Source organism: Diprion similis, chromosome 8 (genome assembly GCF_021155765.1).
Source record: "Diprion similis isolate iyDipSimi1 chromosome 8, iyDipSimi1.1, whole genome shotgun sequence".
Classification (NCBI taxonomy): Eukaryota; Metazoa; Arthropoda; class Insecta; order Hymenoptera; family Diprionidae; genus Diprion; species Diprion similis.
The window spans coordinates 12,068,538-12,329,909 of record NC_060112.1 but is presented as its reverse complement, the minus strand read 5'-3'; the positions used below and the strand labels follow the sequence as shown (position 1 = coordinate 12,329,909).

General features: G+C 36.1%; 33 protein-coding genes and 1 long non-coding RNA gene across 54 annotated transcripts; 18 read left to right on the top strand and 16 right to left on the bottom strand.

Annotated features, from left to right (window-relative positions):
• Positions 1 to 304: 304 nt before the first annotated feature.
• Positions 305 to 3,974, bottom strand: LOC124409256 (histone acetyltransferase type B catalytic subunit). 3 transcript variants are annotated; one of them, XM_046886762.1, is made up of 7 exons: positions 3,819 to 3,974; positions 2,808 to 2,964; positions 2,148 to 2,410; positions 1,755 to 1,914; positions 1,406 to 1,620; positions 1,117 to 1,268; positions 305 to 1,041 (listed from the first exon to the last, which is right to left on the bottom strand). In XM_046886762.1, the coding sequence occupies exons 2-7, from the start codon at positions 2,954 to 2,956 to the stop codon at positions 754 to 756; spliced, it is 1,227 nt and encodes a 408-aa protein (XP_046742718.1). In that variant the 5' UTR covers positions 2,957 to 2,964; positions 3,819 to 3,974; the 3' UTR covers positions 305 to 753. The 3 variants fall into 3 exon arrangements, with proteins under 3 accessions (XP_046742718.1, XP_046742719.1, XP_046742720.1); XM_046886763.1 differs by having other exon boundaries at positions 2,808 to 2,961; positions 3,819 to 3,973; XM_046886764.1 differs by lacking the exon at positions 3,819 to 3,974 and adding an exon at positions 3,488 to 3,516.
• A 501-nt stretch (positions 3,975 to 4,475) lies between these two features.
• On the top strand, positions 4,476 to 11,750 carry LOC124408888 (tetratricopeptide repeat protein 7B). Of its 2 annotated transcripts, XM_046886164.1 has the most exons (14): positions 4,476 to 4,752; positions 5,797 to 5,948; positions 6,208 to 6,376; positions 6,729 to 6,914; positions 7,180 to 7,309; positions 7,530 to 7,666; positions 7,733 to 8,013; positions 8,420 to 8,608; positions 8,704 to 8,882; positions 8,966 to 9,405; positions 9,974 to 10,212; positions 10,335 to 10,439; positions 11,060 to 11,151; positions 11,410 to 11,750. In XM_046886164.1, exons 1-14 carry the CDS (start codon positions 4,629 to 4,631, stop codon positions 11,540 to 11,542), a joined length of 2,556 nt encoding a protein of 851 aa, XP_046742120.1. In that variant the 5' UTR covers positions 4,476 to 4,628; the 3' UTR covers positions 11,543 to 11,750. The 2 variants fall into 2 exon arrangements, with proteins under 2 accessions (XP_046742120.1, XP_046742121.1); XM_046886165.1 differs by lacking the exon at positions 10,335 to 10,439.
• A 4,413-nt stretch (positions 11,751 to 16,163) lies between these two features.
• LOC124408458 (calmodulin) lies at positions 16,164 to 22,089 on the top strand. Its single transcript, XM_046885372.1, has 4 exons — positions 16,164 to 16,460; positions 20,143 to 20,317; positions 20,453 to 20,695; positions 21,322 to 22,089. Exons 1-4 carry the CDS (start codon positions 16,458 to 16,460, stop codon positions 21,348 to 21,350), a joined length of 450 nt encoding a protein of 149 aa, XP_046741328.1. The 5' UTR covers positions 16,164 to 16,457; the 3' UTR covers positions 21,351 to 22,089.
• Positions 22,090 to 24,944: 2,855 nt separating this feature from the next.
• LOC124409211 (thiamine transporter 2-like) lies at positions 24,945 to 29,059 on the top strand. 2 transcript variants are annotated; one of them, XM_046886693.1, is made up of 6 exons: positions 24,945 to 25,361; positions 27,028 to 27,412; positions 27,511 to 27,930; positions 28,086 to 28,278; positions 28,423 to 28,564; positions 28,709 to 29,059. In XM_046886693.1, exons 1-6 carry the CDS (start codon positions 25,239 to 25,241, stop codon positions 28,847 to 28,849), a joined length of 1,404 nt encoding a protein of 467 aa, XP_046742649.1. In that variant the 5' UTR covers positions 24,945 to 25,238; the 3' UTR covers positions 28,850 to 29,059. The 2 variants fall into 2 exon arrangements, with proteins under 2 accessions (XP_046742649.1, XP_046742650.1); XM_046886694.1 differs by having other exon boundaries at positions 27,011 to 27,412.
• A 4,900-nt stretch (positions 29,060 to 33,959) lies between these two features.
• Positions 33,960 to 39,137, top strand: LOC124409354 (thiamine transporter 1-like). The gene is made up of 6 exons (XM_046886930.1): positions 33,960 to 34,256; positions 35,790 to 36,174; positions 36,329 to 36,751; positions 37,188 to 37,380; positions 38,633 to 38,774; positions 38,997 to 39,137. The coding sequence occupies exons 1-6, from the start codon at positions 34,134 to 34,136 to the stop codon at positions 39,126 to 39,128; spliced, it is 1,398 nt and encodes a 465-aa protein (XP_046742886.1). The 5' UTR covers positions 33,960 to 34,133; the 3' UTR covers positions 39,129 to 39,137.
• A 1,503-nt stretch (positions 39,138 to 40,640) lies between these two features.
• Positions 40,641 to 50,381, bottom strand: LOC124408612 (protein kinase C-binding protein 1). Of its 4 annotated transcripts, XM_046885664.1 has the most exons (7): positions 50,224 to 50,381; positions 49,642 to 49,767; positions 47,871 to 48,378; positions 46,622 to 46,946; positions 46,131 to 46,311; positions 43,720 to 45,780; positions 40,641 to 43,214 (listed from the first exon to the last, which is right to left on the bottom strand). In XM_046885664.1, the coding sequence occupies exons 3-7, from the start codon at positions 48,362 to 48,364 to the stop codon at positions 42,865 to 42,867; spliced, it is 3,411 nt and encodes a 1,136-aa protein (XP_046741620.1). In that variant the 5' UTR covers positions 48,365 to 48,378; positions 49,642 to 49,767; positions 50,224 to 50,381; the 3' UTR covers positions 40,641 to 42,864. The 4 variants fall into 4 exon arrangements, with proteins under 4 accessions (XP_046741620.1, XP_046741619.1, XP_046741622.1 ...); XM_046885663.1 differs by lacking the exon at positions 49,642 to 49,767; XM_046885666.1 differs by lacking the exon at positions 49,642 to 49,767 and having other exon boundaries at positions 43,720 to 45,762.
• A 122-nt stretch (positions 50,382 to 50,503) lies between these two features.
• On the top strand, positions 50,504 to 54,404 carry LOC124408615 (myotubularin-related protein 9). 2 transcript variants are annotated; one of them, XM_046885672.1, is made up of 7 exons: positions 50,504 to 50,915; positions 50,996 to 51,178; positions 51,782 to 51,947; positions 52,063 to 52,355; positions 52,426 to 52,529; positions 52,713 to 53,017; positions 53,514 to 54,404. In XM_046885672.1, the coding sequence occupies exons 2-7, from the start codon at positions 51,017 to 51,019 to the stop codon at positions 54,236 to 54,238; spliced, it is 1,755 nt and encodes a 584-aa protein (XP_046741628.1). In that variant the 5' UTR covers positions 50,504 to 50,915; positions 50,996 to 51,016; the 3' UTR covers positions 54,239 to 54,404. The 2 variants fall into 2 exon arrangements, with proteins under 2 accessions (XP_046741628.1, XP_046741629.1); XM_046885673.1 differs by having other exon boundaries at positions 50,505 to 50,651.
• A 3,418-nt stretch (positions 54,405 to 57,822) lies between these two features.
• On the bottom strand, positions 57,823 to 59,342 carry LOC124408622 (Golgi SNAP receptor complex member 2). 2 transcript variants are annotated; one of them, XM_046885686.1, is made up of 3 exons: positions 59,159 to 59,342; positions 58,693 to 58,933; positions 57,823 to 58,547 (listed from the first exon to the last, which is right to left on the bottom strand). In XM_046885686.1, the coding sequence occupies exons 2-3, from the start codon at positions 58,830 to 58,832 to the stop codon at positions 58,049 to 58,051; spliced, it is 639 nt and encodes a 212-aa protein (XP_046741642.1). In that variant the 5' UTR covers positions 58,833 to 58,933; positions 59,159 to 59,342; the 3' UTR covers positions 57,823 to 58,048. The 2 variants fall into 2 exon arrangements, with proteins under 2 accessions (XP_046741642.1, XP_046741643.1); XM_046885687.1 differs by having other exon boundaries at positions 58,693 to 58,904.
• A 65-nt stretch (positions 59,343 to 59,407) lies between these two features.
• On the top strand, positions 59,408 to 64,080 carry LOC124408617 (sodium-dependent phosphate transporter 1-B). Of its 3 annotated transcripts, none has more exons than XM_046885678.1 (7): positions 59,409 to 59,561; positions 61,148 to 61,296; positions 61,725 to 61,905; positions 62,018 to 62,224; positions 62,413 to 62,623; positions 62,776 to 63,398; positions 63,544 to 64,080. In XM_046885678.1, exons 4-7 carry the CDS (start codon positions 62,030 to 62,032, stop codon positions 63,772 to 63,774), a joined length of 1,260 nt encoding a protein of 419 aa, XP_046741634.1. In that variant the 5' UTR covers positions 59,409 to 59,561; positions 61,148 to 61,296; positions 61,725 to 61,905; positions 62,018 to 62,029; the 3' UTR covers positions 63,775 to 64,080. The 3 variants fall into 3 exon arrangements, with proteins under 3 accessions (XP_046741631.1, XP_046741634.1, XP_046741633.1); XM_046885677.1 differs by adding an exon at positions 59,728 to 59,825 and having other exon boundaries at positions 61,148 to 61,905; XM_046885675.1 differs by having other exon boundaries at positions 59,408 to 59,561; positions 61,148 to 61,905.
• Positions 64,081 to 65,304: 1,224 nt separating this feature from the next.
• LOC124408613 (EF-hand domain-containing protein 1-like) lies at positions 65,305 to 70,029 on the top strand. 3 transcript variants are annotated; one of them, XM_046885668.1, is made up of 6 exons: positions 65,305 to 65,482; positions 65,579 to 65,715; positions 65,820 to 66,142; positions 67,007 to 68,415; positions 68,916 to 69,041; positions 69,150 to 70,029. In XM_046885668.1, exons 1-6 carry the CDS (start codon positions 65,435 to 65,437, stop codon positions 69,291 to 69,293), a joined length of 2,187 nt encoding a protein of 728 aa, XP_046741624.1. In that variant the 5' UTR covers positions 65,305 to 65,434; the 3' UTR covers positions 69,294 to 70,029. The 3 variants fall into 3 exon arrangements, with proteins under 3 accessions (XP_046741624.1, XP_046741625.1, XP_046741626.1); XM_046885669.1 differs by having other exon boundaries at positions 69,130 to 69,301; XM_046885670.1 differs by having other exon boundaries at positions 65,305 to 65,715; positions 65,797 to 66,142.
• A 56-nt stretch (positions 70,030 to 70,085) lies between these two features.
• On the bottom strand, positions 70,086 to 75,511 carry LOC124408616 (YTH domain-containing family protein 1-like). The gene is made up of 4 exons (XM_046885674.1): positions 74,997 to 75,511; positions 74,866 to 74,893; positions 70,914 to 72,544; positions 70,086 to 70,524 (listed from the first exon to the last, which is right to left on the bottom strand). Exons 1-4 carry the CDS (start codon positions 75,030 to 75,032, stop codon positions 70,477 to 70,479), a joined length of 1,743 nt encoding a protein of 580 aa, XP_046741630.1. The 5' UTR covers positions 75,033 to 75,511; the 3' UTR covers positions 70,086 to 70,476.
• Positions 75,512 to 76,015: 504 nt separating this feature from the next.
• Positions 76,016 to 77,271, top strand: LOC124408623 (60S ribosomal protein L30). Its single transcript, XM_046885688.1, has 4 exons — positions 76,016 to 76,077; positions 76,175 to 76,220; positions 76,675 to 76,820; positions 77,044 to 77,271. Exons 2-4 carry the CDS (start codon positions 76,200 to 76,202, stop codon positions 77,219 to 77,221), a joined length of 345 nt encoding a protein of 114 aa, XP_046741644.1. The 5' UTR covers positions 76,016 to 76,077; positions 76,175 to 76,199; the 3' UTR covers positions 77,222 to 77,271.
• A 494-nt stretch (positions 77,272 to 77,765) lies between these two features.
• On the bottom strand, positions 77,766 to 80,155 carry LOC124408619 (very-long-chain (3R)-3-hydroxyacyl-CoA dehydratase 2). Its single transcript, XM_046885682.1, has 5 exons — positions 79,629 to 80,155; positions 78,882 to 78,999; positions 78,499 to 78,734; positions 78,137 to 78,318; positions 77,766 to 77,990 (listed from the first exon to the last, which is right to left on the bottom strand). The coding sequence occupies exons 1-5, from the start codon at positions 79,712 to 79,714 to the stop codon at positions 77,902 to 77,904; spliced, it is 711 nt and encodes a 236-aa protein (XP_046741638.1). The 5' UTR covers positions 79,715 to 80,155; the 3' UTR covers positions 77,766 to 77,901.
• Positions 80,156 to 80,405: 250 nt separating this feature from the next.
• Positions 80,406 to 101,752, top strand: LOC124408614 (pseudouridine-metabolizing bifunctional protein C1861.05). The gene is made up of 9 exons (XM_046885671.1): positions 80,406 to 80,746; positions 82,241 to 82,603; positions 82,877 to 83,216; positions 83,600 to 83,727; positions 83,829 to 83,888; positions 92,730 to 92,935; positions 93,047 to 93,246; positions 100,903 to 101,147; positions 101,379 to 101,752. The coding sequence occupies exons 1-9, from the start codon at positions 80,441 to 80,443 to the stop codon at positions 101,688 to 101,690; spliced, it is 2,160 nt and encodes a 719-aa protein (XP_046741627.1). The 5' UTR covers positions 80,406 to 80,440; the 3' UTR covers positions 101,691 to 101,752.
• LOC124408618 lies at positions 85,538 to 91,596 on the bottom strand. Of its 3 annotated transcripts, none has more exons than XM_046885679.1 (3): positions 91,049 to 91,596; positions 87,494 to 88,736; positions 85,538 to 86,911 (listed from the first exon to the last, which is right to left on the bottom strand). In XM_046885679.1, exons 2-3 carry the CDS (start codon positions 88,593 to 88,595, stop codon positions 86,625 to 86,627), a joined length of 1,389 nt encoding a protein of 462 aa, XP_046741635.1. In that variant the 5' UTR covers positions 88,596 to 88,736; positions 91,049 to 91,596; the 3' UTR covers positions 85,538 to 86,624. The 3 variants fall into 3 exon arrangements, with proteins under 3 accessions (XP_046741635.1, XP_046741636.1, XP_046741637.1); XM_046885680.1 differs by lacking the exon at positions 91,049 to 91,596 and adding an exon at positions 89,921 to 90,045; XM_046885681.1 differs by lacking the exon at positions 91,049 to 91,596 and adding an exon at positions 89,592 to 89,861.
• On the bottom strand, positions 93,436 to 96,364 carry LOC124408620. The gene is made up of 2 exons (XM_046885683.1): positions 95,873 to 96,364; positions 93,436 to 95,358 (listed from the first exon to the last, which is right to left on the bottom strand). The coding sequence occupies exons 1-2, from the start codon at positions 96,156 to 96,158 to the stop codon at positions 94,970 to 94,972; spliced, it is 675 nt and encodes a 224-aa protein (XP_046741639.1). The 5' UTR covers positions 96,159 to 96,364; the 3' UTR covers positions 93,436 to 94,969.
• On the bottom strand, positions 97,325 to 100,462 carry LOC124408621. Its single transcript, XM_046885684.1, has 2 exons — positions 100,201 to 100,462; positions 97,325 to 99,352 (listed from the first exon to the last, which is right to left on the bottom strand). Exons 1-2 carry the CDS (start codon positions 100,334 to 100,336, stop codon positions 98,850 to 98,852), a joined length of 639 nt encoding a protein of 212 aa, XP_046741640.1. The 5' UTR covers positions 100,337 to 100,462; the 3' UTR covers positions 97,325 to 98,849.
• A 647-nt stretch (positions 101,753 to 102,399) lies between the features above and the next one.
• Positions 102,400 to 104,058, top strand: LOC124408591 (protein Mpv17). The gene is made up of 4 exons (XM_046885621.1): positions 102,400 to 102,590; positions 102,691 to 102,806; positions 103,538 to 103,759; positions 103,905 to 104,058. The coding sequence occupies exons 1-4, from the start codon at positions 102,518 to 102,520 to the stop codon at positions 104,049 to 104,051; spliced, it is 558 nt and encodes a 185-aa protein (XP_046741577.1). The 5' UTR covers positions 102,400 to 102,517; the 3' UTR covers positions 104,052 to 104,058.
• A 4,173-nt stretch (positions 104,059 to 108,231) lies between these two features.
• On the bottom strand, positions 108,232 to 113,241 carry LOC124408789 (glutamate--cysteine ligase catalytic subunit). Its single transcript, XM_046885978.1, has 9 exons — positions 112,628 to 113,241; positions 111,620 to 111,729; positions 111,165 to 111,350; positions 110,737 to 110,909; positions 110,306 to 110,523; positions 109,821 to 110,189; positions 108,911 to 109,261; positions 108,512 to 108,693; positions 108,232 to 108,423 (listed from the first exon to the last, which is right to left on the bottom strand). Exons 1-9 carry the CDS (start codon positions 112,775 to 112,777, stop codon positions 108,246 to 108,248), a joined length of 1,917 nt encoding a protein of 638 aa, XP_046741934.1. The 5' UTR covers positions 112,778 to 113,241; the 3' UTR covers positions 108,232 to 108,245.
• A 3,541-nt stretch (positions 113,242 to 116,782) lies between these two features.
• Positions 116,783 to 119,393, bottom strand: LOC124408807 (60S acidic ribosomal protein P0). Its single transcript, XM_046886017.1, has 5 exons — positions 119,324 to 119,393; positions 118,889 to 118,982; positions 118,030 to 118,440; positions 117,519 to 117,863; positions 116,783 to 117,013 (listed from the first exon to the last, which is right to left on the bottom strand). The coding sequence occupies exons 2-5, from the start codon at positions 118,940 to 118,942 to the stop codon at positions 116,873 to 116,875; spliced, it is 951 nt and encodes a 316-aa protein (XP_046741973.1). The 5' UTR covers positions 118,943 to 118,982; positions 119,324 to 119,393; the 3' UTR covers positions 116,783 to 116,872.
• Positions 119,394 to 120,682: 1,289 nt separating this feature from the next.
• Positions 120,683 to 126,519, bottom strand: LOC124409863 (serine/threonine-protein kinase polo). Its single transcript, XM_046887776.1, has 7 exons — positions 126,267 to 126,519; positions 125,017 to 125,241; positions 124,589 to 124,806; positions 124,044 to 124,339; positions 123,562 to 123,855; positions 121,607 to 122,007; positions 120,683 to 121,467 (listed from the first exon to the last, which is right to left on the bottom strand). Exons 1-7 carry the CDS (start codon positions 126,357 to 126,359, stop codon positions 121,270 to 121,272), a joined length of 1,725 nt encoding a protein of 574 aa, XP_046743732.1. The 5' UTR covers positions 126,360 to 126,519; the 3' UTR covers positions 120,683 to 121,269.
• A 3,645-nt stretch (positions 126,520 to 130,164) lies between these two features.
• On the bottom strand, positions 130,165 to 137,117 carry LOC124409864 (ras association domain-containing protein 8). 3 transcript variants are annotated; one of them, XM_046887777.1, is made up of 11 exons: positions 136,988 to 137,117; positions 135,323 to 135,451; positions 135,123 to 135,233; positions 134,156 to 134,488; positions 133,591 to 133,711; positions 133,209 to 133,450; positions 132,885 to 133,046; positions 132,688 to 132,804; positions 132,301 to 132,440; positions 131,304 to 131,611; positions 130,165 to 131,185 (listed from the first exon to the last, which is right to left on the bottom strand). In XM_046887777.1, exons 2-11 carry the CDS (start codon positions 135,392 to 135,394, stop codon positions 131,085 to 131,087), a joined length of 1,707 nt encoding a protein of 568 aa, XP_046743733.1. In that variant the 5' UTR covers positions 135,395 to 135,451; positions 136,988 to 137,117; the 3' UTR covers positions 130,165 to 131,084. The 3 variants fall into 3 exon arrangements, with proteins under 3 accessions (XP_046743733.1, XP_046743734.1, XP_046743735.1); XM_046887778.1 differs by lacking the exon at positions 136,988 to 137,117 and adding an exon at positions 136,644 to 136,776 and having other exon boundaries at positions 135,323 to 135,453; XM_046887779.1 differs by lacking the exon at positions 136,988 to 137,117 and adding an exon at positions 136,606 to 136,773.
• A 24-nt stretch (positions 137,118 to 137,141) lies between these two features.
• LOC124409865 (tRNA pseudouridine synthase Pus10) lies at positions 137,142 to 140,442 on the top strand. Its single transcript, XM_046887780.1, has 7 exons — positions 137,142 to 137,396; positions 137,906 to 138,022; positions 138,519 to 138,829; positions 138,905 to 139,116; positions 139,234 to 139,359; positions 139,487 to 139,679; positions 139,858 to 140,442. Exons 1-7 carry the CDS (start codon positions 137,259 to 137,261, stop codon positions 140,339 to 140,341), a joined length of 1,581 nt encoding a protein of 526 aa, XP_046743736.1. The 5' UTR covers positions 137,142 to 137,258; the 3' UTR covers positions 140,342 to 140,442.
• A 337-nt stretch (positions 140,443 to 140,779) lies between these two features.
• LOC124409862 (nuclear pore complex protein Nup98-Nup96) lies at positions 140,780 to 155,623 on the bottom strand. 3 transcript variants are annotated; one of them, XM_046887775.1, is made up of 31 exons: positions 155,436 to 155,623; positions 154,069 to 154,140; positions 152,933 to 153,157; positions 152,462 to 152,710; positions 152,172 to 152,384; positions 151,311 to 151,397; positions 150,850 to 151,032; positions 150,579 to 150,694; positions 149,877 to 150,072; positions 149,760 to 149,810; positions 149,443 to 149,626; positions 149,162 to 149,276; positions 148,933 to 149,073; positions 148,542 to 148,801; positions 148,033 to 148,274; positions 147,701 to 147,940; positions 147,364 to 147,617; positions 147,012 to 147,185; positions 146,849 to 146,954; positions 146,634 to 146,768; positions 146,172 to 146,357; positions 145,873 to 146,052; positions 145,452 to 145,678; positions 145,070 to 145,304; positions 144,838 to 144,975; positions 144,412 to 144,688; positions 144,006 to 144,269; positions 143,163 to 143,474; positions 142,990 to 143,087; positions 142,517 to 142,766; positions 140,780 to 142,051 (listed from the first exon to the last, which is right to left on the bottom strand). In XM_046887775.1, the coding sequence occupies exons 2-31, from the start codon at positions 154,097 to 154,099 to the stop codon at positions 141,856 to 141,858; spliced, it is 5,565 nt and encodes a 1,854-aa protein (XP_046743731.1). In that variant the 5' UTR covers positions 154,100 to 154,140; positions 155,436 to 155,623; the 3' UTR covers positions 140,780 to 141,855. The 3 variants fall into 3 exon arrangements, with proteins under 3 accessions (XP_046743731.1, XP_046743728.1, XP_046743730.1); XM_046887772.1 differs by having other exon boundaries at positions 149,760 to 150,072; positions 155,436 to 155,622; XM_046887774.1 differs by having other exon boundaries at positions 149,760 to 150,072; positions 152,933 to 153,142; positions 155,436 to 155,622.
• A 341-nt stretch (positions 155,624 to 155,964) lies between these two features.
• On the bottom strand, positions 155,965 to 163,926 carry LOC124408796 (PC4 and SFRS1-interacting protein). 2 transcript variants are annotated; one of them, XM_046885985.1, is made up of 13 exons: positions 163,406 to 163,926; positions 161,928 to 161,998; positions 161,649 to 161,809; positions 161,272 to 161,477; positions 160,636 to 160,843; positions 160,405 to 160,518; positions 159,920 to 160,268; positions 159,542 to 159,716; positions 159,398 to 159,451; positions 158,897 to 158,962; positions 158,616 to 158,748; positions 157,977 to 158,133; positions 155,965 to 157,745 (listed from the first exon to the last, which is right to left on the bottom strand). In XM_046885985.1, the coding sequence occupies exons 1-12, from the start codon at positions 163,484 to 163,486 to the stop codon at positions 158,024 to 158,026; spliced, it is 1,728 nt and encodes a 575-aa protein (XP_046741941.1). In that variant the 5' UTR covers positions 163,487 to 163,926; the 3' UTR covers positions 155,965 to 157,745; positions 157,977 to 158,023. The 2 variants fall into 2 exon arrangements, with proteins under 2 accessions (XP_046741941.1, XP_046741940.1); XM_046885984.1 differs by having other exon boundaries at positions 155,965 to 157,691; positions 163,406 to 163,925.
• Positions 163,927 to 165,315: 1,389 nt separating this feature from the next.
• On the top strand, positions 165,316 to 167,731 carry LOC124408792 (mediator of RNA polymerase II transcription subunit 30). The gene is made up of 5 exons (XM_046885981.1): positions 165,316 to 165,477; positions 165,919 to 166,067; positions 166,449 to 166,862; positions 167,125 to 167,381; positions 167,576 to 167,731. Exons 2-5 carry the CDS (start codon positions 165,953 to 165,955, stop codon positions 167,672 to 167,674), a joined length of 885 nt encoding a protein of 294 aa, XP_046741937.1. The 5' UTR covers positions 165,316 to 165,477; positions 165,919 to 165,952; the 3' UTR covers positions 167,675 to 167,731.
• Positions 167,732 to 169,774: 2,043 nt separating this feature from the next.
• Positions 169,775 to 171,190, bottom strand: LOC124408793 (gem-associated protein 7-like). Its single transcript, XM_046885982.1, has 2 exons — positions 170,912 to 171,190; positions 169,775 to 169,992 (listed from the first exon to the last, which is right to left on the bottom strand). Exons 1-2 carry the CDS (start codon positions 171,042 to 171,044, stop codon positions 169,805 to 169,807), a joined length of 321 nt encoding a protein of 106 aa, XP_046741938.1. The 5' UTR covers positions 171,045 to 171,190; the 3' UTR covers positions 169,775 to 169,804.
• Positions 171,191 to 171,903: 713 nt separating this feature from the next.
• Positions 171,904 to 175,135, top strand: LOC124408791. The gene is made up of 3 exons (XM_046885980.1): positions 171,904 to 172,145; positions 172,590 to 173,293; positions 174,291 to 175,135. Exons 1-3 carry the CDS (start codon positions 172,043 to 172,045, stop codon positions 174,789 to 174,791), a joined length of 1,308 nt encoding a protein of 435 aa, XP_046741936.1. The 5' UTR covers positions 171,904 to 172,042; the 3' UTR covers positions 174,792 to 175,135.
• A 1,618-nt stretch (positions 175,136 to 176,753) lies between these two features.
• LOC124408790 (uncharacterized protein YMR317W-like) lies at positions 176,754 to 183,307 on the top strand. Its single transcript, XM_046885979.1, has 3 exons — positions 176,754 to 176,994; positions 177,978 to 180,605; positions 180,710 to 183,307. Exons 1-3 carry the CDS (start codon positions 176,922 to 176,924, stop codon positions 182,776 to 182,778), a joined length of 4,770 nt encoding a protein of 1,589 aa, XP_046741935.1. The 5' UTR covers positions 176,754 to 176,921; the 3' UTR covers positions 182,779 to 183,307.
• A 9,189-nt stretch (positions 183,308 to 192,496) lies between these two features.
• Positions 192,497 to 226,440, top strand: LOC124408753 (RNA-binding protein 24-like). The gene is made up of 6 exons (XM_046885913.1): positions 192,497 to 193,038; positions 197,895 to 198,307; positions 200,483 to 200,609; positions 207,162 to 207,222; positions 223,623 to 223,849; positions 226,251 to 226,440. Exons 2-6 carry the CDS (start codon positions 198,044 to 198,046, stop codon positions 226,394 to 226,396), a joined length of 825 nt encoding a protein of 274 aa, XP_046741869.1. The 5' UTR covers positions 192,497 to 193,038; positions 197,895 to 198,043; the 3' UTR covers positions 226,397 to 226,440.
• Positions 226,441 to 228,195: 1,755 nt separating this feature from the next.
• LOC124408754 lies at positions 228,196 to 229,262 on the top strand. Its single transcript, XR_006929464.1, has 2 exons — positions 228,196 to 228,979; positions 229,035 to 229,262. It is a non-coding gene; the product is annotated as an uncharacterized LOC124408754 (long non-coding RNA).
• Positions 229,263 to 232,851: 3,589 nt separating this feature from the next.
• On the top strand, positions 232,852 to 242,206 carry LOC124408840 (solute carrier organic anion transporter family member 74D). Its single transcript, XM_046886083.1, has 8 exons — positions 232,852 to 233,006; positions 235,616 to 235,836; positions 237,970 to 238,395; positions 239,285 to 239,523; positions 239,623 to 239,902; positions 240,814 to 241,009; positions 241,096 to 241,700; positions 241,774 to 242,206. The coding sequence occupies exons 2-8, from the start codon at positions 235,650 to 235,652 to the stop codon at positions 241,971 to 241,973; spliced, it is 2,133 nt and encodes a 710-aa protein (XP_046742039.1). The 5' UTR covers positions 232,852 to 233,006; positions 235,616 to 235,649; the 3' UTR covers positions 241,974 to 242,206.
• Positions 242,207 to 247,971: 5,765 nt separating this feature from the next.
• Positions 247,972 to 253,734, top strand: LOC124408839 (solute carrier organic anion transporter family member 74D). Its single transcript, XM_046886082.1, has 6 exons — positions 247,972 to 249,017; positions 249,105 to 249,214; positions 250,003 to 251,115; positions 251,558 to 251,945; positions 252,775 to 252,876; positions 253,006 to 253,734. Exons 1-6 carry the CDS (start codon positions 248,693 to 248,695, stop codon positions 253,164 to 253,166), a joined length of 2,199 nt encoding a protein of 732 aa, XP_046742038.1. The 5' UTR covers positions 247,972 to 248,692; the 3' UTR covers positions 253,167 to 253,734.
• A 597-nt stretch (positions 253,735 to 254,331) lies between these two features.
• Positions 254,332 to 259,320, bottom strand: LOC124409407 (solute carrier organic anion transporter family member 2A1-like). The gene is made up of 9 exons (XM_046886999.1): positions 258,687 to 259,320; positions 258,387 to 258,596; positions 257,981 to 258,239; positions 257,694 to 257,835; positions 257,286 to 257,577; positions 256,948 to 257,137; positions 256,515 to 256,773; positions 255,999 to 256,431; positions 254,332 to 255,553 (listed from the first exon to the last, which is right to left on the bottom strand). The coding sequence occupies exons 1-9, from the start codon at positions 258,943 to 258,945 to the stop codon at positions 254,430 to 254,432; spliced, it is 3,168 nt and encodes a 1,055-aa protein (XP_046742955.1). The 5' UTR covers positions 258,946 to 259,320; the 3' UTR covers positions 254,332 to 254,429.
• Positions 259,321 to 261,372: the final 2,052 nt, after the last annotated feature.

Sequence of the window (261,372 nt, the reverse complement as noted above, 5' to 3'; positions counted from 1 at the left end):
TTTTGTTGCGTGAGATATCGTGTGCAGCATGAAGTCAATAGTATTACCTGTGAAGAAATATTTGATTGCAGAAGCAACAATGATACAGGGCATAAAATTGAGTTGTTCCAAAGTGCGCATGCGACAAAAAAGGCCCTAAAACATTGCATTTCAATTGAATACATGTGCGAACATTGTTTTATCGCACTGTTCGAAAATGAGCAGACAGAATAATTTTTCCGATTAAAAAAATTCACATATTTTTATTCTGGTCTCATTTCGTATGAGAACATTAATATGCGAGGTATTAATACAAATATGATGTATTTTCGAAACAGCTTTAATCAATCGTTGACACACTTTCACGTACATAAGTATGCAAATGTTACGAATTCACTTGCGAAAAAAAAGTGTAGAAAAATAGTAAGTAATAATAAAGTATCACAAAGAGAAATAATGCATACGAAAATCTCAAATAGTTGCCAATTAACCGAAAATTGTTCTGTACAATTGATTAAGAACAATACACGCCGGCGATTAACAGGTTACTGCGTAGTATTGGCCAAATAGAACAATGATAAGGTTTTGTGACATACTATCAGGTAAACAGACTGTAACGACACAATAGAAATTACAAACGCGCAGAAAGTTGAACGAGTGAATCGTCTTGCTGCATGAATCCGCATAGAGCCAAATATATGCTTTGTATTTTTTGACTTGTTCTTTAGAATTTTGTACTCGTAGTCTTATACCATGTTCTATTACAATTCAAAGCTAAGGAGAGGCTTCAATTCTTCCTATCACTTTTTTGTAGTCTTGTTCCAGAAGCCTATACTGTTTATCAAGAATTTGCATCCTCTGTTCGGGAGATGGACTATCAATTACAGTGCTTCCTTCTACGGATTTTAAAGCTCTTTGTAATTTCTTGAAGTTTTTTTGCTCACGTTGAAATGGAACATTTAATCTTCTTTTAACATCCAACCGATATGCTTGGTATTCCTGCTCGTTAGACACATCGGTAACACGTAATCTCAGTATTTCATAGACTCTGCGAGCTTGTTTCTACAAAGAAATAATCGTGATTGATCATTTACTTCTGTAAACTATAAATACGACTGACAAAATATATTTAAATACCTTGTTTATTTTGAATTTTATACTAGCTTCTGCAGCCATGTTTTTATTAAATCCCTGTAACAGATTGCTTTTGCTGAAACTCTCTAAAGTTTTACAATTTTGAGCATCGACAAAATCGCGTACACGTTGGAAGGTTATAGATGGATCCTCAACTGTAAAAAAATATACGAATTGTAAATCATAGATTAAAATGTTTTTATTACCCAAGATGATATTTACTTATTTGTGGGATTTTAATCCGCGCGAAAAAGTTCAAGTCTAAATTCTGAAGATTCTACCAAGAGTTTACCTGTAATATCTTTGACTTCGCTTCGTCCAATGTACTCTCTGTAAATGGCAGAAAGAAGCTGAGCCCCTATACCAAGCCCTTGAAACGGTGGAAGAACAAGAACTTGGGCAATTCGAGGTCTCGCATGATGCGGATAGGCATAATACTGATAAACCGTTGCAAAACCAACAGTCGCATACCGATGCGATCCCACGGTAGGAGTGTACTTCTCAAATCTGAAATACAGATAAAATATGTGCCGTTTCGCTATTCGCAACTCAAGTTATTTTTACAAAACATTGAGAGTTGACTTATACGAGTATTTGGAACAATACGATAGTGGGTGAATAACTAATCTTACTATACTAACATGTTAAAGTAATGCCATTGGTCATCATCAATGTCGATAAAACTAGCGGCATCTATATACCAAAGTAGAAATGTTTGTAGACGCTCGTGGTACTCCTTAAAGCCTTTACAGCTCATATCTGCTTTGTAAACTTCAAAATATCTGACGCCCTTGTCTTTATCTAGGGACAAAGATAAATCTTAATTATCAAGTTGCAAATTACTTTACAACAGTTTAAACGCATCTCAATTTGGTTTGAAAAATGTTTGTTGCATAAATCTTTTTGTGATTTCATGAGTAATAAAAGCATCATAAACAGCAAATCCTGCAAGCCCGTTTCAAGATTCTTGTTCTATTCAATGTTAGTTGACAAAGATTGTTTTTATATCATTCACTCTTTGACTTCAAGCTCACCATTTATTGAAAACGAGTGAATCAAGGTTCCGTGTGGTATAAAAGTTTCATCATTTTTAAGTGCTGCAATAAACGAATCCATGCTGCTGTGAACTTTTGGAGCCAACTTCTCACTGACTTTGGGTAAAACTTCATCAGCTTCTACACCTTCACATAACGTGTGATCAGCTTTTTCGGAATACGTCATTCCTAAGTAGGTTTCCAAACAGCCAGCCGAGTAGTACAGTTTGATGCGCAAGTCTCGGTACCCAAATATGTTTTCACTGAAATAATTCATTCTTAGGACCACTTCCTATCACTTTCATATATTAATCTATAAACAATGTAATAATTTTAACATCAAACAGTTTTTACGTAGTGGTGGATTTTTTGAGCCTGTGATGTATGGGCATAAGAAATAGTATAAGGAACACATTAATTTTTCAAATTATTGATGTAATAGCTCATTTGTTCTCAAAATTGAAACGATTTCATCTCATCTTTCTTCCTGTGTTAATGAGCTTCACCAAATCCTTACATATTCCAATTCATTCTTTGATATGCAATAAATGTTAGGATATAATTCTAAATCATGAGGCTGATCGAGATGAGCTTGGTTGGTCTAGTGCAAACGATATGGATGAAGTAAAAATATTTATCAGATATAATATATATATAAACCTGTCGCCGAAAACTTGATGAGACATCTCAGGCTTGAAAATGAGTTTGTCATCATCCACATCATCGGGATTTCTTATTAATTTGAATTCCAATGCATCATTGCTACTGATTATTAGACTCTTGAGACGTGCGGTTGTAGCATCCTCCATTTTATCTGTTGAAAATGAGCATAGTTATTCAAACATTTCCATTCAAAGACTAGACTTGAATAAATTTGCACACTAGTTCTCCATAAATACTGGAAACTGAAAGTATCAAGATTTGAAAATATTGTACACTCAATAAATATTTTCAGAAGTAGTTTCATTCTCGATGCACATTTGCAGCACCATATTATCAGCAGTAAATATATATTGATATACAGCTATGTAAGGCAGGAAAAGAAAAAAACAATTGTTTGTAAATTTTCTGTAATAATGTATTCTAAATAACTTCCTATCACTCTACACGTGATGATGACTGACTGAGATTTGCAAACAGATTACCAATAAAAAATTCCCCAACATTCTCCCTCATTGAATTTGTGTACCAATAGTTGAAAAAAAAAATCATTTGTGTCTCATTAAATTAGACAGCAAAATATCAGAGGGAAAAAAAATAGCTACAGCCAAATAACTGCATTCAAATTTTCATGCAAGCTTTTGATACTGCAGCAAATTATTGTAAACTTGTATACTAACCTTAAACGTAAAATAAATAAGGTTTCAAATTGCCCGAGAAAAGAAGATATACAATACTGCATAAAAAAAATCGCAACGAATTTCATAGGTTATGATCAAAAATAAAATAAATGATGATAAAGCTGGGTAAACATAGAAGATACAAGTGGAGATGGCGGTTCGGACGTAAATACATAAAGGTTTAATCATCATCTGTACAACAGAAAGACGGTATTAACGGGTTGAAAAAAAAAAGAGAAGATAATCCATCATAACAGTTTGGAGACGAACTGTAGTAGTTCGAACACATATAACGCTGAAAATGATTGGTAAAATGTCATTAAATACTTACAACCTTTGATGTACCTGCTTCTCTAGAAATTCACAATAAAACTATAGAGAACGTGGACTCGCCGCTCAAGAGAACGTAATTAGAGAACCAAGATCGGCTTCCCGCCAAATGATCTATCTTCAACAACCATTTCATAAAATCGCAAACCTCTCCATTGACAATCGACGCACATAGAGATGTAAGCGAAACATAAAAATTACGAAAGTCCGAAGGATACTACGCTTGGTGAATTGTAGTGAATTCCCCAGATGAATAATTCCCTGAAACACAGTGCCTGAAACTGCGATATTTGGAGTAGTTTTGGCACACCATCAATTCTAAACCTATTGATTCTAAAAGCTGAAAAACCAGTCCGCTACCAGTTTTTCATGAATTTTGTACATGACCGATTAAAGAATACCGATACATAGTATATGAATCGTGTATATACATGTATTAAAAAGTACAGTTTGTCTATTCGCGCTTTGGCAGTTAGCCGCTATATATACACATCGCCACATACAATACTTCCGGCCAAACAGGGTGAAGAGTTGGCCTTGCCAAACCGCAGCTAGCTTTTCAGAAAATTACAGCCAATGCAATAACTATCTACAAGCGTATGATCTATGCTTATTCGACAGGTTAACAGGGTTGACTATTCTATGGCCACACTCGCCTTCATTTGCTGTTAAAAGTCTGTAGAGTATGTTGTGGGAGTATGGTTGTGGTGTTGTGCAGTGGGATTAGTGACACGTCGAAGACGTAGTCGGCCGTAGTTCTTGGACAGAGCTCAACAAGAAAGCCATCGATGTGGCCTCGAGAAGCGAAAGAATGACAAGCAAAAGAGGAAATACGATACGGCTCCAAACGGAGATCGAAAAAAACAGGGAGGAAGGGAATTGGAAAAAAGTTATTGAATTGGCTGATGCTTTAAAAAGTCAAGATTCAAGCTATGGTTCGTATCTCATACTCTATGCATGGTCAATTCTAAAGACAAATTATTCCTCGTTCCATATCATGAAAATATGATGAATGTTTTTGTCGTCGCAGCACCGGAAAAAATTATCATTGATGAGTCAATGTTTAATCCAATGGCAATGTGGTTACATCGTTGGTTTTTTTGTATGTATGTTTGTCATTACTTTTTCTTTTAAAAATTCAACAGATTTTAACGAAATAATATCTAAAACGTTACTATAAGACTCAGGAGTGTTCTCGGCTAAGTTGAACTCCGAGAGAAACACTAGAGGAGCATCTGAGCACTATTTGTTGAATGCCACATTCATAGGAATCGTGGACTGACTACCAACATTTTACTAAAAAAAATGAAATTTAAAAAATCAAAACACGAAAAAAATATTTCAACATTATATTGCAATTTTTAACCAAATTATCAATATCTGAAATGCCACAATATATTCCTTACAAATTGCATATTAAAATTTCTGACCATTCGTTGCGTTCAAATCATTTATATAAAGTACCTAATATGCATATCTTGCAACCACAACATTCTATGAAACCTCACCAATTATGAATGTTTTTGACAAGTCAGACAGTATTTAGCACCTCTATTTTGCAAACAAGTACGTGCAAGTGTCGAATTATTATGTCAACATTGTCAGATTTGACTCCGATACTCTTTTATGAATTAAGTTCCTACGCTACCGGATATCAATCAATTTTTATTAAGTCATGTAGTTTGTACCATTTGATAACCGCTTTTATTCTGATCATGCATTTGACTGCGAGCGATTTAACAAAATTCCAACTGAATTGATTATAATGTATCAGATTTTCAGTCACCTACTTCAGTTAAAATACCCTATCTTTATTTAATTACCGTCAATTTTGAACCAATGTCGTCTACCAAATGTTCATACTAACTAAATCAAGCAGCTTGAGATGCATGTGATGCATGTTATGCTCAAGGTGGTGTATAAAAATTTTGTTGAAAGAAATAAATTATCATTACGTTAATAATTGACATAATTTGCAGAATGTTTGGCAAACTTCTTATGTGGAGAAGGAAGGTTGGAAAATTTCCTGGAGGAGGCCCCACCGATTGAAGCAAACATAGGCAAAGCTAGAGCTGGTCTGGTTGAAACAAAAAGACATCTTCTACTAGCAGCAAATGAAACAGGCAAAAAGGTATCCAGTTTTCAGAAATAATTCAACTTGTCTTTATAGAGCGTTTAATTGAAAAAGATTTATGTAACTAAAGTTTCGAAACTGTGACTAAAATTCGCAGAGACTGTTTAATTTATTATTAGGATGATGTTTGATCAAGCTTCATAGATCAAATCTTTAAATACATTAAGATGTAGGAATTGCTGTTAATACATTAATTAATCAAGGTTAATGCCCAAAATTCGGAAACATTTTGCTACAATTATTCGTTCAAATTTAGGCCATGGTTGTTTTGGATGCTCATCTACTCCTAGGAAAGCTACACTATGCAATGGGAATGTACGAAGATGCTCTTCACCATTATCAGCAAGCCGAACTTCACACACTAACAGAAAAGCAGTTACCCTGCCGCAGTTTACGGATTATAGCTGAGTCATATGCGATAAAAGGTATCAATTAGTTATCCTTCATCACAAATTACTAGGTTTAGTTTCTTGGTATGGTTACCAGTCCATTATACTGCATCAGATTTTCTACTATGAATATACCGCTGTTTGTACATTTACACAATCTCTTCATCCAACTATTCATCATTTTGTGCATTGATATTTAGTTATTATTAATTGCCACTATTAAAATCATGTGTCATTTATTCACAAATGAACTGTGTTACTCTAGGAAAATTGAAAAAAATCAAAATTCCATCACTTTATTTTACTTGCATTTATGATTTTTGCCAAATGAAATATGCGACAATACATATCTTCGAATACAGCTTTTAAAGCTTATTTTCAAATGCAGGTTTGTGCTTGGAAAAGCAGCCTCCAAACTTGAAGTCAAAATTCAAAGTTGCGGAATGGCAGGAACAGATGATCAAGTGTTTTGAAATTGCTGGAGATTTGACTGTGTTGTACTTACAAGAGCAGGACAAAATCGCACTTCAGCAGCAAATCAGCACTACCAGTACTTTGAATTCCAACAGTATAGGTACGCTAAATCATGAAAAGTTCTCCCTGACCATTTATCTAGAAATCATCAACCATTGTGTCCTTGCAATAAGATGAATTCCACAAAAATTGCCAGGTCTCTAGAAAATGATTAAATTTTTTATAATTTCACTCAATTCTTTATATGTATATATATATATATATTGAGACGATCAAGTTATGTATGATATTGTCAGCCATTGATTTATTACACAATTTACTCTCCCACATGATGCAAATTAATGTAATGGCAAAGATTTCTTTAGGTTCCTATTCTCCTCAACCACCTCCAAGTTCTACGAAATCTGTTGGGCCAATTTTAGAAACTGCTTTACAAAGAGCCCCTATACTTCACATGCAAGCTGGAAATATCCAAGCTGCCATAAATCGATATAGGTAAATCTGGGATACAGTAACATTAGATATCCTATGACACTTAAGGACTTTAGTGACCTCTTATTATAGTTTTTGAAAACAAAATATACCTTCTCATCGTATATAGCTATTGCAAAAAGTTATTCAGAATTTGACCTTTTAATCAATCAAACTAATACTTTTCATATCAACAAGTGTCGAATTGTTGTATACTTAATTCTGTTTGCCCTAAAATTTAAAGGGGTATGCTATCTGCTGTGGAGGCCACTGCAACTCAGAGATTCCGTTTGACGTTGACCCGACAGCTAGCAGAAGTTCTATTGCGAGGTGTTACAGGCACTATATACACCCGACCAGAGGGCATCATTGAAATGTCAGGTAAATATTTCAACTAATTTCTCTGTATTTTGCTTCACTGATTTGTGTTTTCAATATTAATTTCAGGGAGTAGGAAGCCAGCCCATCATTCCAATAGTAGTTTGACAGAATCTCCATGGAAGCCAAAGAAATATACTGGCTTAAACCTCTTTAATCCAAGAAGTGAATGCGAAGAAATAATCCTACTTCTGCTCATAAGTGAAGCCATGGCTGTACGAGATACAGTACTGAGTCAATCGCCCGAGTTTAAAGAAGCTAGAATTCACGCATTTGAGAATGCAACAGCTGTATACGATCTTCTAACCATTGCAGTCGTAAGATGGGGCCAAGTCGGACTTTTACATGAGGTTGGTAATCTGTATTATTTCTAATCTTTATCTATGTATGTTTAACACTAGAACTACTGAAATTAAGACGAAGCTATTTCTACCAAAATCAGTAAAAATAACTGGTCTACCAAAAATGCGTAATAATAAAAAATTTTCATATCATATTGGTATTAAAACATATTCTAGTTACATAGTTTTATATTTTTTTTTCCATATTTTTGAAGACCAGTCATTTTGACTAGTGTAGTAATTTGTGTTAATATAAATATCATCAATCAATAATCAGACATTATCAGCAATGGTTTACTAAACGATTATACTCCACAATTACGTGTTTGTGATGGGCATAATATTCTACACTAACATAAAATATTAATTTCCTGATGCATTTCTGCCTGATCAAAATACATGTTATTTTTTCCAGTCATTTGAAAGAGCCATGAAATTTTCTCATGGTGAAGCACACGTGTGGATGCAACATGCACTATGTCTGATCAGTCTTGGGAAGCATGCTCTGGCGTATTCGGTTTTAAAGATTGTTAATCGACTTTCTCCACAAAAAGTAATGCCATGTCTTTTGGCTGCACGTCTCTGTTACGCCAATTTAAATTTGGTAAATATCTCTACCATTAATATGATTACCCATTGATTGATTGAAAGTATAACGTGACGGGTTAACAGAGTATGAGTAAGTTAATTTCCTTATAGATCGAAGATGGTATTGATTGGAGTCACAAGGCTTTACTTAAAGAGGCTGCTAGCCCACAAGGACTTCAATCGCGATGTCATTTGTACATAGGAATTGGTCACAGCATGCTCTCTTCAACGACGAACATTAAGCAGGACAAACTGCAACATACCAACGCAGCTCTGGACTGTTTCCATAAGTAAAACATATTCTTTGCACATCCAGTAATGCTGCCGTTATTGTAAAATATTACGATGAATAAATAGCCACGTAATTTTTCAGGGCTCAGCAGTGCGATCCTAATGACCACTTGGCAGAGTATTATTTGGCACATGAATACGCGATCAATAGGCAAATAAACGAGGCAATGGTCCACGTCAAAATCGCATTAAATTTACATGCTGAGCACGTTCCTTCTCTCCATTTACTAACTTTACTGTTGTCAGCGCACAAACAGTATGCTGAAGCTTTGTCCTTAGTTAAAACTGCTCTAGATGAATATCCGGACAACCTAAATCTCCTGTATGTCAAAGCACATCTAGAGTTACATAGTGTGGGTGGAGAAGAAGCCCTAGCGACTGTAAAGCATATGCTGTTTCTATGGAAGAATTTATACGAAGATCAAACAAACGTTGACTGCAATGATCAACATAGTGAAAAACGTAGTGAAACACGCAGCGTTTTCCAATTGTACACCTCGGAAATGTCAGACAAAGATTCGAGTTAGTATATATTATCTTTTCTTATGTACATACAATATCTTCTATCTGCTTTACGCTAATTTAACATTTCCCCCATAACATGGTGACTATGATATGTGAAATCTTGAAAATCTCAGAAACAGATTAACTCACGCGCTATTCGCCCTGTTCACTGTCTTATTGTTCGACAAAAGCAAAGAATGAGCCGTGAGCCATGTACTAATTTTGCCTTGAACAATAATTATGAACACAGCTGAGAAGCCGTAAATATTTGGGAAAAATTGTCATTGTACAGTTAAGCAAAGAAAGATTTCGAGAAGCTAAAAAATTATAAAATTTTAAATCTATGTTGACACGTCATGCCTGAATAATCACTGTAAAAAATTATAAAAGTAACCGAATCTTCCATTGAAATTCATTCGATTTTTGGTGATTCTAATTAGGTATTATGAGATCTGGAGGGTTTATTTTTTTAAATTGTAAGCTGCAATGTTTGAATATCCCCAGGCTGGACAATATTTCTTGATTCAGCTACTCATCGACTTGTGAAATGTAATTCGTCATGTAACTGATCATTACTTTGCATCAGGTTCTTTACATGCCCATTCATTAGCAGCGTCCAGAGTTGAGCAGGCATTGTCAGAAGTTGCTTCATCCCTGAGTTCTTTTACTCCACGGCCTGGGCCACAGCGCGCGTGGTTGCTGCAGCTTCAAGTTTGGCTTTTACTTTCAGAGGTTTATTTAGACCTCGATCGGCCGACTCCGGCTACTTTATCTTTGCAAGAGGCAACTAATATTTTTCCTCTCAGTCATCACATCATGTACACTGTAAGTATCGGATGTTAAGCTGTACAATACAAATAGGTATTTTGGAAGACTTTAAGTTTGTTTCAGTACATTATCTTATGCTGCAGTAATATTATATTATATAAATATTTATTTATTCACAGAGAGGGCTTTTGCATGAGCACAAACAAGAATATATCGAGGCTAAGCAATGCTTTCAAAATGCAGTCTCTATCAATCCATCTCATATAAAGAGCCTTCAGCACCTGGTAAATATCTAATCAAATACGTTTCTACAACCATCGAATCATAATCAAAGTTTCGCAGTTGAAGTAACACTGTGCAGAAAAAAGTATAATTATAATTAAAATTTTCTTCAACAAACAATTACTTCATAAAAGTGGACTGACAATCTAATCTATTGCATTGTATTATTCTTATCTTCAGCTAGTTGTAGGAAACTCATTTCCGTCTCTGCGGCAATTGTGTTGCTATTTCAATTCATTGTACGCTTCGTTGTTTGTATTATCTGTATTTATAAAAGGTGAAAACCCAGAGAAAAATTTCGACTCACATTGAAACTCACTACACTATGCAATGAATTTAACCCATGATGACGTACAAATTCTTTCAATTTCAATACAGGGATGGTCAATATAATTTGTATAATTTTAGAAGACCAGCTAGATAAGAAAATCATATAAAATAATGTAAAAAATATAATTGGTGCTTTAGATTCTATGTGACTAATTTTTGTAGGCTTGAAAATATGTGACGATAGTCTAGTTGAAAAAAAAAGTAAAAATATTTCGTCTTCATGTTACGAACACTATGCTTCTACTCACTTTGGAAATACAAAACCAGAATATATTTTTTCACTGTTTTACAGGGATTGATTTATCACTACTTGGGAAGTCAAAGGCTAGCTGAAAAAACTTTACGAGAAGCAGCGAAAATAGATCCCAACTCTCATCAAACGTGGTAGGTATCACAAGGGTAGAATGTATTGCATATTTATAGGAAATATTGGATATTTCCTATCACGTATATGAAACAAGTAATTTCATACCACAACAAAAACTTTCAATCTTCATAGTTTCCAGATCTATTTGATAATTTCATTCAATATCTTCATCTCGTTCATAGAACACCCTACTTTTGACACAGAGAAATTGTGATTGCTCAGAAACTGCTGAAACTGCTAACTTTTTAATGCATTTTCAATCCCATGCTTTATAGGTATAATTTAGGAAAGGTATTAGAATCTTTGGGCGAAGTGGACGCAGCGAGTGATTGTATGGCAACAGCGTTAGAAGTCGAAACAACTAATCCGATTTTGCCCGTATTTTCCATCCCCTTAACATTTGAATAAACTCCAGAAACGAAGTATATAAATTACTATATAATATATAAATATTATACACATGTATTTATGTATGTATGTATCTATAAACGTTGTATATTCTATAACCTATTGATCTAGGTATAATATGTAATTAATGTATGTACATCAAATTCAACGGTTACTCCGATTACCTTGTAAATAATGACAAAAAAAATATATCAACGAAATTAAACTGCGTTATCATCGAGGGTATTTTATTCTCAGTGTATCAGAACAATAGTCTCTACCAGAATATCTTTCGATAGCCGTATTAAAAATCCACGATTTGCCACCAATTTTTCCCGTTCATGCCACGCGCACTCCATTAGGGAATTAAAATTGATTAATCAAGGCAACGCGAAGCCGCCGGACTTGGTTCAACGGAATAAGCCTCAACAATGCACCACAATTCGTCAAGGACGTGGGTTTTCGTCATATTCATCAGTCATTTTGTTACGTATGACGTGATTATGTGTACCGTAGGCAGAATTGCATGCTCAATGAAATTATAAAAGCACGAAGAAACCCTATCAAACTCCATATCGTTAATTCGCTAGAAGGTATGGGGAAGAAAAGTGAATAACAATCTTATTAGGTAATACTTCGCAGTATCTGGATTTCAATTTCATGTGATTTCTGTATCAGTGACGGATCTAAAACTATGCATAAAGATTATCATTGCTTTTGGGAAGTTATTCGCGCTATGAACGAAGATGGGTATACTGTAACAATAGATTAATTAACTAACTGGCACCACGGATATTTTGGATTAGGCATTTCTAAATAATTTCTCACATAAAACTATACGAAATCTACAGGTCAAATCTACGCTAGATATGTTACACGCGAGGTCAAAGGTATGGAAATTTTATTATCACGGAAACTCAATTCACTTCCATGTCCTAATTAATACTGTAATTGATAGTTAAAGTTAAGCTGGGAAAACGCAATGATACGTGTTCTGCCTAGCCATTGTGAAGCTGTACGTTTAGTTGACTAACTAATACGATTAGGGTAATCACTTGGTCCTAAATTTTATAGAACGTTCTAATAAAGTTCACGCTAGGTACCGGTGATTAATTCAAATGTGTGCCTGTACAGAACAAAACAGTTTACATGTTAATGCACCCTGAACTATACTGACTTAATTATTGGTTCGAATAAGCGAGTTTGCTGTACAAATTATGGTATTGTAAACTTACAGCTATCAGTACGCGATATAAGGATCACGTATCGGCTACATATACATATATCAGCATTATACGGCTATGTGTATTGTATATGCTTGGTCATATATGTGAGCATGTATGATGCATATTAGTTGTAGACATGGGCCTGCCTACTTAACACTTTTCCAATGGCCTGAGGTACTCTATAGTATAAGGCACGCTGGGATGAGCTTTCGGAAAATAACGATGATTGCATAATGAGGTGAGGAAGCTCTATGGTAATTGTCTATTCCAGTTGACAAAACGAAGTACAAGTTCACAACGATAAGTGAGTAATAATAACTTTGACGAATTGGCGAATCTGGGGATCCCCGCAATCCCGACAATTTATTAATTGTGAAAATAGTCAAAACTCCGATTCTGTTTGTTGTACTCATTCAAATTGATTTAGAAAGTCGGTTTACTTTCCTAACGACTTCCAACTCATTCTGGAGCTCGCTGGTGGAGCCATAGTTGATTATTTATTCATACGGCGTCAAGTTCAAAGTGTACGTTTTTGAATTAGTTTAATTATTAAAGGTACAACGAGGAATTATTATTTTACCTGACACGTATTCACGTTTGGTGGATGCTATATCATCCATATATAGCTAACATACATATGCATATATACATACATCTATTACGTATTTACGTAAGAACGCGATTATGGTTGCAATCTCGTTATGGCTGTACAACAATCAAAAATTATTTCAGATTACAGCGATAAGGCTGCTCAAAAAGATAATACATTACAAGAGCTTATACGGTTTAGTTAATCAAGCAGATTAATTGTTGCGAAATTGCCGGTTCAGATGACCTTGGAATCGCAGTGTAATAACGAGCATTTATTTGTGTAACACGCCCTTTGCGTATCCCTCAAAATTGAGCTGGCAATAGGAGTAGGAATTTATATTCGCACCATTGTGTGCCGGTAATCATTATCTGTCAAGAGTTGCCGCATACTCTCTTTTAGCTGATTAACTACCCCAACCGTTGGCTACCAATTATTATTAATTATTCCACGAACTTCTCAACGAACTGGAAGTATTTATCACCACCTGCAGCGAGTCTAATTTTTTCAAGGACATACAGATCAGCAGTATATATTTTATATAGTCCCGACCTGCAGCTGTTGTTAATATTCAGTTGAAGATCTGGTTCACTTATCCCCCAGGATCAAGCATTATCGCTGAATTTACTTTTTTTATTTTTACCATGTATGTGTCGGCCAGCATTGATCTTTACCTTCGGCTTTGGTAGCGGCGTATACGTGTTACACATACCAGCGCACAAGCACGCGGCTTATTTTACAGGAATAAAGTAAATAATTTATAAGCCGGAATAATATTATCCGATGCGATCTCAGGTAGATTTTCACAGGTTTTTCTACAAGAAGTGACACGCGAATATTTGTCAGAGACACATCACAAGTACGTGTTCTCTGTAGTGCGCGCTGCGTTGATGGACGACATCAGCTGATACCTGCGATGACACAGTTACAATAATCAGGCCAGGTAGCTGGTCTATACGTGCAGCTGAATCGAAAATCGCATGGAATGAAATTATTGATATTTATGATTATGTCGTTATTCACGATGCCCTGTTTAGGCTCTAAACATTGATTACTTATAGGTACGCTGACGGATTTTACACACGAAAGCTTTGCGTCGTGCTATATGTTTTATACTACAGACAGATAAAATGAGTAACGGGCCTCTGTTATACCTACACTTTTTCTTGAAAACCCAATCTTTCAAGCGGTGTATTATCGTGTTTGAAATACCACACAACTATAGCAATGACAGCATCTCCGCTGATTATCTGTTATCTGATAAAAATCTACACTAGTCATCCGCCCTAACGAATTTCTCCAATGCTTATCTCTGTCAGCAGGTAGTCCCCGCTTTGTTCCTTCTTCCATTTAACGGTGTGACTATAGTGTGACTCAAAATTACATAACAGCTAGGCTTTTAGAAAAAAAAACACTTATATACCCATATGATTCACGGTAGATAATCATCGTAGGCTTGTGGGTAGTCAACACGTCAACGTTACCACATGTATTTAATTATTATAGACTTTTCATCACGGAAATTAGACATGAGATGAAACGGCTAATGGGTGGGTGTTCGTTAATTTGTATACACTTAGATAGACGTATTTTCTTGTGAGTATATTCATTATGCTATGGGCGTATCAGCATATAATGTGTGAGTTCTAGTATGATTGTTCTGCGGCATCGATGAAAGAAAAATGTGTTCACAATTAAAATAGACATTATTATGCATTGGCATTTCTGACGCATTTTACAGGATTAGATACGTTCCAAAATTATGATACATCGATGTTTACCAAAAAGTTTTCTCAGATACATAAATAATAAATTCGTTCCAATTTTAGATATATCTAAACTGCGAATGTGTATAGCTAAAAAGGTCTCAACTGCAGAGGATGTGCTCTTTACCGTTAAACGATTTCTCGTTTATTTCGCAATTATTTCGTTTCATACGACAAGATAATAGTTTAAATTATAGAAAGCTTTCAGAGTCAATAATAAATATCGACAAGCTTGCATGTTCGTGCGCTAGACCATTGATAAATATAATCGTTTTAAGATTTAACTCACTTCTCAGGAATCTCTAACGAGATTATGTCCTGTGTCGCATTGCGCGCCCGCCTGCGCATAGCCAATGCGCACTGGGTATGCGGTTTGAACGCGTCTCGATAGACGCAAAGAAAATTTCACTGCAAACCATTATATTGCATATTATGAATTTACGCTGTTTTATGCAACACACTTTCCTCCCTTTCACCTTACATTTTCACCTAAAAACTCTCATACTATAACAGGCAAAAATGAAGCGATAAATATGGAATGCAAAATAGTAAAGAAAGAATTAAATTCGCATCTAAAAAAACTTTACTTTCTATCGTCGACACGACTTGGCTAATAAGAATGAAATTCAACTTAGAAATTGTTTCAAAATTCTCAGCTGCGAGGATTTTATAATAATTATACATCGTATACATTTGAATGCATAATATGCGGCAGCGGTGGCGGTAGCGAAATGCCGGTAGGGTACGCAAATATAACAGGAGGATGAAAAGGGCCGAGAGGAAGGAAGGAAGGAACGAAGGACGCAGGAGGATAGGAGGGATGAAAATGTAGGGACGCAGGCTGCCTGGCAGCGCACGCTGCAACCCCAGAGCCAGCTAGCCCTGCCAGCACCACTCTGACCCGTTCGCAAACTGTACAGGCTCTAGTGGTTGACGCATTGCAGGTGCGTAGCAGCCAATCAGAATTGAGCTTAGTTTGGACGTTAGACGAGTCGACAAGGAAGTCTTGTAAACAAGACCGCACCCAGCGCTTATAAAGCCTACTCACATGCGCGGCTGAAACTTAATCCGAACTCAGACCTCGATATATATGGTTCATCGGTGAATAAATGTATGGTAAATTATTATTCTTGTGTTTTCTAGTTTTTTCATTTAATTTATAAGAAGTTTTTCAAACACCGCGCAAGTTTTATTCACAGTTATGTGCGACATCGCTATCGTGGCGTAGTAACACAGTATTGCCTGGACGACTGAGAGACCCTCTGCCATTATTGTCCGAAGTGTATTTCGTGTCAGCGGCGCTGGTTCGTAGTGGAGTTTGTGTAGTGTGCCGGTAATATCTAGGAGAATCTGCAATGGTGAGTTGTCGATTAATCATATTCAACATCATTCAGCTATTCGCAATCATTGGAATATCAAAATTTCGACAACTTTCACAGATTTTACCCGCAACGTAGTAATGGAATCCGGCCTAATGCTTGCTGCTCGAGAATCTCGAGATCTGTCTATTCAATTCGACATTCTAGCCGAATTACGTACTGAGTTTTATTGCGTTATATCGTACGCTAGGCTTGCCTAGTTTATCGAGTTAACGGTAAATTTCCGTCAATAATTAATCTCATTCTAATTGAAATGAATCCGAGGTTACTTGTCGTCTATCAAAATATCGGCGGACCTGATCAATCTACTAGAAACTGTAAAGATTCGATTTGTCACGGAACTCTGGTGTTTGGATGAAGGCGTTATACCGTTAAAAGTATACCAGTTGACAGTTCTTACCGGGTTCGCAACTCGAGGTGCTCTCGTCATCGGCAATTGTGAATGCCGGAAAAAATTCCGCCTACCTCGCAAGAATCATGCCAATTTTAGATCTCACTAATCTTTTTTTCTATTTTCCATTTACCTGCACGTATTCCGATGCCTAGACGTTAGCTTTCAGCCGTGTAACCATCAATATATTACATCATAACAATTATTACCGCTCAAGACGATCCGCGCAATTCTGCAGTAGAATACTCGTATTAAGAGTCTAACAATTGCTACCGGGAGCACTGTTTGTTTAATTAATCTCATCTCTCCCGTGTTGAATTTCTCCGAATTCTGTTTTCTCATTTCGTATCATTTATCGGGAAGCCTATATTTATACACATACATTACCCACGTGTAAGCGGAAATTAAGTTAGTCACAAAATTTCCACCTATTCGTGCTGACTCGTGCATAATATACCTGTAAATAGAACATCATTCTTATTTCCATGTTCACTGGTTTGTACGATCATTGGAGTAAACGATTAAATAAACAAATAAATGAAAATAAGCTTGCGCGCGATGCTCTATATAAAGGCCGGTAATAGTATGGCAGCCTTTATGGCGGCCTCATACACCCGCTATTGATTTTCGTAGTTGCTCAGTGCAGCTCTGTCATGTCCTCTTCTGTCTCTCTTCCTCCCCCGGTCCCGCCGTGCTTCTATCCCCCCCTACCCCCTTCTCACTGCTTCCTGGTCCCTGGCTACCCCCTCTCCTCCTTCCTTCCCCTCTCCCCCTCTATTCCCCTCCCCGACTAACCCTCGACCCGTTGGCCGGCGCCACCCCGAGAATTCGCGAACCTGCCACTGTGCGACGTTGTTCGGTTCACCTGCAGCGTTTTGCCGCAAACGGCAGAACCGTTCGAACCTTCGATTTGTGAAGAGTAGTGAGGTTATTTTTTTCATTTCGTTATCACCGAATACCGTAAGCCGAAAGGTTTTAACAAGATCGCGACATGGTACGTCTATAAATATAATTTACACATATGTATTCGTACAAAGATTTTGTCCGATTTTCTCCGGCGCGTTTTATTGATTTTTTTTTTTATGCCTTCACTTGATGTGATAGTTTGAATTAGAATACACTGGACAAGGTACAGATAAGACTAAAAATCGTTAACAAGAAAATGAAATAAGCACATATGTTTTTTAAAATCAAATTAAGGAGATAAATTTTCCAGCTTTACTTGCTTAGTGGTGAAAATAACTTGCTTTACTATAATGTTAACTTATCTTTATTACTTAAAATGGATTACAAACTACACCGAAAGCGATAATCTAATTGATTGTTAAGGTTTTGACACAGGCTGTACCAACTACTATAGAAAGCGTGTTTATTACTGAATGTGAAAGGTCGGAAAAAAAAAAAGAAAAAAAAAATTGCGCGCTAGTAGAAGTATTTTATTTAACTAGGTTATTTTGCAGTATTGCATGCTGCTGGATAGTATAAAAATTCACTCGTCAGAATTTGGATGAAATCATTATCGCTGATACTTGGCAATTTTTGGGCCTACTATTTGGTTTATCTGATGGTCCATAAAATCTATCCTTCAATCAGTTGAGCCTAATACGATAAATCAATAAATAACAGTATGATATATTTATTTTATCTTTGAGGCGTGACTGTCGTAATACTACCGGTGATTACCAGGGATACTACTAAAACATGTCTGCGATAAAAGATACATGTCTCAAAAAAACCGCTTGAACGACTTTTACTAGACCTTTTTTTGTTCAGCCTTATCGGATTATCTAAAAAGTACACATCAATATCATTATTAATTGATTGATTTAATGGAATAGGTATGATGAGAATTATAGAGAAAAAAAATTTATTTATTTGTTGGAAAATTTATCCTAGATATTTTCATTTCGGCGATTTTTCAAACTGAAATATTTATGAATGAAACCAATTATAAGTTATTGTTACGGTCATTTACTGGTCATTGAGTTTATACCAGATGTGATCAAGAAGAAGTATTTTGCATATTAAAACAGTTCACATAAATTTACAGAACACTCGTCCATAAATATAATACATATAATTGTTGATTTGTATGTATAACCCCATCAAAACTCCCACATGAATTTAATATAAATTTATAGCATGTAGCACTATTAGTGGTGTACAGTGACTCAGAAGGTACATTTCATTTACTTAGAAATTGTATGATTAATTTCAACGTCAAATTCTGCAAATTTTCTTGCACATAGCGATATTATTAGCCCAGAGTCCATCGACTGAGGTAGTAATATACATATACCTTTTTTTTTTCAGCAATGTATCGAAACGTTCTTACTTACACTTGTGCCGTATTTCAAGTACAATTATTGCCCAGTATTTATGAGGCCGTATATTTATATATACATAATACTTCCCTATATTTATCAAATTTTGTTGCAATGATTAATGATAACGACAAAGATTCGATCTATTTCATTTGCATACCAAGACTCAGTTGCCATTAGATCACGATTCTAAGAGAATCTCATCACATAAGCGAATATTTGTAAGGAAATGATATGTACCGAAAGAATTCTTTGATAAATCAATTTTGTCAAATGTACACAGAATCATTTTATGTTTCATAAATGATTTCAGCTAAGACTTTCGCTCTACAAAATATCGAAATCGATTCGTTACAATTGGTTCTTTCTTTATTCCAAGTTCTATATTGATTTAATAATGATATGATGGACTTATATTTTGAAAAATTGAAGGTCAAAGTATTGTGAGTTTGGAATTGATATTATTGAGATTTACACATTGAATTCTTTGTAGAGAGAATTAAATTTTCAGCCTATGTTACAGATGGGCATGCATTTAGTTTTGTCGGTATGATGAGCGAATCCATTGTTTTAATTTTCAAACAAAAACTTGGAAGGGCAAAAAAAAATCAGCAGAAGAAAAATCTCCTGCATAAGGATTTTACAGTTGGTGTTTAAATCCCGATGGAGGATCTCTTTTTGTGATCTGCTTTAGTCGTTTTTCTATTTCATTCGAACTTGCGCTTATTTCCCAAACTAAATGTATGCCGACTGTCAATTAAGGGTTCATGGTTTTTTTTTTTTTATATATATATATATTCTTACAAAGAACCTGATACGAGCTACAACATAGTAACTGAAAAATGCCCGAACCATATATTCCCTTAAATCGCCCTTTTTATTCAAAGAAATGTGATGACATGGCTCTACGTATTGAATGTAACAACATTAAAACTTTTATACACAGGCTGACCAACTCACAGAGGAGCAAATTGCAGAGTTCAAAGAGGCGTTTTCCCTCTTCGACAAGGATGGTGATGGCACGATAACAACCAAGGAATTGGGAACAGTAATGCGATCACTTGGTCAAAACCCAACGGAAGCAGAACTGCAAGATATGATCAATGAAGTAGACGCTGATGGTACGTAGAATTTAGTGCTAATTGAATTGATTTTTTGTTCATTTCTATTTATAATTCTCCATGTATAATGTCACTGATAAAAAACCCTATTTTTCACTGTAATTTTATTTTTTACATCTTCAAAAACCATTTCAGGAAATGGAACCATCGATTTCCCTGAATTCTTAACGATGATGGCGCGTAAGATGAAGGACACTGACAGCGAGGAAGAGATCAGAGAGGCGTTTAGGGTATTCGATAAGGATGGTAACGGTTTTATCTCAGCTGCCGAGTTGAGACATGTGATGACAAATCTTGGCGAAAAGTTAACAGACGAAGAAGTTGATGAGATGATAAGAGAAGCTGACATCGACGGTGACGGGCAAGTCAATTACGAAGGTAAATAGACTTCAAACTATATTTTTTTCAGTTTATTTTTGGTTTCACCTCAGGTTTATATCAAGACAATTTCCTGACTTATAAAATATATGATATAATCTCTCTTTTCATCCAATTTTTGAAATAGTTCAGACGTTGATATCAAATGATCAACTTGTTTGGACATAAGTCATGTTAAAATACACGGTTCTGGCAGAGATTAATTCAATTCATCCTGTTCTTATTTCCTACCACAAAATCCACATGTGTTATAAGATTTGCTTTGCTAATATTTGTCTAACCTTTGATGTGCTGTGTACACTATTATTTCATGAATGAAAGTATAATACTAGGTGTGGAATTGCTTGACATGTCCTCAAATATCTTCTACAAACATTTAAGCATGATCAAATATAATCATTTATGAGTGTTAATATTGAACTACAATTTCGTCACAAAACATGTTCAGTCAAATTCGTTTTACGAAAAAGTTTGCTTCAACAGACGATATGATTTTAGTATTGAACAAGCCATATGCGATAACTTTCTGTAGTTTATCTACATTTTGATTGTTTACTCAAATGATACGAAAGTATGTAATTAAACCTTAGTATTCATTTCTGTTCTTTGTTTTTTGTGTTTTACAGAATTCGTCACAATGATGACATCAAAGTGAATGCAAACGCATGTTTGGGAATAATTCACAACTAGGAGTGGTGTTGATAATGAAGTGAATACCAGAATATAAAGCTATCATCAACACTTAACATAATACTATAATAATAAGTAATAAAGATAATTAATACCAACCATCTTCATCGTCGGCAACAAAATCTTAAAGTATAAATATTGAAACTGCATTTCTGCTTTCCAGTCTTAATACATCGTGAATTGGAAATATTTAACAGTATCATGAAAAGTTGGAGTAGACCTTTGAATAAAGTTTGATGTAATTTACAAGTAATAAGTAAAGTACTATAGAACATTTGCGATAATCATCAAATTTTGTTCAAAGTTTGTGTAATTTTTTAAGAAATATATTCAAGTATTGTGTTTGAATTAATAATAACTCTGAAATTACCCTTCGTATCTTGTTTTAATTCTACATGTCCGTGTTTAATGGGAAAAAAGATAATGAAAGAGAGAAGAAAAAAGGAACATTATTTGAAAATTATCTGGAATTTATGTATCGTAGTATTATAAATTATAACTCCTATAACGGAATCACACTCTGATATGTAAAAAAAAAATTACAAAAAATGTCCGTGTTAAATAATACTTCGTGGCATGATACTCGGCTCAATGTGACAAAGGAATGTATCAACCCATCAATAGGTTAATAGTAATTTAAAATAGTATTGGTTTATAATTATAATTTATACATTAATATGTGAGAAATCGTAACGTAACAAAACGAAAACAAAAAAAGATAACCAACAAACGGAATATTAATTAATGCTTGATTTTTTCAAAAAAAAAAAACGAAAAAAAAAACAAACATAAACCAATATAAATATATATTATGTATATATGCATATGTGTATATGTATACATATGTACATAAATAAATATATATATTTATTTAATTTTTAATACCATAATCATCACCACGTAAAGTAAAAGGAAGTGGGGACACACAGGGATCGTGTCTGACTGACCCTGTTAACATTCCTTCTCATCCCGGACTGTATGAATAACGCCCTCACTCGATTCAACCTGACATGACCAACATTTGACATGTTTGTAGACAAACAAACGAACACGACACACTTCTCCTCAAAATGAGGACTGCACTGCACAACATCGGCACCACTTTTCGAACTATCGATCGGTGCACTTTCTGGCACTAGTTTGACTATTGCACGGTTAATGGTGCAAAACAGACTGGTTGGCTGGAGCCATCACACGTCTTAATGTTACTTAACCAACGCCGATACAAGACCATCGGATCAGTCATAATACATGTAATATATATTATATATTAAATTAAAATTCCTCCACAGTCTTTATTTAATAATGTATTTGGTGACCTAGGTTGCATTGATTATAAAAGACAAAATAAATGTATCCTCATTTTTAGGTCACAAAATTGTCATTTCCTTGTGGAATTCCTTGCATCCTTTGAAAACTATAGCTACTACTTATTTTTTTCTTGCTTATATTGAAAACCGTGGTCAAGAAAAAAGTAAATTAATTGATGAATAACTATTGTGTTTCAATCAGTCCCTGTCACAGGTTGATCGATTATGATAAGGCTTGCTGAGTTATGAAAATTTATATTCAGACGCCAGGCGTATCACTGTATAGTATAATTTGTACAGTATTTAGAATGGCGTCTAGTGTTTGTTACAAGTGAGAAGCAATGATGCCATTATTGTAGATTGATATACTTCAAAATGTAGATCTGAGAAAAACTGTTGATATGCACTATTAGGATATTCGGAGGCATTCTTTGTGAGAAACTAAAAACCAATGGACCCAATTTCAAGGAGAATGTGAAATGCAAATAACAGACTTTGTAGGATTCACAAAGAATATATCAGTTGGAAAAAGAAAGAACAATCTAGGCGCAATCATGAATAGCTGTAGCTAGAAAAGTGATTAGTTAATTGCATATTTTGGTACTTGGAAGTGGCAAGAAATTAATTAAGTAAAAATACAATAAAAAGTGGACACAAGGCCAATATATGCAAGTGCCATCAATGAGTCAACAACTATCCTCCAAATTATCAATCTACAAAACTTTGCAGTCAATTGTCCAAAAATAGATTATGAATTGTCTTATTGCTATCAGAAAAAAGTCAAGCAAAAATTTGAAACTTTACCTACAAGATTTTGTTAATTTTCTAATATTCACATTAATAAGCAGCATAGATCTATTATTTTACTTGCTTTATTGATACATATCTCGCATATCTCTATTCCGAAGTTTTTGATATTGTTGACCCAGGTGTAGAATCAGTTTCCCAATTTTTCCCATCGAATCTGCATTCAGTACGCACTTTCTAAATACTTTTTCCTACCATCCGAATTCAACAAGATTATAAACTTGTAAAAGTCAACTTTCTTCTAGTGATTTTATTGCAGTTTTGATAAACAAATGCTGATCAAAGCCATTTCGAAGGAAAAACGCTGATCACGTTTCACTGGTAATTGTAGGATAGTCTGTATCTCGACAAGCCTGCTACCTGCGTAACCTAAGTCGAAAATTTTTGAATGCGGCCAGATAACAGCCGTGTGATGCAGGTGCGTCGATTTCATGAAAAGTTATCACAAAGATACGGACCGTAATCCCGGCTTTTATGTACAAAATTATATTTCTTTAAAATTTTCGTCAACTTAATGATTTTTCATGTTATTCGAAATCCTCATTATCTGCAACATGTAAAATGTGAAATATGACCGTATAAAAACTGTTGAAATCAAACGTAAAAATTCATCTATCGCAAATCGTACTGAGGGCGCGAGACCGCAGATAAAAGACTCTTGAGTACGTTCCGAAATTAGCTGGCAACGCTCAAAACTCCCTATGACAAAGGCAGAGCTACCCACGAAATTCGGAGTGCAAATGAGATAGAAGATAATTGACAGCACCGGAAGTTAATATCGCAACGCACCTCCCGAGAGCCAACCTCACGGGTAAACGTTTGTCTGCTCGAAAAATGCACCAGGTCAGGTGATCTGTCGTGTCAACTCAAGATGCATTCCCGATATTACCTCCCAGTGCTGTCGACAATTTTTTTTACCTCTTTTGCACTGCCGAGTTCGTAAGGATAGCTGTGTCTCTGTGCTAGGGAGTTTTTGGCGTTGTTAACTAACTTGGAACGTACCCACACTTGACTCAGATACTGATAATGATGTTCTCTCTTGTTACCGATAAATATAGGAAATGATAATAATTATCGATGAACACTCAGGTTCTATAAGTAGTCTGGACAAATACGCACGACAGCCATAAACCAATCACAGAAAGCATGGTGATGTGTATGCGTATTCCTTTCACCATACTACAGATCTGAAACTAATCTAGGGAGTTTTTGGCACTACTAGGTAGTTTCGGAACCCGCCCATAAGCCATCCTCTCTGATGTAAACACTGAGATACTAACATGTAAACCATATTAATATTTTGTGATCGTAGCGATTACACAGATTTCTATGTATAGCGATTACCGTATTACACTGATAATTGATACCAAAATCGCATATATCAATTATCAGGTGGCGAACCGGGGCGATACTTTGGAGAATGATGTATGTACTGACGATACTTCGATTACTCTTGTTCTTTCGACAATCGCGATCTATGTAATTATCTATGTGTACGTCTTTGCTGTTATAAGTAAATGGTTTTATTACTTCTAAATAGCAACCATGGTAGCAAGTATTGGTGAAGATGTGGCGATTCAAGATGCGACAGGTATGCATGGTATAAAAATGCGCGAAGGGCCAGCCACGCACGTACTAGCGCTTGCGGCGCGAGGCGTGAAGGTCAAACTTGTCTGACGGTCACGACTGGAGAAAATAATGTTGGAAATTGAAATGAAAAAAATCAAGACGTAACAATGACTTGGAAGAAAATATCGTTACTTTTGTGCGTGTTTGGATTTTTGAAGGAATTCAGACCGTCGGAACCGTTTGTCACTGAATATTTAACCGGACCATGGAAAAATTTCACCGAAACGCAGGCAAGCAAATATTTTTATTGCAATCAAAGTATATTTTCTTCTCGTGACATTCTATTCACCTTGTGAATTAAAATCTATTAGATTTTCATTATCAAGTAACATATCAGACAGCTGGCCTGTTGACACGTTTTGCTTACATCAGCTTTTACTCATTTCCATTCGCATAACTCACGTTGCAAGCATTCGCTGCAGATCATTCGTTTTTACTTTTATTAACAGCAGCCTTAGATATTCTGATTAATTGCAATTAAACATAAAAGCACTATAAAAATTAAGTATGCACTGTAAGTTTGCTATGTATTGCAACTTTACTCGGGCGAAGAATTTATTTTATCAGTAGTTACATAAATGTGTTACATGGCTTGCGATTCTTTTGTTTTAGTACCTTGTTCAAGTCGATCATTTTTTAATAAAATATATACAAATTCATGTTTTTTGATATTCAAAACCATAGCGACAACAAGAATTCAATACAAGTCTCACCTACTTTCCTCATGATCTAGTATTTGTTCATATTAGCAGATAACTGCCATTTTCTACTATTCTCTATCATTTAGTCATTCAATCATTCGTTTAACCCTAGTGAGTCACTGGGTATGAATTTCACCTAAAAAATTTTTTAAGCTCCTCGTAGAGTCCCTTAGTTGTGAAAATGGGCCTCATAGCTTCATTCTTCATGCAAAATAAAGGCCTTTCTTTTAGAAATTTTTGGCACTTTCTTTACCTGATTTTTTACAATTTTTAACAATTAATTTTGGTTAAGAAAACAAAGAGCTTTTTCTGTAATCCTTAAACAATACCTAGATATTTTTTTAGATTTTTAGAACTGATTTTTGCAGTAAAATATCACATTTGGGGTAAATTTCAGCCTGTGTGACTGTTATGCGGTTCTACTGAGGTATGACTCATTAGGGTTAAATAGAGAATTACTATAAACAGACTCCCCCAGATATTTAGATACATGTATCCTCAAAGTATGTGTTCACAATTGAATTGACATTTAGCATTAGTTTTTAACAAATAAATAAAGGACTATTTCTTCATTTCAAAAAACTTCAATAAATTAAGGTATAAAGTCTCCAAAGAATCCAATGAATATTCGATTGTGTTTGAACCGAAAAATCATGTTATTGTACCAAATAGCGGGAAAACTATTAGTAATTCTGAAATACAGAGTATCATAGTTAAAAAATATTTTCTCTCACAAAACTGGTACATCAGACTATTATTGTTATCAAGTACAATCGATATAACAGTTTTGACTGATATTGGAAAGTTTTCGTCAACCGTTCATTTTGGTGAAGAATAACTTACGTAGTTAAAATTTGATAGCTGCGTTGTGACCATAAAAATTTTATCCGCACATCCCGTATCAAAGTTCATCATGATATAAAGCACTTCCTTCTCTACTTATTAGAATAGTGTAAGTTACCCGTAACTAAACAGCGTGATATGATCTGACCATAAGCTTTAAAGTTTTTTTTTGCTCCGAATGTTATGCATTATTATTCTTACACAAATAGCATTGGAACAAGCAGTTGTAAAGATTTGGAAATTTTTGTTAGAACTTTGACATTATCCTAATTTTGTTCTCCAAATGTCTGAATGCTGACAAAAAGTTGTTCCAAATTGTGGGAGAAATTTTTCAGTAATGAGTTTTTTCCAGGTTACCCAAGAAATATATCCAGTTGGTACATATTCCTACATGGCAACATTGGTTGCTGTATTTTTGGTAACAGATTTGGTCCGCTACAAACCTGTCATCATACTATGTGGCCTTACTGGAACCTGTACATACATCACACTAATTTTAGCCCAAACTATATGGGAAATGGAAATTGTTGAATTCTTGATTGGCCTTTTCCTTGCATCAGAGGTGGCGTATTTCACATACATATATGCAAAGGTCAGTAAGCTGCACTATCAAGAAGTTACCAGTTACACAAGAACAGCAATTTTGCTAGGAAGATTTACTGCAAGTGTGGCATCACAGTTAACTGTATCTCTTAATATCCTGAATTACCATCAGCTCAATTACCTCACGTTATCAGGTAACTAGGTCGTGTTGTTGTTGGTATTCTTGAATGAATTTGGTTGATATATTTCATTATCACATATATGATATGTTGAAATGAATCATTTGTTTCAGCACTGATACTAGCAACAGTATGGGCATTATTTTTGCCATCTGTGAGTCAATCTATTTATTTTCATCGGCCGATGGATTCTGTTTCCAATGAATCCTCAGCCTTTGATAATGAAGTTTCGAGAGTTCGACTTGCTGAAGGCAACGATCAGCGGTCTCATTCTTCCCAAAATCTGCAATCTGAGCCCCTTAAAAAAAATTCCAGTCTAACCACGAAAGTTAAAAATGCATATTATTTGCTTTGGAATGATTTCTTATCAGCATATTCAAATTTTTATGTACTTAAATGGTCCATATGGTGGTCATTTGCTACATGCGGTTACACTCAAGTAATCAACTATGTGCAGTTGCTGTGGCAAGATTCATTGGAAGGAGAAGATAGTGCCTATAATGCTGGTGTTGAGGCAGTTTATACAATCTTGGGTAAGGGAATACCTAAACTTTAGTTGAAAAAAACCAGTTTCATTAAGTCCTTAAACTGGATTTCAATACTATGTACATATGATACAGTTTTTAGAAAGTATGTACACACAAGCTTGAAATTTGTTTTTTGAAAATCACAAGTTTCATTCTAACAGGTGCACTAACGGCATTTAGTGTGGGAAAGTTGAGGCTAAACTGGCCTGTAATAGGAGAGGCAACATTATCGATATTTGCATTATTGCAAGGTTCTTCATTAGTCGTTGCATCTCAAACATATAATATATGGCTTTCATACACTATATACGTTATTTTTGGACTATTGTACCAGGCAATGATCACTATCGCAAGGTGAGTTTTTTTTCCCCAAAAAGAAAGTTATCCGTACACATAATTTCCTGTTTCTAGATTTTTAGATTACAAACACAATTGTTTCAACAGCACATTTTCTAAAATGCGGATGAGTAATTATTTTGAAAAATTTCTATGTTTTAGCTCGGAAGTTGCTAAAAATTTGTCAGAGGACAGCTATGGGTTAATATTTGGAATAAATACGTTGATAGCATTGCTATTGCAAAGCCTGCTCACATTCATTGTCACTGGCAAGAATGTTTTTGCGTTACCCATTAGGGTACAGGTGAGGGAATCTTTAATTCACATTTGTTGGAAGTTGATAAGGACTGCGAATCACTTTGTGTCAATGGTGGATAGTCACAAAGGTTCCTTATTATTCCCAATAAAACTACCGTTGTACATAATATGACTCATTTATCTGTTACAGTATCTCGTCTATGGTGGTTTTTTTATTACTCTGGGAGCAGTATTTTTAATGATAGCAGTATTTACAACAGTTGTGCGGTGTAAAAGTGGCAAACGTCTTTACATATGGCAACCTAGTGAGATTAGTAATTCTTCCCAATAGCATATCGTAGTGATAATAGATATTATGACACAATGGTACAAATTATCATTCATCCATGAATTGTAATTAATATACATATATGCCAATTACGAGCAAGTGCACAAGCGGAAAATCGACACCGATATATGTGTTGGCGTGGTTCCTTGTATATATGCAAATCAATTTTACCAAAACTTGAGGTGCTACTTGATTTACTTTATTTATTGACTACGTGCTTGTATGACATTCTGTCGATGAATCGGAAGTATAGTAGTATAGTAGAAAAAATTCATAGTGATATTTGAGGTTTTTAGTGCTTTAGGATCTTTAATTGGGAAAAAAAAAGTCATTTATGTAGGTGAAATTTGTATAGCTTATATATTTAACGTTTTCACGATCTCTTGAAAATGGCCGTAGAAACGATATTAAAGTCCCGAAATTTGATTTGCGCAAATAGTCAAATCGTCGAGCGCTATTTCCTCGACCAACTGAAGACTATCCGCTGTTCCATTTCATGAGTATTTCAACTTCCTTAGCGAAAATCCCTAGCAGCCTGGGTTTTACCCCATGTGTATGTATGGTTTTGGATAGCACCAAGTTCAAGATAACAACAAGTGTTTGACGATTTGGCGAAAAAGCGAAAAATTTAATATTGTATTTATTTCTATAAGAAATGTTGTTTTTCTTAAGATGAAAGTTAACTACCAATTCATTCCACGGCTGAATATGTACATCTTGTGCCACATCGTTTTTATATAAATGTAATATAAAGGTTTACTCATAAATACATATAGTATACTGTTAAAAAAGATCTCAAATTTACAACAACATCGCAATGCAGTCATATGACATTTATAAATTGGGTATATGAAATGACCGTTATACCCTTGTATAACAAAATTCATAGTCGCACATCAATTTTCATATATTGATGCAAAGTGAAAATCAAAACCCGTTGAGAAATTTCTTAATCGCGCATTGTAATGATACATTTTTTACTGAAAATTACAATATTTGTATATTAACCGATTCGTAACCAACAAATCATTGAAAATACAATACAGTTTGGAATATTAACCGCAGCCGAATTAAAAATAAGATGCATGTGGCATTCAATATTAAAAACCGAGTTAAAAACTCGGTTAAGAATTTTCCAAACACTTCATGTAATAATATTGATGACCACACGAAATTCGTCTGTGGTAGGAACATGCATTGCAAACGATCTTGTAAAAAATTTTGAGCACTAATGAATTGTTTGTTAACACTGTTAAAAATTTTCGTAAATCTGCCTCACATATACCACAAAAAAGTCTGTCAAAAATAAAAATTTGGTGTTTGAAAGTGATTTACTCAGCATTCTCACTCAATTTGTAATAGATTTTCTTAATTTTGCTTCTTGCTTAGAAAAAACACAAAAGCATATTTTGAATTTAATCAATTGTTGTGGTAAATCTGTTCTATTTGAAAATTTACTTACTATATTTTCACTATACGGCATTTGGAATTTACTAAACATGTTGCTGAATTTACGTGACACATGTATAAAGAACTTTGATTAGAGTGTGTTAAAATTACAAATATATTGTGGTAAATGAAATCAATGTACATTTATATTAATTTTGCTCTGCAATTTCGGACATTCCATAACTAGATTCGAAAATCACTCGTATAGACTTTAGATTCCACCATAGTCTGATTTCGAATTTCCTAAAACTGAATTCTAAAATCACCTCGAAAAATTATAATTTTACCTGATAATATGTTGAACGTATTGTATTTGATGAGTTTCTTGACCGTTTTTCGAAATCACAGAATTTTCTTTTGAATCTACTCAACTTGTGCAGGTATGACTAGTAAAGTAATCCGAACATTGAAAGCGAACAGGGTTTGAATCCGGGTAGGAATAAATAATGCGGTAATTCTTTCTATTCCATCTAAAATACGTTTTCATCGAATAGATGTACTGAGAAGTTGTTAAAATGATGTCTGTGCTCACAAGAAGTCAATGAAATCAATTACCAAATCATTTTTTACCCACTGTTTCATTTCACAGTTTTATTATACATTTACCATAAAGTTACTAAACTCGTATAGTGAATTTGAAAAATTGCAAATCAAAATTTCTATATTAAACTTGCAGATTATAAATCGAATAACGATAGGCATGTTTACGATATTTTACTCAATAGTGCTATTAATTACCAATCACACAAATACTGATAGACAAATTACTTATTACATGTATAGTAAATTCACAATATCGAACCCGAATAATGCTTCCCATAAATTTTTAGTAAATTTACAACAGACATTTTCAACAGTGAAGAACAATCCATGGACGAATTATAGACATAAGTATGAAGAAAGTGCCACGCAGTATATTAATTGCATGTTATGATCTCCTACAATAACAGGAGAAATTTATATTAAGTTTCACAATTTGTCATTGAAAACAATTCGGTAGCAAAGTAAATTTAATATACAACCCTAACTTAATATTCACAATTCGTATTGATTTTCATACATTTGCAGCTTGATATTCCTTTACATACACGTGATTGAGAAAATACACTTGCCTAGTAATATTACTACACGGTAAACTTATTATTAAAATACACTATTTTAATCTTCAATATCGTATTTGCATTTTCAAAAACTGCATCTGCGAAAACGGTTCCGACAAATGTGTATTAAATTTCAGTTAGATTTTTTTAACAGTATAACTACGTGTCTGAAGTGTAAAAAATACAGGGAAAAAAATTATAAATAGATTAAGTAGCAGTAGCCATTTGAGATCGTTTACTCTTCATGTTTGGTCTCATGCGTATTACGCAGAAGACAGTATTGCTAGATTTTTAGATGGAGAAAGTAGCAAGTTACTGTATAAAAGCAATAGGCGCGGTGCGTTTTCTTACGATAAGAACTATAGTAGTAATTAGTCTTCTCCTGTTTTTGGAAAAAAATTTTAAATATACTTGATAACATTTTATACGAGAACGTAATTATTTCTTTTCCCCCTTCAACGAAAAAGTAAAATAACTTTGCATATGTATTACAAGAATTTCCAAGAATCTCGTAAGATTTACATCCTCCTTCGAGCGGAAGTGAAACAGTACGAAAATCTCTTATTCGCGAAATAACTCGATTAGTCATGGAAAACGGTTTCTAGAAATCGATTCTAAGATGAATAAGTTTTAGGTTTAATAAGTTGAAAGAAATGAAGGCTAATCCTTTTGAACTTTTTCAGACAATGTTTGGCAGATTTTGCAAAACGGTACAATCAATTCACTTATTTCATTATTTCGACGTAATTTTGCGTGAGAAAGGGACGACGCGTGGTCTCAGGTCGCTGCGAACATTGGATTAAAAGATACAACCGAAAAACGAAAATATTTCGTCTTATTGTCTCACAACTATCTATTAAATGTCTTTCTTGCATCCCTAAACATTGGAATATTGGAAAAATAGTATACCTTCATTTGAGATATCATAGCTCTTGTGAGGCATAAATTAATACCATTGTTTACTATCGTCAAAAGTACTGAAAAATTATTATTTTCACATTTTGTTCTACCCCAAATAAAGTCTCGGTTCTAGGTAATACAGACTATAAGCACTTACCCTGGCGGAGTCCGTCCCACTGAAATCGAACTGAAGCTGCTGAAGTAACACTTATATTTCACTTCGATTTCACTTGGATTTCACGGTGTAGTTAAGAATTTTCAACATTGTTTTCTTACTCCACCGAAATTACACTGAATTTTGAATTCATACTTGTAGCTGAAATGACACTTGATTGTTTGATTTAATAACGCGAAAGTATTTTATTAAATGAAAAAAAACGATTAGTGATTCTTTGGTTTATCGTATTTTCGGGTTAATGTATTATTGACGATGCACAGAATATTATAAATGTTATTATCGTAACCATATATTGCACTCAACGCCCAATGTTTTTTTTTTTATTTTATAATCCGCTCGTATCGGTCACCCACACGGCGTGAACACTTTGCCAAGTATACTCTTCGAAATAAAAAATAAACAACAAAAACATCAACAAAGTGTCGGAATGGCTTAAGCTCGCTGCAGCGAGAGACACCAGCCGGAAATATTTCGTGAACGCGTATAGAGTTGCAAATTTTAACTATACTTCGTTGTATTTATTTTATTTTCCGATACTCAATGCGACCGTATATTTGCGTATGGAACTTATCGTAATCATACGGCTATCAACACGGTGAACAACAGAATACACAAGTAAACACTGGAAGAAATTTGGCTAAACCTCGGTGTTCGAATTGCCGGGGGTTTATATAATTGGGAGCTTACTTTTACGGCGAGAGAGCACTCTGACCATTAGCCACCTGGTGGTTGGATATGGCACTTCCACTTATGTGCATGCATATCCATAATCGGTTTTAATTTGTCTGTAAATGTCTATTTGGATATAGACCTTTTATGGAGCTGTGGATTCTGTACCAACCTCTAATATACGTGAGTTTTCCGTATGAGATCTAACGTCGATTTTTTCTATCGAGCTATAATTTTTTAACTTGAAGTAGTGCCGCATTAAAAACTTATTTTAAGCGCAAACGTCACGGTAAAACAGGCATATTATACGTGATTCAGGTATACTTTTTTCTGTGTACAGCTCATAAAATTCTCTATAAAAACGTCCCCTAGCCAATTAATCAAAGTTGCTCGTATGGTTGATTTCTTATTCATGTTGACACACTCAGTTATTGCATAAACTTGATATTGAAATTCATTCCAGAAAGCCTGAACCTGCATCGATAATCCCCCCGATTTTCGTTCTATAAAATATAAATAATTATGTATTTTTTTTTTATATATATACAAAAGAAGTCTGAATCTGTATTTTCTTCAATTTTGAAAGTTGACCTCAGTCCTTGTGAGAAATTAATATGTTTCGTATTGCTAAACCTAGCTAATATAATCATATAGAAACAACTTCGAAGTCCGTGAGTTGGAGATGTTTTCGAAGTTGCGTTATTAGTCGAACTTAAGGGTGCTGCGATAATAGGTAATTGGCGTTTCTGGCTCACCTATTCACTCGAATAATGAATATCAGTGTAAGTGGTGAACTTGATTGACAGTTTCTCGTAACGTCGGTTGTGTCGTATGGAGATACAACGCTGCTGCCACGCATGTTATACCGGCACAATGTGCGACCGACGGTCGAGCTGCCGTGCTGCCGGTGCGACTCGTGGATATCAATCTTGCCAGTCTCAACGAGCTAGGGAAATGATATTTTAAATGGATAAAATCGAAAAAGGAAACAATGAATTGGACGAGAATATCGCTACTTCTGTGCGTTTTTGGATTCGTAAAAGAATTTCGACCGTCCGAACCGTTTGTCGTCGAATATTTAACCGGACCCTGGAAGAACTTCACCGAGGAGCAGGCAAGTGCAGGATGTGTTCTTACCACTAGTGAACCTTTTTTGAAATCATATTTTTTATTATTATGCCTTATAAGTTCCGATGAATTGGATTATTCATCCCGATAAAATGAATGTGCATTCAAGTTTACCGTGTGCTTACAAAAATTTACATCGCTACTGTTTGCTTTTCTCATGACGTTTCTGTTGGTGAATCTTTTTGTGTCTAAACACATCGGTGCAACGAATAATGCGTGAGCGGAAAAAAAAATTTTTGAACGATATTTCTTGTATTTTATTATTATTCTATACTATAATGAATGAACGTAATGTTTGATTATATATTATATGTAACTCTGCAAGGTATTACTTGAATGAAAATTTTTTTTTTTTAAATCAAGTAGTGAGAGTATTCGATAACTGCAATTCAACGAATCTCTGCTTTTTAAATTGACATTCCAATTTTCACTCTGGCTCTCGGGTTTGCCATTTTTATGGACTTATCTATGAATTTGCATTCCTTTTATACATTTGAAATTCCATCAAATTGAATTCGCCAGTTCGAATTTTCTAACAATTGGACGTCTGAAATGCAATACAGTAGACAGTATGGAGCTTCTTGCCCTCGAAGCTTTGAGGAATCTGAGATTATTTAGCACATAATCGGGACATTAGAGAGCGTAAGATCTAATCTAGCGAGCACTCATCCTTGTTTTCAGTAGTAAAGCAATTTATATGATACCTTTTAATCAGGTGCCTGTCACAACTGGAACTTGCGTTTTGTGCTTGCTGAATATTGTAACATTGTCAGAACGTACCTAAAACTTATTGAGTATTATGTGGGTGACTCTATAATAGATGAAACGGTACGGACGCTCTTCATCTTCCCGGCAAATCAAGGTTAATAGGCGAGCTAAATCAATGCCATTCGCAAATTACGGTACGCTATTTAGATTAAAGTAGCGAAAGGCAGGCCGTTTAAATATCAGGGTGCATGAATATTCGCCGGAAGTGTAATTTGGCCAATTGTGAAGGTTGTTCGCTGCAGATTAAATTTTGTGGTTTTAATGAAGTAGGTACATCGAAATTTATAGGCTTATACAGACTTGTGGTATATATTATGCGTAATATTTGCAATTATCAAAGGGCGCAGGTATTTAGCATGTTAAGTAAGTCGGTGGAATGCAGCATCTTTTACTGCTTTCCATATAAGTGTCAAAATAAGAATGTATTTTGGGCTCAAAATGATGTTTCGAAAAATCGTGAGATGTATCCAATTGTTCCGTATAAAATATAGATTGGATCTATATATCATAATGACTTTGGAGCGAAATGACACGATAGATCCGTTATTTCTCTTTTGTTTATGTTTGCCGGACGATTAAGGAAGAACGTAACTAAAATTTTCTCTTCAATATCGAAAGGAAAATCATTCCGAAAATATGTAGTATAAAAACAAAATAAAATCTATTAAAAGCAAGATGAGTTTGGATTCATATTCTCAAAGTACGTATAGTTTTAAGATATAACTTATATAAAATATATTATGTATTCCAGGTTTATCAAGACCTCGTTCCACTGTACACGTATTACTATTCAGTAACGTTACTTCCCATACTCTTGCTGACTGATTTCCTCCGTTATAAACCGATCATCATATTATGCGGCTTATCGGGAACTTGTTCTTACATAGCAATTATACTTTCGAAAGGAGTGGAAGATGTGCAAATTATTTCGTTCTTGCTTGGTGTGTTCATGTCCTCAGAGGTAGCGTATTTTTCGTACATATATGCTAAAGTCAGTAAGCTACACTATCAAGAGGTTACTAGTCATACCAGAATGGCCCTTTTGCTAGGAAGGTTTACAGCGGGTATTACTTCCCAATTGACTGTATCTACAAATCTGTTGGATTACCACCAGCTCAATTACGTCTCGTTACTAGGTACACATGGCAATTAATTTATTATATCATGCGGTGATTCTATTTCCTCATACTTATAATTATCGAACAATTGTACTTATATAGCATGTAGCATTGTTCACGTGCCGTAGAAGTCATGAATAGGTATGTACTGTTATATACTCACTCGTTACAGCACTCGGAATTGCGACGATCTGGTCATTTTTTTTGCCTCCTTTGGGGCAGTCCGTCTACCTCCATCGTCCAATCGGTTCTGCTTCTAACGAACCTGCCCCATCTAAAATTGACATAGGATTAACAATCCAGGCGGAGCGAAGCTCGGAACAATTATTTAACTTGCAGCAAGGCACGAGTCTCAACAATCTTGAAAAAGAACCAAGTCTAGCTAAAAAGATCAAACATGTCTATTATCTACTCTGGAAAGATTTTCTACTGGCATATTCTAACAGCTATGTACTGAAATGGTCCTTGTGGTGGACATTGGCTACCTGTGGATTTATGCAGGTAATTAACTATGTACAAGTACTCTGGCAGAGTTCGTTTGAAGAAGCAGCCAAGGTTTATAATGGGGCCGTTGAAGCTGCTCTCACGATCATGGGTAAGTTATTTTCTGTAACAATTCAATGTTTCACGTTTGCCCGGTTTTCAGTTTCGTTGAAAAACTATAAGGGTATCAAATGAAAAAATAGATGATTCCCAGTTTGGAACCGAAAATCACGCGAAGTTTGACACAACTCTTGATAATTTGTACAATTCTATAAAGTTCGTATTGACGGTAAAACATTCTTTCGGATAAATCGAAGAGAACAATTATTTTCTTCATTCCTCAAAAAAATCTCCGTGCATAGCAATTGCCAGTGCTATAAAATTAAAAGAAAATTAATGACATTAAAGATATCGAGGGTTTGTGCCGGGCAAATTCAGGTAAATTGCCAAATAAGATAACTGACTTAGTTACCCCCACCTTATAAACCATCAGTGCATAAACAATGTTCATGTATGCTTCTATACTAACGTATTATACTATATAATAGGTGCATTGGCAGCATTCGGCGTTGGAAAGCTCAAATTGAATTGGTCGATAATCGGAGAAGGGACATCGTCGATAATTGCATTAATACAGGGTATTTTGCTATTCGTAGCAGCACAAACGCACAACATATGGATCTCATATACTGCTTACGTCATATTTAGTGTCGCGTACCAGGCTATGATTACTGTTGCAAGGTAAACTTATTATTTTGACTCTCGTCAGTATATACAGCAGCTGTTATATGATGCTTATATTTTCCAATCAAATCAACAATGACAAAAATCAACCGCAAATTGACGTTGTAGACACTTTGTGCTGGCAAGTGTCCTCTAAAATGACGAATTGAAAACGGAAGTAAGGGAGAAGAAATAAACCCTGTGTATTTGTCATCTTGACCCAATATGAAAGGCCAACAATCAGTCTTTGTTGGCTCATAGACGTCAGGAAGGCAATTGACGCAGATCTCACATCTTCATCTGCCTATTTTGTGACTACCCTAACTCAACTTAAATATAACTATCATTGTATATAGACTACTGCCAATACTGAATATTACTATTGAGGAAAATTTGAATATATTATTATTCACGTTTCGTACATTCTAAAAGTGTAAAATCGTCCGCATCACTTAATTGCGTACCTCACTTGATTGTCTCAAATTGAATTCAGGACACAATAATATAAAGGATACTTTCAAAACTGTACATTCCTTCATTGAGAGAATCCAATTCTAAATGTATCTAAAACTGTATATTGCGATTTCGTTTGTCAATTTTTTCATTACTACAAAAAAGTAAAATATTTATGTGTTGATGAAATTGGAGATTCAACATCGACGAATGAATGCACCCTTGAGAAATTATCTGATTCTCTTATAGGTTCTCTTAGATGCTTTCTTTGTTTCAAATTGCAATTGAATCGCGTGGTAATCCCCCCCCCCCCCCCCCCCCCCCCCAATATGAACAATTTTACAGACCTAAGAAGTGTTTCATTAAGTATTTTTTGCTTACAACTTTCAGAGTGGCGATTCGTTTGACATTTCGAAGTTCCCTAATTTTCCAGGTTTTCCAGACCCACATTATGAAATTCCTAGGCTCTGAGAAAATTCTAGTGCCTCATAGTTATACTGAAGTGTCTGGTGAAGAGATAAAAAATTGAACAGATCATATCCGTGTTACGCTGGCAACATCATTTGCGTCAAACTATTTCAGCCAGTGTCTGTTAATGTTCAATGAATGGGCTGCAACTTTTCTGACGCTGCATATGCTAAAACCAACATTCATTGGATTGGAAAATGCTATGACATCTGTTTTCTCTGAGTGTTTTGACTTTCTGATAAAGATCCGTGACTTTTCCAGATTGAACATATTTCCCTGGCGTTTCCAGACTTCCCAGACCAATCGTTATCCTGAGGCAGTCTGTAACGTATGCATTTATGTTTTACAGCTCTGAAATTGCTAAACACTTATCTGAGGATAGTTACGGATTGATATTTGGAATGAACACATTAGTAGCATTACTGGAGCAGAGCCTTTTGACATTTCTTATCAGTGGAAGTCAGGTTTTTGGTTTAGCAGTCAGGCCACAGGTATGACAATCTCATACATGAATTGACTTTTTGTATTCACGTACTTACAAGTGCCGCATAATTACAGGCAAAATTATCTTCATCACACTGTTCAGTGTTTGCCTGAAGAACAATTTAGGTCCATTTAATTTTTACGATGCATTCTGAGTTTATTTATCAATTTAAGTGTCTCCTCGATTAAAATATGACATCATTTTATATTTTTCCAATTCCTTTTTACAGTACGTCGTCTATGGATGTTATTTCGTTGTCCTCAGCGTCATATTTATGATAATGGCAGTACACACGCTAGTGAAGCATCGCAGAAGTAATAAACAATTTAACTTGTGGGAATCAAGACTTTCCACCCCATAGCTAATTGAATAAAATTTGTATTTTTAATTTGCTGATTGCCATCAATTTTAAGAATTTACGCAATTATACCCATTACACCTATGTAAAAGATATATTAAGTTCGTACTATCAATGTCACTGGTATTTTATTCGTAGAATAAATATCCAGTTTTACGGTATAGTGTTATTGCAAATTAAGAATTCTTCTTGCATCAAGAAGGAGGTAGTCGATAGTTGTTTATTTTACTTTTTGTTGTTGACATATTACTTTTATACGTCTACTAAATGACCAACACCTCTAAGTACTATTGTATGAAGTATTGGGCATATGATCAAAAGCTTGAATATCGATGTTTTATTTCAATTTGCTTAAAAATGATAACAAATAGAGAAGATTCATTTTATTTCTCCCCATGCACTCAGAAAAAATTTGATTGTAATGACCAAAGTTTGGTCCTGCCAACGACATTTCAGGGTTAACATATATCCGACCAAATATTATTTTCATACAATCAAAAAATTTCGTTGATTTTGTAGCGCGCAGAAAACAAAATGTTTCAGTAATGACTAAGAAACGATTCGGCATCAGAATCCCATAGATTCTGTTGCGATTGCGAAATGATACCTGCACAGTGAAATCAATTCGTAAAGACTGAAAATTTTTTATTTGATTGTAATTTATGCCAAACGATCAAAAAATTTTCCATTGGGAATGATAGGCTGATTTGATGGACTAGACCACGAATGATATAGATCTACTGATTGCACCAGACAGATGCGTAGAACCTCTACTAATAATTGCCTATCTTTCTTCTCTTGCGAGATAAGATTTTTGACTTGTCACAGAGTATGTTGCCACTTAATCAAATTTTTTTTGTAGATTGACGATGTAACATATTATTTGATAGCGATAATCATTTATTAGCTCTCATAATTTCGTAAATTTAACTAATCTTTATGCACCGAATGGATTTAGTGAAGTGTATCAAGCAATTTGTGAATCAATTTGAAATGAAGCATTCGCATTTTAAGATTCTATTCCAGTATTTTATATTCTTGTATTTTTAAAGATATCTTCAAAGCCTACGAATATAGTAATTTGACAAGTACTCAATGTACAACTATCTCGTAATAAAATTAATAAAAAGTATTAATTTTTGGCCAGCTAACTTCCTTAGTTAAATCGAAATAGACAGAAACAAGCGGTTTGTGATGTAAAAGTGTAAGTCAAGTAATTTACAACAGTGAGCGTCAAAGTAGCGCTTGAGTGTGTCGAACTTTTACGAACTCGTTCACGAGTAGACCATTTAATGTCGTCAGGGCTTGAGGCTAATCTTACTATTAAATGATTAGACTTAATTTTAGGAAATAAAATGTATTATTCTTATGGTAAATAATAATAACAATGATAATAATAATAATAATAATAATAATAAGCTAGATCTATATTGTTTTGCGTAGGAATGTATGAGCTTAAAATTATGCTTAGAATTAAAAAGTGATTTATACAGCTAAGATTTAGAAGGTAATGCAAATGAATTATTCATAATTAATACACTACTGGGGATTATGTACAATCGGCAAAAGAGAAAGCTGTTACCAGTGATAATCTCGCGCATGCACACTAATTGAAGTAGAACAGCGTGTTCGTCATTGTGTTTATCAAAATGACTATTATCTTCGTTACTTGATCAATTCTTACATTGCTGTAAATTTATAATTGAATAACTCATTGATAACTATTGTAGCGAATAATTTACAAATGTTTAATTATTTAAGTACTTCACAATATTAAAGTTTTCCAATAAGCTTAAATACACAGCGATTTTTCACAAAAACTTGATGAAGTACTAATTACATACAGTATATGCTAAGAATATCAACATTAACGAAATTTTATACGCACATTTTCTATTTGTCAATCTAATAGAAACATAGTTTACTTAAGATTAACAGTATATCTGCTCGTGTCAAAATATACACCTCATTGGCGCGCATTTTTTGTGACCTTACCACATATTCCGAATTGTAAGTAAAGAAGTCAACTTTGATAGAAGAGGGTGAGTCCTGGATCTGCAAGCTTGCTTAGATTTTATCAGTAGAAGTATAATCATTCTTACATGTCAGATGAAAAATCTGACACTCAATTATTTGTACAAATCTCATTAGGTACATATTACTAATTTCCTTTACAACACACTTACGAACCCCTCAACTATTCCTAACTTCCATGCAATATTTTCCATTAATTCGGGTTGCATACTTTGCCGATGCCTCAATTTAATTACTTGATTTGTCGGGCATGTCTAGTGGTTTACATAAGCCTGAACTCATCATTTTGGAGAGAATGAATATTGTGAACAGAGCCATATGATTAATTAGGACCACTCAAGAATTATAGAGAAATATTAAAATACGTATTATAATTCAATTGCTAAACACTTTGGAAGATCCAACAACAATGAACCAGTAAGCAGTTATTTAAATTCAAACCATTAACTAAAAATAATGATATAAATAAAATGAAAGAATAACTTTAATGAATGTAAACATTTATTTTTATTGCAACAGCCCAAGTATTATCTCGTAAGACTGATTCTAAATTCATGTCATCATTTTACATTGCATTAACTGATACGATCTATATTTCGAATGTTTTAAGAGTTTGTACAGAATAATAAAAAAAATCAACTATGGTTAAATTCTGCTTTGCTAAAACTGTAATCCACATATTAGATATGTCGATAAAAATATAGAAAACAAAATTTGTAGCCGCTTTACGCAATAAGGACGCTAAAGTTTTTCTGAACAACGCACCTGTGCAACAACATTGGTAATATTGAATATAAAATATCTTCGTGAATTCTAATACTAGTTTCAGATTGTAAACTTACCCCAACTTGTAATAAAATATTTGGATCTTTAATACTCAGAGAATTTATTTGGCCAAGTAAGTTAATGAGAGATATCCGTATTCGAATACGTTTTGACATTTTGTTACATCAAATTTTGTTTTCAGTTCACTACTATTGATTGCCTGATTTTAAAGACTTGGTGAAGAGATTGGTTATTATTCGGCATTATTCATAACTTTTGACACTTTCACTGAAATGATAAAAATTGTAATGTTTTTTTTTTTTGCAATACGCCTGACAAGTTTCATTCATTTACAATAAACTATCCAATATAAGGGGCTAATGGTGGTACGCTACAGTGTAAGAATTTATACAACTTATAACTCCTTTACAGCACAGTGTTCAGCGCAAAACTGGTTTAAATAAGATCTATAAATATTTGAACTACCCAAATTTGGTATATACACTCCTTGTTTAACGAGGTCGTTGCATTATTAATTACTCAAACCGATTTATGGGAAATACAAGTCGTTAAAAACTAATAATCAAAAGAATCGTCTATACGTTAATGATTTCTAACGAAATCAATATTTTGCAACTATTGGGCACGTGTCAAACATTTGGTAATTATCCTTGATCACGGCCTTGATTTACAAAAATTATCTGTCTTAATGATATCACTTATTATTATCGTCACAAAATAATACATTTTATTTTTAGCATATAAAAATCGTAGTTAATTACCCACTATAACTTCTATCCACAGATTCCTAAATGTATTATTATATACTATATTTATATTTGAGAGCATAAGTTAGCATAATAACATCAATAATTTCTAAGTGGATGTTCATTTAATTCTCATAAAGCAGTGAATCTGAGAACTTTCACTAATTTCAGTTCTAGGCCCCCCAAACGTTAGATGACGCGTGTGGCGAAGTAATTACAAGCCTAGGCATCACCTGTTGTTGACTGACATTCGCAGTTGCCGTAATAATGGTACTTGATGGTGGATTTTGCGCACACGTTCTCATATGAGTAGACCAATGAGCTTGCTGGCAAGGATAGTCACAATATGCTGTATTCCAACAGCAGTAAAATAATGCTTCGTTTCCACACAATGCACACCACTGCTTCCGTTTTGTTTCCTCGATACTTCTTAATTTCTCTTCCTCAGCCTCTCGCTTAGTTTCTTCAATGGCCCGATACCTTTCAGCCTCTAAACTAGCTCTCATTTCTCTCAGTGTCAGATCTAAAATTTGAAATAAAAATAATGTTAGAACATATCAATCTAAAAGTATAACATCATGCTTATCAACAAGTGTGTCAATATGGAACCGAGAATAGTTCGAGATAGCATACTAATTTCAACACTCTAAGGTAAAATTCAATGAAACGTGTATTTGACAGTGGCTGTTTCTTTAAGGTGGTATATAAGAGTAGATGGCCGAAGAAGTGAGTGAATTTTGAGAATTGACACTTCGGCAACCGACTATTTAATCTAATTGGAGCTAGTCATGTTCCAAATTATCTGGATCGAGGTGCATTTGCATAGTTTTTTTTTTTTATTAGTATTAGAGTCAATTTCCTAAGAGGAAGCATTGTTTTTTATAATAAGCTGAACCATGTCAATCAGTGACATGTTTTGCAATGGCAATGATAACTCAAAAACGACAACCGATTTATTTTGAAACTAGAGACAGTATTAGATAATTGGTTGTCCAGATATAAAATTCGAAAATTCACTAGTTGCATACCTGTGTTGTGCTTCAATTCAGCTAGGTGCTGTTGATGCTGCCACCTCATGCGTTCAATCTGCAGTTTGAGATAGTGCACCGTAGCACGTTGATTGGTTCCACAGTTATCTGAGTTACTGGAATTTATTTCAGCTGCTTCAGCTAGTGCTTCTTCCATTAACTCTGCCATTCGCTTGGCTAATTCCTGACCACCTCGGTGAAGCTGCGCACTAAGAGGTCCTGCCTCCGGAGGTAGCAGCGAGTGATCATGTTCACTTTCTGTCCTGTGTCCCGGAATATAAACCATTGCATCGGGTGGACTTGCTGGAGCTTTAGGCGGGGATGTTGGCGAAATTTGAGGAAACATTGGAGGTTTGTTAAGAAAGGATTTACGTGCCTTAGACTCCTTTTTTGGTGTATGATGTTGTGGTTGATCTTTCGGCTCTTGTTTAATCATTGCTGTTTCTTCACTTATGCTTAAACAGTCCTTTGTCGAATTCATTTGCTTTGTGGATTCCAGTAGGTTGATATTTGTTAAAAAAATCGAACCCATTGAGGGTGATGCAATAGGATCTGCATTTGAAGCTGATGTTATTGTACTTGATGGACTAACAGTAGTGGCAGTAATCAAGTTTGAATTATAAACAGATTTACTAACACTGTTCATAGGGTTCTTAGGGACGGACACAGAATTAGCTATAGTAACAGCCTTACTTATAAAAATATCACTCACAGTGGCAGTAGATTTTGTACCACTATTTGCAGGTACTAGAAGCCTAATTAACGGTTGATCCTGACGAGAATTAATATTTTCTGTGCATTCAACCAATTCTTTTTGCTCATTTGAGGCTGTGGCTTTTGCTCGCTCCGCATTAACTTGATTCACCATTCTAGTTTTTGGCTTATAGACTCTAGGATTTTTATTGAGTTTTGGACTGTTTTTGACTTTGATTTTCAAATCTTGTACAGATCTCGTTTCATTACATAGATTATTATGAGCTTTTGTATTATTTGCTTGAGCATCATCCTCTCCTTTATGTGATATAACGCTACCGAAATTTGAGGATTTTCTTATTTCGAGTGAGACTTCGTTTTCAGAACTGCTACGTCCGTCGCTACTGTTATTTACATCCCATCCTCTTTGATATTGATGTCTTTGCTCTAGTTGAGTGTCATCGTCTGTTTTCACACTATCATCCAAGTTTTCGCTGTTGTTTGAAGTATTACTTCGATTATGATTCATCTTGCCTTTCTTCTTATGAAAATTTCCATTATCGGATGATTTGTGGAGCACTTTTTGATTTTCATTAGATTTAGCAAGTGGTGGCAACTTGGATTTATTGAGCTTGTTGGACAGTGACACCTTAGGTATTCTGGATGCTTCGATATATTTTTCACAATCGTTATCCGAATCACCCCGAGGTGGTGTTGAATCATTAGCGAAATCAGAAGCATTGTTTGTCGTTGACTCCTCAGAAGATGATTTCTTCTTGAGATGAAAACCTCGCTTTCTCAGGGGTGGTTTTCTTCGGGGTGAAGTGTTGGGAGATATTACAGTAGGAGTGCTGGGCTGAAGAGGATCATAATTAGGTAGCATTAGTTTTATCTGCAACGGATCTCTCGGATTGTACTGTATTTTCGGTGGTGCAAATTTAAACTGTCCAAATGCCAACTCCAGCTTTCGACAATGGCGCGTTATTTCACGAACACATTCGTCCATATCTGCTTTTCGTTTACGAGGGAGTGGTGCAGGCGGATCTTCGGAATATAAATATAGATCACGAATTGGTACCCAAGCCCGATCATGAGCTCCAAAAAATCGCACGTCCACATGCCCTTGGCCATTTATGCGAGACATGGCTTTGGCTGGCCAAAATGGGAATCCCTTTAGTTTCGCCCAAACAAGTGGATGAGGCCTTCGGCAGGGTTCAATGAACCAAGAGGGTTGAGGTCTGGGAAGGTTTCGCGCATGTCCATAACAATCAGAACAGGCTTCAATCTCAGACACCTCTTGCCTGGCAGCTTTTATGATCTGCCTAGCAGCATTTGTTAATTTAGAGGTATCTGTGTAAACGCCTCCACCTGCAAATGTAGAGACACTATATTCTTTAAGAATATTATATTTTCATATTGCACATAGAGCAAAGTTTTCGAATTTACAAACAAGAGAAAAACATTTCTATGTTTAATGTACTTCGTACTCTAATATATTTTATATAAAGTCATCGATGTCTAAAGGAATGTTGATTGGCTACACTACAAAGATAGCAACATTGCATTGCACAATATTAATCACATTTTATAATTTATAATACCGAATGCAGATTTTAAAGAATGGTATTTGCTGCTGGTCAAAAAAGTTTCGAGAATACATAGAATTGCACAGGCTTAAATATTAATCATGAAAAATAAGCAATGACCTGAATACGCACAAGTATTGAACACAATGCAGTTATGCTGTATCCACTTAGCGTCCGCCATAAATGCCTCCGTGCTACCATAAAGTTTTGCACGGACATTGGATTCTAATAGACTCAAGTCCATTGGCTTAACAACATAGTCCAAATAGTTGGGAACTTCGTTGAGATCCACCGCCTTCCAAAATGGCTCCGACTGTGGACATAATGATAAATTCCTTCCTGATAATTAACTTATCTGTGTACCATTATAGGACGCTAATATATCTGTATGAATAAAAATTCTTAAAAACACACTCGATATCTGAACTATCCTAGAAGGCTCAGTAGCAGATTAAGTTCCCTAATTTAAAAAATTAATTCAACTGCGGGCAATAAGCAATTGTAATTGAATAGTATATTCAATAATTCAGAAGTTTATCGCTCATTATTAACTTCATACTTAAGGAGTAAGCTTAAGAATGAAAATCTGAATGTAACAAGTAATGTGATGAAAAAGTACACACCCCTGGATAATCGCGCATTCTTCCAACTACATGTCTCAGTAGTGTACAGAGCTGTTCAACAGTCAATTGAGCCATCGCCGGTGAGCGTGTTTCTGCATTTTCTGCTTTTAAAATAGTAGCACACTCGCCGCAAATCCAATTTTGCGGTGTCGGTTGTGGACCTCCACCCATGCATCGGCGATGCCAGGAACGTGGACACGCGGTACAATGGCTGTCAACAGATTCTTTGTGACATCTCCAGCAGAATTTATCTTCGTCACTCCTAGATCGCTTGCGTTTGTTAAGCCTTTCGCTCTTTTCTATCGAAGAATCTCTACCTTGTAGACTGTAAAATAAAGATTACTTCATTCAACTAAAATAAATCAAGTTTATTTAATCGACTGTTCTTATGTATATACAAACTAATGGTTCATGTTCTCCTGGAATGCGAATCACTGTTCAGTTATAAATGATGAATTACTAATACCTGTTTAGCCAGATAAAGAATGTATTCAAAACTTTTGCTAAGCATTCCTCATTCTTTATCCTCATCTTTAGAGGAAATACACTTTTTCTCAGGCAGTGATGAATGAACTTTAATGTTCATCGAAATCACAAAATAATGTTATGTATATACATATATAATTTTAATGCCTGTACACAAGCAGAAACATAGATGTAACTTTTTAGCTGGCAGCAACAATGCAGGTGCACTGCTTTTAAAAATTCCAAATTTTTCGTAGCATTCAGAATGAGAAGAAACTGGTTAGTGATATATTGAGTAACATGAAGAACTATCAACTCACGTGATAGCTATGACGGAATAATAATGGACTCGAAGTAATCTGGTTGTGATAGGTTGTAAATGAACAGTATACATGTTTAAGAAATCGTAAAAGTTTGTAGTAAAGAATAACGATAATACACGTTCATAAAGTTTTTATGTGTCAAGACACATACATGGACTAACGCAGACAAGATATATGGAATATTTGTTACAGAATCATTAGAGTGTAATATTTCTGAAACATAATGAGATTGGAAATTGTTTGTATATGTGCAGTCTATCTATTCGGTTTATGCAGCTGGTGAAAGTTGGGAATGACGTAAAATGATCTGTTGAGCATCATTGAAGCATTGTATTTCACGATGTGAAGCTAGTGCCAAAATTGCCAATGCCAAATAGACAAACTTATTCAATTACGATGTTGGGCAATAAATTAATAATATAGGAAAGTATTGAAAATAAGAAAACAGACTGTTTACACACAAGGTATCTACTAACCTTGACATTCTCCGTTTTCTCCTGCCCTCCTTAGCCGCACTTTCCCCTTTAATCTCTTCTCCATTGATCTTGACGTCTTTAACAAGAGATAAAGATGATTTTGTTTCTGAGGCCCGTGTTTCCTCACTTGTACTTTTAGAGACATCAGGCTCCTTGCTATCAAGTCTGTTTTCAACACTGTTATTATCTTGCGATTCTGCTTGAATTCCACTATCGTTTTTAGCAGATTGTTTGCGGCTTTTGACATCAGACTCATTGCTGATGTTATCCTTTGATGTATTCACATCTGTCTTTGATTCTAAGTCTTCACTTTGCTCTAGAGCATCAGTCAAATTGTTTATTTTGTTCGATTTCTTGCCAGATTCATTAGCATTTTTGTCTTTCTCTGTATCTACTGCCTCTGAATTTTTCCTCGGATCCCCGGAATCCTCCATTGCGTTCTTTCTATCCTCCAAGGTCTCCATGTTGCTCAGAATCATATATCAGATGGTATCTGTGTGAAGTAGATTGTCATTAGCGCTTTGGTCACTTGAAATTTAATTTTCATTTATTTATGTTAATAAATCTATTCACTGGTAATTACAATACATGAATTAATAGCAGTTAATTAAATGTAGTTATATAACATGAAGTATCATTTAATGCGATGTAATAATCAAATTCAGGTTTTTTCAATATACAACAAAACTTTCACCACATGTTATGTGTTATGTGTAAAAATTTTATTTTCCATTTCTATAGCTCTTTATTTATGTACGGTGAAATTTTGTATTTTTATAATAAACATTTTAAATCGTAACATGCTGACTAAATAGGTAAAAATATGAACTAAAAACCAGTCAATGTATCTTATTGAAATCAATTCATTTGAATATTATTACCATTAATGCACTCTATTATTGTGGCTCTGGCTAAATCAAACTTTCATTTTTAACATTTTTCTAGATTCTAGATGAATATCAATTCATGAATTCAATGACATGAATTGGATATAGGTGAGAGGAATAATCGAAAAAAATAACTTTTCAGTAGTTAAGTCATGTTCAAGCATGTCAATATTCTGTATTCTAAATTCAAGGTTTGTAATCAAATTTCATTTCTAGGTTCATCATGATTCTGCCAAAATTACTTGAGCTCAGATGAAATTTTTTTTTAGGGTTTTTGTCAATATTATTTCAAACTACAAAGCAGATTAACTTCACGTTTTTTTTAAACAGATGATGTGCGCCAATCCTATTTAAAATGATCCAAGAAACAATTGTTCCACAAAACATTATTCCAACAAAAATTATTGTATATATGATTACTCTATGGGTATTTATTCTGTTCACATACATAACGCAATATTCAGTTAAAAAAAAAACAAATTCATAGATTGCGTTAAGGTGACTGGTTTGAAATTATCAGCTACCTTGTTCAGTCAAGGGCTATATATAGGTTGAACCCGCTCACATAGCGCATTCTTACATATGCCATTGTAATTACGTCTATTTTGAAATGGGAATGATAGTTTTCTATGCACTTAAAATTCCAACTAATCAAGCTTAGTCGAAAACTCAAGTTGTTACTAATACTGCACACAGGTCGAAGTGTTATTTAGCCTTAAGTTTACCATGCAATGTTGTGCTCTTGGATAGCTTACCAAGTTTTACCAAATATACTGCACAAATTCTTATCATAGGATCTCAGTATCAGCAACAAGTTGGATTTACAATAAATTTCGATTAATCGAAACTTCAGGTGCATATTTTCTTATTTCTTTTTAGCTGAAAGTTTAATAGTTTCTGGTGAAATCCTAGTCCGAAAAGATTTCCACTCCGTATACCATTTACTATTTCCTTGATGATTGAAAGAAAACCGTGAGCCAGGATCTTCCTTCATACTATCCCAAATTGTAAGAGAAATATAAAGGCTCAAATCAGTTCTTGGAAGTAAAAATAACTTGAAAGAGTAAGATGAATAAGCAATATGACTTGTAGTACAACTCCTGGGTAAGCAACATGTCTACGACATTAAGGAATACAAGATTATGGCTGAATGCGAAAGATAAGCAAAAAGTAGACGAGTTAAAAATGCTAATCGACTTGGTAACAACGTGTTGTACTGAATGTGAAAACAAATAGTTGTACAAATGCATTGAAGTGCAGCGGTACAAACTTAGGAACCTGAGCATTATTCAATATTAAGAAAGTAACATCAGGATGACAATGAAGTAAAAAGTGGGTACACCTACATCATAGCAGCAGGCACAGGAATGGATGCTGTGGTTGTGTGAAATGGCAGTGAATAGAAGAGGATGGAGTGTTAAAATTTGATAAAAATATAAACAGGATCTTACCAATCTGTTTAGATGGAAGTACGCATTATCAAACGACGAAAGCTGGCGATATGACGCATCGGTGTGCAAGACTAATGTATCGTTGAATTAACATCATACTAACATAAGTGGAGACATTAATCGCTATGGAAAGTTAGGAAATATCTCTCGCTGCGCTGGACGAGCGAACCACTAGCCGGGCTTTCCTTCTCTTCTCACTACGCCAGCGCCATCTCTTGGGGAAACGGCGAAGCTCTGGACGTCACGTGGTGATCGTGTCTACAATTCGGTCGCAACAAAAGTGCACATACACAATTGGAGAACTGTCAAACTATGCGTGGGTCCGGTAATTCCAAGGGCTCGGAATGCTCGTTGAGGCATGACACCTTGTAGTTTTACATCACCTTTTTCACTCGCCATCTCGCCAACCCGCAATATCACCAGTTTATGTACGAATTATCGCCAATCTTTTTCACATCTCTCGTTAAAGGGTTAGCTGGTTATCACTGTCAACCAGCTGTAGGGTAGGCGTATGTATACTTATCTCGCTCATACAAGATTCGGGTTAACAGCAGCTGTCAAAAAGACATAATACTTTGCAAAAATTATAACCGAATGAGTTTTCTTACGATTCCGTTACACCGATGCTTTAGTCGGCTCATAAATTCAACGATAAATTAATAATAATTTTGATAAACGATCGGACTGATAAGGTATTGATTTAAGGTTACGTTTATCTACCAAACGTCACGTATTGCAGTAGAATAATAATATTTCGTCTTGTTATTTCCAGCGAGTTAAATCAGCACGAATAATGGAATTGAGTGACTTGATATTGGTTACAAAACTTGATAACGTCGTTCTCACTGATAGAAGCGATGGAACTGATAAAAACTCTAGCTTAGATAGAACGCTCTGCATCACTGGACATCATCTTATACTATCATCAAGGCAGGCTGTTTCCCAGGAGCTCTTGGTACTTAAACTGATCAATTCAAAGTTTTATTGCAACCGCCATATTCTTTATTATAAGGTGTTCGACAACCCTGTAAACCCCCGAGTTTTAGATACAGTCTTATATCCATAACTCTTACTTGGTAAAAAATTTAAGAATTTTACTTATGTTCTGAAAGTGTTTGCGATTTTTTAAAAATAATTTCCAGCTAGCTGATACAATGTAGCATATCCGACCTTGAAATTTGATACAGAAAGGCATGTTTTTAAGATTCAAATATATATCTACGTAAATAAGCATGAAGTATGTGTGCAATTTAGAAATATCACCTTATTTGTTGTTTGACAGTGGACTTTGGAAGTTGACTTGTAAATTGCAGGCCAGAATGTGAATACATTTCTAAAAATGATATGAAAATATGTAACACATAATTTAGTTTCTGCATGTGTTGTGAATCAATTTGAAAATGAGGGCTACGGCTAGTTATCGTTCTATAAATAGAAATGAGAAAGTTTCAAAGGTGTTTGTCAGGAAGTATAGGTGTGTAATGTAACATTACTGAATACTGGGTGGATGCAGCCTATTGAAATTTTACTAGTATTTGACAATCCAATCCCTTACCAGTTACTTCACAGAAACATAGATGTCATAGAGAAAAAGTCAAACAACCAAAACCCTGGAGGCAGTATTATTTTAAAATGCAAGGATTTCCATATCTATCAACTCGACATCAACAGTACAGAGGATTTAAATAATGTGTCGTTATCTCTGGAGAGGCTGGCATGTTTAGGTAAATAATCATGGACATAATATTCTTGTACCTGCTTCTGAATACAAATTGACAATTGCTTTATTTAAGTCATGATTGCTGCCAAACAATAATTAATGAACATTTTATATTTCAGATCAACCTCTCCAGTATCCTTTTTTCTACAGCCCTCAACCTGTGAATAATTCCACGGTGCAAGTGGAAGATGGATGGACTGCATTTGCACCAGTTTCAGAATGGTCTAGACTATTAGCAACACATGCTGATGAGTGGCGGATTTGTTATCTGAATCGTGATTATAAAGTCTGTAATTCGTACCCATCAGCCGTAATAGTACCGCGGCATATAGAAGATAAAATTATTGTACTAGCAGCAAAGTTTAGAGATGGCGGACGATTTCCTGTACTCTGCTACAGACACGATGGGGGGGTACGAGATTTTTACAATAAATAATTAAGCACGACTCGATTCAGTTAGTAGAATTTTAATTATTTTCTAGAGTATTCTCATGAGAAGCAGTCAGCCATTGTCTGGAGCTACAGGAAAAAGATGCAAAGAGGACGAACGGCTTTTGAATGCTGTATTAGGTCCAGGCAGACGAGGGTATGTAAAAATATTTGGTTTCTCAATATAATAAAGTAGTATACTCGTCTATAGATGGAAAAATAATGTAATTTGTAATTCTACGAATAGATTAGGTTGCATTATTTTGGTAAACGGCTTGAGATATATTCTTACATAGCGTTAATATTACTGATTATTGATTAATTTGTATCATCCCTACAGGTACATAGTGGATACAAGGTCTGCCAGCCAGGCACAAGCGGCTAAAAACCGAGGAGGTGGAACTGAAATGGATGCAGCTTACCCGCAATGGCGTAAGGTGCATAAGGCTGTGCCACGCTCTACTGACCTGGCAGAAAGTTTCTGTAAACTAATAGAAGCCTGCAGTGACACAAAGTGCTCCACGTCCCAATGGCTTTCTCGACTAGAGGGTAGTGGCTGGCTATCTGCAATTCAAGCAGCATTGAATGCAGCCTGTGTAGCTGCCCAATGTCTTCACCAAGAAGCAGCTGCTGTCTTAGTACATGGTGTGTAGATATGAAATAAAAAATTTTCATGTTCTAATGAACTATTCAAACTGTAAACTATTATAAGTACAACCAACAACAGCATTCACGAGCAAGTTACACTATGGTCTTGATTAATTGCTTTAGTTCGGGATATTTTCATATAGACATGATATGATTGCAAACGCTTTTTACAGTCATTATTCATGAAATATAATGGATTATATTGAATAATAATTTTATAGATTCTGCAAGTCAACAGTAGTGGAGAACTATTATCGTTTTTCAGCGAATATTTTAGATAACGAAGATTTTGTTTGAGAAAATTGCAAATAATTATTTTTGAATGTCCAATTTTTGGTTATTACTATCGTTTTAGATAAGCATTGAAATTATTCATATATCAATAATCAATAATTTCAAGATCATAAGCACAGAAGTTATAAAACTATTGTAGACTTGTATGTAAACACTACTATTATACCTGTACCCAAGTAACAATATACTTTAATGGTAGGTGGTGCTGGCAGAGATTGTACTCTCGTTGTGACGAGTTTGACCCAAGCCATTCTGAATCCTGACTGTCGAACGGTGAGAGGTCTGCAGGCTTTAGTTGAACGCGAGTGGTTACAAGCTGGCCATGCTTTTTTCAGTCGGACACGTCATGGGCCTTATCACCCACCCAATTCTCAAAGTCCAGCACATGCTCCCACCTTCTTGTTATTTCTAGATTGTCTCTACCAGCTACATCGCCAATTTCAATTCAGCTTTGAATATACAACAGATTTACTCATCGAACTTTACAAACATGCATATTGCTCAAGCTATGGAACCTTCTTGGGTGATTCAGAAGCAGAACGAATTCAGCTTAGATTATCTGAGAGAACGGCCAGTTTATGGTCACATATAAATCAACCAGATCTTTTGGAGAAATGGTTAAATCCACTTTACGAACCAAATCCTGGCGTTATTTGGCCCAGTGTGGCACCTATAAGCATAGAATTGTGGATGGAACTTTACCTTTCACATACAAACACCGCGCCATGGAAAGGAACACTTTCTTGCGCAATGCACATTAAACGAAAGCATTCTGCAATTCGAAAGATAGCTGGTCAGCTTCAATCGCAAATCCGTAAAGGTATCGAAGAAATTCACGCCAATCCAGATTCTTCCTATGGGACAGAGAACGCTGAAGAACACCTTCGACTAGCTCAGATGAACTTAGAACCACAAAGCACTTGATGAAGGGCATAGTTAAATTTAATGAGCAAAGTCATATTTAAAAAGGATTCGCTTACCCAGGGCCCTTTTTTACTTAGATATTGCGAAAAATTTGACAAGTCCCATGTGTACAGTTTAAGAACACGAAATATTGAACCATTTATTTGAAATATTTATACTTATAATTTTTGTTTTTTAACTCGAGAATTATTATTGATAAGGACAAAATGTATAACTATTGGATAAAAAGTACTCGGTCGCATCATGTTGCTCTTAAAATATGTAAAAATAGAACACGGTTTGTGGTTAGCATTTGTGTTCAGTTGTAATTGCTACAAAGAAATTTTCTTACACTCAAAGTTCACCTAAAATGAGAAATATAAATGGCACAAAGTGACCATCACGTCAACATTAATTGACAGTTAGCGTATTATCACAATTGCATCGTCTTACTATGTTTCTGATTAGACTTATAACGAGTTCCATCCTTTTTCGAGCGATCAATATGAAATTGCTGGAAAAGAATACCTCAAGTCATTATTAATATGCATTTCATAATCAACAGTTGAAGTGGTAGACTGATAATTAATTAAAAAAATTTATTTAACAGTATATTCTTAAACTTAACCATTTGGAATAAAATAATAATCATCATTGCATATTCAATCCCATGCATAATTTTATATGGATATTATTGAAAGTCGAAACTACTAATTTCAGACATTTTATAGTATTAATACACTTTACGGCTAGTTTCAGGATTTAAAAATAAATTTGTTGATATTTTGGAAATAGTGGAATAATTTCAATATGAACATGCTCTTCTCTAGAAATGACTACGTATACATTTGATTCAATCATGTTTCAGCTAAATCAATGGAATATATAACATCACTATATTTCAACACATGCCATATTGTAGATACGTTTATATAATAAATGCCCACTTAACATGATCTTCAGTAATGGTCGATTGATTAATTTTTTTCTGCCATCTCTCACCTGAGTCTTAAATTTATTTTTAATTGATTTTGGACGAGGACCTGGATCCTATTATTTGCGTAAAAGCTATTTACTGCGCGCCCTACCGTAGGCAACCCGACCCACGTCAAGCACCTTTCAGGTGCAGCATACATTCAATTTCCATTGGCACATATCCTTGAATTAAGGATCATAGCCACAAACAATGAATCAGAAATGTAATTTCCCACGTCACAGCAACTGCAAACTGGTCGAATTACGAAAATTTGTGAGTTTCATTGACTATTGTTTATAATACTTATGAATCTCTGTATTGAAAAGTGCAGATGACTTGTACGAGTTTATTGAATAAAATAAGGGCTCCTTGGCAAAGTCATACAATACCTTATTACATCTGCATATAATGATATAATGATCAATTCTACTGTTATTATCCTGCATAAAATCCCTACCAGATGTATCGAACACCGAAATTGTATTCTGTTGTATCAATGCTATGCAATATTTACTCTGAAAAGTTGGAAAACTTTATTTCCTTGAAAAATTACGTGCTACTTGCATCCTATTGCTTTTATAAAAAAGGACGCGAGGGTGGTTTCGGCCGAGTGCCTCGCCTGAGAAATTTCATGGGGCTTGGAATTTTACCGTTACTCGTGAAGGACGGCTAGGGAGGGAGGAAGAAACGGCAGGTGTTCACGCACAAAGAAACTAAAAAGAATATACGAACCATCGGGCAACATACGACAATTTAGATTCAAATTACGGTTATTACAGTAAGAAAAACTTCATTATATACAGCTTATTTGTAATCAATATTTCACAAAGCTCGTTGAATTATCTTAGACGCACGTTGTATACTTCTAGGGGGTCACCTTAGCTCGCCTCTCAGTGTTTTGGGTCCAGCATCCTTGGATGAGTGTGGATCTAGTCACGAATAAGATTTGGAAACGTGGACTGAACTCAAACTCATCCAAGGCCACTAGACAACGAATTCTCCGCCCAGCTCCTGCATTGACTTATCACGTAATTAAGAACAGAAAATAAATCAGACTCATCGTCAGCGTGCCACGACCAAGCTCCTTACACCGGAAAAGCAGCTTTCGGAATGATCCGCGTTTAAAAAATTGCGTTACTCGAGAAGGAATTGGTGGGGATGTGTATTCTTGGAGGGGGAGGAGGGAAGAAAAGGGGGGATTTGGGCCTGACCCTTCCTCCTTTCGCTATAATTCTCAATTGCAGCAGGTAGAGGGGATTTATTCGGAGCAGCAAGCCATGAACTCGGAGAATCTGGTCAAGATTTTACTCGACAAATTTTAGTTAAACTAAATTTTATAGAAATATTTATATTCTCTTCTGGCCTTCAAGTTTTCATCACTATCGGATTTTCCTGTGAATTTAGTTTTTAGTCACAAACATGGAGTTAAAATTCATTCCAGTATTTTTGAGAAGATTAACTGCTCGATTCAATTTATTTTCTGACTACACTAACAGAGATTGCTGAAAAAATCTTGTGTTTATATAAAATAATGAGAGGAAGTACTGCCAACAAAGATATTTCAAAACGGATTTCATTTTTGAAACAAAATAAGAAGCAAATGAATTATTATAAATTCTTACAATAGGTACTTCTAGGTGAGGTTTGACTATTTCTGCTGTTTCCGGAATAGATCTTTTTTGAATACAGATCAACGGACGTTAAGTTTTGGGGCAGTTTGATAAAAAGAATTAGTATTTATTGCAAGCTCATCGCTCTTTACGTATAGCGAGACGGTTATCGGTAACTTATAGTGATCGATTACAACAGAGAATTAAAGATTGAAAATTTTTCCGACTGAAAAGTATAAGTTGGCACAATTTTACGTAATTTGTGCAAAAAATGTATGTAACTCTCCAGTTTTTAGCTAAATTTGAAACGTTCCCAAACTTTCCACAATTTTTGTGCAGAATCTGAATTGGATAAGACGAAATAATCACAAAATAGTCTTATTGAAGATTTAAATTGTTTCGGGATTGTTTAAGTTACTTACTATTGGCTTTTTGAAAGAAAATGAAGAGGAATGGAATTTGTTGTTTTTATCGGTTTAGCCATGTATCCAAACATAATCAGGAGTATTTTGACATAAAAATCTTTCCAAGCTAGCGTTAATAACTTAATTATGGTCAAATAGTTCATGAAAATCGCAAAACGACAGTATTGAATTTAAAGGCAATTTATGTAAAATTGTGGAATTTTATTTTGCCGGGAACCGACTTAAAGTCAAATATAAATTTGTTCAACACAATCATACAGTCAATCACGGAACAGCCACAGGTTTATCGACATAATTGTCAACAAAATTATATTGGATTAGTATATAAATTTTTAAAATAGTGCATACTAACTAAAAACATCGATAAATGTGAAATTAAATTACTTCATTAACTACATGTGAAGGGTAATGATACAAGTAAAATAAAAATATCTACAGGGATTTGGTGTTTGATATAAACTGTGATTACTTCTATCTACATTATTACCCGATTATCTTTCTCACAATATTTAACCACCATTCGGAATGGAAAATAGCGAGTCCTTGTAAAAGGAGATGCGGGAAAAGCAAGATACTGAAAGAATCAATGAAGTATTGATGATGAAAAATTATCAATTCTTTTCTAATGTACCGTACAAAATCCAGTATGAAACCTTTTGTTACAATAATGATATATTCGCCTCGGTAGGTTATAGCTTATTTTATAGAAGGTACTTCTGAACAGTCTGTCTAGCATCTGGGAAAATTTAGTATTTGTGATATTTTCAGTTCGAATTGAACTGAAATTGTAATATATACATTCAAAAATGTACAAATACAGCTACGTAAGATATATTATAACTAATACTATAATTAGACATGTAAAAACCATCCCAGCTATCAATATTAATCCATCTTGCCGAGCTCTTTGTTCAATAAGCCTCATCGTTGTGTTAGAAAGCCCTAAGGTGTTTCCAATATCGACAAGTCTTTTATGAGCACCTTTCAATGTAGATCTTTGCGATCTTAAACCTTCCAATATCCCAGAGCCATGCTGAATTAGGTCATCCATACCATGCGTCGCGTTTCGCAAACTAGAATTATGCTGAAGATTGTGATCTATCATGATATCTACTTGGTCGTTGGGGGTGAATTTTTTAGACAAAAGAGCTTCACGTTCAGTTTCTTCCCTTTGGCGGCGAATAAGTTGACTTCGCCATGAATTTAAAGCGGCAGCGAGGTGGCGTGAATCATATTTCAACTGGTCCACTCTCATCTTGGCATTTTGTCTTTGTGATACAGGACCCTTCATACACAAAATGTCGAGTCGCTCACAGTTGCTGAAAAAGTAAGAAAGCAAAAGAAAACATGTTACAAATGAGTTATGCATCTTTCCAAAATATAATATAGAAATTCAATGATTCATAATCTAGTTAATAGGACAAGCTATTATGTTTTGTTTGCCAATTTTATTCTTTAACCTACCTGTTGATGAGATTTATCTTCGACTGTATGTCATGCTCTATTGCTTGAAGGTCCAAGTCTGAATGTTTCTTTTCCAATTGAGAAAAGGAATGTTGGGTTTCCTGCACTAGCTTATTCGTCTGATGATATAAGGTCTCCATAGTTTCTTTAAAACCTCGATTTGTGTTACGATAAGCTTATGCAGCAGAATTTAATGACGTGTATCTATCCGGCTACAGTATTATTATTGCCAGTTAATAACCTAAAACATTTGTTAGGCATGATGATTTAATTGCTCTCAAGCATTTCACGCGTAGCATTAGCAATTAACCGGGTATCAAATATTCGTCATTGATATCACCGGTGGAAATAATCCGTATTCTCAAATAAATAAATTATGCAACAAGAGTACGAGGTGGACAGATGTTTTTCAATAACACGTATGGCGTGATTATCAACACATTACACAGCTTTTTTCAATACTCACAAATTTTCAAGTTCTCGAGAAGCTGCATCGAAACTTTGCGATGGAATAATTGATAAATTCATTGGTTCAAAATATTGTCTGATAATATTTGAAATCAATCAAAGGTTCGGATGTAACGTGTACATCATGTGTCACGTCAGGCATTTTCGTGTTGGAATGAAATCGGAATTGCAGCTGTCCGCTGGCGCTAGAGTGCAGTAGCGCTGCTAGCTACTCGCCTAGTCGTAAAGCAAGTTGGGTGGCCTAGAAAAAGGCGTTAAGATCGAACGCATGAGGCAACCCCGACGAGAATCGCGTAACAAACCAAGGAAAGTATAAGATCATCAAGGACTTGTGATAATACATAGAATCGGGAAGAAGGCAACCCCTCGAAGAATTCAAGCCGAAATACTTAATCGTGAAGGTAAATGTGTTAAGTATAATTTTCACGCAGATTTAGACGACAGAACGGTAGAACAAAACGAAGACGAAATTTTTTACGAGATCTTATTTTAATCGTACGATGCGTAGGTACTATTAAAGCCCCCACGTTATTGGCTGATACGCAGTTTATTAACGTATTATTACAGACAGTGAGGACTTTGTATCGGATAAAAATAGGAAACCTCTGCGTTAGCAGTGTCAGCGTTAATTAACGGCAAATTGACGTGACGCTAAATGAAATATTGTAAGTAAAAAATAAATTTCCGTGAGCTCCGCTCACTCCATAAGGCTCAGGCATAACGTACAGCAACGTGTCGGACGGATCAATATTTCACCCTCTTGCATCTGCTATTACCTATTTACTAAGCTATACTAATTTTAGTTTGCCGGATCAGAGTATAAAAGTGTGTTCATTCGGTGAATCGATTGTGACGTTTCCCATCTTGAGCATACATGTAGAGGAAAAAATTTACATTCCGATTGAGATTCAATTTATACTCGCCCGACGATTCTCTACGATGTGTGCATGACCAGAACTGTATGCATCGCTTCCGTTTAATTAAATTTCAATCAATGTTAGTCCATTTGGCGTCTGCTGATTGTGTAACGGAATTAACATTATAATGATTAACATGTGTCGCACATCCAAACCTCTTTGATCCAAACGAGAAAGATATGATTCTGTACCTGCAGCACGCGGGTGTAAAAAGAGCTCAGTTCTAACGTGACCGTCCGTAGATGCAGTAGGTATCTGAATTGCATTGTTTCACCGTCGATCTTCGTAATTAATTAAAAAAATTGTTATCACTTTGAAAATCAGATGATTATTGCCAATTCGTGTACTAAAATAAGCTGTAGTGACAATATAGTTATATACTTGGATATAATATAATTTTCATGCCGTACATGCAATTATATGAACGAAAACTATCTGATCATCTGCTTCATTTTCTAAATATGTCGTATTCAAATGATTTCTGGACGAGAGTTTTCGCATAAAAATTAACTGTTTTCATTTCGATTCAATGATCATACTTTTAAAAATGGAGCAGCCACTAATTCAATTGCGCTTACCGATGCAATACATTTATTATCCTTTTTTATTATGCATTTATTATCATTCATCCGAAGCTGTTCTCTTTTAACTTGAATTTATTGTAATGAAAAAAATCGAATAGATTGTAGTGAGAATTTTTCTGAAAATTCACACAAGTAGCTCCGATATGGAGGGTATTTGATGCGATTTCCTGGAAAAATTATAACTTGCTGTAATGCTTATTAATTTGCGAATTGTTAAATCCAAATTCAAACATTTGTCAAAATTAATCGGGCTTCTCTAAAATGCTTGGTTTTTTCACATTTAACTGACGAATCACGGTTTCATAATTTTTTAAAAATAACTCAGAAAGATTCGATAGACAAATATTTAGAATTTTGAAGTTCTATGAAAATATTTCCATCCACTGAAGAGAAAAAATTGATTTTGGTTTAGTTTATAATAATCAGATTTCATGCTTTGCCTCGATGCTAATACTCTCAACTTAAAATTATATTCACTTTTTCCAGATGTGGGGAGAGAAGCAAATGTCTTGCTCTCGTACGAGAACAACCACGTGGTTAAAAAATAGTTATAGGGTTCAGTTTAGTAACTCAAATCTTGACAAACTCTGTGACGTTAGAAGTAGTGCATTTAACTAGCTTGTTGGATTAATATGGTAAATAGTTTATTAACCGAGATGACAACCATGATAAATTCTATCATAATGCTGGAGAAATCAGGCGCTATGCTAAAATTCTACCTCCGCTATATGTACAAAGTTATGAAAACTGAATTGAACTTATTAAGTATAAAATAAAATATATTCTGATATAAACACGTATTTATACACGATATATAAATGTATAGTACTCAATTAATAGGGTAGCTTTTCATCTTTAATACATGTCTCTTCGAGTATTAAATGAAAATCAATTATTATATCGTAATAAGCACGTATGTATACTATACATAAACATAAGGAAAGAGAACTGAATGGACATAGATACATATATGCTGTGAAATAGAATAGCAGAGTTAAAGTACCTACTTAGAAATTTAAAGTAAAATTCAAAAACTAAACATGGCAATACCATATGATGAAAGCCTAATATGGCTAGTAGTAGTTGGATTCATCGTCGCGTTTATATTGGCATTTGGAATTGGAGCAAATGATGTCGCAAACAGTTTTGGAACCAGTGTGGGTGCCGGTGTTTTGACAATAGTTCAAGCTTGCATCTTAGCTACAATATTTGAAATAGCCGGGGCTGTACTCTTAGGATATAAGGTAAATCTGTACTATCAGCAAATTTTTCCTACTACGAGCAGTGCTTTTATGGTCATCATTGCACATGAGTACATTTAATCATAATGCTAAAACTCTTTTGCCCTGATTCTAGGTCTCCGATACAATGCGCAAAGGCATACTGGATGTGTCACTGTACGAGGGACATGAGAAAGAACTGATGCTTGGTGTATTTTCTAGTCTTGTTGGTTCAGGTATTTGGTTAATTATTGCAACTGCCTTGCGTCTTCCTATTTCTGGGACTCATTCAATTGTTGGCGCAACTGTTGGTTTTTCACTTGTATGCAGAGGCACCGCAGGGGTACGTTCTTTGCAATGATAAGAAAAGTTTCAGATACTAAATGATAAGTAATTGGCTTAATACAACTCATAAGTATACAAAAGAAACTATAGTATCTAATTACTAATTCTGATGATTCTTGGAAAATCCAGGTTCTCCATTGAAGTAATCTAAAAAAAATTCTACAACAGTCTATTTAATATTTTCAGGTGAAATGGGTGGCTCTTGGAAGTATAGCAGCTTCTTGGTTTGTTAGTCCTGTACTAAGCGGCCTAGTGTCAGCCTCTATTTTCTTGACATTGAGAAAAACTGTTTTACAAGCTAGCAAACCCTTGGACCGAGGACTCCAAATCCTCCCACTAGCTTATGGCCTAACCATTGCTACAAATGTACTCTCGGTTGTACACGATGGTCCGAAATGTGAGTAAACACATGGTTTTGGTAAGCATAGGCATTTCACTTGAACTCAACCACAATTCACTAGTTGACATCTTGTTATTCAGGGAACTTTCCCCATGTATGTGATATGTATAATATACAAACATTTATAACAAGTACGAATGGTTTTATAGTGTTGAAGCTGGATAACATACCCTGGTGGGGTAGCGTAATCGCTGCAGTAACTAGTGGTTTACTGTCCGCTCTTGTTGTATACAAATTTGTAGTCCCTTGGCAGAGAAAAAGAATATTACTAGCTAGCGACGGTGTTGGAGGTGCCACAGAGTTTGATGCATGTGATAGAAAAGAAACAACTGCGCTGTCAGTGATTTCTCCAGCTCCTTCATCTAATAAAAATCCAGAAGAAACACCAAAGCTCAGGGGCAACACAAGTGCAAGTCCCTTATTATTAACTGTTGGGGCTGATGTGGAAGGTCCTAGTATTGAGGTTGGAAGGGACGCCGAAGAGCCAGTAGAAGTATCAAAACTCTTCTCATTTCTCCAAGTATTAACTGCTGCATTTGGGAGTTTTGCCCATGGAGGAAACGATGTCAGTAATGCCATAGGACCTTTGATTGCATTGTGGGCAGTGTATGCCGATGGTTCTGTTCGGCAAGAAACAGAAACTCCTCTGCCTATTCTTCTCTACGGAGGACTAGGTATATCAGTTGGGCTTTGGATTTGGGGGAGAAAAGTTATTCGAACACTTGGCCAAGATTTAGCACGGATCACCCCAGTTAGTGGATTTACAATTGAGGTATGACACCATATTTTACTGACAAGACATGCCGCTGCATTATTAATGTCACTGTGATTTATCTCCAAATGTATTCGAACTCAACAATCCATTTTTTATAATCATTACACTCTTATTTACTGATAACTAACCATAACTATCACAGGTAGGTGCAGCACTAACAGTTCTGTTGGCAAGTAAAGCTGGTCTTCCAGTGTCAACGACGCATTGCAAAGTGGGTTCGATTGTATGTGTTGGATGGGTATCTCGTGGTGGTGGTGGTGTGTCCTGGGCACTATTTCGTAACATTGCCTTTGCATGGTTAATCACTGTACCCGTTGCAGGGTTATTATCTGCTGCCTGTATGGCTGTGTTTAGGCAAGTACTTACTGTCTGAATCGAAGAATGAATTAGGTATAAATATACAGCTTAGTAAAAGTGAAAGCCATCCAATACAGCTATTGTTATTAGAACATAAATAAAATGAAATTGAAATAAAGGTGAAATACTTTTTCTTCCGGTGGTTTTATATGTTCTTATGCAGAAGCATGACTTACACACAACTATAGTTCATTACTGTACTTAAAAATGTCTATTAGCAGGACATTTACTTTGTAAAGTAACTGACGCTAGCTAGCAATCTACATGTTCAATGAAATTTATCACTTTATTGCTAAACACACAATAAAACAGAATCATACAATGTAAACACAGTAAATAGACGGCAATGTTTTTTCATCAATTGGTATTATTCAATATCTATATGATTGAACAAAACCATCCAGGAATCGGAGCATTACTTCAAAAATTTTGTAATACTTGCCAATGGTGGAATAAGGTAAGTTATATCTGTTGAATTCTACACAAAATAATTTGTAAAGGTATTCAAAGTATTTGGAAAAAATATTTTATCGATGTATATGGGGCATTCTACGCCAACTCAACCAATGTTGGACCTTCACTGTTTTTGATCTCCTTCGAAAATTTTTAAGCAATTGTCCCAACACCAAATCAACACCCTGAATTTTTTCAAATTTGTTTTCAACTGAATTTATTTGACTAAAAAATTTTTTTAAATTGACATGTGTTTTGCCGTAATTTAAAAATATGAAAAGTTTTCAAAAATCTTGTGTCAGATATCAAAATGCTTAAGCCTAGACCCACAGTGGGCCAGTATTCTTATTTTTTTAAGTTTTTATTCGGAAAAGAATTCGAAAAAAATAAGAAGAAAACTCAGTTTACTATTCACAGTTGCTCAACCATTTTTATATGTAACACTGGGTGTTTGAGAATTTTTTTGGAATTTTTTCATCTTGAAAAAACATCGCTTTGGAAAAATCTGATATTTTTTTCCAAAATCCTGGGTTATGTATAAAATAATGGTTGAACCGCAACCCACAAAAGACTGATAATTGCTTCTATTTTTTCTCAATGTTTCTTTATTTATAAAAAATTCAAAAAAGCATGGAAACAAAGGCTGAAAATGTTTTGAACAAAATCAACAATGGTGAAGTTCTGAAGTTGGTTGAGATGGCATTGAATGTCTCATACACGAGTACTTACTAATCAAAAAAATTCTTTCATACATTTTTATCCTGCAATTGTATTTCTAATAAATAGCACACGACAGATTCCTTGTGCTTAGAATAGTACCATAGACATTATACAAATCAACTTAATCATTGCCACAAACTTATGTTTTTCAAAGTTGTAACGAATCCTTCAACGTTTCGAGCAGAAATATTCGTTAATCTTACTTCCCTTACTTGATTATTACATTGTGACCGACAACTTTGCCCTCATATTTCGAAGGCAAAAACTGAACTTCTGTACTTCATCCTGATCCTGTAGAAGTAACTAATCAATATGCAAATACTCCACTTTCGTATGATACAAAAGACTGGTTAGTATAAGAGATTGGTGATACAAACACAATCCCGTTGTTATAGAAACGAGTTCAGTTAGCTGTCAGATTTTCTCAAAAGTAGATTTCAGTTGCATCATATTCAATTATAATGATGCTTTTATAAAAATATACTAGAGACTTCTGATCTGAGATGGAGAGTCTACCCCTGGTCCCAGGGTACACTTTTCGCGACCCTACCGTAAGTTATATTACTCCGATGGATGCCGTTAGACATACTGAATAGAAGATGTAAATGACATATCAACACTGACATGAAACATTCTGTTCACTTTAGATCCAGGATTATAAATTAAAGCAAAAGTTCGATTATTTTAACGGATTCCGTGTAGTTCGTGACAGCAATATCGGTATAGGGCGGAGACTCATCGACACCGCCTCGAGTGCTTTTTCCGGTTACCCAGATCCTGTAGAGTATGTTTCAACGTAATTTTCCTGAAATTAGCTTTAAAGTGCATTTATTAGCGGATTCAATATTTAGAAGTGTTTGTTTAGATTTAACATGTGCTCTAATGTAGGTACGATCCTTCATTGACTTATGGTCGAGTAAGAGAGTATGGGTATCCACAAGTTATACCACACTATGTACTCTTTGCACAAAAATGCTTGAACTTCAAAGCTTTCTTCCGTCAAGGTGTATTTAATTCACCAAACGAGCATTTCCGGATAAGGCACGTCAATATAATTTACTTTTTGGAAGATGACACAATATCAGTAATGGAGCGACCGGTTGATAATTCCGGATTACAGCAAGGTCGATTAGTTAGACGAGGAAAAATATTGAAAAATACCAGAGGAGATGCGTATACCTGGAAGGATCTAAATGTTGGCAAAGACTTGGGTATGTAACGAAAAATGGACATTATTACTTTAATTTCGATCACAAAGATAACATTGTGCTTACATTATTTTGATGAAAACCTCGTCCAATTATTTACGATACCATATAGTTATATATTTCCCATAATTATCAGTAAATAATCCGAAGCTCCAAGTGATTACCTTCTTTGAGTAATGAACCACTACAATGAACAATGCTTCGTGCACAGCAGCTTGAGTTTAAAGTATGAGAGAGAACTTGAAATTTTTGTTCATTACTTATGCCTTGATTCAATTCTATCATCAATTACATGTCATCGGTTGCTTTATTAAAAAATTTCGAAATTCCAAAAGATGTTATTCGAAAGTAAAGTAGAAACTGCCAGTATGGAATAATATCCTCGTTTTGACAGTTAAACAATTGATTCCGAACTAATTCTTTGTTGCATTGCATAAGAAAATATAAAACAATATTCACATCGAAATGGTTTCTATAAAGTTTTTCATACACATCATATTGTAATGCTTGTACAAGCACAATGCTTGTTTATGCACATGCATACATATATTATACGACAGTGCCAATAACAATGTGCTATAATGAAAATTATTTTATCTGATATCGATTTTTTTTTCAAAACTGTCAAAGTTTATGCCAATATGTCTCCAAATCGCAGTGATAAATGATACTTAGCTTTCAAATTTCCGGAAATATATTATTTCTGTATGTTGTATGAAGCATTTGTTGCAATGTTGAAATCATTGATGTATGTAAAAAAAAAGTAAATATTATATATTAATAGAGTTCTTGGATCAATAAAATAAATTCATTTTCGCCACGATTGTTAAGAGTTCCTAGTGCTAATTTTGTAAATTGAATTTTCAGGTATATATGGTATAGTATACCACACAGTCGACTGTGACACGTTCACCAGAGAATTTTTGTGCAGTCAAGGTATAGATGTTGGGGACAAAGAAGAAGCGCCGCCAGATCCATATACTCAATTGCGTCAATCTAAGAGCAAAGCCCCATCTCGTCTAACTCCTGTATCAGACGATACTCGAAGACGGTTTCTGGAATACGATACGATGGTCCTTAAATTCGAAGCAACCTGGAATAATGATTACTATCAGATTCTGTATTTTCTCACTGATGACACAATAGCTATTCGTGAAATTCATCAATTGAATGATGGCAAAGATCCAACAACGATGCTTTTAAAGAGAACCAAAGTGCCAAAAAACTGGAAAGGCATGCCATCGACATATCCGGCAATTTATATGGAATACGGCGATCCAGAAGTTACCGAATATTATACACCTACAGATCTCAAGATAGGTGATACTGTATTTATTTTTGGACGAAGGTTTTTCCTCTTTGATTGTGATTCGTTCACAAGAAAATATTACTCCGGTATGCTTGGATTAGTTCAGCCTGAAAAAATTCAACCACCTATTGAAGAGCCAAAAACTTTACCTGAATATGTACCTCCACCCCATATCAAATTTGGTACTCCGGAGGACACGTTAGCTGGATGTTTAAGCATGCTCCCTAAGCCACCTAAAAAGGATGTAATTCGTCAAATTTTCAACTTTCCTAAAAAACTTCGTTATTCAATGAAAATGGATGCTGTGCACCCCGAAGATGAGAATCGTGATTTTATTCTCGAGTACAATTTGAGTGATGGTAGTATGCAGATATCAGAACCAGAAAAACGCAATTCAGGTCGTCGAGGTGGTACTTTTCTTAGTCCAATGCTTGTTCCTAAACCAGGCACAAATAGAGACAATCCGCTTTACTATACCCCTGAGGATTTTTACATTGGAGCCAAGATCAATTGTTTCAATCATAGATTCATTATAAATGGAGCTGATTTATACGTATATCGTTACATTAAAGCAAATCCGGAGAAATTCTGTGAAGAGCTGCAAGATAATATGAGAAATTATTTTGTGCGTCAAGGACTTATTCAGGATGAAATAGATTCTACTTCTAAGAGAATCCAAGAGGAAGCTGATAGAAAGCGAGATTTGGATCCAACTATCGGAAGCCCATTCAAAGATGATTTTGATACAGCACCTTGCGTCAAACAGTTTGCGGAAGAAGCTCTGCACAAATATGAAGGGGAACATGGAGAATTGAGACCACCTACCCCACCTCCGGAAGAATTGTGCCCTGGGTTGACAAAAGTTGAAGAACCTCTACCTTTTGACAACTACTGTCCGCTTCAGAAACAAGAAAAATCTGAACAAGTTCTCGCTCAACCTAAAAAACAGCTTAAATGGGCTGATCAGGTGAAGTATGGCTCATTTAGGCTTATGCAACGGAATTTATGTAAACGTCATCATGACTCGTACAGCTTTTAAGGGTGTTGCCTAGTTAGAAAGCACAATAAATCAAACAGGAATGTTCGTTATAGCATTAGCCAAATGTTACAAGAAAAATTCCCCTCGCTTGTGAAATGAGGTAAGTATGGGCTACATTTAATCATTTTTCCTGAGACATTGAGATAAAATAGACCAAAAGGACAGATTTGACTTGCGACTTCTAATCAAAACAAAATTGACATTATCTTTGCAATCGATCAAATAAGAAAATAAATACAAATCATCCGGAAAGCTTAACGATGCAAGATCCAGGTAACATCCTTAACTTTGTATTGAGCTATATGCAACCTTAACATCTCAAAATTAAGTAACCTCAAATTGTACACCTATGCAATAACATGTTTTTGTCAACATAGCAATTATTGTTTCACACGATAAAATAATATTCATATGTATTGCCATCATAGATTTATAGGGACAAGGCTGGGCATCCGATAATCTCATGTCAGAAAGAGTTACCAGAGTGCAAGACCCACATTGCGCAAGAGTGTGTTCCACCACATTATTTCAAAGATCGTGATCGAAGGTTTGAGGTAAATATTTTTGATAGGTGGTTCATATGATTGAGTATTAGAATATATTATTGTCAGTGAAAAGATAACATAAAATAATGGAATAAAATTTTTGTTACCTCAATTTAGGTGGGTCAATTGATGTATGAGAAGGTTAGCAGTCCTCCGAAACCTGATATTCCACCATCGCAACCACTTTTCAACAGAGAGGCAGGAGAGCGAACCATCACAATGCTTCGTGACAAATGCAGAGGACCATACCCACCCGTATAAATCAGCTCTCGGTACATTTGCCTAGCGAATGGATGATATAGACTCAATCCTGAATACAACGGAAATTATAAACTATCTTAAATACTTTTAATTATCAATTTCCTGCATCGATGGATGCTGTTCATATTTTGTATCAATGATTTTATAATGAACACTAAACATTTCATATTTCAACAAAGTCTACAGGCTGTTGAATGACATTCTACTAATTGAAAATAATTCACTAGAAATACCTTGATAGGTATTAATGAGTAAATAAGTTTTAATCGGAAAATTCTAGAATTTAGGATGGATGGTGCTTGTCGGCAAAAGCCAAAAATGAGAACCGATTATGTTAACAATAAGAATCATGTCTCATGAAATTCTTATCAAATAGTACAATCATAATCCATGTTACAATACAGTAACAGTAATATTATTTCATCTGCTTGTATAATAATATTGAATCATTTGCTGCGGTCCACGACTAATATTATAATAGGGAATATATATATAATTCGCAATAGATAATAGAATATTTTTAAAATAACCAGCTGACAATTAGTTGTTATTATCCATTGATTGGGCATGATTACATAGAAAACATAAAACCTCGTGGGAAGCCTCCACGCAATATTTTTTTAAATCCATTTAAGAAGGGAGGGCTTTTTTCAGTTGCAGGCACCAGATTGTAATGTTCATTGCAGTTTGAAAAGATAATTCAAACCGGCACTTGCTTAAACTATCGTCCTTTCTTGATTTTGAACAAAAGTATATTCAAGCATTTTCATATACATATGTTAGTCCACATCGTCATAGTTTTTTTTTTTTCTGTCAGTTCTGCGTTCTTTTTTTCTTTTAAATTTGTACGTTTACACCATTCGCCCATTTACACGATATCCACAACACTTTATGCTTGTAAACATTTCCAAGTTTACCAACATCCGTTGAAATTGAATAATTTCGTGCACAATAATTGTTGTAACATAATCATTATGATGTTGAACCCAATACTAATTATCGTACAGTTCAATCGTGCAATGAAAGGGGATAGCTTCAACGACGAGAGTCCAGTCACAGCAGTGAGAAGGCTTTCAAAGGTCCAGGGAAGAAGCAAAGGGGTAATTAATATTTTGATAATTATTCGGAGCGTCCTTCTTTCATGGTGGTTATTATTATTTTTATGTTTTTTTTGTAATCTTTGCTACTGGCGTGGTCCGCCGCGGCCTCTTCCTCGGCCACCTTCGCGTTCCTGAACACAAAATTACACCAAATTAATATAATTTCTAACTACGATATAAATGTAGTAAAAAGTTAGCATTATCATATCTGTTCGATTAATTTAAATCTAGAAATTAAACAATTGGAAGCTCAGCTACATTCTGGTAGAATAAAAAAATTTCTATAATATTAAATTACTAGCAAGGTAACTAGTGAAAACGTCTGAACAAAAGCCACCCAATTAATGGCTACAGAAAATTCATAATACAAGCAATATGAATTTTTTAGCCAAATTGGGTAGAATATCCCTTGGATTAGTTTTATAGTTTTTCGCTACTGCAATGAGCTAATGAAAGAAAAAGTAATGCATAAATATAATAGGACATTTTAAGAAATATGGGTTGCACCAAAACAACTCACCTTCCGCTGATGCTGATGTGGATGCTGATGTTGGTGTTGGTGTGGGTGCTGCTGTTGTTGGTGCTGCTGGTGGTGCGGATGAGGAGGTTCACCGGAATGACCCCTACCCCTGTGATTGGGAGGAGGATGATGTTGTATGGGATTAGGCGGTGCCTTTCGTTGATCTTCTTCAGCCTGCCGTCGTTCATAGTGTCCAAAATCGTCAAAAATACTAGTAGAGTGGCGATAAGTGTGCAAAATACGTAAAACTTGTAGTCCCCGTGCGTGTGGTACTTCCTGAGCATCTCTTGAATTGGTTACGGGTTTATTTTCATTATTCTCCAAACGAATGTGTCGCAACTGGACGTTAGGAACATCCTTAACATAAATCCAACGCACTCTAAATTGTCCTTTCCATTTATCTTGTGACCAAACAGAGCTGTTGCTTTGGTAATCAACCGAAGAAACCATTTGCGCCATGCCGCAAAAATGTCCCGATCCATTAACAGAAAAAAACAGATACAACGGTGCGCCATCCCTACTGGCATCTCTGTAAGCCTGGTCTAGTCTCTTGTTGCCATGCTCCGTACTGCACCAAATTTCGTACTTGATAGATCTATGAATATCATCCTCGGAATACGATTTAATGACAAAAAACCTTGCACCAGGAGCGGACTGGTCAAATTCTGTAGGATTGTAATCATTCTTTACCTTCAACTCATGTAGTACAGGGTGCGTCGGGGGTGGGGGAACTTGTTGTTGCGGGATCTGCATTTGAGGTGGAGGGGGTGAAGGCGGGGTTGTTGGTTGCTGAACCCAAGAAGGAAGTGATCGTGGCCTTTGCCTTTGAACAGGAGGTGGAGGTGGCGGAACGGGAGGTTGTACTTGCGGTGGGGGAGGGGCCTTTGGTGGGGGAGCTGAAGTTTTACCTTCGCCCCAAGTCCCAATGTCCATATTATGTTTTCCAGGCACCATCGGAGGCGGTGGCATTCCTGCTTTCTTCTTCATACCCTGAGAAGCAGAAAGAGGTGGTACAGGTTTTGCAGGCTGGCTGGCAACACTGGCCCATGTCATTTTCTTGGGTTCTTTTGACTCAGATTTGTTAGACTGCTGATTAGATGGTAACTGCTGTTCCTGTCGTGACGGTTCACCTCCAATAGACAAACCTTGTACGCTTTGCTCTATAGACTTCATTTCTGCGCCACCACTGGGCGTCGGATAACTCTCATTACCTCTCGGTGCCTGATAATAGTCTTCGTACCGAGCTTTCCTTGGCGTGCCCCAGGTGCTATAGTCCCCATTTCCATGGAAGTAATTGAACGTTGGCTGGCCGAAGGTGCTAAAACCTCCACCGGCACTCGCCGAAAACATTCCGTCCATTCCGTACGAATCATGTCCCATTTGTCCTCCATACCCTGACAGGAATGCAACGGGATCCGTTCCATTCGACCAAGTTCCGTCTCCCGCGCCAAACGCCTGATAGGGAAATGATGTCCCGTAGTACGGTGTGTATGGGTCTCCCGTACCAATTGGGTAGCTCGAGTGATGTTGAACATTATTCCCGCCTCTCCATGAATCAAACCCTGCATCCTCCCCAGCCACGTGCTCCGCTTGTTGTTGCTGCTGCTGGTGCTCTTTGGGACCATTGCTTACTGTCACATATACAGATTCCATGTTAAAGAGACTGGTACTGGCGTACTGGTTTATTGCTGAAAGGCTAGCTAATTTTTGATAATTCCTTTTGTGTTTAGTTGAACATCATACATTAAACTTGTTTGAAGCAAAATGGCGACATACCATTCATCCATTTTTCTATTCCTTACACTATTACCTAAACCTCCAATAGTTAAAAAACTAAAGCTACTACTGGAGTTGGTGGCCGAAAATGAAAATAATTTTATGTAGTGTACGACTATGATGACATTGAAAGTATTAGCTGATCATGGGACTTGACAAAATTGTGATCCTTGAGCTTTACTACATTACTTATTTTAATAGTAGTCTGTTCAGTTGCTAACTGAATTTCAATCCCATGAAAATAATGCAGGCTTTGGACTAGGTAGGAGTGTTATCTGCCGACTAAAATTACAATGAGTACATAACTTTAATAACATGTTCGATGGGTTCGTAATTTTAAGTAAAGATTTTGAACAAAAATAGTGAATATTTCCTCTGTTAGGTGAACCTAAATCAATAGACCTTTTCTTAATCAGTAAGGTCACATACATGAAGGAGCATAAAATGTACATAAAATTGTTTAAAGGTGACTTTGGGCATTAAAGCCAGACATGGTATTTAGTAAAATGGAACACACAAACAAAACTTTTCCATGTTCTTCCATGACTTTTAAGGCAGGTAGGTACATTGCTATATATTCTAATTTTTTGAAATAAGTTGCGAAGAATCCAGATATGAAAGTTGAACAAAAACAATTGAATGATTAAATATCGGATGGGTAATGATGTGCTTACATAATTTAGGTAATAATACTTTTGAGAACTAATGTGATTTCAAAGAATAGATCGGTAATACAGTCATTTGACATTACATAATCTTTTGAAATGTAATCTTGTTGATTTTGCTCAAAATGACATTACTTTGTCAAAAATAGGATAGAAAAATATCGAAGGTTTATACAAACTAAACAATGTATCACTGTGATACTTAACTTGTAAATAATCAGATTTAAGAATATTAGTGAACTTTTTTTAAATGCGCCATCAAATACGAATATCAATGCAGAAAAATAATTTAGTTTTTCAAATTGATTAAAAGCATGTTCAGCGAGGAGAATGAAAATTGTTAAAATAACACATGAAAAATGTAAGGATTGACTGCCTAACAGCTTCCAAATGTTACATGTAACGATAAGGTTTTTTGGAAAAATTGTCAGTAGTTGTCACATAAAATACATTTTGGACGAATCAGAATATTGATCGAATTATCTACAGGTGATGGTAAATCTAACATCTAAATTACTACCTACGGAGGCATAAACAACAAGATATTATGTTTAAACTAGTGGTCAAAACTGACAACTGAACTTGACTCTTCACTACACTGTGAAACTTTTGCATTACACGGCTCCCAGCACCCCGTGTGGAATAAAATGATGGCATAACTGATGAGAAATAGTGGCATAAATAGTGGCATATTAGTCCATGAACAAATACCTTTGCTGAAGAATAATTTATACCTTATTGATTCAACTATAATAAAGTAAATCACTTTTTTTAATCCAGAAATAAAGTGGAAAACAAATCAAAACAATTGGTGGTTATTGGTTATAAATAATGTTAAATAAGCGTGCGGTGTAAAAAGTAATGGCAATATTGTAAAATCAATGGGACGCTAGAAGTTCTGACGTAGGGGCTGCTTAGTGACAGGTATGGCTACTTGTTACTGTATCGTGTCAGAGCTTGTTGTCAGCCAATCTGACCATTATTTTCGAAATTATATTAACTTCAAATAGTTCATCCATGTTGCATATAAATAGAAGCAAGCCTATTTTTCAGCCAACCGGTATGATAAAGATGGAATGTTAGAGCAAAGAATAAATAACAAGAATCAATATTGATTATGTGCAAAAGACAAGATTCATATGAAAAGGTTGACATCGATATTTTTAACGCAATAATATGGTAATATTATTAAAAAGTTTATTCTAGATCCGGTTTCATGAAAAATACCTTCTACCAATGATTCGTGCACTATTCTAAATGATACATTGAGTTTAAAAAATTTGATCTCCTTCGATGTGTTTGTTTTGATTTGTCACCGATTTTACTATCGTTACAGCTGTAATGCAGAATGTTATGATATAATGCCTTGTATGCACCAGTGATCGGTTTGTTGCCTAATTGGTATTTTCTTAACAGAATGATTCTTTACAGAGTTTCTTATCACTGTACTCAAGTAATATCAGGAAGTAATTACATTGGTAGGGTGTTTGTGAATAAGATAAAACTCTTACCCTGATTGTTAGATTGTCCTTTCATCCGCTGCATCCCGTAGCATGGAAAAATACACAATATTTTAAGTCACTGGCTTCGACGTAAGGATTGATGAATGGCAAATAAGTTGGTACCGTGTCAACAGACTGACCTGATCTGAAACAGCCCCTGCCAATCCAGCTGACATAACCTGCTATACAATCTCTCTGTCCAAGGGGATGGACCGAGTGTAATGTCAGGTTCAAAAAGGAGTAGTTTTTAACGTTTTCTATACACTTAACAGTTTCTCGGCCACGGAACACGGCACCGTGAACATACAATGATTACACTCGGCGACGGCAGTATAACCAGGGTGGGATTGATTTCACGACGAAAGTTTACGTTCACTGTTACCAGTCGTTGTTTTTTTACCTGAGGCCCTCCCGCACTGACCCGCAATGTTCAACCGCGAGAGAATCCCAGGAATTTTATGTATTTTACACCGAGTTGATAGATTTACAGCAAATCCCTCTTCGTTCAACGATAATAACTGCGTGACGTCCACTGACCTCCCGTGTGCCGCCAGGGTTGCAAACTTCGATCACGCGATTAAAATTGTCTACGTGTTTTTCACTCACGAACTGCAGCTCCATTCAAACAGTTCACGCCGCTCAACAAGAAATGACAAGAAAGTCGTTTTCTAGGCCTCTTATGTCCCTAGTTCACGATTTCGTAGCGCCCTCTGACATGAAATAGGTTTTGGGAACTAATTTTCAATGCTTGCCTCTGCTCTGTCGGTAACAGAAAGCAAATGAATGATACATACATTTAGCAGTCCAAATCGCAAGAAGTTGCAAACATCCGCAGTCTCCGTATTAACGATTCAGTTATTTTGTGTATCGCCGTCACACTGAATCATTGCTTTCAGAAATATATTTATGTATATATCAAAATAAGGCATTGACACTCACTTGGTAAAAAAGGACATTTACAACGTCTAACTGGATTTAGCTTCTTATTGAATGTTTCTACCCGGGATAACGCTGTTATTGGTTGAATCGTTGAGTTGGATACTCCAAAGTCAGGCGTGTGAAGGTGGACTTCTGGTACTCATCTGCAGCGTGCAGCCAATGACAATGCTTCATGTAGCCCCTTTGGGTGGCATTTAGAGGCGATGCTGCTGCCCGCTACCTCAGATTAACCTTCCTATTCTCGGCCATTTTAATTCCTTTCCGCGTTCGGTTTTCGTGGAGGTATGTTGGGCGCTCTGAGATTTTTATATAATTTATATTATTAGTTTATTATATTTAGTAAACCAAGTTATTTTAACGGTTTTTTATCAATTTCTAGCCGTGAAAAAACCAAAAATATCACAATGGTCGCCCAAAAGAAGCAGGTAAGCCCGTTAAATCCGCATGCATACACACTTTCTGACCCCGGCCACGTGCCGACGTTTTTCGATATGCAACATTTTTTATTCTTATCATTGATCACCAGTAAATGCACAACCATTCATCATGAATTGATTTTGATTGGCTTTATATTTTTTCCTGTAGTTGATTTTCCACTGAATTACCCAAATAGAAATTTTCATATAATTCACAAATCTGACTCACCAGTTGAAAATGCCGTATTCCCATGTTGGAAATGTATTTGAAATTAAGAATCCGTAGTCTTTTCTATAATTCAACCGCATGCACCAATATGTATATGTATGTACCTTTGTTGAGCACATATACGATTTTATTTTGCAGGTTATGATTCAAATTTCATGCATTGCGTTTTTCAATTTCATATTTGATTTACAGTAAAGTGTGATAATAAAAAAAAAATTTGTTTCATGCTGACAGAAAAAGGCTATGGAGAGCATCAACTCCAGGCTTGCTCTGGTAATGAAATCCGGAAAATACGTTCTGGGCTACAAACAGACGTTGAAGTCACTTCGCCAAGGCAAAGCGAAACTCGTCATCATCGCCAACAATACTCCACCACTAAGGTGAGACTGAGATGTAGTACTCCCATTCTGATCCCAGAAAGTTATTCAAACGTCATCTAACATCTGAATACAAATTATGTGACTACGTTAAATGATGATTGAAAAGAACACCTGTGGCATGGGGAGTCCTACGGAGTAGTCTCAAAGACCTGCCCGTAAGTGTGGGTCAATATTTTCACTGTCAAATGGTACTTATGGTTGTAAATCATTTCTGTCACTACAGGAAGTCCGAGATTGAATATTACGCCATGTTGGCAAAGACCGGTGTCCATCACTACACTGGAAATAACATTGAATTGGGAACAGCCTGTGGTAAATACTTCAGAGTTTGTACCCTTTCAATCACTGATCCCGGAGATTCGGACATCATCAAATCAATGCCAACTGGTGATCAGGCCTAAGTTTGATTTTATATTTTACAATTAATAAAAACGCCGAAAACTCACTCAAATTTCATGTATATTCTTTTCTGACTATCCCATGTCATGTTTCCTGAACACATATAATTATAGGTTATTTGTCGCTCAGTACATCAGACAGTCAAAAAATCAGACATAAAAATGAAGAAAAAAATGTTGAAGTCGACCAAAGTTAGTCACGTAAATAAACTATAAAAAAAAATATCAAAAACGACGTTTAAAAAGCTATCAATGAGCCAGATCAATTTATATTCCTGCGTCTTGCACTAATTTTTCTCATTTAATTTGTGAATAGATCAGTCTTCAATAAGCTTAGTGACTTTAAGTTCTAGAAGTTATGGGGTCTTACATGAATTTCATAATAGATGCATTGATCTACTTGCGAAGTTTTAGTTCATAGCATTTTTTTTTTAGAATATTACGTGTTATGTCAAGAAAATCTGCATAACCTAACAGTAAATGCAATGTTAAAAAGCGTGATAAACATGATTCATGCAATACTGTAAGAATCTAGCTATATTCATGTTTTACTGAATTTATATTTCATTTGCTCAGACCTTAAAATGTACATTACCAGTAATTACAAAATCTTTGTATAAAAAAAAGAGAACAACTAGATTACTACGGAAGAGTTCATATTAATGTACAGATGATTTGATTATTCAGTGTATTTTCTTAGATGTCGTTTGCATAGGACTTCCCAGTATTTTACGTCTCTGAGCAAACATATGCAGGTACAGATGTGGGAAAACTGTAAATAAATAAGAGCAAAAAACTGTATACATTTGTACTTGAACTCTTAAACTCAGGTACATAAACTTTTGGTATATTGGCATACACCTATTTAAATAGATATTCAATTTTAGGATCACATTATTACTGATGGTAGATACTTACGTGGAATGTAGAGAAGCATTACAAAAATAAGGAAGTAACGGTAGTTGAATGTGAAATTCCAAGCATTGGGCAATGTATGGCTCCATGCTTCTGAACTGATTTGAGCATATGTTTGGGCAGCATATAAACAGAGCAGTTCACCAGTAATTCCAATTGGATACAGGACAATAAACATTGTGTACCTGAAATTTTGCATATTCATTGCGAATTGTAAAGACTTTTAATCTGCTATTTGTTTTTCTCCACTCGTCTCTAAACTATGTATCAGTATATCATGAGAAAGTAATGCAAAAACAAAAACTAAAAATAGGCTTGTCTTTAAGAAAGAAAATATTTGTTGCGTAATAGCACGTGCATGTTACCTGAGCCATACAATAGGGTAAGGGACATGTCCAAGGAGATTCAGGAAGTAGTACAAATATCTTATGATTTCGGTGATGGACCAAGCTAATAGAGCTAGGGGAAGGCCAGGTGATGCAGCCGCATATTCAAGGGGTGTAGCCAAAATTACACCACAGACAACCATGACGCGACTAAGAACTTGAAATATTGTAATGACTGGATTGGATGGAACAAGACCAGTCACTGCGTTAATGATCTGTAAGAAAATAAATTTGCATATCAAGTGAAGCAAATTAATAGTATTGAATAACTAGTACATCTTGATTGATATCAATTCCTAGAATTACGTATTAATCATGCAAAAGGTTCACAGTGAGCAAATGTAGTATATAACTAGCGTTACCTCTAAAACGGCAGCATTTTGAAAAATAATAACTGTCATTCGCACAGTATTCCATAGAGTTTCAGCTCCTGCTAAGCCAAGATAATACCCTTGAATTTGGTATAACAAGTACGTCCATCTGTAAAATGAGGAATTGAATTTATTCATTCTTTATATGTCGTATTGACTAATGATTCGTAAAGATAACCAACCAAAGGTCTTGCAAGTCAACGTCAGCCTATAAGGAAGCAACATAAAAGGATCTAAACAGGACAAATGTCAGATAATTTGATGCTTGTAATAAATTAATCAACATTTTTTGCATTAATCTTTATCCCTCTGGTACACGCTTCAGTATAATGCCTTGCTGGCAGACTTAGGAAAGTCTTTAGTCAAGTCATGCTGTCAATGAATGATGAAATATAATTTACATAATAAGTGAAAGTTTGCTGCACATATTTTTCTTCATTCTGAAACATTATATTTATGTTATTAAAGCCTAAAAATTTAATTATTAAGCCTAAAATCCAAACATTGAGGTGCACCATGGTTTCTGAAAATTTTTATTTTCTGATTTTACTTTAAAGAACTTATCGACTCACGAATCTTTCAAAAAGAACTAAGAGAAATCATTTTCAATTACTTATAGGATAAAATAAAAAAATACTGCTTGGAACATTATGTAACATTGTACTATGAAACTTTTACAGCTCGTACCAAGCAATTAAGTTTCGTTACTTTGAATTCTTTTACATGAATGATACTCACCCAATAACTTGGCCTAAGTTGTAACCAAGTAGGTAAAATTTGGCAAGAGCACTAGGCTCCTTATTTTTCCCACTTTTACCCGCCATCTCTTTTCCCTGAGTGTACCCACACGATGCTTGTCCTTTCCAGCCGCGCTGCAACTTACGACTCGACCTGTGGCCGATGACTTGCACCTGAGGCTAATGTCGAGTCACAAAACTCTTGAATAATCATGCACACTACAATGAGGATTCGAATTATTCAAATATGCAGCGTTTGCGTAAAGCCGCCTTTTCGGCATGTGTCCTTCACGACTATTTCGAGACCAGCCGTAGAAGTTGGTTTCTGTAATCAATAGATGGCATCGTCCATCCACCGGTGTATAAAGAAATATAGTTATTTAAATAACGGATGTCAATCCTCGAATATGTTTCTAACGTTATCTGAAGCTCAAATTTGAGAGGTTGGAGCTCAATCGAGGATTCATTCCATTGTAACTCTAATTGGATTCGGGCATTCCCTTGCACCAATGCTGTGATTGGTTCATCGTTTGGGATTTAGCTGGATTGAATAGACGAAGATATAGAAATCAGTTTTGTCAAGTCAATTCGGTTAACTTTAGAGCTTCTAATCGTGAATGCTGCACCCGATCATAAACTCGATGATATTGCGTGCGAGGCGCAAGTACTAGTCAAAAAACCATCGAGTGAATGAACCACTGAATGAACAGTATAGGTTATGGTGCTGCACAGTATGGCACACAAGTGTCGCAGCGTATAGTGTCCGTGTAGAAGATTTTACATACGTTTACATACCTTTACCTAGGAATATTTATGCGCATAATTGAGATAATAATAATATTAGTAACTAGTAATACTGACCACGTGTGTTTCATCATGCTTCGTGCATTTTGTAGCGTTCGTACATTTTCCACAATATCAACGTTTAAGAAGTGTTCAGTGAACTGTAGGAGATTCGGTACTGAAACTAAAACTCTAGTTTATAGCGATGAAGTGTTAGAAGCTAAGAAAAATGATACTCCGATTGTCGCGTTGGAATCAACTATAATCACACATGGCATGCCTTATCCCGATAATTTAGAAACAGCTTTAAGAGTTGAAGATGTTGTCAGAAACCAGGTAATTATGGGCATCGGTGATCTGTGCTTTTTAGTTAACCAACCTTCAAAATCTGAAACCTTATGTATTACTACAGACTTATAACGGATATCAAGACTTGTAAATTCTAAGTGTTGTAAACGGAATTCTAGTAATAAATAAATTTAACAAATAATTGACTTCATAACAATAGTATAATTTTTTTGTTCCACATCACCTTTAAATCAGGTATTTAGCGCAGTAAAGATTCGTTGAAATTGATAAATATTTTGGAATTCTATATGATAGCTGTGTGTAAAATATTCACGATATACAAATGAAGAAAGCAAATGTACTGAATATACAAAGTTTACTAGTGGTTTTCTCAAAAATAACTGCTTGAATAATTAAACTCACTATCAACAATTTTGAAGTTTGTGACATTAATGTAATTACAAATTTTCTGAAAAAATAACTTTTGCCCAATATTAGTAGTGTCTGAAATCGAATAGCAATCAAAAAAGTAAAACATGTATATTTTGCCAAGACTAAACTTCTTCGAAGTCATTATGAAGTTTATATGGTGATTGAAAAAAAAACTTGATACATTGACGTTGTTAACTTCAACCTCGTCAATAATTAGTTCTGTTTAGCCCAAAGACAGCTCTAACAAACAAACACAATCTTCCAATATTATAATTTCTTGTGTTAGTTGATTTAATTTAATCTTCAGGTAAAATTTGTAGCAATTTAACCCGTTGGTTGTCAGAAAATGTGAATCTTTATCATTACACTAAGCTGTAGTCAGTAAGAAACAGTATTTCCTACCCTATAAGTATTTTTTCAAATTGGTTTAACCCGGTCTCTTTCCCATTACTATCATAATCAAGTCAAAACAACATTCAATCCACAGCAAATAGCATCAGATCTAATTTTGCACTAACAACGATATTAGTTAAAAAAATTCATTGAATAACAAATACGAAATCTAGACTAATGGCTCCAGTCATAGTTTTTTCCTGCCAAAGAAGTGGCAAATCAGAAACTAATTCAATAATTTCCCAAAAACGAATAGAGGTATTTAGTTAAGCCAGCATAGTATATATATATGTAGTTTTGGAGTTATTGATTTCAAATTTAACTAAAACCCTCCCTTTTCGTATTTTCAGAGGATTATGAAAAAGAGATGTTTCTCATGAATAGTATGTTGACTTGATATCTGTCGATGAGACTTGGCCAATAAGTTATTAAAAATAAACAATCTAAGATAAATTTTCTGAATAAAATCACAAAAAATGTGATCCCCCCTAAATTTTATATTATATAAAAGACTTGTATCAGTATGAAACTCAATCTTTATATTTTCAAAATAATTTGAAAAGAGCAGTATAATTAATTATTTCATGCACCATTCATACTTTTTTAATCATAAATTCTTTCTAAGTATTGCGGGCTTGAACTGAGATGTATAATATACTCAATGGGTACAGTTGTGAATACCTCAGTTTTAGTATTTATCAACTTACTCATTCCTAGGGAGCAGTGCCAGCGACAATAGGAGTTTTGGATGGCAAAGTATGTGTTGGTATTAATAGGGAAGGCTTGGAAAGGCTCTCTGTAAGTGAACGAGCAAAGACTGTTAAATGTTCACGCAGAGATTTCCCCTTTGTCATTGCAAACAAGCTGAACGGTGGTACTACAGTCAGTGGAACAATTCTAGTTGCAAATATAGCAAATATTCCAATCATGGCTACCGGAGGTATTGGAGGAGTACATCGTTATGCTGAATTAACATTTGATGTCAGTGCTGATCTTACGGAACTGGGCCGCACACCAGTTGCAGTCGTTTGTGCCGGAGTTAAGGCAATTCTTGATATTCCCAAAACCCTAGAGTTCTTGGTGAGTGAAACTCTCAGCAAAACAATTAACTCACTACTAAAATTTGAATAATGAAAAACTGTTTAAATTTTAATGTGTATATTGGTAATCAATATTGAAATGACTAAATTTATCCGTGTAATACAAAAGTTGGTTCCCTGATCTCATCAGAAATTCCGTTTCGATTCTAATTGGTTCTTTTTTGTATGAAATTTTTCTTTCGCAAACTGATATAGGATCTTTCTTCAGTCATTTACAGTTTTGATGATTATAGGTTGACATTTACCGTTGCAGGAGACTCAAGGAGTTCCTGTAGTAACGGTAGGGGATGGGAATACATTTCCAGCATTCTATTGCCGTGAGACAGTAAACAAAATAAAATCTCCTTATCGTGTTGCTAGTCCTAAAGATGCAGCAAATTTGATCAAGGCGCACAGAGAACTTGCTCTTGATGGCGGAATTTTGTTTGCTGTACCAATCCCTGAAGAGTATTCCCTAGATCCTGGGGAAATGGAAACTGCTATCAAAACGGCGTTGAGAGATGCAGAGCATAAAAATATCACAGGAAAAGATGCGACTCCATTTCTTTTGCAAAGGCTGACTGAAATCACTGCGGGACAATCCCTTCGGTCTAGTATGTTTCATTCACTATGAAACACTGTTCATTATAATGTATACATATAATCTATTTGAAGTGAGGAATGGTGATGATATGTCAAATCAGAGGCTGATGATAGCAAGTAAAGAACTTACTTGCAATTCAAGATGGCTTAGCAATCAATGCATATGAAATTAAAATTCCCATAATTAATACTATTTGGATCTACGAATACACTCCACGTTCTGATTCATGAATCAGAATTGATTCAAACTTTCGAGTATACCCAAATCACTTTTTTTTGATTTTTGAGATGTTCAATTAATACCAAACGTTGTAATTATATCAAAGCACATAATTTTGTTACACATGTCTATCAAAAATATTGTAACAAGCATTACACTTCCCCTTATCCACAGATAAGGGATTAATTGAAAACAATGTAAAAGTAGCAGCCGAGATGGCAGTTCATCTTTCTATCATCAAGAATGCACAAAACAGCAGTCAAAATATTGAGACAGTACCAAGGAGTGAGAAATCTGGGCCTGTAAGTTGAGGGATCTGATTAAAATGATATTTAGTATCCATTTAAAATTAGATGAGTAATCAGTGTTTTTATAAATCTAAAAAGATTATTTATCGTTTCAGATAGTAATTGGTGGGGCAATTCTGGATACAGTTGTGCAGTTAGCTGAACCATCGATAAATGTGAGTTGACTTTGGCAACGAAAAAATTATACTAAATAACCAATTTTTTATTATATTCATGTCTCCTCATTGTATGCATCGTAATATTATATAATTATACAGATTAATAGGTCTTTATATACACGCATTGAACATAATGGGGTATATAATTTAGATGAGTTCTAAAAATATGATGTAGAAAAAATTGATAGATACTAAAAAAAAGGTTAGAGGAAACCAGCTAAGCTCGGTAGTATCGAAAACCTGAGCATGTACTTCTCAGTCCATTTTACATGAAATGATTCATAATTATTTTGGTACATCTTACATTAATGCTGAAGGTACATGCTGAAAAATGAGTAGAATAAAATAAATTAATAAACCACCTAGCTATGATAAATACAATAATTGGTAATAACTAGATAATGCTTTGCGCGTAATTATTATTTTGTGCAGACAATCCGCATCAAATCTAAGTTCTCGAATATTGTTTATATTACAAATAAAATAATTAATAGCAGACTACGCTTTCAAATATTTCGAGTGATTTAATTTTATACACTAGTATCCAGCACTGTTTTTCTATACTTTCTTTCACTAACAATAAGTCTGCTGTATTCTCTATTTCATTTAGTAGATAAATACAGTATCCAGTAATTTTATAGTTATCGGTGTTTGAACTCAAAGCAGGCACTATATAAAGCTCGCTCTCTCTCCCTTTCTCTCTTTCCTCTTTATCTTTATGTATCACTCTCTTCTAGTCACCCTCTCTAGTTGTACCCTACAAAGAACTTGTTGCTTTGGAGGTACTATGAGAACCGAATTTTTTTCTCTCTTCTTTCACTTCTCTCGCTTTCCTGTTTTCCTTTTTTGATTGATGCGTATTAATGATGCAAATCAGTTGTCTTTCAGTTATTAAATATTTCAACCCATAGTTCTGATAATGTGAACTATCTGTTGGGAATGAAAATATAACGCTCTGATACTTGATTGCAGCAAATGTATTTCTCTAACTGGGTTGCATTTAATTTTAAATGACATATTTCATTTATTGTTTATACTTTAATTAACTCCATGTGACAAAACGAAAGCTTTAAGTTTGTGGGAATTTACTCGATATGATTTGCTGATAGTTCAGTTTTTGGCATTATATAGCTCAGCAGTACCATTAATCTCATTTTCATTCAGGTATTAGCTGCGTACCACAAAAAGCCACAAAAAATATTATTATTTTTTATTATACGTAAATTTTGTGCTGATTGTTAAAATAGCGACTCTTGTAATTTACAACTGAAATTAATTTTATTTCATCTGAGCAAAAATAGTCGTATGTATTCGAAAAAAGTTCTTTCGTTTGAGCTATGAGCTTTAATGTTTTGCAGTATTATGAGAAGTTTCTGCTGCATTAAGTTTATTAAAAATTGAGATTGTTGACAAGTTATCAAAAATAAAACTTGAACGTTTAGATATAAACATGAATGTGAGAAAATTCATATAATAATACCTCCTATGATAAGATATACAAATAATATCAATGATATGACTGAATATAAAATTCTATAAAACTTTTAGTGTCTTACGCTAGCCTTGCTTTGCTTTTTGGCCGGTACAATAGTCTAGTGTGATTCTTATGTAGCGTGTTTTTTGGTTTGGGCGGTTTTTTTTTATCTATGTTGTCGACAATGCTGCAGCCTTCTAATTAGTTATTGTGAAATCATGAAAGAATAATTGTACTTTATACAGACAACTGCAGAGGCGGTGTTTTAGCGAGGTTTAAGCTTTGACATTTGTATAATCATATTACATTTAACAATAATTCAATCGCTTATTCATGATAAAACCTATTTCGTAAAACAGTAAAAATATTGCAGTAGAATTTTGGCTGTCATACTAATTCTGTCTCTTTAGCATGATTACAACACATACATCAGCTAACTATACTCAATGGAACATTTACTGATTGACGCAGTTTCTCTTATGCATTATCTTTGCAACACAATATGCGTATTGAATTCTATTAAAATATCTATTAAATCACAAGCTCAATCAATAACTGTGGCGTTTCTCAAAAATAAGCAGTTTAATTGCAACACTACCTAATGTTTTATCATATTATATACAGCCTACAGATGAACAAATCCATCGCCTTGGCATTTGCGATTCGATGATCATAAAATTTTAATTAATCCTAACTAGGAAGCCAATCATTTTTGTTATTTTTTAATTTTTTTTTTGTGATTTTAACCTTATGCCCTATAACACGAATCAACTCAGAATACTCGTGCTAAAGGCAACATAATTTTGATATTTCGAGGAATAGCGCAATCTACTTACATCCATCCTTCAAAATTCAATATCTACGGATATCCAACGGTGAAATTTTGTGTTACTTAAACAAAGTACGGATCACTTTGGTGAGCGACAGATTATGTTTTTAGTCAACATACACCTATATATGGCTTCGATATTTATGCCTTAAAGTTATTAAAGCTACTCACCTGTGTTTCACATGTTACGGGTCTAATTTGCACACTTATTCGCCAAGTTTTGCTCACAATCAGTAGCACTAGTCTTCTGTTTTGTTCTGTGCCTATGTACCTTTCTAAATCAACACATAACACTGTTCTTGAGCCCATGCGAGCTTATTGGCAGATTAAAAACATTATATCAACTTTACTTATATAACAGTACTTGGGAGGGTTGTCTGTTGTTGCTTCGTAGAAAATGGTGCCAGGTGTGTCGCCACCATCTCCATAGTCAGGTGTGTCGATTTTGTACCGTACCTCCTACACCCAACACCTGGCTGTTTCCATTGGAAAACAATAATCTCCTATTAAATTCTCGCATTTCATAATTGTTATTTCCGTTGCTTTTTTCTTTTGATGTACAGTTGTGATTCGCAGGTGAAGGACTTGTTTCTTCAAGTATCAGAGCACAATGACTATTTGTATCACTATCTGCACCCCCGTCTTGCAGGGCATGCGCCAGTAAGGGATGTCTTCCACCTCCACATTCGTCAGGCTGTAACAACAGCGTTGCATTTCCTGTAATAAGTTTATTAGGTTTTTATTCAAAGCAAACGGAGCACGAATATGACTTTTTTAGTGTCAGGGCTAGGACTGTTAAAAAAATCATCTACAATATCTGGTACACAGTTTGAACGTTTAATTTTTGAGTTCACAGGAATCCTGCTGTATCTAACGATATTAATTCTTGCATGTCTTGATGCAAATTTTCCTCGCAGATGTGCCTTGGTAACTCTGTAATTAATATCTCTGCATAAGTTTGTGAATCGAAATTCTGTAGGGCAAAAAAATAAAAATAAAAACAGAGATAAAAGTGTCTGTAAATTTGCAGTCATTTCTACATTTTTCACATATTTTTTTTTTAGAATATTCTAACTTTCTGTGTACATTTCCATCAAATTCAACATAGTGTTTTGGTGTAGGATTAGAACCAGTATACCAAAACTTGATTTCTTCACAATCCAGCTAAGCATACTTTAAGACGTTTGGTTTTGTTTTTCAACAGCTGATCTTCACATTCACAGAAAACAATTTGTCTCAAATTAATGCAACTTCCAATCATTGTAATTGATGTCAAACTACCTTTTTCATAGGACTTACCAGAGCTAGCAGTAGTTGGTTGCAAAGTTGTGCGGCGTAGAATACTTCCATTATTGTTAGTTGGATCAGGAACAATTTGAGCTAGAGGTTGTGCGAACGGTGTTGGAGGCGGTGGAGGTTCACGAAGAAGCCGTATCTTCTGTATCATTTCGCGAATTTCATATCGCAAAATACCAAGAAAGCAGAGCTTGGTAAAAGCAATGACACAGAACCCAAGTACGAAGAGTAAATCAGCAGTTCTCCTCAGCCAGCGGAGCAATGATTCGTCGCATCCTTTTGAATAAGGCTGCTGACAAGTGTCACTCATGTTTGCGATCGCAAAACAACAACTCTGTGGCCATCGAGATGTGAAATCTCGTGGTCCAGTGACACCACAGCAACCAAATTCTCTCTGAAGTCTGTCCCATTGTTCGCTGAACCGTGTTTCCTTTCCATATTCTGTCTGCAGTCGAAGTCTAAGAGTTGGTCGCAGCTCAGCCCGCATTTTCTCAAAACGGAAGACCCAGGCGACTCCTACAACAGCGTCGCCAAACAAAAGAGCTAGGAGCAAGAACCAGTAGGCGTTTAGGAGACGGGCACTCAGTCTTCGGGCTGCCACGCAACCGAGCAACTGTACAAGGCCCAATTGTGCCACAAGTGCAAGCACAGCGTAGAGGGTGGTCGGGTCAAAGAGTCCTGGTACACCAGGGACTAGGCGGCGTCTTGTATCTCCAGAAAAGATTAGGGTTCGTGCGCCGGCGGCAACAAAGCCGAGAGCACTTCCTAGGAGGACAACATTGCAGGCATAGATCCAGAGTCGATAATATCGCATCGCGATGTCCTCGCCTGGAATTTGACCACCTGCAACACCGATGCTGCCTCCCAAGTCACCACCCCCGATGTTTCTATTTTGTGACGAGGCAGCTGTTAAGTTACCAATGACTACACTGTTGTTGCGGTTAATCGTGGCACTTTTGTTATTGTTGTTTATGTTACTTCTTTGCTCTGCTGCGCCTTGTTCTAACAGGAATAAAAACGGTGGTTTGGTGCTATTGTTATTGTTGTTATTCTGGCTGTGCGTTGATTGCGGCGTCGCGGAGCGTTGCAGCAGCATCACCGTCATACTATCAATCCTCCCTTATTTCACTTTATCTTCGGACAGCCTTATTCCTCGATTCAAGGTCACTCGATTACTGCTGACAGCGTAAGGTTGCCTGTACCCACCTCCAGGTCCTTTTGTTTCAAGTTTTGGTACAGGTGCATTCTGCAACAATTCCATACACAGAAATTGAAAATTTTTGAAATTTTCTAGAATCATCTTCCATTCTACCAAGAATCTTCAGAATTTTCAAGGCAGCGTATGTAGCACTTACACAATACATCTATGCAAGATTCTTCCATGTTTGTAGCTAGTCTCAAAACTCTATCCCAGTAGAAACGCAACCTCACACAAGCTTTAATCATACATTTGCGAAAATAGTGCCGTTTTCAATAAAATAATATCTTTCTACTTAGTAAATCATTCAAATCAAACCTTTCTGCTCTCCTGCATGCAATATCAACTCATAGCTTTGCAATAGGTATGCAATTCTCTATAATCATCTGAAGAGATATTATAATTTTTTAGAATACAGTGTGCTAAAAATTTGAGTTCATGGGAGTTTGACTGTAATACTGGTGAAATTTCTCATAATACAAGGTGCCATTTATCTGCATTGGCAGCTGAGAAAAAAGTATGAACATCTTATCTCAATTGACTGCTCAAAGATTGTCTGTTAATCAGCTTGTAAAAGTAATATTTCCATTATTACTTTGTTGTTATAACTAAACAGCTCCTCGTGTGATTTCTAATCATAGGCTATAAGCGTATTTCAACTACTACGAAATGAATATACCATGAATCTGTTTTTATTTTGAACAATTAATTTGATATGCTTTTGTTGATAAACATCACAAGTTTGAAATCTCAAATTCTAAACACCCTAACTCAGTAAAATCGATAATCTTATGTGTATTTTTGTTTATTTAAAGTGAATAATTAAAGCTAAAACATCATAACGGAAAGTTTTTAAAAAATTGTACTACTGAATACTATTTTTTAATCCGGTTCGAATCTCACCCGTTTTCGTTTCTTTTTTCCTTTGTAATTTGACACTTCGGTAAGACAACGTTCGTTTTTTTTTTATAAATCACTCGTTCAAGAATCTATCGACGTTCCTAATTACCGGTTAATTTAAATATACCATTTATTACGTAATACTAAATGATTATATAAAAGCTTGCGAAGACTTGGCAGCTCTACTAAATACCTGGTACAGCTCTTTCAAATTATTATCGCGGCTCTAAAATCATTTGGAATTAAACTGATTGCTACTTGTCATCCGAAACATGAAACGTACTTGTGCAATTCTTTTTCGCCCCCCCCCCATACATGATTATATTATATACCTCATTAATCGTGCATCTCCTGTGGGATTCAAAGAAATCAGAACCATCGTTGGGAAAAATGTCACGCAACCAGCTGATCGTGGATGATGCGATGTAAATATTATATGGAATATAATGTTAATATACACCTTAGAAAGACTGAATTGTAATTCGAAGAAATGCGAGAGATTGAGAATAAATTTTTAATCCTTTCGAGTGAACAATATTCTTGTAGGGGTATGCAATACCTAGAATATATTCTATTCTATTATCGATTTCTACCACTGCCAAACTGCCGCGCACGACTGTTCGCAAGCTTCTGCCCTCAAGCATCGGCGAGAAAAGCTTTTAGATATAGCATGGATTGTTATGCACGCGGATTGGAATTTCGCTGAAATTCAGTTGGTTCAATACCAATTGCATACACGTTGCTTTAAATGTAACGATTTTTTGTTTGTAGTAATGCACGATTAAGGCCAGCGCAATGCACTCCGCATTTGCGTAGGGAAGGAGGAATTATTGTTTATATATGTGTTTTTGTTAGTCTCGATGAAATCTGCCGCGTGCGGACGCATTGACTGAACTAGGCAATTTTAACATTGGCATTATAGCACGCGGCAACGTGCTGGGCGAAAAATTTTAAGTAAAGTACCCCGGGAATTATATAAGGGCGCACATCGATCGTTTCACAGTTTCGCGCGTGCCCCAGCCCTCCTGCAATCCTTACGCCCACGTTACTACCGTTAAACACATACTTACACGCCTTTGATGGTTGAATTTACATTACAGATTACTTTGCATTCGACAAATGGGGGAAGATTTGAAAAAATTATGACAAATTGAAACAGAAAAACTGTATTCAAATTAACTATTAACATTCTTATAGACATTTTTATGCACATCTCAGATGATTCGATTATACTATACACACAACTGTGTGCATATATCTACAAACACCTTGGTCAAGCATTTGCGATGCATCGGAAATATATATGATAACAATAACTGCGTATAATTAAGAAATGTTGCTATTCCGCATGATTTTTAACATGTTGATGTTTACTGTAGGCTGGGTTTATTGTACACTTTTTTAAGGGGCAGTATTAGATCATTGTTAAATAATGGTTGTATTTAATTTTTTGCACTAACCTTGGAATAGTAGATTAATCTAAAGGTCACTGCGATCGATCGGCATCGTGAGATGATGGTTTTACGTATCGGTTGGTAATAGAAGTGGAATTAAAGTGATCCACACAGCCGTTGTTGTCACGTTATGTCTACCATTTCCTTGTATATTTCGCCCACTCGAATCGTTTTGAGTGCAGTTTAAAGAAACCAATTGACTAGAAACGTTGTTAACGGCCTCAGCTGAATTGAGTATCGACTTATTATATATTTCTGAGTGCGTGTTTTCTTTACACCTGAATTTTTTAACGATTAATAACAGATGTCTTCGCGATCGCTGTACGCACTTTTTAACTGCACAAATATAATCGGCTGGGTACCATTAGCGATACCTAATTTTTATCACATTTAATTTTTTGCGCATATTGTGATGTCCTTTCTGTAATTCGTTTACTATAAGGCCGAGGAAGACGCGATGCGGGAGAAGTTACTCAAATGATGAATTTCGAAATCTGGTATATCGAATATTATTATTGCCTGGCTGTAGGCAACCCAACTGTCGACATTCGGCCTCGCGATACGCCTTGACGGTAGACAACATAACTAAAATGTGCGCCTCTGCGCATCGCGCATTTCAGCCAATTCGAACCTGTGTTAATGGACGAAATATTTCGGGCATGATCAGATATTTATGTTGGAAAAAAATTCACTTTACGTCCCAATAAATTTTCAATTCGGCTAGAAATTGAAGGAAAAAAAAACAAGACATAAAGTAGAAACGTTCATAGAATGAACAATAAACTTCTTCATGCCACGCGCTGTACAATTTCTGTCTTTTTTTATCTTCTTTTCGCATGTATTCATAAAGAAGGCATTGTGGATCGAAACTACCGACGTAAAATGTATTTGCCACTATGTTGAACGCACGCTATTCCGACCCATAACACATTATCTACACTGCGTAGTTATTTCCTAGACCCTAGAATTACGTTTGACTGCAACCTTATATCAACCTCTGTTTACATTTCACGACAATCTCTGCTGACATGCAAGCCTTCGATTATGCACCGCCTGAATATAAAAAACAAACATATACTTTTCTAGAACTTCAATACTATGCGAAACATTTATTAAAACAATAAATAACACTATTTTATTTAGCGAACTTTACTCGTAATTCAAACGCATTTACATTATACTTACTAATTTAGCTATAATAGTTTTAAAATACCTAATAATCTCTGAATTCGAAAAAACCTTCAATTTGTATGAAAATTAAAATGTGCATTAAGTAAGCTTGAATGAAAGAAAGAGAGATAGAATCTCACTTATCTTATTTAATTTACCGTAAATAAGAATTATACAAATTAAAATATAACTCGCGAATTTTTTCATAGTCACGTTGAATCTCATTTGTCTCTACAAGGTTTCATTAAATTCCAAAATAATCATTAAACATGATTTCATTCAGGTAAAAAGTAAAATGAAATTGCTTATTGTCAAATCTACAAGTCGACCAAAAATTCGAGAAATTTGAAATGGTAAATTGCATAATGGAGGTGTTTTTAACTCCGTTCAATTAATTTTCGCTTGCGTGACATCCCAAATTACGTTATATTGTACCGTACACTTCGCAAAAATTATCAAGTTTTTTTTTAATACGAATTATGAAAAATGCCTCGTCAACTGATATTTCGTATTACAGTTTGATGGAAGAACCCACGACGGAAAGAGCCGTGAGAGTTGTGGGGGTGTCGGCCGAAATGTTGCTGCTGCTTTGATCAACTTAGGAGTTAAAGAAACTAAGTTATTATCCGTTGTTGGGGATGACAATCCGGGAAAGACTCTAAGACAAAGCCTCCAGGGTAGGGATGGCATGGTGGAAGTACGAAAAGATGTTAACACGGCTAGGTAAGAATAGTAATTTATTCACATTCGTATGAAGTGAGAATTCCCGTAACTATCAATTTCTATTACATTTCACGTCACCTCAGATTTTATTACCAATTTATTCATCAATAGATATGTGGCAGTGCTTGATTCTGTTGGGGAATGCAAATTCGGAATTGGTGAAATGACAGCTCACGAAGCAATTTCCCCAGACCTTGTTCAAAAGTATCGTTCTCAGCTGGAGAAAGCTGCAATATTAGTCCTGGATGGCAATCCACCATTGGCAACAATTCTGGAAGTTTTGAGCATAGCTGCCCCACTTACCATTCCAGGTAAGGTGCACTTTAATAATCAATTTTTAATGCGGTTTCATCTGCACGGCCACAAAGGTCACTTTTATGAAACACCATATGTATCCTAAGATATTCTTTCTCCTGAATCAGTCTACTTTACATATTACTGTTTTTTTTTTTTTTTAATGAGAATATCGGTGTTGTGAATAGCATAATTGTTATGTCATATAAAGAAGTAAATACATGTCTTTATTCGTAAAAAATAACATGGTATACATGAATGCAAACATGTATAAAATTAATTTTATGCATTACATTCGGACAGAGAGTGCTAGTGATTTCTAAGGTGATGATCCTATAGACATAAATTGTAACATTTCCTTCACAAACCCAAAAATAAGTTGTTGATGAGTTAGAAAGATGAAAGATTTATGTGTTCAACTGAAATGGAGTTTCATTGTAGTTTTTGATCTGAATTACTTCATTAATTAAAGCTCAACTTCATAGCTGCATATAACATATTTTTTTTTAACTCACCGCGAGTGCAAACTACACTTCGTTACACAGATTGGAATAAAGAAAGATCGTTTTATATAGCCATAGCCCTTCTATGGTACTTCATTATGGAAAGACTAAGTTCTCTATAAGATTATCACCTGCACAATAGCTGTACTAAGATTAGAGTTATTTGATAATGCAGAACAGGTGTATATCATATACAAAATGCTAATACTTTTCACTGCTTAATTCTATACTTACGAAACTACGGACGGATCTTATAGATACAGACAATAAACAAATAATTAACATACGGACGGATGATATTTAAGACGGAATGATCTTTGATCATGGTGCGTTAACACTACAGAAAAAAATTTCAGACTCAAAAGATGTGATCTTCAATTATATTAGAATTGGCTCACTTTCATAACTTTCCTGAACAGTACGAAAACTTAATAATATGAGCTAAATGTATAGTATACTTATATACTGGATAATACATTACCGTATAATCTGATATACTTCAAGTGAAAAATCCTCATGGTTCATGGCCTTCAAACTTTCACAATGATTTTTTATATGCAATTCCCATCTGTCAATCCAAAAATTGAATTGCAACTATTTTGAATCTTTGTCTCATGTCATCTCAATCTCTTTCACATAGTTTTTTTTAAGCGCACTACTCAAATTTGAACAATCTAAGCTTACCACAAGGCAAAAGTGAACCATTTTATTTTTTTGTCAACATTACCTTTAAAAATTTATCACAGCACTATCAACTGTTTCTTGAAATAAGACAAAGGTAATGCACTGCAAGTTTATTTCAAGTTCGTTTTCAAAACTATCCTGTCAAAATTTGTTGTTCCAAAATTACCTTACATGTGACTATTGATAAAAGAAGTTGTAAGAAATTCACACTACAGATTGACTGGAATCTTAGTGCTCTGCCTTCGTCGAAAGAAATAAAAATAATTTTCAATGTTACAGTGAATTTTTAAAGATAACATCGACAACCAACAAAATGCAATTGGTTTAGCTTCTGCGTAACATTGTATGTTTCCAGCTATTCTTGCATCTAAAAATAGTCGACTGATGCTAAATAGTCCATGAGGTATTAGCGAGATAAAATCTCATAAACATTATCTATAAATACTATACTAAGAAAAAAATGTCTACCCTGGGTTAAACCATCTCAAACTGAAAGCTGCCGCGAAGTTGCTTGTCCTTTTTACAATTATTTATGAATATAAACAATCAAAGCTTAAGCCTGAGATTCCAACTGAAAGCGTGTTTGGGATTCTTTAAGATACTCGCGTTTCTTGTTTTGAATATTGGTTTCGACAAAGAATAGAGTACTAGCTATTAGCAAAACGACACTGCCAACAACACCTAATCCGAATGACCAGCCGAAAAAGTTGTTCACATGCCCAGGCATCCAATGGTCAGTGTTGCCAAGGCATGCAAATATAATAACAGCTAAACACCCACTAATTCCAGCGATCAGCAGTAGGTAGCTAATTACTTGTATCAGCAGAATATAATGTCGTTGCTCAGGGTCACTGCATAGAGCAAACAGCAGTATCAATCCAAATGACACGACTGACAGTAAGAAAGCCAGAGTAAAGAAGGTCTGCGTTGCTATCATAAAAGCTGCAATGACAACAACAAAGCATACATTAATCACCACAAATACAATAAAAGTCTGATAAGTTGAATAAAAAGTTTAAGATTCATGCTGTATGAAACGTTCAAGTTTCTTTTGAAAATTACTGACAATATAACATCATATAGGCTTATCGTTGGAACGATACAAGTTGGAACTATAATTTTCCTTTTTGATTAATGATGTTTAAGTTAAGAGTACTGTTATACATTTGAAGAATGTGAAATTTTTTACATGTTTTCACATCATGACCGTGCGACTGAAATGTGTATTAACTCCTAGACATAAGTGGTTACGAATTTTAAACAGTCATGGATGTGCGATAGATTAAAGTTCATCATTCTCCTTATAAATTGCAAGATTCACTTTAGTCGTTGTCTTGTATTCTTGCCAAGTATTTTTTGTAATACTTGCTTAAGAAGATATTACAGATACTATAATTGAAAAAAAATTGATGATCTGAATAGGTTGAATTTAAAGAATTAAAAAAGAATTGCTTACGAGGCAAAAGGAATCCTCGAATATCCGAGTAGCCCGCTGTGAATGGATCGTAGACCCATCTGCATCCGACAAAATAGCGTCGAGGGTTAGCCTCTATTGGATTAGCCAGAGATCGGAAACAGTGGGTCCATAGGCCTAGTTTATCCAATTGTGCTCCAGGTATCCGATAATCACTTACAAGCCACGCTGGGGTGCCAAAACTCACGCAGATGCACACTAACCCTATCAAAAATACAACCACTCCCACATTGCCGGACAAACTTCTCTTCTTTGACGTGTTGCTCATCGTGTTCCTGTGTTTACTTGATTATTTATAAAATACTAAATAAAAGTCACACAGTTCTCGATACAGGGGTTTTCAATTACACCAAACACTCAGTCCCGACTTCGAACAACTGAACCACGCCCTGGATGCATTCAGTTTACGTTGTCAGCGGCCATACTTGATATTTAAATAACACCGTGCGAGTGGATTGCTTGCATGTGTGTGACAACGCGTTACGCGCTACGCGATTCACCGTATGTTTGCAATCACTCTTCTATAGGGTGGTCCGTTTGAAATGAATTGCATGTTGGTTTATTGACTTAGGAGCACCGCTTGCAGGCGTTCCAGGGTTATTTGATCTTCACAATATTATGCTAAAAATATTGAGCTTCACTTTTGATACACACAAATAAGTAGAAAATTCAATTCAAAATTTGAATGTGAGAATTTATTTATGATATGACTCGAGTTTCATTGAAATTGAGCGCAACTTATATATATCTGAACTGACAAACTGTACTGTACAATTGAATTTTGATGCCCTTCTTGGATTTTGTCTAGTTCGAGTAACTCACATTACTAAAAACTGAATTCAAATAACAATGAAAAACTTAATTGATATTCGCGAAATTTGAAGAAATTAATTAGCTTTCGACGATATATTAGTAAATGATAAATTGCACAATAATTATCGACACATTTTCCATCAAATTGACCAAACCTTCTTTTTTCAATTGCTGTTAGATTGGAAAATAGTCATTGCCAACACTCATATTTTGAGACATTCTAGACAATTTGAAAAAATATCTTTTGAACATAAAATTTGAGCAGAAAAAAGAAATTTGTGTTAGGGTAAAAGTACAACGGATTGTGAATGCAACAAAATTATGCTGTGACTTAAATTCAATACTTTATATCCGAAAAATCAGATCATTTTCCGCAGGTCACCGGGTATGTCCATTTCACTTCGGCATTTGCCATGTGGAATTCATACATGCATGCATGACACATGTATATGTATGGCTGGTTATAGAACATCTCAAGCAAGGTGCATAATACGTAAATCTAAGATCAGAGATCACATTTGTCAATGCCTTGAGTCTTGACTAACTCTTTGTCTCGTTTGTTCTATGGGAAAATGCAGGTGACTAGTCGATAGTTACGTAAATATGACTGACGACAATTAATGAGTTTAATAAGTTAACATTTTTATTACAATAAGATCTCTTCATAAATATACTATAAAAGATACAAAACGAATTAGAAAATAATTGTACATTTTCAAATTTCCAATTACATAATTTCATACTCGCTTCAGGCAACGTTGCAAACGTCTATGCATAATAGTACAAAGAATGGGTTAGTATAAAGATTATAATTACTAAAACACTATCACTAATGGACGGAATAGAGTCAGGTATTTTTCGTACAAAATAAATCCAAAGGTACATTTCTACTTATATACATTTGATGCGATACTATTGAGATTCTGTATTATTTAACACAGACATATATGTATATTGTTGAATAGCGAATTCATCGTGTTATTATCCCTAGTGCATGGGATGACAGAATACGAATTTTCATCTGTGCCAGATCCAGAGATATTCAGAGTAATAGCTACCCTTCAGCCATATGAGCCTTCTTAATACTATGGTATAATCAAATTCATTGTGTGTTACTAACATATTTTATAATAAAACAAATTTAAAAACCAAGAGCTTGTTTACGACCGCTCTCAATGTCGATACTTTAGTAATATAAATCTAAAACGTGAAATTATGTATGCCAGTCCACTCATCTTCCATTATTTTGAACAGTCCAAAAGAATGCGTTATGTGTGATTAAGGGTATTGTATTCTCATTCTCTGAGGTAGATTTGAACTAGGCCAATAAATACAATGCCAATTCTCTGCAATAGACACATGACAAGCAAATTTTGTTGCCATAACTAACTAATAATAAGCTGCTCAATTTTGTGATTAAAATATTTGAATACTGTTTTCAGCGTCAATGGTGTCACTACTGAGATACGTAAAATGAAGGTCTTTTGAGAAAGTAGATATTTCCAGGCAAGGCTAAAAAATTGGCGAACAAAATCGTTGTGCAGAAGAAATAGTTTCAATACTTGTGAACATTTTTCTAATTAGATGAATTCCGAATAATATATGAGTAGTGAAATTTTGCATGCATTCATGACATTGTTTCTCACCATATCTCACCCATTTTTCGATTGTTACCAACAATTTAATTCAAAAGTCTTGGACAAATTTTAATTTTTCACGCACTTGTGAATTATGATGAAAATAATAATGTAACTGAATTCAGTTTTTTTACTTAAAAGTAGCCGAAACAATCTCACATGCATAAACCTCCTTGAATCAGAATTGGGATCCTAGTTTGAAAATATCTTTTCTATATTCCTTACTAGTGTCAGATAAGAATTACCAGAGTTGGATAGAAGTTCAAAAATAAACAATTCCCTTTGCATTTTCGTCATGCAATTCCTACCTAATTGTGGCAAAATTTAAAATTTTGGTAAATAGGCCAGAGTCTTGTCAAGTGATAATAATTATAATTAAAAATACACTCTGGGAGTAGTGGACAGTCATTTTAAACTTATAACTTTAATATTTAAGTGAATATGGATATAAAACGGATGGTTTGTGTTACTTTTTGGAATGAATTACTGAATAGTAGATATTCTGACAATTAGATGGTGGTGTGAGTTTTTTGATCCGCCATCAGAGATTTCTGCTCTCGTTTTCTGGTTCTTCTACCTTCGATCAGGAACAAGATACCCCCTACATAGAGAAGGACAGTTCCAACCACTGCTAAGGCATAGGACCAACCAACGTCGTTATGCTCCCAGTTAGGCATCCAGTCACGACCATCGCCTCTAGCTCCAAAGATAATTACAGCTATTATTGCAAATGTAGCACTCAGTGTCAGGGTACCTCCATTAGCCCATAAAATCAGTTGGTATTTGTCGTTACGGCGAGATCCAAATGTGCAGATCAATGTTAAAAAGCCTCCTACTAAGAGTAACGTAAAACAAAGTGTGAAAAAGAACTGAGTCGCCACAAAAAACTCTGGTAGTAGAAAGTCTTGGATTATGTAGTATTCTTCTTCAAAGATCCACCAACAGCTATGAAATCTCGTGTCGTACAGATGCCTTACATCTTCAAAATTATGGAAACACACCTCCCATAGTCCTGAAACACAAATATCACTAGAGATTAGTCAAGAACATAATAAAAGGATTACAAGTAACAACAATCAAAATAATTTTGTGACCACTAATGCAGGGAACATAAATATTGTTGAATAAAAATATAAATGTGTTTAATGTTTACTGAAAATAAATCATTTTTGTTTTCCATAAACAGGGTGTTTCCATGACAGAAAAATAAAAATTTCTCCGAGAATCTCAAGATTTCCAGAGTCGTAATGATGTTTTTGCATAAATGAAAACTGTACAAATAAATTGAATATGTAAAATACAGAAATCCGCAAAGCTGGTACAGGATATCACTAGGCTATCACGGTATTCTTTATCGTAATCAGTTACGAGGAATGGACCTGGTGCAGTCACTAATTAAGACAATGCATATCAGATGAAATATTTCTGTAATATCACATCGAAGTAACAATATTAAATAATCATAATACCACAGAAAAACTTTTAAAATCCATAAATTCTCTGCATACTAAACACCCTGTCTGTTAATATTTGCAAATTTTGATAAATATTGTTATGCCTTTAGCTGATTTCTGTGAAGTTACCTAAAGGTGAGAGAGTATTCAGACACCCAATACTAACTTGCTGACTACATTATCAAATATTGTGTACGATTTGCAGTTCTACAGTATTGAAGGTACGCAACGAGTGTTTTGGTGGATGATCGAAATTCATGCAGAAAAGCGTGCGTAGCATCCTCCAGACCGCACATAACCATGCAAATAGCTAATATATTTTGATAGATAAAAATTTAACAGGTAGAGAAAAGTAAAAAATTGCCTTTAGATGTACATATATAAATAGACGTTGTTAAATAATTACCGAGTCTGATGAACTTTGGGTTCGGTAATTTACCATCCGTCTCTAGCCAATAGGGCGTGGTGAATGCAATAACCACAAAAGCAAATGCTAGCCCAGTGCATACGGCAGCCACTTTTAACGTTCGCGACTTTCCCATGGTTTTAAAATTATTCCGGGACAATAACTTTTAGCGAGTAATTATTAGCAGCGTTTATTTACTAATAATGTGATGATTTATGACGCCCGAACTCACGCAGACTGATGTTAGGTGGATTATGCTCACAACAATGCGTTTGCTGACTACTGCCTACTTCACGCTGTTGTAACTCATGCTTATTTGTCAGGTCAGCCATTTGCAAAAAAATTAATAGCCTGTATGTCAGCTATATTCAAGCGAAATTGAATTGTCGGCGGAAAAACGATGATTGAATAATCATGTATCAGTATTATTAGTTTCGAACGAAATGAATATTTTCGCCGTGTTTTATTCACGCCCTTTTCACTTTCTACTTAACATCTTAACTATGATTCCTTTCTTAAGCAGTTTTCAACCGGATATGGTTTGTTGGTAAGCCTTACTTTGAAATTTCAATTGTATGAGAAAATAGCGCGTAATGGTTTTCTTTTCTCCTCGATCCAAAAGCAAAATAACTTTCCTTTTAATGGACTCTCTGAAACACGGGGAAACATAACTTTTACCTATTAATTAATTTATTCTTACAGTTTGGTACGAGCCAACCGATTTGAGAAAAGCAACAAAGATTTTTCAAACTAATGACTACTGGAAAAATTGTCTTCACTTCATTTCACCCAACCAGAACGAATTGATCGCTATTGCAAGATATTTCAACATTTCTGTACCTCTTAACTCTGAAAATTTGGATCTGGAGACAGTAATGAAAATTGCAGCACAGGTTGCTCAACATGTTCCAGTTGTTCTGACAACGCTTGGCTCTCAAGGGTTACTGGTATGGGATATTCCATGATTCACTTAATAAGAGGCGTTATTACTTATACCTAAAGTTAGCGCCCATAAATTTGAATAATGATCAAAACTGATTTCTCATGTTTAGGTCGATGATATATAGTTAGACGTAGTTGACAGTAGTTGTGAAAAAGAGTGATTCTTAAACGAAACTTTTATCCAAGATCAGTAAGCCTAGTTCTTGAGAAGTAAGACTTGTTCCGTCTGTCTACAGGTCTCTCGAAAGGCAGACATGATTGAACCATTTTACAATGGAGACAGGCAATTGATACATCACGATAGTGCCGAAGTTCAGACACGACTGTATCCTCCAATATCTCTTTCTACCGACAGTCAGGAAAGAATAGTCAGTGTTAGCGGTTGCGGAGACTGCCTAGTCGCAGGTGTAATTCGTGGGATCCAGGAGGGATTGGACGAAACTAGCTGTGTGAGACTGGCTCTGAAAGCTGCGTCCATTTCCCTTACGTCCTTTGATCCCGTTCCAGCTTCACTTTCTTCCATCAAAATGTCTAAATATTCCAGTTAAAATAATGATCTGAGTTTGCAGTAATGAAGTACACATAATTTAGTCTACTTTGTGATCTGCATATTGAACTCAGCAAGTGAATTCGATATGTTTAATATTGTACTTGCACAACAATGTCGTCCTATTACACGGATTACTGCTCAAAATCGTATTGTGAGGCCGTTTTTTATATGTCTAATTACCTCATCAACATGCATTCTTGGAAATGTTAAAAAAAATCAAAAAATTTGTACGTACAATTTTAAACTAATAAATTTATACCATTTAATACTGTCAGTGATTCATACATCACATTGAAATTATTTTTCTGCAATTTAAGAGACTGCATGGAGCATGAAAATATATCTCAATCTAGACCTTTTTTCACAACATCATCAAAATAAGATACGTGAGCCAAGCTCTATGAAACACGGAATGCTTGTCTAGATGCTAAAATATACGGACCATTGTAGCTTTCTTATATAATTGTCCTTTTATTCGAAGAATAAAGTTAAAGTCATTGTCAATCTGTATGCAATTTTTTCCTTCGATTATTTTTCCAGTTTACTGTTTTCAGAGGACGATTTTTTCGTAAAAATTCCTGTTAATGAGTTTCTATGAATTTAAACACAACATCTGAATAGTTGCCGCTTGATTCGTACACACGAATCAACTCTGAAGTTATAAAAAACGCGTTAGGTTCGCGATGGTAGAATACACGGAGTAGAATATCTATTTAAAATACACTTTAAATTGCTATCATAGCTACTGACAATGAGCACGTGGTTACATAATACATAACCTCGAATTGAACTGAGTTTCTGACAGCGTGTACAGATACTGTGACAATGAGTGGTATGGTTAAACTGTATCAAAAATTCCTACGGAAGTATCCGTTATGTATTCAGTCGGTTCAAGCTGGTAAGAGTCGAATGTTCATTGAATGTATTGGAAATTCAAAATTTGTGAAAAATGTGGAATAATTTTCGCAATGAAACTAATCAAGTTATCAATATGATAGGCATACTAATGGGAACGGGTGATCAGATAGCTCAAAATTTTGTTGAGCGTCGAAAAATTGAGGATTTGAACTTTATGCGCAGCGCACAGTTTTTCTGCATTGGCTGTTGTTTGGCGGTGAGTGGTTTAAAAGAAACATTTGTATTAACATTTACCTATATTAGAAATGTAAACTAAAAGTTGCGTAGGTAACATAATAACACTTTCCGTACATCACAGCTGGATAATTCAGCTCAATCTCATAACATTGGATTAAATCATTGCACTTGTTTTCTAGTATACATCCACCCACAATCTTTACACATAGGTATATTTGTAAGAATAATGTAAAATTGTGCAAGATTTTATTAGTAAATGTAAGATAAGATTGCATTGAAGTTGACAGTACAGCATGACCCAAACAAATCTGCTTACGCAAAAACTAGTCTAACAAAACTGTTTACACTGTTGCACTGGTCTTTGATATCCGTATAACTTAATAAAAAATGAGTTGCTGTTCCGTACTCTAAGGCTATCAACTTACTAAATTCAACTGCGCTCATCCCAAGCTTATATGTTGAACTCATCAGCCTAGTCTTTTGACCTTTAACACATTCCGATGATTGGTTTGCATTCACTAATGATAAGATGAAGTATAATAACCAGCATACTTAATCCAATCGTTTCATGCACTTAAGCAAGATCACATATACATTGCAACATATCTGCTATAATTTTTGTACAAGCCAATTTAATTCTGGTATAAAAGTCTGTTCATAAAGAGGCATGATATTAGAGCCAGGTCATATAAATCTGTTTCAATTGAGCAATATGTTGCATTTTTTCCAAAGAAATATTTGAAATTTTAGGGTCCCGCAACAAAGACATGGTACGGAATTTTGGAAAGGTACATTGGATCCAAAAATTCAGTGGCAGCATTAAAAAAAGTTGTTTTAGACCAAGGCTGTTTTGCACCAGTTTTTGTAGCAGTATTGCTAACAGTCATTGCTACGATGCAAGGAAACGATATTGAAGGAGTTAAGACAAAATTGAAAAGTGATTACACGGATATACTATCCAATAATTACAAGGTAATAAAATACGAAATTTTTTTACAAGTAAACTGCCAATCAAATTCACGTAAGTACTTTGTGATACTATCTTGGTCAAAATACACATATGCAAACTAGTTATGTATGTATGTACATTGTCTAATTTTTTGTTATACTTTTATAGCTGTGGCCAATGGTTCAATTGGCAAACTTTTATTTCGTTCGATTGGAGTATCAAGTGTTGGTTGTACAGACAGTCGCACTCTTCTGGAACACCTATATATCTTACAGGACAAACAGGGATGTTCAGGGTACTCATAAAAATGTATAATTAGATTGAATAGTATATCGAAAAAATTATAGGGGTCCTGCCATGACGTCATTCTCAAGTATCAAATACCATTTGATGACCATCTAGTACAAGGAAAGTACGAAGCTGATGTTTAATATAAATATTGTGGATCTGCAATCTTAAAAATAAAGGGCCCCATATGGTCTTTTTAGGTGAAGAATAGGGTTTTATATTCCCTGATAATTTACTGTGTCATTGAATCTGTAATAATTAATATCCTTATCTTATATCCTTATGTTATAGAAAAATTTTAAGCTTTCAGCGACTCAGGTGAACAAATATTAGCTTGTTTTACCAAGGATAAATGCTATCCTATATACCATTTTTCAAGTGCATAAATACTAAAAATTATTTTAGTATCAGCAACTGATTCGATTTTGTTTTTATTTCATTTATATTTCAACCATAACGACATACGTGAATGATGTGGAAGGTAAATGTATCTATGTTTGCGATTAGTGAAGTTCAAAAAATTCGTACCAGCAGATTGAAGGACAACTAGTTTTATGCACTGTGGGAATATTGTAATGTTCCATTCTCAGTTGGCACTGAATATGTTAATTATGCTTTTCATTTATTCACGTATGACATATGTATGCAAGATGGCTGCATGGTGGACAGTTTTAACATATCGAAAAGAAACATCTATGAATTCAATGTTACCTTCTTATCATTCACATTGGTGAACTTTTTATCAATGAGTAGTCTTTAACGATGGCTTTTTCAAAAGTAGAGCAGAATACGCAAAAAGTATATTTTTTATAGCTTCCAGTAAGTTATCTAAATTTTTTCAACTAAATCTTATGGTGTATTTCGTAATCCAAAGCCTTGTATGTATATCGTGTAATATTATTTGTGGTAGTATGTGCTCTGATTGTTTCATAATTGTGAGATATTAATGCAAGGTCAAGAAATAAAGAAGTAAAACAATTTACTGTTCACAGCTCTGTGGGAAAATACTGTTGTTATGTAACAATTTAATAGTCTGAAAAGATTGCAGGTATATAATTACAGAAAAATTCATTAGTAGGAATGTTTTACAATTCAATCTGATACTGTCTCTGGTAGGTGTGTTGATATATTAATTTTTAAAATTAGTTGTCAATATGTCCAAGTAATAGCATTATTGCATGGAATTGTAACGTTTAGTCTACTATAACCACATTGCTATCTATATTATTTGTAAATTGTATATTCGGAGGTTCTTTTATGGTCCAATCTACGTCAATGAATCATGTCGTACCGACACTGAACTAACACAATGAAAGTACAAGTTTGATACGTGACGTTTTACAGTATCTGATTATACCTTCACTAGTATGAGAATTAAATCACAAACTAATTCGTTTTTTACAGTCAGCGTTTTGGGAGCCAATTCTATTCTGTGAATCAAGTCACTTTACAAATTGTAAGAATCTATATTATAAATATAAATTCCCATTTACAGCGAGAATAAAATAACACAATACTAAATGACAATTTTAAGAAATAATTACTTTAAGCTTAATAATCATTGAAGGCACAAATAACCGAAGGCCTAAATCGAAAATTGTAGTTTCAAGCAAAAGGAAACAAACGTGGGAAAGACACAGTCGTATGTCTTCATAATGCCTGTTTTTGGAAGGGTGGAGGGGGGGGGGGGCATAACAAATGTTCGTTTTATTCGCAAAATATTTCAAACGAGTCTCATTCACTGAAATAAAAATAACTTAAAGTTGCGATTTGACTTAGGCCGTTGTTTCACTTATGCCTTCAATTTATTGAACATGTTTCAAGTTTTTTTTAAATTTCTTTAAATGGTTATAAAAGATATTTTACATATATCCCTCGTATATATTCTCATATGGCCATTTCTCGCAAAGAAGCTGCTATGTCTATCGAATGTGTTTCAGTTAGTACCCGAGCATTTTAGCTACATCGTACATTCCGCTATGGGTGGCTATTACTGTCATATCCTTCTCTATAATTAGTTTGACCAATTTTCAAAAGTCGCTTATACCATTTTTAATTGAGGTCCATATTGAGCTTTACAACAAAACTGAATAAAAACGGATCAACGTTTAAAAAAAAATAATAATAAATCTGTAATATTTTAATATATTAACAATCTCAATCATTGCTGAACATTCTTTAAAGTCAATTTTTTAAAGGCATCCAGGTTGGTGTCTTATATAAGTTTGTATAAGATGTTTCAAAAATATTGATATTATATTGCTTATGTTGAAATAAATTCATTTTATTTCAATTATCTTTCATACTGTCGTTTATTCATTTTGATGTCTTGGATTGTTTTACCTCTTTTTCACACCGTGTACAGAATAATAGTATATTTCATAAATATAACAAGCATGTATAAAAATTCTATAGAGTGATCATACATGTTATTACTTATGCTAAATTAAAATTTGTTGTATCATATTTTTGAAACACCTCATACGTGCTAAGTGTAAATAATAGAAGCTGCAACGAAAATTAACCGTCAAAAATCTTGGAGTTACGTATGACAACATTTTGTGCAATACTTGTCTGATTTTTATTTCAACTAATTTTCGTTGCATAATCTAGGACACTATTTTCTTTATGTATTATGTGGAATGACTCCATTTTTGTGACGTAATAATAACAATCTAAAGGGGCACAGCTGGATAACAAAAAATATACTTTCTCTAATTACAAAGTTTAATTTTTTAAACAGATGAGTAAAAATAATCACGATTCCCCAGGTGTTTTTCAGTAAATTTAAACATCCAAGTTAGAATAATATTTGTTCTCTGTATCATATGGAATGACTGCGTTTACATGGAGTGCTGTCACAAATTTGAGATAACACAAGGGAATTAGAGAAAAATCTGGAGATTTTTAACTCAGAGATATTACTCTTTATCACATTGTTAATAGTGTTAGCCTAATTCAGAATTTTCTATTATCTTCGTAAAAAATCTGATGTAATCGAACATAATTGATTTTTTTAGCAATAACTTTTTTTTTTAAACCATGAGTAATGTTCTCTTAGTAGGTATAATTTTAACTTCGATACTACTGCTGTGATATTTGCAAAACTGTCATTAGTAAAAAAATAATAGCTGTTAATTTTTTATAATCACAATATTTTTGAGTGATAATATAATGCCATTAATTTAGTCGTTACGAAATTATGTACGAGTAGTGTATCGTATATTTCTATTATGGGCACTGAAGCAAGTTCCTCCTGTACCAAAAACGTTAATAGTATCTTGACAAATTTAATTTTTTCAAACATGATCAATTTAAGGAGTGGTGAAAGTGAAACGACACTATAAGAGACTGAAAGTGAGTCATCAACTTGCATGTTGTTATGTACATTTCTAGCAGAGTAATTGTTTCACATTCCATGTTTGTACGGAATCATACTTATTTCTTGAACATTTTAAAAGATACATCACCATTGTAAATAATTTGAAATATGTCCAAGTGTGTACAATTGTAAAATTATAGTTATTTGAGATTGAGTAAATCAAAAGAAAATGAGATCTAATTATTCTCTAGAGTAGGCTTTGTTATCTAATTTTCAACACTTCTAAGTTCAGTTATATAGATTCATACATGTATATGTACATATTCACTTTGCTTTAGTGTAGAAACTCTGTAGCCTTAATATTCCTGTATTGTATTATACATGTGTAATGAATTACAATAAAATTACAAGAAGAAAGAGTAAGATACAATGACGCAGTACAACATTTCTACGCATGTACTTCATTGCCTCTATCTATAAAAGCACCATAATTTGTTGAAAGCAAGTCATATGGAATTTTGTCATTATATCCCACTTCAATTTCAATTAAAAAAATATAATTTATGCTATTACCATAGGATTATCTTAGTTGAAGTGGGTGATTTCAGTATTGAAAACAAAATTTGAACAGTGGCATCCTCCAAATGAAATATCTAAATACACAATTTTTCACCTGAATCTTCTTCAAAGTTAACACATTAGCGTTATGTGTTAGTAAAATATTTTATGACTTACTATACTGTTTGTGTACCTTATGCAATGCGTAAGTACTGTTTACACGTTTCGAATATCAGTTGTTCTCTTTGAAGTAACATGACAACATTAAATAATAGTGATAATACGTAATAGGTAAACAATAGATAAACAAAAGTCCTAAATTTTTCGCTCGGATGTAACACTCAACACTCTGGCGTTGAACAGTTTTCTGCTTTTGCCACCGCTGCTGGTATGGTTTCAGTTGTTTTCGAGATTGTACATGGTCCAAGAAGTTCGGGACATGATAACTCACCCGTTTGAACAGAATGAACTTTTTTTAGTAAGTCGTAATTGATCCGTTGTGTTATAACAGAGTCTTGTCTGAAATTGAAAAATACAAAATGTATCGTGTTGTGCTCTGTATTGGAGTGAAAATACTAAAAAGTTAAAATTGACTTTGAAAACTCACTTGTATTCTGGATGCGTAAGCACTTCATTTCTCAACCATGCCGCGGTTGTCATGAGCTCGCCAGAAGCTCTTCTTTGAATCAATTTCAAATACCTTTGAACTGTGCAATGTGTATCAGCATCTACGTCCATACTGGATAAATAGGAATTCACTAATGGTATTAGACCAGGAAAATCACCATCCTGTTTAAATATAAGTTACAGTTAAATATTTGTGGGGCTTAAAAGTACAATGAATTAATCAGAATTTCTGAATTTGATGTTATTTTTTTCTACACATAACAATGTGTGCACAAAATTAGAATGCTGCAATTTTTAAAGGCTGGAAATTTGAATTCACCAAAACGAGGAGAAAGATCATACATGTTGAGGTAGGTAAAATCTAGAATGAATTTCTTACCTTTCCATTAATTATCTCATTTACTGAAAATTCTGTATACTCAGTTTCATTATCTGGGCATTGCTTCGCATCAGATGTTATATCTCTTCTGAACCAGAATTTTTCCTTTTCAACCGCATCTCGTTTTTGCGCCTTGGCCATATTTTCATCAACTTTACTGATGGGTATAAGTAAATTCAATTTGTAACTAAGTATGACTCTTGTCAGTAAAACCACAAAGCAAACTATAGCTGCATTTTCAAAATCTGTAATTTGAACTTCACAAGGTCTGAATTCTACTCTCCAACCTATCGGGGAATTCGGAGGAGGTGGCTTGAATCTCATCGTTTGCCAATTTGTTGATTGAATATTCTGTAATAATAAAACTTCTATACTTCCATCGGCGATGAAAGAACTTCTTCAAATTGAGAGCAACTTTGAGTAGAGACCATTGCAGGGTCGCGACAGAACCAAGAAATCAGGGAATTCTCACCGAATTTTTGGACACTGGAAAATCCAGGGAAATATATCAAATTCTCATTAAACTCAGTAAAATATTGGAAAGATATTTCTGTTTTGTTTGTCAAAATTATTTCAGTTTTATTAATGGCCATTAACGTCGAATTGAATATCAATTCTTTTCAAATAGAACGATTAATTTTTCGATTTTCACTTCAATATAACATCGGCTTATTTTCATAACACTGTTCTCGACAAGTTACCTTGAACAGCATTAACATGAATTTTTCTGAAGCATGATAGTGGGTATTATTAGTAAAAAAATGGCAGTGAATTCTGTGAAATTGAGCTTTGGTAATCAGAGAATTTTCAAGGAATATTGTACTTCGATTTCTGTCGCCAGCCTGAAATATTATTTGAGGTACTACTGAGCTACTACTACTACTTGTATGATGATTTATTTCATACTTACTTCAAAATGATCCGTATCCGTTTCATCATTCTGGTGAACTTTTTCTGTAAATAACGATACTGAATCTCTAATAAATAAGTGGGCAATGTGCTGTGCAAGCAATCTGTCAATTCCGTTATTCAAAAGCTGATCATAAATTTCTTCATCATACGTTAAAGGAACGTCGTTGTATTTATCGCCTTGTTCGCTGAGGTAAGAATCAATTGAATCGTATCTGGATTTGCTGATTCTGAACTTGTTTTCTTTAAGTGGCTTCAAACCACGCTCCTCCTCTGTTCTACAGTCGACAGAACATGATATGACATTCCATCGGCAATCTACGTCTGTGACGTAGCCTTTATGCAGTGGGCTAGCTGCTGTCAAAGCTAGCTGATTTGAAAAAATATAAGAGAGATTTCTTAATTTCCTCATAATTATACATAGAACTATTTTCATTGATATCTGATAGTGCTCCTGTTCAGTAGTTAATTCAATATTTCACTCACCATTATCGGACATAGTGGAGTAAGTTGATCGTACAATGTCCGTGCTTCTTGTATATTACAGGCTTGAAAAGTTAATTGTAAACAACAACACCCCATTCCAAATCCCATTGCATCCATATACACATGATTTTGTTTTGCTGCTCGCTCACTTGTTCCATCATCTCCCAATAATGTGAAATCTTCTTTAAATGTCCGAGGCACATTTTTATCTGGATAAACTAGAAGAATAGCATTAGTTTCTAATCGTATGGTCTGATCAGTCCTGACAATTGAAAACGAGCTCAAAGAATGAAATACTTATACCTTATTCAGTTAACTTTGATAATTTTTTGAACTTATAAAATGAGTATATTGACTACAGGAATTTCATTTAAATGCAAAATATATAGCTATTCTTGTCCAACTAGTTTCACCAATACTTGGAAACTTACTAGGTAAGTTTATAGCCACTTTTTCACCTCTCCTCAGTCTAATATTTCTCGTCAAAGTTTTGAACCGAGGATGACCAGGAAATATAGCTTCATCGGGAAAGAACAAGCTTCTTGATGCGCCACTATTTGGAGTTGGTTTTGTCGGTGGATCGGTGAAATCTGTTGCTCCCAGCCTGTAAAATCATGTTGTAAGTTATTCTGTACTTATAAGTTTATTTTTTATGTTCTAAGCAACATCACACGTTTTCTTCATTCATTACGCAATTCTCAACGTTTGAATTTGTCATACTGTTACGAAGAACTATATGACACATTCGAATTACATATTATGAAATGTTTAATCAAAATAGATGATGACAAACTGCACATGGTCCAACCTTTTTCATCCGGAGTATTTTCAGTGTTAGTTGATTATTTGAAAGAATTACCTTGGGAAGCTAGTTAATGACATCAGTGCTTCACCTGGCTGTAGTAACATGCTCGCTTCTTGTCTCCGGTATTGCATATTTGCTTCAACAACGTTAAAATGTGCTAATAAGCCACCGTATGGTTTACCAGGTGTTCCTTCGATCATATAAGCACCATATTCTGGCCTCCACAAAGATTTCACGTTACTATGAAAGAACCAGAATAGGATGATTTAGCATTATTTGAATTTTAGCCAATTCTGGACTTTACAGGAAACAATCTTATGTTAGCTTTGCTTACCAGAATCTTAGTATAAGACAAAAGTAGACAAAATGTAAGATTTATTAGTGTTTAGAAACTGATAGTCAAGTGATTCATTTTGAGTTGCAGTTTCAGAACTTTGATCTTTACTTGATACTATTGTTTGCTACTCCACTGGGGATACTGTGGAAAAAAAGTAAACAGAAACACTCACTTGGGGTCTTGGGCTTCTTTTTCATTGAGTATTGTCAGAATTTCTTCTGCCCGTAAGCTAACCTTTGCCGTCTTATCCTCGTCATTGAATTTTACCAAAACATATTCAACCTGTGAGAAAAATCAGGATGACAAACATTATATTTGATCTATCATTAGAAGAATTTAGGTATAGTTAAGGAATCCAAGCATTAGCCTGAATAAGTATCAATTATCTCAAGATATCAATGAGCTGTGCACAAAAACTGCTAATGTTTGAAACATTATTTGATTTTTTCGTTATTTCTCGATTTTTGTACAATTTTTCGACCAAATCTCGACTATTTAGTAATTAAAATTACTATGTTTCTATGTTACCTTAAAAGGTGTTTGCGTTTATAAGAAATACATTTCTTTGTTCAAACCAGACAAATATGCGACATGGTTAGGCTTAGTCAAATAAAAAAGTGTAGAATAAATGGCCTATTTCTACACGTATGAGAAGTCTACAGATAACCCCGCATGAGTAATCACAGCTGGAATTCTAGGGCAATAGAATTGTGGAAAGCGGTAAGAATGTTTTTATTGCCCAATGACGTGCAACATTTGTCCTTCATCCTGTCCTTATGATCAAATATTCGTAAATGATTTGATAACTGCATGATGTCACGTAATCAAGTGAAATATATTTTTTATTCATACTATTTACACTGTCAAATACTAGTTACAAAAAATAAAACAGAGATCACGTTGAACGCAGTTTATAAATATTTAAAGGTATCAACTACATTAGAGCAAAAGGAAATGAAACAATTGTTAGTTTTAGACGTGAATTGAATGTGATTATTGAATTTTTTTCGAAATGAGAAATGTGAGCTCGCATTAACCTCGAATTATGAACCGCTTACGTCAAACGTGCCCGCTATAAGGAGTACAAGTTTATAGTTAAAAACTAATACGGATAGACGAAGTGATCCCTAGAAAATAAAAACAATATTTTCAGTGATAAAAGAAAGTAAAATTTTACTACCTCGTCACCCCATTTGAGAACATCTCCTTGCCTGTCTCTCAATCTTTTGTAGAGGTTAATAAATTGCACGATACCGTGTTTTCGCACGTGATCCGATAACTTTTTCGTCTCTTCCCAACTCATGGGACTTCCTTCTGTCAGAAGACCCATATTACCAGTTATTGTTATTCTAAAATTAAATGCACGAATTTACTCGGTCGAACAACGAAACTTTGTGAACGTTGTGTCGAGGGTAGATGAGGAATGAAAGGCTGTCCGACTTGTAGCAAGCTTATCACGGGAGTGACTGGATTTTCTGCTCCTCAACCGATCAGAGAGTTCCTACAAGGCTGGGTCTTGTTTATTTAACTGATATTGCTCTCGTTTACCGAACAGTTTTTAATCAATAAAGTTTCATTCATTCCCTGGGAAACATCAAATCGTTCAATCCGCGTGTTCGATGTGGGCCTGCGATGACAACTGATTGTGAAATCTGCTACGGGCCATTTTGTTGCACACACTCCTTTTCTTCGGCTACTTATATGATGTAACCCCGTATCTCATAAGAAATGGTTTTTCTACGCTTTGTTTTAATAGAAACCACACGCTGAATGAATCGGGAGCGTTGTTACTTCACCTCTTTTTACAGTATAAGGATTATATAGCTTATAATTCCCTCATAATACGCATGACCGTCGTTTAAATTCTCCGAAGAGCAGACGACATTTTTCGCATACCGCGCGATGTTCGGAATCATTAGAGTTTGTCATTGTCGAAAAAAGGATAACAACAAACCTTTCTGAATTAAATATTAATTGCGGTCTTGAAATTTGTTCGAGTCAATCTGTGTCAAGGTTATGCGGAGAGAATTGTCAGTTTTTACATTATCGTAACTTATAATTTATACGTGTATAAGCGTATATTTATAAGTTGACATAAAGCAGACCCGAAAAACTCTCTTCCGTGGTTATTATTCTATTTTTAAAATTTAAATATTTACGATAATGTGAACTAATATACTGTAATTTTTTTATTTTTAGCAACTCCGTGATTGCTAATTGATATGCTGGATACATACTTATAAGCAGGAACGCGTATTCTAAATTCTAATCTTATCTAAACTAAATGCATTATGTAGTCAACACTGTAGATTTCGACAAATAAAGGAACTATTTCTACTTATTCGTGCGCCCCGTTAAAATGACATTGCATCCGACATTGTCCCGTTATTATCGTTAATAAATTACCGCCTCAACGTGCAGAAAATAAATTTTCGAAGCAAATGAAATCCATTTCGTTGATTGAAATGTAGTCCGTTTTTTTTCATTCTTCGGCGTACAAAATTTGGTAAAGATTTAGAAAATACAGTGTTCAAAAATTTCGAAACACTGTTATCACTCGCGAGTGTTTGAAAAGAGCTAACTTTATTTACATGTATTTCTTTCATGTTATATCACCACGCACGAAAAAAAAAATGCTGTTTGAAACTGCGTGGAATTCTTCATAAGTTGTAAGCTCATAAGTACACATTTTGACTATACGGTAACCATATCATAATACATATCAACGGTGATAACGAAACTGGAGGGATTGTGGAGCAAAGTATTAACCGTATCACTAATCAGAGTGACGTAAACGTAACGATTATTTAATTTTTATGATATTTCAAGGTGAAAACGTGATATGCCTACAATTGAAATACAGTGTACATACATACATAGGTATATAGAATATCCAACCCAATTTTCGTAAATAGTTTCACGATAACCCAGAATACTTGCTTTTAAACGTTTAATACAATTTACAATATTGACCTAGAGTAATGCAGGAGTGATTTTTTGCCGGAGAAATTCCTATTTATTCTGAAAATTTCATCAAATTAGCTTTCTTTACCTAAATTTTTCTTATAAAAATTGCAGTTCGAATGCGGTAAAAAAATGTAAGGATAGGCATACAAAATTAAATTCAAAAATTATGGTAATAATATGATGTTTTCATATATTTCATTTTTTTTTCATTTTATTGAGGTGACTGATAATTTGATTATTCATTTGATACCGAATTTTGGTATGAACGAGACATGTAGGCAGTCGGTAAATTGCATTCAATTAAGTGTTAAACGTCTTTAATTGGCTTCAATCAATTATTTCTAAAACAAATGTATTCGTTAGTTATAATCATATATAATTGCCAGACCGTGTCTTTATTCACAATCCGTCTGAGTAAAATAATTTTTTTGCTTTGCGGTTTATTTTCCGAACGCGTCAGTCACATGCATTGAATTGCGTCTGTTGCAACTTGCATACTTACCTTCTTATCTGCAATTATATCATAATTACAGTATGACTATAAATGTTTTTTATCAGTCTACTATCGAGTAATCAAATTCATCGATATAATTATTTCAATTTGATAATAATATTCAACCTATACAGACAACTGAATACTTTGATTTAGACATCAATTTACCAGGGTACATTTGACAAGACGTATATAATAGAAAGATATCAGGCACTAATGAAAATAGAGTTCCTTTCTTTCATGTTTACCTTATAATCATTGCACGAGAAGTGCAACACACAAATTTCAGATTCTTATTTAAATAAGAACTAATTAATCACATTAACATGTATTGTAACTGTAGATTCATTTTGTTTGAGTCATTATGTCTAACAGCTTGCTAGAATGACTATAATTTACGTGATGAGGTAATGATGTGACGTCACTCAGAAGCAGAGTGACTTTTTCCTTATAAATCTACATAATACACGCTGTTGCTTGTTGTGAAGACTATGAACCAACTCCACATCTTATCATTATAAATATATATGAAGCTTGTGACGTACATGTTAGCAATGACGGCAATGACTCGCCGAAAGTCTGTAGCAGAGTGTTTCCGCGTCTGTAACACGCATCGCGTTTAATTTTAATTTCCATTTAGTGCGTTCTGCAGGTTTTGGTAATGTAGATTTTAATTTTTTTGGATTTCAGAAAATTTTTCGGACAGAAAAATGTTAGTCACCATAAGATCCTCATCGACAGTCCTCAAGAGATTATTGAGCCGAAGCTAAAGAAACTGTTGGGAAAATTAAATATTCCCTGGAAATATGCGACAAGTTTTAAGGCGATATTATAAAAGTCGGTTATAAAATAGTAACCATATAGACATAAAAAGTATAGTTATAGTTGTTCTCTTATGCAATTTACATGAATTTCGGTCCAAAAGCTTTTGTTATTATTAGTTTACAGCTATCCGCAGTTTTCCATTGTTTTTCACAGCCAAAACTCAAAACAGTACAGCTTTAGTGATTTAGATGAATTGTGAATGAGAGCTGCTTCACAACGCTTTCAACTGTCCAACTTGAGTAACTTTTTAGGGCAAGTTTTTCAATTCGTATGTACTACTGATTTTAATAGGTAAAACCCTTTCTAATGATTTGAGTCCATCGATATCTTTGCTCTGTATGCAAAATCTTTTGTTCAATTTGTATGATGGAATATTTATTTATTTTATTGGCTGCAATTTTTTAGCGTTTAACCAATAGTACAAAACTATAAGAAATTATGAAAACAGAATATGCGATTTTGAGAGGCGTCCCAAGTTTGCACATGGTATAAGAAATTTAATAACAGCAACAGGGAGTTGAGTTTCATTAGAATCATAACTCACGATATTTCGTTATCTATGATTTCAAGCAACTTACCTTCAGTATAGTAACATTCAATGGAGAAATGTATAGTTTAACTCTGACTTGCCAATGCGGTCAAAAAAAATTCGAACGCACGTTTACACTTCTGAATAATAATTCATCAGTTTCGTACACCTATCAATCAACATACAGATGTTATCTGACGTACCCGCGGAATATTAAACGAGGCGTTGATTGATTCGGATGTTACGATTCATGCAATAACGTCAATCATTTTTCATATTACACTCGTAAACATCAAATTGCGTAATAGGAAACCATTCACTCGCACCGCTTGTGATAAAACCTTATTTTCAATGAAACAGTTAGCAACTAAGTCACGCTGGTACGAACATTTAGCTTCTTCCAATTACGGTAATTACCTATTTAATTAAATAACTTCAGGGACACTTCAATGTGCGTGGCTAAGTCTTTGCTTAAAAATATTATGATATACAGGAAATGGGTTGGCAGCCAATTGACAACCAAAGGAAAAATTTTTTTTTCTCTTCAACTTTATTCAGACGCCAGCATAAAACTTTGTCAGCAACATATGCAAGGTCGAGCAGTTGATTGTTTAATCAAAGAGGCCGAATCCCATGTCATCATCTTCTTCCTCAGATTCTTCCTTCTTTTCTTCCTTCTTTTCTGCAGCTGGAGCTGCAGCAGCAGCAACTGGAGCAACTGCGGCAGCAGCTGCAGCGAATTTGCTGGGATCCTAAGGCAATGAACGCAACAGTTTGTCAATACAGATGGGTATTTCTTTCAAGTACAGTAGCAACTGAAGCGATCATTTAGTCATTGGTTGTATACATATAAATTTACTACTACAACATTTATCAGTGTCAAAGAAATATATAAGATGTTTTACACAGAAGTATCATGAGCCACTTACATCTCAAAAAGATTTAAAAATTTTTTAATAGGACGCCATTATACTCAAACTTGAATAAGTAATTAACAGCAAATTTAATGATAAAAATTTACTTGCTACTGGCTCCACAAGTAAAAATTATGCTTCAGTTAAAGTTATTCAGACAGCGTTTCAACGCGAAATATCAACCGAGAAAAGGCATGCTAGTGGGTTCAGCTATTTCTAGCTCTAGCATGTGATTCCTTTTCTTCAGACGCGTGAGGCTTTCATCATTAATTTATTAATCGTTAATAAGCCTGGCTTATTTTATATCACTCATAATTTCAATGTAAAAATGAAAGTAGTTCACCTTGATGTATTCTTTGATGGTGGTGGCTTCTTTGAACTCAACATCCGTGGTAGCAGCAATGGCGAGCAAGTTCTTGAACCCATTGGCGATACTATGAGGCGCGCTCGCAATGGTCGGATAGCCAATGGCTAAGCAAACGGAAGCCAAGTTGGCAACACCAACCATGAACTTTTCACGCAAATCTTCAGGCTTAATGTCCAGAATTTCAGGAGCAAATATGGTGCCTGAGTCGTAAACTTGTTCAACCAAAAGACCATACGAGAAAGGAGAGATGTTCAACATGTTCAAAAGGGTAGCTTCTGAAGCTCCAACTTTGTCACCAGGCTTCAAAATGTGCACGTCATTCTGTAATATTAAGTTGCAGTGGAGAAGACAGTGGAATGCTTGTTACTTTACATAATGTTATTAAATAAAATGAGTTCATTTAATTCAATTTCAATAGGAAATTCCATATATGTAGATGAAATATGACATTTTGTTCGATTCTTATTTGTTTTTCAATGGTACTTACGATAATTTCAATGGTACCCTTGGAAATCTTGGTTGGGATGCTCAAAGCTTGGAAGAAAGAAGTTTTCTCAGGACCCAAGCCAGTGTTCTGAGCAGGGATGATGACGCTCAATGGTGCAATGGCTCCAGCCCTAGCTGGAGCACGAACTTTGTTTTCAATCAATTTGTCCCTGACTTCGACCAGGTCTCCACGAGTGAACACAAACCCAACATTGCCACGGATATGCGGTAGAAGTTTTTCTAATGCCTGGTTTCGTTCAATGTGACCGCGAATCGCCTTACGCATCATGGTGTTTTTGCCCATAAGCACAACTGCAGTGCCACGTAGAGACATACGAATCTGCTGCATCTGTTTGGAGCCGACATTGTCTGCGCCCACGATGAAACATTTTGGATAGTCATCCAGAAGTTGCTGCAAACATCAAGATAGTACGAAAATTAATAAAATTAATAAAATCAGAAATCAGGGCCGTGTGCTCTTGCTTCGACAGATTCGTAATACTTTCAGCACAATTTTAATAGCCCTGCTAATCGAACAAATGATAGATATATTTATTTTGTTCAGATAATATTTTTTCTCTTTCTTTCACACCATGCCTATTCTTAATTCGACAACTCAAGATATTTTGTTACTCTAAAAAAAATGGAAATTTGCATTATCCACAATCAAATATAATTATGTTTTTGTGGAAAACATGTGCTCTGTACATTCTTATATTTACATTCAAAAAATCTATATACATTCTTGGAATTTGTTTTTTTTATTTGATGATCGAAATAAAAAAGCAGATGAATGCAGTGAAGTTAGAATGACAAAAACGAATCAACTTCATTTCGACGTCGGACTATGGTTTACTTACAATGAGTTTGGTGAAGTAGTTTGACTTCCATGTTGCTTTGTCCTCCCTACCCATCTTTACGTGCGTGTAGGGATACCTCGAAGGAGTTTAAGGGCTAAAAAAACGAAAACAAGATTACATTACCGATTCTTTCGGTCCACGGAAATCATATTCCGTATTCTACAACGCCGCTGGTTCGAGTAAAATTAAAGTTTAGTCAGTTCACAGGTTGACAAAGCCGGTGGGCATATGTGAAGCATGGCTTGATTGCCACGAGCACATGTTCGCAACAAGTTTCAACACATTTTAATATAAAATAAATCCCGTCGATTGTAATGAACATTATTTACTGTATATAGATTGCTATAACTTATCGTTTTCATGTTAAGACAAATTTAGGAAGTGCGGGATTCAGTGGAAATTACGACAAATTAGAACAGTAATCAATGTGTGTACCTCAGCAGGATAAACGGGCGTAATGGAAGAGAAAGCGGATATTACCCCTGCGCAAACAGGATGCTAAGAAATACGAAAGCGTCGTTCATGCTAACCAATAAACTCGTGATCCTCGTGATCATGATCGCAATGGTTGCGTTCCGAAATCTGCACTTTGCGCGGTCGGTAATTTCTTGTCTCTTTTGCGCAGTCGAGTTCATAACTAGCTGTGCCTTTATCTTAGGAAGATTTTTAGCGCTGGCAGCGAATTTCGGAACGTACGTATAGAGTCCAATCTAGGGACCCTAGGCCTAACTTGACTGCCGCTATTAGTAAGTAGCCGCGCTTTTCAAACACTCAACCAAGGACCCCTGGCAAGATTTTGTCTATTACAATAACGGGTATAAAGATTATTACATGTAATATTCTTGCTGAATCAAAGTAATCTTTCAGAATTGTTTCTTCTTAACTAAACTTGCCATTGTATAGGAACGAACATAATTTCAAGATATGTATGTACTTACATGCAGTGAATGTTATATGACTCAGGAATGTTTCAGTCAACGAGTCAGGGAAAAATGAATTTTACGTCGAAAGGCAGTTTTTTTCTGAGAATCCAAATATGGGATTAGTCCACTATATTTCGAGGTATCTCCAAGTAATGATTGTGTTGCATGTGATTCTTTATTCTACATTACTGAGCTACACTAAAAAATATGCCTATACACATTCACCGATTGTAAAGTTATAGAGCGATAACAAATAGAGTTAAATTAAATTTCTTATGAACGTTCAAGTGACTTGCCTGAGTAACTTGACCTTATAAAGTTGTGGGTAATTTTTCTAATCGCGCACAAAAAAAAATATGAAATTGAAGCTTAACTATTATTATTATTATCGAATACAGCGCTTAAGTCGTGAAGAAATCAGGCGCCACAAAACAAACTGCCCTCACATTTATGGACAATACAATTTAAAAGTTAAAAAAAAAAACCTATCAATACATTTACATGAATAAGTTCTTTATTAGACGAAAAATGTACATGTGCAGGCAGTTTATTTTGTACAATTACACTCCGGTATTGATTTGGAGGATGCGCAATCATTTATGTATAAAAATACAAAATAGTACTGAAAATTTTCATCTCCGTAATTAGAAATATTGGAACTTTTTCCTTCGGAAGATTAGTATTTGTATTCATCGTACCTCTCTTAGGACGTAATTAACCACTACGTATGTACAGTTGCTTAAATTTAAACGAGTCAATTGAGATAGCTTATAAGGATAACGTACAGATACTGATCTATTGTAATAGTCCTTCATTTTCTTCTAAGTCTTAATTTATCATTATTATAGAACCGCTTTTTGGAATCCTTGGAACAGAAATGTTGGCCTGCTTGAACTTGTTAAAATTTAAATAGTAATCTGAGGTAGCACGCTCCTTGTACTTGTGAAATAAATGACCTTACCAAGTACCAGTATTCTGTGTCCTCAGAAAGCACAATCATATTAAGTTCCAGCTTTGCAAATGCATGATGTGTACGTATATATCTTATTAAGGTGGGATCATATATAATTAATTTCATCGGCACTTAAAAGTTCAATAGTTATTCATTTTGTGCTTAGAAATATCATTCAATGATCACGAAAGTTTGTTCCACTTTCTTCGTTTTTTCTTTCTATCAACTTCTACCTACTACTTGTCTCACCTTTCGACGCATAAAAAAAAAGCTTATAGAAAAATACTATAGACCTATCCATAAAAAAAATAATACATAATAATTAAAATTAACAACAGGCTGTCTGGATACCTAGCTAGCAGTAATTATAAAAAATGTCTTCAAAAAAGTTGAGAGACGTTAAAATTTCTTGCATTGGACGTGGCGTCGCTTATTCATACGTTGAATGATATTATGGTTAATCATTAGCTTAATTATTTTAATCAGTACTAGATTGAGTTATGAAACTATCGTGACTGCGGACTAACCAGCATAAAACCAACTTTTTCATGAGCGTAAGCTAAGTTCTTTGCTAGTCCAGAACTACAACCGTTTTCTTGAATCGTTTGGAATCTGTACGTTCGGAAGTTTTTCTCACTATCAATGTACGTGACAGCAGCCATCAAAGGACACATTATAATCTTGGTGTGGTCCAAGAAGTTTATCTGGAAAAAAGTAATTAACACATACATTTATGCAACACTGACTAGTCGCAATGTACATACGGTCACAAAAATTTTTTTACAACATTCAAACAGATGGATGTCAGAGACGAAAAAGAAAAACTGTGCAAGTTGTTATTACCTGTACGGATCCATTAGTCAGCTGCATAACTACAGCGCTTTGCGTTCTAAACCACTGATGCATGTAGGGAATCCTGGACATTGAATCACTTTGCTTAACAGTCACCGAGCCCCCAGCTTTCATTAGGTGTTCATTCATGTATCGTTGAAAATAGTTCAACAGCTTCATCTTCTTGTCCAAGTTAGCCGGATATTCCTTAACTGTATAGTAAACTTCTGTTCCTTCACGGTTTATGTAATGAACATTGAAACCGTTCGCAAGCATTATCAGACGTGTTCCGTCATTGTACATCACACCAACTCCTTCATCAGATAATTGGTATCCAAAGCCATATTTGTCTGAGTAGTCCACCCATTTACTAATCCAAACAAATGGTTGTGCATCTGGATCTGTCATCTCGTCTAAAGTATATGAAAAAAAAAACCACGTCATTGCAGGTCATATTGAAACATCTAGTATCGTACACATTAATATACAATGTGTGTTTAATAATGGAAGACGAGAGATAAATTGTTGAACCATCAATGACGAAGAGAAAGATAATTTACGTTAAAGAGTTACTTATTTCAATTCCAGAAAACACCAAAGTAAAGCGAAATACACTTTAGCTATGCCAAATTTAGTAACTGTGAACGTGAAAGTGTGGCGTAAAAGAGATAATGCTTATAGTACAGTAGCAATAAATTCAAGAGCAAAGAAATTTTTTTCACCTTAAATAGGTATTGGTAGAAGTTATGAATAGTTTCATCACTACAAAAAATTGACAGTTTTTTTTTTTTCTGCTCAAAAGTAGTGTCCTAATGTTTCATTGTAAGGCATAAAAAGAAGACACACCGTACCGAATAATTTTTCTGTTAGCAACAATTTGCCTACATGGATCCAGTGCAGATCAATATTGTTACTGTCTTGCGTAATAACAGTGCCAAAATAAATGCAATATCAGACAAAAATTTTGATCACTGCTTGATAATAGAAAAGGTAATAAATAAAAGTCGAAGTATTTATACAATCGCCAATAAAGAAGTTCGTGATATCAAGTATGGTGATGCTTCATAAAAATAATTCACATGTACATCTACTTTGTTCCCAATAAAAAAGTCAAATATAATTAATAGTCCGCTGTAATAGGAGATACTTTTGCATGAATTTCAGATAAATGTTGATTAGAAATGAACAAAACTAATTCGAAAGAGCAAAGTTTCTAGTCTTTCTATGAAAAGTTGATGATTGTGCACCTGGACTATTTTCACTGATTAATTTTACTTAAAATGTTGCTGATCTTTTTAAAAATAAAACCAATCAGCTGTAATGCTCATAGTATTAAATATTGAAAATAAATAAATATAACAGGGTGACGACAATTTTGGTTAAATAAAATTCCCTGACTTTTCCCTGGCTTTTCAAGTCAAAAAAATTTAGAATTCCCTGAAAGTTTTACACGAAACTTATCTAATGTTGGGCAGCTTTTATGAGCAAAGGCTCCAGAAGTTGTGCTCCTTGAATAATATATATATTGGTATCTAAAAAACATAGTATTGTTTTGTTTCACACAAAATAATTAGAAATCAAACAATACCATTTCTGAAAGTTAGATTAACTGAATTTACGAAGCATAGCTGATGTTTGAAAATGATAAACGACATAAAAAAACTATGTTTTCTCTATGGTCCATCACAATTCCCTGACTATTCCTGGTTTTGTATAAGTCTTCAAATTGCAGCAATAGCAGCATTGATTACTGAACAAAAACACATTGTATATTAATATTATACACGGATTGGAAGAACCATGCCTGATGTTTCCAAGGTAATCTGATAGGATCTTGGCCGTTCTGTATTGGAAATATACAGTATTGATTAGTAAAATTACAACTGGTTGTTAGTAGCGTAATATATGCGGCTGGAATAGTATGTGAATTTAATATTTGTTGTGTGGCATCACATAAGTCTATGTACCTCCAAAAGCGACGAGGTCCCGGGCAGGCTTTGCTTTCAATACAGCTGCTAATTGTTCTTTTAGTGTCTGCAACATCTTCTTTATATCGAGATTTAATTTTTTTTCATCACTGATTTCGGTAGCTTTAGCCTTGAGAGCAGGACTTTGCGGAATTCTGAATAGAGCATCATTTATGTCTCCGCATCCATTTCCATTCATTTCAGTCAATGGTTTACGCTGGTTGTGCATTTCCAACGCATCCATACGAGGTGCCATTGTGAGGCAAGATATTGAAAGACTTGTTGGCAAGAATCCTATGAATTTGGTAAAAAAAAAAATAACACTTAATTTGATTTTTTGACCTCCGAAGAAATGCTTTGTACACTTGAATTGCATGGTATCATCCATATTCAAGAAATTGGTTAATTCCACATGAAGCAGCTGTATATGCTTCTAATTTATGGACTTGACAAAGTAACCTGAGAAAGTAAATCTTTCATACCGGATGTGAAGAATGCATCTTTGATCAGTTTGTTAACACTGGGTCGTTTAGTGGGGTTCCCTTGAAGCATATTAGCAATCATATTCATTGCAGGTTTGCTTAGAAAAGCTGGAGTTTTGTATTGCACTTGTTTTATCCTGGCATATGTTTCCCTGAGGCTTGATGTTTCGAAAGGTGGTTTTCCCACAAGAAGAGTGTACATTATACATCCAATGCTCCAGATGTCAACTTCATAGGAATGTCCAGATTTCGTCAGAATTTCTGGAGCTATGTAATTTGGAGTCCCGCACAAAGTTCTATTTTCCGAAAGTAAATCAAAGCAGTTCATTATCATTCAGAGCTACTTGTTGGTGCAAGTTTTAGAAAAAATAAATTACTAAATATCGCTTGAAGTGGATAACATTAACATGGCAAAGGTTTATCTTAAGTAGATATTTGGGAAGTTTAGGACTGAAAGAGATTATGTATTTTTCAATGATTCACCATGTTAACATTAGGATCTTGAGCCTCGTAAGTCTACAATAATAATTGAATCATGCGATTACTTTTTCCTTTCTCCATCATGTTCTAGTTTTGTAGCTAATCCAAAGTCACCTATTTTTACTTGTAAATCGTCATCTAGGAAAAGATTTCCTAGTTTCAGATCTCGATGAATGATTTTATTCTTGTGCAGATAGGCGACACCATCCAAGATCTGCTTCATGTAATAGCGTGTTTCACACTCTGTCAGAGCTTTCCTTCTTTTGTGCAACTCCATCATTGACTGAAAAGATAAATTTAATAAATGAGATATATATCGCCAGAGCATTCCAGTTTATATACCAGCAGAAAGTTTGTCTCCTACTGTACACAAAAGAAAATGATGATTACAAGTCTTAGATGAATTACACTTATATTCCTGACATTTGAAAAGGTAATGTTATTTTCCCTGAAAAGAAGCATGAAATATAAAAGGTTATTGTGAAATCTTTACCCTTTTACGACAAAGTTCTAATATGATGTAAATATTTTGGGCATCTTCAAAGAATCCGTGAAACCCGACGATATGTCTGTGTGTGAGACTTTGATGAATATGTATTTCCTGCGTCATTTTGTCACGCTGATTGACTTTTGTCAGTATTGATTTGGGCACAATTTTTCCAGCAAATACATGATGAGACTTCGATTCCTTGATCTCGTAACATTTTGCAAATCCACCCTAGAAAAAATATAACACAATATAGATTTGCCACAACACATTTTTTTACCATCGTTTCTGATTATAAAATACAAAATTTCCATTCGTAAGATTCCTCTCAAACAGTATTTCAACAATAAAATGATTTCTTAAGATATTAGCTGTTACAAAGTTTTTCCACAAAATTCTGCTTTGCTTAAATGAAATTATTGGGAAGCCTAAACCTGAAGATATATCAGACATGGCAGGGTAACTAATACGTTTTACCTTACTGTTAAAAAATTGCTATACTATACGGGTCTACTCAAGACGGTATATTGGATATAATTTTTACATATCTTTTAGGAAGCTAATAGTGCATAGGATAATTCTATCTTGGATTTGTGGGCATGTTGTGTGAAATTAGTCGATAAATTTTGCATGACAAATTGCTGCTAATGTAATGCTCAATGGAGCTCTGAATACAGCAATATTTTTTTAAGGCTATACAAGACTAAGAGCAACAAGTGTTGGATATATCTGGGTGAAAGGGTAAGAGCTGTATGACAAGTCACATTTTCGGCTTAATCCGACGGTAATAACATCAACTTCTCAGAACATATATTTCCAAGCACATCAGAAAATCAACAATAGGCTTGATGGTGGCATAGTGTTCGAAAATTTGACCTTGCAGAATCCCGAATCAGGACAATTGACGCAGCGTGCAAAACATAGTGTAATTAGTTGTACGGACTGAGGAAAACATAAACGGAAGATTTAGATTGACGTGTAATATGGCAGAATGAATAATTAGAAAAAAAACTGTGCAATAACGATAAATCAGTTGTTCCGCGATACTGTTCTAAGGAATTAATGTGTTGTGTCAGAATCTGATTGTTTGATCAATTTGCCTTCAATCCACTGATTCCAAATAACATAAAATGGCTATAGGATCTACTCGTTTTTCACTTCACCTCCGAAGCCGGCAATCGAGAATTTTACTATTTTTCGGCTTGGGAAGGATGCAGCAGAAATGAGACGTTTGATTAATATTCTTCGAAGCTCACCTTCCCGAAGAAACGACCCTTAATGTAGCTCTTTCCCGTATTTCCATCGTGGATTATATCGGGAATAACGTTGTCTTTGTCATGTTTAGACATCTTTGTTGTTCCGGGTAATTCGAGCCACAGTCCAGTATAGGTATAAAACTTAGAAATCGGTTAAAATCACAGTTATAAGGCACGTAATACACCAAACGCCGCTTCTCTTGGTCACTCGCCCTCAACTGGCTGCTGTTTCGTGTTGAACGGGCAACGGATTCTAATGTTTGAATCGCGATTTTTCAGCCAATATCGTACGCCCAACTTGTCACGTGACATCCAAGGTCTGTGTGGTTGGTACGCTTCACTATCGAGGCAGCCTGCACGGATCTCGATGAGCATAGCAGTGTGTTATTTTATATGTATTAAGTATGTACATACATGTATACTTGATCCTCGAAATTCACTGGAAATTTGTCAAACTGGTCGTTGAAACTAGGCTGAAACTAGTGTAAGCTTGACACAGATAAATAAAGGGAAACAGCAATGATTTTCTGCCATAAAATATGGACTTGGCTCATCAAACTCATCGAAATTGTACACCCAATCTATGGCTAACAAATTTCAATAATTAACCTCGGATTTTTCAGGACAACGCAGCCTCTATAGTAACATGACACCTTTGGTTGAATGATTAGTAAAATTTTTTGAACTAGCTGTACTACCTGCCACGTGGACCGCAGTTTTGCAAATTTTCATTATCAGTTGCAAAATTACGCTGCCGCCCATACCGAGCCAGTGCCGATTTCACTGAAAGACGATGCAGTTTAAGTCTGATTGGGTAATAAATTTGGACCTAAAGTCACTACTGCCAAAAATGTGTACCCAACACTAAACTAACGGAACCCACCGTTTTAATTAGATATGAAAAATGTATAATTACCCGCACCATCCCGCGTTCTTAAAGGTTGTCATGCACCTAAATCGGATAGACAAACGCTAGACATTCACCCAATGATGTATTGTATCGTCGAATTGAAGGGACCATTAAAATGGGGGGTGCCCTGGTTCATTTCGACGTTGACGCATATATCTCCAGATATCGAAGTCCATTCATCTCAAACGCGAAGAAAGGCTGTACATCCAATTCGGAAGAAAAACACTCCAATGCATTTTCGTCTGACGCAGAAATAAAGAAATGGCGCAGTCTTTACAAAATCGCAATAGTAAATTCGTAAGACTCGTGCTATTTCTTTATTTCTGCGTCAAATGAAAATGTATCGGAGTGTGTTTTTTCCGAATTGCGGGAAAATGCGATTGTTGAGCTTTTTTTTTGCGTTTGAGGTACGTGTATTTTGATACTTGAATATTTATAGAACGTCAAAATCAACTAGGCACCCCCTTCAAGTTTTTTAAACGCTACTTTAGAAATCGAGATTTGACCTAGTACAAGTATATTAATAATTTCGTAAAGGTTTCACACGGTTTCAAACTTCGGAAAATATTTATTATATTTATTCGCGAGATCATAAAGTCTGATTGATTGTTATCTGATCCTTGATCAGACCATTATAAATTGTTTTCAGCATATATTCATTTAATCAATCACTGTTGGCTTTCAAAAGTCGAAATTCATATTAAGACAGTTCTATTTTCAGATAAAACTGTTAACATACGCTAGATGAAGAAAAATGTGAAGCGTTTATTATTCGAATAATATATTGTATTCAATTTTTAACAAATAATACATTCCATATATTTTATTGTTGCAATATTTTGCTTTACTTATACTTGCATAAATTAGAACAATCATAAAATGATGCAAAAATGCAGTTAACGATAATTAGGATACAAACTATTGTGTAAGTTTTAGTTGTCTACGAGGATAAAAACAATAATGATGATAATAATAATAACAATAATAATAGTAATAATAATGGCAGTGGGTTTTTATATGTATGATAATTACTAAGATAACTGGGATCATTTTAATTTTTGATCATATATCTTGGATATGTTTGTGTGTGTGTGTCTGTTTATATATATATATATATATTTTAGTTGAATTTTATAATATACTTTCATGGTACTAGATTAAATTGTAATTATTTATGAATTATGCAGATTGTATTAGACCGTGATATGCAATTTAGTATTGTATTCTAGTAAGAAACTTTAATTACAATAAGACTGATAAAAATATCTATTATAATATATAAAAATTACAATCGTTTGAAAGATTCGTTTCAATAAACTACAATTTCTTCAGTTGATAATCAAAGTGTAAGCCCTCCTTTAAGTTTTTCAATTTTTTTTTACAGAACAGTTAGGCCTTGTAGGAAAGAAAATTGAATTGAAAAATCTTCAAACTGCCAACTTTCTATTCTACATGAGTAACTATCATCCCACTGTAAACAAGATTCATATGAAACTAATGTATGGAATAAATATTTTCTAATAATTATCCGTATGTCTCAACATATGATTATCTACTAATTGAATGGAATGAAAATAATTCTTCCAGTGATTCAGAAAGTTATGGTATCACACGTTATTAATTTTAGCACACAATCGTGTACTGAAATGTGATTATGTAAAGCTACATTGAAAATATGGGATTCGCTGTTGATATTATCCGAAATATTCAACACAAGTAGTATTGAGATACGATAATCAGGTTAATAGACGAATTATACTTAGTACGCTGTGATACATGTATATTAATGAACACAACAGACAAGGTGTCTACTTCAATCGAGAATCTAGAGTCCAGGAGTTTCCAGGATAACTCGTTGAAAAACTGCAGAACTTTAATTTCGTTTTCAAACGAGTTTTTAAGAATAGAATGAGTTGGTTAGGTGTTTATTGAAAAAGTTCACATATCTGTAGATATTAAGTATATACTCTAAAGGCATGACGAATTATACTTTATGTAAGAAGACCGCGTATCACAAATGAAATATTGCAGTTTTCAATCAAAACTGCATGATATCAACTTTCCCAGGATAAATCAAATTATTCCAGAATTTTTCCATAAATTATGGAGCATTATTTCTAATCCAGGATAATTTCAGGATTTAAGGATATTTAAGAAGCAGTAGACACCCTGAACGAAGTACAAAATAAAAAAAAATGTTTTGCATAGATATTCCCAATGAGGAATTATTTTATAATTATATCAATCCGAAAATGATATTATTAAATTATTTCTGAACGGCTGTACTCGCGGGTTCGTATTCCACTCGTAAATCCAAATAACTGTTCAGTCTTTACTCTCTAGATATTTGATAGCCGTATTAATAAATTCATGTCTTTTGTTATGAAAACTTTCAAAATTCGTCTGCATTTGATCATCTTGAAATAATGTCTTTATAAGTACACGTGTATTGGAAATGTATGATTCTATTACCATTTGACATATATACTGCAAAATGAAATGTCAATACTCTTTGTTGTACATAGTGTAAGGTTTTCCTACGATGATGTTATGCTATACATATAGTTTAATTTGAAAAAAATCATGTCTTCTGAAAGATTATTGAGATGAAAAAATTTTCACAGTTACCTTGCATTGTTATACTTATCAAAGATTGTAACAACTCTTAAACGTAATGGCTTTAAATGGCATAAAAGTCGGTGGTTTAAGGTACTTTAGTACTAAAGACCAGCATACAGGTGATTGCTGGGCCATGGTGCATTATGGCATTACACGTCAGATGACGTACCAGTTTATTAATTCAATATAAATAATCAAGAACTTAATAAGAGCTATAAAAATTATGCTGACACGATTATGTGTTTCGAATTTTGACAGTGAAACTAAAAAATTATTCTCAAGAAACGAGTTTACATACAACGTTCTTGCAAGTTATTTCAAATACTGGGTACATGATTTCTGAAGTAGTTGCTCTGCGATAGAAAGTATTAGGAATGACTATGTCTTGCATTTTTAAATATTCAAGTAGAACTGGTAATGAAGGTTCTAATGAAATGTAGAATATGGTTTAAAATTGCAAAATTGTGAATTAAGAATCAATTGATATTACATTTTAACATCTAAAGCAGAAAGCTTCAACCTCGACATTGTTCGTGAATCTTACAAGATAATGTGTCATGTAGATTAATTAACTCCGTGGTGCTCTATCGGTTAATGTATACTCAACCTATTGGGATTGATTACCTAACTTCTATGTGTATAATTAAATGAAATTACATAATTTATTACTTGCACAGACCTATACATCATCGTATTGTCATGCTACCACGCAATAACAATCACTTATTAAATTGTACATTCAGGCTTACAAACAAATGTAATGTTTTTTTCATTGCTCTATAAAGGATCAAAAAGTATTTCTTCAGTAGGCAACGTAGGTATATATTTAGAATATTACCTCGACTATAATTGGTTGCGAGATTGAGTTAGAAAATAGAGATATGTTTTCACAAAATTTTTCAAACATATGTATACATATACGACTACTGCAAACTCTATAATAGCGGGTTTTACCGCGTGGAAAAGTATGAACCAACTGTGCAGAGTGCGAACGATGAGCTTTTTTTATTTTACTTATTAGACAGTGTATAAACTTACAAATCTATCAGATAGGCCACATGATAAAAAAGAATATATTTTGATCATACTGATTCCACACTTAGTCGTTGTGCATGGTGAAATAGAGGACAATTTTTCAGAAAAAGCTACTTCAGTTATTGCTCTGTGATCGAGTTTTCTCCCGTGTATACTTGTATCATGTATATTGGCAACAGCCGATTGAAATACTCTTATTAAATATTTGCATTTGCATTACGTACATAGGCCGCATGTGAGACGGTGTTTAAATTTTAAACCCAAACACCATGTGGGTTTTTACTGGTAGGAACAGCAGTTTCAAGCTGTCTCGGGGATCCGATCATTTTCCGCGTACTTCCTGGTTTTAGTGCACCTAGAACGAATAACATTTAGTACACATTATTTGCAATTTATGAAATGTTCTTCTACAAGTTACCGCTAATTATGAATGAATAGTTGAAACATTAAAATGTATAGTTTGAATAGTTCACCTTCAAGTAAATGTTTGATTTGATCATCCTGCGACGCAACGGCAAGACTCTGTAAGTTGGCTTCCTTCATATCAGCAACCAGGCGTTCGACTTGTACCTTTTTCTCGACAATAGTTGATTCTAAACTAGCCACTTCTAATTTCAGAGATTCAGCGCACTGTGTAACAAGTTCTGCTGATCGCTTGGCAAGTTCAACTTCAGATTGCAAGTGTTCCACTTCTCCTATTATTTTTCGTTCCATTATTTTCCTTTCGTCTACCTCACGACTCATCGCATGTTGTTCCGATGCAAGCTCTTCTATCACCAGTCTGAATTTGAAAGAATTCATTTGGACTTGAGCGATACAAAAGCGGGAGACAAAAAATAAACGATTGTGTGGATAGTGAATTGCAGAATTATTCAAACAAGTTGTAGCTATGTAAATGCTAAAATGATTTTTTTTACAAAATATGTTCATCAAATCGAGTACCAAGAAATCTTGTCACGGATAACATCCTGCTTCTTTGTTTTCAAAGAAGAGAAATTAAGTTGTTACAATCAGCCCGAAAATGAAAAGTTGAGTTTTAATTTTATATCCATCCTTGTTCCGAAATTAGAGAATTACCTCCGACCATTTTTAGGTGGATATCTGTGTGAGTGAGCGTGTGTGTTTATGCCTGTAACCGATTTTTCTTCGAAAACGATAATTCGGGAACCGATGAACAGATTTTTACTATTTGCACCATGCCATTCCTGAATTATTTGTGTTAAGTAACGATTTTTGCCCAGTAAGTAGCTCAAAAATGGGTGGACCAATTCAGTTGAAATTGGGTCATTTGGTTTGGTTCCATCCAAATAAAAACTGATCAGGCGTTACCTCCGAGTTATAAGGTTTTCATTTTTGTATAAGACGGGAATGGCAGGAAGTTGGTTAGGCGACGATGTTTCTGTTTGTCATCTATGCTTGTATGACCGAATGTTTCAACAAATATTATTAATTTCAGAGGCATGATGGTACCTAATTTTATTTTTGCACTGCAACAGTTCTGTTTCACAATTTGCAAGCTTCGATCTTAGCAATGTTATTTCGGACTTTAAAGTTTTTTCTTGCTGCCGCACTATTTCACTTTCCTCTTCTACATGAGCTAGTTCTTTCAACTGAAACATACACAGTTAAAAATAATATTATAAGTCGTTTATTAACTCTATACATGTGACTAATTATACTACAAAGAGTAAAGTTTCGACTGAAGCTGAAATTTACAGTTTTCATTGCAATATTATGTTCGTGCTTGTATGCGAAATTTTCTTATATCATTATATCTTGAATTTCTAATTTTATTGTTATAGTGCGTTGCTATGTGTATAGAATTACTATTACAAAATAATAACTTGAGATAACTACCTGTTCTTCGAGCATACGTCCTGTTGATTCAAAACGATTCACCTCATGTGATATGTAATCCATTTGATGTACTTGTTCTTTATTTTTAGTCTCAAAATACAGTATTTCTGCATCGTACTGAAAACATATTAATTGTTATCACAAACTAGATAGAAAAATGGGGTGTTTTATTTTCAGAGTATAATTAGAATTAGTACCTTAGTTAAATCTGCTTGCTGGGCGTTAATAGTGTCACGTTGTCTGTTAACCAATCTTACCAGTTCAACATATCGTTGAGTATATGCTACAGTCATCATATTTTGTGGTTGACTTGGTACTGGATTACTCACTGGTGTTTGGCTTTTCTGCTCATGAAATTCCTAAGCAAAAATGTAAAAACATGCAGTCTATTTTAATGCATAATGTTTTAAAAAAATGACAGGTAACTAAAATAAAATCAAATATTATAGTAAGTCAGAACTAACATCAGTTCTGAACAAACGATTTGTGAACATTCAAGGATAAATTTTTACAATGTATACCTTGAATAGATTTCGCTTCAATTTTGTTGAGTTATTCGGAGAAGATTGACCGTCCTTCTGAAGCTGCGGGCTCCCGCCACTAGATAATGGCGAAAATTGAGATCTACTAGGACTACTGAGATTCGGTGGGGGTGGCTCTCTATAAGGCGGGAGCGTTCTTGGTAAAGCTGAAACTAATCCAGGTGGATCCCTGTATGGAGGAACTTCTCGAATTTTCCTTTGTTGTATGTATGTTGCATTGTCTAAAAAAATAGGAAAGAAAATAATTCAATGTCAGTGTTATTAAAATAATTTATTCAGTAAATCAGTAACAACTTTGTAGAATGTGGCACAAATAACTTCATCCTAAAAGTCATAAGCAATTCTTTTGTGACAAACTTACATTCACTGCTACCTGCTCGGTTCGGGGAATGGCTTGGTTTATGCTGAACTTTTTGTGCACTAGGTTCTTTTGATTTTAATTGCTGTGTAGGCTGAACTATGGCAACATTTTCCATTTGAACCTAATTCAAACATAAGTAACAAACATTATTAAGAAGTACGTTTATAATTCAAATACGAGTTGGGATGATAAAAACTGATATATCACTTTCCCACTTTTTCGGACTATCCAGGCCTGAGAGATATTATGATTATCTCATCATGCTGTAATAAGTATCATACACAGAAAAAATGTCTACAATTAGACCATAGTTGGGATGTAAGGAAATAACTAAACCTGATTTGTCCATGCAATGAGCGCTTGTTAAATAAATATAGTGTTCCAGTGACAGAATGTTAAGAATGTAAAGAAAGTTAATGATCAATACTCAAACCATTAATCGGAATTTTGTGTGGTATATTTATCTTTTACCTATTGTGGATTTAAAAAATTCGGTCAAATAATTTCGGAGTTGGTAGAGTTTTCAACAAAAAGTTAAGTGATTATGCACATAATCAATACTTACCTCTGAAGTATTTTCTGGCACAGCACTGCAAAGTCCACCAAATGTGAGTGATGTTCTGATATCTCGGTTACGTTCCAATCCTTTAGGTTCATCAACTTCCGGAGAATTAGAAACTATTGGATTACGTGTAAAATCTTGCCATTCTTGAATTGCAGCTCCACCAAGTTTCCCTTCTTTAAAATAAGTGCCTTCAGGGTGGCTACTAGGGAGTCCGTTTAGATGAGATCTTTGGGTACAGCGAGCGCCCAAAGTACCTTGCGGTTTGTTTCCATCCGAAGATCTTCTTAGTATTAACTGAACTTCCGATGAGTATTCTCCCCATTTCAGCAAAATCTGTGAGAAGCATTAAAGAACAAAGTTTTAATGTGACACGCTTATCTTATCCAGAATTTGGTGAAAGTTTGTAAGCCAGTATGATGTATGAATCAGCTTTTGCTTATTCGGGATTTCCTTGATGAAATGTTTTGATCAGTGAATTTTTGTTCACATTATGTCGGAACATATGAACAAAACTTACTATTCACATGTACTACATTTTACGTTCAGAGAGAAACTCTTGATTTGCATTATTGAATTTATTCAAATTACTGGCCAATAACTGCTTAGTTACTTGTTGCTGCCAATTCACATTTGCAGCAACAAGAAGAAGTAGTAGGTTCACTGAAATATTTTCAAAAATTTCATTGTAAAATAATGAAGAAATCCTGAACTGCAGTTTAGAGATTTGGATATATTTTTTAAGCAATGTTTGAAAGAAAAACAGAATATTGTTAAAAACTGGCATGTAATGATAACATTTCCAGTAAACTGTGAAGTAAGTTGTGAGAAGTAAAAAATTATTTGAAAATGTTCTGAATATTTTTACAATATTTTTCCTGTAGGGAAAATAAAACTGATCGGCAACATTTAGCTATAATTTTTTTGTTGAAAGTGAGAAAGAACCAAAGAAACATTAGCTTTTTCCTACCTTGAGTGGATTTTCATACGGGGCTAAGAGACGTTCGTTGTTTCGCCAACGCTCAACCAAGGTAAATCTTCCTGTCTGCCCGGTTGCATGAGCCAGTGCATATACAACATCCTTGAAGGAAAAAGAAGTATTGCAAGAAACTTGACATTTATATAAATACATGCCAAACCGATGGCTGTGTAATGACTAATTCTACAAACCTGACATGTTGTTGTTTCTGTAACCCCGCACACAATACGTTGAAATCCTTCTACCCAGACTTTTAGTTCCATTATGTCATCTAAGCTTTCCGGTTTTCATGATCCCTTGCATTTTTTGTCTGAGATTCACTGTAAAAAGAAAAAAAAGGACGATGTTCACACGTATGTGAATAACTAATACATTGTTATGTGCAAAGCGGCTCAAATTTTACAGCATTAATTTCAAATTAAACAAAATATACTCTGAGCAGAAGATAGAATACAATAATGAATCAATTAAATAATGGGTAATAAATTCATAATAAGGCTAGACAATTGGAGCAAATTCACATGCTTTGGGTCTTGTAGTGAGCCACTATCTAAAGTGTTATGTTCAAAACTCCAAATCCAAAAATGGAATTTACCAAAATATGGGAAAATGCTTGTGCAGTACACAACTGCTGATTCAAAACTTGTATATGACTAAAAACATTGAATAATTAAAACTTATAATCTATAAGTCAAATTTGTCACAAGTTGTGGTATTATGCAGCGCATCTTGGAAATAGTTATTTAATCTTAGTTCGATTACCTTTTCTTTCAAATGTTATGTAATCATACTCCAATTCTCTTGTGGAAGTTTATAGTCGATGTCTGAAGTAAAAAAAATCCATCTTCCAAGTTGAGGGGATTATTTTTGAATCTTAAATGTCAAAAAGAATAGCCTCGAACTGATTTCTTGTTTCTGAATACTTTTCAAGGTTAATTTCTTGTAAAATGTAAATCCATACATAGTAAGTTCAAGTAAATATAAAAGTATCATCGTAGTTTAGGTTGATCAATATTTTCTTCGCGTGGCAATAGAATTGGAAATAGTAGCGAGCTATAAAATCAGATTGATCATTTATTCTAATTTGCAAATTATAAGACTATGAAAGGAATTGTATACACAATTTAATTTTTCATTATCTCGTTATATAACTTTGATTATTTTGATCTTATGCATAAGTGGAAAGCTGAGCGATCTGATTCAAGACTTGTAAATCCGAGTATTTCTTTGCTGGTATTCAATCCTTCATTGTTTGTAAAGTAAATTTAAATGATCTGGTTACATCTACATGCTGGACTATGTACAACATGCGATAGTCGTAAATCAAAAATTGTGCAAGATTAAAAAGTGCTTAAATATCGCAAGCAGCGATGTAGAAAATTTGATAAAGGGGCGGTATTTGCAGTGATTGTCAGACTTTTGGGAGTAATTAGAATCAAATGACAACAACGTAAATTAGATACATGATACATGCATGATACGCATATACGGAGTTTAAAATGATTCGTATCATGGAATACCGTCGTTCCGGAACTCGTATAGCCCGATTTCTATTCCAAGAATAAATAATAGTAAAGAGAAAACGTTGGGAAGAAATCGTCAGCTACTTAGGCAAAGTACACAAAGATTAAAACAATAGATAAGTACTGACGGTGACAGACAGGCTAACCACAAACTAGCAACTGTCAACTGTGGCTATCTATTCCGTATTTTGTCGTCCCAGCAGAGAGAAAACCTCACGCCTTGCACTGGCAAATAGATAAAAATTGATCATTCTAGTTCTGTCGAGAACACTAGATTCTTCGAAAAATAAAAATGCTAGGTAGTAATCGTTTCATGACACAATTTTAATTCACCTTTGTTCAGTCGAATATGATGCAGTGCGGAGAACGCGTATAACGTAAACGTAACGTAACGTAGGTGTTCGCCGATTGACCCAATCGTGCCTCCGAATCCACTCGTAACCAACTGTAACCAACCGACAACCAACGATGACGGCTCTTCTCCATTAGCCGCACCGTCGATGACGCAGCGTCGCCGTCACGTGGCCAAAGTGGCCGATGCGATGAATTAAACTTGAAGTAAAGCACGTTTTTTAAGAGGAGCACGAATTAACACCTAAAAAAAATGTCGATTTCCGTCAACAAGGAACGATTAATTTACGAATATTTATTGACTATCGGCTGTTGTGTTAGATGCTGTCTACGTTTGTCCGGGGTTCGGAGTCCCACGTTGTACGAAAATCCTGTGCAAAGCTCTGTCACGGTAACATGTAAAATCAAATTGAAAATACGATATAAGTGCATGTCTATTGACACCGTAAAACATCCTATTGCATTACGATTGTAAACACCCAACAGCATCCAGATCAATGCAAACTTCATTTCCTTAATTCCTTGCACTTGGATGAAGTACGTTTATTTCGGAACTTTCAACTTTTACAGTGAAATTATTTTTATGAGCACACGAATGCCAGTTCTTACAGTAATATTAGAACATTTGTTAGACGAGTATTAGATTTTGTATACTTAAGTCGTTTTGCAATCACCTAATTTGTTCATTGAATATAAGAGAGTATCAAAGTCTTTATTTTTACACTCGTGACAAAAAAGTGAATTACGAATGATATAGCAAGTAAAACACTGAATTCAAATCTGTTCCATGTTTGCCTGTTTATACTCGTATCTTGAATTACTTAATTGTTGATTGGATGTTTTACGAAAGTATACTAAGCCACTGTGTCAAATTGGTTAATAAAAATGTTGAATTTTCAGCTTGGCTACACGGACGACTTGGTTTCAGAGCTTGTCTCCGAAGTAAAAAAAAAGAATGGATGCACGGCTTGTCTGGGGATACTTGATGATGATGCGATTACAGTCGCTATAGAAAAGGTATAGCAACTGGTGGTGTTAGCGACTCCAAAATAATCTAGTTTATTTTGCGTGATGAATATGTAGTTATTGTTGAAATTGACCTCAGAGTATTAAACAGTTCTGGTATACAGTGTCCCACTTTCAAGCAAGATCAATAAAATAATTGTAGAAATGTCACAAGAATATTTTAGTTGACTCCGGGCAATGCTTTTTATAAGCGATGAGTAAAAAAATTCCTGATACTCTCCAATGAAAAGGCAATATATCGCATTATAATGATGCTGAACACAACTACAGGAGTAAAGAGTGACAGAGATGTATAATAATTATTGATATTCAATGCCTTAGTTCTGCAATTTTTTTAGAGTACAAATTTTATAGAAAAAATTGAAATATATAAGAATGTTTTTTCTTATCGGAACATTTTAGATCTCGTACCACATATTAATCATGTCACATATTTGCGGATGATTACCGGAGAATTAAAATGATAATTTCATATATCTATATTTAGATCGCATCTGAAATCAATAAACACGAATATGATTGCAACACCTTCACATGTGCCTTGACGATACCTATAGCTGTGCAGCTCAGGGAGCGTTCATTGCAGATAAATTTATCTCAAAAGTTTGAATTTCCTGACGAAGTTATTGCTGCTCTAAAAAGAACGGTACCCCCTATAAAAGAAGTTTGGAAATGGATCGCCTTTCCCAAAATTGAAAATCTGACTGCCAAAACGGGTCTCCCTATTTCATCTACGTGCCCTTTTGTCGTAGATGTATTTCTGGTGTATTCCCAAGACGAGGATGAATGCAAGGTCTTGTACGTATGATAAATGTACACGTCACGATACTTTTTCTTATAACCAAGACTTCAATTCCGATTCTCTTCTTCCAGATTAACAATGTGTGGAGATACTTTCAAACAACGTTCCCAACAAAGGAGAAAATTCAGCAATGGTGTATTCAGTCGAAAAAGCGTTGAAACTGCAATGATTAGTACTACAGATGATCAGTTTGTTGAACACTATCCTTGCCCTCCGACTTATCCTACATCAAAAGCTTCTATAGACTTAGTCACCTGTACACATGCAAGTTTTTTCATTGGAGGTAATCATCTTATAAACTAAAAAGACTTCTGGTGCTTGAGATCATAAAATGCCTCCAAATCTGACATAGTACAATACGAATGAAGTAATGCATGTGAAACGTTATTTGTTAATACAGGAAGATATACCAAGTATTCAAGAGAACTGAGTCAAACGCCATGGTTCATCGGCGGTGAAAAAAAGATGGAAACATCAGTTCAAGAACTGCTCTGTGATCGGATTCTCAAATTTGTCAAGGCTGATTGTGAGCAAATTTATAGTTTCAAAATTTTTTGACTGTAACATGTAACTTAAAAATTATATATTTTCTTTATTAAAAATTTATAACAGTGATTATGAATTTTGAATTCTGAACTTTTTCATTTTAACAGCTATGAAGTTTTTATCTTCTGGTAGAGAAGATGTAGATGTACGAACACTACATTCAGGGAGGCCATTTGCTGTTGAACTACAGAACCCTAGAGTAACTAAGTTTACAGAAGCTCGTTTGAAGCAGCTAACGGAAGAAATAAATGGATCTACAAAATTGGTTCATATTGTTGATAATCTTCAAGTAATTTCAAAGTAAATATTTAATCTATTAAACATTCATTCTGCATTTTTATTCTGCATTTTTGTTTGAAAAACTGTTGCACTCACTATTTACTTTGCACAGTTAACTATTGTCATTACATAAACTATTTGCAACATGTTAGTAAATGTGTCGTTTATTGTGTGCTACAAAATTAATTACTTTTCGCAGAGACCAATTGAAGACACTGAAAGAAGGTGAGGACACAAAAACAAAAACATACAGAGCTCTTTGTTTGTGTCGATCTCGACCACTGCCGAGTCTAGATCTCATAAATAATATAAGCAATTTAGAAATCACTCAGAAAACTCCCATCAGAGTCTTACATCGCCGACCTCTTGCAACTCGTCCACGGACAATTCATTCGTTAAAAGCTACCTGGATTAGTTCTTACGAAATGCAGGTTCTCATGTGCGACAATCACGATTCAGAGATGGCCAACCACTTTGCACTAGATCATAAATTGTTAAACCAAGAACCAGATTCTGAGATTGATCTGTTTATACTGGATCTGACGACGCAAGCCGGAACTTATGTAAAGGAATTTGTACATGGAGACTTTGGCAGAACAAAGCCAAGTGTTTGTGAAATACTGAAAAGTGAAGTTGATATTGTTGCTTTAGATGTGATGAGTGTAAACCTAAATTGGCCTTGAGAAATAAATTCACGTTTACTATGAAACACAAATTTGTACTTTTACCAATTATTTAGTAACATTTTTATTAAATATTAGTGGCGAGTTACTGAAGCTGGACTGTTTAACAAGCATGCAACAACAAGTTAGTATTAAAAATTCTATAGGAAACCGAGAGTAGTAAACCAGCTTATCCTACAGTTTAGACATTTTAGTATTAAAGGAATTGCAGGTATGTGGAAATATCATAAGTATACATTTTGTCTCAAGTTTGAATTATTTCATCATTTCGCTGATAAAATTAATTCCTTACTGGATACTGTGCATGATCTTGTTTATTCGTCAGTTACAATTTTTACCATATATTACGGAATTCAGGTATTCTTAATTGAAATGATTTTCAGGTTACGATGCTAATTATTACTAAATTTCATTAGATGGTGGATAAGTTATTTTGTTATACATATCAGTACGGAAAAATGTAACTGATACAATCGATTATAATTCAAAGTTATGGACGCGTTATTTAATAATCTATTCACCTTGACATAGGTTACTAATTTGGTGAAATACTGAAGTACTAGGGATGTTGAAAGCAAGGTACATTTATATTTTATAAATTCAATTATGATTTACCTTAATAACTAGTTAACTTTAAATGAAAATGATAATCTATCAAAACGAATTAAAATATAATTAAGATGATGTTATATCTATGCTAGGATTATGAAAACATGAAATTTTGGTACACGAAAGGTGGGAAAGAATGGAAAATCTATGGTTCACAAAATTTAACGATAATGAAAAAAAATGAAATTAAAATAATAGCCAATCCTATTTCTAAATGTAAGAAAATGAATAGTTGACTAATTCGTTTCAGATACAATAGAGCTATGCTCATTGTCGCACTATAAGTAGATGAATTACTAAGAATTATCTGTTCATTGTACGTGTTTAATTAGCGAGGAATGTTTGTTTTCTTTCACACCTTGAATGCGTCTATTGATTCAGTAATCTTACTTAGATTTACATGATTATAAAGTTGAGCTAATTTTATCAGATTATCTATCATACCCAAGTAAGAACAAGGTATTCGTATTCAAGCGCTTGTAGTTTATGCTATACTGCTATCAAGATACAGTTTGCTGTTTAGAAACGTGTGAAATCGTCGTAATATAAATTGAAATGGAAAATTTATGAAAATAGATTCACTATACTTATTAAGTGCTACATTTTATATTTTTAGAGTGATCAGAAACGTCAGGAAAATTGATTTTACATACACATAAATTATCGGGTGAAACACAGAAAGAAAACGGAGACATATGAGAAAACAAAATTGGCTGAAAACGTGAAACACCAGAAAGTTCAGGATCTTTCCAGAAAATAAAACCGTTCTACCTAAGTTTCAACCACGAAATAGCTAATTTCACATCGATCTTGGATCCTTATTTAAATACAACGGAAAATTACCTTTAAACAGGTTTGAAAAAGAAAATATACATACTATACCATACAAACGTCATTTTTATAACCTAACGGGCTCCTATCTCATTAACATACAAATTTACAATGTGACGTAGCTCTTGCTGAGCATAGTCTTCCGGTAGGGGTAACTGTGTAACCAAATGTGCTAGAATCTTGGAAGTTGAATTTTTCCCGTTTGATTGTAATAATACCAAGCTTCTGGCCAAATGTGCGGTTCTTTTTGCAATCTCTGCTTGGCATAACCTGGAATCAAAATACCATATTTTATTCACAATACGATCCTAGGGAAGGATAAGAAATCATGAGTGTTCCGGTCAATTTGCATCAATGAAAATTTAATCTAAGATGTTTCGAAGGTGCATGGCCAGCCATCCTCAGTTCTGCAGAAGAGGAGTACAAGCAACGAACACCCATGATTTCTTATCCTTCCCATTCTCAACAGCAGTCAAGAAAATTTTTTCAAAATTATGATCCTAGTTAAACTTTCATCAACATAACATATGACTACTGGTATCTTATATACTACTCTCACACTTCAAAGTTCAGTAAAAAGGTGTATTGCAATTTACTTGGTCTCCAATTCGTCAACTAGATAGACAGTTAGTCAATCTATAAAAGCGTTTTCTCAGAAACCAATTGTGGCAACGGATAAAATTAAGCTGAATTCACTGGCAAAAATAATAAAAATTATTGTAATTCTGGTTATACCTATGCTTGGCCGTTGGGCAAGGAAATTGATTTATTTTTGCACACAAAAGACTCAATTGTGGCTGCAATAATTCAAGTTTGTATCCAATGCTGGTCCTGTCTGAGTTTCCAGCTAGCAATGCTTCGATTTCTTCATTGATTAACATATAATCCCAAAGTAGTTGACCACGGTGTGCCCATCCATTTATCGTACTGCTGCATTCAGTTGGTACTAACGGGCTTAACAACGAATTCAAATATTCCAGGTTTTCTGTAATATAATGGAGTTACTTCTATCAATAGACATAAAAGTTGGAAGTATATGTGATCGAATACTCATCTATTAAAAACAACGTATCAGTACTAAAAAAGAAACTGGATTATTCACACTTCCAGTGGCATGATAATTTAGGGATGCACCTTGAGGCTGATACTTTTTTGATGAGATGTTGTCATGAATAGTCATAGTATGTACCATTCGTACAGACACCTACCATTTATTATTGCATCAGCAGCTAGGTGTTCTATTATAAGTTCATGAGCATCATTCCATTGTTCACCATGAATAAGATACCAAGCAGCTTCGCCATATCTGTAAAAAGGTTGAAATTATTACTTTGTTAGTCATACAGACCACTTGCTCTTTCATGAGATCGTTGGTTATTACCGTTTCATTGCTCGAGCTTTTATGGCTTTAGCTTTGTTAATCCACATTGAAGGTATGCCAAGCTCCTCTCTCAAGAATTCTTCTCGTTTCATGTAATCTGGCCTTTCATCCAGTTCAACGTGACGTGATAGAAGATCAACTATTGCTGATCGCCGTCTGCCCGTATCCTCCAGGTGTAGCACAACGAATATAGCCCAATGCCAAAGCCCATACGTTTCCAATTGGGCAGCAAAGTTAATGTGTGTTAATGCAGCAACGTGCAAAGATAAATGAGAATAACCAAGCGCGACAAGTACTTGTTGTATCAACCAGCTGAAATGTACATTGATTAATTTGTAAATACTTATGATGAATCAACATAGTTGTCATTTTTTGATTCAGAAAAAGTAAACCTGAGTCATTATTTTATCATTTTTTCCAGTCAATCATGAATTCCTATTTGGTTGGTTGTTTAGAATACATACAATTTCAATAATATAAGTACGTGAATAATACAGATGGATTTGCATCAAGAAAGATACGAGTAAAGTACCACTGTTCAGTTGGATTAAATAGCTAAAAACTCGAAAGCGCTATCAGTTATACAGTATAGACGATTTCTTTCATGACTTTCCAGACTCAAAGGGTTACTAAATTTCGAGTACTTATGATAAGCTCATTTGATGAGTAACGGATTGCAAATATTTTTTTATACAAATGCTAGTGACATTCGTGACATTAGTAGCTATATTAGCTGTGAATAGAGATTTCTCCCGTAATTGCTAATTGGAAATTATGGTTCATTAGTCAATACTAGTCCAAATACAGTTTGGAAAGTGAAATGTGCTAAGTGTTCAAGCTTACCTTAGTCTGTAATCTAGTGGATCTGCCGTGTGAGTTAACGGATTCAGTATCTTTTCAAGCGGATGGTTACCGGAGCAGTACAATTTTAGTAAGTGGAAGCACAGGTCTCGCACTTTTTTTCCACTACTTATTTCAGCCTCGTAATCCTCCTCTTGGTACTCTGGGCTTGGCGCCGAAGCATAAGACTCAGTTTCAGATGCATCAAAAGCAGATTCATAAAGACTCACTGCGTCGGTGACAGATGCAGTAGGAGGACACACGTACCTAAGCACATGAAGTCATCATTCGATTATACTTTTGAATTTTATACTGCCAGTTACAATTGAATTGAATTTATAAACAGTAGTGTTACGCATCTATCCATTAAAAATAGAAAAGTCAAAGAGTAATTGCTGTAGACTATTACCACAAATGAAAGCCTAATGCTTGCTTCCATCCTAGATCTTCGCAAGCATTGACATATCCATTTTTTACAGAAATAAGAGGTTCTCCAGCTACAAGCATGAATAGCTTCAGTTTATCGGGCGAAAGCTCTGTATCGACTTCAGTGTATTGCCACATAGCTAGTTGTTGCTTGATCAGTTCTCTTACACTCGGTGGCCCTCCAAGTTGGGCCATCAGAAGTGCCAAACAGTGATCACCCACTTCTCGTGCGATTTTACAAGCATCTTCGAGTTTGTGTGCTATTGCAAAGGGATATCAATCATTCGTTATAATTTCACATAAAAATTCGTACTGCGAAAGAATATGAAAATGCACAATAGCTAGTACCATAAATGTAGTTAGCATTTAGTAGAAATGACATATGTTGACTAGTATCAATGAAATTTACCTGAAAGCAGTGACAGGATTGTTTTATCAAATGGATCGTCTTCTGGTGTTTCTTTTAGTACTGTTTCCGTTATCACATTCTCTAGCCATTCACTGAGTGCTTCTCGCCTCACCATCACATTCTGGTGTTTCGTTTCATCTGTGTATAAATATGCTTCTTAAATAAACATGTTTACAATGGTTTAAGCTCTGAAAATATGTCAGAAAATGTATCAAACACTATGAGGACTTACCACTTTCTGATTGTATATCTGGCAAATTTCCCCAAAGTGCCACACCCAGATTCCACACATGACTTGTGTAAGATGCCAAAGGATCTGAATTTGGCAAATCAGCCAATTCTTGAGCAAGACTGCAATGAGCATGCAACGTTGCTGGTCCTGCACCAGCACCTACTACTGGGCAATCTCCCTCATGACCAAGAATACAATGGTTCAGTTGTATACGAAGGTGTCCAACTATACTTTCCTGATTCGAAATTATACATTATCAATGAAGTGTACATTACCGCAGGCGTAATCTAATGTTAAAATTTTTCTGATACAATCTATTCGGTTTGTTGTATCACAGAGTTGTTAATTTATCCAATTGTTGATTAATAGATTTATAGAATACCTTGAAAGTTTCAATGTGTTCCGCATCACAGCCGCCACCTCCGACAATCTGCAATCTTTGTACGATGCTTGACGTTGTATCATTAAATAAACGGCCTGACACGTAGGATCCAAGATCACTAAATTTACCATGTAGTGGAACAATTGCAGCCTGTTTTTGTGTACTTAGAGAAACTAGTGTCAAATCGGGTCCCCAGCCTACCCGAAAAGAACGACCCATTTGGATACCTAGCACAAAAAATGACACACGATTTTCAGAGCAAATGACAGCAATAATTAAAGAGCAAGAAATAATTTCGGGAAACATCCAAGTTTTTGGATGAATTAACTGCATCGAATATAATTGTTCAACACAATTACACGCCAAAAAGCGCATTCGATTACGACTGGATTTGAAATTTAATAATTTTGTAAGTACTCACCAGCATCAGCTACACAACGAGCATTTAATTTTCCAACAAAAGATTCCTTGAGTGGTAAAACTTCTGAAGAGAATTGAAGGACAACTGTGACTGGCTTCACAATGGGAGGAGGGAAAGCTTGCATTATTAGTCCTGAAGTTTTTACATGAGAAATGTCAGTTACCTCTGCAAGTTTTTTGTCTGTTGATATCAATTGCACATTAGTATTGTCTAAACAGTGAAACCATGTTGTGGACATTGAAGGAAAATCGATTTACTGTTCCAATGACTTACTGCACATGGTTTAATTCAATACGGACCTTTCGCAATTCGAGGCTCTTTAGCCAGAAATGAATTGTCTTGCTGCATAGTGAAATTCGATCTTAATGTAGGTATGTGGCCGGAAGGAACCATTTGATCATCTTCCATCGCCTCCATGGTTTCTGTGCTTGGAATTATTTTTGTTGAACTTTTTGCAGGGAAGTTTAATTGGGCCTTGTAGGTGCCTAAAAAATCAATAGGTAATAAATCGATTGGGCCGTATTTCATTGTGTGAAAAAAATATTAAATACCACTGTTTTAAATTTGAAGTATTTTATGGTTTATACTAGAAAGGAGTGGATTTTTGGCATTATTCCATGATATTTTTCTATTTATTTCTATTGCATATACAAAATTAGTATTATCTACGTATAGATTATTTCATTAAGATTTACAAAATGCAGTATTATTCTCATGATTCAGAATTAAAAAAAAATATTATTCGTCTCTAGCATGCATACCATCATCAATATCTTCGTCATCTGTATCAAAAAAACTGGCCTTCATTAATTGAAGTTTGTGGCTATCTGTTCCTCTGACGTGTGCAAAAATGGCAGATGGACTGAGTGCTAATGATCGATCCTTCTCCTGATCATCTGTAGACAAATACCAAACGGTAATATTTTTAAAATAGTACCTTATTTGTCAATGACGAATAACGATTTCATTAACTCACTCGAATAAAATTCATTCATTGTCAGGTCAGTATCATTTAGAGTATCTGATTGAAAACTCAGGGTCGAATCTTGAGCCTCCTGACTCGTGAGTTTAAGGAAGCTGTACTGTAAAATAAATTTTGTTTAAATTCAATTCAAGGTTCAAAAATTCAATCAACGAACCTTTTTTTGTAGTCTTGCATCGGTTACTGGAGGAACTAGTTGCTTATCGACTGGTCCTGTTGCATTTACTTTTGGTTTCGTGATAGCTTTAAGCTTCTTAAGATCAGCATTTGCGGGAATATCTTCATCTTCTTCATCGGAATCACTGAGCCCATATTTCGAGAAGTGATCGACCTAAAGCAATGAAGTAACATTGTGCTCAACTAGAATAAATTACTTCGTTTTTTTTTACATGTAACTCAATTCTCACAACTTATGCCATGTTCCAGAAAAATTTTATAATATGAAAAAGAATAATTTTTGTTTAATATCATAAAATTTTTTAATATAGATTTTCCAATTTGTGCATTACCTTAAAAACCCATGACCCAGTTTCTGGACGATATTCTAGAAATCTGGTATCGTGTTTTGCTGAAACTCTGCGAAGTTTTCCTTCGTAATTCATAGCCAATAAACGTTCAGGGTCGGTTATAGGTTCATGAAGAGTCTTATCGTGTGGCCAGACACGATCGAGGGTTACTTGTGCTCTACGATTCAATCCTTGGCCCATAGGTGGCTTCTGATCATCGTCAGGGTAAATAATAACTTCCTTGTTTCGAAAGTGAACTTGAATGTGTAAAACCCTATTATTATTACTCCATAGACCAGGATAAAACAAATAAAGTGAGTGAGAACCTGTCTGAACTCACCGATTTCATCTAGATTTAGGCCGTAAATGTCAATCAGGTCTGGGAAATAGACATTGCCGTATCCTTTACGACCCACTGTGAAATTAGGCACGACACAAGTATCTCCGCAAACATATTCTTCAAGTTTGTCAAGTGGTGGGATTGTATAATAACCAGCACGCCGCAATGTAATGCAAGCTGCATTTGGTTCCTGCTCTGTTTGGGAAATGGCTGCAGTTTCATCTTGTTCATCACTTGTATCTGCAGCAATATAGAAAAACGGAATAAATTTACACAAGCCGAAAAGGGCACTCACCTGAATGTATCAAGTTACGAAATGACTTTGTGCATACCGGAGCTGTTCGAAGAGTTCAATGTGCTCCTGTCGATGTTGGATGGAGAATTTACAGCTGAGTCGCCAGCTGAAAGTAACCTTGGTGATTGAGGTAAGCTTTGAGGTTTGTTTTGAGGCCTCAACTCTGCAACAGTGTTATCAAGACCTTCTTCTAGGATATCTGATCCTCGGAATAGCATTGGCTGTCCTTCAAATTCATCTTCTGGTAATTTTGACGGCCTTTGTAAACTTGATTTCAACCTACAACGATATAATGTAACAGAGGTTATTAGGAATCTTAATAGGAACCATTCATAGACATAGTTGTTTTCTCTGGTGATGTATTTTACTGATTCTGAGACGAAGAAAATATTGGATGATGAAGGGGGGTCAAATGAAGTTGAGAGTAACATAAGAGTCGTACAAAATTATTGGAAACTATTTTAGAGCAATCTTTACGGGACGTATAGCAACCAAAGATATCTATTTATAGATTATATTACGCAATGTGTTATTCGGTTCACCCACCATGATGTAGAAGATCTTCTGTCATCAGGACGCCGAATATCATCTTGCTGATGATTTTCTTTACTCCCACTTTCTAACGCATCTCTCTTCACCCTTACTGAGTCTGTAACGGTGGGCGAAGTTATAACTCGATCTGGCGATTGCGTGTCGGCAGTACTTATACGTTTTGGACGCAATACAAGCCGTTTTGCATTAGCTCGAGGTTGAAAAGCTTCTTGTAATGCTGGATCTTCTTCTTCTAAGCCTTCGAATAGTGATTTCTAATAACATGGTAGTACAAAGAACAATAAGTTTTGTAGTAAATAATCAAGTTTCAAATATATTCACGAGATCGGTAATAAATTTGGTTCTATATTATGTTAAATTATATAAAAGTAACTCATGTTCTCACCTTAGAGAGTTGAGCGTTCGTTACAGCTCTTGCCTTTACTTTAGGGGAACTATTGTTAGTAGTTATCTTATACTGTGGACTGTTCAAAGCTCGAGTGGTTGCATTTGTCGGCTTTAAAAGGTCTTCTGTTTTACCCGAGGCCTGGAAAATGATAATAAAAAGATGTTATTTTCCACACTGAATTTGAAAAAATTCATTTGCACTGGAGCAAAAAGTACTTATTTCATACCGGTAGTAAGTTTTTGAGTAACGGCGAATCGCCAAATGGTGCTGAGACCAATGCTAATATTTGTTGATGGACTTGATTAGCTCCAGAATTTTGTTGTGCTGGATTGACGCCCATTCTGAAAAAAAAGCCATCTTTTTTCTCAGTCTTCATGCTAATCAAGAGTTTTAAATAAAAAACTAATACTATAAAACTCAGTTTATTTTGTCATCAACATTGTTATTTCGAATAGATCATAGTTACGAAAGGAAGTGTACCGTGAATTAGGTAAAAATTGTACAAACCCTCCTCCCATCATCCCCAATCCAGACCCCATAGTATTGTTGTTCGCTCCAAAATTACTCCCTAGTCCAAAGTTGCTAGTAGTGTTGAAGTTTGTATTGGTTCCTGGAGTACTAAAGAGACCGCCAGGTTTTGGTTGTCCGAAGAGTAAAGACCCAGTACCAAGATTCAGACCAGAACTGACTCCTATGCAACATCATCATAAATTGAATTGAATGTGAGACATATTTTTTTGAATGCCAGCGAGCAAATGAGTCTTTAGTAGTCTTTTTGGCCCATTCCTAGACTCGGATATAAACTTGAAATTAAACTTGCTTACCAAGTCCAGTAGATGTCGAAGGCGTAGCACCAAATGAGAATCCAGGTTGTCCTGCAGGTTTGAAGGATGAGTTAAATAATGATGTTCCTGTATTTTGTGTTGGACCAAAACCTGTACCAGTTCCAAAAGCTGGAGCAGGAGTAGCACCAAATGAAGGCGCAGTGCCAAAGGCTGTTGTACCAGTTGGTTTTACACCAAATAAACCCCCACTAGTATTTGTCGCAGTATTTTGTCCAAATCCGCCAAAGCCGGTACTAGCTGTGGATGCAGGCATATTGAAGGCAGGTTTATTTTGATTGAAGAGTCCAATACTCTGAAAATTGGAAAAATTTAAAGTGATCAATTGCAGAAACTTTGAATATTTATTTTTTGTAGCTAAATATACGGATTGGACCAATTTTACATGGCCAAACTTGTGCCACTTATGTGCAGAAATACTGTGCCCAGTGTGCACCCGAGCAATGTCTTTTTTATTACTCAATTTAAAGAACTACTTAGAATAGGAAAAAAGAGACAACAATCATTATTATAAGAAGCTTCAAGTTTTTCTCGAGAAATTAAGGATATTCTGTATGAAATTTTCAATGTAAAACTTGAATTGGATGAATTCATCTTCAAAACCAAGTGGGGATTGTGATAATGGGCATAAATTAGGTTTTGGTCCAACTATGTTATCCTTTGCTCGGGTTCCATGGGTCTTGAATATTTCTTACAACTTGACCAATACATAGTGTGAAAAAGTGTGCAAATGTCATTGCTGTGTCTCACTGAGGTATACATAATCCACATAATTACAATACAAAGGCTACCAATTTTTACCTGATTAGGTTGTACAGCGCCGAAAGAACCAAATGCAGTCGTATTGTTAGTACCAAATCCGGTAGTAGCTGTCTGACTTGTATTGGCAGAGCCAAAAAGTGGTGTAGGAGCTGCAGCTGCAAGTATTTATTAACTAATATATAGAATCTTAACACTGCACTACTGCCACAAAATGCACTACTAGTATGCATGACCTGGAACTGGCGAAATGCAGTTTGGTCTTTCAATCTACGTCAACTTTAGATTCGGTGTATAATTCGGATTTACATACCCCCAAAGGGTTTAGCTTGTGCATTTGCACCAAATGGATTAGACGTAGTTGTAGTTGAGTTGAAAGGAAAAGCACTACTTGTGGTGGCTGTAGCTCCAAAACCTGCTATCGGTTTTCCAAATAATCCAGTGTTTGCTGTGGGCTGACTTGTTCCTCCAAAACCAGTTGTTGTTGCCCCAAAACCTAAAAAGTTTTTATCGTGAGTTGGAATCGAAATTATATTTAATCAGATAATTTCTAAACTTCGATGAATCAACTTTCAAATACCCTAATCCGCATTATTGTTAGCTCAGGGCACAACATACGGAGAAACGGCACTGCAACTTTTATAAGTTACTCATCTGCTTAAAACTATAAATTGCATTGATCAATTTGACGTATTTGAATACTCAGTAATAAAAATTCTAAGACTCGACGACTACGGAAGCCTAAATTTAGAAAAACGCAAAAAGTAACCTTACCTGTACTAGCTGTACTTGTGTTAACACCTGTGTTAGAAAATAGTGAAGGTTGGGCTGCTGACCCAAACAGTCCGGTGGTTTGTGTTCCTAAGTGGAGAACAGTATTATTATTATTGCATAAAATCGAAGCACTTCTCAAATAGAATTTCGAAAATTGCGATAAGATTGGCATCATTACTGAAAAATTTGAATGCAGATGCATTATTAGATGGCTGCACATCTGACTGAATATTGTATATGGTAACCGGAATAAGTGACATATAATCGGGAAAAACATACAAATGAGTGACGTGCAAATGAGATTTTTTTGCAAGATTCGGATAAGCATAAACTACTGAAACCAAAGTGATTAAATATACAAGTAAGAAAAATTTATAATTGGGACATGCATAAACCAGGCTTCGCTGTAATCAAAATGCTAAATGGATCGTGAAATTTAATGAAAGATGTCAATATTTAGTCTCCAAAGATCTTAATATTACTATTTACTATTTTCTTTCGGGATTTATATTTCACAAAGACGAATGTTTATCTTTCCTTCAACTCCAATTTGGATGGACAGTATGAACCATATATAGGCCATCTTTTAGAGAATCTTGATGTATTTTTTCTCAGTATATGATCAAATACAGTTCGATTCGGTTACTCAAACTCGTATTTGTCGGTGGCAAATTTATTTTTTTGCTGTCTGGCCACTGAAGAATTGAAAAATAAAGCACAAGTCTGTATTGGGAAAAATTTATAGCCAGGTTATCACCTCAAGTACCAGATACTGGTAAGTTATTGAAAAGTTATTGAGAACTTGTTGTCAGCATTGCCTTTTGCTAAGGTTTATACTAGTTTAGACGAGGAAACGCTTACCTTGAACTTGTCCCTTACGACCTGCGGTGTAGTCTTCCAAACGCAGTTCCTCCAGAGATTTTCCTTCGTATTCCTTCATACAGGTAATGCAATAGTGTCGAGTTGACATGGTTTGGGTAACACCATTTTTTATCATTGTATCATTACCAGTAACAGGGTTAAATTTCACCACTGTACCAGTCATCCCACCTGCAGTATTATTTCCAGCAAATCCTGTACAAAGAAATAGGATTGACAAGATTTTATGAATACTCAAATGAAATACTTTTATCAGCATTGGTTTAATTTACCAGTTGTAGCTCCAAATAAGCTGGTATTTGCAGCTGTATTGGATGGTGCAAAAAGGGACGGTGCAGTTTGTTGGGCAGGTTGCTGTGTTTGTCCAAATAAACCTGTTCCAGCCGAACTCCCAAAGCCAAACCCTGCTGGTTTTGTTCCTTGACCAAAAGCAGGGGTAGGATTGCTTGCTCCAAACAGACTTGTGTTTGCATTTTGCTGATTACCAAACAGACCAGTATTCGTATTTGGGCTACTGAATCCTGAAATTTTGCATAATTGTACAATTTTTATTTATAATATGTAATCATATAATATTAAGTAAATTTGAAACGTTTTATCTATTTTTTTTAACAGAGCATAAATATATGACAGATATTACATCGTCAACAGTTTCGCTACAACTATGTTTATAACAATACCAATATTCTTGCTCATATAAAGTAAACAGAATTGATAATACATGATTCATTTTGACAAATTACCTCCAAATGACGACTGACTGGTGGCTGGTTGTCCAAAGGCAGGTGTTGCTGCCGTGTTGCCAAATAGTCCGCCTGTTGTCGCTCCCGCAGGTTTTGAGCCGAACAGAGAATTGTTGGTACTGCCAAACACTGGTGCTGCTGTACCACCAAAACTCGTTGTTGTGATGGGTTTTCCAAATGGAGATTGACTAAATGGGCTACTCTGGGTCCCTGCACCAAACCCTCCTATATTTATTAATTTTTAAGTACAAAGGTACCAGCTCACCATTAACAGACATCAAATCATAGCGTAACGTTTTATGCAGGCAACAGTGAACAGAATACCATGTTGAGAATAAAATTGAAGCATGAAATTCCGATTGTTAAAATAACTATTTCTTATCGATAAATGACGATTAATACAGCACAGACGTTTTTTATGTAGCGACGTGCAGGGCTGGTAATTGGCAACTACTTTCGCAGACTGACTTTGGCGACAAGAGATTCAGTGTGAGTTCGCTCTAATGCAAAAATGGTTACAACAGTTTTTGTGTGGTGGGTAATTATTTATATATCGTTTTATAGAACATTTCTGAAAATGCATCATGTATTGGTGTTAGTAACCTTGCAAAAAAAAATGTCATTCTAAGTGAAGAGGGTTGATGTTACGTGGTTTGAATTTTTTTTTTTATTATCACTTAACTCAATTGTTCAGGTAAAACTAAATGACTGGTGCACTGTCTGAGCTTTGGATCAACTATGTATGTACATGATTTTTTACATTGCAACGAGGAAGATTTGATTGTGTTGTTTGACTAAAGCCTAATTAGGACACTTTTCGTGTAATAACGTTCTGTTTTGAAGTTATCAATATAAATCAAACTAATGGGTCACTCGAAAATTACAATGCGTTATGCTAAATTACACTATTGCGGCCCTGAAGCATGTTGCATAATTTCAAAAATTAAAGGTAGGTATCCAAGTGACTACTTTATATTTAACGAAAGTAACGAAAACTGATTAGCAATTAACCTCGATTCAAGTGAGAACAGGATAATGGATGGGTATGACATAAAAGTAATTTAGTATTTCATTAAAAGCACCCAAATGCACTAATAAGCATTTAAATAAGGAACAAAAAATTTATTGGTACTTACCGAATGAAGTATTACCAGGTTGTCCAAACATTTTTAATGCCGGTAATTGGCACAAGGACTATCTGCAGCTTTCTAAAATATTAAAAATCATAGTATCGATTATAAAATAAAGAAACATATAAGCGTGAAAGGCAAAGATAATTCTGAATGCTTGCAACGGACACAGTTATCGAGTGACTTAAATCCTTATTGTTTCGACGGACCAAATTCTAGACTATTCAAGTATCAGAGTTCCTTGTAAACTTTCATGGTATTCATCTCAGTAGTGTGTTTACGATTGTGCACAAACATCAACAGAAATGAGGCATCTTTTTAATCAAGCGACTAATAACTATTTCATGAATTATAATTCATTTTCATTCATTTCGGTCTTTTTATTGTTAGACGATTTTATAAGTGGTGGAATTATGATGGTCAAGAGACAATGAAAGCTACCTTTGGCAAATAGTTTAGTGATACATAAACATCGCCCGTACAGAAATGCGTAAAGGTGGTGGCGGTGGAGATATATGAAAAAGATAGGTAGATCAAAAATTCATTAATGTTATTACGAATGAGTCTTAAGTGCCTGTCCAAGTGAGAGTAAAATCTGAGAGTTGCTCTCGAGAGTACTCTCATGACTGTGTTTACACGTGAGAGTATTCTTCCAACTATTCTATTCGACTATTCTTTGATCCACGTGCATCGTGCCATGATCATGCATGATGAAGCACTTGTATCCCCAAGGGAATTAATACATGTAGAACACAATGTGTTGGACACAGGTTTTTAGAAGCAAGAAACACACGGTTATAGTTGATGTACCCTATTAGAACATAGGAAGATTCAAAATGACAGTGATCGTCTGATTGTTGTCACAACAGTGACATTCATTGAGATTTGTGATGAATAAAGGTGCCTGGTATTTCTTAAAAATGTTTGTGAGAGAAGAGATCATTTATTCCTTAATCCACTAAATCATTACGATAGATTGTATACATATGAGAAATGTTGATAAAAAATAATGGCCGTTACTCATTGCCAAACACATGAAATATCGTTAATCAGCATTCGTGAGCCAACGATGTATGTATAGATCAAAAATATTAACGGAAAAGTGAAGAATTTCGGAATGATTGTAAGTCCGTGAGTCATTTACAAGTAGATACTTGCATCACACTTAGTACCACCTCCGACCCCAGCAACATCTACAAACAATCTTTGCTTACAAAACACATGGGAGCCGTAGGGTTTTCCAATTTAATGGAGAACACGGATGATATATTGAAAATGGTGAATCTTAATCCAGTAGCATACAAATAATTCAGGTTATGTTAAACGAAGAAATGGCGCAATTGGAGATGTGACGAATATTATCATTTACTTACGGTTCTGACGTATCGCACTTTGCTAATTATTCGGAGTAATTACAAAAATTTAAGTATCATTAAAATAACAAGATTTGCAATAAGCACACTGCCACAACACAGAAAATCGCATTAATAGCCGATTTTTCGAAACTATAGGCATGTGTTGTTACGGGTTTACGGTGGCCTGCGTTGCGGGCTGCGGGCGTTTGATTGCTCTTAGGGCGGAGTCTCATTGCAGCGATACGCTTATGAGCGAAGAAATGGAGCTCTATCATTGGCTCCATACGACGTCATTTTGTGAATTAGATTTATAATTTCCGTACTTCGCTGCATGAGATATCGGCAGAAGTATACACACTTTATCTTTCAATTGGCGAAGGACTGCTATAAATTTTTGTCTTGTATTTATTTAACGACAATAACCGAAATTTTTCACTGCAAATTTTAACCAAGCAATAACTCAGTATATATACATATATACGGATATATGTTAGGGAGAGGAATGTGCAAAGAATGAATGTTCAATTACAAGTCAATGGAATATTATTTTTAAACATTTTTTATTCAAAATATGATTACAATTGAAATAAGCATTTCAAAATAAGATATTTGAAATGCTCTCTTTATTCCAACCTTCGCTGTAAAATTATCAATTTTTTTCCCTTACATTACTGCAAACGTCAAACTATATCTACCATACTGAAAGATATAACTAACTAAATTGTAACGTTATTAAATGAAGAACATTCTCACAGGGATGAATAAAGAGTGATGTTGTATACATATTGTCAATGCGCTCTAAAGGCTTGTTAGAAATATCCTTTTACAATCCAAAAATTTTATCAATCTGTGTCAAAAATTAGGTGGCAGTAAGTGCATCCTTATATTTCGTTATTACTGTGCTTATCTTAATGATTCACATGTTACTCTCAGTACCCATTCGAGTAATGCCACAACACTTCAACGAAAACTTTGAGAGATAAATAGTAAATCGTGTAGTTTGTTGGACAACAATCAGATTTAGGATATTTTATTTCACCTAGTCAAAGTACCGTTGCCTGGTATGTAATTATTCAGGGTACATCGTTCATTAGGAACATTTGAGAAACGGTTATACTATGTGTTTATCCACTCTTTTTTCCTTGTATTTCGTTACAAAACTCAAGTATCTTCCCAATATTGAATATTCAATGAGGATACAGTATAGTAAGCATGGTATCTTTACCTAAAATAAAGGATTTAATCCTGACTGAAATGACAGAAAATGTAATTAATTAGGAAAAATGATTACTGAATTTCTCGGAATATAGAAATACGTAGTGCATTGTTTGAAGTTGATAATCTAACTTATAGCTGTTTATCAAAGATAATGCAAATCAAAAATGTAATTTTCGAAAAATAACCAGATTTTTTGTGTGCATTGAATTTGTGAGCTTTGAGTCATCGTGTCATGAAATATTACACTTATGACACACATGCGTAAATGAACATGATTAACAGCTCAGAATGATAAAAAATTTGATTTCAACACTACAAATATCTAGAGAACGTTTATTTTTACAAAAACGCAATCAATTTCTGTAAATTTTTTATACTCGGTTGTTATTATTTAGATAGAAATGAAACTATAAGTCGGTTCAATTATACATCATATAACTAAACCCGTGAAATATATCATGTATTGAGGTGTGTATGGTAAGACGCGAAGGATAATTACTAACAGTGCCTTTAAAGTAAGAAACAGCTGGCTTAAAGTGTTAAATTAAGTAAGGCTTTGATTTCTGAACACTGAATCAACTAATTTAATAAATGAATTACATATCCCATAAAAATACTCTGTTTGCATAGTTCGATTAAGTTTATCGCATGTCAACTGTCGATAGAATACAAACGTACGTGACCAATATTCACAGTCAAGCACGTAATTTTATATTTACAAACTTACAATCTTATTTACTTTAATTCCTAACAATTGTGTAACAGATTGAATTAAAAGCGTTGACATAAGATATTGTTATTAAGAACTGAGAAATGACAACTGTGTATACATGTATGCATTACAAAAAAGTATTTTCTTTGGCAGCGTCCAAAGTTGTATGAATTTGAATAAAGAATCTTCACTATGTCAGGGGAAGGATAGAGATGAGTTGAAAAAAGAGGAATTTTAATAGAATAATCCAACGATATTATAATGAAAGGCATTGTCTTCCTGGTTCATCCATGCGCAGCACAACCAGTCAACTTTACTTAAATCACATGTTGCTTCTCATAAACCTGTTACAAAGCCGAGGAATATCGCATTTAACACATGTATAATATTTGAATGACCTGCTATAGTGACAATGTAAAAGCAGACATAATCATATTAATAAAAGCATACATTCGTAGGAAATGAAATAACAAATTTCGTGCTTCAATTTTTACAAATACAAATTTTTACATGATGTACTTTAACGGTAGAAAATGAATCGTAAAAGTGCAATAAAATTTGGTTATTTGAAACGTTTCTTCGCCTCTGATGAGAAAAAATATGATAAGCAACATGAAGTCTGTTCATACCGTATCTGATGTGATTTGGTTTCATACTCCACAGAGTTAAGACTTGTCTAAGGTTCTGAACCTCCTGCTTCCTCACCTGGACCAGTTTCATTTCTACTTTCTGTTTGATCACTGGCACCATCTCGTAAAGAGTCTAGAGGAAAGGCTCTTTCTGTAGCTAGAAAATGAACAGCACGTATGAATGAAATCACAAATGAATACAAAATAAAGTTTGATGAACAAACAGAATTATTAACAGGTCAGGAAGACAGTCGACAACTCAGTGTGTATATTTTCTTTTGAACCATAAAACCAGAGTAAATTACGATGAATGTCCGACAGCAATTTTTTGACAGAACATTAAATTACACCTTGCTTTCAACTGGCGCTTTTAACTGGTGCTCGGATCATTCGAATACGATTCAATTTATGAAGCTTGTACTGCAGAAAACAGTTGGGTTTTTTCTAGATTTTTCAGAATATTACTAGATGCTTACGTAGATACTGAATAGGGACTTATTTCAACTTTACCACTTTATTTCGAGATTTTTGAATTGGAATAACATAATTGCAAACTTGGATATCATGTTGGCTGTCAAGTTTTAATGAAATATAAAACTATTGAAGTGAATACATGTGTACAAGTGATGCATTACTCACCAGGATGTGAGGGGTCAGCCATAAGGGAAAACATTGTTTCCTCTGGCATATCTTTTGTCAATTCCTTGAAATGAATGACCTGATCAGAAAATGATTGCCAAAACGTTTGCCCTCCTGATATGGTAAACATAGCCTGTGGAGAAAACGTACACATGTAGTAATAAAGTATTTTCTTCAGAACAGGTTACTGTGCCACTGACGCATAGGAAATGTGAATTTACTTTTGTGCTAAGTGTAATAATTTTCACTTGCTTATGAAATGTAACCATGGTTACGCTTACCTTAAATTTGTTATATATATGTTCAGCCTTTTGCTTAATCTGTTCTGCTTTCTGTTTGAAAACAGCCTAAAATCAGAAGAATATTTTACACTTGCGTTCAACATGAAAAGTAAAGTTCTGTAATAACTTTATTTAATCGAGGAAGGAACAAAATGTGAATGCAAATCAAAGCATTTTTGTTTGAGAAAATTCTTGAAAACCTTTAATAAAACGTCGCTTCAAGTGAAAATGCAGTGAATTCAAAGTAGATAATTGACACAGTCATACTAAACTGTTGAGCTAGAAGAAAAGAAACGTTCTACTTATGCGATTGCTAGAGAATTTTTTTACAAACGAAATGAGATAAGATAAATTTGTTTCATGAAATTAAACCTGGATGACTTTAGTTACTGTTATCACACTTTTATTCCATCATTATTTTATTCTTTAATATGATTTTATTGGACTCTATATCCAACGTATTTTCAACTGCTATTTCATAAAAAAAATTGAAATGCTTACTGCTTCTTCCTCGGTCAATTTCCACTCAGCTAGATTTCCAATATACCTCCGCAACTGGAAAATAGAAATTTTTGAAAAGATGCGATTTAAATATATTTTTCTAATTTTAGTATTTTTTTACCGATTGTAAATTACGATTCTTACCCTTCTAACAGTCTCAACAATGTGGGGGTGTTTTTTAAGCATAAGGGGATCAATTGGGAGTGCGAGCATGTCGTCCATAGCGTGTAAACATTTGTCAGCATCTGCTTTGTCCAAGGCAAGGTTTGACTTGATTTGAGCATCCAATTGCAATAGCTGTGACTCTATGCGCAACCACCTAACAAAAACATGTTACCATAAAAAATTATCTATTTGTTTATAACGGATAAATACTCGTATAGAAAACTTTCTCAGAGTAATCTCAGTTTACTGGATGATGCCAATCAAATTTCGACACCAAATTACGTTACTTGTAAGGCTCAAGGCAAATGAATATAACTTGGTAAAATTGATTACTTTCAAATACTAAAAATCTGTTACCTTAGTTTATATTTTTTGTGATGTAAAACGTTCTCTTTGGACGATGTCTTTGTATCATCACCAGAAGCATGTACATTGAAATCCAAGGAATTCTTTACTTGCTCTGGTAAAATTGCACCGCTCTCTAGCTGCGCTTTCAACTTCATTGCATTTTTAGCAGTTTCCCAATCCCATTGTGCTCGTGCATTTTCATTTTCAAAGGATTTAGGCCTATCCACATCCAGTTTAATGCCAACATATTCCCCGGCAAAAGTGCGAGCCAACAAAAAGCGACCCTGTGTGTCTGCAGACTTGGTCGTGGAAAAGGACTCGCCATCAGTTTCCACTTCATTTGTTTCATCAATTTTCTCTACAGAAAGTAGTTCAGATAAATCTCATGGGCGAAAAATTTTTTTTTTTGAATCACTAAACTGCATTAATGAGGGTCATTAAAGAGCTGGCCACTCAATATTTTCCATGTAATGAAAAAGACTTTTCATACTAACTTTCTGGGGCACTGATTTTATTGGCTTTATTAGAGTCTCTAGATGGAGATAAATCTTTGACACTAGTATCCTCAAGTTTACTTTTTCCTAACACTCTAGGACTTGCGGAATTATCTGAAATAAATAAATAAATATTATCTAATTCAAATTTGATGAAATTAACGATGAATAAATAACGCAGGAATAGAAAAGAAACACTTTTATAAGAGTAGGAAAACATGAAACAATTACCATATTTTTCAGTATCCTTGTCAGAGCTTGAGAAATCAGCAAAACGCTTAGGCTTAATTTTTCTACCACTGCGACTGACAACTTCTTTGCTAGGCATATCGTCATCTTGACCCACAAGCAAGTTTTCATGCTTATTAGGTGTTTCCCCAGCAATAAGAGAAGTAGCTTTGGTACGTCCACCACGTTTTTTTTTTACTTCTGGCGTGGCCTGTTTGATATCAATAGCTATTTATAGCATCTTTGGAGTAGAAAGTACTTTTGTGGTTGCATATTTATCAACACGGAAAAATTGCGACAAATGAGTTTTGCACGAAGCTGTTATCCCCTGTGTTTCTGTTATATTACAAATTGGGGATTTTTTTTTTAATGTAAGGAATTATCGCATGTATCTTTCATGCTTGAAAAAAATACATCGGCAGTTCCTGGTTTACTCTTGGGGTCCATATTGCAACATTACTCTCCTCAATATTATGTGCATAAATTTATGGATTCTCCCTAATTTATAATCTATTAAGAATTATTACTACTTTGTGGAAAAAATAACATACACTCAAGCATACTTCTATGTGAAAATAACATTGTACATATATTGTACCTGCAAAAGTTATTTGGATAATTATGAACGAAGTATCTTACTTGATTACTGGAAGGTGTAGATGAATTTGTATTAGACGCTGCTGGAGTTGACGACGCTTTCCGTTTGACAGTCTTTTTTTTTTCACCCTCATCGATTACCAATGCACCACCCTCTGCATCACTATCAAGTGCATTATCAGATGTACTCATCGTCAACAATTGTTCTGTAGGATTACTATCTTCTAATGTGTCGGTTGCCTGCTTGTCTGAAAGAAAAGATGATCAACACACATGCACAAAGTCCATTTTTAAAAAACTTTAAATTTGGCAAAGATTGTAAAATAACAATGACTTTATTTACGATATGTTACTTATTTACAATTTTTACATGCATCGATACATATTTGACTAATAGTATTATGTGAAAAAAATTCTACCTTTAGGTTCAGGGCCTTTATTGATGTGGCTATTTCCATCATTTCCAAGTTCATCTTCTAGTTCCTGCAAACCCTCGTGGAAGAACTTCCGTTTCAAAGGTTTGCCAAATTTGGCCTTGTTGTCCGCATAGGCGAACAATTCTTCGACTTTGCACACAGCTCTGTCATAATTGAAAATCAATCAATGGAAAATAAAAGTTTACGAGATTTTCGAACAATTTGTTTCAAGAATGAAATACAGCGTTTTTGGTGTATACAAAATTTAATGACAACACTTACGTTTCACCCGTTCCATAAAAGTAAACATTATACTTTGCATTCTTTGTATTTGCATCTGTGACACTTTCGACCTATGAGAATAAAGATTAACATCATTAAATCACTAAGCAAAACAGCATTGAGATATGAATCATCCATTACTGGAAAGATAATATTTGATACGATTCTAATATTGCAATAGCAGTTGAGAGCTAAATTTGATATGCAGATATTTGCACAAGTGTACCATCTTAGTTAAAAATGTTGACCATGGAGACAAAGTCGCATTCACAGTTTGAAACTAAATGCTTGAACATCTTAAAAAATGCTCATTAGTAACTTGGCTTTACTACTTATGTAAAATAATGTTTAGAAATAAATTTAAGTCAAGATGACAATTTGTAAGATGAGAGAGTCTCGTAATCAAATGCAGTTGAAGTCAAAGCGGTTATTACAAGATACAAAGTGTCTAATTAATCCAAAACCTTGAAGACTTGATAAATGAGAATTTCAAAATGATGTAATTTGGCATGAGATAGCCTCAGAGTGATAATTCAAATACAGCTGACGCTAGCAGCCAGAGTTGACGTCTAAACACGCTATAGCTGTGTTTGATTATTCAAACAAGCTGTTGTGCAATTCGGTCTTTGCTGCGAAAGATCAACAATAGAATATTAATAACGGTCCGATGACTTTTCAACTTAAGAAGACTATTATATTAGATTGAAACTGGTGCAAATATGATTTTTGAATAATAAGCTAGTTACATATGCGCAAATAATATTCTTTCAGTCACAATTTTCAAATGGTCAGTGTTTTTGGTCTCAGCAATACCATAGTAACAGTAACTTCACCTTGATTCGGTGCGAAAATGGATAGGGAACACAGCATAGAGGAAGTGAAATGCTTAATACTGAATCGTAAAAAGTGGGAATCTGACATGAACAAAAAATGACATATGGTATCAGTTCAATAGACGTATGCTTGATTGATAGTAGGTATAAGTTACAGGCATTAGTTCGAACAAGTTTTTCTGAGTAGACTAAAGATAGTTGACATCATGATTACGAATGTCGGAAACATGGCGGCTGGTTAAATTGTTCCACCTACACGAGAAGTAATGATGTGCAAGTGCGTTACCGTGGTGATAAAGTACATAGCTTTTCTCAGGGAATAAGTTGCAGTCTCAAGATAATAGGAATATGCTGACTCTGTGCGACGTCAGCTAACCTATTTTGAAGAAAATAATGGCGGTCTTTTTGTACACCTGATAGGTATAAAATGTTGATACTGCATGTGATTGATAAAGTTGTGAGTATGTAATTGTAGTTGTGTATTTCAACACTGGAATTCGGACGCGCATTAAGGCCTGACGATCTGCATGATATCGACGCGGTTTAATTTGAGACACGTTGGCATGGTGAAAAATGAAGTATGGGCAGGAAATTTTGAGTTAAAACAATAATTATGTAAGACGATAAGTTTAAAAACAAACTTACTTTGGCTGGCCATGGTGGGTAACCTCGAACTTTCGCAAACACTTTGTCGCCAGCAATAAATTTCCTCTGCAGCTTAACCATGTTGTGAATATATTACCGAGCGTATCCAAGCTGCTTATAATTCATTCAATGTAAACACGAGCAGTCACACCGTGCTAATGTACGAAGAACATTTCTTCGTTTCGCGGTACAAGCACTTCTTTTCACCTCATCAAAAACCAGATGCGAAAAACAGTGTAGAAACACACACACAACGCGATGCGCGGCCCTGCGGCTTTTCGGTGTTGCGTATTTGCGTCACTTGCGCGTGCTGAGTGGCACTTGCGGCCCGCCGAATTTTTCGATTGATCAACTTTGAAATACTATATTTTTACAATATTTCAAGGCTCTGAGTATCGCCACAACCGTACACCATATATCGATGTAATCCTGAATCCCGTTAAAATCCAAATATGACTTCTACAAGTCGTTGTAAACAAAACGTTTGCAAGCTTTTCTTGTATCCAAGCTTGATGGGGGACGGTGGCGCACGGTCACGTGACTTTCGACGGCTGCTGTCGTTTCGTGGTTAAAAACAAGGGGGCAGTGCTGTAGTCGAATGATCCTCGCGTTCCGAAATTAGCTCTCAGTACAGTGAACGATTTTTTATCTCTTTTGCGCTGCTGAGTTCGTACGTAGCTCTGCCTCTATCCTAGGGAATTTTTTGCGCTGTCAGCTAGTTCGATCACTGAGTTTCGGAACGCACTGTATAGTATGTATGGAATGTATATTTAGATATTGGCGGCCGGCGGGTCGGCCTATTAAATTTTAGTGGTCAGCCATGCTTAATCATAAAGTTTCCCGCTGAATTTGAATGACCTAATTTAGGATATTTAACACTTATCTACTGATATAATTTATTTCATAGTTTATTCATTTAGGAATTGTGGGTAATGGATCACAAGAAGAAAGATTGGTTTCACTGCATCTGCCTTCGGATCCGGCGACGGACGATATCATTGAAGCGGGTTGTGTTTCGGAAACCTACTATGAGGGCGGATTTACGGAAGTGCTGCAATCCAGTAGTAGGTGGTAAACACAGCATCTAAGTATTTCTTTTAGATTTTTCCAATGTATAGTAGTTCTTCAATTCAAATTCAAAATGTTTCCCGTATAAAATAAAGTCAGTAAAAATTATACATAACCTTGAAATTCAAAATAATTACGAAATATTTTTTAACAGCGTCACGGTCGACATTAGGCACAGAGCAACCCCACGTTATCTTTGACCGTTGTGATTTGCAGGACGATAATTTATGATGACTAGAGTAATCACTGACGCAGGACGCTACTTGGAGCGTGCTCAGGGTTTGTTTACGTTTTACTTCTACCATATCGTAGCGCTATAACTTTAGCGGCCATTTCTGAAACTTGTGCCTCAAGCACGGCTTCACAGACTCATCTCCAGGACGGGTGTATAGGTTAACGATCCTGTACTTTGTGTGTACCGTTCCGTTTTACAGTGTTACAAACACCGGGTTCTATTCCGGAACAACCTTCGTAGTGTGCTGGAAGCCGCTATATACCTATATTGGAAGCACTGAACTCTGGCAGTGAAAAAAGGAACATATTTACCCTATGATAGTATGATGGTCGCTGACGCGCGTTTGCTGTCACAATACCGTCAAACATACACATTTCATGTAATCAGAGAAAAAAAATATTAGGGTCTGGCGAAAGAAATCCTTTGTTCACATTATTATCGAAATTGATAGCTAATATGTAACTGCTACAGTCATTTTTATCTTTTCATCAGACACGCAAAAATATTTAGGTTACGGCTCGTAAGTTTAATTTGACGTCACCGTTCGGCGTTTTAACGTCATTATTCCGTAGTCTAAACTAGGAATAACTAGCAAACGTAAAAATTTAAAAATTCTAAAAAAAGTTTACAATTGAACTTGTCTGTGATATTCTAAAATCTGCAAAAAAAAACAAAAACAAGTGAATTGCTACTGGAGTTTCAAAGTCATGTCAGGTTGTATGGCGTGAGGACATCACGAAGTAATAACACAAACAACTCGCCTAATCAGGTAATTTCAACACTCTAAGAATGCTACCGCTTCTCGAAGCGTTACTTTCATCTCAGTTTAAGCCAGCGATACAATTATTTTTATCTATTTATTCAGTTCATCACTTCTATTATCACATGCTTTATATTTATTTTACCGCCTTTCGTTGTTCTGTAATCGTATAATGTTTCTTTTCCTTAACAACAATTTCTTCCTGCGAATAATTAATATACATAACCTCGAAAAATAGGCAGGACTTCCAGCAGTTACAATAATCTTAGATGTGTCCTGAAGTTCTATTCGTATTTTGGCGAATTCTACAAGTTTTCCCTTCTCTTACACGTAGACAAATGATCAAAGAAGAGTTTCATTTGAACAGTTCTCTTGAGATTGTAGCTTCTTAGTAACGAATATTTGCTTATGAAGTAACGTCTCAAAGTTCTGTTTTCGTTTATCTCTCAGGTTACATACGCATTCATTACCGTTGAAACCAAAAATGGCTGGACAACAGCACCCGTTTCCTTCCGGATTCCCATCTGCCCAACAAGCTGCCATGCGGACACAGTTTGGTAGTGGACAAATGGTCCCTGGACTTATGGGCGCACAGCAAGGTGAATAAAACAAAATAATTGATTTATCAAATTGAGGAAAATCACCAGAAACAGTAATCTCCACAAAGAAAAGTTGTATGCTCACAAGTCAGAATAAACATGTTTGACTTTTGTTATTTGCAAATTATTATTGTAATACTGCCATTTATTTGTAATAAGTGCCATTTTATTAAACTTTGTTTTATCTTTAAAAATATGCATGTCCATGTACAATTCGTTGGATCTAGATCTGAATATTTGTTAACATGACCTTCGAAGCATTTCTAATAATTACTCGTTTGGATTTTCAATACAAAGACTTTCTTACGGGTAGGTGAAACCCAGCATATAGCTTCCGCTTAATTGTACCGAAACTAAGTTTCAAAGGACATCCGATTTTAGGAATGGTAAGTCCACAACAGTTTGGAGTAGGCGTGGGAGTCGGCGTCGGTGTCGGAGGTGTTAATTCGAACACTATGGGCATGCCCAGCGCACAACAAGTTTTAGCTCAACAACAACAGCAGCAACAGTCAGTTGCCATGCAACAGCAAATGCAGCAGATGCAACAGCAGCAGCTGCAGTTACAACAACAGCAGCAAGCTGCTCTTGCACAACAAAATAATCAGGGTGGAGGAAGCCAGGCTACGACTCCTCAGACTCCTGTACCACCTACACAACCTCCGGCTCAACAACAACAGCAAAACAAAGAATTTAATACTGCTAGTTTATGCCGGTTTGGACAGGAGACTGTGCAAGACATTGTCAGTCGCACTCTCGAAGTTTTCCAGACACTGAAAGTCATACAGCCACCTAATGGTAAGCGAAACTAAAGTTTTCTCAAATCAATCAAATTATTTTTGGAACGTAGATGTATAGAAAGATAGAGTAATCTCACCTCTCCATTACCTATAACTATGTTTTTATACAGAGGAGCCTCTTAGTCAAATTTCCAACTAATTACTATTTAAGGAATCAAGTAATTTTTAATGCATATATATTTCTTGTTCAAGCAAACTTTTACTTCAACTATTTTGTTACTGTATTGTGATTATTCGATTATTAATTGTTTTATGTACAGGTACAGCACAGGGAGCAACTATCGCTAATGATAAAAAATCAAAGGTGCAAGAACAATTGCGAATGTTGAAATTGCTGTTTAAACGTTTACGATTGATCTATGAAAAATGCAATGAAAACTGCCAGATACCAGGTATGGAGTACACCCATATTGAGAGTTTGATTCCGTTGAAAGAAGAGTGGGATATGAAGTCAGATGAAAAGAAAACATCTGAATCTTATCGCTTGGCTTGTGAAGAGAGCAAAGAAATTATGGAGGTTTGTGTAATTCTAATGCCATGTTTAAAATTGGATGAAAGTCTAGAGTCTTTACTGATGGGTGGAATCGCAGAAATTAGAAAACAGAACGTTTTTAAACGTTCAACATAAGAAAAACCGGTGTTCTAAAAAAATTTTCGAATGAAACTTTACTCTTGGAATTTTTCTAATATCAGTAACATCGTTTATTGCAGCAAGTGGTACTGAAGAACCGACATCTCAAGGAAATAATAGATCACCTAAGACGAATAATTTCCGAGATAAACACAATGTTAACGATGCGACGTTCCTAGTGTGTGATAAAAGATTAATGTTTCAAGTGTACATTTCGATTTTCACAATAGAATATTGAAAAAAAAAAAAAAATTGCGCATATCGGCAATCTGTAGGAAATTGTATTCTTGTACCAAAGGATTTGACAAATGATGCAAAATTTGTTGTATCATTTGCAATTACAATGTGCGTGAGTTTTTTTTTTTCAAAACCCAATTACCGTGTTGCCCCGAATGTAAGTCGAGGTTTTTGGTAAGCGACTTTACCATCAAAAACCGTACTCGACGTATATTTGGGATCTTTTAGGGGATTTGCTTTATCAACTGGAAATTTCGTTATCGACCGATAATTGTAAAATTCTTGCACTGCGCGTGCGCGCCTAATCTCGAAAATCGAAAATTCGAACTTCAATTTTTTTCAAAGCATCAGTCTGAAGTTGGAACAAACAAATTGTTATTAGATATTTCGTGCGTGCAATAATTGAAAAAATGAATGTTCGGAGTGCGAATAGAGTGGAGTGTAGAGGTTTACTGACAAATCAAGTGAACAAAAACGTTCGTCATACTTATGATGCGAACTTTAAACTAATAGTTGCGCGGGAAGCCGAAAACACTAACAATTGCCGATCTGCGTTAAAATACGATACATCAGAAAAAATATGGAAACTTCGTGAAAATGGTCAAGTGATTATCGCAACACTATTATGTTGATCTGTCAGAAGGCTTTAAATCTTCGGCAACCTTATTGTGAATGCGCAGACTTGTTGGGTACAAAATGTCGAACATCAAGTTGTGAGTTTGAATTAATTAATTTATAATGAATTCAGTCATATTGTGTAAGAAGTGGAATTCTTTTTCGAATTTTCAATAAGGCAATACAATAATAGGGATACAGGTTGCTTCTTATTGTTGGCTATCAAATAATTACACAATTGATTCAAGATTATGTGAATGTCATAGGTTACTGGTATCATAAAATTATATCAGAATACGAAATTTGGTTTTTTGTTACAATTTCTGCAGTAACGGGAGCATGAAAAACGCTTAAAAAATACGTTAAAAACTACCTCATCCTAGTTAAATATCTTGAAAGTGAAAATAATAAGAATTAAAATATATAGTGTAAAATGAGGTAACTTACTATTCCAATTACTATATTTCCTTCTGACTTTCCATTCATGTAGCGATCTTCTCTGCGGAGTCCATTTGGCAGTCGACAAGTGGTGTGTGAGCTTTTGAGTACGCAGGAGGGTGAGTGTCATGGAAAATCAATTTACCGTAAACAAATGAACTATTCGCTGGAAGTGAACTCGATGAATTCCGACTGGAATAAACTTTTTTTTTTTTAAGTTTCTGTACTTCTTTAATTCAATTTACACACTCGTTCAATTATTGCAGAAATGTAAACCTGCAACAGTTTAGAGTTTATATCCCTAATTCCAACAGTCGCCTAGTGGTCAAAGTTTGGTTTTTTATTTATTGAATTTGTACCTAAAACTGGGATTTATGCAAGAACTTCCAATTTTGGCAATACAGAAATAGATACGGCAACATCTTGAATATCTCTGATTTTCGAGAATAAGGTTTTGTTTGAAACAATTTAGGAAGAGAAAACTATGAGTGTAAGAAAATATTATCGATCCCGGATGTTGACAGCCATTGTTCTGAAAATAAATGTTTGAACGTTGAGAAACTAATATTTTTACCATTCATTATTTGTTTTAATGTTACCATAAAAATAACTGAATTATGCTACAAATCAAACGCCTTTCGTTGTAAGTTGAATCTTATCTCTACGTGTGTCAGGAAAGCAATGAAATTTTCGAGCGGTTTGTGTTTTGTTTATCATGAGTCGCGGTGTGAAAAAGGTCTAAAGTCATGAATATTAGTAAAACTGGAAAATTGCTTGAATGAAATCTCATTCCTGAGAATTTTTGCTGTATTTCCTTTACATCCTTCTGATGTTCAGAAAATCATATTGACAAACGTCAAATGTAAAACATATGGGTACTGTACTACAATACTACAACATTTCTGATTTGTGCATTCGTACATTTAAGCTTTTTTGTTTTTAACAAGAGTTATATTTTCCTATAAGTAGAACTTTTGTTTTGTCTTGTCTTGTTTCCAGTCTTTATCTTAAAATATTGTTTATGATTGAGTTGTTATTCCATTAATTTCAATGCAAATGACGTCTGTTGCTCTCAAAATAGCTTCAGGCACTTTGCCCAAAGGAGTTTCCAGGTTCCTGGCAAATATCTCCAAGCAGTCTACGTCGCATCCGCGAAATTCTGCGTTGACTTTTGTATTCTCGTGCATGTGAAATTTCGCCTGTTTACCTGTAACAAAAAAATGTCCGAATACTTATATTTACTGGGAAAATTTAACAGAGAAATTTCAGTTTACCGTAATGTGTTACTTTTCCTTATCAAAAGGTTATTTTCGAAGTTTTTGCGGAATCAGAGATAACTACGCGTATGATTTGTAGCTTGTAGACTATACTGAAAATTGCATGGCAAATAGCCAAGCAGCATTTCAGCCGGAAAGCTTTTCTGTTGATTCGTTCGTTGATAAATTATTTTCTTTAGTGTGAAACACTCAAGTAAAATTTATTCAAAATATATAATTTTAGTAGGGCAATTAGTTTTCTTGGGAAAAATAGTCTTTCCAAAACAAAAAGATTGTTATAGTTTTTCTCCGAAAATGTATGCAATTATCAAATTTTTTTTGCCTCTACATTGTTCGAATATTGTATTTGTAGTTTTTTTCTCTAACTATAACAATTTTTTTCATCACGTACGAATATAAACGTTAATTTGAGACTGAAATATTGACAACGTTCTATATTACTATTACTTCTGATTGGATTATTGACGTTGTGATCTGTGATCATTTGATATTTGCGTAATACTATTTTCTAATCATCCAAAAATATAAACCAAAAGACTGTAAAACAAATAACATCGCCATTTTACATCAGATTTCGGAACGCACATTGCGTGTAAGTATGAAAGCTAGGGAACTTCTGTAAGCGTGCAATCAGAGTGTTTATAACAACCCAGAGTCCAAGATAAATATCTTTTCTTTATCTGCATGCACATGCAAGTCTGCAGAAGTTTTCATTTGGCTGAATCCATAAATCATCGATCAGAAAACATGGGTGAAAGTTGCGAGGTGAACGACAAGTCGAGCGCCGGCAGCCATTACTGTCCGCCCAAACATCTTTTTTCGAATTTGTAAAATTTCATCAATCCTCACCAATAACTCCGGTCATAACGCGCAGGAATCGTTCGCGCAGAAAAGCCCGCGCCTCCTGCTTATCCGGCGTTGAAAACTCGTATTCCACTTCATTTTCCGGAAGTTTCTTCTCCTCGTTGTTTTCGGTCATCATAGAACTGTAACATAGAATACGTAATATACCGATCAATACCGTTCTTCCTTTATTCAAATGTAACCTATCAAAGTATCATGTTAGGTACGCATACTTCGGCAGTCTTCACGTCCTGCTGCCGAACTTCACTATTATCAGCTGATGATGGCAGCACCACGCATGCGTGAAGCGTGCACAGCTGCTCGCGCTCGATTATGAACTTCTTAAGGCAACGGAACGGACGGCGATGGCTTGACATACCTACAAGATATTCCATGCAGTATGGCAGTAGTGTGGATGAGCCTGAGATGAGCCGATAGGATGTAAACGTAAAATGCAGGGCACCTTGAAGTGGGGAGGCTTGCCCCTATGCTGGAACTCTTAGAATAAACACCGGTAGCATCCGGCGGCGCTTCGTATCAAAGATCGGGTGTAAAACTAGAGGTATAATCGAGCCGCCAGCCGTTATTCTATTTATTTTTTCACCTATCACTCGGCGATCGTAAATGTTATTGGAATTCCGTTATTTCTCTTTATATTATGCGGAACAAAGAAATATTTTATAATTCAGGTTCTTATCTCTAGTGAATTTTATCGTTAGAAAGTTTTTTTCATTTAAAGAGGTCGAGATCTAAGCTAGGCGAGTTTTCAGCATGGTATAGTGTACTTTTACCGATTTCAGTTTATATTCATGTGGGTTAATCACCTACGAATACACGATTTGGATTGGAATTCAGATTACAGGAATTTTACTTTTGAAAATTTCTATGTTCCACAATTTAAATAACTCAATAACTTCTGACGACATTAGCTTTTCTTTACATCGAAAAGTAACAATAAGCTGATAGTAATAACTGCTGCAAAACTCGTGAACCTCATTTGCGAATGGCAAACCCTTGTCTTGAAGATATAAAATTGTATACTACTCAGATAAATTCACGGTTATCCTGAAATTCACGCGCATGTACTTTCTCTAAAAATGAGGGTGCCTGGTGCCCGCATAATTGAAAACGTATAGAATGACTGGGTTAGTCTCCGTACTTCCATCAACAGCGAGTCATTCCGTCGCGATGTTCGTAGCCACAATCTTCGTGTTGATCGCCTTCAGTCTTTTTGAAAATGGTGCGTATTACGGGTTTTATTTTTGATTTTTACGTCTTGAGTTTATTATGGAAACTTTTCTATTATTGTTTATTGTTGCATTTTTTTTCCAAGTTTCTGTCGCATCACTTTCGATTTAACCTACACTAACATTTTTGTCAATAAATCAGAGGAACTATTTTGGGGATTTTTAGATCGATAATAATCAATTTGAAAAAACAAAGAATGAATAAAACGTTGACTGCCAGAAATTTTATCCGCCACTCAATATAACGATAATTATAGAAGAAAATAATAATTAATTATCAGTTCAAAACTGCCCATTTGTGACAAATCTTAATTAAGGGGTTTTAGATTCATAGAATTTACTTAAAGTATCCAAGTACTTTTTGATTACAAAACTTTATTCAAAAAATGATTTTACTTCTTGCGAATAAAATTCTGTAATATTTCACGTTTCTCCAGAAGTGCAATGCTCGACAATTCGGCGTCAAGCGTTCAGTAGGGAAGCTGAAAACTTGACGAAAGCCACGAAGAACGTAACATTTTTGAAAAGGATCGACAACGCGGTGATTCGGAATCCTCTCGGAGTCTCCACACTTCTTGATAATGAAAAAGAAATTAATTTAAGTAGTGAAACAGAGTTCAAAAAAGCAGAGGGTCTTTCAATTTCGAATGGGAGGAATCAGCCGACGAAAAATTTCAAGCGTCGCAAGCCAAAGTTTTTTGGATCTCTGGTATTCACACGACCGTCGAACGGCGAGATAGCGCTGCAATATCTCGCTCCAGCATATTTCACCAGCTTCTTCAAGCCGCAATCTCACTTTCCGTATCTTTATCCCGTTCCATATCCCGTCCCAGACATCATTTCAAACTTTTTTCCGAATTTCCTGAACGGAATTCCGACTAAGCCACCTGCCAACCAAATCGCCACGTTGGCTCCTCGCCCCAAGCCTGTTCCTCAACAGATTTTCAACCTTAGTACCCCGGCAGAACCTCAGGTTGTTGATACTACTTTAGATAATGACAAATTGACAACCGAAAAAGAAGGCAATACTGATTCAGAGCTTCAGGAACAGGCTGTGGACGACACTGAGAAAGAGATTTCGGAAGCACAGGCTACTCAGGTGGACTTGAAACGGACCGTTCCATCTGACGCGAAGGACGAAGTGAGTTTTTATTTCACCTATGATTCGAACATTCTATCACTCAACTGTTCAGACAATCATTCGTGAAAATATTCATACGCTGTTCATACGATCGTTTCATTGCAACTGCGTAAAATGTGCAAATTCGAAATACTCAGGGATTTTGAATGTGTGACTAGCTTTGATTGAATATTTTATGACACATTTGAAAGAATTGAGAATCAAACAAATAGTGAGAAACTTTTATAACAGTGTAAGACTCTAGGTGTTCAGCAGTGCAGAGCTAAAGTAAAATCAGATGGAATGGATTCATAATTTTACTAATATACTGTGCATTAGCTAAGCTGATGGATTGGAATTCCATCTCACTTTATGGTGGTTAACTTTCTGTCGTATAGTAGAGTAAGCGGTGGCTTCTGAATCCGGTAGTGATGAATCGAGACTAACAATTTTCTGAATGATTGCGTATCCACTTCACCTAAATCGACCGACAATCATCCCCAAATATCGTTGGTAGCCATTACTTTATATCACTTGATCGACGGGGCGCTATTGTAAAAATTCTTACGTGTCCATCAATTTGCTAATTTGTTCGGAAATTAGAATCTGGTTCTCACAGACGCAATTTGTAGTGTCAATAGTTACTTAAAATTCTATGAATCATAAATCTGCTGTAGAATGAATCGTTCTAAATTTTCAGCCTAATCACACATCGTTTCCAATGGCAATTACTTCTTTAAGAAGCTTACATGATAAGAGCAAAGAAATTTGTCAAAATAAATGGTTTTTAGCGACGATATTCGAATTCTAGTAAAAACAAAATGTGAAAATACTAAAGTAGAATAATTACGTTAAAAATTATTTAACATGCCTTTCATCAGTTCATGTAGTGTAGGTTTTCCTTCTCGAAAATAACAAGCAATTCCTATTACCCAACGGATTTTCGGAACAGACCAACTTCTGCAGTATTTGTTTTACATCTTTGTGCGATGAAATATTGTTTTAATAAATTTCGCAGCTGGATAGAGATCTCATAATCGCGTCGGTGATGAACGATGTATCAGAATCGAAGAGATTGGCATTGACAAGGAAAAAGTCAACTTCAGTTTCATCTTCGACCCCGACGACAGTAGTAACAACTGATGTCCCAACGAATACCACGACGGTACCAAACGTCACGTTGTCAACGACGTCAGCAGAAAACGGTACCGAATCGTCGACGTTTTATGGTTATTACGGAGGCATGCCTCAGGACTTGGACCATCTGGTGTTTACCACCGAAAACCCCCAGCAGAGATACCTGGACGATTATTACCCGGAGAAGTTCGCCCTGCCCTTTGAGAGACCAGCGATTTTTAATCCCCACCCGAACGCTGATTTGTATCCGAGTCCTTTTGTAAATTCGTTTTTACCCGGGGAACGGTTCCCCGAATTCCTAAACACCGTCGAGGCCGATCGCTACTTTTATGATCCTCAAAATAAACCGAATTTCAATGGGTTTAGACCGATCTTGAAATAAAATGATGCTTTTCTCTCCTCGTTAAAGTACGAGGGTATAATTGTTTTCGACGTATTAGTTTACGAATTGAATCGCTGGTATTAAACAGAAGATCAGTTTTTCTCATTCAAACTTACGTAATTGAATTTTATTACTTTTAACTTACAATTCAATAACGTTATTCATATACTTAGTATATGTTATGAAATTTGTTTACTTTATTATTTAGATAATGAATGCTCATGGATTAAGTTTATCAATATTTGAATACGGTTTTAGTGGTCTTAGGTATAATTATAATTCTGAACGTATACGGTGCTGGAAATATTCTACAGATAAATATCAATTTTTGCACAAAATAAAGAAAACGTATAAATACAAATCAATAAACTTTTTTATTTCGGGAAAAGCGTTTGCTCATATGTTTCTATATTTCATTAAGTCGCTCAAACAAGAAAAAATTCGATAGTCGAAGCCTTACTTCCGAGGAATCCTAATCCTTGGGAAAATAATGAGGCCAGAACGTGCGATAATTATCAGTGGCAACGATAAAAGGCGTACGTCGTAAATCAGCAGTATTTGTCAAAATTTTCCTGAAAATGCGGAACGGTATCAGGGTTCCGGGAATCTGATTCCTTTGTTCGTGAAACTACAGTTGAAACAAAAGCTGAGTCTTCGTCCAAGTTCTAATCACGGTCAGAAAAATTTAACTAAACATAATGTCCCAGGAGGTCCACTTTAATTATCTTTGTTACATTTCTGTTATAGTGAATATGACACGAATTTTTAAGTTCTCATATCAACATTTAATTTGTAGTTCTTATATTTTTTCTTCACTTAGCAATACGCTACAAATTGGTTACATCAACCCAAATATCTTAATACCTATCTGGACATTTTTTCCAACCATGCAAAGTACATATACCAGCACTTAGTCATAGCTTGGGATACCTGCTCGGTTGGAATTCTTATCACTACATTTCCGCCCCCCCCCCTCCCCCCCGTGCGATATTCTGGCTTTTATATGGAAGCCACATAAATTTTCTGCTGATGTTCTGCGTATTTATGACGTAACGAATATCAATGTTTACGATAAAATTGTAATCTGCACACACTATTCAAATAAGGATTTACAATTAAATGCTTACGGATGGGAAATAATGATCTTCGTATAGTTACTGATTTTATGGTCTGAACTTGCTTTATGATCAGACTTTTTGTAGCTTTTAATGTAGCGTTAATGTTTATTAAAAAATATTTCGGTATTCCATTCTATGAAGAAATAGTTTGTGATCTCCGCTCTCAAATTCGACACGGCTTTGCGACGCGTTCAAAAACTCTGTAGATAAACAGGTGTAGGTTTAATTTTTTGATTTGTGAAAAATTTGGATTAGTATAGTTTAATTTTGTGTTCATTAATACGCAGGTATTGAATTTCATTCCCAGCTTGTATATAAGTGAAATTTTGTTCGCCGCACTGTTATGTTTGGCTTGGACAAAAGGCCTAACGTCACATTGTCTTGTCGAAGTCAGCGTGAAATTTCAAACAGAGTACTTATCTCCTCACAATATCTAAAGAATATCTACTAATTACTATCAAGTCCTAAAAACAAACTTGATTAATTATTTGATTACAAGCTCTTTTTCACTTAATTTCACAGATGAAATCGCACCTTTACTTGCAATAATAGTCCATCGGCAGATGGTTCGAAAGTAAGGCTTTGGAGTCGGTATAGGCAATATTTTGCAACATTTTCGTGTATTCTGTAAGGCTCTGGCTACCATCGTGTATATCTGCTCGCGTGTGTCTCACAGACGTGAGCAAACAGTAATCTCTACCATACCCGGGACCTTACTTGTCGCCTCTTGTTCTACCCAATCGAAAGGGCAATGAGAATGACGCAGCCGTAGAACTGGGATTTAAAGTGGGATTAGAGCCGGCCGTTGTCCATGGGGTACTTTAACCGAGTAAACAAACCTCCATCTTAAATACCCGAGCTCAGGTAAATTTCGGTATTTATTTCGAACTCTCCCAGTCACCGATTCAGTATCCAGTGAGACGAACTCGAGTTCAAGAAGTGCCTGTCACGAAAAGTGCATGTGTCATTAACGTTTTCCCTAAGCACGATCAAGAGCTTTTGGTGCTTCATCATGAGCTTGCGGGATGTTTGTATGTTTCTCTGCGTGGTGCTCGGTGTCCAGGCACTGCCATTGCCTCACAGAAGTAAGTTAAATTTATTCAATATAAATCCTCTTTCCGTCAAAGTTTGGATATTATTTTTTACTGTCAAGTACAGATTGCGATACTCTCGTGAAAATCTTTTGTGCAGTCCGCCATATGCGCTTCAGGGTCAAACAAATTTAGCACAGTTTGTATTTGTATCAATAGACCACGTGTCGATATACATCTCTTGTAATAATGACGTACGGCTAACAATTTTTGTTTATACAGCCAGAATTTGAAATATAACCCACCTTTGTTGCTTACCGTCTTTTCTCCTTCTGTGGTTACATACCTATATACACATATGCATACATACATACATACATGTATAATATATGTATTTCTGTGTGTGTGTGACAAGTGTTTTGTTTAAATCTGACGTGAGAGTAATAATGCTGGTTCAATTCAATAGGCAGAAAGAAAGCAAGTAGTATAAGATTATTGAATTTTAACATAGATTTCACAGGTTTTAGATAGTTTCTTACGAGACTGAGCAATCACAAAATAGAATGGAAAAATAAAAAAATATACCGTGTTTTTTCCATGTTTACTGTATTCAAAAAATGTGAATATGATAGAATTTTTTAACCAAATTCTGCAATAATTTTATTCTGAATATGTCAGCGTTTGTGCACTATTAGAACGTAGTTTATCTTAGGCGAAATTTTCGTCGTAACAAAGTGCTGGAGTTACATACTTAAAAATTTTTAATTTTAATTCTTTGATAGCCTAAATTACTGGCAGACTGAACCGATGATGAATATAACTCTTGTACAATATTAAATTGAGTGATCGGATAAATTTACGTATCAATATTCAGTATTTGTAATTTTTTGTATGTCTTACAGAGTAAGAAACTAGTCTTCACCATTTGTAAAGAATTAAATACTGAATCTCAATTAGGAAATTCTTCTACATAACGTTACAACAATTATCCATCGTTTAGGATCGATATTGCCTTCTGACCGGAAATCAATTTTCAGAATTCGATCCACCGAATAGCAGCCAGGAAGACAAGGATTTTTACAGAATGCTCTTTTCCTTTTACAATCCACTTCGCGAACCAATTCCAGGATCTCCACAGGTGCCTTACGATCTCCAAAGCCCGACGAACGTACAACAGAATCCTTCACGATTGGTTATTGATCTTGGCCAAGATACGAGAAAATTTCACCAAAAACCTATTCCAAAATTCAAGCCAGTCATAGATCGATTCGGGAACCCAATTTGGCTACACAAAAAAGGTGTACTGAGCGACCGTACGTTCAAACTTATTGCTAGTGCTGCAAAGGAAAGACTGAAGCAGACTTTTCTGCGACAGCAGGACTTGATAGATAAAATGCATAGTTTCGAATGGCGGGATAAATTTGGACAAATACCTTTTGACACCATGAACGAAGATCATGTCATCGTCAAGAGGCCTGGGGCACATTTTGACGTCATTTTTCCGCCGAATACCGAGGTGCAATCAAATTCTTCATCGGTAGATCCAGTCATAGGACATCAGGGTATATCTGGACTTCACCAGGTATCGGAAATTCTCACGACGTTTCCGGTTACTCGGCCAGCGACTGCGGATATTCCGGAAGTGGATCAGGCTGTAGAGATTATTGATTCTTTCGAGAATTATGGAGTTACAAAACCTCGGCTACCTTTCTATGATTCTGTTTCAATTGAGGTACCAGCCTCAACAATGACACCAACGGAATCCATCCTCGAGAATATAATTTTTGATGCAACTATGACAGAATCGCCATTTACGGAATCTAGCGGTGCTACCGTAGAAAGTGAAACGATTTTTGAAACTGTGGGTTTGTCTGGAATCGGTGACGAAGAAACGGTTGACGCTGAAGCAGCTACTCACCATGTCGAAATTTTATCTTCTACTGCCCCGAGTAAAACGACACTGAAGACGGAAGTGACTTGGTTAGAGCCATTGCAGGACTCCCAGACAACTGTGGAATCTGAAATCCAGCCTGCATCTGTAGCAAGTTCGGTAATCGACGTGGAATCAATAGCTAAAGAAAGTTTTCCAATTCCTTCGTCTATGATCATAGATCCGACCCCTAGCATCGCAGCTGAAGAATTTACGAGCTCGATTCTCGGTACAGAAACAACTTCTCAAGTACCTTCGACCACCGAACCGAATTCCTTGATAGATACTGTCTTGGTGACAGAAGAAACGATTTTCGAATCACCAGTATTAGAAACTACTGTTGAAGAACATGGAATAGGTGTTGCGATTATAAATGCAAATGTGACATATCAGGAAGTGGACCTGAAATCAACCGAGGCAACTGCGATTTGGCTGAATGTATCCGAAATTGTTGATGGTTCGATAAACGATTCGCAATTAACAATAGGCGTCGATTCGACATTTTTAGCTTCTACACTTCCAAGCAAGACGACGTCCGATTTGGAGGAAATATATTCAACGGATGAAAAACTCTTTGATATTACACCGATTAAGGTGGAAATAACCGACGAAACTACTTCGAGGTTCTCTTCTGTTCCGCCGATTGAACCGTTCACACCTTTGGATGATGTGACTATAGATGTAGTGACATCCTTTGACAGTTCTAGAAACGACGCAGAAACTAGTACAAACGTCGTTTGGATGTATCCAGCTTTTATATTTTCGACAGAGGTATCTTTTAATTTAAATGACACCGTTTATGGCTTGAACTCATCCTTGGAGACATCGATAGAAGACGCAGAAATAACTGCAGACATCACCTCATCATCATCAAATGGAGTTCCAACTGAAACAGGCATCAACTGGAATAAAAAACCATCGATGATAGATACGGTTTTCCACACCTCAATAACCGAAGGCGAAGACATTATGGAAACTGTTTCAATGTTGCCTGAGACACCTGAACCTTTCGTTGAAACATTTTCAACTTCTGGTACACTTCTTGATACTTCGACGAATGATATTGAAACGACTACAATCGCTCATTGGACATTCGTACTTTCCACATTTTCCACCGAGGTAACAACAGATTTGAGCGACATGTCTTTAACTACAGTAACACCCTATCAGAGTTTGGAAACTGAAGTAGATACAACTACAGAGATGGTTTCAGCGATACCTTCAACTATTCTAACAGCGACAACTACTATTCTGGAAGAAACAAATGAAAATGAGGTGCGTTTGAGTGATTTGAAGTATGACTTAGAAGCAATCACAAATATTATATCAACGACCCCGACTCCAACTCGACCAACCGAGAAAATCGTCGATTCGAATGAAATATCTTTAAATGCTGATGTGTCCGTCCAAACTATAACAAGTAGAGCAAAAGTGATCGTGGAAACTGTTACGAAATCCCCGACTTCTACCGTTCAACCAGCATCAACCGTGACTTATGATAAAAATTTTGTAATTACGAATGCGCCATTCGAAACTTTAAGCACCAGCGAAAAGACATCTACAGTAGAAGTTGTTTCGATATATCAGCCTGCAATGTTGACGGAGACGACTACAATTTTGGACGGTACATTCACCCTCGCCGGGGAATCAGTCAACAGTTCAACAAATGACGCAAAAATAATTATGGATGCTCCAGCTGAGAAAGATACAACTTTGAATGTATTATCAACTATAGGTAGGTCCTCTAATGCTTTGATGTTTGATGATATACAAAATATGATTACAGAAATTTCTTAGAAAATTGCTGATATGTTGTAATTGAAATTGAAATCCCTACAGGTCTAGCCTACCCGTCATCTATTGAAGAGAGTTGGACAATCTCATCTGTGATATCCGAGCAACCAATGATTGTGGACGAGATACTCTCAAACACTGATTCAGCCAGCATCAGGTCGACTGGTAATCAAGAATGGACCACGGAAATTGTGTTAACTTCAGTTGCTGACATTCGTGAGGAATTGACTAAAGAAATAATCTCAATGTTACCTACCCATAGCGTAGTCGACGTTGAACTCGAACAGGATCATTTAGAAACTCAAGATGCCAGCAGTTACGCACCTGCGTCTATTGAAACGAATACGGAAATCATCTTCACATCATCCGCTAATATTTTACCTGAGACGGACGATTCAATTAACTCTGAAGCCAACAACGAATTTGAAAAGGGCGATGAATATCCTGTAGGGAGGCAAGACAATAGAAACTATGTAACTGAAGATATTTATACAGACTCCACGATCGGTTCAACAAGTTATGAAAATACGGTGACGGAAGTAATTTCTACCGATACTCTATTGGAGACAAATGATGCCTCCACCCCAGAAAAAGATCTTGAACACGAACAGGATTCCAGGTATCTTTCGACGAATGAAGAAAATAACGGCTATGCAACAGCAACTACCCTCGGTTTGACAAGTTATGGAGAAGCTTCAACTGCAACGATTTTAACGACTCCTACCGATATTGCACTCGAGACAACTAAGGTACTTCTTTCTGACAGTGATACTAACGTTGAAGAAGGCTCTGGACCACTGATGGAGAACCAAGCTGAAAGAGCAGACTATGCAACTGCATCTTCTGATTATGAAGAAACAACCACGGAAATCGTCCTCGCACTACCTGCTGATATTTTAACCGAAACGGACGATTCACTCAACTCTGCAGCTGACGACGAAGTTGAAAAGGGTGACGAATATCCTGTAGGGAGGCAAGATAATAGAGACTATGCAACTGAAAATACTGATACAGTCTCCACGATCGGTTCAACAAGTTACGAAAATACGGTGACGGAAATCATGTTGACTGATACTTCGTCCGAGATAGATGATAGGTCCAATCGTGAAAAGGATCTTGAACACGAACAGGATTCCAGATATCTTTCGACGAATGAAGAAAATAATGGCTATACAACAGCAACTACGGATGTAACCCCCATTGATTTGACAAGTTATGGAGAAGCTTGGACTGCCACCGTTTCAGCTGATTTTCTACTCGAGACACCGCGGGTACTTGTTTCTGAGGATGATACTAAAGTTGAAGAAGACTTGGGACAACTAGTGGAGAACCACGACGAAAGCTACCATGCAACTACATTTCCTGAGTATAAAAGAACAATCTCGGAAGTCGGTTCGGCAGTAACAATAGACGATGTGCCTACTTCTGTGGGCGATGCGGAAGTTGAACCGAGATTCGAACACCTTGTACAGGGCAAAGATAACAGTGACTATTCGGAATACGAAACAGGTCCTGATTTGGGTTTAGAATCGCCACGATCTGTGTATAACAGTATTGTTACCCTTGACCAGAAGCCTTTGCTTAGCTTGATACCGCTTGTAATCGAGGAATTACGAGAAAATAACTTGAACACGAATGCAAAGAAGAAATTGAGTGAAATTTTTGGAGATCTCTGGCCACTTATGGTGGATGAGGCAAATCGCAGTGCGTGGGAGTTCATGAATCATCAGTTGGCGACGATTCTTTTCGAAGCTGACCAACATGTGACAGTTGATGCAGGATCTCAGCAGCACATTGGTATAAATTCCTTTATCAATACTGCAAAAAAAAAGTACGAACGATCTTCAGGTAGTCGAATAAATCAAGAACAAGCTAAACAGCTTCATAATCTCCATGATCTCGAGCGTGAGGACATGAATCCGTTTCTCCAAGTCCAACATCAATGGCCGAGACGCGCCAAAAAGGATGCTGCAATGGATCCAGAACTGAAGTCAGAAGTGTCACCACAGACCGGTTACATGGAATCAGATCCTGTCATTGACGCTGATGATCAGAAGTTTTCAGTCAATGTTACAGACAAAAGTTCTAGTATCAGAGAGGTGCCCAAAGTTTAGTTAACACTCAAGAGCCTGAAACCAAGGTGTGCAGAGTTCGTACGTAGAAGAATCGGAGCCCATTACACTATTGCTACAGCTCACAAATTTATCTTTGACGCACGAAATGTATTTTCGTAAGAATGTAAAAACTTTTTTGACAACGTGAGTTGAAGGCTTGGGAATTTTTCATGAAACGTAGGTTGTGGTGAAAAACTTTAAACGTCATACGTGTGTAGAGAAAAAATGTCATACGATACGCAAACGCTTAGAGAATATCACTGCTCAGATTGTACAAGTACTGTAAAACGGTGATTAATTTTTTCCAGTTCTATTGCTCCACCCGCCTTTTTTTCAATCCTCCGAATTTCAATCTTTATTCATTGCAAGCGATACGCGTAGATTCAACACGAGCGGCATGAATTGTTTGCTCACTACCTTATAGAGAGTTCAATATCAAACATATTGGTAATGTAAACATTATGTAAAAATACATGTATCATGAATAACAACTAACTTTGCCACCGTCCATTATTACACCTCTGTATAAGCGAATAAATTACAAATGTATCTGAAAAATGTGAAGTGCCGTGCTGGAAGCCTCGAGCCTTCTTCATCCACCATTTTCTTTGTATTCTCGTTTGAACAACTGTTCAACGATTGCACATGTGGTAATTAACTGCGCAATTTCATTTCAACAACGAACACGTGATCCTCGGTGTCAGTGAGTATTCTGAACTCTTATAGCGATCGGACTTCGAACGTGTATCGAGTTCTTACAATCAGACGTATGCACAGGAAGGTGTTTAATAGAAGGGTATCCGCTGCGTCCAATTTTCAAAGCCTGCTCTCAAATTTTGAAGTATTACCCATTTAAATAACATGGGGAAGATTTCATGCAGGCACATTTTCGGATATTTGCGTTTCATTATTTTTTCATTACTTAGCACTAGGCCAAAACATTTCCTGCAATCTTTATTTCAAACTTGCAGATCGAACCGCTTCAGAGATGCACTTTTTCCACCGAGTTGACTATTGTGAAATTAAATTGCAGAAAAATAGTTCAGAGGCGAGAAAAATTCAGCGTCATTCGTTAAATTTTCAACGCAATTCTGGTTGTATAAACATTATTCACACCATTTGAACCGTGCATTCTTTTTTCTAGACACAACATTTATCCGACCACTTCGTTAACTCGGATTAGTTCACGGATTAAGACAGGAAATGGCGATACATGAGTTATTATGATTCAAAAACATACCGAATTGAAAATTAATCATAAAATAACGTAAATTTTTGCCAATATGCTTCCTTCTACCGTGACAAAACGGTTGAGTTTAAAACCTGGAAAAAAAAGGCAACGGTTTGTGTCGATCACGCTGAGACTTCTCTTGAGACGTAAGTATAGGTACAACTTTTTAAATATTTTTGTACCTAGCTTAACATGGCTGCCGTGTCTTTCAAGCGGGTAAAATAAATCGAGAGTGAGCCGTTCAGGCTCATCGTCAACCCGATAAGAAGCTCGTGCGACAACTGTGAAACAGTATACCTACCCGTATAAGTATGAAAACGATCGACTTCCTTCCCCGGAACTGCAGGCAGCTTTTGTCTCTTCTGCCTGTTTTTCTGTTCACTTTTTTAATTTGCATCCGGTATATGAGAAACAGTTTTCTGAAATACACTGCAGATTGGAATAAATTCAAATTCGGTCTGGTTGAACATATTTTTCAACGTTAAGATAAAAAAAAAATCAGTTCTAACCATGAACAATTAAGGTGATCAATATTTTTTGCGCGATGAAGAAAAAAAAAAAACGAAAAAAAATGTAGAACTTGGAACTCAAAAATCAGTATCAGCCGTCAAAGTTGTAACAGGCAATTACTCAATGAGATGAATTGAGTTGGGTACTTAATTAAGGATTAATGGACTACATGGTATAAATCTTTTTCTAAACTTTTGAATCAGACGGTGCGGCCCTCCCTTTTTATCCTCAATCTTCGTTATAGGATCAGTTTTTTTCGTCGAAATTCTTGTTTCTGTTCGAAAGTGCCTTTTTTTCGACGCCCCACCATTCCGACTTGATTCCTTCTACCCTTGGGTGGAAAGGAGAGTGGAAAATGGGATGAGATGCGGCGCACCCTTGAAGCCGAGAGATCTTCGGAATCAGACAAGCCGGGGAAGTCCCTTTAAATCTAAATATACTGGGTGTCGGAGTTGAACGCCCTGGAGCTTCCGGTCCTCAACTCTCACTCCGGTCTTCTCCTCGTTTTTTTCTCTCTCTCTACTTTCTTCTCTTTTTTCCTACTTTTATCTCTCTTCCTTTGATTTTATTTCTCGCGGTGCGTCTATTTCGTGTCTCTTTTTTTCCGGAAACCCTATAGCCTCCGAGGAGGATACTTCACGGTGCGATTTCCTGTAAACCCAACACCCGGACATATTGTATGGTGACCGTAGAGCGGATGGCAAACCGCACTGCCTCCTATATCCTATCAGCTATACGATTTGGTAAATTAAGGAGACGTGATGCGCCGCGAAAATGATGCCGGTAAAAATTTTAAAGTCTCCTCAAGTGCAGTTTCAGGTCTGATGGGAATTGCGTGATCGTAGAACGTCAGTAAACATTTACAGATACGGATATTCAAAAAAATATTGAATTACTGAACAGAACAGAAAACCATTGAGAAGAAGTAAAGACAGCAAACGGATTTGTTGCAGTTTATGCAACAGTTACGGAAGTCATAATTACTACGTTTAGGAAACAAATTTTTTTGTGATCAGTTCGGGTACAGATATCGAAAAGAAAGTCAGTTTCACTTTCGGAAATGGCTCAAAATTTTCGTTATCTAAAAAAACAGGATCCTGTTGATTTCTATTTATGAAAAATTCCGGAAAAAATGTAAATTTGCAAACCTTAAAAATTCTAAAGTTATGATAAAAAAAATATATGCAAAAATGTAACGCCACTTTAGTCTTCGGACAGTGGCGAAAACAAAGAAAGTGAGATGTACCAGAATTTTAATAATTCCCGATCAATCCGAACAGTCAACTTTCTATTGAAATTTCTCCGATGCTCGTCCACAAAAATTGATTTTTTCACACAGATTTCAAGATGTTTTCCGATTGTAAAAAAATTTACCGTGAATAAATAGAAAAAATTTGAATAAGGCAAAGATGAAAAATTTCCGTTAACAACGTACTTTTCTCTGCGAACATTTTTGCGTCATATAAAATCAACGGCTTTTATACTCAACAGTGAAAATTATTCAACTGTTAACTGTTTCTTTAAATTTTTATAAAATTGATAAAGACGTTTCGGCAGTAAAAAAAGTTATCTTCTCACATTTAGCTAAAATATAAAGCACATCAGTTTCATTAACAAAGTCCGTCTTCCTCTCTCGCTCTCTCTCTCTCTCTCACTATTTCTCTCTGACGGCTTGTGTTATTCAACCCCTTCTTTCGGAAGTTTTTTCTCACCAGTTTCCCACTTCCTTCGTCCCTTGCTACTTTATTTCATTCTAATCCTGTTCTAATTATTTTCTTTTCACTTTTTTCACTCAATTGCAGTATTTTATTATATTTTTTCAGTAGATGATAATCTCTTTCATTTCTGTAATCGTTCCAATCCTTACACGCGTATCCAAGGTAAGTTTCAAGTTTATATTCAGTTTTGTTTTATTTGCAATGATCTTTCGATTCTGCGTTGTGATATTTTCTGATCTTTTCTGATCTTTCATTCATTAATTCCACCTATCTTCCTCTCTGTTTTTTCTTTCTCGCATAATGGGGAAGTTTCACATCGAATTAATTCCTGCTTTTAATTACCGATGCGCGTTTGAGTGATAAGAGAACTCTTTTTTAATTTTTTATTTCTTACACTCTTTATTTCCTTTACAAACAGTACATAAATTAGAAAACTTATTATATACACATGCAATCGAATTTTACCATAGTGACACATCTGCATTAAGGCTATACGACTAATCGGTTAATCGTAGACTTCGATTGATGATCGATGAACTGTACGTATCCATACATAAACGTAGCTATACTTTAACGTGGCTGAAGTCACGCAGTACCTTTTTTCAACCTATCGAATTTGCTTCAACTCATAACATACACACCCGTAACTTATAAGTTTCAAATAAAAGAAGCTAAAAGAAAAAAGAAAACTGGCCAAACTACTATTCCCAAAACTTTGAAAAGTGTAAAATTGATCAAATAATTCATTCAAAATTCTCTTTACACCTCCTGAATTTCCCCTGATTAGCAGCCGGGTCAATCACTTGCCGCACTTGTTCTCGACAATGATAATCATACATGAGTATAAATATATATATATATATATATATATATACATATCTATATCCAATTCCCCTGAGGCAAACGAAAACGCTTTGCAATCCCCGCGCATGCAGAGGCATCCAGCACAGTGCAGTATGCACGACGCACGTGTTCTCTAAACCCTTCGCCTTACGGTGGGGTTAGGGGCGGATCGGGGGGGGGGGGGGGGGGGGGGCACGGGGTCTAGACTATAGAGATACTTACGCACGCACCATGGCGCTGGAAAACTGGCCCCTGCATGCTATGCCATATTATATACCTTCTACCTCTACACGACGCGGACGACGAAGCCGAGGAGCCGCATCGCGTATGAAAGAGAGGGAGGGAGAGAAAAAAAAAGTAGCAGGAGGGGGGGGGGACGAGGCTGAGGTCGGAGGACAGCTGTGGGACAGCTGGTAGCGCGTGCCATGGAACCTATGGGGTCTCATGCGGACGTATATGTATATGTATGCATGTACAATGTACATACGTGTGTGCAGTGCTTGTAACGCGTACATATATAATATAACCTTATACACGGTAACTTTCTACGGAGAGGGGTGGATGTGAGAGGGGGGGGGGGGGGGGAATTGAAAAATAAAAGATACAAAACTCAGCTGTTGTTCTTGTTGGTGCAGCCACGGGTCAAGCTGTGGGGCTGATATTCACTGGTTCCATTTTTTTTCGGATTTACCGTAGTTTCTATTTTATGCAGTATTGATTTAGACAGTGTTTTTTTTTTTTTTTTTTGTGAAGACTTTTTATCGATTTGTTATCTGTATTTCTATATTCTTTGTACGAATGTTAGGAATCTTTCTGTAAATTTTTTTTTTTTAAACTAGAATTACCGAAATTAAAACGAAGCTTTTTTCACCAAAATCAGTAAAAATAACTGATCTTGAAAAAAGATCTAATAATGAAAAATTTTTATATCATATTTATATTAACATATTCTTCTATTGTTATATACTTTTAAAGACCATTCATTTTTACTGGAGTGGTAGTTCTAGTCTCAACATCATCTTTTGCCAATGTCTTTGAATTCTTCTCGAATGTTTCTTTTTTCGAGGTAAAAATTTTTTATTTCACTTAAATTTTTGTCAGCTTCCGTCAAGCAGAATCAAGATACAACATTGATTCATACTTTATCCAAACTACAACTTATAACATGAAACTAAAGTATAAATAAACCTAAATAGTTTAGTGCAGTAAAAGTTCGGTAATGTTAGTTAAAAAAAAAAAAAAAAAAATTAAAAAAAAAATTACATCCCATCAAATATAAGTTGAAAAATTTGAGGATATTTTTGCCAATCAAGCAGCAACATGTGGGAAATACTTCAATTCCTGTGAAAAGTATAGAAATTCTATAAAATTAAAGTAAAATTGGAACATATTGGAAAAAAAAAATGTTGAACAATTTATCTTACCTAATGATACACTTACGTATGTTACGAGTATTGTGTATAGTTTTCTGTGACCACCGAGGTGTGCAGCTATAGAATCGCGTCGCGTGGACATCTGTTGCCGGCTTGAATAATAAACGAAACAGCTGATATCTTTCTGTATATGCATGTACAGTAGTTGCTCGATGTTATTTCAGCAAAATTCGAACGTTTTTTTTCCTACAAAACAATTCCGTCTTAGTGAGACAAAAACGATCATTTCGTTGCCGCGCAACAATTTTTTCACGTCAAATTCACGTCATCTGCATATTTGATGTGGTGGCTACGATTCTTTATAGGTTTCGCTGCAGGAAGCGGTTTTCGTTGTTCAAACACTGTATTCAACACTTCTGATATACTTTTGCATACCAACATCTGGAATTTCTTTTTAATACCGCCCACGTTATTGTTGGATTTTTCTAATTACGATCGAAATCGAACTCGCAATGATTTAACAAAACTTTGCAGAAATAAGATTGAAAATTATAGATACAATGTCAATGCAGGAAATATTCTTGTTAATATTTTAACAATTCAAAAGTAAAGACATTGTTAGAAAAATCTTTAAACAATTTGAGGGTATGATAATTTCGCATTGTTGTATAGGTAAAGAAAAAAAAAAAAAATAAATAAAAATAAGACCATTTTTTTCTGTAGAAAAAACCGTCAGTTCTGTACGGTAATTTCGTTTGAAGTTTATAATTTACGTTTATAACCCTGCAGGTTCCCATTTGGTATATAACGATCATATTAAATGCCCAGACCAGCTTCTCGGTGGGTTTCAGCGTAAACAAAAATAAATTCAGAGGTCAGGGCTGGTAAATTTCCTCGGTATAAACAAACCATCTCCCCTTTAATTCACGAATTATAATTAGCCAGTGCAAATGAAATGCTGTTTAACGGTGTGCCGAGCGTATTGAACATCGCAAGATTTACAATTCAGTGCGCACAATTATTTTCAGAAAACACCTATAACTTTTTATATTGGTGAAAAAAATCACCAAGTTACAAGCTATAAGTGGAAGCGAGCATTTTTTATCCCATTTTATTTAATCGATCATGCATGTGGTTTTTTTTTTCCTTTTTATAGAACTTCATTACTCAATAAATTATTAGACGAAAGCCTATTTTTGCGAAAGGTTCGAGAAAATCATTTGAAATTTTAGTACGATAACAGAATCATCTTCAGTGCAATTAATAATCATTATCCTAAGTAGCGTAAACCACGTTATTGATTTTCGTCACTTCTCAACGACTGTAACGTCTCGAAAAGAACTTTGTCACATACGAATCAAAACCATTTCGTCCAATAGAACATGTCAAATGAAGCGCTTTGTTATCAACGAAGAAAAAGACCGATGTCCCTTAAAATCCTTTAACCGCAATTAGAAGAGCAATGAAACATCGGAGAGAACGCTGGGTCATGGGATTATACCCCATTCGGGAGTTAATGGGCAGTCCAAACATACGGTGCATTCGTGCCAGGGTCAAGAGAAGCTGGGCCTAGGACAATTAAAAGGAGCTAGTGAGATCGTAACCTTGGTCAACGACTAATGAGTGCAGTAGAGAGCAGACTCTACTGTGTACTTGCTGTTTAGTTGCTGAGGGTCTTTAGTACACAACGTTCGTTAGACTACCGGCAGCCAGTGGTCCAGCTCAAGTATCCTCCGTAAGTTTTATCGGGGGTTTAAGGACTACCGGATGTCCCTGCAGCTACTGATGAAAACGCGCTCAAAACCCGAACGATCATCATCATCATCATCATCATCATCATCATTAAGACAATCGTCGTCTCCTCGTTATTGGTCAATTGGTCAAGGCTGAAGACTCAGGGTGAATATAAGCTTCCCGATAGTCTACACCCGGTCTGCAAATGTGGTGCATTCGTGTAGTCGAGTGAGGGTGAATCGAGGCTGACACTTGTGAGTTGGGTTGAAATTCAGTTTCATGTTCAGTCATTGCTTCCAATTTGTGGAAATGTCCAATCGCACCGATTTAGCCTGGATTCTTTTTTGGAACAGAAGTGCTTTGAAGTGGCAGAAGTCAAGCGTCCAGGATTTGGACAGTGCAATAACTGAGGAGTATAAAGAAGCGTTTTTGTATCTCATTTTAAAAAGGAACAAGCTTTTGAGTCATCTGGTTACAGTAAATTAACGCGCAACGATTTAATGGCGGAATTATTTCTTCGTCGGTTGGTTTTGCGCTTCGAATTTAGCAGAAGATAGCCGTTTTTATCCTTACATCGAGGACTGTGAGTTACGAGATAAACGATGATTGTGCGTCAGGTTTCGAAGATAGTATTCGTGAGGATCTGTATGAGAAGAATTCTTGGCAGACGATAGACGACGCGAAGAGATATATCGTAGATGAAGAGGACTGTAGGTTGTTGAAGAGTCTACTGAAACGGTCTAGGAGTGGGGTGAGCAAGTCGTCGGTTTGGGGGGAGGGATTGGCAGTTTGGATTGGAGAGCAGAAGCATTGGCGTAGCTGACTTTTAATATTTTCATTATATTAATTTCATATTTCCCAAAACAGATTCAGGTAAACGTGTAGTTAGATTGATAGAATCTATATTTACCAAAAAATGGATCGTACCGAATTTCAAGATGTAGAAAGTCGAGATAAGTCAAAGTGTATAAACGTAAAAAATAGAAAACATTTGGTTTTCAATTATACTTGGGCCGTTCTACGTCTTGAATTTTGTATAATTACATTTTCCACAATTAAAAATTCTATGAAAAATATCTTTCGTCTTTGAAAATTCGGTATCTTAACTTCTTTTCATGCAAATATCAATATTCGAATAATATTCCACAGTACGAATTATCTTAAGCCGTATATGTTATCAATTTAGGAAACATCGTGTGCAGATGCGTTTACGAGTTTGTGCTACCATTAAAATTTCTTCAGTTCAGATAGTTACTGGACATGCAAATACCCGACGATTATTCAGAACGTCCAAGATAAAGACACGCTGCTTTTAAAAATAGACGGAAAATCGTTTCTGTGTGCGTTTGCATTGCAGTCAATAGTATTCGTTGTTCTATTCAGCGTGAAAAAACCGCTCGAATTGTTCGGTTAATCACGCGACACTTTTCGCGCGTTACGAAAGCAGAAAAAAAAATAAAAATGAAAATGAAAAGAAAAAAGTTACGTTGGAAAAAAAAATCTGGTCGTTATACGTCTACGTAATAAATGAGCTATTATTGTCAGTCAAATTGTCGCACAGTCGACACAGATACGAGTGTGTCAGAAGTGCGTGATGCGGTAGGAATAACAATCCGCTTTGGACACTGCTTGTTTAGTTGAAAAGGACCAACCGTAGACTTGTCAGAGAGTTAGAAAGAGATCGAGAGATACTGACTTCACTTTTTACACACAGAAAAATTAATTATAATCGACAAGCCGCAACGGATGCGAGGATTTTCGAATAACCTTGCTGTCAGTAGTTTCCGGTAATTGGTGATACATTGATGCCGAAATCCTCATGCTGGAAGTGCAAACATAATTGCATATCAGGTTGAAATAAAGTGGCAACAATGAAAATCAGCACTGATAGAAAATATTATCATCAGACTAAATTGCTGTAAAATATATTGTACAGCGAAACCACTCAAATTCAATTACCTTCAACATTTGCAATCATAAGTTAGAACAGTCAAGCAAAAAAATCTATAATCTTACCCAAAATATTAAAAATAATATCAATTCTATCATACCAAACTTTGTTTCAAAGATAGTTAGTTAAAAGTTTTCCCGCTAAACACAAAAAGTGAATTTTTTTTCTCACTAGAAATTTACCTCGGTCGGTAAAAACGGACAGTAGCATCTTCTTAATTTCAAGCCGATCCCGATTTCCCTCAATGGTGAAGTTTGGAGATTTTCCGGCGGCGCTGGCGAATCTTGTAATAGCTACGCCGCTGGCCGAGACGCGCACAGAGTTCTCTGAGCGTAAAACCGAAGCGTCGGGTAAGCCTGGCCAGAAAATTGTTCGCACTCGCACGTGGACGCTCGACCGTGTCGCGCGTTGTTGTTTGTTGTACGTTCTAGACACAATAGTAAACGGCGTTAGTTCGTCTGTCGGTGTTAAAAAAACTGGGCGAAAGCAAAGCCGGTGAAAAACGTGATTTTTTCATCTTAAATAAATAAATTAAATTTAAAAAAAAACTTAAATAAAAATAGTAAAATCGGCAACAACCACCGTGTACATACCCATATCGCCAAGATATAATAAATGCACGCCTTATAATCTGCCAGGACCGTCGCAATTCGTTGTATACTAGTATAATTATTATTTACAAACGTAAATATTGTTGTTGAATCGTGATCCTGAAACCGTGCGTCTTCGATACTCGGCCTCGATTGTTGTGTGTGTGGGGATTACTTACTTACTCAGCCCTGTGTTGTTTCCGTTTCTCTTACCCTCTACCGATTCTATTTTCCTTTCATTTTCTACATTGTTGTTATATTCTCTCGAATTTGGCTGACTGTTTCAACTCGCAACTCGTCGAAGAAAAAGGTGAGTGATATTCAACAATTGACAGTGAATGTACCTCAGATTTTACATCGTTTATCTCTTAATTTCCCTCGCAATCAGACCGATCTGCCGATCGACGCGCGGATATGAATTTAAATACCGGCTCGTCTCGAAAATCGCGAAATCCGCGACTTCAGAATCGTAAAACGAACATCGAAGACTGCAGAAGATCGAGGAAATCGGCGTTTCTCAGGCGCGCTGAAGAGCCGAAATCGTATTCGACACATCCTTGGATGTGGCTACAAAGTTTCAAAAATAGAACCGCCATCCGGTCGGATTCGCGCCGGTAATATCTGCCGTCGACCGCTGTCTACAAAATCATCGTCACGATACCAACTCGATTTCCAAACTCGCTTGTTCCATTCGACCTGATCGTCTAGACGAATTTTGGCCGGCTTGCATCGCTCGGTAGATTTTTCGTTCACCACCTCGCGCCCACTCAGCCTTGATTGTATAAATAGTGTTAGTTTCTCGGCACATTACCAACCCGTCAGGACTGCTGTGGCAGCCCAACGCTTGCAAACATCTGTTTTCTCCTCTCGTCAGCCTTTAATTTCGCCTCGTTTTCTTCTTATTCTCGGCCAGGCTCGACGTAGAATCAAAAAACTATGTAATACAAACTTGGTGATTATTCCGTGTGAAATCGGCGGGAAATATTCAAAATCGGTGGATGAGATTCGAAATTGTGTAACAGAATATATTTCCAATCGATTGAAATCAATAAGCTATAGACAATATTTAAAATCACTCTGGAATTTGGTGAATTTTGTGAACTCGTTGTAGCTAATCAAATCTAGATGCCTAATTAAAGGATGTGGAATTACTTGAAATCGCGTGTATCGCCCCGAATTAATTCAGCTTCAAGTAGAAACGAGCATGTAGTTACGAAATCTCGTTTCTGTAATTCGTAACAGCTTTTTCAAGACATAGTTGAACGGGTTCATCGTAATCCTTTAGTATAATAGAAAATAAGTGATGAATTCCGTACGAGTTTTCAACCCCAACGAGCCCATTCGTTAGAAAATTGAATGAATGGTTTCAATTCATACCCAATCATTTCTAGTGTTTTCTATCGATGTCTACCGGATCATGTGATTTTAATTGATTTCTGAGGGTTCCAAGCGGTTATCCAATGATTTCCGGATTAGATAGAATCACACGAAAGCTCATGACAAGGTAGAAATCAATAGAATATTAACGAATTAAAATCATCTATCGTCCAGGTGCAAAACTCACAACGATTTCAATGCGATTTCTTGAGCGTTATCAAACGATTACAAATCATTTGCAATGGCTTCCAACGATTTGGTAATACCTAAATTGATTTCTGGTTATTTCAACGACTATCCAGTCATCCATCGTTCGATTACCACAAGCACTGTGTGAACTTATGACCTTCTTAAGTAATCGACCCCCTTGTCTTAACCCTTAGTGTCGGTAGACAGTTTCTTCTTAGTCTAATTTCTCCTTCTTAAAGTCGCGGTGTTTTCGTCCTCTGATAAAGCGGTTGATTTTCCTCGAGCAAAAGTTTTCACGGTAATAGTCAGGTAGGAAGGTACTTACGATAGCGCAGCGCTTCTCGTATATCGTCGCGTATGGCTGGTACATAGAAGGTATTCGATGAGAAATCCACCGAGGGCTTTTATCCAGTACTACGACACTACACAATACATGTATGATTATACACAGTGTGCACCGGTTCTGCAGCTGCCGTTCGGGGATTCGAATGGGGTGGTGGAACAGAGCAGGGGAGAATTCTGGGCCGTAGGGCCCGTCGTACCCTTCCTGGGGCCCCGAGCCGTGGCGAATACTCGTGCCGCCGCTACAATGAGAGGTTCTCCCCCCATTTCCTCCCTTCCTCCCTTCCTCCCTTCCTCCCACCCTCCCTTCATCTCTGGCTCTGCATTGCAAAACAGCGTTATACCTGCAGGACGCAGTGTAACGGACGTTTTCTTCTGTATGTGAGCGAAGCCTGAGCGCTAAGGGTAGACAAAGAGTATTTCGAAAAGTACCGTTGGAACGGGCGACCAGTTTATGGTCCTGTTCTGAACTCGAAACTCCCCTGCAACCTCGTAAATGCACCGAGTTTTACAATTTTCAGGGTACCTGAAGGACAGTCAGTTTTCTTACTGTTGGTTACTTTTTTTTAACGGAGTTACTCGTTGTCAATTTTTTCAGGAAATAGTCACTTGAATTAATTTTTCGCTCGTAATTGTTTTTAGAATATAAAAAATTTGGTTGCATAATTTTTTTCACAAGTTGTATCCACTTATAGACCAGATTTTTTTTGGATAGGTTTAGAACAGAAAATCAGCTTCCGATTGATTGTGGACAATCAACAGTGATCACATACATTGTTCATTGTTTTTGTATCAAAATGTTTCGGCCGAGAAGACAATAAATATGTAAATCAGATTTATTGTTCACTTGCATGTCATTTACTATGTATCGTGTACTGTGATCAATTTTCGAAATTCGGAAAAATACCTGAAAAACGAGGAAAACCCGGTTACAGCGACGTGATTGGAAATAGGAATATGAATAACACTTTTTGTCCAATTATCGTACAATAATTAACTCTGCTCAGTCACTTTCGAAAGAGTTTCTTCAAGTTTGAAATTTACTTTTCTGATTACTTTTACCAGCCGTGAATTCATTATATTTTTGATAATAATCGATATACGTATTTTGAAAAACCTTAAAAGTAATCTCTTCAAGGATCACAAGGTCGTGGATTGGAAAAAAATCTCGGGGGTTCGAAAACTCTAATCTTTTTCAAAATTAGAATAAATCTGGTCAAAAACTTGCGATGAAATAGTAGAATAGTTAAACTGGAGCTGAATAATGTTATCTGATTTTTGATGGATGTAAACGAGGACGTTGAACGTTTATTCAAAAATTGTTTGGTTCTCTTGCTTCTGAAAATTCGCCAGTCATTATCCTTCTACAAACTCGTATGTTTTTTATTGCGTAAACGAGTTTCTAGCGCTGCAAGACGACGATACTCAAACAAATTCATAGAGAATTCGAAAAGCGACTATAATACTTGAAGAAATATTTACAGCCTAGGAAAAATTATGGCGAAATCACAGAGTTCCTAATTCGCACTTCTTATGTGGAGGGAAAAATAATGCCTATTGTTTCACATTCTAATTTCATTTTCATCTAATTTTTTCCTCGCATACGTGGAACGCTTGTAAAGTCTGCAAAGCACTCATGTTCATCTTCGCCTAAACGACCCTTCAAAACTAGACTTACGGGTTTATAAATTTCGAGTAAACGCTTCCGGACGGAGGTGCAGCTTGAATTACGCCATCGATTCTTCCTGTACATGCAAATTTTTTTTTTTTTTTTTTTTCGATCGCAGTATCCAGGACACGGGGAGAATATATTGATAAAATTCTAACAGCTGCGTAAAAACTCTTCGTTATGAAAAATAATAATCTTAAATAAACTCTTTTTTCTTCAATAGAGAATTAAAACTCGAGTCTTGCAGTACAATGTATGTACGTAAACCGAGTCTTTTCTTACTGGAAAGTTTTCGCTTGAGGAAGTTATTATAAATGTTTGTAGCTTTAAACAAAGTCATTTTATCCATTGCAAGAATCTAATTTTTATTCATAACATGAGACGCCCAGTAATTGCTGTCTTAAATTTAAGTTTAGCATGTGTAACTAAATACGTTAATTTTCCATCTTTCAAACATTCTCTGTATGAATATAATCTAATTCGAATTTACTTGTGCATACATTACGTTGTTAGTGTATAAAAAAAAATTCTTTTTTGCTGATATTTTTCAACGCTGAAGCACTTCGTACCTAATTTCATAATTCATAATTTTAATATTATTACGTGTAAGTATAATACGTGATTCGTTGATGATTTCACGTTTTCGATACATACGTGCCACAAAAAGCCGAAAACTTTTGTATTCGCCATAAATTTTGACTTCTTTTTCGCAGGTTTGAGATGTTGGTCTTAAATTTCGAAATAATTCAGACGCCGAAATTCTGTTTCTATTTTATTCTGTTTCTATTCATTATTGAAACGTGGGTTTGATGGAGCGAATTTTGAAATTCGAACCTGTAGCGTGTGATACAAATTGCGTTGCGAATCGTTGAGTAATTATTGAGAATCGCACGCGTTACACGTTACACATACATACTATATGTATGCACACGAGTCTGGGGAACGAGGAGTTAAAGTTGAGCTATACATATTATATTAGGGGCACGTGCAGCGGTAAATATAGATCCAGAATTCGCCAACTGGGTATAAAATTATTGTCCGAAAGCAGCGCTAGAAATCTCGACCGTATTTCGCACAGTTATTTTCACTATTAATTTTTACGCATTGACGGCCGAGGCGAGTGGTTATTTATTTTTGAAAAAATTGGCGGGCATCCGGGATGAGGCAAATTAGAAAAGAAAGGTAAAAGATAGAACGGAATACAATAAAATTATAGATTTTCGAAATTTGGTCCCGACTCAAGAGGCTTTTATAGGCATGATAAATTTTTCAAAGGATCGAGATTTCCGTCTTTCGTTTCTTTGTAATCTACAGAACAAGAGGCAGCGTTGAACAGAAAGAAATGCATAATGCGTTCTGTTTCTTTGAAACCCTTGAAAACTCAATATTCTTATTCTTAAATTTTTTTACACCGCCAAATTAGATCGAGAAATTTTTATTCGATTGAGTAAGTACGTTTTGCTATGGAGTCAATGAAAATTGAGAAATTATTTGCAAAAAGTTGCATTCTGTCTCGTCTCTACAAGGCGGTAACAGACTTTGCAAAGAATATTAATTATTTGAAAAGTTTGTAATTATTTCTGTTACAGAAATCATTCCGTGCTACGTGCCCAATTGTCTGTGATATTAATATACGCTAAGAAGAAGCATAAATAAATAAAGAAAGAAAAAAGAAGAAAATACGGGGAGGAATTTCTTGTGAAATAAGTTTAAGAAAAAAACTTTCAAAATTTTGAGAATGTTGATGCCTGGAGCAGCTGGCCTTGGTGCCGTTGGGGCGGTTGGTGCCCCGGGACCGGAAGAATTGGTATCAGGATTGGGTGCATTGGCCGGAGTAACGCCGCAGCAAAAAGACACGACATGGACGAAACTCTTCGTCGGAGGACTGCCTTATCACACCACCGACAAAAGTTTGAGGGAACATTTCAACGTCTACGGCGACATCGAAGAGGCCGTCGTCATCACCGATAGACAGACGGGGAAAAGCAGAGGTTATGGTTTTGTGAGTATTCATCGGGAATTGAGATTTTTTTGAAAAAAAAAAAGTAAATTAGGAGAGGAATTGTTGATCAACGGAATTGTTGTACGGATGAAATATTCTTTGAATCGTGAACAATGAAATCATTGGAAATCGTGGGTTAACATTTTAGTGATTTCTAACTTATCAGTGTTTCAGGTGATTCTCAGTGATTTTTTTGTGATTCTATAGTGTAATTCGAAAATCAGTGAAAACCTACTAAAACGGCAGAAATCGTTAAAAATCAGGGGTAATATTGGAAGTCAACAATAAGATCAGAATTTATTTTAGAATAAATTTTGAGGGGTTGGCTTTTCGAAATATAATTTTTTATTTTGTATTTTATGAATCTGAGGATATTTTTCAAAGCATACCAAAAACTATGCCACAAATTTATTTTCGATTTCTGAATGTTTTGAAAATATTTTCAGCCTTGAAGAAATACATTGTGTGAAATTTGTCAGTTTAATAAACTCTTCTTTTTTTTTTTTTTTTATCAACTTTTCACTTACAAAGCTGGAAATATTTTGAAATACACAGAATCAAAACGATACAATTGGCGCAGGTTTAAATCTCCTTTATCCAGGTGGTTCGTCTCTCTTCGCGTTGTATCCGTATAATATACTGTCGTTGAGTCTGAACAGTTACGCGATCTAGCGTATTATCACATTTACGGCTTCACTCCCGAGATTATAATCTACCTAGACACTAAGTCACGTTTGTTTTACTTTTCTCTAAAATACAAGGGATGTATCTATACTACCCCAATTATATTCTCATTGGTTTTATTTTACACGCGCATAAATCAGGATCGTTGCAAAAGCACTTTTAATAATTCCCTCTAACTCATGGAATTCACCAAAAAATAATCTCAAAATGTCTCATTGACTGTACAATAAAATTTAGAAACTTTAAATTTTTGCCAAATGAATTTCGGTGACTGCAGCAAAAGCTAAGAGAGTCTTCTATCAAGAAAAGAGTATTCGAGTTAATCGTTGCAATTTTTTCACCAATTTCGAATTTTTAACAACCTATTTAAACAGTTTAAACTCTAACTTTGGTGATTTAGTCAGGTTTTTATCAAGTAAAATTTCATTATCGTTCGCATATTATATGAAGATATAATATGTAATGGAATACATTCACGAATACACAAGTTTCATAGATTCTACGTAGATAATTCGAGTACAAAATATATTCGATAAAATTCAATCTACTGTGATAGCATATACCTATCTATATGTATAAAATGTGCGCGAAACTATTTCCAGAACTGACAACAAATAAAAAATAAACAATGGACCGATACTTCGATATTTACGTCATTTTTTTTTTCTTATTTAATCATTAATAGTTCCGTTCGATAGAATCGATACCAAAGTTCTTCCCCGGCGGCTGTTGAATATATGCTGTTATGTGGGTTGCTTTCCAAATGTCGAGTTTCGCAGCCGCGGTAACGCCTAAACAGCTGTTAAAACAAGCGACAACTGTGCAATGCTAATTTGAAACCACTTATTCATGTATACAGAGATACAGAATTCCACTTTTACGCTTTTTGTGCTGGATAAGACGCCGCTTGCGAACAACTCGCTTGCGTTACAGATAATATGGTAATCGAGAGTCCTCCGCTTTTTATCCTCAAGGATATCATTTCCGGTATACCATAAACGCGGCTAAAGGGGTCTAAATCCTGTCTACACTGTCAAAAATGATTGTGAATTTTCCCACACAATTTACTCTACAAAAGAGTTGTGAAAATTACGAAATCAGCTTGCAAAATTACAAATTCTATGTAGCGACGTAAATTACCATGTATTTGCCTTAAATTTGCGATAAAAATGTTTTATTGTAAGAAAATATATATAAAAATCCACTAAAAATAATTTTCATTTACTCTATATTGTATAGTAAATTTATTCGCATAAAACTTTCAATATAATGTAGGAATTTTTTAACAGTGTGCATAAGTATCGCAGACTACATTCAATTGTTTTAACAATGGTATAGAATATCAAGCAATATTTTATTCTTTAACGAAAATGTTTATTAAAAAAACATTTATTCATATGCGTAACACAATTGCAGGCAGCTTAATGTTCAGTTAATTAATATCCAACTGTGGAAACTGCAATCGCTGATGTAAAAATTGTTCAAACGCAGGTTATAATGGGTGACAGACCGGCGGCAGAACGAGCTTGCAAGGATCCAAACCCCATAATCGACGGACGAAAAGCAAACGTGAACCTGGCGATCCTCGGCGCCAAACCCAGGGGAAATCTCCAAGCGAGTGAGTGATAATCAAATAATCTATTCATGAATATCGAGTCTATTAGGAACAGTCTCAAGTGATTGATGAAAGATTACAAAGTCGTATAAAAATCCTCTAATATTTTGCTCCAAAATTCTGTTCTAAATGACAAGAAGGAACAAAAAAAAAAAAAAAAAAATGTAATAAAAAACAAAGAAAAAGAGGCTATTGCGTTATCAGCAACAAGTGTCAGAACTTTCGTTTAACGAAGGTGCTTATTGCAATTAATTATTGGTACATGCTTATTACTTAATTTGTTTTCTCAACGAATCCACGAATGTGGATTTTCTTATTTTTCTTTTTCCTTTTTTTTTTTTTTTTTTTTTTTTAACCATTTTTGATCCGATTTGTCTCAGCTCTTTGAGTAATTTAAATACGTGTTACATCGGTTTCAAAAAATTGACAAAAATTTAGTTCTCGCGTTTCATGTATTAGGGAAAAGATAATTGTCGAAATTCGTTATATTTATACACGATTGTCGTAGAAGTTAGAGGTGCTCGCAGGATTCTTGAAAATACTCTTGGTTCTTCGAAAACAAAACATATAATTCTTCTTGTTTTACTTGCTAACAATTATCTATCGGACATCGATATCGGTCGATTAAATAAACCGGCTACATTCGCGATCGGCGAAGGTTGACTCAGCTAGTCTCGATGGACTCTTTAAATAATTGACTAGTTGTAGGAGAAACCTCTGATCGAAGTTGCAGGTAATATACAGTTTTACAGGTATTTTCTGATATCAGGGCAAGCTAGACTACGGAGTGAAGCTGAAAATCGCTTCCGTGTAAGAAAATGTCGAATTCTGGTTGATAAAAATAAAATTTCTCTACTATTTCTCAGTGGTTATTCGTACTGATTACCTGATAACTTGTATATTCAGCCACACTTATGACTTCGGTTTAAGCGCAAGTTTACTTCTGACCTAATTTAAACGCTTTAAGATATTTTTTTTTCAAACAATTACCACCGTGCAAGTGAAATTTTTATTTTTCTAGAAGTTTCTTGCATGAAGAGCGATTTTTCAAACACTTTTCTTAAAAAAATTACATTTCTTTCGTGTTTTGGGGTAAATTTTTCAAGAATTTTAATAATTATTCTATTCATGCTTTTTTCTAAGGATGTAGGACTTTAAGTAAACATCTACAAATTTTTGAATAATCATTCGTTGAAGAATTCAAAACAGTTATAGATCCACGGTTTGAATTTTTACACTCACGACACAATCGTTAACGATTGTTGTGTATAAATGATAAAATACTTACTTTTTAACAATTATTGCGAAGGAACTTGACGTTTGTATTTTTAAATTCTTCATTTTAATTCACGGGTATAATTTTGATGAAAAATTCGTTCTGATTATTGCTCGATTTTTCTTCAAGCAATGTAGAAAGACGAAAAAAAAAAACTGTCCAGTAATCAGCATGAAAAGAAAGTTTGGAAATTCGAAGGTGACTCGACGTTCCCATAATTGGTCAATATTACGGTTCCCCAAGTTTTTCTTTCTTGCACCAAACAAGTAATCTGAATGCAATTTATTGTCCGATGGAAAAGAGACATTGGGAAGTTGACGAAGGCAAAAACGTTGGAAAACACCGGCGTTCGTATCGCACGCTTCTCGGTGGTCAGCAGCCTTATACGAGAATCGATTTTGGTGGCTGAATTTTTCATGAAGTTTCACGAAAAGCGTAGAAGTTGGACTTTCGCATGAAGCGTGGCAGGCGTTGACCCACAGGAGGAAAATTATGACCATGAAAAATATAATCAAACCGGATAAACATTTCCACGCCTAACTGGCGGGAGATTTAGAGTTTTTCTTATTCTCAGGTCAACGGAAGCATTTCCTTAAGTCCTTAATTTTTCTCCGAAATACCACGATCTGTTTGAAAATCTTTGCGGCTTTGAACAGCGGCCAAGCAATTCAGCACTCGTCGTTATTCTGCACAATTATACGCAATCTGACGAAATTTATACGCGAAGAAATTCAGCGGGAATAAATAAAAGCGTGTTTCGACGTCGAATATTTTTTTGCAAATTTGTTAGATTCTATTTTACTCTTAATAATGAGTTTTGTCCTTTCATCGTTGCAATGTGGAACAGTTCTTTGGCCTGAGTGGCTAAAAAACTTCTCTGTAGGACTGTGAATAAAAAATTATACATTTCTTGAAATCACAAATATTTTGAGAATTTGAAAATCTTCTTTCAAATACTTCAATTATATGTAGGTCATTGTTTTATCAAATGACTTTCGAAGAGAGTCCAAATTAAATACCTTGCGCTAAAACAAGGCTACGACATTTTCGCAAATTCTTTTCAGATTTTCCTTTTCACGACCTTCGATCTCGTCAGCGTAAAACGACGAAGTTCTCGCGACTTTTGACATCGTAAATCAATAATATTGGGCACGCACCAATAATCACCAATTTTCCTCCGAATTTCCACCCCCCACTCGTTAACCATACGTTTCGAATTCAGGGAGAGACGCGGGTTGGGGAAAAAACTTTTCCGACACGCCGACACGCGTAGTCTGTCTAATGGATAATTTGTCAGCGTCTAGTCGCGGTTAGAGCCGAATTGTGACATAAAGCTACATCGAACTCTGCCGAATACCTTTATTCTCATTCCCTTTTCACCCGTCAGTCGTGTTTTTGTTTGCTCGTCTTCCATATTTGTTGACTTCGATTATCTGTTTCTTTTTTTGTAAGTCGCTCTTTCTGTTTTCTTTCGTTTTTTCCCGATTAAACGATATGGTTTTCAGGATAAAATATTTGATTGCTTTTACCGTAATGGTCTCGCTCTTTTTTTGCATTAATTTTCACGTACAGATCTATACATTATCGGTAATACAAAATGGAATGTGTAGCATAAATTTATCATGCCGAAAAGAAGAAGTTCATATATTATTCATGTATACTTATTTTATATATTTTCATATTTTGTTTTCTCCACGAACGTCGTAGCGTCACTTAAAAATTATTGAAGATTCACATGGAGTGAAAAGTCTCAACGAAAGAGTTTGAATTTCTGGCCAGAACTCAAAACAGGAACCAGCAGGCTTTACAAAGTCAACAAACTTATTTACGGTAATGATTGTGAAATGAATATGATCAAAACCGAATAACTCAAGCTGAGATATCAACAACTTGATGAAGAAATGTTTTATCGAAAAGACTATCAAGCTTCGATGTTACATCCGTGATATTATATCAGCCATATTGGATTTAGAAACGATCATATTTTGACTTTAGATTCATGATCAGCCACCTAAAAAAACTCTCGAGAAACAAAATTCTGGGCAAAATTTTTACTTAAAAAATTTTTGAGTGGTTAAAGCTAATCCCGAAAGTCACGTTTCACCGTATAATATAAACGCCGAAAATATGTCATCCCTTTATATGCCTGTTTCTAAGCGCTTTTTGCCAAGTTTGCCTGGTATTTTTTAGAGCAATGATAATCGGATGCTGCGCAGCACAGGCAAGTCGACGATGGCTGGTGACGCTCTCCGAAGTCCACGTGAGTCACTTAATGGCATAAGCCAACAGTCACCAGCTTCTATGGCCGACGAGCGTGGCGTTCGGCCAAAATTTTTGCGTCCGTGTGTCTAAAATTGGTCTAAATGCGCGGGATTTTTTTTTTTTTTTTTTTTTTTTTTACCCCCTTTTGTCGCCGTCCCGCTGCATGCGTGACTCTCGTCTTTGCCTTTGTCTTTTTGTCACGAATCCGTTCCCTCCTGGCGACGAGTCGCTCAAGTTTAGCCGGGATTACCCCGCCACTCCGTTTCGCATCCCTGCAGTCTATATACTCTCTAAATATCTTCATCGGTGAATGTTCATTGCGATGGCCGTTCACTCGGAAATTGGAATTCAATGGTTTCCGATGATTTCCAATGTTACTTTTCATTTTCTATGATTTTCTAGCGTTACAGGCGATTTTCAGTCATTCCCAAAATCCAGAAAATAACTGAGGGTCGTATAAGATCTATAGAAATCATATAGAATGCTGTGAAAATTTTTGAAAAGTCAATGAAAATAAATGATACTGTGGGATCAGATTTAAGTCAATAAAATAGTCGCATTTAAGTTTCTTTGGTTTACAATTTCGTTTTCCATCTCTTGAGCATGTAACTTTTTTGAATGAATGGACCTTCAAAAAATCACCGGCGAGACTTGGATATTTGACATATCAATGATTACGATTCGAAACGCACGTGAGAAATCCCAAACGTTTCATAGTTTGTGAAATATTTATTTTTGAACTTTTCCCAATTTCGTAAAACGTGTTTAAATATTTTTATTTGCACTTGACAGTGGAAAATTACTCAATTTTTCCTTGATTTACGATTTTCAATTCAAGACAGGAATTTTATTTTTACTCTTTGCATAAAATTCGAAAATATATGTTAGGCACGTTTTTTGAAAATATTTTGCAACCGAACAAGTCGAATTGTAACACCTGACCAGATGTTTTCAAATCTGGATTGTTATTATGTTTTTATTCACAGAACTTTCGATCTTAGAAATGCAAAACATCCTTCATAATTTACTGCAGTAAAATTATTGACACCGATACAAAAAAAAAAAGGAATAAATTGTAACTTTTCGACCTAACTTTGATCAAAGATTTATCAAAATGGTTGACCAATAAGAAAAAAAAAAAAAAAAAATTCAAAGTGCCCATAATTATTTTACATTCGTCTTCTTAAATTTTTTTTTTTTTTTAGAAAATCTTTAACGGAGTATTGCAATCTCTCGAAAATAGGCTGCGATATCTGCACGTCGCGTCAATTCGTGATAGGTTCGAAATGTAATGTCAACTTATTTAAAGTACCTCGTATACAGCTATATGCGTAAAATTTTACGCGCTTAAAGCAGGCGTTAATACGAGTGTAGAGACAATCTACATCAGCATACGCGAAGAATCAGTAAAACAAGCTCCAAGCGAAAGTGCTTTTCGACGTATTGTTTTTTATGTGTAGGAATAAGCATACGTAGTATAAAGCTGAAAGGACGAGTCGGTGTGCAGCCGCGTATATCGCGCCATTTGTTATTGCGTCGTAATGCGTTCTTGTGAGATAATGTAGGTATGGAACGTGTGCCATTGGGTACATCAATAAGTTTATCGGTTTCACGTATCTTTCGCGTGTAAATCGTGTGTATTGTGAATATGTGTGTTTCTATATATTTATACACATATGCTGTCTCTCGTATAATATCGCTTGCCTGAAATTGTACCTGCGTGGCTGTTGAAGGTGGACGAAACTTTCGTTCGCGCACACTTTCAATGCGAATTCACGTTTCAGTCATATCGTCTGTCTAATGGCATAAAGTGGTAACCGCCAAAAATACAATTTTTAGCACCAAAAAGGCGTATGATTTTTTTTTTACTATTACTGTTCATAATTAAATTGACCAAAACGTACAATTCAATCAAAATCAAACGTTTGAAAATATACCTAAGAATAAAAGGTCTTTTCCGTTGATAGGTAAATTTTTCCATAAAAAAAAAAAAAAGATCAAAACAGAAGGTCTTAAGAACCATTTTTTTTCCTTTTACCTGCAATCGATCTAGAAACTATTAAAATGCATAAACAAGTTGAAATCTGTGGAAATTCAGAAATGCTGTAAAAAGATTTTCGAAGATGAAAACAGAATGACGTAGGTAGTCGGCAATTTTTATTTTTATTATTCTGCAGACACTCTAACTTAAAAATTGAAACTAACAACAATATGCAGTAAGAATATCGACTTTCTGTACGTCAATTATCCAAAAAAAAAATAGGAATAATAATAATAATTTTTGCCGGTTACACCTTTATGCAATTATCGTAGTAGATAATTTTTTCTAATTTCCATCAGGACCAAACGGTCGTATCTACCTGCAGATCCAACATTTTCTTTTTAGTTAATGAATTTATACTGAAACCTAAAAAGTAAAAAAAAAAATAAAAAACAAACAAACATTTTTTGGCAGATACGAGCTTATGGAATTAATCGACATAGGTTTTTATCGTTGAATCAGTAGCAGAAGGTCGTATCTACCAATGCAGTAATTAAACTGTTAATAAATTTCAACATTTCTGACCACGTTTTCACGTTTCAAGCATAGATACGATCAAAAAAAAAAGGTATAAGCCCTTTTGTCTTTTTCAGAAACAAAAGGCCGTAAGGTGACGCTTACGACCTTTTATGCCGTTAGACACGCAATATATACATATATATATATCCTATGAGGTTTTAAAATGGGTCAAATTTTGTTTATTATATCGTTTTAAGAAAAATTTGTCAAAAACTTTATCGAACGAAAAAGAAACAGGAAAAGAAAAAAGAAAAACAATTCGTACAGACTTTCGTCAAGCGAAATAAGTAGTGTAATTTCTTTTTTATTCTAATAAAGCCAAAATTTGAAACAATTATCATGTTTTAATCGAGAGAAAAAAATTTTCTACAAGGATTTATTTAACACATTAGTTTACGGAATTTTTATAGAAAACTGAATCTCGTTATTTATGCATTCTTCTTTGTTATCTTTTCAGCGTTTCCATTTGCTGCTGGAATTCGAGCAGGATATCCAACGGTTCTACCTGGCCAATATGGGTGAGTTTTCTGCACTAGTTGCATAAAATAACTGTGATAATACACTTTACATAGTTTTTGTAAACACAAAAATCATCAGACTTTACAGGAATCTAGCTTTAAATCTGTCAAAATCGTGAATTAAATGGTCATTTTAGCGGCTCCCGTCTTAGATGTAACCAGCTGGAAATAATTGATACCTCGTGCAAATCGAGAACTGAATTCTTTTGCTTCATCACGTCTTTATTGTACTTATAGAGCTACGATCAGTGTTTTCATATCGAGAAAAGTTGAATAATTATGCTCTAATGATGAAAGAAGAAGCGGAAAAAACAGAAGAAGTAGAAATGGATGAAAAAAGGAAAAGAAAATCAAAAATCCAATTCACACAGCGACGAAGCTCAACGCAGTGACATTGTCAAGTTAATATTTTCTACCTTACCCAATCGAATTCTAACCATTTTCCCGAAATCTGCGAAAGGGTATTTGACGTTGACTCAATATTGCAATATCGACGATAAAAGATGAGGAGAAAAAAAAAAAATTTTGGATCAAATCAATTTTCCCAGTTAAAAAGAATCCGAATAACTTTTTTAATATCGAATCACGAATTTTTGGAATCGATTTCAAATTTGCAAGTCACTTTTTCCGACCTTGCTCGGGATAGTAAAAATTCACTTTTTTCAATCCAAAAGCTTCAAGCATCGTGTCAAACGCTTTAACGATTTTTTATCAAACTTCCGTCGCCATACTGCTTGAGTGAAAAAACGTATTCCTATATATATTTTTTTAAATTCCTCCGTACTGTCAATTCATTTCCATAAATTATTTCTATTTAAAAAAAAAAAAAAAAAATTGCTTGCACAAAAAGCTGCTAAACTTGAACATCGGATACCCTGACAGGTTTCTCAAATTTCCTTATCTAGTCCTTCTTCGTGTATCTAGTCCTGATCAGTCCTGCTGTTCAGGCTGAAAATTTGAGTGTCCTGCGAATGTCTGTTACAATATAATCGGCATTGAATGCCTGCTGTATTCGATAAATAAAAAATTCGCGTTAAACTCTGCAAAGCGAAGGATATATCGATAAAAGATATTGAAAAATTCCAGGCTCTCCGATCTGACCTGAACGATCGTATAGAAATCGTTTAATTCCGTAGAGATGTTACGGGGTGAAAAAAAAAAAAAAACAGAAAAGGGTAAAAAATTATATCATATTTCACACAACAATTGTGAAAATACAAAGAGCAAAGAATCGTGTGTGTGTTTTCTTAACTAAAAAAAAAAAGAACAAAAATAATAATTCAAAGATACAATCGTTTTTCTACGGCCGATCCCACGCAGTGAAAAATCAATTAGATATTTTTGAAAATTGAAAAGTTGCCGACGCGACGTGAGTGAGAATATGTATGTTGTCCTGTTCACGAAAGTTCGCACTAATAACAAACAATCCTTACCATATTGACTAATTGTAAGTCAGTATAACCGCAGATGTAAATGACGTTTCAGCCCCTCGACTGCACGCGTGCCACTAATTGGGAGACGCTGCAGTCCGAAGTTGCTAATCATGAATGCAGGAGTTACACACTCGTAAACGGCCGAAATCGGCGTCCTTATCCTTAAGGATTAGAAGGAGAGAGACTGAGAATTCGAGCAGTGACAGTGATATGAAAGAGCAAAAAAAAAACCGAACCATGAGTACGAATTATCAATATCGATCTTATATAATAATAATCCAAGATCAATTTGGTTGTGTTTTTTTTCTTGACAGTGATGATATGATTGCGGTTGTTGAAGATTTGAATTGTTTGTTAATGTCTTTCCTTTTTCTTTTCTTTTCTTTTTTTCTTTTTTTTTTCTCTCTACAATCTGTGTTTTTTTTTTTTTTTTTTTTTTTACTTTTCTTTTAATTATTCTATTTTTTTGAACTTTGATTATACTTTCACTATTATTATATACAACAAGTATGCAATATACATATATATATATATATATATACATGCACATATATGTATATTATATATTGTTGTAGTATAATATGGTATGATATATAACAATCACTCGCAGAGACGTAACGATAACAATTATTGTTATTATTAACTATTAATCATCAATCAATATAACGTATTGTGTTTTGTTATTTACACAAGCCGCGATCTATATACGTATATTATGGATATACGTGAAAATATTTTTCATTTTTATTTTTCTCTCTCTCAGTATTTTCATTTATATGTTCTTCTTGGCATCAGAAATTTACGTTTAATTTTTTATGACAATAATTTGATTCTTTCCTTGGAAGAATTTATTTACATGTATTTTTTTTTTTTTACCGTTGTCTTTCTCTCTGTCCTTAATAATTCGTTTATACACACATATATATATATATATATATATATATATATATATACATATTTTAATTGTTAATTCTTATATTCAAATCTCTTTTGCGTTTTTGTTACGGAGTGTGTTTCAAGAGTAGTTAAATATAAACGAGTAAGTAAATGGGTCTTTATGTTATTTGTTTGCTGGTGGCGGGTATCACTCGACAAAGTTATGTGCAATGGTGGTTTTTGGTTACCCTTGAAAACGCGCTGTGGTTTTTCCGTCACGCATCATCTGACGCCTCGTATTATATTATATTATGTTATATCATTATTATTATCATTAGCATTGTTATTGTTATTATTTTCATTATATGCACTAACTAAGATCGATAATTGATCGTCCGAATTAAATCGACAGTAACTATGGGCATCCGATAAAAAAAAAAAAAAAAAAAAAAAAAATTGAAAATAATTTTGAGGAAAACTTGGCGAAAAAATGATCCCGTTAATAAAATAAATAATTAACCGTTAAATTTTTGATCGACAATATAAGAAGTAAAATTCTCTCATCGTCGGTCTGCTTTATACATATATATGTATATAAATTGTCCTGGTATTCGTGAAAATAAAAGTTCGAATTTTTGTAACCGGGTTTTAGGGAAACCGAGCGTAATTGTCCTCACGAAAATAGCATGCATTAATTTTTCATTGTCTCGCCATAGGGCAACAATATCGATCGTATATGTATACGAATGTACAATACAGTAAGTTTCGGGGCGATTAACTTTTCCTGCGGGATGAATTTTATTATATTTTTAGTTATTTGATTTTCTTCCATTTTCTTACACTTGCATTTTTGCTTGCATATCGATAAGTAACGAACATGGTAACGAAAAAAGAAAACGACCAGCAACGTTTCAAGCAACAAAATTGAGAAACCTATTATTCAAATGACGAGAAAAAAGAAAATAGAGAGAAAGTAGAAAATAGAAACGAGGTCGACGTAACGTAAAAGAAAAAAAAAAAAAAAAAAAAAAAAACAAATTCAGTACTCCGAATATTTTTCTATCCACTCTTGGTGATTTATATATATATTTATATAATTATATGTATACACATACGTATCTGTCCGATGACTTTGGTTGTTTTTAGACGACATAGAAACTTGTGAAAAATCATTACTATTATTATTGTTATTCCTATTATTACGTTGCTCCAAATTTTGAACATTTCTAGACATAGTCGCCGATACAGGTATTATAGGTACGTATGTATGCATGCATGTACGTATGTATAATGTATATATGTATGTATACATGTTCACCATATATATTATATGTACATATGTGCGTGAAAACGTGACGTACCGTGGATTATAGAGCAAAGTCATAATACGAGGGACAGTTTCTCGGCTGTAAAAATCGAGGACACTTAAAACCGATGTACATGTATGTGTGTATATACCTACATGTACTTGTTTTCTTTTCTCGCGGCGCGTTTTAACGCCGACGCAAATATACCGGGGGTTTTCCGTTTTTCTTTTTCTTTCTTTTTTTTTTTTTCACGTTTCTCTTTGTCACTCCCTTTCTTTCTCCCTCTTGTTTTCACGCTTCGCGTATATTTCGATTATAAATTCCGTTTGCAGTTGAAAACGGGGGAAAAAAACATGCAGGCAGAGAGAGAGAGAGAGAGAGACAAGGGAAAATAAGAGTATTAATAAGATAACGACAATAATAATAACAATCATAATAATGATAATAATAACAATAATAGTAATGCAATAAAACTGCGATGAAACTCGAAAGGAAAGTGGAGGGGAAAAATCGAAACGAAAGAAGAAGAAGCGAAAAGAAGTTCACACACGATTTCACAAAAGATGAAAGACGTACCTACTTATTCTTCTATAGGCGTTTTCATAACTCTGTACATTTTTTTGTATCGTCTTGAGGTCGTTAGAGGACTTTGTCCTACGGCCTATTTAATAAAATTACATTACATTACATCAGGGCTCTCTAACAAACAATAACCTTGTGCGTGTGGTGAAGGCTTACACTACACTTGGTGTCGTTGTATTGGTGTTGTATTTTTGGTGTTGTAATTGGTGGTTTCAATAACACGCGGCACGAAGAGCACGCTGTAATACGAAATCGAAAAGGCGAAGAAAAGAAAAACGAGAGAGAGAGAAAAAAAAAGGAAAGAAATCGACAGAAAAAAGAGCTTTTAATTACCAGACGAGGCGTGACGATGCAAGGAAATTGAAACGAGGAACCTTATAACGAAGTGTAAGAAGCGACGGACGATCAGCTGCGACTCTTGATCGTTGCACTGTGCAGTTCAAACCCCCCGGACTGAATTTTTTTATCCACTCCCAACGCGGACCCCATGCAAAGTCCCATCATATTCCAAAGACGAACTCGAGGAAGATATTTTCACCTCTTGTGTAATCGTATTTTAACCGGAAACCACGTGAACCTCGTCCGTTAAGTGTTGCGTCAATTCCTTTTTTTTTTCTGTATTTTTCTTTTTGTTTCCCACAAATCTCGGATAAATGGAAACAGGTTGTTAATCATTTTTGCGAACTATGGATGCCACGTAAATCTATGATTGGTTTTTATGGATAATATGTTGAATATCGGAAAATGTTGAATCACTTCTTCTTTTTTTTTTTTACCAAATTTTATTGCGCTTTGAATTTGGACACCATTTTTCTACACCACAAATTTTATGAGAAGGTCGTTTTTTTAAACTATGGTGTACGCGTTGCGTGATTTCTATTTTTCGAAAATTGATCAATTTTATATAGACGCATGATTTTCTATGATAATGATCGATATATATATTATAGTTTTGGAACTGTCATGCCTGATTGCGAAAATCTATTACGATGAATATTGTATTATTCAGGAATTTTTAGAACATATCGTCACAAGGTACCAAAATTTATATTCAGCACTTACTTGCAGTATTTTTCGTTTGAAGATTTTTGAACAAATATTAATTAAATTCTGTGTTGGTTGACGATCACTTTGAATCATTTTCAAAAATTGAATAAGATTTTTATTTTATCAATTTAACTTATACTTTTGTCGAGAGAAATTTTAGTCGTCTTTTCTAATCTTATTCTTTAAATCTGAGCGACCTGATTTGCTAACGTTAATGGTAATATTTTTTCAAACCGATAAGATTGAAGAAACTCGGTTTTGGGATGGATTTTTTTTATGCCGGTGCGGTTTCGAAAATTATATAATACTTGTCGCGAACGATGCCTGATGAAACTTCGAAAGACATTTACCAAAGAAATTGTAGAAAAATTGATGCCATCCTCATCCATCGGGATGACTTTTCGAAAAAAAAAAAGAGAAAAAAAAAAAAAAAAAATGGAAAAATGGAGAATCCATAAACTTTCTTAGTTTTCTTTTTCTTTCTCTTCTCTCTTGAGTAGATTCGTTGACAATGGATGCGATGAAAAAACGGAGATGTGGAACAGGAGATAGAGAGGAAGAACAATATTTATCATTCTTCTTTTCGCGGGATTGGAAGTCAATCGTTGACGCGGAGGCGAGTAAATGTTTTCATGTCCTAAATCATTGCCCGCCGCGCGTCTTAATTACGCGGAAAGCCGTGATTCTCGGCTTCATGAATTTTCCCGGCAAGGCAAGGCAAGGCAAGGCGAGTCGAGGCGATGAAATTCAACACCGCGGAGTTCCCAGTTGCCGGCTGCTGCAGACGTTTGCAGCCCGATTCCATCGGTTAGTTGAAACGAACGATGGTGTCGCAACTACGAGGGCGACGCGACGCCCTGCGTCGATGGCGGCCATTTTGGTTGGCGGCGGTCCAATCTTTATTTAGATCCACCTGTGTCCCCCGTGTCAAACCCTCAGCGTGTTCTTCCTTCTCTCTGCCGCCGACGTCGAACTTCGAGACTAACTAAGATTTAGGACCGCGCCACGAGGCATTTCTTAAGCTTAGCCTATTTCCGCTCTCTCTCTCTCTCTCTTTCTCTCTTTCTCTCCTAAGCATCTCCGCGATATCGCATCATCTCCCACACCTGTCCGCTCATAAAGTTTATTTAACTAAGTATATTCAATTAAAGTATGTATTTGATCACTCGTGGCTAGATCGCGATTAATTATTATATAATGAATTGCATATGCACTATGCAGGGTATAATACATACGTTCGAGTGAGATTTCTACTTTTGCAATCTGCTGTTACTGTATTATACGCTCCTTCGCTACATACGGTTTTTATTTTTAGTTATTTGTTTACTTTGTTTTTTTTTTTTTTTTTTTTTTTTCTCGTTGCCAAAAAATATCCTTTTACAAAATATACGATATACATATATACGAGTTTTGTTGCTGTAACCAGAAAAGGTCTTATTCGACTGAAAAAGTATAGTAAACTAAGCAGGCGGATTGAACGTTACTACACAGTAACGAGGAAATTTAATATTGACATCAATGATAGCACTGGTAAAAATAATTACTTGTGCCATAATTACTTGTGATTTCGACAATATTTAAACCGTTGTTGTAACGATACCCGTGTTATTATCAGGATTTTTTGGTAACAATAAAAAATAGAAATTTCGAGAAAAGAATTTAGTCGCGCGGGAAATGTTAGATTAAACTAATTTTGATTATTTTTATTTTCATCTCGTTTTGCCTTAAGAATGAGTTTTTTTTTATTTCATAATATACGATTTGCTGATTTGAGGCAGCTGTGACGTCACGCTGTTGACGTACTCTACGAAAACTCTTGGTATAAAATAAAATAGCAAAACTCTACAGCAACCGACCGCCGTTTATTTTGGTTTGATTAGGTCGGGTTAGGTTACTTGCGTTTTAATATCAGTAGATCAAACTGATGGAAAAATACGGTGAGAGGTTGTACGGAGCAAATAATGAAACTGCAAGATTTCGTCCGATTCACTGCGTGTTATCTCTACTGATTTTATCTGCTTGAAATGCTTCTTCGATTAATCGAAAAGTCGCGACATTTTTTTTTCCAAGTTTTCGATGGTCAAGAGTATGAAACTGTTATATTAAAAATACAAAAGAACAACAAACTTAATCGGTCTTTAATCAAATACCCTCAATTAAAAAAGTGTAGTAGTGAAAAAAAATCTTATTCTGCAGGGTGCAGGTAAAAACAGTTAAAAAAGGATAGTTTCGAAAGTCTGGAAGAGTCTAGGATACAGAGTTTTTTCTACTTTTAAATACAACGAGTGATAAGGGATTATTAAAACCTCTCGACTGTGGTAAAAAAAAAAAAAAAAAAAAACGAATAAACTTATTTCTGAAAATCCCGAAAAATCATTGTTGAAAAAAGTTTCTCGAATTTTGAGCGTTTCACATCAAATCATTTTGTAGAAGAATAATTTTGATAATTTATTTCCTTCATTTTTTCGTCAGAAACGAAGTCAAAGTCAATTATCACTATTATAAAAACAGTAAATCACAATCGCATAGATACTGTCGCATAACTTTCGAAGTTATAGTTTATAATGTGAATGAAAAAAATGCAAACCAATTCTTTGTAACAAGTGTTTCACACTCTGCACTTTTCTCTGCTTCGAAAAGCAGGGACGTGTTTTTTTCCCACTCCGAACGGCGTAGTTCAGAAAATCATAAGATCATTCGATACAGTCATGAAGCCGGAAACGGAGATGATGCGATGCTGCATGGACGGTCAGCCTCGTCTGTTATCACCTCCGTTTTTGGGTCGCCCAGCTTCTCTGCGTTACTAGTTCGCCTGCCTCAGCTTCTCCTCGACTTCTAATGTCCCTGTGTAGTTTCTAACGATGCGGGTACGTAAATAGTGTTGCGGGTAATTAACGGACGACACGTGCCTTTCGTCAAGTTTCATTTCTCACTCCCCAAATCTCATGCCACGTTTCCAGTTTCCCTCGAACCGTGCGTGTCACGCTCGTGTCGATAGGCGGCATTATTTTGACTGAAAGAACCTAATTTGTTTGGAAAAAGGAATTTATTGAGCAGCGAATTTCCGCAAACAGCTGGTCTGATGATAAACGGGATGTAATTTGAAGTGTTAGGAATCGGTCGAATCGAGAGTTGTTTTATACTTCTTTCAAGGAAGTCACAAGTTCGATAGTCTTGATGGAAAACAGGTTTTCATTCAAAGAAACTTGAATAATTAGGTACAATGATATCTGAAATAACGAGGAATCGTGCTATCGATGTAAACGCAATCATTGCAAATTATTGTTATAATCACTTGAAATCACGTGATAGCGTTGGAAAAATTATGGAAATTGTTAATATTTTATTGACTTTATAGTGTGCTTTCCTTGATTTTTATTCATTTGCAATGATTTTTTAGCATTCTAAGCAATTTCCAGTGATTTGTTTCGCAAATTATGGATTATCGTTTAGAGCGATTGTTGGATGTTATTGGGAAGTGACTGAAAATCAATGGCAATGAATTTACATAATTCATTTTATTTGCAAACGATTTACTTCTCTTACATGGAAGTCTAATTTTTTTCTCCCATTAAAAAGGACTTGTGAACTGTTTCTTTGATTCAACAAAACGGAAATCCCAATAATTTCGCTTGATTTCAAATAATTTATATCTCGAAGGTATTCAGTGATTTCCAGCAAATTTAACCGTGATTTTGAAACGACTTTAAGCTATCTCACGCGATTTCAAGCAATTTGCGGTATAAAATTAAGTGATTCGTGTTTGAGTTATCCGAATAAGTTTGAGCAATTTTAACGATTTCAAGTCATATTTAAGCGACTTATTAAGAATCGCTATTACATTTTCGAACATCGGGTGCAATTGATAGACTGAAGAGAATCGTCGTTTTTTGTCTAACCGCAAACTACTTTTAAAAAATTGGCGATCGAGTCACGGAGCTTTTTTTAAATCTGCTGAGGTGCTGCATTCCGAAGCTTTATTCCCGCGCATAACTTCGAAGCAATTTCTATAAATCTCGCGAATTCTCTGCAGGTACCTAAATCACAGGCAGGTAGAACAATAATAGCTGCGCTCGGAACGAATGATTTTCAGAATCGCAGCTTGCGCAACTGTTGCGCAGTCGATTTGCGGTGGAAATTGGATTCGCGAGTTGGAGCCACCCCTAGGCTATCATTGGGCGGCAAAACTTTGAGTGGATTGGCGGATGATCCGATTGGATTATCCGCCCGCGCCGGCGCCTCCGTTTCGCGGCTTCGTCGCGAAGCTCATTTCGCGCACCCCGCTTCACGAGGCGTGGAAATAATTCTCGCCGAGAGCTGAAAGCTCTCGATAACAATTCTTGACTCGTTGCTACAAAAACAGCCACATTTAAACCAGGTTCAGAGAGAGAGAGAAAGAGAGATTATCTTTTCGCGAGCCAAAGGATGTTTGAAAAATGCATCTTTTTTTTAAATTAATTTCTCGAATCTACTTTGCGACTTATTTAACACATGAAAAAGTTCTTTTTTTTTTTTGTTTAATCGTTTGAAGTTCCAATTTGTATATCTCAAAATCGTGTATCACTCGTTATCACTGTCATCAACATCGTGATTATTTTTTTTTTTTAGCTCGGTTCATCGTCGACTATTTTTTTGTCTGAATGAACGAGAGAAAAAAAAAATCAAAAAATCAGAGACAGAAAGAAAGAAGTAAAGAAAGGAAAGAGGGTTGCAGACTAGGTAAATACAGAAACGCGTGCAAACAACTGGTGCAGAAAATTCATACCCAATACAAATCCAGTAGGTACAATGCTTCAAGGATTATGGACAGATGGAATAATTTACATTAAAACAGTGCCGTTCGCCCTCGCATATCAAAGTCTCTTTATCCACGCGACAGGAAATTCTTTGTACAGTGCATCTCAAATTAATATTTATCATGTATGTTTCCATGTACAAACGTTGCGGCATTTCACGATGCCTGAAGGTTATATCTAAAACCGTGAGCAAATAGCATTCGGGCAAATATACGTATTGCATCGATATCTCGATTGCATATTTTTCGAACCCGTGCAGGTCTGCATTGCAATTGTCTTTGCTTAAGAAATGCGGCATTTTATGAATTTCAAGAAAAAAAAGTAACCTTAAGTAAAAATAATTCGTGATCGCAATTTATTTTTTCACAAAAATTTGCCAAAGAATTTGTAAATTTTTCCTTCGATTAAAAGCTCGATAAAATTGATGACGCCAGAGTTTAGTTTCGATAAAAATCACGGTTTGCAGCTGATACATATAAATTGCTGGCGTGTCTCACTTGTTTCCAAATAAAAAGCCTAATGGAAAAAGAAAATGTACATATATGTCGACGCAATTTTACCAATCTACAACGTACCTTTCAAGTTACAAGTATATATACATATGAATATGCAATTTGAATCCGCCACATCGGGATAATCACGTTGCGGTGCGATTAAATAAATTACAACTCATACTCTCTGAGGAATAAACGAATTCAGAGCCAATACTGTCCCCACGAGGCATTCATTCTGCACCCTCCGTACGACATTCGCCCCTAATCACGCGATGTATCCAACGATTGTTAGCCAGCCCTAACCACCTGCCGTTGGCCAACGCGTTCGCTCACCTGTTTTAGCCCTTCGCCAAGGTATATCTACGCGATATTGTAACGTGGCACACATATGACGCTGGTCACGTGTCTATGAAATAGGCATGAAAGCCCCCGGAGTGAGTTGCCGGAGGGCGGAAGGGTGGTTGAACTAAACTTCGAGGAGGGTGCAGGTCGCCTCTGTACGACGTGGCGGCAAGTCGAGAGATCCTTATCCGAGCAGTGACCACTTTGGGTCGGAAGTCGTTGAGGAAGTTGGTCAGATCCGACACGGAAATGCCTGCGAAGCTCGTAACACGCGGCCCTTCGCCTCCATTATCGCGAAGACTATGCAGGATTAAGATAACTAAGCGTTTTTACCGAGCGAGTTGATCCGAAGTTATATAGGACGAGTATCGTTTGTATGAATTATTTTCTATCGCAAATAAATAGAAAAAAAATATATATAAATAATAATGAATAAAATATTTTACGAGGTACTGCTTGTCGCGAATTAATCGAGTTCCGCTGACGGATGACACTTTCCATTAGGATAATTCAGCCCCATAAGTCGCCTCGATTTTAGTACGAAATGAACTGCTGGGGTTCCGAAGGGACCGATGTGAATGGTCATGTAAGTATGATGTATGTATATATGCAGCATCGTTTACCGCGTTTGATCGATGGAAATTCGAGCTTCGCATCGATGGGGCACTTTCCTAAATTGATTATAACTACTCTTTGGTAGCTGATCGTTGTTCAGCTGCGTATAAAAATTCCGAATCATAGATACACGCTGCGGAAATTCACGCAAACGATTCGAAAACTTGCCCGAAGAATATCAAGTGTTTAACAAGTTTTGCTAAAATCGAAGTCTTAGAGTGCGAGTATTTGAAAAGAGCTTTAATTGTATCAAAAAAATTGTTGAAGTTTTCCTTTTTTTTCTTTGCACTACGAGTTGTTCCTCACGTTTCTCAAATACGTTCAATTTTTGAAATACGGAGAATTGAAAACAGCACCATACATTAGGGTGGCGCAAAAAAACCGACTATTATTTTTTTTTTTTTTTTTTTTTTCGAGTCTCGTGTGACAAAATGTTAGTTTTTGATGTTTTAACAGCCCACTCCAAAGGACAGCTCAGAAAAAAAATTTTTAAGATGTCGCTCCAAATTTTTAAAAATGTCAACGGCAGGGACGCCGTTGTCACTTGATGTAGCCGCGTAATTCAACCTGCGGAGAGGCATCGGAGTGAGGTGAGGACGATAATGCTGTTATACCTATAGCACACATTACGTTATTAGCCATGAACGCATTAGCCGCGTTCACGTGCGGGGGAGGCGAGCAAAGTGTTCGAGGGGTCCTGCCGACGTCCACGGCCGACCTGCAACATACCTTCGAACACCCTCGAATGGGGCACCACCGCTGTCCTCGGACATGGAAGCCTTCGAGCTTTGGCGACACGCGAGCAATCCATAATGCAGGCATCGTAGGTCGGGAGATGCGCCGGACAGATAAATCCGATGAAAACTACCCCGCTAGACGGTTCTTGCCTTTTAAATTCGACCTCACCTTCCTCACTTTTTAATCGCGTTCGTTATAGTGTTCCGGAATCGATGTGAAATTTAATTTTTTTTTTTCTTCCCTAAGCTAGATCGAAAAATATTTTATGTAGATTTTAACATTTCTTGTGGTAGGTAAGCATGTGGACAACACTTTTTTGGAGACTAAACTACATCGATTGGGGTAAATGTGGTTAAGCATATTGGAAATCTTAATCTTATCTATTGGATTTGTCATTTTTATTTACGGATTTGTAAATATTGTCACAATTGGTCTGGATTTAACTCGAAAAAAGTGCTGTCCATATATTTATCACAGGGGATGTAAAATTTACAGTAGTTTTGTTTCCGAGTAGGTATCGTGGAGTGGAAAACGATTCTCACGGTGGGGGTGGGGTTAAAATTCCGAATTTGAAAGGCTACGAAAGTCTCAAATTTCGAATTTTTTGGCGGCGAAACTTAAAGTAAAGAAATCAAACTTTCGAATGGGGGAATTCAAAATTTTGAAATTTGAGTCATCGAAATTCCGAGTGATCGAAGATTTTCAGTTCTGTAAATTGTCTCTTAACTCGTCTTCGACTTCACGTATGCGAAGTCTGGTTGAACGTTTACTTTCTGCGCACAAAAGGAAAAAGAGAAGAAAAAAGAAAAGAAAAACTTGAAAATTGGACGGAAAAGTTTTGTCGCCTGCACGATAGTTAATAATATGAAAGATAGGCGCTAATTTATCATTGATGAAGAAGTTGAGTCCGGAATTACAAAGAAGAAATGAGACGCTCCATCGAAGGTATCTTGAGAAGTCGGAATTGATTGGTTGGGGTCCGTTGGCAGGTGAAATTGACAAATGGTCATCCTCGTCAGGCATGTCAAGTCGCCTCCGTTTCCCACAGGGAAAATAGGACTTGCTTATAGCGATGTACTTTATTCTGTCGTACTAGTTAGCATTCGAGGCCGCAGGACATATTGATTTCCTTCGTTGGACACTGGCTATTATCGATTCGTTGAAAAGTTCAGGGCTGTTCGGGAAAAGGGAATTATCATCACCGCCGATTTCTCGCCTTCCATGGATTCGAACTACGTTACACAATTTCCAAAGACTTCTTGCTCGTCAATTTTCCGCACAATAAACAATCTGCGGTCACTTTTTAATTTGAATTTTTAGTTTTATCTTGAAGAGCTTCAGGCAATACTTCCAAAGATCGACTTCGCAAATTCTCCACACGATTGATGCAATACACAGCTTTTTCTCTATCTCAATTGCTTCCGATCGTCTAATTGACTCAAGTCCGCTCGCAATTGAGAAAAAAAAAAGAAACAAAACGAGACTGTAATTCCATGTCAATCACTCATTTACTTATCCTGGTAGAAATCTTGGCGACTAATGTAACTTTTATTGGCAGGTTTTATTTATTCAAAAGCTGCCGTTTCACTACTTCAACCATAAAACTATAACCGATGTATTGAAAATTTAACTTCCTTGCTATGAAAAATGGCACTTCTTATAGTCGTTAGATAATTCTATATAGTAAAATGGATATCGTTACAATAACCACTTAAAAATTTTTAAAATCGCAGAATTAGCGTAGGTGTTAGTAATTAATTAGTGCGATTATAGTTTTCAACATTATATATTTTCTGGTATCAGCTCACACAAAGTTCGATGTCATTTAATACCCTCGACCATATGATGAAAAAATGGAAATAGCTGACAACTGTAAAGTAACTACGACCATAAATTAATCTTATCGTGACTCAGTATAAGTTACTAATCTGAGGTATTTGATATTATAAATAATTAAAATTGCAAATGGGGTAAATGTGGTTTTTTCTTTTTGCTTTATTTTATTTTCTTTTTTTTTTAACTAATTGGAGTGGTTGCAGAATCGTATTAACGTGGCGTTCGGATTTATATATCGACGATACGGCGTTCCGTATAAATAAACGGTATCAAATATCATTTCCAGAACAGTAAGAAAGAGTTTCCCGTGGGAACCGCGGTGCAGGCAGCGCGTCGAATCAACCGGACACAATTCCTGGTTAGAGAACCATTAAACAACAAGTGTATACAATATTAGGTACTAACGTTGGTGTTAGTTGATCGTGTGACGTGTGTGCAGATATAAATTATATATATTATATGATACATATAATATTGTTATACTATACTATAACTTATACATATACACGTTTTGGTTTGCTGTGTTTGGCGACACTGCAGATTTGTTGTTGTTTACTTCTAATTTTTTGACGATTTTGTTTCGTTGTTTTTATTTTCCTATATATATATTTTTTTTTTCTTCTCAACTTTTTTTTTTCTAATCACTTCTTCTAATTCTTGTCGATTACATATACTCGATATTGCGGATTATGTGTATCGATTAAGCTTTGCAAGTCAATGTCTCGAGAAGCTTTTTCAAATCCCTCCCCCCCCCCCCCCCCCGCCGATTTCATGCCTCGAGATATTATTACCTTGCAAAGCGCATACCAAACGATTTCAGGCATCACCTATTATTATATATTAACGTTGAAATTGCTTGACAAATTATTTATTTGCTTGTATTTGATGATATATATATATATATTGATACATATTATATGTGAAAGTAAAGTAAAGTAAAGTAAAGTAAAATGAAATAAAAATACCATATCACATCGATGTACACTACCTTTATATATACACAAATCCAACGGTCACAAGAATCAAAAGATCCTTGCAGGCTCCCATCGTTTCCCAAAATATTATATCCTCAATACTCATTCTTATACTGTACTTTTATTGTCTTTTGTGTTGCGTGCTTGGTTTTGTAGACACGAGATTAGTGCCTCAGAGGTGACCCGTCGTTGGTCCTGGCTGTTCTTATTTCCTGATTTATACTATATATGTATATATACATTTAGACATATACAGTTTTGTGCTTTTGAACCGCACACCTGATGCCGCAGTGTATTTCAGTAGCCGGAAGTCAAAGCCAAGTTAAATATTATCCGCGACAATGTTTAAACGCGTAGGTATTAACGGCTAGTTTTTCTTTCCTTTATTAAACAAACATACGCTTCGTTTCCACGCAGTTTTATTTGCAGACGTTACACTGCGATTCTTGAGCCGTTCGGATTATTCGCGTTACTCGACTACTCGATTAATCAGAGCTTTCGTTTCAAGCACAAACTCTTCTTTCTTTACGTCACGATATTTCATAGTTGAAATGTCGAGTCCTTGGTACGATAGAACTTTCACGGAAATCTAGCTTTATCCTTCCGATAGTTTTTCGTCACGTGGATAATCTACAGGACAGTGCAAGAGTGACACGAGTTTATTACACGCTTTATTCACTATTTTCAATCACCTCATCTGATTAAAAATCGTGGGTTAAAATCATTCGGGAATCATGAGAAATCAAGCTTAAATTATTATTTAGTTTCAGTTTACAACCGTGACAAGTCAGCATTAGATTCTTACTCACAGGTTCACTTGTAGAAATCAAAACTATTTTACACGATTTCATACACAGTGTTCCTTAAACTGTTATAAAATTTACGGTCTCAATAAAAGTTCACACCGATTAGTGCAAAATTAAACGTTATTGATATAAATTCTTCGATTCTTCACACACCAAGTGGTTTTAAAATCAACACCAAAACGACGTGGACTTCTATAAAATATTTCTAACTAAACTGACTCAATCTAACAACATCGGTTCAACTGCTAACCCTCGTATTTACTCGGTGAAGACTTCAAGTGTAAATTCTCTTCTTCTCAACGAACGTATATCGATGTTGCATCGTCCTCAATCCTCCAAAGCGTTATTACACTGCGATTTAACGCGTGGTTCCAACAACTCTTCACTCTTGCCTGGACCTCCTCGATCATCGTCAGGCATCTTTTAGCCATGAGTAAAAATCCAGACTTTCCACCGCCTGATCCCAATCACTCAACCCCAATCGCCTCCCGCTAATATCGGCAAATTCCACACTTCCCAGCCGGATTTTAACCTGGTTTATCATTGTGTTGCAGAGTCCCGCCTGGGTACGTTTACCAGTCACCTTACCTGACCGCCGCTGCACCTGGAGGCTTGGTGCCACTTCCTGCAACGCAGCTCAGCCACGCGGCCGCAGTTGCGGCCGCATCTCAGTTCTATGAGTACCAAAACGCGGCCGCGGCTGCAGCTTCTGCGGCTTCTTACCCTGGGACATCGTATAATTTCGCTGAGGCTTATCCCTACAGCAGCGCAGCTGCCGCTGGTACGTTTGGTCGAATGAATTTTTAGAACTCTATACTATTTCTTTATGTGTACAAAAAACTCTGCATGACGTTGTGAAGTATGTATGGACCTCCGGTATACATACACTCTTGGTTTCGGACACCTTGTGGGCGAAATGCACAAATTCAATGAGATATTCGTGCCATCTGCGATATTTTCTTTAACTTACAATCAACAATTCAAAATACTCTTGCGAAATAACTCGCTCGGTCACTATTTTCGTTCACGATTTTTTATTTTTTTTCTCTTCTTTACAACGAGCGTTGCAAACTTTCGAGTTAAACGTATAATTGTGAACTCTTCAAATGAATCGAAAGACGCCGAAAGTCTTGATCTCGCAAAATTGTATAGAGAAATTAACTTATCCTCGAAACTGATTAAATATGTAATATTTGAGTTTAAAAATTGGGAAAATTTGACAAATTTTTTTTTGTATTTGATAATAATTATTCACATTCTATATCGTTAAGCGTTTCACGAAAGAAAACGTTTTTTTATTGTTTAGATGAGATGCTCAAATTTTGCTGTTACAAATTTTTTTGATCTGTACTTCGCGCGGAAATATCAAGACTGGTATTTGAAGACTGGATAGCCTTACGAGTCAACAGAATTATACTATCATAGCATCGGATAGCTGCATCTAAATTTAAAAAGAGCTTTGCTATTTCGCAGGACGATATATTTTAAACGTCGCTTTCTACAAAGCTTTCGCTCGGTTGAGCTTAGGCACTAAGCCATGCTTTTCACAGCTTCGTTTAAATCCTGTCACGCAATATAGACAATGCGCTCATATTTCTCGGCCTCTGAATCCACCTTGAACGACAAAAATCTTTGGGCGATTTTCCAAGCATCGCAGGTGCATCTGTCTCGAAGAATTATACGTGGGAGTTAATTTTGAGAATTATAGTGAATAGTAGCAGTGACATTAAAAACGAATTCTTTATGCATATAAATAGTAACAGAGATTGATATATAGATAGATAAATAAATAGATAAGTAACCTTTATTATCTCATAGCTAGACAAAAAGGTTACGCGATTGCAAATAGATTAATAAATATTTCTTCGCAACTTCCTGACAAAGGATTTAATCTGATCAATGAAATATTGTTTTACAGTGCAATTTAATATTATCACCTAACGTCAATTCTACGATTGTTAATTGCAACGAATAATAATAATATTTTTATCGATCGATAAAATGTTTTAACAGCACCATGAGAAAATATGTTTAATAAAGTCAGACTGATTTCATCGTCTGATGTATAATTTCTATACATGATGCTGATTAGAATATCTCCGAGCACAAGAATATTCACAAGCAATCAATTACTAAAGAAAACTCGCGCGACGTGCTGCGCCGTTGCAAAAAATATGTTGACTTAAGAACTGTTTGACTATCCTAGAAAGCCGACTGAAATATTTATAATTCAATCCAATTTAGACACCAGGTTACCCCACTCGTTAACCCAATAGAAATAATGGTAATAAAAATTCTGTGTTGTATCAAAGAAATAACGGAAACTCAACGCTTTTTAGGCTTCAAGCATCCGAGATTAATTGTGTTAAGAATGGCTGAAACGTGCTGCCTAGAATAATAAAAGTGAGAAATCATAACAATTTTCGAACGCGGATCTAAAAATCCCAACTGAAATCAATCTGCCTCAATTCAATCGGAGAAATGTTTCTTTGTTTTTTAGAGAAAAGATGAGTTAAAAATGAAAAAAAAATGTTTATATTTCACGTTATTTTGAGATTTTTTAAGTGACGAAATTGATCGCTTGATCGATTTCAATTAATTTGGAAATTTGGAATATTTGCAAGTGATATCATCAAAGTATTATTGCGATACTTGAGCTTCTTTAGTCGAAATTCCTTACGATTAAAATTTTTTTTTCGTATTGTTGCCGAGAAAATATTCTGTCAGTTAAATTCAACACACCCATACAGTTGACTTTCAATCACATATTCCAAACTTTAATACTGTTTAAAACGACGTTTTAATTTCCGCTTCATTTTCGACCTGCAAAAAGAGCGGAAATAATTTATCGGACTTACCGAGTATGGCGAAAAAAATATTTTGTTGATTAAAACAAATATCGTTTCATACGATGACTCAAATTATTTTTTCGATCACGTTTTTGTTGAATGTAATAACACTAATTCGTATTGTTATATTAAAAACAAACAATAGATTTCTTTTTTTTTTTTTCTTTCCATATAAAATAATTCTTTTCTCATCCACTGAGAACGGAAATTCGAGCGTAAGATTTTTTTCATTCTACAGCGCTTCGACGAACCTGAATTACGCAATGAACAAACTTTTCAAATGAAAAAGAAAAAGGAAAACAATTCGATTGATCTCTATTTTCTCCGTTGCAGCGAACGCGGCAGCGGCAAGCTACGTGACTCCTTACACCTATGCGACGCTACCAGGTGCCGGAGGACTTCCGGGCGCAGGAGCAACGGGAGCAACGTTTCCGGGTTTGCCCTACCAGACGACACCGCAGGAGGCGCGACTCCAATAGGAACTACTTCGTTCGCCAGCAGCTCAAGAACTATTTTATAAAATGAAAAAACGTCTCAATTCTCAAATTATGTATTTATAGTCCTTATCGTATAATATTATATAATTAATTATAATATAATACAGACGGCTCGGCGAACGTTATTTGCGCGAAGTTAGGAGGAGCAGATATTATGCGTATAATATACTTATATATAAACGGGATATCAAAGAAACCAATGCGGAACAGAAAAACACTCTTTTTGGTTCCTATGTGTATAATGCAGCTAAGTTTTTAATCAACTCGAGATTTATTTAGCGAATCTCGGCGTCAATATGATTATACAAACGGAAGTCAGTGAGTCGGAAGATAATCGCTGCTGTATCGAAAGATTTGATCTTGTGCTGTCCACGCAGTCGACTATATATGGTAATATACACGTAGTGTATTTGAGAAATGAAAACGGCAAACTGATGAAAAACGCCCGCCATTGACGGCCATTTATTGTTACCCCATGCATCCTATATTTATACACATTTTATAGGTACGTAATTATGTCGCATATATATAGTGTGAATTGCTGACCACAGAATCGTTTGTCATCTGTTATAGCTTAATGCGCATGCGCTACAATCGGAGAGCAGTTGTTTGCCAGTGCAACCAACCGTCATGAACGTAACCTAAAAAATTTTAACAACGATCACTGGCAGTTGTGTTCAACAACGATAGCTGTCAAAATTTTTGAGGTTACATACATTGCGATGGGCTTTCATCTCGATTTCTGACGGTTGGTCAACCTGGTAAACAGCTGCTCTCGAATTGTATAACGCATGCGTATGAATCGAAGTAGCAGACGACGGACCATTCTGTCGTTAGCAATTCGCACTGTATATAGCAAAAGCTGTACGAAGGTTATATGTTTGAATACTTCCAAACGGCGGAATCGCTTCAGCGTCGTTTATATGTGGTATAATAATTCTAACGTAACTCGTTTGTTTTTCATTATTATTATTAATATTATTATTTTTACTATTACTATTATTACTATTATTATTATTATTATCATTATTAATTATTATTATTATTATTATTATATATCTATTCCTAGCATTTTAATAACGTTGAAAACGGTTATATGATTAACTTATTTAGACGATCTGGTACCAGGAGGGCGGACTAACGCGATCGAATCTTGAAGACACTTATTTCTTTCTACATACTAACCAGACCTCTATATCTTCCCTAATCTTCCCCAAGGAGCCAAAATTGGCGTTTTGGGTGGCACAAGCCCTTTCAAGCCAATCGCCTCCAAAGAGAGATACTAGTTATACTATATTTATAGATGCATGTAACATATATGTACGGATATATATGTATGAAAATAAGAATCGGATGTACGTAGGGTAAATCGTATAGGCGTAGATATGCATATTGCATATATCTACAGGTACGAATCTAGCCTTATCATATATGTAATGGTGTAGCCCTAATATTGCCTTACAATTAGACCGTATTTGCGCAGAATGGTTAGCCCTGCATGTATATAATATAATATATTATTACATATTAATTTGTCAAGTCAATTTTCTTACACGTGGACAATGTTTTGCTCAGAAGCTCAGATAATGATTCATTTATAGCTCATTGGAAGAAAACTAAGCTTTTTGTTAAAAAATTTTTGGTACACCTGTTTTTTTTTTTTTTTTTTTTTTTTTTTGTGCTCATTTCATCCGATATCTTTTGGACATTGTTTCTCAAAAGCAAACTTGCGTATTCTTTCGTGACTTTAAATTCTTGAAATTGAAAACTAAAAACAAAGATAAAAAACGGGTAGATGTATAACCTATTCTTCTATTTCTGATAGTTGAAAAGAAATCTTTTTTCATTGACCTGTGAATACGATGAAATAGAAAATTTCCTCGAAATAACGGGCAAGAGAGTAAAAAAAAAAAGGAAAAAAGAAAACAGAAAAGAAATGAGCAAACTTTACAAAAGTAGTTATCATTTAATTCATCAACGTTTTAATCACGTACATCACAACGATGAGGAATGATCGGAAAATTAAAAATCGTTGTTACTCTGACCAAGGTTGCCTTACATGATATTTATCAGGAAAATGTTTTTCCAAACATAATGTGTCTTATCGGTCGAGGCCTTTTGTCAATCGTTGAGACTCACTCGAATTTTCGCGCAGTAAATTTTGTAGAAACAGGAAACGAGTTTAGCTCATTTAACGCCAACAGTTTTTAATTCAAGGCTTAAAATTTGAAACCAGTAAACGCAAAAGTCTTTGATTTAATATTGTAAAATTTCTCCAAACCATTAAATCAGACTATCGATTTTGGGTGAAAATTTTTGATAACTCAAAACTGACATCTTACGTTCGAATATCCACACAAACATACTCATGGTGCCTTAACGAGTAATAGTTAATTATCTTCTAGTGGCAACGAAACTACATAGAATATTCGTAAAAATTTATTTAACAAACAAACAAACTGACAAAAAAAAAACAAGCAAACAGCAGCAACGAAAATTACGATTCTGCAGGCGAATCGTCGGTTAGAAGCTAGTCAGAGTGTTATAAAATATATATATATACGTGTATATACATGGATATACATGGATATATATGTATGTATGTATATGTATATGTAAGAATAGACTGCAGAAGGACACGTGTTGAACGAGTTTACGTTGAGAACAATAAGAGGATGTCTAGTCCTATTAACTTAGCGTCACGTGGCTAAAGATCGCAAGCTAATTCTAACTTTAATATGATAGTTTAAGTAAAAGCTTACTTATTGTATAGTCCGAACAGTAAAAAAAAAAAAATTGAAAAAAAATACCACAAAACAAGCGAATGGAAGAAAACGAAAAAGAAAAAGAAAAATGCCATCGAAGAATTATATACAACGGATAACGATTTGGATTAGTCGATTGTTTAATTAAGAAAAAGAAAAACAACGACAACAACACAACGACAAAAAAAAATACAACAACTAGTAAACACCATAGGAATAAGTACTAATTGATAAATGATTAGATAATTAGGATAATAGGAAGATAAATTAACACCACTATTACTATTGCTATTATCATTATTATTATTATTATTATTATTATTATTATTATTATGATTGATTATTATTATTGACTATTATTATATTTTTAATAATATTATTGATATCATTATTACCATTATTATGTACTTATAGTAGAAGGAACGGCTGAAGATGGTGTCGAATTCTAATAATATTGAATAACGACAATGTTTCGTAGTACATACATTATTATACGTTATGAACATGAGGAAGGTAAGCGAACCAATAAATTTTAGTTCGATTATACTTCGTCTCAGTATCTCGTATATATTATATATACACTTAGTATATTATGTAATAACTGTAATATATTACCTGTTATCATCGATATTATATACTTAATTATATATATACATATTATATACATATATGTATGTATTTATATATATATGTATATATATAATTAGGTTGCAAAGAAAAAAAAACAAAAAAAAAACAAAAAAAACAAACAAACAAATCACAAAAACAAGACAAAAAAGAAGTGTCAGCAAAATTGATACAAGAAAACAAAATGAAAAAAAAAAATAATAATAATAATGAAAGAAAATATATTGTCTCTGAGAGATCGTGTACCTTCACTTCCGAGAGTTGTTATTCATCTATGGATTTTTTCGTATACTTACTTTTAATTAAAGTTATAACCGTGCATTTCTAATATTCTTGGTCTTCTGTTAGCTCTACAGGTCAAGGAAATTTCAAGCATCTCTGAACTGAATCAAACATTTTAAACCAGCCAAAAATCTTTGGGTATAAATTACTTGGTGATGCGATAAAAAATCAGAGGCTGATTTTCACGCAGACAATAAAATTGAGACTTTGCAAAGAATGCTCATCTTCGATTTACTCATAATTGCTATCGCTTGTGAGGACTTTACAATCGTCTCGACAAGGTCTTCGCTAAAAGAGAAGGAAATTCCATTTCTTTGTCTGTGAACCAATCCTCGTGACTTACTATCCTCGCGATATGTAATTATGAAATAGGATATTGATCAGAGGAAGAACGAACGCAAAAATTCTCCTCCTTCGAGAATATCCTACGGGTTACACGTACTACATGTAATTTATCTTTCAATACAAGAAACAATATTTTATCCGTTTTCCAATCGTGATCGTGAGATTTCTTTTTTATATTCATGGAAAAATTTCGATCTGATAATAATTCCTTCAAAGTTGCTTTTACATTAAAACAATGATTATTAAGTAAATTATCTTTTCTACTTCGAAAAATTGTGAATATTTCAACGAGTTATCCAGGTCTTGCGACACAAATATTATCGAGCATTTGCGTGGACTCTCTTTACTCTCTGATCGTAGAACTTACAGTATTTCCGTTCATTTTTTATTACACACATTCTTTGCGTCTTCTTCTTTATCAGCAATTCGGTGATAGCATAAACACAGTAGTATGGTAATATTTGCGATTCGATAAGGCCACGACTATCTCCAACATCTGATCACCGATATATCGCTGCAGTGCCGAGCCGTTTGTCATCGCGTGAAATTTCACGCCATATGGTTCACGGACTTCAAAAAGCCTGATTCATTATTTTTCTCCCGTCGGTCTGTCTGGTCCGACGAACTCTCAGTTCAACGTTTTCTCGATCTAAAGATAATCGTGTAACGGCTAACGCGCGCCTATATATCAACGCAACAGCTCGGCGTCGCGACGCTCAGACTAAATCTTACTTTTCCCTCCGTACAACGAGAAAACAGCGAACGGAATGTCAGACCGAAAATAGCAATTTCTTCGGTGAAAAATTTCACCAAGCATATAAGGTATATATGTGTTGGTATAAACAGGCGAGAACGAGGATCAGTCGTCAAGTCTTACTAACATAACGCGGACGACAAGCTGATCAAGAATTTCAGAGCTATGACTTAGGGGGACCCGATACTCGGAAGAAGGGAAATATAATTTCACACGACGTACTTATTTCTAAAGGAAAAGTAAATTGAGTACAAGATCAAACGCAACTTTCAAGCTGCATAGACGAAAATGTAACAACAACGTTAAGAATGATCATTTTATCGCACTAGTGCGATACAAGCCACTTTTTTTTTTCTTTTTTTTTTTTACAAATGGAACTCGTTCCTGGGAATGAAATGTAATTTTGCGATGCGATAGGTATTTGCCGTTAGTAAGTCGTCCAAAATTGGAGGGGTCGTCGGTATGAAATGCATTACTAATAGGTATTAAGAAGTCAGTTTTATTCTCTGTCGAACCCTTACTTCTAGAAAAACCCAGCGAATGATCAGCTCTCTTTCATTTTGATTGATTTCTTTGTCTTAGCGAATTGATCGGTACGATAAGGAATAAGGAACTTTATTTTACAGTGTTTTTAACAAATTTTTTAAATCTCCAGAAGAGATTATGGTATGTTTTTGATTGAAAATAATCAACACATGAGGTGACAGCTTTTTTCTGAGTACTGCTTACGGAGATAAAAAGTTGCAGTTTTTAGAGGCGAAAATTGAGACCCGTAAGTTGTCTGATCAAATCAGGTAAAATCAGTCGAGGCTATCATAGACCTAAAAAATATGTATGCATGGGATTAAAAGTTGTCAGTGATAACAGCATTCCGTAAATTCTCTCATTCCCTGATCTTGGAAAAGAATAAGAAGCTGCTCAAAAAATTTCCAGCATCGTTTTTTCCGGAAATAGTGCACCAATGAAACAAAATCTCTACTAAGTGGATTAAAAATACAGATTTGTGTAAGTATGGTAAAATCGTATTGCACGTTATAACTATACTATACTGTGATGTGTAACATTTTGTACATATTTTTCAGAAAAATTCTGGAGCTTTGGTCAACAGCTAAACGAGTTCAGTAACATTAGCATCGGAGCAAAATAACTTGAGGCTACAATCGTTCCGAACTTTCTGATTATAAAACTTTTTCTCCATTTGTAGAAATATTAGCTTATGTTACTTGAATTTCCTTTGATTCACTTCCATCGCATAACAATAATGTCATTCCATTCGCGATTACTATATAATTGACAATTAATTCGAAATTATGAACATAAAAAAAAGAAGCATTCGAATCAAGTCATCTTCAATGAAAATCTCTAATCACATAACTCAGTACAAAGTATCACATCTCAACGGATAAGAAACGGGGTCAACCACCCCTTGAATCTTCGTCCACCCCACGCAGAGAGCGGTCAGAATCGTCGTCTACACTACCGACGGAGTTTCTATCTTGGATGCGAACCAATGAAGCGAGGCTTTGGCTGGGCGTTCGCGAGATAGAGCCACCAGTGAACGAATTGGATGATTTGGTGGGAAAGTTAAACAGTTTAATTTATTGGTGGGGGAGTATAGATAGAGGTATGAGCACCCCTCAGTTATGCCGCGTTTATTCGCGCAATCAAACTGTGCCGACTGCAAGTGACATTTGGATCGACCGATCCAGCCTCTGCAGCCGAACGCACCTTGTTACCGAAAAGCAAGGACCCGGGATTCTGCGGTCCTGCATCTATGGAACAAGGAGTGACATTCCGCTGACGAGTTACAAAAGACGAGGTGAGTCGTGTTGTCGAAAAATTTAAACCGTTTTCAGTTTTGTTCGGTATAGAATCTGGAGATTAATATCGAGCCTTGCAACACGCTGTGTAGAAAAGATACTATCAAAGATGCGTTTACCGATTTCCTTGTTTCGAGTAAGTCGATCTTGACGCGATTTCGATTTAACTGTCTTCATCGACGTCCGTGACTCGAAACTGGGAAACGGACACGCGACCCAATTGAATAATCCGACGCAGATATTTCAGAGTTTGAATTTCGATCCTGTGAATTACCGGTTACTTGCGACCAGAAGCATGACACTCGGACTACCGATCACGCGATTGCGTAACGATTCAGTGCCGGCAGGTGTACAATTAAACGATCGCTGACGAAGTTCGTGACTTGCCGATCTCCGATCACCTATGCGGAGGCGATTGGTTGACCGTTTAGTAGGACGTCAGAGGATGGGACGAAAAATGAAATGAAAACTCAGAGCCTCGCAATGCGAAGGTCGGAACGGCGAAGAGCCGAACTGCGACGATTGCGATCTCGATCGCTAATCCGATAACCGGCGCGTTTCAGCGATAAGATTGAAAAGCACCGTGTGTGTAATGCTGGTAATCCCTGGTACCGTAAGCCCGTTGAAGAGGGGATTCGTAAGAGGGAAAATTGACGCTGTTGTACCCACGTTACACACTCGAGTGCCTGGGTGCTTGAAACGCTTTAAACTAGTCGAGGCCCGAGTCTGAGCGAGCATCGTTTAGGCCGCATAACAGCCTTTATACTACACGGCATTTGTCAGTATGGAGCCGATGTAGGTACCTATTATCGTCTGTCTTTGACGACAGCTTCGTTTTCTTCCATGTCATTTCGCGTCGGCTTATTTTTTTTTTTACCGATTTTCTGACGATCCGTGCGGATAAGTTATCGAAGATTATGATTCAGCGACAGGAAGTTGAATCATCCTTTAAGACGCTAATTTCAGGATGAATTAACGACGTCCGATTGCAGTGCAAAATCGCGAAAATCCGGCCTGCCCCCATGCTGAGAAAATAATGCAGTTTTCTGGTTTATACCATTGAAGTTATATCGATTCAGGTCATTGCTCCGATTACGAAGAACAAACATTCGATAAAAAATACAATGCATACTATCATCGTGACATGTTATATTTGCTGTCTCTTTTCGTTAGTTTTGTTTTTGGTTATCGTTATAATCCTGCCTTGTGTGAAGCTTGAAGAACGGACAAACAATTTTACATTTCTGAAAGGTTATTCATTCCAGTTTACAAAATTCTGGTTCGACCGGTCCTGTTACCGGTGAGCCGCGAGCGTTTTTGTCGATTTAAGTCATGGAATTGGTCTAATTATCGATATGTGCACGAATAAAGTTATAACTAAACCCACTGAAAATATTGACACGCCGCCGTGTGATATATGAAAATTCTCCATGCAACTGCTCCATTATTTTTCCGGTCGTTACAACCGAATGTTTTCCGTCCGTGAGCTTAACATGCTTATTCACAGAGTGTAAGTTGACTTCGAATTTGATCCGAGAGCCTTGAAACAGGCCGCGAATATTCTTTACGTATCGTCAACGCATTAAAGAAATTTGAGAAGCATTGGAGTGAATCGATCCTCAGAGAGTTGTGACAGAATTAATGTCGTTGAATATGTCTCTGGCCTTGCCTCATGTAATCGTAGCCAGAGGTTGCAAATAGGTGAATTTACCGATATGCGTTAAAGATCTAAATTGACAACGAGATTACATCATTTTGACACGTCAATTAGTCACTAGATTGTAGAACTACTTGTTACTATAATCAGATATTCATGCTCTACGCTCTTATCCCGCAGAATGTCCGCTTCAAATCTGCTTGAAACCGTATTTAATCTGACGCCTAAAAGACCTGGATGAACAATCACCTGCAGTTTGACAGAATATTTTTACTTAATACTTTTCATTTAGCTAATCGTCAATCTTTCAAAAGAATGAGCTTGTAGTTTTCTTCGTCGTTTAGTTCCCCCATCCATCGTTCACCTCTCGAAACGTCTGATTAATCCTGACCTTTCAAAGCTCCCCGTAATCGTCTCGATACGTAAATTATCATTAACGCAACAATACGACTAATGACGGGTGGTCTGGTAAGATTATCACCTGCTATGACCAAAACATTGCACCAATTGCAAACAGGTGAGTATGCATCGTGCCCAATCAGCGAACCTTTGCGGGGATTACCAACAAGCCACGAATCACATGACTCATCTTCGCAGTTGTTCTTCGTATCGTTGAGCAGCACATTTGAACTGTTATCTATCCAAATAAAGTCGCATACATTGATTACGAGTGAACTAAAATATCAAATTTAACAAAATATTTGAGGAACGTATTGACAGGAGGATCTAGGCGATGGTGAGTCGACCTCGAAAGAGGTCGGATAACCGATTATCCGTCAGGCCTGAAAGTAGCTATCTTCGTATTTTTCAGGCATTCTGATTGGCGGTTCACAAACCTTTTGACCATAACTGTATTGTGAGAGCGTGTTGTTCGGAGTATGCTTCGGATAACCCGACATATTCAATGTCATGCCGTTCCGAGTTCGGTAACTTTGAGTAACGTTATTTCGGTCTGCACAGATCGGTGCAGTTGCAGTGATCGATTATGGCCGGGGAACATGACTGCGGAGTCTTCGGCTTCTACCCTCGATGGCTGAGGGGAAAAGCGAACTTCAAGTCCTTCATGGTCGTCTATTCACTTCTCGGCACCGTGCAAGCGATGTCCTTCATCTACATCACCGTCACTCTCACCACCCTTGAGAAAAGGTTTAAAGTCCCCAGTCGCACTACAGGTGAGATATTCTTAATTTATGTCCACTATTTTGGGGGCATTTTCATAACTCGGGTGTTTCGAAAGAATTTAACTGTTGGGATGAATTTTGGTAAAACATCGATGCAGTTGCATTAAAACTAGAATCACAAATGATTAGGTAAGCCACCGTTTTGAGTTCGATTCATTTGGTTTATAATTTAATATTCTCCCCCGTTTATGTCCATAGATAATCATCACATTTCGTTGTAAACTAAAATAGTAGTAAAACGACTCAAGTCTTCCGAGATTTTTTTTTTTGGTATGGTGTGGAAATGTACACTTCGATCAAAGTGGTCAAATCGGTTATTAGTGGGTGTGGAAATTTTGCTTCTGCTTTACTTCGCAAACAACGTAAATTAGTTCAGAGAAAAATTCGATTGATAAATATCAACGAGACAAATGTATTCCTGGCACTTGAAAAAATCCACACTCGAGATTGATGAATAGATATGAACTAATCTAGAATCTAGCAGTTAAAAATAAAATAAATAAAAATATACAAGAACTCTGTCATTTACTAGCATTGCTTGTAGATTGGATAGTCATTCTATGAATGAGACACCATAGAGTATCTTCGCGAATACGCGCTATTTCAACCTATAATTGAGAAGGGAAATGACATAATTTGATGATCATATAGTTAAAGAAAGTTCAAGAGTAAAATAATGCTATAGGGAATAAAAAATTTGAATTTATTAATATTCAGTCATAAAAGTAGCGAAGCTTCTCCTCGAAGTAACAACTTTTGTTTCATAATAACAATTTCAAGAATGCCAGGCACTTCTATTTCCAAGTCACTCACAAAACGACGACGATTAAATTCTATATTGCTCAGTCTTAAACCGTATAATGTTATATGATATTTGGAGAGGAACTGATAATGTGTAATCAAAGCAGTTGTTTGGGCATGGATTTCTTCGTGTGATTGCAAGTCACGTATAGCGGGTATTACATAAAAGTACATCCGCAGAGGTGCATAATGATCAGTGTTTTTTCACCTCTCGTTCAAACATGTCGACTTGGTTATTTAACTAAGCCCAATCCCGTTGCGCAATTCATCAATAGCGATGGTAATAGGAAATCACAATAAGTGAGCAAACAAAGCGCATTGTAGCCGCAAAGAATATCGCAAACAACAATTCGTGGTGTAGGACAAGCCTAGTTCTTGCATGTAGTCGATAAGTCAGAGTCTCTATTCATCGCTCATTCATATCGTCAACGATTTATCTGATTTCGAAACCAGCACGAAAGTTATTCTCGTAACGTGAGAAACGTTGTCTCAGATAAGTAATCGTCACAAGTGGATCTTAGAATTATCCACCGAATGGAATATTTAGCGGCTTACTTTCGATCACTTTGCATTGCACTGTATAGACATTAACTGAGAAAAATCAATCGATCACCCGTACGGCAAGAGGAAGGAAAAAATGAAAAAAAGAAACGACACGAGCCGTGGTTCGCCGCTTTGAAATGTTTGAAATCGCGTGATATTGCGCGGCAATCGAAACGGATAATAAAATATCATCTGGCCTGGAAGTGTTCGAGATTTTTCCGGGATCCGTCGTTGCGAAACCTAGCAAAGTCATTTAATAAATGAAAACAAGTTAAAACCGCAGCCGCGCACTTTGCGGTTGATTTTTCTCCACCGCAAGTGTAAATATAATGTATATATCGTATACCAATACGCGGTCGGATAAGCCATCGTACCTTGGGATAATACTTGTTCTGAAAAGTCTTTGGGAAGCCTCGATCGCGCCGTGTATGCGGTGTACAAACAAATATGTACAAAACACACACGCTCGTTACCAACACGAATTCAATCTGCAGATGGTAGCGGTATGTACGCTAGTCCGAAGATAGCTTATCAGAGGCAACTATCGGCTTCCAAGAAAATGACTTACGAGTCAATTTGAATCGTTGTTTACTGCTCTAATGAACGTACGACGTCTATAAAATTCTCGATACTTGTCGTCTCTCTTTTTTTCGTTTACCTGTCTGCTCATGGAAAAACTCCTCCACACTTATCACAGCCTCACAATATCGTTACGAAACGTCTGCGCCAATCGAGACTAGTTTGGCCTCGAGACGTTCTCAACTTTATCATGAATCGCAGGTATCATGCTCTCCGGAAACGAGATATCCCAGGTCCTGTCCATCGTCCTGATTTACTACGGAGGGTCAGGACATCGGCCGAGGTGGATAGCAGTCGGTGTCGCTCTCAGTGCGTTGTCCTGCTTGGTCCTGGCTCTGCCGCACTTCATCTATGGACCAGGAAAGGACGCCATGGCTCTGACCAAAGAGTACCTGGACCACAAGATGCTGAACGCCTCCTCGGACCCCACGGAGATGTTCATATGCTCGAGGACGACGGGGACGGAAATCTGCGACGAGGACTCTCTCTTGGACGTCAGCCTGCTGCCCAGGGTTTTGATCTTCTTGTCTCAGTTCATCCTCGGCATCGGTACCACGCTTTACTACGGCCTAGGTCAGACCTACATGGACGACAATACGAAGAAGAAGAACACTCCGATGCTACTGGGTAAGGGTCGTGCCAATTAGAGGAGCAGTTATAACAACACAAGATTGAAACTTGTCAATATGATGACTGAACGATATTTTGTGACCCGTTTTCTGACGTCTGAATGCCGCTAGATATTTCGTCGATATAAAGATGTCTGTTCGAGGACAAAGAATGGGTCAAAAGACATCTTATCATCCGTTTCATGACTTTCAGTTTTGTGTTGTCTGTGTCTTGACTTGCTGTTTCCTCAAATCATTATCAATTATAATTCTACATATACGTAATATGTGTTTTCTGAACGCGCGGTAATTGTTTTTCTTGACTGAATTATACCCACGATATCATCCACGATATCTTCGATACAACACGTGACGAGGGCGTGTGAGGCAGGTTTGACCTCGGCAAGTGGATCATTAAACAATAGGTTTAATGATACGACGCTCATACTTGACGAGAACGATATCAGGTGGTTGGCCGATTTCGAGTGGATCGTCTGCCGAGCTCCAGCCTGATTAAACAAAAGAATTAAATCTTACTGATCTGAGCCGTGCGAATTATTCCAATTTGTCAAGTCGCTTGTCTGGTGAAAGATAAATGTTTATCGCGTGGATAACCTTTCTCTCATATTTCGATACTTAAAAGTTTCGTTTTTTTCCTTCACATAGTACCATGAACAATAAAGCTCGTTTTATGATGCACGTGCAGTTCAGACTATCGTGCCTCCATGGCTGAAGTTACTATATTTTATAGTGGAATTTTCGTATTGCAAAGTCAATTATACCATCAAATTACCATAAACACTGCAATTTCACATCGCCTCGTTGAACTATATTTTATAATTTCGTTAGATAGAATTTTCAACGGATGTTTTATTTTAGTTGTAAGAGGAATCACTTTTATTCGCCAGGATTAACGTTTGGTTTGAGAACGCTGGGGCCAGTAGCTGGATTCTTGCTTAGCTATCTATGTCTGAGACTTTACATCGACCCATCCCTGCACCCTGTCATCACACCAAGCGATCCAAGATGGCTAGGAGCCTGGTGGCTGGGTTGGATCATCCTCGGTGTGACGATGGGAACGTTCGCCATTCTGGTCGCGCTCTTCCCCAAGGAACTGCCAAAGCGGGAAGAAAAAGTCTCCACCAAGGTGCGTAGAAGAGTTGATGCTAAATATCATGCCGTGACTTGCTGTGTGAAACATGTTAAAGATATTTCTCACTGATTTCTATCTCTCGTATTATTATAGGATGGCGAAATTCCGCTGAAACTGGACTTGTCCAACGATATTAAACCTCCGCCACAGCCGCAAGATGTGAATAAACCCGAAGAATATAAGCCGGACCGAGTTATTGCGATGAAAAACTTTCCAAAGGCCCTGAAGAGACTGCTTACAAACAAACTTATACTTTTCAACAATGTCAGTGCGGTCTTTTACATTCTTGGAGCATCGGGCTACATTACTTTTTACGCTAAATACATGGAGATTCAATATGGAACATCCGCTGGCGGTGGAACAGTTCTTGCAGGTGATCTAGTACTTTGTTTATTGTCTAATCGTGTACTTGCTTTAGTGATTACTTGAAAGTGATGTGTTCCATGCCTGCAAAATCCTTAACTTTGTTACACTTGCGGAACGATAACGTGAGAAGACAGCAAATTGTCGTTTACTCTGCATGCCCAGGACAGTGATCAAAAAATTGTTCATCATAACAAGGGCTGACTTTGAAAAAAAAAAATGAGAACATTGCGACTCAAAAAACAGAGTTATTTTAAGTGATTTCACGTGTCACGTTCGATCATCAAATATCTCGCGTGGGTTTAAAAAAATTGACAAAATCTCATACACTTAATAAGACGTCATGTAATTTCACAGATTTCATTTAAAATTTAGAAAAAATATGAGATTATATTAGGTTTGGCAATGTTTTGTGTGAGACTTGCTCGGACTTTACCAGTTCCTAAGCATTTTATGAGGCTTGGGAAGGACTTCGTATGATTTCACAGTATTTCATGGAAAATGATGGGTTTGTGTAGATTTTATGAAACTGGAACGACTGATGGAATTTTATAAAGTTTCGTAAGGATTTCCCAGATTTTATTCTCTACATCATGGAGATCATGTCTACAACTGGTATGCGTAAAAAATCGAGCTTACTGTATTCGGTGTATACATATATATATTCTCACTAATTGTGTTTGAGTTTTATCATATTCTTATCTCACAAGTGGCACTAAAATCGTTTTCAGAATCGCATGTAACAAGAATAGACACAAAACGAATTAGAATCACATAAATAAGAACTTTATATGCCGTGAGTTTGACGGACAAGCTTCGGGGTCACGCATGATGAGGATAAAGCAAATACGCGTCAATTTAGCCTGAGAATTCCTGCCCAACTTCAAAATTGTTTAGAACCTCTCTTATATTCTGTTTCAGGACCGTTATCCTTGCTCGGAATGGTTGTAGGTTTCGTGGGCTCGGGAATAGTGATCAGCAAGTACAAGCCAGGTCCGAGGCTCCTTCTCGGCTGGAACGTGATAGTGGGTTGTTGCTACCTGGCCGGAATGGTGACATACTCTTTCCTGGGGTGTTCCGATCCTGGTGTACGAGGAGTAAACATGGAAACCTCGACGTAAGCCATCAGAGGATCAGTAGCGCGTCTGTCAAGTCATGCACTTCAACCGGTTGCCGAACCTTAACGTTCAATTCCCTTCGCAGGTTGAACCTGACCGCACCATGCAACCAGGACTGCACCTGCGAAGGTATCAAGTACTCTCCAGTCTGTCATGTCCCTAGTGGAACAACCTTCTTCTCCGCGTGTCACGCTGGGTGTAAAACAATGCCGAATAAAAACGAGTTCGGTAATTGTTCATGCACAATTGGATTAGGCAGCTTGGAATTCGAGGGCCAAACTCGTTTGGCTCCCACGCCAGTTCTGCCCGGAAGCCAAGTAGAGTCGAAAGAGACGTCCTCGGCGATTGATACCGACAATGTGGTCAAGGCTGGACCTTGTGTGAGGAATTGCGACGGGCCCTACACGTGGTTCATTGTGATAACCTGCGTGATGCAGGTAATTGGCTGCTCCGGCAAGATAGGGAATGTCCTGGTGAATTACAGAGCTGTGGAGAAGGAGGACAAGAGCATCGCCCAGGGTTTCTCCCTCATGCTTATATCCCTCTTCGCCCTTATTCCCGGGCCCATCATATACGGTACGGTGATCGACTCGACGTGTCTTATTTGGAATGATTCCTGCGGGGAAAGGGGGAATTGTTGGTTTTATCACAAGGACAACTTCCGTTACCTGTTGAATGTCTCTGCGATTGGTGAGTGACTTGACGAGTCTACGCGGCTTCGACTATTCGGCGGTAGTCATTTTTAATTCAACCGCTATTCCAGGTTTCATCGTGATAGGCATCCTCTTCGACAGCGCCGTTTGGTATCTGGCGAAAAATCTAGATTTGTATGGTTCGGACGAGGTGGACCAGCGCCGGGAGTTCGTTAAGGGTGAAAACCCTGCGCTACCGATCGGTAAGAGCAACGCCGATACGAACCAGAGGGTTAGTCCAAATCAGAACTCGGCGCAAAGCGTAACGTAAACGGTGCAATCCTCGATTCGAGCAGCGACTGAGCAAATTACGATAAATAAATTACACTGCACTAGTAACAAAAATGATCGCTAAGGCTTCGAGGTCACTCATTGCAGGCTGATTGCAGGTGACGTATGCTGCGGTGCAATCTCGTTGTATAGGTAACGAAGCTTACACGCATATTATTAATAATAGGTATTGTAAAATATGTGAAGGAGACACACAATCTTTTGTAAATAAAAGTTATAGAATATTTTTCATAATTTATCAATCTTCGTTTTATTTTTTATGTTCTCGGTTCTCTCATTACGAGGGTAGTTTTGTCGTCGAAAAAACGTCGAGAACCCTTTCGTTAACTTTAAATTCGGTAGGTTATATTATACCACTGTGCTTGACGCGGAAGTGAAAGAAGAATTCGCAGAAGAAGGAGAGACAAACCGACTTAATGTACAAGCCGCTTTTTTACATGAAAAAATGCCCAATGATCCTTCGCAAACGAAGAGTAATTCCCACAAAGCGGTCGTCTGAATAAAAGTGTATACATATATAAATTGTTTTAGCATCCCTTCTCGGTTATGCAGGGTAGGTTCGACGAGAAGGGGGAGGCGGGCTGAGACGAAGAACCGTCGCGGCGTCGCTTGACGGTCTTAGGCCATTCGTCCGTCTGTCCGTGAAGATCGCTGCAGTCGTAACGGAGAAAAAGGGGTGGAGGTTATACAGGCCGTGCGGAGTTTTTGTTTGAGAGCCTTTTAATTTTTAAGCCTCCTAGATTTCGCCTCTAATGAATTCAGCGCCCCCAACTTGCGTCGCGACGCCTGCGTATCGATCGGCAAGGTCCGTCAGCAATATGGAGATGCGCTCTGGCCCGGTATTAATGGATTAACTGTCACTCGAGTGGAGGGTTCATCGCACCCCCGCGCTTCCGATGACGAAGATTCGAAGAAGACTCTGCGTTTGGACTCGCGAATTTTCACCGTCTTGACGGTGCTTGTACGTCGACGCATTGCGGATGACCCTGACCCATCTTTCATACAGAACTCATCAGCCTCTTCTAAGCCCAAGTACAGTCGGCACTAAATCTTATCTATACAACGTCCATTTTATCCCCGGCAACCTTCCTAAGCAACATTGCTGTGTCATGTCGCGCGATGCAGCAACATCTCACAGAGGTATTGGCGATCGTGCTTTCGGATTTCTGCCACGAACTGCCGAGTCCACTCCGGGAAAAAGATGTTTCACGGTTAGCCGTGTAATCACCGTCGATTGATATCGCGATGAATTATTTATGGCATTTCACGTGGAATGATTAAAATTCGCCTCCCCCCTTTCCGTCCCTCATCCCTCCTTCCCTCCCTCCTTCCTCCCTTCCTCCCCCCCTATGACCAGCGCGCGAAGGCGTCAAGACGCTAAATGGTCCAGTACAGTAATCATGAGTCTAATCTAACTCGTCCGGCCTGGCCTCGACTCTGAATGCTGTAATTTACTTGATTCACTCGACAATTGGGTTGCAACATTCAATTTACATTTTTGGCTATCATTTTACGCGCGGACCTCTCAATCTTTCGAAAACCAGTTCCTGCGAATCGACGGACTGAGAGTTACCGAATATTGTCAAGTACTGGAAAAACGGTAGCAAATGAATTTCTGCAATCATTGATACAATAGACGTATATACCCTTGACTAAAAAATGCTAAAACTTTTCAACTCGATGGTAGGGCTTGTTGGATTTGACAGAGTCTTATTCTTTATCAATCAACTTCGTAGAATCTTGAAATCATTATGAAAGAGGAGGAAGTCGGTTTCAAAATTGATACGTATCTTTGGTACCCATTTAACTTCCTTTGCGTTTTTTTATTTTTTCATACCTTTTACTCATATCGAACAACTTTCACTATTCGGTGTAAGTGAGACGAATATTTGTGGTGCTTGTCGAACATTGGACGACAAACTTTGTGGCGGCGCCCGTTATATAACCTGTGGAATAAATGCATTTCCTGCATTTGCTTAGCACCTGTAGCGGCCACATTTGCTTGGTGTAAACCACACTAGGCTGATCATGAAAATAGACTGATGATAAAGTTGTCTCGGTATGTTTATTAATGCATTAACTGAGGTCTGTGATGAATCGCGTGTACACCAAGTAAACAATTTAGTTGAGAAATCAGATAGTTACAGTCACAGTCAATAATACACGGAAACACCGTTTAAGTAATGATCATGGATGCCCTGTTTTAATATTTGGGAAAATAATTTATGAAAAGTTGACGTGAATTCTTGGGAATTGAATATGAATTCTCAGTTGTTGCTCGATCGAGTCCTCCACGAATTTGTTCATCGCGATACTGTTATCGTTTATTATTTACAATAAGAAAAGTTGTGTGTTATACACACACGTTCAATAGCGTTTTACTGTGAGATAAAAAAATCGTTTTTCTCAGTCTGTGGAAACAGGTATCGATTATATGTAATCGGCCGCAAACAGTGATTTACACTATATATTTGCTGCACAAATTGCGATCTATTCGCAACACTATATTGCACTTTCCGATAAGATTAGCGACAGGGGCATCAAACTTAACAAGGATGAGTTTTATCTGTGATTTCTTCTGTTAAGTCGCGCAGTCTCTCGCCTTCGTTCGGTAAGATTATCTCATGCTCATGCGAAGAAGGGTAAACCATGCAAACTGCAGAATATTCCCATTAAATATATTACGCAATCCTCTGATCACCGGGCAATGACATTATCAAAGCATTAAGATTCCTCTTCTGTTAAGCATTAAAAATCGAGATACTTCAGATGCATGAAAATCAGGACATTTTTAGCCTTCAAATAGAATACTATTCACGTCAGATATTGAATTGCCCTATGAATTTATTGAAAAATTGTGAACATAACACCGAAAGTATTTCTAAAAAGTATTTCCAAGCGATATCGAAGTCGGCATTTCTCGAATCCTTTCGTATCACGAACCAAGCAGCTGAAGTACAATCGATCAAAATAACCGTAACAATAAAAATGCAGGAGTTATCGCAATTTATTGTTTGCTCCGGGTGCAATCACACGTCTAAAGTGTACCTCCGATAAGCACTAAATTTCAACAATTGATAACAATCATTGGCAGCAGCGATTAAACAACAAATGGAGATGATAAGAAAAAATATTGAGGATGATTGGCAAGAAGAATAAAAATTTTTATTCGCTACTCGTCTCATCAGATCGTGAGTTATCACGAGTTCCTTCCATTTTCTCAACGCACGTATTGATTGCTTAACTTCTCTCGTAATTACCTGGGTAGCTGCAGATATTGCACTATTAGGTACAACTACTACGTGTACTACAGGTTTCTCGTACTAATTTCCATATGCGCATTATAAATGTACTTGTATCCGCTTGTCCAGAAAGCGCTTAGAGATAAGAAATCCATGAACAACGACTGACGCCATTTTTTTCGATAAATAACGGGATCTGTTCTTCGTACGTCAAGTACCAAGGCTTAGGCTCATTGATTTGATGCAACAAGAAAACAGGTTTGCCACGTGTAACTCCAATGTTGCCTCTAACGATGATATTATTGACACCGATGTCATTACTTCAAACAAGCATACAGATGCCGATGCAATCGAATATCCTATATATGCACGCTTCTCCGCAATCGTTCTTCTACGGAGGAAAATAGAGGATTCAAAAAACCGGTTGAAACGGTTCAAACTAACACTCCACATTCAGCACACTGATTAATCGACTCTTTGAATTTGGACGAAAATATTCCAGGAAAGTCGATTAACTCACTGCTGAGAAAATGAAGCTTTGACAGGTAGAGGACAGGTAAAATCATGAATTTTATTACGAGTGACGCGTTCACGTATAGCAGGGAAAATTTTGAACATGCTTCATCAACATTGGGCATCCAGGAATTTTACTTATCTTGGTTTGAGTGTTTCCACACACCTTGATTAGTCCTAACATCTCGTTTTCAGCGACCTTCCCAATAAAATATTAAATCCGAAACTGCGTCCAGCGCACTCAATTGCACCATCCCATTTTATTTTTGAACTTAGGTAAGCACATCGCACTTTACTGATAATGGCTTGGGTGGTTAAAAGTTCTGCATATAACGTGTTACTTTGTCGGGTCGGTCAAGCTTACTCTCTTTTGAGCAGTGGCACTTTTAAAATCGACTTTTATAAATAAAATGTACGAAACACATTCGGCTTTAAGACTTCCCGAAGGTACAACCATAACTTACCCAAGCATGATCAATGGTGATATGCCATTTCGTAGTTGATGCATCCGTTTTTCACACCCTTCGGTTGTCTCTAAAATGTTGTATTAATTTCCATAATTTTTCTCCTTATTCATTAGTTATTTATGGCACTTTCACTTTCAAGCTTCTTGAAAATTCAGGTTTTATATGGTTTTCGAAAGTCTGCAGATATTAGTTATGAAAGCAAAGGTTCATGAAAATTACAAAACGGATTATTAAAAAATTATTAATATAAAAAAATCTATAAAATATAAAATTAAGGATGAACATTGCGTCCAAAACTTTTGATGTGCGCAGTTTATAATTCTTGCAACTATTCCAGTTATATTTTGCAGCAACGGCATTCTTCTTGCACTTGACCATTCAAATTTTGAAATGTTAGTTTAATTCTGTGTAATTGTACACATGAAACTGTATTCTCAATCTAAAAATATCAGTCTTACAGTGTTCCAAAATAAAAATGGAAGACCGCATTCACTGTTTAGTCAAATCAATTTTTTCAGCAGAATTTAAATTGCTTTCCGAATTTTGATAATCACTTGCCTTCAAAATTAAAATTAGTGTGAGAGTCATTAATATTATGTCTAATAAAAATGACTTCTGAAAACCGGTTAGATCAATAAAAGAGAGATTGATTATAGTTCGAACATTGGCGTCCAAACCACGATTATCCTACTCAGAATTTTGTACAATGGTCTCTGTAAACGACGAAGTTTGAAAGAAGATGAAACAAATCCGAGTGATTGTTTTAGAGTGAGGATAATAATGTATACATAAATATATATATATTTAAAAAAAAATGGATCAAAGCTGAGATGGCGAGAGTTGTACGCTGAACAAGGTTAACACAGGTATTCAAAGGTATCTCGATAAGCAAAAAGAAGTATGGTGCAATTCAGATACTGTCCGAGGTTAAAACAGGTATTCAAAAGTGTAATCTTGACAAGGAATACAGATGACAATATGGCATTTTGGTGAGCCCATGAAACATCTAAATGTCAAGGATAAATTCAATCACACAGTCTCGGCGGCACTTTCAGTTAATATGAATTTAGTGTTCGGTTTAGTGAAAAATGAAATTTCAGCAATTAGTCAATCGGAATTAACGAGGACCGCTCGGTGGGCATGGACGGCGGGCAATACGCCGATTAAGTAAGACAGCAACATAAGAGGAAGAGTTTCAAGCGTACATACATACGATACGACGTAAGTCTGCTCTATTAAGCCATAATGGACGCACAATGTGAGCAGCAAGTTCTCTCTGGAGTAAGCTATCTGACAAGACGCGCGCATCCTCATGCCGACATACGTTTGTGGTCCGATGCCTGCAGCCTCGGAGAGTGAGAAACCTTCGAGCAACTCTGGAGAAAACCATCGCGGGGATTTTCCCCGTTTTTGCATTGCAGCAAAGGGACTCGACGAGTGGAAATTTCTGCCGATGGTCGCTGTTTTTTATCGGCATGAGCTAACGATGAAAAAATGAAAAATAGAGAAAGCGTCACAGATACCGTGCCGACTTCGTGACAAAAGGGCCGGCTGTTTGCTTTTGTCAGTTTGAATCGCGGAAGGGAATATTGCCGAGGTGGAGGGGGGCTGCGGCCGGCACGGCAAGGTGGCGACTGACTAGATACATTTGATAAGAGCAGGCAAACGTCTTGGAGATACGCACACGGAGATCCAGCCGCTGGATGTGTTGTATTCGCGAGGTGGGGGTGGCGGAGTTCCTAGATCCTCAATATGTCTCAACAGCCGAAGGATCTCGCCCTCAGTCGAGACGGAATACCAGCACTTTCCGGATGCGAATTCATTAAACGCGGTTCAATCGGCGTTTAGGTCTAATTAGGGCTGCACGTCTCTCCGGACGACGGTGCAGGTTCGCGTTAGTCACTCGGTTAATTTGCTACATTTAGTTTAGCCTCTAACGGTGGGTGGCAGTGATCGTGCTCCTTGGAACATCATGCGTATACCCGCGAGCCGACCGGGACTGTCGAGCTATAGCGAGCATGAAGCAGCGTAAATAAACGATAAAGAAGACTTTATTATTATAATCTCTCTTGTCAGTTGCTAGAGAAGCGGTATAGTGGCAGAGCGTCATTCATTCTCGGGCTCGGTATCACGGTTTTTATTTTCAATCAATCCGTCAACCCGTACTCGCTCTTTTTCGTCCAGTCTCTGTCGTTGTTTTCTATACGGTGATTCGTAGGTGTTTGGAACTGCGCAACATGTGAATTAGACATTACTTGATACGGAAGTGAGTATAAGATAAGTCGAAAATAGAAGAATTGAAAAAACGGCTACTACTCGGGAGAGAGAATACACATAAATATGGTACACCTGGCTAGGGTAGAGGATTGAAAATTTTTCAACGATGTTTACAACGCGTCAACAGTCTTCTGGGTAACCGATCCAAGACAGAATCGTTGCAATAGCTGCTCACCGCCGAGCGGAAGTGTCTTGCCAGCATGAAGAAGCCTGACAATAATTCTAACCACGATAGAAACGGTCCGGAGCATGTCAATCTGTTGAGAGTTCCTTGCTCGACGCTTCAGACGCCGACGACTCCGAACCGAGGGCTCGAAGATGTCTTCAGAGAAATGCCGATCACCGAGGACACGGCGTGTGGAATTTGGTGTTTCCGTGGTCCGAATTTACAGAGATTCGCGAACAAGAAGGCCTACGTTTTCCTCTACGGTGTCCTCGGCTGCATATTCTCCGCAAGCTTTGCGTACTTCAACGGGACCATCACCACCATAGAGAAGAGGTTCAAGATACCCTCGAAAACTACCGGTAAGATCATCCTCGTCGACCCGAGTCGCCTTTCAAGAGCAGGATTAACGCGTCACGGAGAATTCACTTTGCTTTTATTCTCAACAGGATTGATTAGCGTGGGCAATGACATTTCCCAGCTATTTGTATCCGTCGTACTCTCTTATTACGCCGGTCGAGGTCACAGGCCCAGATGGATCGCCTTGGGCATTTACACGGTAAGTCTCTTCTGCGGCGTCTGAGTCAATTTTCAGATGGCAGCTTGGACCGTATCTGCTTCCTGAAAAACAATCCCAGTCCCCGCTTCGTACTCCCCCATTGCCATTGTACAGCTCGATTCATTATTTTACACGCGAGAGCTGGTGTACCTACCGCGCGTTTAACAGAGGTAACTAACTGTCAATTGACGTCGCGGTGCTTACAGCGCCGAGACTGTCTGATAACTCGATCATATTTGCACGCCCGTCGTTTCCATTACACTGCGACACCATACGCGTCTGCATGGGTCTACACCCAGGTAGGCACAATTGACGGGATCACTATTTTTTGACTAGTTAAATCCGGTACAATAAAAATTCTACTCCCAATTTATAGAAATACGGTGTGAATGTTCACCAAATTTGGTACTAAAGTCTAAAGTGGAAGCTGTGTTCAAGAATGTTCTCAGAAACACCGAGATCAAGATAAAGTCGAAACAAAAATTTCATATCGCATAGAATCCCCCGTACAGTAAATGCAATAGGATCAACAAAACCTTGTCGATCGACAAAGCTTCGGAATTTTGCTTGACCATTCTTGTGATAACGACGAGTCAATAACTGTTGACTGTTACCTGTAAATTGACAACCTAGCTGAGAACCGTGAACGCGTCAGATTGTCGAGTAGTCAGATATCGGTTCCAAATGCATGCATAGTATCAACCACCAATAAGTTTAACATAAGTTGATCACCGTGAGTATCCTTGGGTATCCACCGTATAAACTGTGCATCCATGTATCATCATCAGGTCGTTGTTTTCTGCTGCCTAACGATGCTACCCCACTTCATGTACGGCCCGGGTGAGGACGCTCTGGCTTTGACTAAGGAACACGGGCCGCTCGAGTCCAAGAACTCGACAGTCTTCATGGACAAGCAGCGGAAGAACCTCTGTCTTGGCAAAGAGGGACGGGGTGCCGAGTGCGAGGAAGCTGAGGGGAACTTCGCGCCCCAGGTGCTGCTCTTCATAGCCCAGCTGATATCCGGGGTGGGAGGATCCCTCCACTACACTCTCGGTGTCTCCTACATGGACGACAACATAAAGAAGTCGAAGACCCCGGCACTGATCAGCTTCTCCTACTTCCTCCGGATGCTTGGCCCCGCAATTGGCTACGGGCTCGCCTCCTTCGCCCTCAAGTTCTACATCAGCCCAACCCTGACCCCGACCATCACGACCCAGGACCCAAGGTGGCTGGGCGCCTGGTGGTTGGGCTGGATAATCCTGGCCATACTGCTGTTCATATTCGCGAGTATAATTGCTCTTTTTCCGAAGACACTGCCGAGGGCTGCGGCGCGGAAGGCATTGGCTCTGGAGAAGAGCAAGTCGGCGGCAAGCTTCACGAACGAGCCGGAAATCGAGCTGCCTACCTCGATCTCCGACATGATGAAGACCTTCAAACGCCTCCTGACCAACACCACCCTCATGTGCAACAACCTCGCCGCGGTATTTTACTTCTTCGGCTACCTACCCTACTGGATCTTCATGCCCAAGTACATAGAGATGCAGTACAAGCAGTCCGCCTCCATCGCCTCCCTCATCACCGGCACCGTTGGCCTCGTATTCAGCGCCTTTGGCATCCTCCTCTCGGGGCTCGTTATCTCCAAGTATAAGCCCAGGGCACGCTACCTCGCCGCCTGGAACGTCATCGTCGGCGCCGTTTCCGTCATGGGGATGGTATCCTACGCCTTCCTCGGCTGCTCCGCTAACGACAGTCAGGTCTCCGTTCTTCCCAATGGCGAACTACGTACCGAATTACCCTGCAACGAACACTGCGCCTGTGATTATGTCACCTATAATCCAGTTTGCTCGGAGGATGGACACACCTTCATTTCCGCCTGCCATGCTGGATGCAAAAACCTCCAGGTTAGTGATTATGCAGCATCGATTGGGTGTAGATCAAAATTCCGGATCGCTGAAATTCGGGTTTAACACTTTGAGGACGACTTTCATCGGTCCAAACGGTCAAAATCAAGATCGTCGAAACTTTTGTAAATCAGAACCGCCAGAATGACTTGACTAAATTTTGAGTCACGTTTTTTCAATCATAACTATTTTACCGTTCACCCATATACTCAAGACATGAGCAACTACTGCAGGAAAATAAAGAATATTCTACTGATTACGCTTGATTGATAAATTCGAATAAGTTCCATCACATTTTTCTGGCAGGAAAATATTGACGCATTACGATTCAGAGCGAATATTTTTTGATCGGATCTTACCGTCTTCGTAAGAAATAAAATAATAACGTACTCCGAATCACATTTATTGAAGCAAAGATTTAATTTAGTCATTCTCGATCCAGGTCGCTGAAAACGGAAGTAAAATATTTACTCAGTGCAGCTGCGTCACACCGAAGGCTTCGCAGGCGTTTTCACTCACCCTTCCTTCCAACGTGACGGTCTTCACGGATATTGCACTTACGGAAACAACGACAAAAATCGCGGACATGCCAAGGTTGGGCACCGCGCTTCCCGGAGCCTGTCCAGTCGACTGTATGGATAAGTTCTACGTCTTTCTGGCTGTTGTTTGTCTTCTCAAGTTCAGCGGGGCCACAGGAAGAGCCTCGAACTTTCTTGTTTCCGTGAGGTGCGTCGATGAAAAGGACAAGACCGTCGCTATGGGGTTTGGTCTGACAATAATGAGCCTCTTCGCATTCATACCATCGCCAATTCTGTTTGGATTCATTATGGGTATGTTTTAGGGTCTTTTGTAACATATACGTACAAGTTAATGGATGAAACAATGGGTGAATTTTTGAAAATTTATACCTCCTTAACCAATTATACAATTCAGTTGGGCTTTGTTTCATTTGAAACTATGAATATCGAGCTTCGCTTGCATAATTTTTTTTCAATTAAAATCAATAATTAGGAAGCATTGGTATCGGAAATAACACCAACTATTCTACTCGGTGACACGCTTTGTAGTGCTTGAGATGTCTCAAAAGCGGCTTGACTAATTAACTTCAAATTTGTAGACGGTATTTTTGGATGATTCATCCTTTTTACCAGGATTCTAGTTTCTTCATCATCACATTTTCTTAGTCAATTAAATGAGAAAGTTGGAAATTTTTTACGAAAAATTGAACGGTGAACATATTTAAAGCCTCCCCAAAGGTAAAGTTTTTGTTCCTAAAGTTGAAAAAAAAAAAAAAATGATTTTTTGTCAAGTATGTTATAACTAATTCGGTCCGAATTTTTTTCACAGTAAGGTGCATTCATTACACACATTTCAAGACTCGGAACATTATGCCCTGACTTGTCGTTGAAGAATTAAAACGTTTTTAAGTCGATTCGGGAGAGTAATTCGGATTCGAAACTCGGCAATGTTTCGTGAAAAAATGAATATCTCGTCTCGGATGACGTAAAAATATGAGGTCAAAAGTGGATCGAGTTCATCTAGAATGCCTCTCATACTACTAATCCAAATAATACCAATGATTTCGAGTGTTGAAAGTAAAAAAAATGACGACGGATATAAGCGATGTGATATATTGAACTATTTTTGATTTTTTTTCAGACAGTACTTGTTTAGTTTGGGGTAAGACGTGTACCGGAACAGGAAATTGTTGGCTTTACAACGGAGAGGCCCTGAGATATTTGTTGAACTTTACCGCTGCAAGTGAGTATAAGATATTTACGTAATAATACATCTGCGCCTGCAAGGCAGTTTCGAAGGATAATCAAAGGTCATGTAATGCACTCTTAATTTATGCACATAAATTTTTATCCGGAATTCCTATAACTACAGGCTTCGTCACAATTGGTACTATATTCGACGTGGGCGTTTGGTACTATGTCAAGGACGTGAAGATCTTCGACGAGGAGATCGAGCTGGAGGACATCGCGGAAGACACCTCCGACACTTGTGAACCAAAAGGCAAAAAGTGGAGTGAGCGCCCTCGAGAATGATAAAAAGAGAATTCATCGCCAGACACAAGACTTCCCAAAGTACCTTAAGCATCTCCTTAGATATTTATAATTAAATTATACAGTATAGGTACGCCATTTCAGCGGTACAAGTACCGGAAGCATATTTTTCTACGTGTATACCTATCAACGTCATTATACTATTCTATTACACATTATATGTAATTTATAACACTTGCGTGAATGACAGAAATCGTGTCAATCCCAGCTATTCCAAGATGAATAATTTTTGCAAAACGGGAATGTAAAAGCTGCAGGTGGCAATAAAAGTCTAAAAAAAAAAAAAATATCGACACTTTAAAGGAAAACTTCAAAACAATTTCAATAAGTTTAGTTGTATAAAATAAGCACTGTACCATCATCGTATAATAACGATATATGTATAGTATTGCTGTAATTGAGTTGATCCCCTTCGAATGTCTCGATGTCTAGACTCTAGGTCATCCGCTTTATAATATTCTCGCTGTCTAGGTTACCGCTATGCTAGCTATCGGTACTGGTGATGAATTATAAAAACGTGAAATTACGAGACAAGGAAAGTACGCAATAAATCGTTGGCTGATGCACAGGACGTTCATGAGGTTGTCAACAACATAATATGAATCAGGTAATAATATGAATCAGGTAATTTTAACATTCAACTTTTGACCAATTGAGTTTTATCCAAAAGCAAGCAAGTTGACGGTTGATCATTAACAGTACGAAGTCAACAATATTAATTATCCCGAAATTATTTTGCACAATTATATTTCAGATCACTTTCAATTTTTTCGGAATTGAAATCAATACTTGACGTGAAATTAAAGAGTCAGAATGAAATGGAAACTTTAGGACGGTCAATTTTTGTGAATTGAAATGAATTTCGATTTTGACGAGATGATTTTGTCGGGCGTAAACCAAAGAGAGTCTAATTTAATCAATCGTAATAAATAACAAATTGTAGTAGAGAATTTAGGGACTAGAATCAATTTGTCATTTTCTAAAAACTCGAATGATAAGCTCAAAGCCCTGCATCTACAAAAATGTTTTCACAAGCCTCAGTTACTATCAATTCAACTCCGTTAGATTCTTTAAATATTCTCCACAATGCCAATGTCTAAATGCTAAATGGCGAAAAATTAGGCAAGTTACAGAATCACAGCACAAATCAGCACATAACCGTTTTATTGAATAAATATATAAAATAACATATTTTCTTGTACTATTCAGTGTGACGCGCGAGGCGCGATCGAACTTGAACCAAGTTTAAAAATCTGTAATCAATGTTGGCAGCTTGGTTCCGCCTGGTGAAGTGGCCGGACTGCCACCGCCAAGGTTTTCCCGGGACCTAGCCAAGGCCTTGTTCTCTTCAACGTCAGAAGGAGGCAGACTGCCGAAGCCGGAAGACCCGCTGCTCTGTGGTGGTGGACTGGTTGGCAGCGGAGGAACTTCCGGTTCCGCGACAACGTCCTCAAGCTTATATGGCTCTGACTTTATCGGACTCTGGGGGCTTTCGAGCTCCTCACTCGGATCGTAGGTTGGAATCTTGTCGAGATCTTCGCGGCTAAGATGACCTTGAAAATTCTTCTGACTGGCCTGGATGCTCTGGATCTTGAAGACCGGACTGACAGGAGTTGTCGGCTCCTTGTCCAGTTCCAAAATCGGTATTCCAACCTCGTTGAAGTCCCCGGTGAGCCTGTAGGGCTCACGTTTTGCCGCAAGCTCTGGAGTGATCTTGTTTGATCGCTGCGGAGCCTTCGCCGAGTACTCGAAGCTGTCAGTCTTCGAGAACCCGTCGTCGTTATCGCTCCTCGACTCGAACTCCCTGACTCGTTCCTGGACGGGGCTCAACGAGCTCACGTTCTGCATGGACCTACTCGGCCTCGACTTCCGTCGTTCCCTGTAGACACCGTCTTCCTCGTCGGACTCGATTGCTGGTTTGGGCGAATTCTGTGTTGGAAAGGATGCTATCCCGATGTTGTTCAGTACAGGGTCGAAGTCCCTGCTGATTACGTTCCTCCTGGTCCTCGGGCCCGCACTGCTTAGATCAATCTCGACGTCTGAGTCCAACTCCAACGGTCTGTAAGCGATTTCCGTGCTGCGTTTTCGCCTTACTGGAAGTGTTTCGTCATCCGTTGATGAGTCCAGCTCGTCTTCCGTCTCCGCTGCCGTTCGGGCCTCGGTGACGGCAGGAACGGTACTCTTCGTCCTCATGTTGCCTGGACCCAAAGGTCCGAATTTCAACGGGGTGCTCGTCTGCGTGACTTCTTCCGCCACCGGAGGCTGATTAACTCGTTCCTGAGGAACTGCCGTGGCTGAATGCATAGTCGTCGTCAGGACAGTATCAACGTTCCCCGGATTGCCGTTAGGGTTTTCGTCTACGGTATCAACTGGTAATTGTGATACACGGTTATGATGAGTCAATTACAAATCGTAAGTGTCTGTGAGACAGTAACAATCAGAGGAAACCACTTCTGAAGTTGGGTGTGCAACTGACTTCAGAAATTCAAGAGTTCAAAAAAATTCATCACTTTACGTGTCTTTAAGTGACTTAAGTGATTTTATGACTACGACTACGAGCCTTCAAGAGACATCAAGTGACTTTACGTAACTTCACGTAACTTCACGTGACTTCACGTGATTTGAAGTAACTTCAAATTGTTCCAATTGACTTTAAGCAACTTCAAATGACCTAATGAGTTTAGGTGATTTTACGTTACTTGAAGTAATTCACGACTTCAATCGATTTCTAGTGACGTTAAATGATTTTTATTCACGGCGTCTTTCACCCCTGTCTTCAGGATTGGTTACACTCTCCCACACATCGGTACTTACCAGATTTTGCTGGAACAGGGTCCAGAACGCCGCTCAGTAAGGGAGACGTTTGCACGCCTTGGAGCTCGGTGTCCTCCGGTAGATCAATTTCGGGGTATCCATAGAGCTTAAGATTCCTGCTGCAGTACCAGACGAGGAACTGGAAGATCGCAGCTATCGCAACGATGCCCGCAGAAAGGTAGCAGATGTAGTCAGCAAGCTTGTCAGTGTCGTACAAGCGGCAAACGATTTCGTCAGTACCCCAAAGTTTGCAAGCTTTTGCCACGATTCGATCGTACAGTATCTTTCCAGACATGTAAGCCATCGTGGCTATGTGGCCCATGTGGAAACCTACGGTCAACGCTTTGTCTTGCGGGTATATGGCCCTGAAGACTATGATCACGTTTCCCACTGCCGCCGAAGCGAGCAAAGCCGTAACCAAAACCGAGCTCACCTAGTGTTAGAATTTCGAATGGTCGTTGATTATAGATTCGGGGGAGAAGGCGGATGGATTCTTGATATCTGATCTGCACTCACCTGAAAAATTATCCAACCGATATGGCAACTCGTCGAGCCGCAGGGTCCGTCCACAGCGTCGGTGTTGCCCAAGCCCAACATGTCCTCAACGCAGCTACAGTTCCTGTAGTACTTGGTGTTGTTGACGAATTCAACAGTGTGGCATCCCGCGTGGCACGGGCTGTAGAACGTGAATCTTCCCTGTTCGTCGCACACTGGGCGAAAGTCTGCGTCACGGGAACAGCCACAGTTTTTGTTGCAGTATTTGAGGAGTATCAATCTGTGAATTGAGGAGTTGTTAAAGTGTTTCAGTGACAAATTTCATAAGAAAGAAAAAAATTTTATTTTCAAAAATCTTGTTCTAGCCAGGCAATAGATTCTTAATCAGTAATTTGGTGTTCGATGACGCGTTATAGAAGGAATAGAATCGAAAGTGGATAATTATTTCTCTTACGTATCCCTGTAGGATCCGACTATCGATGGCTTGTCGCATGTGGCAAATGCTAGGGCTAGAAAAATTGTTGCCGTTAAAGCCATGGCTATGACGGTGTATCCTGCCACATATGATGCTGCAGGCTTGAACTTTGCGATGATTAGACCAGCGACGATGACCAACGAGCCCACGACGATGGGTCTCGTGATATCTGAGGAGAATAATTGGAGACGATGTCTTGGACGCAATATTTTATGGCAGTGATAAAAATAGCTGTGCGCAAAATTTGAGAGGAAAATTTTCCTGCTTATTTGACGGAATGGTCTCTTCGAAATGATCAGAAATCAAAATGAGCTTACGTGCGATCAATCTGGACGTCCATGGGTCACCGAATCCAAGGTACATCCCCGTCGGTCTTGGAATGTAGTATCTGGACTCGAGAAAAACGTTTTCATTCGCCTTGAAGTTGACCAATGCTGTTATGGCGAACGCGGCAGCCATTGCGTTGAATATTATTATTTTATTCGTAAACACCCTGAGTACCGATTGGAAAAATCCGGTACTTGCAAGTGCTTGGTTGTAGGATTTAAAGCTGCTGCGTCTGGACCCGTTTGCGCTATCCAAGATGGAGGCTGCTGCCTGTTCTACAACCTGAAAAAAATCGGTTTGTACCTTGGCATTGCAAGCTCTTCATCGATTTGATATGATATTTCATATTCTTTTCATACACCCAATTGTATTAAATGATATCAGGTACATGCGTTCACCTCTGAAGGTAATCTTCTTGGAAATATAGCAACGAAGAAAGCAGGAATTATTAAAAGAACTCCTAGGATTGGCCAGCCTAACCACCATGCTCCAATTTGTTTCTGGTAAGTATCCACCCTAGTCAAGTTCTCGGAGTCTATCCTAAACACATTTATTGTCAGTTCAGTTCATAATTTACACCATTTGCCAGAGACGCGTTTGCTTCTCTGAGAGTATACCAAAAGTGGTTGAATTCACTTTGAACTATTTTATATGATATTTTATATTTATAAGTGAAATTGCTCACATCAGGCATAACCAGGCCAACAGGCAGCCCAGCAAGACTCCGAAGCACGTGACAGAGAGAACAACTCCGATATAGATAGCAACGTTTTTCTTCTTGGTGTTGTCGTCAATGTAAGAGAGTGTAAACGCGTAATACGCAACGCTCGCAATTCCAGCGATGATTTGCACGACGATCAGCAGACCAAGAATCACGTAACCCGTGTCTGTGCTGTTCATGGTCAATGCCGCCATCTCCGGGGAGCAGAGCTCTGGACTGTCATCTATTGACAGATACATCCATTTAATAGACAGAGGAATTTTCACAATCATTATCAAGTACAACTTCTCTCGATACTCTCGATAAGCTTTACTTTCACTGGTCTGAATAGCGATTTTACAGATGCAACTTCTATTCCTCTGAAACCTACCAGAATAAAGTGACATGTGGGTGACATTTGTCGACCCAGTTTCCGCCTCTTCGCTGCTTGCCAGGTGTGGAATAATCAGCGAAAAATAGGCGACACCTTGCACCATGGCCAAGCCCCCAGTCCATGCGGCTCTGTGGATTCTGTCGCCCCAATATGCAACGGGGAGGCCAAATAACACAGGGGTAAGATACGAGAGAACAACAATCCATTCTGAAAGGGATCAAATAGAGCCGTGGGTCACAAACAAGCGCCATCTTCCACGGTCGGACGAGGTAAGAGAACGATGTTTCTTTGACTTACCGATTATGTTCGGATCGAACTGAAACTTCCTGGCCACAGTGTGACTCGTGATCAAGAAGTAGGCTTGAGCTGCAGCCTGGATGGTTCCGATGGTGCTGACGAGACCAACGAACAAACCTCGCGTGGCGAACCTGGCAAGTTTGGGGCAGGGCATCTGTCCGCAACCACAGTCGATGGATTCGTCTGGAATCGGATTGGCGGGTCCCGACAATCCGCCCTCGAGTTCCGACCTGACCACCCTCTGAGGTCCGATCGCCATTTCGGTCCCTGGGAGAAACACGCTTCACTTCACTGTTCGGGAGTTCATAACCGATCGAGCGTAATTCGTTATCAGATTGATCTGAGGCGATGACGAATCATCCACACCTCACGATGTGACTCGAGGCTGGGTGTTACAACTGCATGTATCGACTCACCGAGGGTCCCGAAACACTTTAATGTTCGACGAAATACTGCAGGGTGAAAGGAGAAGCGGAATTCCGAAGTTTTTTATTATTTCAGGCGCGAATTTGCCCGTTATTTTTATCCAATTCGAGCATTTTTTTTACCCCGGATGAAACGTCTGACGAGAGAATTAACCGCGGAGGCACAATCTGGTCGCTGGAGCCTCTATAGGCGCGGTGATTCGAGTCCACGTGTTATCTTCGCGTAGATACGGCAACAGATATCTCGCTTGATAAAGTTGCGTGACACACACGCCTTGTCTTCTACTAGCGTATATGGGCCACGTCCAAAACTCGCGCAAGGATGCCCTCGACTCTGAGGGCTCTTCGTTTCATTTTCAATTCAGGGTCCAGTCTCGATGAGGTGAAGAGCAAACTCCTTGAGAATTCCAGACGTCGGGTCGAACTCTCACGCATCTTACTTGTAATTTGGTAATTCGTTGTAAAACATGCTCATCTAGAGCGTCACTCGTAGTGCGTAGAAATTAATCTTGATTGAAGTAGTTCGTAATAATGACTCATCGTTCGTTGACTATAAAATTCAAAAAAATTTGTTCAAAGGTTCGAAGTTTTTTTTTTTTTCAAAGCTTGGGAAATTTACTTCATGTTCTGCACTGAAATCACTGACATCACCTTCAGGATCTGGAAGAATTTTTCACACTATGGTCATCAAGTTTCGAAGGTCTTTGGAATTCCATTTGGAAAGAAAAAACTCTGGACATTATCCTACAAGTGTTACCCGTTTACCATGCAATTACAATAATGCTGAAAAGTAGCAAAGACGAAAATGGAGTGTCTGAGTGTGTTATAATTTTGGGATTTTTGGAAGGTTCCAGAACTCGCGAGACAATAAGGTAAAAGTCCACCGAAGTCGGCGTTCTAAGAAAATGACGGATGCCAATTAGCATATGAAAGCCTCCGAGAGGCAGAGGGCAGCTCGGGGCAGCACTTGGCAGGGCGATCACGTTTTTGAATATTAAGGGCGGGATTACACGCAGGGCTTAAGGCGCGAAATTTAGTCCGGCAGAACCTGGAAAAAATCACCCTTAATACCCCTCGCTGCGCCCTGGGAGGCGGGGCATCATCTTCCTTGACGAAACCAGCCCAGCAATGTCTACCTCATTTGCATTCGTATTTGCACTTGTTAAAAGTAAATACGTTACCTTATCGGCTCTGAGTACCGATCGCCGACTAATTGCACAGACTTTTATCGCAAGACATCGGAAGTTTGATAATCATGAAGTTTGTCGTTTCTTTTAGTACATGCTGCATAAATCACCGAATTTTGTTATCCGATTTTTCACTCGTCGAATTACTCAATTTTTATTCTTATTTATCAGATTCTTCTAGTAAACGTATGAAAAACTGCATTTCCATTTTTGTGAACAGTAACACGTGGACGGTTTATGTAAAAAATATTTCGATACTTAGTTTAGATATTTGAGTTTGATTTAAAAATTATTGTTTCTTAAAGCATGTTAAAACAGTTTATGGCAAAGGAATGGTTTTCATTTCTAATTATGGTTTCTAATTAATTTTGGGACTTGATAACAATGGATTCCATTCTCGCAAGACATATGAAATTTCTTGCGTAAACATTTGAATTTCTGTACAAAAAACAGTTTTGATCTGATGACCTAGAATACAATTCGTTTTTCATTCATAGTTTTGATTTGAAAAAAAAGACTATCTCTGTAGCTACTAGCAGTAGTGTGAAACCTGTTTTCTTGGATTTCACGATCGAAATATCAACAATAAATGGTCACAAATCGATGAATGGAATGCAGACCGAAAAAGTAAACTTTTGCACTATTTATTTCACGACGAATCTGAAGTAGACATAGAATGAAGCAGCATACGCGTATCGTCTGTTTATGTTTAGTCTCTTTGGTCGCATCGTACACAAAGATTCGGATTCTTAATCCCCCGAATGGAAGAGTAGTGGGGGTAATAATAAAGGATTATAGACTTCGGGAGGGAATGGGTGTACGCGACAGTATCACTCGGAACATTGACGAAGACAGTGGGTCCAACGTAAGTGAATCCACGTGCGATGTGTCAGTGATGAAGGGTGCATCAGGTTTGAAGACTACGATTTTAACATCAGAACCGCGATCATAATCCGTCGGTGTCCAATGAATTTTACCTCGGAACAACTACCGAATCTTCACAAAGACAAAACAAACAAAGCCTTTAATGATTTCGATGAATAATCTATATCGCCGAAATGAAATCTAACAAAT

What these genes read in the sequence shown, in the direction of transcription:
- LOC124408796 (XM_046885985.1), bottom strand. Translation starts at nt 163,486, where the DNA reads ATGGTTAAGCTGCAGAGGAAATTTATTGCTGGCGACAAAGTGTTTGCG. An exon ending in CTACACCTTCCAGTAATCAA is followed by an intron (nt 160,844 to 161,271) that starts GTAAGATACTTC and finishes GATATCAAACAG; the next exon opens with GCCACGCCAGAAGTAAAAAA. An exon ending in GGCTGACCCCTCACATCCTG is followed by an intron (nt 158,134 to 158,615) that starts GTGAGTAATGCA and finishes TTCATTTTCTAG; the next exon opens with CTACAGAAAGAGCCTTTCCT.
- LOC124408616 (XM_046885674.1), bottom strand. Translation starts at nt 75,032, where the DNA reads ATGTCAGCTGGATTGGCAGGGGCTGTTTCAGATCAG. An exon ending in CAGGGGCTGTTTCAGATCAG is followed by an intron (nt 74,894 to 74,996) that starts GTCAGTCTGTTG and finishes TACGGGATGCAG; the next exon opens with CGGATGAAAGGACAATCTAA. An exon ending in AGGACAATCTAACAATCAGG is followed by an intron (nt 72,545 to 74,865) that starts GTAAGAGTTTTA and finishes TATATGTGACAG; the next exon opens with TAAGCAATGGTCCCAAAGAG.
- LOC124409354 (XM_046886930.1), top strand. Translation starts at nt 34,134, where the DNA reads ATGAATTGGACGAGAATATCGCTACTTCTGTGCGTTTTTGGATTCGTA. An exon ending in AGAACTTCACCGAGGAGCAG is followed by an intron (nt 34,257 to 35,789) that starts GCAAGTGCAGGA and finishes TATGTATTCCAG; the next exon opens with GTTTATCAAGACCTCGTTCC. An exon ending in GTTTAGCAGTCAGGCCACAG is followed by an intron (nt 38,775 to 38,996) that starts GTATGACAATCT and finishes TCCTTTTTACAG; the next exon opens with TACGTCGTCTATGGATGTTA.
- LOC124409256 (XM_046886762.1), bottom strand. Translation starts at nt 2,956, where the DNA reads ATGGAGGATGCTACAACCGCACGTCTCAAGAGTCTAATAATCAGTAGC. An exon ending in CATCAAGTTTTCGGCGACAG is followed by an intron (nt 2,411 to 2,807) that starts GTTTATATATAT and finishes GAATTATTTCAG; the next exon opens with TGAAAACATATTTGGGTACC. An exon ending in TAAAATTCAAAATAAACAAG is followed by an intron (nt 1,042 to 1,116) that starts GTATTTAAATAT and finishes ATTTCTTTGTAG; the next exon opens with AAACAAGCTCGCAGAGTCTA.
- LOC124408613 (XM_046885668.1), top strand. Translation starts at nt 65,435, where the DNA reads ATGGAGAGTCTACCCCTGGTCCCAGGGTACACTTTTCGCGACCCTACC. An exon ending in AAATGTTGGCAAAGACTTGG is followed by an intron (nt 66,143 to 67,006) that starts GTATGTAACGAA and finishes TTGAATTTTCAG; the next exon opens with GTATATATGGTATAGTATAC. An exon ending in ATCGTGATCGAAGGTTTGAG is followed by an intron (nt 69,042 to 69,149) that starts GTAAATATTTTT and finishes ACCTCAATTTAG; the next exon opens with GTGGGTCAATTGATGTATGA.
- LOC124408621 (XM_046885684.1), bottom strand. Translation starts at nt 100,336, where the DNA reads ATGGGAAAGTCGCGAACGTTAAAAGTGGCTGCCGTATGCACTGGGCTA. An exon ending in CCCAAAGTTCATCAGACTCG is followed by an intron (nt 99,353 to 100,200) that starts GTAATTATTTAA and finishes TTTGTGTTTCAG; the next exon opens with GACTATGGGAGGTGTGTTTC.
- LOC124409862 (XM_046887772.1), bottom strand. Translation starts at nt 154,099, where the DNA reads ATGTTTGGACAACCTGGTAATACTTCATTCG. An exon ending in CTTATTTGGAGCTACAACTG is followed by an intron (nt 152,385 to 152,461) that starts GTAAATTAAACC and finishes TTCTTTGTACAG; the next exon opens with GATTTGCTGGAAATAATACT. An exon ending in TGCTGATGCAATAATAAATG is followed by an intron (nt 142,767 to 142,989) that starts GTAGGTGTCTGT and finishes ATTATATTACAG; the next exon opens with AAAACCTGGAATATTTGAAT.
- LOC124408620 (XM_046885683.1), bottom strand. Translation starts at nt 96,158, where the DNA reads ATGAGCAACACGTCAAAGAAGAGAAGTTTGTCCGGCAATGTGGGAGTG. An exon ending in TCGAGGATTCCTTTTGCCTC is followed by an intron (nt 95,359 to 95,872) that starts GTAAGCAATTCT and finishes TTGTCATTGCAG; the next exon opens with CTTTTATGATAGCAACGCAG.
- LOC124408591 (XM_046885621.1), top strand. Translation starts at nt 102,518, where the DNA reads ATGAGTGGTATGGTTAAACTGTATCAAAAATTCCTACGGAAGTATCCG. An exon ending in TATTCAGTCGGTTCAAGCTG is followed by an intron (nt 102,591 to 102,690) that starts GTAAGAGTCGAA and finishes TCAATATGATAG; the next exon opens with GCATACTAATGGGAACGGGT. An exon ending in GCATTGGCTGTTGTTTGGCG is followed by an intron (nt 102,807 to 103,537) that starts GTGAGTGGTTTA and finishes TTGAAATTTTAG; the next exon opens with GGTCCCGCAACAAAGACATG.
- LOC124408612 (XM_046885664.1), bottom strand. Translation starts at nt 48,364, where the DNA reads ATGATTCTGAGCAACATGGAGACCTTGGAGGATAGAAAGAACGCAATG. An exon ending in TCAAGGTTAGTAGATACCTT is followed by an intron (nt 46,947 to 47,870) that starts GTGTGTAAACAG and finishes TTTATTTTACAG; the next exon opens with TCTACAAGGTAGAGATTCTT. An exon ending in CTGCATTGTGTTCAATACTT is followed by an intron (nt 45,781 to 46,130) that starts GTGCGTATTCAG and finishes CTACATTTGCAG; the next exon opens with GTGGAGGCGTTTACACAGAT.
- LOC124408888 (XM_046886164.1), top strand. Translation starts at nt 4,629, where the DNA reads ATGACAAGCAAAAGAGGAAATACGATACGGCTCCAAACGGAGATCGAA. An exon ending in AAGTCAAGATTCAAGCTATG is followed by an intron (nt 4,753 to 5,796) that starts GTTCGTATCTCA and finishes CATAATTTGCAG; the next exon opens with AATGTTTGGCAAACTTCTTA. An exon ending in AAGTCGGACTTTTACATGAG is followed by an intron (nt 8,014 to 8,419) that starts GTTGGTAATCTG and finishes TATTTTTTCCAG; the next exon opens with TCATTTGAAAGAGCCATGAA.
- LOC124408793 (XM_046885982.1), bottom strand. Translation starts at nt 171,044, where the DNA reads ATGATGACCGAAAACAACGAGGAGAAGAAACTTCCGGAAAATGAAGTG. An exon ending in CGTTATGACCGGAGTTATTG is followed by an intron (nt 169,993 to 170,911) that starts GTGAGGATTGAT and finishes TTTTTGTTACAG; the next exon opens with GTAAACAGGCGAAATTTCAC.
- LOC124408790 (XM_046885979.1), top strand. Translation starts at nt 176,922, where the DNA reads ATGAGCTTGCGGGATGTTTGTATGTTTCTCTGCGTGGTGCTCGGTGTC. An exon ending in ACTGCCATTGCCTCACAGAA is followed by an intron (nt 176,995 to 177,977) that starts GTAAGTTAAATT and finishes ATCAATTTTCAG; the next exon opens with AATTCGATCCACCGAATAGC. An exon ending in GAATGTATTATCAACTATAG is followed by an intron (nt 180,606 to 180,709) that starts GTAGGTCCTCTA and finishes AAATCCCTACAG; the next exon opens with GTCTAGCCTACCCGTCATCT.
- LOC124409211 (XM_046886693.1), top strand. Translation starts at nt 25,239, where the DNA reads ATGACTTGGAAGAAAATATCGTTACTTTTGTGCGTGTTTGGATTTTTG. An exon ending in AAAATTTCACCGAAACGCAG is followed by an intron (nt 25,362 to 27,027) that starts GCAAGCAAATAT and finishes AGTTTTTTCCAG; the next exon opens with GTTACCCAAGAAATATATCC. An exon ending in GCAATGATCACTATCGCAAG is followed by an intron (nt 28,279 to 28,422) that starts GTGAGTTTTTTT and finishes TCTATGTTTTAG; the next exon opens with CTCGGAAGTTGCTAAAAATT.
- LOC124408807 (XM_046886017.1), bottom strand. Translation starts at nt 118,942, where the DNA reads ATGGGTAGGGAGGACAAAGCAACATGGAAGTCAAACTACTTCACCAAA. An exon ending in ACTACTTCACCAAACTCATT is followed by an intron (nt 118,441 to 118,888) that starts GTAAGTAAACCA and finishes TGATGTTTGCAG; the next exon opens with CAACTTCTGGATGACTATCC. An exon ending in CCATCAAAGAATACATCAAG is followed by an intron (nt 117,014 to 117,518) that starts GTGAACTACTTT and finishes TCATTGCCTTAG; the next exon opens with GATCCCAGCAAATTCGCTGC.
- LOC124408619 (XM_046885682.1), bottom strand. Translation starts at nt 79,714, where the DNA reads ATGGCGGGTAAAAGTGGGAAAAATAAGGAGCCTAGTGCTCTTGCCAAA. An exon ending in AAAATGCTGCCGTTTTAGAG is followed by an intron (nt 78,735 to 78,881) that starts GTAACGCTAGTT and finishes ATTTTCTTACAG; the next exon opens with ATCATTAACGCAGTGACTGG. An exon ending in AATGCTTCTCTACATTCCAC is followed by an intron (nt 77,991 to 78,136) that starts GTAAGTATCTAC and finishes ATTTATTTACAG; the next exon opens with TTTTCCCACATCTGTACCTG.
- LOC124408840 (XM_046886083.1), top strand. Translation starts at nt 235,650, where the DNA reads ATGGCCGGGGAACATGACTGCGGAGTCTTCGGCTTCTACCCTCGATGG. An exon ending in AGTCCCCAGTCGCACTACAG is followed by an intron (nt 235,837 to 237,969) that starts GTGAGATATTCT and finishes CATGAATCGCAG; the next exon opens with GTATCATGCTCTCCGGAAAC. An exon ending in GTAAACATGGAAACCTCGAC is followed by an intron (nt 241,010 to 241,095) that starts GTAAGCCATCAG and finishes TTCCCTTCGCAG; the next exon opens with GTTGAACCTGACCGCACCAT.
- LOC124409863 (XM_046887776.1), bottom strand. Translation starts at nt 126,359, where the DNA reads ATGTCTAAACATGACAAAGACAACGTTATTCCCGATATAATCCACGAT. An exon ending in AGGGTCGTTTCTTCGGGAAG is followed by an intron (nt 125,242 to 126,266) that starts GTGAGCTTCGAA and finishes TATTTTTTCTAG; the next exon opens with GGTGGATTTGCAAAATGTTA. An exon ending in GGACCTCGTCGCTTTTGGAG is followed by an intron (nt 122,008 to 123,561) that starts GTACATAGACTT and finishes CATATACTTTAG; the next exon opens with ACGAGATGACAGATCCAGAT.
- LOC124409864 (XM_046887777.1), bottom strand. Translation starts at nt 135,394, where the DNA reads ATGGAACTAAAAGTCTGGGTAGAAGGATTTCAACGTATTGTGTGCGGG. An exon ending in CCGAGCAGGTAGCAGTGAAT is followed by an intron (nt 133,451 to 133,590) that starts GTAAGTTTGTCA and finishes CTATTTTTTTAG; the next exon opens with ACAATGCAACATACATACAA. An exon ending in AATCAAACATTTACTTGAAG is followed by an intron (nt 131,186 to 131,303) that starts GTGAACTATTCA and finishes TATTCGTTCTAG; the next exon opens with GTGCACTAAAACCAGGAAGT.
- LOC124408753 (XM_046885913.1), top strand. Translation starts at nt 198,044, where the DNA reads ATGTTGATGCCTGGAGCAGCTGGCCTTGGTGCCGTTGGGGCGGTTGGT. An exon ending in CAGGGGAAATCTCCAAGCGA is followed by an intron (nt 200,610 to 207,161) that starts GTGAGTGATAAT and finishes TTATCTTTTCAG; the next exon opens with CGTTTCCATTTGCTGCTGGA. An exon ending in CAGCAGCGCAGCTGCCGCTG is followed by an intron (nt 223,850 to 226,250) that starts GTACGTTTGGTC and finishes TCTCCGTTGCAG; the next exon opens with CGAACGCGGCAGCGGCAAGC.
- LOC124408618 (XM_046885679.1), bottom strand. Translation starts at nt 88,595, where the DNA reads ATGACGGTGATGCTGCTGCAACGCTCCGCGACGCCGCAATCAACGCAC. An exon ending in ACCAACTACTGCTAGCTCTG is followed by an intron (nt 86,912 to 87,493) that starts GTAAGTCCTATG and finishes AACTTATTACAG; the next exon opens with GAAATGCAACGCTGTTGTTA.
- LOC124408789 (XM_046885978.1), bottom strand. Translation starts at nt 112,777, where the DNA reads ATGGGTCTTCTGACAGAAGGAAGTCCCATGAGTTGGGAAGAGACGAAA. An exon ending in CGGATACGGATCATTTTGAA is followed by an intron (nt 109,262 to 109,820) that starts GTAAGTATGAAA and finishes TTATTATTACAG; the next exon opens with AATATTCAATCAACAAATTG. An exon ending in ATGAGATAATTAATGGAAAG is followed by an intron (nt 108,694 to 108,910) that starts GTAAGAAATTCA and finishes ATATTTAAACAG; the next exon opens with GATGGTGATTTTCCTGGTCT.
- LOC124409407 (XM_046886999.1), bottom strand. Translation starts at nt 258,945, where the DNA reads ATGGCGATCGGACCTCAGAGGGTGGTCAGGTCGGAACTCGAGGGCGGA. An exon ending in CCACATGTCACTTTATTCTG is followed by an intron (nt 258,240 to 258,386) that starts GTAGGTTTCAGA and finishes ATCTGTCAATAG; the next exon opens with ATGACAGTCCAGAGCTCTGC. An exon ending in GACGTCCAGATTGATCGCAC is followed by an intron (nt 257,138 to 257,285) that starts GTAAGCTCATTT and finishes TATTCTCCTCAG; the next exon opens with ATATCACGAGACCCATCGTC.
- LOC124408791 (XM_046885980.1), top strand. Translation starts at nt 172,043, where the DNA reads ATGACTGGGTTAGTCTCCGTACTTCCATCAACAGCGAGTCATTCCGTC. An exon ending in CTTCAGTCTTTTTGAAAATG is followed by an intron (nt 172,146 to 172,589) that starts GTGCGTATTACG and finishes ACGTTTCTCCAG; the next exon opens with AAGTGCAATGCTCGACAATT. An exon ending in CATCTGACGCGAAGGACGAA is followed by an intron (nt 173,294 to 174,290) that starts GTGAGTTTTTAT and finishes TAAATTTCGCAG; the next exon opens with CTGGATAGAGATCTCATAAT.
- LOC124409865 (XM_046887780.1), top strand. Translation starts at nt 137,259, where the DNA reads ATGTCGATTTCCGTCAACAAGGAACGATTAATTTACGAATATTTATTG. An exon ending in GAGGATGAATGCAAGGTCTT is followed by an intron (nt 138,830 to 138,904) that starts GTACGTATGATA and finishes CTCTTCTTCCAG; the next exon opens with ATTAACAATGTGTGGAGATA. An exon ending in TGCAAGTTTTTTCATTGGAG is followed by an intron (nt 139,117 to 139,233) that starts GTAATCATCTTA and finishes TTGTTAATACAG; the next exon opens with GAAGATATACCAAGTATTCA.
- LOC124408614 (XM_046885671.1), top strand. Translation starts at nt 80,441, where the DNA reads ATGCGCATAATTGAGATAATAATAATATTAGTAACTAGTAATACTGAC. An exon ending in GGAGTGAGAAATCTGGGCCT is followed by an intron (nt 83,728 to 83,828) that starts GTAAGTTGAGGG and finishes TTATCGTTTCAG; the next exon opens with ATAGTAATTGGTGGGGCAAT. An exon ending in AAAGATGTTAACACGGCTAG is followed by an intron (nt 92,936 to 93,046) that starts GTAAGAATAGTA and finishes ATTCATCAATAG; the next exon opens with ATATGTGGCAGTGCTTGATT.
- LOC124408623 (XM_046885688.1), top strand. Translation starts at nt 76,200, where the DNA reads ATGGTCGCCCAAAAGAAGCAG. An exon ending in TGGTCGCCCAAAAGAAGCAG is followed by an intron (nt 76,221 to 76,674) that starts GTAAGCCCGTTA and finishes TCATGCTGACAG; the next exon opens with AAAAAGGCTATGGAGAGCAT. An exon ending in AACAATACTCCACCACTAAG is followed by an intron (nt 76,821 to 77,043) that starts GTGAGACTGAGA and finishes CTGTCACTACAG; the next exon opens with GAAGTCCGAGATTGAATATT.
- LOC124408458 (XM_046885372.1), top strand. An exon ending in CAATGAAGTAGACGCTGATG is followed by an intron (nt 20,318 to 20,452) that starts GTACGTAGAATT and finishes AAACCATTTCAG; the next exon opens with GAAATGGAACCATCGATTTC. An exon ending in CGGGCAAGTCAATTACGAAG is followed by an intron (nt 20,696 to 21,321) that starts GTAAATAGACTT and finishes TGTGTTTTACAG; the next exon opens with AATTCGTCACAATGATGACA.
- LOC124408792 (XM_046885981.1), top strand. Translation starts at nt 165,953, where the DNA reads ATGGCTGGACAACAGCACCCGTTTCCTTCCGGATTCCCATCTGCCCAA. An exon ending in ACTTATGGGCGCACAGCAAG is followed by an intron (nt 166,068 to 166,448) that starts GTGAATAAAACA and finishes ATCCGATTTTAG; the next exon opens with GAATGGTAAGTCCACAACAG. An exon ending in AGTCATACAGCCACCTAATG is followed by an intron (nt 166,863 to 167,124) that starts GTAAGCGAAACT and finishes TTTTATGTACAG; the next exon opens with GTACAGCACAGGGAGCAACT.
- LOC124408617 (XM_046885675.1), top strand. Translation starts at nt 61,702, where the DNA reads ATGGCAATACCATATGATGAAAGCCTAATATGGCTAGTAGTAGTTGGA. An exon ending in CTGTACTCTTAGGATATAAG is followed by an intron (nt 61,906 to 62,017) that starts GTAAATCTGTAC and finishes CCCTGATTCTAG; the next exon opens with GTCTCCGATACAATGCGCAA. An exon ending in TATGCAGAGGCACCGCAGGG is followed by an intron (nt 62,225 to 62,412) that starts GTACGTTCTTTG and finishes TAATATTTTCAG; the next exon opens with GTGAAATGGGTGGCTCTTGG.
- LOC124408615 (XM_046885672.1), top strand. Translation starts at nt 51,017, where the DNA reads ATGGAATTGAGTGACTTGATATTGGTTACAAAACTTGATAACGTCGTT. An exon ending in TTAGGTCCAGGCAGACGAGG is followed by an intron (nt 52,530 to 52,712) that starts GTATGTAAAAAT and finishes TCATCCCTACAG; the next exon opens with GTACATAGTGGATACAAGGT. An exon ending in AGCTGCTGTCTTAGTACATG is followed by an intron (nt 53,018 to 53,513) that starts GTGTGTAGATAT and finishes CTTTAATGGTAG; the next exon opens with GTGGTGCTGGCAGAGATTGT.
- LOC124408839 (XM_046886082.1), top strand. Translation starts at nt 248,693, where the DNA reads ATGAAGAAGCCTGACAATAATTCTAACCACGATAGAAACGGTCCGGAG. An exon ending in TCGCCTTGGGCATTTACACG is followed by an intron (nt 249,215 to 250,002) that starts GTAAGTCTCTTC and finishes TATCATCATCAG; the next exon opens with GTCGTTGTTTTCTGCTGCCT. An exon ending in TCTGTTTGGATTCATTATGG is followed by an intron (nt 251,946 to 252,774) that starts GTATGTTTTAGG and finishes ATTTTTTTTCAG; the next exon opens with ACAGTACTTGTTTAGTTTGG.
- LOC124408622 (XM_046885686.1), bottom strand. Translation starts at nt 58,832, where the DNA reads ATGGAGACCTTATATCATCAGACGAATAAGCTAGTGCAGGAAACCCAA. An exon ending in AAGATAAATCTCATCAACAG is followed by an intron (nt 58,548 to 58,692) that starts GTAGGTTAAAGA and finishes TTACTTTTTCAG; the next exon opens with CAACTGTGAGCGACTCGACA.